The sequence below is a fragment of the Dryas octopetala genome, chromosome 3 (assembly GCF_963921425.1).
Source record: "Dryas octopetala chromosome 3, drDryOcto1.1, whole genome shotgun sequence".
NCBI classification, from domain to species: domain Eukaryota; kingdom Viridiplantae; phylum Streptophyta; class Magnoliopsida; order Rosales; family Rosaceae; genus Dryas; species Dryas octopetala.
In genome coordinates, this window is record NC_141368.1 from 4,693,490 (window position 1) to 4,965,985 (window position 272,496).

A 272,496-nucleotide genomic window follows, 5' to 3' on the forward strand; every position below is an offset into this window, starting at 1 on the left:
TAGCCATTTAGGTTATTTGGTGTTCACAAATTGACCATGGATTAGGCTTATCATACATTTTGTGTTTGATGAATAGCATTTCGAGCCGGCGGAAGTTGGAATGCTAGCAAGGTGCTTCTGTATACCTCTCGTTTCTATTCGCGTGGGAAGGATCAACAAGCAAGGGGTTCTCCTGTGCCCTACTGCTGCTAGGTATATATCGGACCATATAAGCTCTTGGTTGTTATCTTTGTCTGTTTAAAAATTTTGTTTGCAACTAATAGTACTTCTAAAATGTCTGTCTTTTCATTTATTTGCTCATTTATATAGTTGAATAAGAACTGAAAATGGTCTATCACTTAGAATAAATAGTTGTCTGCATTTAGATAGATTTTCTGGAATCGATGTCTTTCAACATAATGGGTGTGATTTGCTGTTTTCCCCTTCTTGTCTCCCTTCCATTTTACTGGATAATTTTCGTGTGTTGTAATGTGCTTTCACATTTCTTTTACATATGTATATGTATATATATATATATATATTTTTTTTTTTTTTTTAAAGTTTAGAACAAATATAATGTTATTCATTGTACGTATGTTAGTTTGAATATGTCTTGGACCTGTTATTTAGTGTTACTTGATTGCACTATACAATCATGCTATGCAGGCAGATGGTTTAAAATATACCTGCTATTTAATGTTTTGCAGTTTGTCAAACATGTTAATATATATGCCTGTAAGTTCATATTTGTGTGATATTTTCCTGGTCTTCATGTATAAATATTCTGGTTGTATGTGCTGGTGCATGTTTGTTCTTTATTCAATCATCTCTCTATCATTGAAAAGACTTAAGAAAGTAATATTGGCTCCCCGAGTCCCTGTGATTCTTTGTATATATGTAGGTTTTTTACTAAGTCATTCTATAGAATGTTTGATAAGCAATGGTTCACTTAAGATATATGTGAATTATTGGTTTACAACTCAACAGAGCAACCCTTTGATGCGTTTATTTGTTATAATTTTTTTATCCATGAAATTGGTTGGGATTTACAATTGAATAAGCTCTATCTTAGATGAGTTGTGAAGTTATGGTAGTTACCTAAAACATGGATTATTGTGTTCATCAAACGAGAATGGGAATGTGGTCCACCACCTACCCCAGAACATGGAACAATAGGGTTTGACTCAAATCGACTTTCATAGTGCTCAATTAGAAGTTTGGATGTGAGAAGACAATCTTAGGTCAAATGTGTTTTATAATTTTGGCCTCTCCTTTCAGAAACATCATAATCTACAAAAGTTTGATATTACACTTATCATGTTTCCTGTAAAAAATGAAACTAGAGATAAAATGGTAGATATTTTTGGATCACCAAGATTAGCATATAATTGAAATATAGCAAATTCTGGAATGACTAATCCCTGATTGTGGACTGTGAGGGTAGTAACGCATTGTTGTAGCTATTGAAACCCATTCATATTAACCATGTTTGACTTCTAGATTCTATTTGTTTGTTGTAAAAGTACTGCATCTTGATGTCACTTTGCACTGCATGGTGGTTTTTGCAGTCGGACATGAGGAGACATTTCGGAGGTTAGTTTAAAGATGTACTTATCGTAACAGTTATAGAAAGAAAGGGGCATTCGTTTTACAATATTTAAGTAGAAAGAGATCAGTTGCTGCATGTACTTTTCCTTGAATGTTCTGTGGTCTGCCTTTGTTTCTACTTTTCTTTTACCTATTAGTATTTTGTTCATGAATCATTTTATGTTTATTCTGATATTGTTTGCTGTTCTTGGTTACTTTTACTATTATAAAAATCATTAACACTAGTGTTATTGCTTTTAACTCGTGGGTGGACTTCAGTGGGTACACACAAAAAAGTTAAGTTGAGGGAATTCTGATCTTGAGTGAAAAATTGTAATGTTGTGGGAGTGTATCTTGAGTCATTAATGTTTTAGTAGATTGTAGGAGTCTTTTTAGCTTATTAATGGTGACAATGTTCTTCCAAGTAAATATATCTTTTGACTTGTAGGTAATGTGGGCGTATTCTATAATGATCTCTGAATTAAGAGGACTAAAGGTAGTTTCAAGCTCCTATATTATATAGATTGTTGCTGCTTTTTTCATAAATGATTGGCATTTTGATAGGATTCAAAATAAAGTGTGACAGGTGTTCTTGTTGATATTGAGTTATGTCATTGTCTGCTTACTGTTCTCTGGAAGTTTGTTTGATACTGCTAACTTATGTTTTCTTATTGAGACATATAGCTAATATTTCCTTAATTGGACATTATTGTACTACCTTACTAACTTTTTTCCAATCACAAGGTGTATAGATAGTCTGTTATGTATTTTTTTTTTTGTTTGATTCTATAAGCATGGAAAATAAAAGTTCTATTTCTGAAATTGCTAATTGTTAGAAATGTCTCCTAATCTGTCTATCATCGTAAACAAGAAAATAATAGTTGACCTTTGAGCATTGGAGATGGAAACTCTTTAGTCGCCATGTTCTATGATTTTTGGAATTAATGTTGATATAACCCTAAATCTATGCTATGCTATCCTTTTAAAGAATATTCTTGATGGAAGTTTAAAGGGATTAGTATTGCAACTTTCAAATGCTTGTGGTCCTGCTTTGGTGATTTTGGAAATGGAAAACAGATAAACAGAAGTTGTAGAGAGTTGTTGACCTTTAAGTTCAACTTAGAGAAATTAATTTTGTGAATTTAGTTTTGATTCTTGCCCATGGAAAAAATAGGATAAGAAAGAAACTACTCTTGTTAGCTGAGAAAGCACAATTAGATTAAATTTAGGTGATCTGGCCTCTTTGATCAATGAAATTATCTAAGTACCAAAGCAGTTACTTGGATTTTAAGATATTGTTTTAATATTTACTCTGAATTTTTGTGCTTATCTTCCTTTTGGAAAAGACTTGCAAGACACAAGTGTTGATTTAATGTTTTTTGGTGGATGTTGTTTTGTATGCATTTTAATTTTTACTATTTCTAAGTTTTGTGTTATCTTCTCTTGTTGTCTCAGGGGTAATTTGAATCTTACAGTCTTGCCAACATCTAATCTACGACTTTCATTTGTTGGGGATGATGGTCACATGGATAGGCTGTTCACCTTACATTGCAAATCTCAGTGTTCTGCTGTAGAAGTAAATGATATTACAGCAGACAGTTCCGGCCGGTCTTTCCTTATTAAGGTCCCAGATGGCCGAGTTTTTTACTTTTGGAGCTCTGAGAAGTCACGACTTTTGGGACTTGAATTGCTTGCAAAGGTGTGTATGAGTTACAGAATGAGCCTGTATGCACATTAATGCATTGAGCAGATGGATGCACAATATTCATTTCTGTAGTTTTAATTTTATTTGAGCATTAATTTGAGTCATCATTAGATTTGTGTATTTTCTTGCATTGAAGTAATTGTTTGGTGATTGGCGTGGTGAAGTTGTTGCTAATTGAGATTTTATCCCTGTAACAGATGAAGGATCTACTCAGGAGGAAGCCCTCCATTGCTGAATTAACTGGAATCAGTGAGTCACGCCTTGGGTGCTTTGCAACTCACCTTCGTGCCTATCTGGTTGGATCAACAGTGGGTGGCAATGCAGCAGGTTCTGCAAGCTCACCTTCTGATCTGGATACCACTATTGAGTCTGATACAGCTCAAGATGGACAATTCTCATCCACATCATCAAAATCCCTGCGTTCCCGACATAGTGTCAATCAGGCAATGAAGGCAAATTCATCTTTTCAGGGTAGCTTGAGTCCAAGGTCAAGTTCCTTCAAAGAGGGTCTGCCCAGAACCTTGTCCAGCCTGAGGAATATATCCAGGGAAAAGTTGAGGAGACGAGGAGACATCTATCTTTCTGCCGTTGACAACCCAACAATTGTTTCACCAATCACTACTGATGCATCTTGTTCAAATCATGTTGAAATTGACAAGTGTCCAGAAGTTATTAGAAGTTGCTCATTATCGTCAAGTTTTCTGGAGACGCTGGGAAAACTGGCTGTCCCACCAACCCTGAACCCAGCAGCTTCAGAAGTTTCTTACATGGCTACTCCTCTTTTATCCCCCTACTATTGTTGGTGCCCTACTGGTTCATCGGCTTTGCAGTACTCACCAGAACGTCCTGAACTACCTAGCTCATCAATTCAATCAGTTTTGCTTCCACCTCTTTCTTCTCTATTACCAGCCAGTATGCCCTCCAGCATGTTGACAAAATCACCTCTTAATTCGGCTGATTCACCCTTGGTGGATTTCCCTGCTTTTCTCCCAGATCCACTGGTCCGGTTACCCAGGCCAACTTCTCAGCAGATCCCAACCTTCACACCTTTGATGTGTGACCCAATTGTCCACATTCCAGTTATTGATTTTTGCTCTTCAGGTCAAGGCTACCTGGTCAGCACCGGTCCCACTATTTCAACTGTCATTCCTCCGTTGCACCCAAAACTTGTAAAACCGTTGATTCCGCAAACTGAGTCCATGTTGGAGAAGGGTGCTAGAGAGACTCTACGGCGGCTGCTAATCAGTAGTTCGACCCAGAGTAGCTCACCTCTGATTGATGCATTGCCTGCCATGCTAACAAATGCAGATGACAATCAAAATATGCTTATTACTGGGAGCCGGGGCCTCTATAGTGGAACAAGGGACGTAAACGTAATTGCAAACAGCATTGCGGCCATGGGTCTGGTTTCACTGTCTGGGATATCCAATGTGGATTGTAGCAGCCATGACAATTTTGATATACAGGAAGAGGGACCTAGTGGGTTGGGTGGATCTTGTTCGGAAGACAAGGGTACTTTCTGTTCGAATTATAGAGAAAAAAGGACTGATGAATAGGATGGATGGTGTTCGTTTGTTGTTTCTTCTGTAGGTCTCTGTTTTTTGGTTCCACAAGTGTAGATATAGGTGGCCTTGGTTTTGGCCTTGTCGAATTGTAATTAGCGCTAATCCCATCCTCCGTAGGCTCTGCTCCATATTGTGCCTCCATTGTTGTTCATGATTAGAGTATGAATGAAAATTTGAATTTTGAATCGTCCGTATATAGATACAAGTTGGGTACTTTTAATGGCCTTTCAATCAATCAAGTCTATTTGGCCATTCTATTGTATCTTTTCCTTTAATCCAATGAAATCTACAAAAAAAAAAAAAAAAAAAAAAAAACAAGTTCGTTATTCTGGAGTTTACTTCTTATTTCTTTCAATCTTACATTCTTACCCTGAATTCAATTTTCCTTAGATTTATATTAATTATTTTCATTTCATTAATAAGTTTCAGTTCCATCGACATGGAAAGCAACACTGGGTAGCTAGTGCTCTGCCATGAAGGCCACTGTCTGTGATAATGGGGCATTAGTATTACGCCAACTCCCAACTATATATAAGTGATGTCCTGTCCTGTCCTGATCTAAGGGAACCCAGTCCAGTCAGTATTAAGTATTAACCATTAACCATTAACCATGGAGGCTGATACAACCCAGATAGGTTACCTAGTAATTATTTTATAATGTTACCCTAGTAATTATTTTATAACGTGAAACAATACACCGTACATTCTTACACATTTCTATATTAAATATTAGAGTATTCAATACAAAATTAATTAGTAATGAGTGGAGATATCTAACTCTTCATAAATTACTATTGAAAATTATCTTTCTCCAACAAAAAAAAAAAAATTATAACTTCCAATATGAAACAACACCCTCCACGTCCTCATACAACCAGCGTGTGTCACTACCCAAACACAATTTCCTATTTCATGTGCCTATTTGGAGAAGAACTTACCTGCAACAGCAGGTATGCCAGCTGTTATCACACCCCCCATCTCTCTCTCTATCTCTCTCATTCCCTTTCTCTCACTTCTCTCTCTCTGTTACTCTCTTCCTCTCTCTCTTTATTGGGATAACACCTGTCCCTATAACAGGGACAGGTAAGTTCTTCTCGCCTATTTGAAATTAAAATATCCCAATCCCATAATCTGGCCAGTGGGACCGACTTGTTTGCAGGGTTCATTTCAGGAGCATATATATACTGTAGTGGTCCTATAATTTAGAGACACTTAGCAACCACCCCTACTAGGCAAGCAATGAACTACCCCAAACAACTTTGGCTATAAGGATTAAGGAACCACTAGCCTTACCACTTTACCAGGCCGCAATTGGAGACCAAAATGGATGACCCACCAGCCTCCACACATGTTCACCACAATAGTACTAGGACAGCTTTGAGTAGAACTAGCCGACTAGGATAGGATAGTAATCATAGCATTATTCAGGTATTAATTAATTCAAAGATTGGGTTTAACTTTAAATTTTGAATCTATGATTTTGGTGGGTGTGGGTTAATTATATATTTAATAGAAAGATTTAGAATTGAGTCTATTTTATAAGTCTTTCTTAGACTAAGATCGATAATAATTTAAAATTTTTAATTAAGTTTTTTTATTTTTTTTCGAACTTAAAATTTTGGAGTTAAAACCTAATATATAATCTTTATAAAGCTCACTCTACAGTCTACACCTAGGAGAAGAAATACTCTTCAATCTGGAGAATGACTTTTTATGAATTAAAATAATTTTCTTATAAATTAAAAGAATTTTCTTATAAATCTTAAAACACCTCCAATCTGCATCTAAAAATTATTTTTTTAAAAGACCTAAGTCTAATTATCTCTATTTAATATTGTAGTAATGTGGAAGCAGCTGCCCAACTCAGTTGAAGGCTTGAAGCTTGACGACAACAGTTACGACACAGTCCAAATTGGATCCCTGATAATTAAGTATTGGATATTAATATTAGTATTATTTGGGTTGGTTGGTTACATTATATACATGCTTGAAAAAAAAAATGCACAGAAAGTAGAAACCATTTGAACAGTGACAAAGACAAAATATATGCATTTTTAGAGCCTCTTTATTCGAATAATTGAATAAGAGATAGAAAGAGGCTATATATTATAGCTTAACACATGGAGATTTATAAAGAATTATGTGGGACTTTTATGAGACACATCACAAAATTAATGTGAAAGAGTACGAAAAAAGTTTTTTATCTATTGAGAGTAAAAAGTAAAGTTTGGAAAAATAAGACTTGTAGCATCTTTGAAGAGAATAATATTCTATGGGAAGGCGGTACCGTGTCTTAGAAGCAGATTCATGGCACTGACTTTCTCACCAACAATGATGGAAGTATGGAACATGCTTATTAATTATTGTAGCATTTAGTTGTTAAAATTCCAAAGCAATTACGGTCAGCTAAAAAAAAAAAAGAAAATTTGGCATTGCTAAAATTCCAAGGAAATACGACATTGCTAGCTAGCTAGCTCTTATTTTTGTATGCATGCATTAAATCTAACTCGAAAGATTTTGGCTTGCAGACCAGTTCAAAGAATGTTTATTGGCAGACAATTAAGATTTGAAAATGTGGGTTAACTAGCACAACATAGTATAACCCAAGATTTGAACCATCCACTCAGTTGTTCTTATATAGTCGGTTTGTTTAAGTTTTATATGGCATATATAATAATATATTTATTTAATTCCAGACTTCCAGTTTACCAAAATATATATATATATTTAATTAAATGGAATTCCATGTAGATAGATATATTAGATATAGGAGCATCTTCAATTCTTTCATGTCCTGCCGACACCCCTCTATATATATGGACAACATTGTCTGGATTATATGCAGAAAGCAATAGGGTAGCATCACTAGCTACTATATGTACTGTGCAGTGTACAATAGAATATTGAAACTCGAATTTCAGTCAGGTGGGTAAATACTTTTAATCACTAAAATTACGGTTTCTCAATTAAACTCATAATTTATATCGGAGAAATATTATATATGATTTTATTAATATTAACTAAAACATTCGTGGTTAACTAAAAACGTCAAAAAGAATATTTATATCTGTGTGTGCGCCCACCAAAATTTTGATTATGTGTGTCGTTTGTCAACTACAAGTTAATTTTGAAAAAAGCTTTGATTTTTGGGTCCAATTATTGGTTTGTGATCTGGATTTTTCAATAAGAACAATATTAATGAATGATGTTGATGATGATGATGATATGAGGACGACTTGTGGTGTCATTGATTTCCAAGTGTCCAATTGCAACAACTGGACAGTCTCAGACTCAAGAGTGACGTTTTGATTGCAAGAAAAACTAGTAGCAAATCTGTGAGTTTTCTCATAGAGAAGAGGACTAAAAGCCCACTTAATTGTCAACGATAACTCTTATCTAGTTAGCTGCTGCCAATATGTATGTCTATGAGCATATTCTTTTAGCTGGGGTGTGTATATTTGTATTAGTTATCGTAAAAATGTAATCAATTTATAACACTTTTTTGTTTGATGTATTTTAGAAGAATCTTATGTGACTTATTCAAATAAAAATTGGAGAGTGGATTATGAATATGAATGGCAAAATGTTTGAAATGAAGGATATAAACACAATTAGATTAATAGCTAATTATGTACTAGTTAACTTATGGGGTGCATGAGGGACCATGTGTAGGCCAATTGGACGACCATCATTGTGAGAAGTGCTCCTCATACTCCCAGTATTAACATTTGTCCATTCTCTGATTAGTTCCCATGAAACCCCACAATTGCTAGTTCATCTCTATGACCATAAAATTTATAGACTTATAGAAAAACCATAAAGAAAATTAAAAAATAAAAATATCCAAATTGATCCCCACAAAAAATCCCAAATGAACGTACGCATGCTGGCCCAGTTTATTTGTCATGAATTGGAGTTAATGCTGATGGTGCTGCTGCTGCCAGCTTCAGCCTGCCACTTGCAATTGTTTTTTTTTTTTTTTTGGCCAATGCCACTTGCAATTGTTTGAATTGCTAGAATTTAGACTTTTCCCCATTAAATTGTCATTTGTAACCCTTAATAAAAAATGGAAAACCGTTGATTGGCTTCTTTAATAATTTTGTGGACCGTACGTATACATATATAACATTAAGCTACGTACAGCAATATATATATATATATAAAAGGGCCAATTAAGTAGTTTGATTAAGTAGGGCTCTATAATTTATGTGCATTATTAGATTAGTCATGAAGTAGACTTCATGACTGACAATGCCAAAAAGAGATATTAATTTGTTTGGAAAAACAGGGCATATTTGACTAAAGATGCCTCATCTCAAACAAATACATATATATACACAGTTTATTTCGTTGAAATACATCTCAATTTAAACATGATGAGGTATGATTAGTGAGACTCATTCCGTATTTTAATTTGATGATCAAATTTGTTTATTTTTTAAGTCTCTATACAAGAATCATCCTTACAAAAAATTAGGTAAATCAGAAACTATTAAGACATTTAATTATGATAAAATAAATAGACGAATATATGAATTCCATTAACACTTGAAATGATGACTCTTTAATCAAATAATTAAATAATTTTCAATATGTATATATGCAGGCCCATTCAGGTTCACACGTTCGCACCTAGCATTTGATGGTGCAAATTAGCTCCAGAATTTTGGGCGAACATAACGCTTCTACTAAACCCATTCTATATCCTAAAGAGAAAAAAGGGTAAAAAAATGAAGATTTACCCTTAAAACTAGACGGATGAAGCAATACCGCACTCGCCGAGCACTTAGCGACAGGTGTGTATATTCGTACGTTCACACTTTATATATATATATTCTGCTTCTTGGATGAGAGATATATATTCTCTACTTGAAAATATTGTATATAGTGGCATTCGATTCAATTCCCTTTTGTGGAGGGTGAAACAATCGCATATATATATCCACTTTTAATAAACAATATTCCTAGTGATCAAACCTATATATACATAACTCATGAGTCAACTGATTAACATCTCTACTTCAAATATGATTCATCTGAATGGTGCATATATGTATGTATGTTCAAGACAATTATGTTAAACAATGCTTTAGTTGACAGTAATCCACATATATATTTTTCTGTAGGTCAAAGATTGGGTTCTAGAAGACACATATAGCTAAGCTGTAAACATTACATATATAATGGTTTTAAGGTGGGGTTAACTAACTTTTTCTTTCTCTTATAAACCTGTCATTCTGTCAATCACTTTTTGGGTAATAGGTGTTGCTCAATTGCATATAAAAATTTGATGTGAGTTTTTAACTCTTGATTTGATTATATCCTTGTCTTCACGCGAAAAATTAAATTTACGGAGAAAATTGCTTGGTATAAAATTATAAAAAAAGAGAAAGGGAGCAAAATCCACGTCTTATCGTGTAATGCAATTATGCAAGTGTGTGATAGCAATAATATTTGGGAATTAGGCCCAGCAAAGGACTGTAGCGTGCATATTCTACATCCAAGTTCTTTTTTTTTAATGAAAATTGTACATCCAAGTTTGTGCCTTAAGGAATGCAACAAAATGTTCACCTGGAAAGCCATGTGTATGGGTTTAAGTTTGTCTCAATACCAATAAATTATATATTTATTTTGGTGTGAATAAGACTTGCTCTGGATCTACTGATTTGACCCGTCCTTTTAGGTATCGGCCGGGCATGCTCCAAGTTCATAAAGACAAACCTTTTGTTAAGAGTGAGGGCTGAGGAATACAGTCTTGTCGATCAACACCATTAATTAATGTATTATATTACAATTTCATTCAACATATAAAATATATTCATTCATTGTCACATCATAATTTGATACATAGGCAAAAGCTGCTTGGGTACGAAGGTTGGGAGTGAGGGGAAAAATTATTGGATGTATTTGATATATTATTTTGTAGTGTAATTGATTTAATGTATAAGGGTATTGTTTAATGATATATTTATATTAAGAAGTTATAGTATTAATAATATTCATTCATATTATGACATATTAAATTGGTTACACTATGTAACGGTGTATTATATACACAAAATAATTCTCGAGAGAGTGTGCACAATTTGCAAATATCAACCAGAATTCCATTTATAAATCAATATTAAACTAAATTCAAGATTCCAATAAATTTTGAATCCTTTTTGCCACTTTTTATTAACATCATATAATAGAATCTCTAATCTATCTTAGTCCTAATTTTTTAAATTTAAACTTTGATTTCTTTTTGCGAACATTGGATGAGATTGAATGTATTATCTATCTTAATTCTAATTTCTTTCTCATCATCTTTCACCACTTGAATTAATGTTTGAGACAACTCATTACTAATGATCAGTTCATCTTTTATTAACAAAATGTTCTTCCATTTTCTTCCATCCATTTTTGTGTACTTTCTAACATGAAAACTTTGTATGCGTGTTCGATCAGTTTATTGGGTTCTCACAAAAAACAATTTGTTTGAGAACCCCTTGTCCTATGGTGAGGTTCTCAACATGCCACTTCGCTTTAATTCAATCAATTTAATTAATTACTCAAATCATTTATTCGCTTTTTATCTATTTGCAGTACTTTTCAAAGTTCAAATAGTAACAGCTTCGATGTCAAATTTAAATTAAGGCAATATCTTGTTTGTTCATAGGGTATAATGGTATATATATATATATCTTGTAGTTTAAAAGTTAAAATATTTCATATATTGACTTTTAAATTTTAATCGTAGCCATATCTAGACTATTATAAAGCCAAGCCACACCCTTACATTTTTCAGACTTCACAAGAAATGAGTTTACCAGAAATCCTCTTTTCTGACACAATTTATGGACAAACCAATTATATTTCTAAAAAAAATGAGAAAAAGAAAAGAAAACAGCTCTTTTTCCCTTTTTCCTTTCTTAATTTTTGTAATTATTATGCATGAATGGAAATGTCCATTGATTTTAACTACTAAATTTCAATAACATTTTAGTTTAGGTATCAAAATTAAATAACATTTTAAATTAGGTACTAGTTGAAAAGTCAAACAAAATAATAAAGTAAAAAGTATTAGAATTTACAAATATTACATCACATGCCACTACAATAAAAAAAAAATATTATATCACAAATATTATATTAATTTATACTATATTGTATTTAAAAAAAATCAATCCAGTCACAATTTAACTGTGACTGTCTTGGTAAATTAAAAGAGACAACTCACATCACTATACTATGTATTATTTTGAGTAAAAGTATTGTTTTGACCTTTATTTATACTATATTGTAGTATAATTTTTCTAAAAAAAATTCAATGAAGTCACAACTTAACTGTGACTGTCTCACAACTTAGATGTGACTGTCGTTCAGTCACAACTAAATTTGAAGTTGTGAGTGTCGTACAGTCACAACTAAATGTGAAGTTGAGACTACATTAGCAAATTTTCAAGATAATATAAAAGTCTCAAGGGAATTTTGTCAAAACCTTATAAATTTTAACTAACACCCATCATATGTGGGCCAAAGGACAAAAATGTCAAATAGAAAAGGCTCAAATCAAAGGGGTCAACATATTTGTGGCCTAATCTAAAAAACTACATTTAAATTTGGTAATTCAATTGAAATATTATATAGTCTTCATGCTATACCAAAAAATTATTGAGATTTGGTATTTAATCCTAATTTTCTATGAATGGAAAGCCAATTCAAGCGGAACGGGTGTCAAGAAACTATTATTTATTATTTAAAGATAAAAAAAAGATGAAATGAAGTGTAACATTTTTAAATATAAGTAAAGTTACATTTATGTATACATAACTCTTCAATTTCTATTACACGAAAAAAAAAATTGTAAATTACAAAAAATTAATAAAAAGTTTCAATATTACAAATAGGTCAATACAAAATTTTTTATTCCATATTAATCAATGATATATTTTGAGAATTACATTTTAATTAATGGCTCAGTCTATTTTAGTCACTAACCCCAATCCACTTGATGATATCATGTATTTTAGTGCATTAAAAAATACCAATTTACCCATCCATTTTTTTCATTATTTATGGACGTAAAATTATGACGTTGCCCTTAATTTAGTTTAGGGTATATAAATGGAGTGTATGGTATATAAATGAGGTTTAAAGTTTAGAATTAAGGTTCCAAAGTTTATGGCTTAGGGTTTAAGTCTTGAGTTTTGGGTAAGTCTCAAAACTCGAAAATTAAACCCTAAGCCGTTTTGCTGCGTAGCAATCAAATATAAACCTAATACAAATATAAATATAAATATGAATAATAATGTATGTTTATTAATTTATTGTAATTTATATTTTTTTTATTTTGATCAATAATGACTAAAATAAAATTATAAAAAAGTGCATTGATTAAAATGTAATTGTAAAAATTTTTATTAATTTATTTGTAATTAGCCCTAAAAATAAAGTAAATAATTCAAATCCTTCTAATATATATAGGCAAAAACACGGCCAACAAAAAACAGATAAAAAAAGTTCTTCTAGATATTGCTACTAAGGATTGGTCACTTTCCTTCCTGGATTTTTTCCGTATATCAAAAGCTAAAATATGCATTATCTTCTTCTTAGTTCTTCACTTCTTCCCGACACAGCAGGCAATAAATGATTTTTTTTTGGACAGAGATGAGTAGGCAATAAATGATTCGATATCTTCCCATTTCACTATCTAATATTTATTTATAATATATTAAAAAATATATAATATTTATTAAAATTTTCTTTTTTCTGGTTGATTCAACCTTGCGACTTGTGAGGCGATGAATTATAAACGTCATTATCCGTTATTAACCGATAAATGAGAAAAGTCAGAAAGCTAGAAAGCCTAGAATAAACACAAAAAAAAAAAATAATAATAATATTTTTTATACTTCCACTTGCATCACAATTAACAACCACTCCCCAGACAGTATCTGCTGCGGTGACAGTAGCGATTGCATCTCTGCAGAGCAGCCATTGAAAACTCGCCACGATGCCAAGTTCCCACTCCTCCAACTTTAGTTCTTACTTTCCAAACGGTGACGTTTGGTTGGTCGCTTATATTTTGTTTGTCGTTTTCCCCTTTATTTTTTTCCGCCCTTTCCCTATTTTACAATTTGCAACCCCCTTTTGTTGTTTTTTGAGGCGCATATTATTAGTACTCGAAGTAAGCAGTAAAGGCCGACCCCTAACTAAGCTCTTCTCTCTGATCCATCCCCCAATCCCCTTCTTACACAAACTGCTCTAACCGTCGCCGCCCGATCCTCACCGTCCGTTTTTCTGTTCCTCCACCGATCGAATCCGATCATGTGCTTCGCGTGCGTATTAACTCCATGCTCTCTCACTTCTCTATTGGTTCGACCCCTCTGCCGTCTTGGTTCCGATTGGTTCGTGCTCCGTGCAACCACAACAACGAGCTCGTCGTAGATCGTGCGAAACGCGCCGTTTCTTACTTTGTTTTTTAGTTTTTGTCCTTGGCTTCGCGAAACGTGTCGGCCTTTTCTCGTCTTTTTCGGAAGACGAAGCAGAACAGCTGAGATTAGGTCTGGTGATTTGGAATCACCGTAGCTTTCTATTTTTGGTCGAAGATATTTGCTCGCGAGCGGATCTTATATAAAGAGCTCGAAATCTTCTGCTTTGACTCTCAGATTTTGTTGCTTGGTACTAGCAGAGTATTCGAAAACGGTTCTTTCAGCGATGAAGGATCGAAACGTGAGCAGGATGAGTAGTGGAATGTCCGAAGTCGTTTTGGGCTGCGTGATGCCGTATATTCACGACTCCAAGGACCGCGACGCCGTATCCTTGGTGTGCCGGCGGTGGTACGAGCTGGACGCGCTCACGCGCAAGCACGTGACGATCGCCCTTTGCTACACGACGAGCCCCGATCGGCTGCGGAGGCGGTTCCAGCACCTGGAGTCGCTGAAGCTGAAGGGGAAGCCGAGGGCCGCCATGTTCAATCTGATACCGGAGGATTGGGGAGGGTTTGTGACGCCGTGGGTGGAGGAGATTGCGGAGTCCTTCAACTGCTTGAAGTCTCTGCACTTTCGGCGAATGATCGTCAGGGATTCGGACCTGGAGCTCCTGACTCGCTCCCGCGGCCGCGTGCTCCAGTCGCTTAAGCTCGACAAGTGTTCGGGCTTCTCCACCGATGGCCTTTTGCACATCGGCCGCTCCTGCAGGTATTTATGTCTATTTAACTTTACTGCTCTCGTTTCGCTCATTTTCCATTTGTGTTCAATTGTATTGTGGATTTTTCATCACAAACCTTGCTATTTATTGCTTTGCTATTTATTTCAGATATTGCATACTTTTTACTAGTATAGCTGTGGTGTTACGATATTAGACCGTCAATCTCAATTTCAATTTCACTCTTATGTCGAGAAAGTTCCCTAAAAATTATTGATTATTTAGGTAAAGTTATATACAATGTATTTTCTGGAATTTATGTATCTGTGTTCCTTGATCTGATTGTACTGGCACACCTGTGCTCATAGCATTAAATATAAAAAATAGTCTCAACATTTCCCTTTTGTTTTGGCAGCGCTTAGTTCTTTTGGGACCCAAAAATTTGAAGTTGCATAAGAACTACTTCTGCAGGTGCAAAGCTAGAAAGCCTTGAGATTTGACAGCTTAACTGAAACCTTGGGTGCAATGTTCTTTTCCTCAAGGCTTCATATTTTGGATTCTTTCTCAACCTCACACCTCACACCTCCCTCTGCCCCCCACCCCGGTCCTTCCCTAACCCAAACAAAATAGAAAAACCAATCCTCCATAATTTGAAATCCTATTATCTAGGTTATTGACAGGAGGATTAAATAAATGACTACAAAAAATGGTCCTAGATAGAGTGAAGTAGAGAAATTCAACTTGTGGATAGTATTTAATAAAGTTTTGTACCAGATTTATGTTCTTATTTTGATTCATAAGTGATTTCTGCATGTTCATGCGATGGTAACTGTGTTTTGGTCCATTATATGGGCAAATTATAATTAGTTTACTGGCTCTGTATGTTTGCATTCATGTTCATGTTTTCTTAATTATTAAAAGTAGCAAAATTCAAATGCTGCTGTTTTTGGAACTCTGGGAGGGATGCATGTACCAAACATTGCATGCATACAACAAATCCCTCCTTGATCTTGTAGACATGTTAGTGCAACTTGCAGTCATTCCGAACTAAGCTATTGGTTCTGTAACTGTGACCTGCAGAGGCATTATTGATATTTATAGTTTTTTTATTATTATGTGCTTCGCAGGAATTTGAGAACCTTGTTTTTGGAGGAGAGCTCAATAACCGAGAAAGATGGTGAATGGCTACATGAGCTTGCTGTGAACAACACCGTCTTGGAGACTTTAAACTTTTATATGACAGATCTTGACAAGGTCAAATTTGAAGACCTCGAACTCATAGCTAAAAATTGTCGCTCCTTGATCTCTGTGAAAATCAGTGATTGTGAAATCTTGGAACTCGTGGGGTTCTTCCGTGCTGCTGGTGCTCTAGAAGAATTTTGTGGGGGTTTCTTCAACGAGCAATCAGAGAAGTACTCTGCTGTCTCATTGCCCCAAAAACTATGCCGTATAGGTCTAACGTATATGGGGAAGAATGAAATGACAATAGTATTCCCATTTGCAAACTTGCTCAAAAAGTTAGACCTTCTCTTTGCATTGCTTGACACCGAGGACCATTGCACATTAATTCAGAGGTGCCCCAACTTGGAAGTTCTCGAGGTAGGATTACAAAACCATATTGGCTGCTTTCTAATTTGTTGCTATTGTGTGTGCATGTGTCAGTGTGTGTACAACAATTGTATGCGTGAATTCTAATATAGGTGTGGAGGGGTGGGCATTATACCATTGTAATTCCCTACTCTTTCAGGAATTTATGTTTTTTGTCTGCATTGATCCATCACAATTTGGTAATTTTTATGTATACTTTGATCATGATCTATAGACCTGGTTGCATAAGGCTTTGTAATGACCTCTTGATCTTGGGTTCTGGATTTCTTTTTTTGGAATTTAGTTCAAGAAATTGCTTTGTTGTTTGTAGCAAAACCAAGTATTTAACCTGGGTCACAAATAATGTTCTGTTGATCATGCTAAAGCAATTTAGAAATTTCTAGTGTAAAATGCCAAAAGATTTATTTTAAAATTAATACATTATCAGAAGTTTCTTTAATGATTTACTTTAGAGTGGGAACCGTATTTGAAACTTACATATGAATTTTAATATGCTTCTATTATGGGCAGACAAGGAATGTTATTGGAGATAGAGGCTTAGAAGTTCTTGCTCGGAGTTGCAAGAGACTGAAGAGGCTTCGAATTGAGCGGGGAGCGGATGAGCAAGGCATGGAGGATGAAGAAGGTGTTGTTTCACAGAGGGGTCTGATTGCTATTGCACAGGGGTGCCTAGAACTAGAATACTTGGCTGTTTACGTATCAGATATCACCAATGCATCTCTGGAATCCATTGGGACTTACTCTAAAAATCTCTCTGATTTTCGCCTTGTACTGCTTGACCGAGAAGAGAGGATAACAGATTTGCCACTTGACAATGGGGTTCGAGCTCTATTAAGGGGCTGTGAAAAGCTTCGGAGGTTTGCTTTGTATCTCCGACCTGGGGGCTTGAGTGATCTGGGGCTTAGTTATGTTGGGCAATATAGTCAAAATGTGAGATGGATGCTTCTAGGTTATGTTGGGGAATCTGATGCAGGGCTTTTGGAGTTCTCTAGGGGCTGCCCTAGCTTGCAGAAATTAGAAATGAGGGGCTGCTGCTTCAGTGAGCATGCACTGGCTGTTGCGGTAATGCAGCTGACTTCCCTAAGGTATTTGTGGGTGCAGGGGTACAGGGGATCTGCAACAGGTCGTGATCTCCTAGCAATGGCTCGCCCATTTTGGAACATTGAGTTAATTCCTCCCAGACGAGTTGATGTTTCTCATGATCAGATTGGGGAGGCATTAGTAGTTGAGCATCCAGCCCATATACTAGCATATTACTCTCTTGCTGGACAAAGAACAGATTTTCCAGAAACTGTTATCCCCTTGGATCCAGCAACTTTAATTGAAGAGTGAGTGATTATACAACCTTCAATTAAAACAGATTTTCCAGATACTCGTAGAGCTGTATATACAACCCTTTTTCAAAGCAAGTCCTTTTGTTGTTTCCACGCCTTGTTTATAAATTCACGTAACTTATTTCTTTTTGGTTTGTTCAACTTTCAACTTTCAAATTTCATTTTCTATTTTATTTCTAGACTTTAGTCCTGTAATAAGTTTGAGTTTCCCTGTGTAATCTGAAAGCACTTGCGCTCTTTAATGATGTACTGTATAATTACTCTTCCCAGGGTAGTTTAGCTTAGATTTCATCCCTGTGGAGACTTGTATTGATCTGCTGAGTCAATCTACTGGAAACTGTGATTATGTAATGTCATAATTTGGAGCATAATGTAGGGGATGTTTCAAGTTTTTGAATAAAATTGAAGAGTGATTAGGCATGTTATAATTTGATTCTTCCATAGTTGCTTGCTTTAATATGATACATCCGCCATAGTTGCGCTTGCAAGTTGCAACAGCTGACTGGATTGCAGCCTGAGTATAAAGTCCGATGGCATCGGAAGTCTGAATCCCAAGTTACTGATTGCTCCAAAAGGCTTAAGCCATAGGAAAGTTGGACCTTCTACACGTATCAAGCTAAACACACATCTAGTTGTTTGTTACCATCTTTCATCATCGCAATGTGGGTTTTGGAGCACGATCAGGTGAGCAAGAAGCACAAAAGTTAATGATTTGCTATTAACTAAGATCAAATGTTTTTTGGTTAACAACTAAGATCAAATGTTGCAGCATCACAAACTGGTTGTGCGTAAATCATGCGTTCGGTTAATTCTGTCGAATAAGATGTTCTTGGGCTAGCTGGGCCAAGGTTGGGCCACGAAGGAAACCTGGATGTTAGTCCTCAGACCCCTGTGGCACTTGATAACTATGTTTATTTCGGGAGAAGAACTTCCTTATAACCATGTTACACTGACATGACATGACATCTCCTCCCCTCTCTCATTAGTTGTCTCCCTTTCTCTCTCTTTTTCTCCCTCTCTTTCTCTCCTCTCCCTCTCACCCTCTCTCCTTGAATTGTAACACCACCTGTTTCTAACACAGAGACATGTAAATTTTTCTCTTATTTCGTTACGGTGTATGAATTTTTATTATAAAATTTTTCCAGATGAAAATCAAGGATACTCATAAAGGGCAAGGTTTTGGGTTAAAGTTGGTGTATGAATTTTTATTATAAAATTTTTCCAGATGAAAATCAAGGATACTCATAAAGGGCTAGGTTTTGGGTTTAAGTTGTTGTCAAACTATTAGTTTTCCATTTCCAACCCAATTTGATCCAAGTTGTCCTAACTATTAAGGAGTGGCTTTAAGATGTTGACAAGTCTACACGGTAGGAATTAGAATAAAATGCATTATGTCAAGAGCTAAAAAGAGAATAAGAGAAATCAGTACCCAAAATCAGAATGGAAATGTCAACGTATCAATACTTTGATCATTACATGACTTTATGGCCAGAAAAAAAAAAAAAAAAAAATTCATCAACCAACTTTTTCTTGTCACCATCTAATGATGGCCTTAGTGGATGACTTCCATTGTTGATCAAGTCAAATCCAATTAATAATGGAAGAACAACTTCTAATATCATCAACTGTGTTAATTGATTTGTCTTTACATACTCTTTATTCTACCTATATACTTCCTATTTGGATTTTTCCAATGCCAATAATGGATCACTAGGCATTCTTTCTAACAATAATAATTTGCATCATTTTGATTTTCAAAATTTTCTTGGTCCTTCACTTTAGGCCAACCACAGCTCCTCAGCACACAAGTTGTACTAGAGGCATCAGTTTGTCCATTAAATGGGTTTGTTTGCCTGACCAAAAAAGATGATAATATTGACTTGTTTGACTTTTTTAGCAACTTTGATAATAGATGGTACCCTACTGTACTTTCATAAACAGATGATAATTAGGTTGGCAAATTGCAAAACTGTAAGTACTAACTATGACAGTCACCTAATTCTATCCTCTGATATGTGAAAACAAAAATCTTTTCCCGGATGATTATCCTAAGATCCATGTGGGCCAATGAAGGTGTCATGGAGATTGGACTCTAGTGTACCCTGCTGCACCAGCAGGATTTGATATGAAAATGGCCCCTGCATGAAGCATGATGCATGGTTGCTCCAAAGGCTTACAACAGAGAGATAATCAGAAAATTTTGTTAAAAGAATGATTTGCCCTTTAGTATTTGAGAAAAAAAGGGCTAAAAGTGAATGGTTTAACCTTCTCAAAGATTTGATCAAAATTAGTATAAAGCATTGCTTTATGCAACTTGCAGAAAGATGACTTCTCTAATATAAGTTGATGGTTATGTCATATACCGAAAGAAAGAAAAGTTAATAAGGATAATCATATTGCTCATGTTGCTTTGGAAATTATAAAACTCAGTGTGTGGTTTACAAAGTGCAAAGTGACAACAAGGCGCACTAAGTTTTTCACAATAGTCCCAGTAGCAACAATGGTTGGTAGAGTAGAACCAACTAAAAGAAAACAAACACAGTAACACCATATGAACTAACATGATTGTTTATTTCATTTGTCATTTGTGGAATGCCTACCTGTGTGATACTGATCATCATCAAATACATATTCATGAGGCCCCATTTAAGTAATCAACTAGTACGAGGCTTGGTAACAACTACATGAAACACTGATATTGATGGTATCGTAGTATCAAAGTTTTGAGATCATACAAAAGGAAAAATCTTTGAGCCCATCTGGTGATAAACCAATATATAATATTATGTTCCAAGGTCAAGAGTTGATTCTGCATAATTTCAAAGCTATGCTCTGAAGTTTCCATGAAGAGGATTGTAGTCTGCAAAATCCATTTGTAGGTTCTCAAATAAACATACATCACAGTAAAGCATGATGCTTTTGAAGACTTAAAGAAATGCCACTATGCTGATGCAAAAGTCTAGCCACCATTAACAATGGGATTGGATGAAAAAGAAAAAGTATCAATGAAAAGACCAACTTGGATTGGTGAAGGAGGAAAAGATAGTATGAAAATTGTAAAATGCAGTGGCATTTCTTACGTGGATCATTCTATATCCTACGATGGAATGAAGCTGGGGATGCTTATTAAGTGGAATGCAAACTCAGCATCTACTAGTGGAGGCCATCACTTGGTCAATTTGGCCATATTGGATGCAATATAAAGCAAATAATGGTGGAAAGTTTTTTTAGGAGAAAAGGTCAAGCAATATATCAGATACTGTGGAATTTCCAAAAGAGTGCCCAGTGAGTCAGCTTGTTAAGCCACATCACCCAATGACATGGCTGCTTTTCTGAAGTGGTCACAAAACCATTCCACGTGTGAAACCATAGAGTGGTCTGACCAAACCTGAGCCACTCCAAGTGCAAATCCATAGTGTAATAAGACCACGCACTTGGAAACTGCAAAAAATTCGTAAATTCTCATCAGTATCTTAATAACTTTATTCTTGGTCTATGGTTTGATATGGAGATGCAGAAGTTTGGGATTCTGTCCTCAAATCATTAACATATACAGCCTGCAATCTAAATGAAGAGCAAGGAAGGCTTGGAAAATTAATAAAACAGAGAAATGATATAAGATCAAATTATGTCCCTGCCAACCTGAAATATATAGTATAATATTGTGTGTGTGTGTGTGTGTCTGAGACTCCGAAGTTTCTCACAGCTTTCTGAGATATTTGTCCTCAAACTTTAAGCAGCTTACCTCACTGATGTATACATGTTTAATTCACAACTCAACTGCACTTATTGTCTAATTCTTTCGCAGCTAAACCATCCGGGGGATTTAGACAAACTCAAGTCCTGAAGGGAAGAGCAAATTTACTATTCATTTCAATTTTACAGTTCAGACTTCAGACATTACACTTGAGGGATTTATCATTCTGTAATGTTCAAGAACTATTAACGAACTCAAATCCTTATTAAGCTAACCGCACACAACCATGATAAAGGGCCAATACTGAAATTATGCAGAAAATTATTTACTTGGATATTCAATCCATGAATACAACAAAAAGGCTTGTTTATCCATGTATCTGATGTCTTGAGGACTGCATTAGATATATTGAATTTCGGGGTTTGGCATGAGCAGCATAATGAGCACTAGTGTATAATTTTTGCAACTGTATCTTAAGGTCGTCTGGAGCTACATCATATGGAGATGACACAAAAAGATTGCCATGAGTTGAGCCGAAAACCATTGCTTCTCCATCATTAGGCACATCCCAGTCAAGTACTACTTTTGTTGATTCAGTGAACTTCTGCTCTGGTGGAGACTGGTCTAAAGGAAGCTTATTATTTTCTGATGAAGTAGTGCTTGTGAGGTTGACAGTTGTTATGTCGTGGATGCTCGGTCTCCTTTTATCTTTCCCTCCAGAAACTTGCCTCATAAAGTATTTCTGAGCATGGCTTGCTACTTGTGTGGGAGTTTTAGAGATTACGAAATTCCGGGAGATATTTCTCCAGTCCCCTTTCCCATATTTTAGAAGTCCCATCAGAAACCGCCTACAAGTCATTACCAGACTTTCATGAACAAAAATAGAAAGAATACATAAAGATCAAACGGTATGCTATACACTCAGTATGTGACTAACATGCTAGTTACTTCAGCTTGTATTTTACAATAATTTACTCCACCAAGGATACTTGAAAATTAAGTTTGCTTTGAAGATTTGTATGCATGACTTGTTTAGATTGAAATAATAACAATTACCAGTCAATTTTGAACGATATCTACAAAACCAATGCAGACGGGTGGAAAATTCCATTAGGTTCAAAACAAACTAGTTGGAAATTACAGAAAACAAAAGTTTCATCCATATATTTTCATCTGTTTTTATTCACAAAAGAAAGCAAATGAAATGATCAATTCAAATAGATCTTGCATAATGATTTCTTTAAATTGAATTAAGCCTTTCATATTCATCATAATTAAACATACAAGTTGTATATCTAATAACATCATTTTTCTTAGCTATTATTTTCTCCTTACTGGAATTCAAGACATGTTATACTGTTCAGATAAAAAATCAAAATATTGAAAATAGTCTAACCATTAGAAGTAGAAAAAGGATTTTAGATTATTGTATATAATGAAGGGAAGTCACCTGTGCTCATCTTCTGTCCATGGAATTCCCTTCTTCCTTTCCTGCTCAGAACCTCGAACTGTTGAAGACCTCTTTCTATTAGCATCGAAATCTCGATCATCCAACTCCAATGTGAAAGAAGATGTAAGGTACCCTGGAATTGGAAACCGGCCAGCTTCTATTTCACTGACATCTTCTTCCAGGTCCTTGTACTGCTTGATCACATCGAAAACCGTCTTCCCAGGTATCATTTCCGCCACCTTCAGCCACCGGTCCGGCGTTTTCTCATCATAGATAGCCAGAGCACTCTCAAACCTCTTGTTCTCTTCTTTAGTCCATTCTGAGCTCTGGCTCTCTTGGATAAACCAGTTAGAGTCAGCCATATATGAAGCTGGGTACAAAGTTTCCATGCTTACTAGTCCTAATATGCAATAACTGCTTACATATTCATCATCTCAAAGTTATTGAAGTAAGCTTCAAGTCCTAGAAGCGATGAGAGTGAGCAATATAAAGCAAGGGAGAGTAAGAGACAGAGAGACTGAAGTCATACAATGGCTTAAAAAGGCACTGGGAATCAAGAATCTCCTTTTCTTTATAGCATAAACTAAAGAATCTTAAAAAGACCCACTTTTGGGAATCGAGAGAATCTGGGAAAAACCTGAGAAATCTGATTTGGTTCCTTAGGTATAATCCTAGAAAAGATAGAGGGGCAAAACCCAGAGAAATTTTTTGGAATTTGTATCAAAGAAGTGGAGGCTTTCGTAGAAAATAAGCTTAAAGGTGAGGTCTTTATAGCAACTCTCAGCCCAAAAAGTGAAATTTTAGAGAATTACCAAAAAAGAGAGTGAAATATGAAGGATCCAGGTGCAACAGGGTCGAGGAAGGTAGACAAAGCGAAGACCCAGTTGAGGAAAAGAGAGATTCTAAAGAATCAAGTTATCAACACTGAGAAAAGCGGGAAAGAGAAAAAATTAGTTGCTTCGTTTCTTTGAAGAGAAGTAAGAGAAAAGATAAATGTATATATAGATGTACATATAGATTAGAAAAAAGAGAGGGCCAATATGAGAATCAAGGAGATGAATTAGAACCACTTCGGTAGTGTTGTTCTATGGTGGTGGCTGTGGACGAGTTCAGAAAGAGAAAGGATGCGTAACATGTGGCAAGTTGGGAGTGGACCGTGGCAATATGACTTGTCACTGGTTCCTAATACTCTAGAGAATTTTCTCTTACCCAAAAAGAAAAAAAAAAGTTAAATAAATATTGGATGTTTACTTTTTATCTTTAATGGTTTTTTGTGGACAAAATTTTAGCTTTTATATTATAATCTCCAAGCCAGACCAAAAAAAATAATCTCCAAGGTGTTGCGTTGGGGCTTTTATGCAATGGGATTATGGGAGCGAGTATGAACTATTTTAAGAATATGTTATTATGGTTCGCCTTCAGATTTTGGATTCTCGAAACAAACCATAAAAATAAAAGCGTTAATGATTTATGTACATTATTTAAGTTTAACATAATATGTAAGTAAGTATACAAGAGGTCTAAAACATTTGGAAACCCTCAACTTTTTTAAGGCACTAGACGATTGCGTCCTTCACCTAACATCAAGCCCGACCTTGTATGGTAGTTACGTGTTCATATTCATGCATAGTTTTTGAATTAATTTTATAAATAATAACCGCACCTAGAGAGTTTAGGTCTAAACTAAAAAGAAAAAAGGAAAACAAAAGCATTTTACGAGAGAAAAAATATAATTAATAACGCTTTGAAATATTGAGAAATTCTCTATTAAGAGGTGAACATATATATAAGTATGAGAAATGTGGACTTAGTCAATTGCAAATCATTTATTAAACTTTTTTATTCAGTGATTCCCATTTTTTATACTTAAAAGAGAATTCCTCCTTATCTACATTGAGATGTTTATTGGCTTGGAAGTAATATACAAGACAAATTTTTATGCTTATTTTAGTTTTTTCCCTTTTTCTAACTTACTTTGTCTTTTGTTCAAATATTTTACCAATGGTAAATATTAACAAGAAGCGCCTGTAGCTCAGTGGATAGAGCGTCTGTTTCCTAAGCAGAAGGTCATAGGTTCGACCCCTATCTGGCGCGTTTGTTTTTTCATCTTTTTTCCCCCCAAACGATGTAAAAGTCAGTTCAATGTTATATTTGGTAATCACCTTTTTCATTTCAACACCAATTTCCAAAGAATCCAAACTCAAATTACTCCATTCTAGCCCTTCTGAATTTATTAAAGAAGAAATAATAACCCTTTTGAACACAAACAACTTGTTTGGATTAAGCAGATACAAGCAATTCATACACTACAATTCCTTTCACTCTTCAACTTCTTTCCATAATTTTTCTACTTTCTTCAACATAAAAGAAGTATGTCAAAAACAATGATGCTACTACTTTCAACCCAACAAGGACAAAGGACCAGAAATTCAAATTGTACAGCACAACTAGTTTACCCTATTTTATTCACTTTCTTTTTGAACAGCTGTTTCTATTTCCTACTCAAATATTGAACCATCCAGTTCTTCTCTATTGTTTCTTATTGTCAGCAAACCTTTTCACTGTTTTGTGCTTCTCAATTCGATTCATATTCAACCATGCACACTCTTCTGATGTCTAGAGTCTCAAGCATCGATTTTATAGCTGATCGGATTGGAAATTCTAGCAAGTTGGAAGGTCAGTGGGAGGTGGTGGCAGAGATTCATTTGGGCCTTTACCATTTTCCACTAGGAATGCCATCTTAAGCCCCCAAGTTGTGTGCACTTCCAGATGACAATGAAAAAACCAAATGCCTACATACACCAAAAAACAACAAATTGCTAATTGAAGCATTAGCATTAAGATAAATATACTTTATAAACCCAAATTATTTTATGTTGCTGTAGATTATTTACCTGGGTTATCTGCCCTGAATCTGATTGCAGTCCACCCACCAGTTGGTACTGATACTGTGTTCCTCTCAACAGGGTCAACAAGATTAAATGTTTTTGGGTCCTTGTTTGGGTCAAAATTACCTACTCCTTTCCCAACCACAAAGAAATTGAATCCATGCAGATGGGATGGATGGCTCTCTGGTGCTATGACAGCAGTGCCCTGTATGACAATCTGAACCGTTGAATTATACCCCAGCCTGTACAGTCTTGTCCCATTTGTGGTCTGGATGTTAGAAAGAGAATTCCCAGTATAATTAAAAGGGATTGGTGGGTTTGCTGGAAAATCAAGTGTGTACACTCCCTTTATGCCATGGTAATATGCTTGAAGGAGAGAAATAGTTGGCATCACAAAGCTAACATTGTTTATAGCAGCCACTAGCTGGTTCCCATTGACACATGAATCACATGGATTAACACCAATTCCAATGGTGAAAAGAAGAGAATGGTCTATACTTAATGGGACATTTGCAGGGTATTGTTGTGAATGAAGGCTTCTAAGGGAGTCAATGAAAGTGTTTGTTATTGGGGTTGCATTTTGAGGAGGAATGTTGGTTAAGAAAGCAGTGGGGTTTTGAGGGGTGTCTTTGTAGCGCAATATGGCAAATGCAGTGAAGTTGTCAAACCCAATTGGGGCATCCATGAAAGTAGAGACTACTATTAAATACTTGCCAATCCCCTGGTTTGCTGTTAAGATTGCATTTGTGGTTTGGCCTGGACTGATGAATATTGTGTCAGTTTGGAAGGGCTTGGTGTAGGAGGCATCGGTTTCAACAACGGTTAGATTGTGGCCAGCAATTTTGAAGAACAAGTCATCGTTCAGTGCTGCGTTTATGATGCGTAGTAAATAGGTCTTGCCACTTTCAACATGTAAAGTGAAACCCCCTGCACATGTACACAAAGACAAAACTATGACATCCCTCAAAGTCACTTCACTTTAGAGGCAACATACACTTAAAACATTTGTCAGATTAATCACACGTGACTATTGTTCTTTTATCAGATATCTAGCATACATACTATGTTGTTAAGATGTAATTTGGTACTATTGGTTAAAAGTAGGACTTTACCTAATCAATGTTTCTGTCCAATAATATAATTTTGTATGTGATGATTACATGTGACATTTCTCTCACAACATACACGTGGGTTCTATCATATAAATAAAGATGTTACTTACATGTTATGAAAGAAATGTCACATATAACAGTCAAAAGAACATTCTCATGATATTTCTATAATGGCAAACATAATTACAAAATTAGGTATACCCCATGTTTTTAGTACCCTGAGAAGAGCAACCAGGAACAGGTCCTGCTTGGCCATTAATAGTGTGTGCATCCGAGACATTTGGTGGCAGGCCAGACTGTGTGGACTGATTGACCACAGCTTCAACATCTGCTTTCCACCATTCAGCTACAATTTTAAAGAATAAAATCAAATTAGTAAGGTACAAAGCCTACAATATGACAATAGCACAGCTTGATTGCAATGATTTAATTAGTTAAAAATCGATCATGAACTCACACAAAATGATGATCCTTTCCTTATCAGGTTTGGGAAAAGGGTAAGGAATGCCTCGCTTAGGCAAGATGACAATGGCACCATGTAGAGTGGCCCTTAGCCAAGAGATATGTGCATGCCAAAGAAGTGTGCCCCTTTGGCCTGTAAATGTGAAATTGTAGATATAATCTTGCCCAGGTTGTATTGGGCATTGTGTGATGTAGGCTGGCCCATCAGACCAACATGTTCGAAGTTGCTTCACCCCATGCCTGCCATCATAAAAACATGATCACTTAATAAGATTTATGAATAATCTTAGATTAAATGTGACCCTAGCCAACATCCAATCGTGTTCGAATATTCTGCTTATGTTCGAAACGACAATTCTTACCAGTGAATTGTGACATTGTGATTTACATGGTTGGTGACTCTTACGACTACGGTGTCATCTTCCCTTGCATACAGAGTTGGTCCAGGGAACTTCCCGTTTACGGTGACGATGGGCTTACTTGAACAAAGCTTTGTTGTATTCTTCAAGACCACCTGCATATTTAATTCGGCCATTGTCACGCTAATAATTAAGCTGTTGTACGTTGTTCATGGTTTCTCAATAATCTTTTCTTTCCAAATGTGATTAAAGGAGTGCTCAATTTAACATCAATTTTATCTAATTGAAATAAGATCTATGATAATAGAACATAAATCTATGTACTTACACTAAACGTATAGTGTCGAACCAAGGACTCAACCAACGCGGGATACAAGAACGCAATCAGCAGCATTGCTCGAAGCCTGCAGAACTCCATCTTTGATCGCCAGGCACCTCTGAGCTGGTAACTTAATTTGTGTGGTGGCTGTATATGAAGCACTACGTCGTAACATATGACGACTGACCACCTTAATCTTATAATATAAAGAAGCAAATTAATGTCATGCCATTTTAGGCGGTCCTTGTGCATGTATGGCGGTAGGTGAATGGGAAATGTGAGCCATATGCATTAGTATTCTAGGTATATATGTTTTCTTGCATGCTACACAATTGAAGTAGTAATCTGTCCATGTTAAAGCAAGCCACCAAGCACTTGTTGCCATTTGCATTGATTGACTGCAACCCATCGCAGAGTTGATACCTACTGCTCAGCTGCACAATATTGCTCTCTCTCTCTCTCTCTAAAACTTAAACTAATTAACCTGCTTGTTTGAGGGAGTTCCACGTTGATTCTAGTACGTGTTTCCACACAAATTTGGGCATGCATGTATTAGTAATATTTGAGTCATATATACACAAACTCCTCTCCCCTGTCAAATTAAGGCTAAGAAAAACTCGTGTTTCCCCACAAATCGGGGAAACATAGTTTTCATTTCTCTACTCCTGAATTAGCTCAAATGGTAACCTCATGGTCACTAGTTTGTGACTTTGTGGTAAACCTTAAGCACATGGTCAAATTGTGCAGACATTAGAATATAAATTGATTAAATTGGATCCCCCCTGACCATGATCATGGACATGGTATAATTAAGGACAGAAACTTGAATCGAAAGATTTTAATATATGTTTTTCGTTTTGAAAATAAAACCTTTTAGTCATGGACACCACTCCACCAGAGATAAAGTCGAAAGCTAGTGAAATGCATAATTCCATGAGGGTACGTCCCACCTTTTTTTCTAATTTTCTAACTAAATGTACTGGAGGCTTGTACTTTTCCAGAATAGTATACACGGAGGATAATTCAATTGTGGCTGTGGAAAATGGACCATAAGGTATGAGTACAGGTGTTGACAAAAACAGAAACATAAAAGTAAAAAATAGTTGAGAAATGGTTTTCATGGACTTAGATATATAGCCTGCTGTCCTGTCCAGAAACTTAGAAAAATGGAGATTACAAATGGGATTTGTAGTAACAACTCAACTTTCCCATCAATTTTAAATATCACATCTTTTTCTCTATGGATTCTCAAATCCCACATTTTTTAAATTGGGGGCAGGGAACAATAGGAAAAGAAAAAGAACAGAAAGTCTAGTTGATTTTTTTTTTAATGAATAAGCAGAGAATTATTTAACAAAAACAAGTACAGAAATCTAATCTAATCAAGACTGTGACACAAGTTGTTCTCACATATATGCTTTAAGTTGTTTTAGACCCTGCCACTCAAACTTTCTTGGATGCTGCTTCTTCTATAGCAGCCTCAATCCTGTTAATGCAAGATTTATAGAGAAATCCCAGATAATCTATAATGCTGTCCTCACATGTGCCGTCTAAGGGGTTTACCTCAAATGACCAGTCAACTAGTGTTGAATCATCCCCATAGTCTACAAGCTTTACTGAATTTACAGACCCATCTAAGCCTACGTTGCTTGCTTCCAATTTGTAAACATAACTATGTTGTGATGAGTCCATGGACACCAGCTTCTCTTTGATCCATGACCTTTCTCCATCTTCTTGAGGGAACATGAAGCCGGAGACTAGCCGGATATAGCCTGGAACACCTTCATTTCCTGCTAAATCAGTGCAGCGCTCAACCATTGGCATCCATTCTGATAGTCTTTTAGTTTGAGAAACCATGGTCCACACTTTGTCTATGGGAGCATCACCTATGCCACCAACTGATCCGCCCCATTTCCCACTTCTGGCTTCAGCTGCCTGAAGAAAATGGGAAAGTTCCAAACTTTGCTTAAGCTGTAAAGCCTGTAATCAAGCAAGCTGCTATTGAATTCTATGATCTCACCAATATATAAAGAAAATTTTATATTATGATATTGCAAAAATCATACCTATGGAGACACATAAATTGCATTGACTTCTCATTTTACCAAGATAATCAAAAGAAAATGTAGAATTCATACCATGCTTATCTGTCTCTTGTTTACTTCAATCCCAAAATGAATGCAGAGGTGAACTAGCCCATCAGAAGGTTTATCTCAAGACATCCACAGTGTTTGGCCAAGGAATCCTAGGACACAATATATGGTTTGGCATCTACCTTTGAAGACAAAGGGGTTGGAGCTGATCAGGGGATACTCCGAGGAATAACTTAGGGATTTACAAAATTTGGAAGACAACCATAGAACAAATTAATTTATTTGATTATTTATTCAAGTGTTCATTGTCTCGTACACAAAAAAAACCCTGGAGTAGACACAATAACTATATAATTTATTTATATCTGCCATAGAGAAAGATTATCCTATATTGAAAGATGTACAAAATGGATGTTGCTGTATGCCCAAACTAACTGTTTAATCTATGCTAGCTGATTTAGACAACTATTTTAGTTAAGGGCATTCAGGTCTGATACAGTCCGGGCTACAAGCTAAGGAACATAAAACATGTTTGATGTCGATGACATGACTGTTACTTGTTCAAACTCAAGCAGGGATTTCACTCTCAAAGCCAGATAATGGACCAATATTAATTTGTATGGAAAGCATTAATTGGTTCTATAAATAATTTAGAAACTTCTGTATGCTTTATAAGCACGAACCTACCTGCTATAATACGATGAATAAGGTTCACAATTGCACATATACCTAATACAACTATAAGAAGTAACCCTTTGAAACTGAATATCAACCTGTTTGATTGATCCAGTCACAGACTTTTAACCTTGTAATTCTTGTCCACCATCTTGGAAAATTTTGCACCATTATACAAATTTCTGGTTGAATATCTCTGATTTTCTTTTCCACAGAAAAGAAAATTTGAAAAGGCATGGAAGGCAAACTACATAGCTTAAGCAGCAGCTCCAACAGGCACCCCTGACTTGAGCCTGGATGACCCATATAGAGTCTCTTCAAACCGGATAATCTCATTTTTGGATCCGTAAGCAACTTGAGTTCTATCATCCAGATTATTGATCACCTTGTCTAGCACAGACTGATGACCATCACTACTATAACCTCCAGCTTTCTCAATCAACAACCCCAGTGGAGCTACCTCAAATAACAGCCTAAGCTTGGCTTTAGTAGTTGGAGATATCACATTTGTGAATATCCCTTTTTCTTTTACAAGTATCTGCAGACAAAGAAATCATAAACGTTTTATTTTTTATTTTCTTAAGAGTGCTGAACTCAAAAATTACAGAGAAACTGATTAAGGAAAAGTTGAGAAGACCTGATTCACATCTGGCACCATTCCTCCTGTGTATCTCAATGTGTATTTCTCTTTTACATAGTAGTTGATCAACTGTTGTTCATAAGCAGAAAAAGTTCATAAAAAGTTGATCTGGTTAGAGGTTAAGTTATTGATAAGTATAACACAATTGCAATGTTCTTTGTGCTCAATAGAAAGGGTAGAGGAAAGTAAACCATGTCATAGTCTGGGTTATCAAACGTGGCTCTCAAATTGCCCGGCGAGAATAATTTTCCTTCACCAATCTCTGTGGTCTCTTTGACATGTTGCCACTTTCCTGACCAAGACATCAGTGAGATACTGTTTTAAGGTCAGCAGAATTGAGTACCTCATACTTTGCATGAATTGTTTTTTCTTGGAATAAGAAGGGTTAAAGGTGGACAGCAACAACTTTGACAATGACTCATGAAGAACAAGTTGAGGGTGACTGAATTAGTAACAGAAAACTGTTGCATAAAGAAAATTTGATAATATTGTTACAAACTCACCTTCATCGAGAAGAAGAAATTCGTGGGTTCCAGGGAAGTCCTTAAGAGCAAGAACATATGTAGTTCTAGGACCATAAATTCCCATGGCTGCAGCAACTTGGTCTCTCCCAGTTACCCCAGTTAACTTATCTCCTGGCCACACCCCAAAGATGGTGCCTACAGTGAAGTTTGTGTCAACGATGCTGGAGCCGTCCAGTGGATCAAAAGCAACACTAAATCCACCTGTTCATATTGTAAAAGCCCATTAGGAATAGAGTTAAAACATGCAATTGATTATAAAATATGATCTGTAATTGCATGATAATGAATTAATGATGATGGGACTTGCAGACCTTCAACTGGGCCTCCCATGTCTTGGAGTTCTGGAACCTCTTCAGAACAAGCGTATTTGCAGAAATGCGAGTAACTTAAGGCCTAAGAATGCACCAAATGTAATAGGCATTAATTTCATTGGTGATGCTGAAAATAAACATGTACTCTGATAGATTTGAGAAAGAATTTGACTTCCAAATTTTGATCGGTCACAGTTCAATGATAAGCAGGATCGAAACTTATCACTGGTTGTATGATCTTACCTCGAATAAAAGCTTGTCAGCAAGCATATCCACTGCCAGCTGCTCATCCCCAAAAGAGTTAACGCAGGCTGTTCCTCCACAAGAAGCTGTTCTCACCTTGAAGGAAATGGTTCTTAATGCTTCTCCCATAGACATCATCAACCTGATCAGCCCCTTATCTGGGGTTGCCTTTGTAAGGAACTCTTCCTACAGTCCCAAACTCATGCAAATTAAACCATTTTGTCCCAGAATTTTCAGTTTTCAAAATCTTAGTTATGGTGGAATATTAAAACTGGTTTCTTTTGTAACTCACCAGGCTATCACCAATTGCACATCTGGTGACAAGGGAAGTCTGTTTTGTCTTTGAGACCTTTAGTGATGATGATTTTGGCACTTGTCTTAATGATTCCCCAAAGAGGCTGCTTGATTTTAGGCTCTGCCACAATTAGGAATTAAGCTCCAATAACAACACCATGTGGATCATGTTCAACTCAGAGAAATTAAATTCTAAAGACATATACAGAGGCATGTTTAAGAAGTTCAATCACACCACTGAGCTCTTCTCTTATTTCATTACACATTTTTGAGCACTTGATCTATGTGACCTTGTATATGCATCACTAAGTGAGCTACATGGGTACATAATAATCAACATACAAAGGTGGTGAAAGCCTACTGGTTTCGTGAAATGCATATAGGTGAGGTACATGCATGAAATTAATTAAAGCTAACTCTAATTTTCACACACACCTTGAAGTTGAACGATGCAGAGATGGTTGATGGAGCCACTAGTGCAGTCGAATGCTGTGTCGAAACACCAGGCAGGAATGCCCTCGGCGAGCAGCAAGCTATGCTGATCTCCATGCTTTAAAAATACTCAAAATAATGCAATAGCACTTTCTTCAAAGATTTGGTTGTAATTAATAAGTTGCTTGTGCAATGTTTTCGGTTGTGTCTTGTTGGTTTGGTTGAGAGAAGTTGCTTCAAGTGGGGGAGGTGGGAGACTAGATAAGCAGTAAATAGTGTTTTTCCACGTGGTGGCTGCTGAGTAGACATGAAGACAAAGTGTTCTGTTTTATGAGGTGAGGCTAATTAGGCATGGCTTGCAAATATGTGGCTCTGCTATGCTATGGTCCTTTCAAGACTCGAGATATCAGATATGGTAGAGAGTCGCAGTGTTTGTAAGTTTGTGTTCAACTTGTTGTGCTTACGTGTTTGCCTTTTACTTTGTTTACTTTGTTAGTAGCACATAGTGTACTGTTCACGGGACATTAGTGAACGCAGAATATCCATGGTAGATTAGGAAGGGCGATCGAACCCTTAACCCACTAATTGGCTGTGGCAATGGCAATTTTTCCCTTTGCGGGAATCCGTCTCTAATAGTCAACTAATTAAGGTTATATGCAATCATTTTAAACTTTTAAATAGTTGCGTTGTGACAATCGGTGCCTCTAGTATCATTATATCACTTGAGATCTAAAAAGTTAGAATAATAATTTATGTCTCTAATATTTTTTTTTTTTTAAAATCTAATGTTTAAAGTAAGTGTACTAATTTGTTTGCTATAACTTCAATCTAGGTTCTATCCCTTCCCAACTGAGCCACCTCGCACTCCAAGACAGAGCTAGAGCTCAGGGACAAGATAACTATTTTTTTGGCAGGTCATGGACAAGATTAAGTTATTATACAAATGCTTGTTTGAAACAAAAAAAAAAAAAAAAAGTTCTGATGGGCCTCTATTGGGCCTTTCTTGCTTGATGATCATCGGTTGGGCATTGTTGGGGCCCGTACTCTATTATCACGAGTGAGTAAATGGGCTTCTACAGGATCGATGCATCATCCCCTAATGGCCTAATGTCTACATGGTCATGTGTTGAGCTGTACAGCCTGTATCTAATATTTGATCACGCAAAAAGAAAAATGTAAATTAATTCGGATAATGCTGGTCATTGAATAATTTATAAGAGGAAATATTGCACAAAAATAATCTATACCATTTATTTTGTAGATATGAAAATTGTGTAGGGATTCTTATTCGATAAAGACTGGACATACCAGACAGCTGTCATGCAGTAATGCAACCATATGCATCTCCTTTTATGATGATTATGGTTGGAAGTTGGAACCGAAACCACTGATTAAAGAAAGAATTAATTCATAGTTGGTACTTGGTAGCAACTAGCAACTATCAAATTCTGCTAAATTGGATTACAAGAGATTAAGCATTATGAGTTCAAAATGCTCATACTATTTCTCAGCCTGTTGCTATAGAAAAGGAGAGTGCAATATATTAATCTTCTTTGTGACACTATCAAGAGTATTTGAATATGCATTTCTAAATTTTTCTGCCAACCAAAAAATATAACAATAATGGTAAGAAAACTATATCAGACTTGTGTATCAAATGATGTGTTGTGTTGGTATTCGACTCATTAACAATAAATGAAATTCGGATATATTTAAATAAATGAAACACCAACGAATTATTTAGTAAACGAAATTTAGTACATACATTTGATGCATATAGAAGTACTCAAAGAAAAATGTGTCGAAAGAAAATAATTGCAGACACCCTATAAGTTCTAACTCCAAATGGAGAGAGAAGATGAGAAAATGATTAAAATTAAGATTAAAATATATATATATATTCGACTGTTTCCATACGGTCACGGACCATATCCAAACATTAGGAATTATCGAGGTACAAACAACGAAATGGTCAAAATTGACCTTTTATACAGTGTTTTCTGGACAAAACCACCCTTGTGAAAGACTGAATGACAGAATGAGTGATGAGTCCTGTGAAGTCATTATGATGGTACTTTGTGAAAGGAAGCTTCTTACGAGAAAGAGAGAGCAGGGCAATCCTCTGCCTTGTTCTGTACAACTCCATCTTTCAAATGTATCTCTTACTCTCAGGTATTCTCTCTCTCTCTCTCTCTCTCTCTCTCTCTCTCTCTCTCTCTCTCTGTAGCTTAGTCATTAAAATCATCTGATTTGACTGTAATTGTTGAAAAGATGATTGTCAGCTTGTATAATTGTCTTATTGGTTTCATGGATGACTTTCTGGGGTTACATTTTTATTATGTACAGAAAATAAAATTGGGTTAGTGCCACCAGTGGCATCTTCTTCAACCATCTGGTAGTTATGCTGTTAAATGATCGGATATCCATAATATGACCACATCGATTTAGCCGTATTAGATGTCTAATCAGTTGAAAATCTTGTTGACCCAACTCATGATCTTATGTATTTGCAATTTTGCATGAAATTGGCCTAAATCAGAAGGTTTAAGATTGCCTAAATCGATGTAGTTTCTTGGGTATGTGGCCTAACTGGAAATGGTTCTTAAGCTCAAGTGGGTGCCTCTGAAATATTATTATTATGGATCAGTGGATTTTCCCAATTCTCTACACGTAGAAAATTAAAATTTGAAAATCTGAGATTTGCTTTTGGTAGCTGTTACCATGGCGTTTGATGTCACTTTGTAATTACAGGAGACCCTTCTATGAACTGGAAGGGACCTGGAGTCCTTTTGCAGACTAATTGAGCTGGTGGGTGCTGCTTGTCTGCTTATGCCCATCAATGGAGCGGGAGTACTCTGCGCGGAGTCTTTCAAGTGGAGAAGGTTCTGGTATGTGATACTATGCTGCAAATTGCAGAGTTTCCAACTTAATTAGGCTGTCCTAAACTTCTAATCATGGTGTGACCATGTGATTGTTATTGCAAAATTATTTTGTTAAGAAATAGTTTCTTTTTCTTTTTCTTTTTAAAAAAATGAAAGGAATGGAAAGAAAGATTCAAGACTGAAGGATAATAGTCCTTTTATCTGTGATCAGAAAGTGGAAAACTAGCATGAATTTGTAGCATCATTATGTTATTTGCTTCAAAATAAACCCTCTTGCTAAATTATGCATATTGCCTTTACACTCTTTACTCTTCTGCTGCATGTTCTGGTATGTCATTGCCTCATTGGCATACCAATGAAAGATTATGTCTTTAGGCCATATAATTAAAAGCATGTTGAGCTCAATTAATCAACTATTGATCTTGTTCCATTTTCTTGGACACAGAGAGGGCAAGCAGTTATGTAATGGAGTCAGGGTTCTACATGTCGTCTTTTGCTACGACAATCTTCATTGCTGCACTTGTAACTATTGGGGTATTATTAATCACTATGCTGATTGCGCTGACTGTAATGTTGCGGTCTTGTCAAAGTAGGAGTCATGGAGTTATTGAGATTCAGAAACCAAGTTATGATTACAATTACTGCCAGATCTTCTCTCTGCATGTGGAACTCAACAACTTTGAAGCAGATCACTTCCCTTCAATATGCAGGGTTGTTGCTCTTCGGTACATTAAAGAAGCTCAATATGCAAGAGATTTAAATTCTACCATGTGGATGGTTCAGAATTATTTCAGTAGTATTACCCCGCTACACGATGGTCTGGATGTGGTGTTGATGGACATAGATGACATTCTTTCTTCAAATACCCAGAATTTGAATTTGTTAGTGCACCGGTAATTTTCCTTTCATCCTTTAAGCATCAGTTCTTATATAATTTTCCCTCTTCATGTTAAAGTTATCATTCTAGACCTCTGAACACAAGATTACATGTCCTTGTGCGCAAGTCCTGTTTTGGTAGAATATGTTGGGATATATAGAATATTGGATGAATTCTAGGAAGACAATTGGAGATGTTTAACCTCCCTGGACTTGACTACCAGTTCAGATATTTCATGTTATCCCTTTTCTGAAATCTAATCTTGGGTTTATTGTGTATACTTATTATTTGGTGTATTTTGAATTAGTATTGTAATGTACCACTTAATTATAAAGAATCGTCTTTTTGCACAGATATGATCAATATGGTTATAGCGAATGTATCGCAGAGGCAAATCATCTGAAGCACATGCTTATTCTGAGAATATACATGAAACTTCATGCTAGTGGATGGCCTTTGATTTTGTTATCAAGAAAGCCAGAGACACAACGGAATGCGTCCGTAGAGTATCTTGTATCTGCAGGATATAGAGCTTGGTCTTCATTAATTATGAGGTATTGTTACTATGTACATCCCTTTCTTTCTTTTAGTCCTTTAGATAAAATTACTTACTGAGAAGCTTCAGATTCCTTGGAATTATGAATTTTCAAGTCTAAAACATTACCTTGTGTCATTAATGATATAAATGAAGATATTGTATTCAGTAGTTTATGTCAATTACTTGATTGATATGGTTTGCAGATCAGAAGATGAATTGCATATGGATAGCTGTGACTACTTCTCTAAACGAAGGGCTGCTTTGCAGAGACTAGGCTTCCGCATAATAGGCACTATAAGCAGTCACATGGATGCTCTAAGAGGCCCATTTTTAGGAAAGCGTATTTTCAAGCTTCCAAACCCAATATATTACAAGTTTGAACATCATATTGAGGATACAGATACACCAAAATAGATCTTATTCCAAGTTGGCACAATTGATATGTTGTACCATCCATTCTTCAGGAGATTTCAATTCTGAAATCCATGCAGCCATGCAAATAGTATTGGTTATGCTTTGGGTATTTTGTTGTAAAGAAATGTCAATATTTGTATTGTTATAATTATTGTAACCATTCTTCGTATGTCTTTTTTTTTTTTTAATAGTTTCACTCTTTATAAATTGCATATTATTTTTATTTCTTATTTTCTTTTCTGAGAACATTACTTCACAAGTTCACATGAGAAAACCAAGTGCTCCTCCACTTTCCAACAGAAAACATTGAACTGCTAAAAAAATGACTGAAATAAGCGATTGAAAACTTGGATATCGGATATCGACGTATAAAGGTTTCCAAAGCTCTGCCAAAGACTTAAAATAATGCTACTTGCAAGACCTACCTAATAGCTGTACCAAAGAACAAGAGAAATCCAAAAGATAACAAGCATCCTATAACAGGGGCGGACCAACTGATTGCAGCCGCTGCAACCATGCAATCCTTACACTGGGCTTTTTCAGTTGAAGAAAAATTTCCCTATATTCCTTTTTCAGGAATACATCTAATGCAAACAGATAGAGATCGCTTCCTTGTTCTACTTCCTCCATGGCATCAAGACAGTTAATGCACTCCCCAATACTATAAGTGACCTTGCCTTGTGGAAAGGCAACTGTTACAGCATCAAGATGCTCAATGTTCCCTTCTCGGTTCGCAATGTCTGCTTCTTCTATATGCAAAACAGATGCACTCGAATTATCGGCGTACTTCCTATGCCTAGCAGGAGGTTCTGTCTCCCCAGTAACTGCTGTTCCATCAAATATGGTTTCCAGCTTGTCAGTGGATTGAGGTTCCTTAAAGCGGAACGGTGCAGCTTCCGGGTTTGTCTGTAAAAAAAGAATACCAACATGCTTTACCAACCAGATGTCATTAAGAAGTTCCCTAGTTTTCAATTATACAGATATGTAGGTATCGTCAGTTGTATACCATACCTCTAAGTAGTTGGTCCAATCTTCTTCATTTGCTCCAAATCGTTTGGTGTTTGGATCCCAACCCATACTGCTTGTACCTATTAGCTTACACCAGACTTTCCACTGTTCCTTAGTGATATCCCAATGATTCTTCAACTGTAACCTATTATAAGTAAGGCCAGTTTTTTGTTGAAAGGATTCAACAATAGTCTTCCAACCGTCCTTGGTAAAATGTGTCCCAGGTTTATTCCCCTTTAATGTCTCTTCTAGACATAGATCAAGAAATACTCTGTGAATTGCAGGTGTCCAAACAGCCTTTGCCTTTGTATGGGATGAGCTAGATATACTCTGTTCACTTGCAGTTGTTCTACGGTGTTTAGACTGAACCATTTCAGCACTCCGTAATGGAATAGCATCAAAAAGATGCTCGTCTTCCCCCTCCACAGTCTCTAACTCTTGTTCTTCTGAGTGCAAAAGGGAGGCGTCCCAGCTATTATTTTGCCTCTTACGAGAACTAGAAATTTCCATGCCTTGAGAATCTATAGTTCCAGCAAAAATAAGTTCCAATTTGTCTGGGAACGGGAGTTCTTTACACTGAAATTGTGCAGCTTCTGGGTTTACCTGTTACAAAGCACTTGCTATTACTAATCCAGATTCAAGAACCTTACTAGAATCTTTCTGCAACTGTACAGCATTAGCTACTGTGAGTCAGTTAGCATACCTGTATATAGTTAGCCCAATCTTCTATGCTGGCACCAAATTTGTTGGTTCTTTGATCCCATTTCATACTACCTTCAGCAATTAGCTTAACCCAGACCTTCCACTGTTTCTTGGTGAAATCCCAATGATTCTTCATTTGTTTCTTAGTATACCTTACACCAGTCTTTTCGTAGAATGATTCAATAAGATTCCTCCAACCCTCCTTAGTAAAATGTGTCTCTGGCTTATTCCCTTTAGATATCTCTTCTAGACAAAGATCAAAAAATATTTGGCGGTGCCCAGGCGACCAAGTGGCTTTTGGGGTTGATGAGCTAAACATCATTTACTCAATTCCAATTGTTCTGCCATTTTTTAAGAATGCAAGGTTAGTTCATTATAGTTAAAAGACTGTGTGTACAGCCTTGTTATGTAGGGAGACACAAAAGGCTTAAAGGCAGTGGGAAGGCAGTTTTGCAGACATTGCATACAGTTTGAATAACAGATAAAGAAAAAAAGACAAATAAATTCACAGTTCAAAACATGAAGTGTAGACTTCTTATTCAAAAAAATAAAAAAGTGTATTTAAGATGAAGAAGTACTTTGTAAAATTGGGAAATATTTTTTAAAGTAATTAAGAAGATAAACAAGAAATGTATCTTGCAAGGCAGTTGGAGACCTTTTTACCTTCCTGTTAAGACAGATAAGAACCTAAAAAGCTGTCAACACCAAAGCATCATTGTAAGAGGGATATAAAACAAATGCAAAAGCCTATGAATTTCTTTCAAGTTATTTTGTAGTCCAACAAAAGAGATAGCAACCTTTTTCCAATAAGTGCTAGTTATTTGTTGAACAAAGTGAAAAGTTATAATAATCTTTAGATGTATAGTTGCAAGGATATGTCCCAGTACCCAAATCGATTAGTGTTGGAAATCGAATGAAGAAATAACATTAAAAACAAAAAGAAACAAAGGAACAAAATTTAGAATTAAGAATTATTTAGACCAAGAAAAATTACAGGTATCCACACAAACAACTGTTTATGTTCTCCCAACTGGGGCTCAACATACAGTACAAAACCTTCTTAACTCAATAATAGTATAGCCAACTTTACAGTTGATTTTTTTTATTGATAACAACTCATTTAGTGGATATATTTGTACCGTTTCCCAGCAACCAAACAGAGGTATAAAGATTAAAGGGTTAAATACAAAAATGGTCCACGAACTTTACAGTGAATCTCAATTTGGTCCACTATCTATAAAAAGTGTCAATTTGGTCTACGAACTTTGTAAGTTGTATCAAAGCAGTACAAACGTTAACTTCCATCGAAAAATTTAACGAAAACTGGTCATGTGCACAACAAGTGACCACATTTTCAGAGGCATTTTCGTCCGTTCATCACATTTTCATGTGACCAATTTCGTTAATTTTCTGATAAAAGTTAGCGTTTGTACTGGTTTGGTACAACTTGGAAAGTTTGTGGACCAAATTGACACTTTTTATAGTTAGTGGATTAAATTGAGACTCATTGTAAAGTTTGTGGACCATTTTTGTATTTAACCCAGGATTAAAAGAGAGAATGTACCTCCTAGCTACAGCCAATTAAATTAATGACCCAAATTTCTAATTGCACATTGCATAGATACTTCATACTACATGAAAGTCCAAAAATGTAATAAGCAGAAAACCCAGATGCAATCAAACAAGAACGCCCATTTGAGGCACAGGGCTTACACGAAAGCAGAAGCTCAGAAGGGACTTTTGGGGCTCTCCAAGTCATAAAATTTACTAAAAATTCTCAACTTTACGTACATGCATATATACTCAAATCGCGTGTGAACTACCATAGAATTCAGCGATATAAATTGGATTAATAAAAATGCGATTAAATTGAAAAAGAGAGATATCCCATACCTGCGATTATAAAGGGCCGCAATTGTACTTTGCAGTTGTTTGTATACGCAATAATCTTTGGGAAGAAGATGAACGCAGAGAGTCTCAAGTGTTTGTGAAACTTGAAAAGGATGGCCCACCCGCTGGACTATCTTTTGTTCTTTGGGCTTTACAATAGGCGCAAACCCAAGGACATGGGCCACATGCCCGAACAATTTTCACAATAAGCCCACCATTCCCATATATTGACAGCTTTCTTCTCTTTTTTTTTTTTTTGTTTGGTCTGATTTCTTCTTTTCATTATTACTTGATTTGGATTGGCTCATGGACTCATGGGTGTCGATTTACGAATATTTCTTTTAATTTTCACCAAATATTTATTTTATTTTAATTGATGGCACTGTCCAAATCGAAAAATTCATAAAAATTATTGATGGATCCACTTGCTACTTGTAACAGTAAAAATATTATCCCTACCCCAAAAAGCTATTGCATGCACATTTTTTCTTGTAACCAATTGGTCATGTATACTAAACCCTTGAAGCTAATATGACGCCATCCATGTTAAACAAAGTAACTTCAACTTTTGTTGCATTCTTTAACACTGTAATTGGTTTTGCTACATTCCTATAGTTTCAAATCTTGCATGTCAGTTGGTATGGTCACCATTTGTAATGCATACATTTTTTGTGACCTTTTCTATGGACCCCAAGTACCCAAAACCCTCACCTTTGAAACCCAAAGACTGCTTAGCTTAACCTTGCATTCGAATAAAAATGCTTGGAATTTTTAATGTTTTGCATGCTGTCACTGAAAAGCCAAAACTAGACAAAGTAAGATACTGGCTAATACTAACCAGTGTTTGAAAAGAAAATGCTAGTACGTGGCATACATACACAAAGGGTTGATGTGTGTTTTTCATGTTTCATCACCAATTGTAAACTCAGAGAAAAGTACTATTGGAAAGTGGAAACCTGTAAATTATCAAACCCATAATGCTATCATATTAACTTCTACAAACTCTGTTTGGGTGCTTGTATTTTCTTGAGGACATGTCCTTCAGTGCTTAGTGCTTGCTCTAGTCAATGGTGTCTTGGGGTTCAATTGGAAACTACATTAACCATTGATAAGGACAAAAGAAAAAGGCACCAAATTTTTATATGGTCTGTATATATCTCCTGCAATAGCTTGTTACGTTGACTAATAGTACAAACTACAAAGTGCATGAGGGATCTTACAAGCATAGGCATTCCAATAGCTGGTTCAATTTGTCCTATAGAATATAAGACACCTAAATAGGCAAAATAGCAAATTAAGCCAAAATTAAGGGATGAACTCAATCACCACTGCATTATGTCCAAGACTATTTACCAAGTTTTGTCAGGGTTGTGAATAAGAGCAAGACTCAAGATCAACTAAAACATGAAACTTGTCATAACTAATTGGCACGCATTGCAACTCCCCAATTGAGCTTTGCAACCAAGCAAGATATGCCAACTTTCAATTTTGAGCTTAACAATTAGACCATACAGATAGACAGTAAGTGAAAGCAATAATAGTAAACCATAAACCATGAATTTTCACATTAATTCCTCTACAAAACATACTGAAATGTCTTTATAGAACTTAATGTAGTTGAATCACCTTAAGCAGAAGTAGTTCTATTGACTACAGCACCAAGACTATTTCCTATACAAAATGCCCCTAAGTACTGAGACACAATGCTCCTAGTTACAGAGCAAAATGGTACCATCCATACCCAAAAAAAACAAAAAAATCAAAGCAAAGCAGCAAACCAAATTGAAACAACAAAGCTCCAACAGTCAACACCATCTCCAAAATCACAAACAACACTTTCTCCATAAACCCATGTGACAGAGGAGCCTCAAATGTAGGTCAACACCTCCCAGAATCAAAAACTGAGCTAATTAACAATGAATTGAAACCGAACCCAAATCACAGTCCAGACTCTAGAGCAGAGAAAAAGCAACATTACCACGCAAGAGAGCAAAGACCAAGAATTGCCCAACTGCCATCTTCAAGAAACCTCTGCTCCCCCAAACTCGGCTATCGGACCCAGAGAACTCAATCTTGTACTTCTTGGTCATATTTGGGTAGAGTAACCCCCAATCGCGTCCATGTCTGACTTGCTTATCGATCAGCTCGTAGAGGTAAACCTCAGCCACTCCTTCTTTTCTCAGCGGCGTGCCTCTTCCCGATTTCAGATGGTTCAGCAAACCCTTGATGAACATTTCCGCGTAAACCGGATTCGCGTCGAGGTCGTTCGGTTCGGTGCTGGAGCTGGGCCACCCGGTCTCGGTGACGATGACCGGAATGTCCTGATTTCCGGCGACGGCCATGGCGGAGATGACGGCGTCGACCATCATGTCGAAGAGGTTCCGGTAGCGAACTCCGGTGGTCAAGTCGTCGCGGAAGCTGAAGGGGTGGTCCTGAAACAGAGAAAAGCCGATTGGGATCTCGCTGCGGAGGCGGTAGAGATTGTAGGGGTAGAGGTTGATGAGGAACGAGGAGTTGGTGTCGCAGAGGAACTGGAGCAAGGGTCTGATCACGGTTTCCGAGGCCGGTTCTTGGAACTGGGCGGCGGAGGGCGGAAACGGCGTCGTGACGACGTTGATGAAGGAGAAGGTGGTGGAGACGGAGATCTTGCGAATCCCGAGGTCGAGGAGTGCCAAGTGGAGGTTTCGGATGGCGGGGAGGAGAAAGTTGGCTAACTCCGGGGAAGCTTCTAGAAGGTCATCGCCGACGGAGATGGTGGAGATCTTGGTGCGGGGATAGAAGGGGACGACGTGGACGTAGAGCCAGCGGAGGGCGTTGGAGCGGTTGGCGGCGAGGGGTGGGACCAGCTGGTTCGGGATGGTCAGGAGGAGGGTGGCATTGGAGTAGAGGAAGGCGCGGACCAGGGTGGGCTCCGAGACATCCAGGCGGAGGGAGGCGAGGCCGAGGGCGGAGACGGTGGAGGCCACGCGCTCCGGGGTGGGTGGGGTGGCGTAGGTGGCGGCGGTGTTGGCGGAGTATGTGGCGCCGATGGTGGTGGCGGTGGAAAGCGAGGTGCTTCCGGGAAGGAGGGAGAGGGTGAAGAGGAGGAGGCCGGCGAGGGAGAGCAAGAAGTGGGACGACATGGCGTGGCGTTTTGGGAATTTTTGGAGGGAGTTTCTTGATTTCTTGGTGGGGATTTCAAAATGAGAGAAGACGTAGAGACTACTCAGACTAGAGTGATGTGGAGGAGATGGGTATTAGTTAGTTAAGCTGTTGAGAGGAGGAGTTTTGGCGCGCGGGAAGAGTGTGCGTACTGCGCACTCGGTGTTGGTTAGTTGAGAGGAGGCTGTTTGGTCTACTTGGGGTGACGGATTTTATCGTGTGCGGTGAACTGTATGGTTTGGTTGCATATGAGATCAATGCTCAACTTGCTTGCATTCGGCCCAGTATCCGTATCAGGCCCACTAGACCTGTTTGCTCTTCACGTTTTCCCTCCCCTTTTCTCTTTTCAATTTTTTTACTATTATTACAATTACAATCCACTCCCAACAAATCTAACTGGACCAATGACTGCGTGTCACTTCTGTTGGAAGCTCATTACTCCAATAATATTGATTCTAGGGTTAATTACAATTTAGTACCTCAACTTTACCTCCTATTTCAAGTTAGTACCTCAAGTTTAAAAAGTTTCAATTTCATACATCAACTTCCATTTTGTCACAATTTCATACCTCCGTTACTACTACCGTTAGGAAGTCCGTTATCCGCCTACGTGGCGCTGACGTGGCGCACGCTGACCCAATCACTAAGTGTTGACTTGATTTTTAATAATTTCCATGTGGCAGAATAATAATAAAAAAAGAATAAAATATTTAAAAATTAATTAAAATATAAAAAATTGAATTAAAAAACAACCCCCATTTTTTTTGGTCAAAAACACAACCCCCATCCCCTCCCCCCAGCCCGACCCACCCCTCCCCCTCCCCCTCCCTGCAACCCATCCCCTCCCCTCCCCTCCCCTCCCCTCCCCTCCCCGCAACCCAACCCCTCCCCTGCAACCCATCCCCTCCCCTCCCCTCCCCTCCCCTCCCCTCCCCTCCCTGCAACCCATCCCCTCCCCTCCCCTCCCCTCCCCTCCCCTCCCCGCAACCCAACCCCTCCCCTGCAACCCATCCCCTCCCCACAACCCAGCCCCTCCCCCTCTGTGCTTCCAAGCTTCCAAATTGGCAGTACACCCAAACAATTCAAACCCATCAAAATTCATCCAACAAAAATAACAATTTTTGATAAAAGATAAAAAAATTACATTAAATTGAAGAAACCCCTCAAAAAATGAAGAAAAAGACATAAATGGGCAAAAATGATAAGAGAATGGTTTTGGGGTTGATCTTGGTTACCGATGCAGTGTTCTTCGTTTTATTCAAGATCTAGATCATGGGGTTTTTCCATTTTATTTTGGGTTGCTGGGCGAGATGGGTATTTTTTTTTTTTTTTCTCAATTTCTGCTGGATGATGCTGGACGATCGTCACGGTGGCGAAACGAGAAGCCGACCACAACCACCTGGTGTTTCTCTAGAGTTTCGCAGAGGCAGTGGACCACTACGCCGCCGTCTCTGACTCGAGGTGACGCTGCCGCCGAACAAAGGGAACGACTGGCGATGGTTCTGGAGGAAGATCTCGAACATGGTAGCGGCATCGGGGGAGAGAGACAACATATCGTCATCGCGGCCAAGGAGGATGAGGAGAGAGAGAGAGAGAGAGAGAGAGAAGAGGTTACCGGCAGGGTTGGGTTGTGGTGAGGGGATGGGTTGCAGGGAGGGGGAGGGGGAGGGGGAAGGGGGTGGGTCGGGCTGGGGGAGGGGATGAGGGTTGTGTTTTTTTTAATTCAATTTTTTATATTTTAATTAATTTTTAAATATTTTATTCTTTTTTTATTATTATTCTGCCACATGGAAATTATTAAAAATCAAGTCAACACTTAGTGATTGGGTCAGCGTGCGCCACGTCAGCGCCACGTAGGCGGATAACGGACTTCTTAACGGTAGTAGTAACGGAGGTATGAAATTGTGACAAAATGGAAGTTGATATATGAAATTGAAACTTTTTAAACTTGAGGTACTAACTTGAAATAGGAGGTAAAGTTGAGGTACTAAATTGTAATTAACCCTTGATTCTATCTCTAATAAAACTTGTAAGAATCTAGATAATTCACATTGCTGAATGGTGCCCTTCAGTGTATTTATCTTGGAGGAAATTTTGATAAAAATCATTGATCTAATTTCTAATAACTGATAGAAATATTTTATTCATGTTATTTAGGTCTAAGTCTAAGTCTAACCGTCTAACTGATAAACGCATACATTGGTGATTCCATCATCCCAATAGCTTATTAGTGATGTGTATCAAAATAACTTATTAATGATCATGCCTTAACCTTATTAATCTTTTTTGGAGAAAAATAAAAACAAAACTTGTTAATCTTTCTTTTGGGCTGATAACCCAGTTAAATGACCGAAACGGGGGGTGTGCCTGCTATCGGTAATAAAGGGAAACTTTATTTATTTATTTGTTTTATCAATGAATCAAATCCCATGTTTGCAATGGGAAAGTTGAAAGAGGATATGTATCAAATTATCATTACACAAATGAAGATGATCGATACTCTAGCCAATGAATATAAAGAGGAGAGGTGGAACAAAGTACATAAACCCCACCAACACAAGATCGAAGAATAGTATCCTTAACTGGCATATATGATCAGCAACAATCTTAGGCAAAACACAAATCTAATCTAACTGCCAATATATTCTCTGAAACTTAAAAGAAGGTTTAACTCCACCACATTACTACCTCAATTGAACTTGCAAAAGATCAATTGCTTTGCACATTCAATAGATTAAAATGTGGCACACCCCATCATATTTACATCTGCACGTCATCTCCTTCTGTACAAAAGACTAAACCTTCCTCCCACACATGATCATTGCACAACCTGCATCACAACACCATGGATTATAAACATAAAATTCTTTCACCATTAAACCTCTATAGAGGAATTTACATGAAGAACAGCTGAGACAGATAGCAGAGGACAGAGCCACTGAGACTCAAGAGCCAGTCCCACCCACATTATGTGCAAACCATTTCACATAATATTATTGACTACCAGACATTTGGATCAAGTAGCCTATAAGGTATGGCTACCTACTTTCGCATTCAAGGCAGTGAAATTATACATACATGCTGCATTGAAGATAAATTTTACCGTTAATGTTTTCCTTTCACCTAAAGAGGGAACAATGGCAGCCAGGTTTGGATCATCTCGGTGCTTGCCCCAGGCTGCTTCAAACTGCAGACCTTTGCATCTGGGAATTACAGGAAGAATTTGAAATAAATAAAGGATAATCAAGGATGAAATTAACATAATTGCTCTATGAAAATGGGGAGAAGGCATAATCCTTACTGATGGAGCAGGATCAGTATCCGAATAACAAGATTTCTAATTCCTTCACGAGACTTTTTCAATGCTGCTTCCTTGTACAAAGCAGCAAGTTCATCCACCAACCTGAAACCAAGCGATGAATTAATTAATATAAAAGATAAGGGATTCCATGTTTAATGTTATGCTCCAACTAGCTTCCAAATGCCACCTTAGTGTACACCATATGTCCATGTTTAATCGTGTTGTTTACCTTTCCACATACGGTGTGTTCCTAATCCATGTTAACTTCATAATGGTTTCAATCTGTTTGAGAGCCTGCAAAATAAAAAAGTAAATTTTTTCAAAATTATTATATAAATAACAAAGTTATATAACAAGCCCTAGAAAAAAATGATCACCTGGAGAAGCCATATCTCCAGAACTTGTACAAAGTGTAGACCAAGTATTGACCATGATACCAAGGCTAGGTGCTAAAGCTTACTAACATGGTATTGGAGGCCTGGATTAAAGCCTGATTTTATACTAAAACTACATCAAACCATAACTCACTACACCCACCTACCCACCCACAAAGGTACACAGAGAAGAATATCATTCTTGAGTAGGAAGATGCTCTCACCAGTAAAACAGTCTCGTCATCATCAGCATGCATCCACAGAAAGAAGAGATAGAAAATGCGCCTGAAATGAGCTAGTAATACCAGACCAACACCATTAAAAAGCGGCTCTATATAACGAAGCCATGCAATACGGCGATCCTTGTTCCTAGGTTGGCGCTCCAAGTGACTTAACATCTCGTTTAGCATCCTATCAAACCTATAGAAAATGTTGAGAAGGCTATTAATTAATGTGATAAATGGACAATAAAAACATATGAATTTAAGACTCATGGTTGAAGAGTTAATAAACAGGCAACTACCACCAGCATTTAAACTATTCTAAACAACAATTAACTGCATGACTCAATTTACACAATGGTACATGAACTCATTAAATTCGTTCTATAGGGTACACACCAGCATGACCCAAACTTAGAATTCTGACTCTACTCTAGTATGTCTTCTAAGGATGAGCAAAGTCAAGTAACTTGATAACCACAGTCCACTTGAATGAGATAATTATCTATTAATCTCAAAGGCAAAAACTTAAACTAGTCCATCGTTCCTGCAAGTTTTTCCTTCATGCTTTCAACTTTCTATGAAGATGTTGCTGTCCATCACTACAACTATAAACCTCATATATGTTCCTTCAGTTTTGAAACAACACACACAAAAACTAAGAAACATAAACAATCACAAAGCAAATAGAAAAACAATTATACCATGCACTACGCGGATTACTTTTCTGGGTACTAGTCACAGCAAGTACTGACATCTCCACCACCAGATGCCATATCTCATCACTAGAAGCAATATTCTGGCAGCATGCATCAAGAATTACGTCTTGATAACAACCAAGCTCAGCAGCATAGACATTTTGCGCAATATGTATAAAGCTCATCATGCCCTGCCCCTGAAAAAAGGCACAGGAAAGGAGTATCATCCATGTGCCTTAACACATATATACTTTCCATTTCTTCCATCGTTCACATTCCTTTTTCTCGGTCTTCCACAACACATGAAGAACAAGATTTTTGCTAAATATAAAATTGAAAACAAAAACTTAAGCATAAACAAAGCTTTAGTAATCCTTGAAAATAATGCTAAATTACATAGCAAGTGATTCATGCCATTTTAAACACAATGAAAACCGAAAGCTGAGCAAATATACAAGAAGCACATACTTTGATCTCAGCGGACCAGTGATCGAGAACTGTCAACGCACAAGGAATAACCAAAGCACACAGCTTTCCCAAATGAGGATAATCAATCTGCAAAACAAGAAACACAGAATCACATCATTGACAATGACAAGCCACCAAATTTTTAACCACCATCTCAAAAAAAATTAATCCACACCTGTGTAACAAACCACCTAAACTGACAAGCAGCCACAATGGCAAACCCAACCGGCACTCTCGCCGACGCGGCGGAGAACTCATCGCAGTCCTCCGACTTATCGATTGAGCTCTCCTTAATCCTGTCCTTCAACAATGGCAGCACCTCAGGCATCAATTCTATTAGCAGCCTCTTCTCCTCAGGAACCGAACCACAATCCAAACCCAATTCAGCAACCTTATTGTTATTCTTTTGGCTGTAAAACGAGGAATATTCTTTAGAGAGTTTGTGAAATGCCGAGTCTGCAGCAGAAGGGAGGTGTTTGGGGATCCATGAGAGGAGCTCGTGGGTCGAGGACTGGGAGGAGGAGAGCAAGGCACAGGCAAGAGTGAAGTCTCTGATTGAGGTGTGGAGTTGGGTGTCGTTGATTCTAGGGTTTGGTTTGTGAGGGAGGAGAGGCTCCAGTACGGCTTTCATGGAGCAGTTGGTGCTCTCTGGTGCAGTGTACTGAGCTTTGCTCAGTGATCCGGAGATTGGCTCCGATAACCTGAAAAAAATTAGAGAAAATATAGAGAAAAATAAAAAGTACCAAATTTTAGAGAGGGAGAGTTTGGAGCTTACTGGAGGAGAAGCTCGTAGAGTGTTGAGGACGATTCCGACATTTCCGACTCGGTTCGCCTTCGAAGCTCTCAACTCTCTGGGCGCTCTCTACTTCTGTTGTGCAGTTGTGGTAACGGAGGGAAAAGGGAAACGGTGCGTTTGGGCCTACGACGTCGTGTTGTTGGTTTGTCCTCAAAACGGCATGACGTTGACGAACCACCGTCAAAAGTTCAAAACGCAGTGACCGAATCATGCGTTTCGTGGTTTGGGGTAATAAAAGGCCATCATGTTGGTCTCAAGCGCGTGCGCTCTCAATGTTTCAGTTAAAATAACAGTGACATGGAGAGAGCAATCCATGTTAGCCCGTGGGACCAGCTTATCCAACCCATTGGACATTAGCTAGCAACTTAGTACATTAATACGGCCCATATCTTCTTTCTTTTTTTTTCTTTTTTTTTTTTGGCCACATATCTTCTTTCTTTTTTCAAATATTGATATATACATCAAAATATATTTTTTAACTCATATCATCATATTATTTAGTAGCTAAAATTCTAAATTTATACGGTATAGATTTCTAACTCAAATAAATGAGCAAATCTCTGATCCACTCAACCTTAGCGTTGGAAGAAGCCTAAGTTTTATGTGTATCAAAGAAATGTGAATGGCACTCGAGTTGAAGGAGTTGATTCGGGGATATAGCTGTAAGCTTAAGCACCCGAGTTCAAGTCTTCAATTTGACCATTGGAGCCAGACAACAAAAAAAGTAAAATTTTTTGTAAATTCCCTAAATTTGGTAACGCTACACAATTTGATAATAGTGTTAAAGGGTTTGGGGTTATTGTTCGAGATCATCGGGTGCACTCAAAATTGTTGCCTCTAAACCGATTATTTGATACCACACATCTAGAGTTATTGAACTTCACGTAGTTTGTTTGGGTTTTCAATGAGTAAAAGATTTGAGTTTACGAGATGTTATCTCTAGTTTAATCAATGACAACTTTTGTTTGGTGGGTGATGGATTGTTGGTAGATAAAGTTTAATGTTCTTTGAAAAACTTTTTAGTCTATTACGTGTCAATTTAGGCCTCGTATCTTAATCAACAATTATATAGTGTATTTTAAAAAGAAAAACCACCCAACCTGCTATGTCCACTCCCTTAACCCACTATGTCCACTTCAAACCCATGCAATAGATGTACATGCTCTAAGCACAAGATTCTATATTGAGTGCACGTAATTGAATACATTATCATAAAAGAATGGAGAATTCTTAGCTTTATCACCCAAAAACGTTTTCTAAATAGAGCATCAATTGTTCATTCTATTTCTGGTTTTATTATTTTCTGTTGATATTCATTTTGTCATCTAGTACTAGCAGTTAAGTCATTTCTTGGCCAAATTGGTAGTTAAATCATTGAGCCAATGAAAAATTGACAGTATTAATTACTGTATTTTCGAACCCAATATTTAAATTTAGAATCTTAGCCAGTACTAGTAGCCAGTAGCCACTGATGTGATGTAATTAAAGCCTATAATTTTTTTTTTAAAGAAGAAAAAAGCTCTCAATGAGGACATTACGTTACTGCACTGAAAAGTAATTATAGCATATGCAATTATCTTTCTATTGTATGGTACCTACAATTTCTGTTAAATGGGGAAAACCATAAATTCTTTTAGGTACAAGAGAGATTTAATTAAATTAAAAAAGTAGAAGAGGAGGGTCAACGTGTAAATTTGCAGGCAACAGAGGGGCTAAAAAAAGCCGCGTAATTGAGTCGTTGAACGAGACAAAGTGGAGCCAAAGTGTCTCCAGCGCGGATATTAATTTTTATTTTTGTATTAAATTTTTTTGTTTATGACTCAAAAAAATCTCTCATTGGATTTTGGGGGGCTCTCTATATTCTATTCTATAATATCATCGTCGTCGTCCACTACGCAAAAGTGCTCTGCTCTCGGGTCTCTCATTTTCTTGCAGTACCCATTTACCCACCTTCCTTAGCTTTGCTATCTCTTTTTTCTCATTTCATTTTCAAATTTTTTTTGGGTTCCCATTTTTGGTTTTGAGGTTCTTAGCTCGGTCAGTCAGCTTTAAAGATCCACCATTTCTCTCACTTTATTCCAAGTTACCATTTCTCTCACTTTATTCCAAGTTTCAAAGGGTACGCTTCTCTGACTCTTAAGAATTTATTTTGACTTCATTTCACCACCTCTGCTTCCAGATCTTCATTAATCTGTTATTGCATTCTTGTGTGGCTGTGTCTGAGTTTGGATCAGAGAAATCTTTTTTTTTTTTTTTTTTTTGTGTAATGTTAAAATCAGCTATTTGGGTTCTACAGCTTTTAGATCGGTTTCTGGAAAAGCTGAGAAAAAGATTTGATTTTGGGCTTCTGGGTTTTCCGTAGATTTGTTAAAGTTGCTAAATTGTTTAACTTTGTGGTTTTACCTTATCTGGTCCAAATTGTGTAAATTTGACGCTTCAATGAATCGCTTTAGTTGAAGATTTAAAAAAATTTAACACCTTTTAGTTTCTTCTACTTTCTCAGGAACCAAACAGAGTTCATTTGATTCTATTTTTCACTTCATCTGACTGCCATTTTCCCTTTTTTGAATTGTTCATTGCAGTTATAACGTTGAGAGGAAAGCGAAGATAAGCAGTGAAAAATATCTGTGGTGATCTTTGGTAATAGAAAAGAATCAGATCTAAAAGCATAAAGAATTATGTCTTTCATTGGCACCCAGCAGAAATGCAAGGCTTGTGAAAAGACAGTTTATCCAGTAGAGGAGCTATCTGCTGATGGGGTTTCCTACCACAAGTCTTGCTTCAAATGCACCCACTGCAAAGGGACCTTGAAGGTACTCAAATATCAATTCTGGCTCATTTCTGAACGTTATTACTTTACTGTTATTTCCAACCATTTAATTAGAATTATCTATTTTTGTGAGGATTGTTAATACTTAATACATAAAATGGGTATAGTAATATATAGCTTTGGGTCCCAAACCCTTATATTAGAATAATATAGCTTGAATGCTGTTCTATTAAAATATGCAACTTATGCAGTGGTGAAAGTTCCTTCTTGTTTAAGGTTTGTAATTTTAATGTTTACAGCTGAGCAATTATTCCTCAATGGAAGGTGTTCTGTACTGTAAGCCTCACTTTGAGCAACTCTTCAAGGAGACGGGTAGTTACAACAAGAACTTCCAGTCGCGTATGTCTTTCTTTAGCCTGATGAAGGCTATCCTTGTTCCTTGATATTTCTGCATGGTTTTTGTTACTAGTTTAATTTTTTATGAATTTCATTTGCAACAGCTGCGAAGTCAGCTGACAAGTTGACTCCAGAGCTGGTAAATTTCCCTACAACAGCTTTGAACTTCATTTCGAGTGAACAAATATTTCTTATGCTGTTTTTTGGGATGCTGTTAACACTGATTCTCAAATGCTTGTGTTTGTTTCAGACTAGGTCACCTAGCAAAGCGGCTAGCATGTTTTCTGGTACACAAGAAAAATGTGCTACTTGTGGTAAAACCGCTTATCCACTGGAGAAGGTAGCATCTTTTTGGTGATGATTACCCTTTATACTATCCGTATTCTTCGCCTTTCTTGTCCCATAAACATAGAATTAGGTTGGCAATGCTCTTTCTTTATATAAGTTTGGCACATGTTCTATCAAATTCCTAACTATAGTCAGAGGTTTAGGAGGGTGTACAGATTTCACCCTACCCCAGTGGTAATGAATGAGTTCCTCTGCATTAGTTAGATGTAGAAAAGGGACATTCTTCCTTAAATAAAGTTCACAGATATGAATCACGGGTATAGAATTCTTGTTTCTTGCTTATGATGTTCAGTATGTGTGAGAGTAGGTTCATATTTGAAGTCAATCTTTAATGTGAAAAGTTGGGGACATTGGTGTGCAAGTGTAAAGAAAAAAGATGTACTCTTAATTCTAATGCAATTTTGTGAGTTTCCACATGGTACAATTTCAAAGTTATTTGTAGAGGATGAAGGATAAGAAGGTGGGTCCAAAAGTTGTTAATTTTTTGCTTTATTTTGAACTAAGAAATTCAAACTATGCTGCGGATGGGGATGTTAAGGAGTGGAATAGTGAACCGAAAAGATTAAAAAGTGAGTCACAGCTCAACCAAGATCAATAAACCTAGCCCTGTTTCTGCAATGAATGACCCTTGTAGATGAAATGATTGAATTTTTGTATTATAGCCCCCCTCCGCCCTCCGTTGACCCCAAAATTGAGAAACAGAAAATTGAAAAATCATGTGAACTAATGTGGGGCAATTGCACCAAAATTTTGCAGGTGACAGTGGAGAGCCAGGCCTATCACAAGTCATGTTTCAAGTGTTCTCATGGTGGCTGTGCTCTTTCTCCATCAAATTATGCAGCCCTGGAGGGCATTTTATACTGCAAGCACCATTTCTCTCAGCTTTTCAAGGAGAAAGGAAGCTACAACCATCTAATTAAGTCTGCATCAATGAAGCGTGCCGCAGCCTCCATTCCAGAAGCATAAATGCCAGATTTATGGTTTGATTGCATGGCTTTCTTTTGTTTTAAGAGTGTGATATCCCTCTCAACCTTAGCTTTCCATGGTGGAGTGAGAAAATTTGGTTCTTCTCTATTGTCTTTGGCTCATCAATCTTGGGCACATTGTTGTGTTTGCTTGATGTATGTGATGTGAGTCCAATAGTTGTAAAATTACTTCAGGACTTTATTTGCAGTAAGTTCGTGTTGTCACCATTTTGTTATGCTTTTTACAAAGATATGAAGAGTCTGTATCTTTGTTTCATTTTCCGGCTTCCCTCTCGCCTGGAATAAAAATCAGCTACTGCTGGTCGGTTTAAGTGGTTGGAATCTCTTTGCTATATTCTGCGGACTCTGCGGATCACTAATGAGTAGATACTCTGACGTGAAAACTTTTTGTCCATAGTGGTAATTCCTGAAATAAGATCTTTTTAAAAATAAAAATAAAATTTATAATTCAAGCATCATTTCCTATTGAAATTTAAAAATAATATAAGAGGGTGTGGGTCCAATTTTATTCATACTCTATCACATGCCCTTAAACTCATCCTTTCTGCAATCCATCACCAACCAAGAAGAAAAACTAGTGAAAATTTTCAACACATAAAACATTATTGTGAATTTGTGTTTGACAAAATTTCTCCATCTTCCCCACCCAGTTTCCATTTAAACTGGAAAATAAAAAACCAAAATTGCCATGTGCTTTTTTTTTATTATTAAGAAGACGTGACAGCTGTGTCAGTCAGTGACGTGGCAGCCGAGTTGATAATAGTCAGCTGAAGCTGTTGGCCTGCAAGTCGTTAGTTTGTTAATTAACAGTAGTTATAATTGGCGGGAGCAATTGTTTCAAGAATTCATAAGGAAAAGTTACAGAGCATTCATTCAGGCTCCATTGCAAGATTTTGTTACAGTTCCAAATACGATCACAATTCACACAGCCTCTGAACCACAACGCCAAGCCTGGTCTCAGGGATGACAACAGCAACACTTTCCATTAGCACATTTCATTTTCCTGGTAAAGTTAATGGAACATCTTTTCTCATCATTATTTTAGTTTCTTGAATTGTTTTCTTGGGATGTGCTGGCATTATATAAGTTCAAGTTGATTCTTAGCCATGGCTGGTTCTTGGAGATTGGCTTACTTTTTGAATTTTTTTTTTCTTTACTTGCGTCTTATTGTTTTAAAGAAGTGAACTTGATTTCAATTTTCCTTTTCCTCTTCTGCTTTTTCCCTGAAAATTAGATGTACTTCCTTTCTTGCAAGTGGACTTTGTTGTTCATAAATTTGCAAACTGCTTGTTAAAATTCTTTGGCATGAAGGTCTTCAAGATAAGATTTCCCATTTTGAGATGAAGCTAACGGATGTAGCCGGTAAGCTTTTTGGGATTCCAGAAGCAGAATGCGAAGCCATTGTTAGGATGCCATGGGCTGCATTTTCTAGGATTTGCAAGGGTCTTAGCACCATTGGTGGTGATACTGGTAAGTCTGGTATTATGCTTTTTTACCATAGTGATGTTTAACTGATTCTAAAAAGGCAGACCAGAATTCTGATCATGGGGTTAATAACCAAATGTTTGCTGGTTGGTTGCTGCAGTTGAGATAACTGTGACCAGAGAAGGTGTGAGGTTCTCCAGCAGAGTTGATCTTGGGACTGCTCAAATAATTTGCAGGCACAAAACTACTGTGGACAAGGTTAATCTTTTTTATTTTGTTTTAGATTTTTATATGTTTTCCTCCAAAAATATGTCAACCAATTATGTAAGCAATGAATTGGTACTGAAATTGAATCCTATATGAATGTTTTGCTTTATAGAAATAAGGTTTTCACATCAATATGCTGCAGGGACATTCTTGGGTTGAATTTTCTATGTTATATGCAGCCTGAAGAAGTTACCATTATAGAATTGGAGGAGCCTGTTAGCTTGACCCTATCCCTTGAGGGTATAAATTCCTCCGCCGAGGCGCAATCCCACTGGCAAGCAATGTGGCAGTCAACATGTTGTCGGATCTGCCGGTGGTTTTTGAGTTAAAGTTGCTGAGATGCCATACACAGGGTTCTACAGATAGAAGAGGAAGCTCAAAGAGTTGCCAGGAGGAAATTGAACTTCAGATAAAAGCAACCTCAAGTGGGGAACAAAAGAAAGTGGAGACAGAAGCTGAAATTGAAGTGAGGGAAGTTGAGTAGTTTCATCTAACTAGATTGTCATTTTTTTTGGTCAGGAACTAGATTGTCATTGTTCCCACTATAGTACAGATATCACTCGGCTTGTAGTTGTTTGTAGTTCACCTCAGTCTTTTAAGTTGAAAATTTTTTGACCTTTAAAGGACTATCATATTCATGTAGCCTTAAGTTTCTTCCAGATATGATGTAAATTGGTTTATCAAAAGAAAGGTGGGATGACATATTCCATTTACCTTTCTTACCTAACAATTTGGAAGTGATCTAGAAAACCAAATCAGGTAAACCGCAGTCTAAGCCATGTTCCAAATACACCAACTAGTAACTACTCACCAGAACTGGTAACCTTAAAGCAGTTGTTCCCTTATCAATTACATTGACATGCAAATGTAATGTTTTAGTCAAACATTCATTATTATCTTTCGAAATTTCACTTGCTGTTGAAGAGTTGAACAGTAAATGTTCTCGCCACAGAGAGCATGGTAACACATTCAGATTTCAGACCTACTTGGGATGTAAGTTTTCCTTCTTTAATGAGTGAAGGTGTTTTCAACTTATTTCAAATTAAACCGTACACAATCATTCTATCTGGATATCATATGGATTTTATTTATAGCCCGTGCAGAAATTGGACAGCAGACAAGCAAAAGACTTAAAAGCCTCGGTCTGAGATATAAGAACAAAATTGTGAAATTATGAATGTTTTTCATTAATTAATCAATATAAGAAATGTTAATAACAGACTGATTGTGTGGAGACCAATTCGACAACCCTTTGCTGAAAGAATAAAAGATAAAAATATATTCCTCCATAACCCCAAGCTGGGAGTAACAGAGACATATGAGTCACTTATTAAGTTTCCTACTTTTGACTAATCCTGCGTTGTTGCTGATACAATGGAAACCACGCACTTAGGCTTCCAGGGAAAAAAATAGAATTTTCGGAGGCAAGATCCCGGCACCAACTGCTAGCATGTGGCTCTAACTCGCATCCAGGAAGGCCACCGCTGTCGTCGCAGTATGAAAAACAAAATATATGAAATTTCACTCAATGCTTTCCCAGAATGACACATCATTTACTTCGTTTCTTGGCTTCACTGTAAAGGATTACTCCAAAGACTGTCAGAGAATAACCCATCATTCCAGTCACGGAAACAGGATTTCTAAAAATTAATATTGAGACCACGACAGCTACAGCTCCTTTTGCATTTCCTAGTACCTGGATAACCAACAAGTTTCATTTGATACAAATCTACATCAAACATCTGGAAAAAAATCTTTCAATATGCTGAAAAGATTTAGCGGGGAAGAGAGTGAAAAAAGAGCATTAAACTTAATGATGACAACATGAATATTAGTCAATATAGCCATTTGACCAGCAGAGCTACTATGTTACTAAGAACCTATCAGGCTACATGAATCAGTTTCTCACAGCTTCAACTAACATACTCTTGGTCATCCTCTTGTCCTAATAGTGTCTTCAACCTAAAGAAAATCAGTCCTGGACACCCCCATCTAAGACATAACTAACTATTTTCCAACTGGATCCACCCCTTCAAAACACACCAAAACAGCCTATTAAGTTTTTCAGCCCTATAAACAGAACTAGTTCCTATAAGATGAGGATGGTCCATGTCCTATTAGTGACAAAATCCAATAACTTTTACCACTTTTATTAAACCCTAAAGATAGAACTCCCTGGAACTTCACTACTCCCCAAACTATAAGAACATAAAGAGTATTTAACAGCATTCAAAATGTATTGACATTAACAAATATAAATATGCCTACATCAAGAAGAGAGATATACCTGAAGAGTCAGAGCACTGGTGTGTTTTGTGACCAAAAAGTTGGTCAGATTTACAAAATATGCTAGTGCTGAATTGAATAGTAGATACCATATGATCTTGACATCATCTCTTGCAAGAGCAAGTGTTATACCAACCACATTTTCTTCCATGATAAGTGTTGCAGGAAGTAGGAAAACAACGGCTATCGGAGCCATATATAGAAGGAGGTTCATGGAATTCAGCTTCTCCCTGGAATAACAATGCAGGCCATTCAGTACCCATTTTCAGTTGAAAAAATTATTTGCAACTGAGAAGAAATAACTTATGTCATCAACTTTAACCAAATGAAACTGATAAAGCATATACATAAAGATTACTCACCCTTCGGAAGAAAGCAAAATCCCTTGTAGCACTGATTTAAGCGCCCTAGCAGCAGTTGCCGCGATGCAAATTAAGAAACCAAATAGATGGAAACTTGGTTCACCCTATGGCCATGTAAAAAAACAAAAACAAAAACGTAAGATGCATTATAGTTTGCTCAAATCAAAAGGTTCATAACTTAGATTGAAGGCTCCACATAAGTTTGAAAAAACTCCAACGTTACTGACTATATAAACTAGGCAAATTGGAAAAGCCACCCATTTGCATGCACCCAGAAAAAGCTTTAAATCAAATATATATCTTCCAGATTCCAAGACAGCAGCTCACCCCAATTATGCCAAACTATTGTACTAAGCTCAGCTAAAGAACAGTTTATCAGATCTCAGGCTCAAGATTCTGTTTCCTTCTTGTTTTGATAGATCTTCTCACCAAACGAACAATATATGTCAATTGTTCTTCTCTCAACTATCAGATATTAATTCCCATTCAACTCCAGGACAGTTAAAACCAATTGCAAAAAACTGCCACCAATCCATCCAAACCCATATCCCAAAATCCAGACTTGTCTGAATAGAATTGCTCAATTCTCATCCAAAGTAGCTCATACCAAAGCAAACCCATTTCCAGAATTCATAGTAATTCCAAATAAAATCATTGAATTTGCATTAAAAACAGCAAAAAAAAAAAAGAAAAAGGAAAAGCTCATACCCCACTTGCAATGATGACCCCTGTAACAACAGGAACGAGGGTGGCATAGGTGAGCCAAGCCTCCCTTTTGAGAGTCATAAAGTAGGCAAAGACCGCAGTGAAGAAAGGCGTGGTGGCCCCAATGGCCTGGTTAAACGACACCGGCAAGTATCTGAGCGAAATGTTCCCAAACACGACCGAAACGCAGAACACAAGGCTGAGGGCCGTGATCTTCAAGAATTGGACCCGGGATCGAATCGTTTGCATAGGGACCATCTTCATCCAAGCAATTGCTATGTAGCTGAGCAGAGAACAAGCGGTCATGTGGCACATGGTGAGGAAGATCGGGTACTTGAAGCCATAGTTGCTGAGCAAGTACTTGTTCAGCAGCAGAACCCCAATGTTGGACGAGTACCAGGCCGTGACGAGCCCGATCGTGAAAAAACGGCTCTTGCCCTTCATTTTATGATGTGGGTCTCGATCGGAAGGCTGAGAATTCGACACAAAAGTACCAAGGCTTTAGGTCAGGTGAGGTGTGGATCTGCTAGGGGGTTGGGGCACATTGGTGAAAGCCAGATGGAGAAAATGAAGAAACTCTGTTATATAGAAAAATGGGGTGCCCTCCCATGGATCTGAGAATCGAGTTTCATTGCAGAGACGCAGAATTTTATGAAATTAAAACGAAAAACAAAAAGAAGAAATTAAGGATTTTTGTTTTGAGAAAGGAACAGATCAATAAAAAGAGAGAAAGGGAAATGGGTCTCCGTTAAAATTAAGAGAGGCAGCGTCGTTGGGTCAGAGTTTTGAGGACGACCGACGAGGAATGTGCCTCTTCTGCAAATAGGGGACGAGACAGAGAGGACAGAGAGAGAGAGAGAGAGAGTTTTAAAGCAGAGAGAGGTAAACGCGTAGATGAGAATTCATTTGTTTTCTCACTTTGTCATTAGACTCATTAACTTATTAATTAGTAGTTTAATTATTTTTTTCATTTTCATTTTTGGGTTTGTAGAGTATTATTTTTCTTTTGTTTTTTTGTTTGGGTATTAATTTTCTCTTGTTGTAAACTATAAGGAAAGTAAGACTTTGACTAATATTACAGTTCCTAAAAATGGTGTGGATTTAGAATGGGAAGCAAAATCCAAGTCCAACCGCTTGCAACATTTTGCTTCAATGTTTTCACTCCAATGATTTTGACTTTTAACTCCATTGATTTCATGAATTTTACTAAGGATTCATCAAATTAATTTGACCTTTTGGTGTATTTAATGTTTTGGCTAGCACATGTTTTTTTTTTCGGTAGTGTATTGTTTACCTTGGGGACCTTATATAGTTATATCTTCAGACAACAACTTCCACTTGAAATTAAAGGATAATTTGTTTTTCATAATATCTATATCTATCAGCTAGAATAATATTTAATAGTTATCCTTTAATTTTTCAATTTTGATTTGTTTCTCTTTTAAAATATAGTAGAAATAATAATAATAATAATTTATTTTAGGTTATATAGAAAATTATTAGATGAGTTTATGAAAAATACTATTTTAAGGAATAGGTTGGGAGAAATCCATCATGTGGTCAATCCCAATTATTTTTTACCTAATTATTATATATACATGATTGGAAAAATAACTGGCCAAATCCAAAACCCTAACGTACAAATTGAAATTCTAACATCCATTTATATGTTTTTAAAGAAGATTCTTGAATGGAGGTTTTAAAATTCCATTCTTTATTTGATAATTTTTTAAAAAATATATGGTTGGTACTTGGTAGGTCTAGCTCTAAGACTTTGAGAGTTTAAGGTAAACTATAAAAATAATCATCAACTCTCTATATACATTCACGTAATTTTTTTTTTATATTATTCGAGCTTAACATAATAAAAATAAGGTCTACAAAATTTAAAGCACAAGACGATTGATTCACTTACCTCTCGTCAAGACCGATCCTACCGTCAACTTATTCATATAGTCTTATTTATGTTCTTTTTTATTTAGAAAAACAAATGAGAACCGAACTCTTACGATGGTAAAAATACTCACAACTATAAACCTCCACATGGAGGTTCGTATTTAGTTTGAGTGCAATAAAGACAAAAACGAGTGAGGAAGTATGATCATAATAAGACTCTACGACTTGGAAGAGGTTGGCCGTAGTAGCTGGTTCATGTCAATGAGGACTACTACTACTCAGCACGCTTATTAGAAAATTAAAAAGATGTTAGGCTGAATTATAAAATGGGCGGTCCAAAAATGCAATGAACCTTATAAAATAAGATTATGCGAATCTGGCCAGCAAGTGATTGAGAATTTCAAGCTCTACAAAATTGGATCATGCTTCGTGCAAGGACCAAGGAGCATTATTGGTTGGGATCCGCCGTATCCACTGGGCTTGATCAGACATGTTTGTAATCAGATGGCTCTTGTTGAATTGTGTGTTTTTTCTTGGGTTAATTTTGTATTATATGTTTTCCAGTAATTCGAAATGTATTTTTAATATAAGATCCACAAAAAACTCTGTTATCAAGTAAATGGTTGTAAAAAAAAGATCACATGATTGGACTCATTACATAATTTTGGGCCTAATTAAATTCAAGTTCTTTAATGGAAGGCTTATTCACACCATTGTCTCCTGTGAGATACACTTTTTTTCATTTTGCCCCCTGAAACTTAAATCATCTCAGTTTGTCACCTAAACTTTACACAGTTGTTGCAAAAGACCTTATGCCGTCAACTCTGTCAATTTTTCCGTTAAAATAGCTGACGTGACACCTATATGGCATGAGTGAGATTTTTTTTTAGTTATGTAAGATCCATGTGAACAAAAATGGATCTTACATAACTAGAAAAGGTTCTCACTCATGCCATATAGGTGACACGTCAGCTATTTTAACGAAAAATTTGACAGAGTTGACGGTATAGGGTCTTTTGCAACAACTATGTAAAGTTCAAATGACAAACTGAGAAGATTTAAGTTTCAGGGGACAAAGTAGAAAAAATGTATATTACATAGAACAATGGTGTAAATAAGCCTTAATGGAAATTACTAGCTTGCTTTGTTTTTGTGTAAAATGTACTTTGCTTGCTTTAATTGTTACGTTTACCACTTTAATAAATGATCCACTAACCTCCCCTTTGATTTAGGATTTATAGACACAAGGACTTTGCTTAGTGGATGTGTTTGTACCCAAAATGGTAGGCTACATTTATTGGGCGGCCATTGTATTATGTATTTGTACACTTCGTCCATACTTGAGTACTTTTTTTTTTTTTTTTTTTGCTTTCCAACTTTTTCTTTGTTTCAATTTTTTAGCCCTCATTTGTTTTTACCGTTTACTTTGTTTTCAATGTTTTATTTTGAGTGTTGCTATATATGAGTCTATACTTATCAAATCTAAGCAACCTTACATCTTTATTTCTTCTTATTAATTAATTATAGTTCGACACGTATATAAAGATGACTCGGTAAAAAAAATTTAAAAAATTTATATACACGTGTTAAACTATGATTTGTTAATAAGAAAAAAAATGTAAATAGGCAATGACATTTTCCACTAATGAATAAAATATAGAAAAGAGTCCAACCTTGTTTTTTGACCATGTATAAGAGCCCAAGTCCGGTTGACCTTCAACTATCTCTCCAAAACCTTCATTAGCAGCTGCTGCAGTCGCACGCAGATCAAGGTTCCCAATTCCTTTGCTTCTAAAACTTGTGAATGATGGAAAACAAGTAGATGTTGTATATCTCCTCGAAGAACAAACAAGTACTGACTTACTCAATTGCTTTGCACCACCTGAAAATTCCCAGAATTTAATGTCAAATTAACTTTCCCAATTGACAATGTAATAAATTTGTTTTACTCAAACATTCTCAGCAACCAAACAGACCCAAGAGTGCAAATACAATTTTGTGAGATTAAGAAAGGGAACTAAGTGGTTTGAGAGATAGAGAGCATACAATTGAAGGGCACAAGAGTTGGTGAAGCAGTCGGTGCAATCTGTGCCATAAAAGAAGCAAAAAAAAAAAAAAACCCAATCTTTGTGTCTGTGTGTGTGTGTGTTTAGGAGTTGGGGCTAAATCCTGAAATGGGTGTTTTTGAGGCACTAAAAAGCAAAACTCCGGCGAGCGAAGGTAATCAATCCGTACATGTCTACCTGCGAGCACGGAACAGATGACAGACCACCACCGGTGTTGTTGGAGCAGTTGGAACTAGGAAGTTGCTCTGGTGCCAACGTGGCAGTGGTGGGATTTGACCTCCCAAAGGACGGAGAGGGGATTAAAATGAATATATTCCATTTCCATTTTTGCCCTTTGGTGAGGGAATATCCAATACTATCATCCAATATCCAATCTTGAAGCAATTGGTCCGAGTTCACTATTTTGTCTGGTTTTTCTCGCAGATGACGGAGCTACAAGTGGTGCTAAATTCTTCGAGGACTTAGAATTTGTCACAGTCAAAGAAGCTTTCAAGTTCCAAACTCCAACATCATAGGTCGTCATCGCTTAAGCCCAAAATATGTTCAACAATTTTTTTTTTTTTTTTTTTTGTTATATCCCAAAAGGGCCAAAACCCAAAAGTGGGAATCATATGCATCCTACAAAGTTTGTAGAGATTTTTAAAAAATAGTGGAATTAAGAAAAGTATTAATTAACCGGTCCAATCTCAAAAGACTCCTACAAACTTAAAAGATGTTAGGCACGCCTAATTTTTGTACAGAATTTAGCCCATGTGAAAATGCTGAAATTTAGGATCATGCAAGGACAAGCAGTAGTATATTTCTAATTATTTCACCATGGGCAGTGTATTTTTTTTTTGGTAATATATCTTTTGCAAGATCCTATGTGCATCTCCTGCCAAACTTATAGATACCACTGAAAGATCATTCGCTCACATCAATAATCTTAGGATTTTGGATTTCGAAAAATCGAGAAATATTCCATGCATCTGGGCAGTTTGTTTAATGGCTTCATTGTTTGGTTTACGGGATCATCAATGTACCTACCTTTAACTTTGCAGCCCAAAAGATTTCTTTGTATCTTTTTCATGTGTTCATAAAAAAGAACAATTAAGAAGATTAAACAAGATCCAAAGTCAAATTAGAGGAGATCAGCCACATTGTACATGACACGAAGCATGGAATTTGGGGCACTTCACCGAAAATCACGCAGGATTTTGTTTCTAAGTGTCAAACTTTAAAATGTCTCATGCAGTGCACAAGGCATGTAACTCACGTAACCAACCAGTAACCAAATGTTGTCTGGCCATTGGGCCTGGTTGGGCTTAGCATTCTTACAAACAACTTGCGTGCAACTAATTTCATGAGTCGGCAAGTACTTGTGGGGTGCTGTTGGCGTTGCACTAATATTTTGCACTCCTTCACATGAGTGAAGAGTGTCTGTGAAGTGTACGTTTTGGTAATGACTCAAGAAGAGAAACAAGTGCCATTGTGGTTGTGCAAACTCAGCAGTAGCATGTTAAACACTGCAACATACAATTCATGAGCTAAAAAGTGTATGTGGAAGCTTTAATCTGACAATTGCTTGCCTTACAAAACTACTTATTTTTTATGTTACATTTCGATTATGGTAGACTATGTGCCTATCTTATAGCTTAAACAACATTTACAATTTTACATCACATGACATTTGACAACAAATGAAAGCAAAGCTAAATACTAAAGGCATGCTGTAAACTGCGAACCAAGGCAAAATACATGATGTGAATAACACATTCAATCGCCACGAGTTTTGTGCTTTTTGTGTTACTACTGTGCATTGGAGCCAGAGATTAGCTTCCGAAACTTCTTTTGTTTTTCCAATTAATGTCCTTTTATTCTATTTTTCATAGCCAGAACAAAAAAATAAAGAAGGAGCCCTTTCATTTACGCTTTCGGTTTTGTTTTTGTCTTTTGAGATGGAAAGAATTCTTGTTACCATTCTTTGCAGTTTGCACTCTGTATTTGGCTTTCGGAATGTATTTTACATAGTCTTATTTCAAAAGAGTAGGCAATGAAACAAAATGCAGCCATCATACAATTCTCGTGCCAGGTTTAAATACTATGAATTTGATGAAAAGAATATCAGAAACCCATCAAATATAAGTCAAATGGAACTCCACTATAACCATTCAGAATTTTCCAATACGTATAGGACACCATTTTAATTAGGGACCAATTTTAGTTTATATCAGAAAACAAACAAAAAATTCCACTAAAGAAACACAATACAGCCAAATAAGCAGCTAGGCATAAGAAACATTGGTTTAATCATATCACAAGCATCTATATATCCTAACAGATGCAATATGATTCTCAACAATATCAAAAAGACTCAATAACCTAGATATAGAAGATTACAAAGCAAACTCTCACTGTGGACACAAAAATATGTTTAAATCCCTACATATATGCTAATCGGCCAAAATTTCCACCCCATAGAGACGCTAAGAATAATCGACCTAACCAAACCAAACCATAGTAATTATTAATTACAAAATAAACAACATATATATATATAGTAACTAATAATTAGACAATATATTGTACTTCTACACGCATAAGGCATAAGGACTCACGCTAACACAAATAGGTGCTACCAAAATTTTGGTACGTACTAAGGAAAAGCTATCTGACTATCTAGCTAGACAGATAATTGATTTCTGTCTTTATTAATTGTTGTTGTTGATGCTGCTGCGACAAAAGAAAACTTCATGTCAAGTGCTAAACAACATCCATCCTTGCACCAAGCGAACTTGCTCATCTTGCAGAATCATTAGTTATCAAAAGGGAACAAATTCTAGCTTCTTGTAAAGGTTAACTGACTGAAATATAATTATAACTCGATGGTATTCTTGTTATTTTTGCTTAGTTTTCATATCCCAAGTTCTAATTGAGTTCTGGCTTATTTATTATTTACACTACATATTTGCATGGTGCTTAATTATTTTCTAGGTAATGGCATTATACATAGGCAACAGTTAAGAGTCATACTTTGTCAACCTACCGGCCAATATATGCATAGAATTTTGGAGCCCAGCATCATGATGTAAGAGATTGTCCAACATTACCAATCTGTGATAAATTTATTTGCATATCCTTGTGTGAACTAAAAATTACCAATCTGTGATAAATTTTGTTTTATAGGTTTCTTAAGGTTTTCATTTGAATTTCAGCTAGTGGTTAGTTAGTTTACTTTACAGGCACATAATATGTTTGTTCATTTGCTTCAGAAAAAATATTGATCCAATTCAGGGCTTTGAAACTGATCCATCATGTTTGGACCGATCAACTGGCTGAATAGGATCTCTAACCGTTGCTTTGAATGATCAGTAGTATTTTCACAAATTTATGATCCATCCGGGAGTATTTTTACGAATAAGCCATTATTCAATAGTGCTCTCGAGAAATGCTCAAGTTCTCTTGGAAAAGTGCTCAAACACCTCAAGTACTACTCAATAGGGTTCTTTGAGTTCGAGCCTTCTCCAGGGTTAAAATTCTAAAAAAGAGGTTAAAGTCTTTAATTTGAGTTAATTTTTTAAATTTCTCAAAAAAAATTTGTGGGTAATAAAAGCAAACAAATGGGGTCTTTGTAGAATTTTCCAAACATAAATCCCTTAAATAAGTTTAAAGGCTGGATGCTGCTGGGAAGCGCGAAAGTTGAGCAATCCCTATACAAGCAACATGCGTGCGACTAATTTCGCCAGCAAATATTTGTGGGAGGGCGCTGTTCGCATTTCACTATATCAACTCAAGTACTCAACCCCTTATCACTAAGGGAAAATTAATATTCCATTTCATACTCAAAAAGAAAAAATAAAGACATTTGCGATCAAAACTAACAAGACTGCTGCTTCATTCAAAACTTTAACATGATACTTTGGTTCAATGAATACTAAAATGTCAGAAAATACTCATTAAAATTAGTATTAAACAAGTTCTGCGATCCAAACAAACAAGCAATACATCTAACTCTCATAAAAACCATATAGCCCTTCAAGTGATCAACCGTATCATCTAGAAGTCCAGAGGACCTGCAAGAAAGAAAAATGAGCATAAGATTAGAACCAACATACAAGCCTACAATAGAAACACAATACAACCAAATAAGCAGCTAGGAAATAAGAAAAATTGGTCGAATCACAAGCATCTATGTATCCTAACAGATGCAATATGATTCTCAACAACAGCAGGTAGACTCAATAACCTAGATATGGAAGATTACAGAGCAAACTCACTGTGGACACAAAAATATGTTTAAATCCCTATATGTGCTAATCAGCCAAAATGTCCACCCCAAAGAGACACTAAGAACAACATGAACAGAAAACCTAAGGAAACTGTAAATCAATACTACAGTCAAAACACAGTTTTCAATTCATATAAACCAGAAAAGGCTGAATAGGAGGAGCTAACAAATAAAAGTGTAGCAAAATCATGTATGATATATAAAAGAGCAGTGAACCTCTAGAATGAAATCAATAGAGGAATTGAGAATTAACCGATACAACGCAGATAAGAGAACATTTTATGGGCATGAATGAACCAAAGTTTACACCACGTTATGTGCACAAGGTCATAAATCATAATTAAACAGCAATGGTCGCGCAAATAAAATTATATCATAATATTGAACATAAGCCACAACAGAACTAAAACTATGCATTATCCCTTACATCCAAACAAACTCTGCTATTGGTCACAAAAACAAACACATAAATTTTGTAACAATAATGCACAAAAACGCATGCTGCAGTTGCATAATGATCCACACTATAGGAGGCAAATCCAAAACAGAAATTACAATTCAAAACCATGGTTTTCAATATAAACAACTACCCACAACAAACACACTGGGCATATATAACAGTAGAAAACTGATAAAGGCAAAACATAGCTCAAAAAAATTACCTTATATATTGCTGGGGTACATAAATACCCTCACCCGAGCACCCTGCAAAGGAAGCACAATAGAACTCAATCAGAAACCGGTTGGATTAAAACAAAAAACATTATCATACAATATTACACAATAATTTGAACGTAACACAATACCATGGATTTGGGAGGCAAATTGGACTTGAACTTAGCCCGAACAATGCCACTGTTACCATGAGGCCTAGAGACCTTGCCCCAAATGCAGCGGTAGTGGCTACCATTCTTCTTCACCTTGGCCTTATAGATGTAGGCCATGCGCTTCCCAGCGTACCAAGCCACCTCCTCCTTGGTGTTCACCCCCTCGATCTGAATCAGCGAACAGCTTGGGTACTGGTTTGACTTCGACCTAACCAAACCAAGCCAATCAGTCAGCTCAAACCATAGTCCCCATTTTAGGGTTTAAACAGCAGCCATACAATAACAAAAAGCTCGATGAAGAAATCAATTACCTCTTGTATCCGAGGATGGTTCCCCTCACGTAGAGTCTGAGATAAGACATTGAAAGTGAGAAACTATTACACATCTGCTACATATAATTGGATTGAGATTATGAAAATTAGGATTTTATGTGAGGGAAGAAATGGATCAATTACCTGATTCGCTCTCCCTGACGTCCCTTCACCATTTTTGCGTTTTGGGGGGGTTCTGCTGATACAGTGAGCAACCGGAGACGCCTGCGTAGAAGGAGCACTAAAACCCTAGTTTGGTTGGGGGAGAAGATTAGGTATTTATATAAAATGGCATGGGTTTATAGATGGGACCCATGATGCATACAAGGCCCAAGTATATACTTCTGATGGGCTTATTTATGTGTCCTTGGGACCCATGATGGTTTCTGGGCTTTCTCAAGTTGCATGAGTTACCAATGTATGAGATTACCTTAGTTTAGGTTAAAGTAATGCTATTTCTACCAAATTTATGATCATAATCATTGAACAAATAGTTTATCCAAAATTCAAGAGCTTCCCAAGTTTATTGAGTTTATTGAGAAAAGCCCTAGTTATTGACGAGCTTCTTCATAAATTCACAACAATTTAAGAGTAATGTTCTCTTACCACATTGCAAATCTAAACTATACATATATTTAGTCAATAATCAACTTAATAAATAATATAAATTTTCATTATAATAACATAATATTGTTATTCTACCAAACTATGTGACAAAAGAACAATTTCGACAAAACCAAGTTTACTTTTTGTGGCTGTTGTAAAGAGATTAATTTAAACTCAAATAAGAAGCTTTAGACATGGATCCAATATTCCAATCCTACAAATGGTCAAGTCTCAGCTTCAATATGACGTATAGAAATGGATGGTAAAACCAATGCACTTGCAGTAGTTTCAAATCCTAGATTAGACAATCATATCATATAATTAAATGTTTGTGACAAGTACAATTGAAACGTGGCTTTAGCATAGCAAACCTTAGTGCATATGGTAATAAGCCAACAAAAAAAATGTTGGACCGTGTATAGGAAGTCTAAGGTCTTAATCTTCATCATAACTGGTTGGACTAAATTCTAATGCCTTATCATTTATCTAGAAAAGGCCAAAAATAAACAATTGCATAGCACTTAGCAGAAGCAAAATAACAATTTAATTAGAATAAGTATTGTTAATATATTGGGCAATACGTTGTAGTTTGAACTTTGAACATAAATTTGTTTCCAAAGAAAGCTGTCCATAATTTCTTGTTTTGGGTTTTGCTTAATCGCTCGTACATGTGGTGCATGGTGTTGCTGTGTTTTAAGTTTGCATTACCAACACGAATTATAGAGACAATATCTCAAACACAGAGTCTCTTCCGCCTTATATTCCGCTCCCACTCACATTCCAAAGCCAAGAAGCAAAAAAACAACAAACAGGTCCAACACTAACACACGTTGTCCCTCTCTTTCTACCCCATTTCTTAAGTTTTCTTCCTTGACTCTCTCTCTCTCTCTCTCTCTCGTTTCTTTCTCTATGTCAAGCTCTGCATCTGATCACAACTCGAGCACAACGAGGAGACGGGTGTTCGTTAAGTCTGACACGACGACTAACAGCATGTTTTCTCGCCGCAGAGTGCGTAGGTTGGCTTTTCTGGGTTTGATGGTGTTGGCTTGTCTGTCAATGGTGGCCAAGTTTGTGTTGCTGAATACGTTTCCAGAACTGGGGGTGAGGGAAAGAATAGGTTTGATTCGACCAACAGCTGAAGGGTCGTCAACAATGCAACAAAACATGGCAGTCAGCGAAGATTATGTGCCTCAGAAACAGAGAAGACTTTCAAGGTCAGAAATTCTATTGTATAATAAAAAGTAAAAACATATGCATTCATTATAATTTAAAAATATCACTCTGTTTTAACAATTTATTAGTCTTGTAAACCATTTTGATATTCTCTCTCTCATTTTCTCTTTCTGGGTTTTAGAGATATTTTGGCTGCTTAGAATTCATATTCTAGCCAAAGAAATGTTGGTTTTGCGGCTAAAAGACAAAAATGAAGTATGCTAGCTTGAATACACTTGCAAAGTTGCAATTGGCGGATTGATCCAACTCATCTATCAATAGTTCAATATGATTACTAATATTGGTTTGGTATTCTTCTTACAGTTGGGGTCTCATTTTTTAGTTACCTGAGATTGTGATCCCATCTTTTATTTGATTTCTGCTAGTCAGACTCATGATGATATTTGGACGCTACCTCAGAGTGATAATTACTACAAATGCATTCATCGAACAAAGAAGGAAATACGTATGTCCAAAAGCTAGCTTTTATCCCCAATAAGTTTGTTTTTGTACATGTTTTATATGTGTTTTTGTCATCCCGTATATTACTAACTATGACCACTATGGATACATCATTTAAATTAATACAAGTTTAATTTTTGGTTACAGGGAATGGAACTGCCACAAATGGCTATATCCTAGTTCATTCCAATGGTGGATTGAATCAGATGAAGCTTGGGGTATGCAATTAACTAATCTAAACTCTGTTTTTTGGCTCCCTATGTATCTCTGTTTCTCGGTTTTGTTCTCAACAAATTGAACTTGCAGATAAGCGACATGGTTGCAGTAGCAAAACTTATGAATGCCACCCTTATCCTCCCTTCTTTAGATCACAAATCTTTTTGGACTGATCCAAGGTTTGCATTCTAATTTATAGTACCAGTTCATCAAATTAGACAATTATATAAAGTCAAAAGTTAATATTCTCATTGTCTCATAAAAGTGATTGGTTCAGTGATTTTAAGGACATTTTCAACTGGAAGAATTTCATGGAAGTTTTAAGAGATGATATCATGATCTTGGAGTCACTCCCACCAGAGTTTGAAGGCGTGAAGCCCCGCCTTAAGGCTCCAGTTTCTTGGTCCAAGGTATATATGGTCAACATTGTATTTGAATGTACCTTTTTCGATTAGATCAGTGGGGTTTGAATCTAATAAAAGGTAACCATTTCTAACCAGTCCAGGCCAGTTACTACATACGACAGATGGTATCATTATTGAAGCAGCACAATGTACTCCAATTTACAAGCACAGATTCCAGACTTGCTAATAATCTTGCTAGTTCAATCCAGAGGTTGCGCTGCCGTGCAATGTTTGAGGCACTAAGATTTGCACCTGAAATTGAACAGCTTGCGACGAAGTTGGTTGACAGATTGAGGAGCAATAGTAGCAAATATGTTGCTCTCCATTTAAGGTGTGTCCAACACATCAACAATGCACATGACCACAAAAGATTTGACATATTCTTGCTTACAATTTTGCTGACAAGTGACTTGCACATTATAATGCAGATATGAAAAAGACATGCTTTCTTTCACAGGCTGCAGTCACAACCTGACCAAAGCTGAGGACATAGAGCTTGAACAAATAAGGATGCAGACACCGCACTGGAAGAATAAAAGGATCAATGGCACAGATCAGAGACTCAAAGGGCAATGCCCCATGACCCCAAGAGAGGTTGCTATATTTCTTGAGGCAATTGGGTTTCCTTCTGATACAAAAATTTACATAGCGGCTGGAGAGATTTATGGGGAGGATGGGATTAGACCACTGCAAGCTAAGTACCCCAATACACTCTACCACTCAAATTTGGCAACAGAAGAAGAGTTGCAGCCTTTCAAGCACAGGCTCAATCAGCTTGCTGCCTTGGACTACATTATAGCAGTAGAGAGTGATGTTTTCATTTACTCTTATGAAGGAAATATGGCCAAAGCAGTCAGAGGGCATAGAAGATTTGAAGGGTTTCGGAAAACAATCAGCCCTGACAAGTATGTACAAACAATCTTTGCATTTACAAACTAAGAACTACCCATTTGAAAACTTCATTCAATTTCAAACTCTCTGTAATTAAACTAAACTTATTTGAATTTTGCAGATACAGATTTGTGAGATTAATTGATAAGTTGAACAAGGGCATGATATCTTGGAAAATATTCTCATCCCGGATTAAGAAGTTGCATGAAAAAAGAATTGGAGCACCATATCCCAGACTTGCCGGAAAATTACCAAAACGGGAGGAGAACTTTTATGCAAACCCTTTTCCAGGTTGCATCTGTGAGAAGTCCAGAGACTCAACATTGGCCCAGAAGATGACAACAGGGACAAGAAAGTTAAAAGGATGGCTCCTTCAGGGGCAGTAGATATTCATGAAAACACCCATTAATGCTTTAGTTGTTGTAGCTATGATCTGAAATGTACATAGAGCATTTTTCGTACAAAGCACTGAAGCAACAGATGGGTTATTCTTAATCAATATATTTTTTCTGGGTACATTAGAACCTTATATATAGCCGGAGGGAAGCTCATTTTGGGATATGCAGATTACACAAAGTCTTGAAGACAATTGAAGATGAGAATTTAGCTTCTTGATTGTAAGATTATAACATATGATACCAGGTCTTTTTTTCTGGAAACAATAACTATTATTGAAAAACAAAGGAAATTCTAAAAGGACCCCATTTTTTGCTTTCCAAATCCCACACTTATATTTTAGTATTTTACTTGAATGCATAGTGAGAAATAGCATTCTTTTAGAATTTCTCAAAAAGTTAACTGACAATTACTAAAAGGCCCAACAACCTGGGCCGAAACACAAAGCTACTAGCAGGCCCATTAAACCAACAGGCCCTCACGCGGCCTTAATTTTCTTTTTAGTCGTTAATACCTTAAAGAAAATTAAAAAAGAAAATTAAAAAGAAAAAAGAAAAGGAAGAGGCACGTTCTACTTGTTCCTGGAGTCTTCGCCTCTTCGGTGTTTGAAGCCTTTTTTGTTTAAGCCTTTAAGCTTTTACACCTCCAAGTCTCTCTCTCTCTCTCTCCATCTCTCCGAGATCGGCTGCTAGCATCAGGTTAGTGACATGGATCTTCATCTTCGTTCCCGAATCTTTATAATAGCATTTGGGTTTTTATCTATTTCCGATAAAATTTATAATTTGAAAGTTTAATCTGCCTTTTTTCTTGGGGCGTAATTGGGTTTTGGAAATAGTATTCCATTGAAGCTTCCTGGGTTTATATTTCGGTTTTACATCTTTAATTTGACATGGGTTTTCTTGATTTTCATCTTTTACGCATACATTTATATGTGTTTGGTTGATAGACGCACTCTAGGACGGGATTGGGTTTTCTGGGTTGCTAAATTTTGTATCCCAATTTTGGATAAGGCCATGTTTGGTGCTTTGGATAAGGAAATTGTGTAGAAATCTCTTACTTACTGTTGTTCCTGTGGCAGAATAGTACAAGATTTCAGTTTTCTGTAAATGTTAGGATTCATGTAAAAATTTAGGCTGGTCTGTGGAGCTTAAAATAGTTCAGTCTTACCAACAAATTTCAATTATATAACTGATCTATCTAAGATCTAACTAATGATCAGCTTGTATATCATTAATTATTAAAACATGTTCCTCCATTAAGGGGGCATAGTTCTTTTTAATTCAATATTGTAGCTACTGATGCCCCAATCATCATCAGAATTTTGTATATTCTCCACATCAAGTTTAGGGAACTGAAAAAGCACACAACCAATGCTCTGTTGACCCATGATTTGCCTACAAGGCTACGTGGTCTAGATTTACTTCGATCTTCTAAAATATGTGCATTTTCATCTACAAATAAATGTAGACTTGTTTATAGCCATCAGTGAATCATAGAAGGGTCAGACAACTGATTACTTGTCTGTAGCATTTAAAAGAAAGAAAAAAAAAAATATATATATATATATATATATCCAGATATCCACAAATGCAAATAAGACTGCATTATAAATGTCAAATTAAGTTTTACAGAGAAACATTCTCGGCTTTCATTTTCTGCTCTCACATCTTTTGATTAATGCACAGGAAAATTTGTTGAATTGTTCTTCTTTTGTCATTTACATACAAGATTAAAGAGGGGATGGGGGATTGAATGCCTAAAACTCAACAAAGTCATTTGTAACTTGTGAAATGAATTCTTTATTTTACAGGTAAATGGGGTTGTGGACGCTACTTGAAGGCTGTCTGCTTCTTGCAAATGCATTAGCAATATTAAATGAGGACCGCTTCCTTGCGCCTAGGGGATGGAGCTTCTCAGAATTCTCAGTGGGCAGGACAAAATCATTCAAGGGACAGCTTATAGGTCTCATTTATGCAACACAGTACTTGAGAGTTCCTCTCGTACTACTCAATACCATCTGCATCGTTGTAAAATTGATATCTGGGTAATGCCAAATAAGGTAAGATATAGATTTTTATGTCTAAGGGATAATATCTTTTTTTTTTTTGTGGTTTGGATTTGTTTGTCAAACATTGTAAGATTAGTGCAAATCTCCATCATTGGGCTAAGAACTGAAATATCTAGGATTTGTGGTATTGGAAGAGGGAGTTCTCAATTAAAAATGTAAATATCTTCTTACTTTGTTGGAACACATAGATTACAAGTTCAGGACAATGGAAAAATATTCTAGCCATGAGAGCAGTCTTTAACTGGGGATGGTCTTCACCCAAGCTTGGTTTAGTTCTTTTCTGTGCTGGGTAAAAACTTCTAGTGTCATGATGATTGATGAGTTGCATTTTATCCATATTGAAGTTTAAATGTTTTCCTGTTCCTGAATGGTTGCAGGATTTTTGAAGATTCATCAAATTGATATTGGGAGTCTGCCGGAACCTTTGTTTCTTGGAAGGCTGAAGCATTAGGTTAATTGATATTGTTTGATTTTTGTGTTGTTGAAGTAGCTCTTTCCCTCATTGTTCGGAAGCATTTGACTTTAGATAGTAATTGTTTTACAGCATATCAATTGTGCATAAGGTCACTGAGGATCGCTCTCTGTCTCTTTTAGATGGATTTCTCACTCTTTATCTCCCCGTCTTTTCCATAATGTTAAAGTTCTGCTGCCAGTCATAGTGTTGATGTTTATTTGATGCGTTAAGAACATTTACGGCATTTTGTGGTGCTGTGTTGTGGACTACAAGTACTTCTTCAATTTCAACTGATCTGATGAGAAAGTATTCTCTTATGCTTAATGCCTGCCTTCTTATGTTTGTGTTCTTGTCTGCCTTCGTACGTACATTTCATTTATTTCCTGATAAATAAAGAATTTGGCATGTGGGACTGATTAGAAATTGTGACCCCAGTAATCTGGTAGGAAATTCCTGCCAAACCAGAGGCAGAAGAGAAACTAACTTCCAGAGTTCCATCTTTCGAATTTTTAAAATAGTAAAGTAATTAATAGTTTTTATTTTTTAGGTGTGGTAAATGTTTACTTTTATCCTAGCATTATAATCCCCGTCTGGTCTGTTAACAAATGCAAAGAAACAACTATAACAGTTAAGCTATCTTATCAACTGCTTAAGCTTTAAATAAAACACAGGCCTAAATGCCAAAGGGAATACAATTGAGGAATAAAAAAGAAAAAACAAAAGAAAAGAAAAAGAAATCATAGATCAGCAAAAACATGGTACTGTTTGGAATCTACTGCTATGAGCCTCAAAGCTGCAATTAAAGCTGCAAGAGACATGAAGCTAAAGAAACAAACATTGAGCCAATGCCACAGCTTTTGTGGTGAAGTGAGTTTGTTCTTCTTTGCCACCATGTACATGTGGTTTGCAAGAATAAATGTAAGAGGGAATGTGCTGATGGCCCCAGTGAGGCTCATGAAATCTCCAAGGAATGGTAAAAGAGCTGAGACCAGTGTGTTAATGGCTAGGTAGCCACCTCTAACCGTGATTCTGAATGTCAAGTTCTTAGGTTTCAGTGCACTTCCTTTGATCCCAAACTTCGTATCCAGATACTCATACATTGGACTAGCAAATATCTACAAAATGAAGAAGCAGCCAAAGCTTATTGGGTTAGTCCTGCAACAAGAAAATGATACAAGACTTAAAAAGTGAGAAAACGAGATATATACATGCAAAGCAATGACTGTTTGCAGGAAGGCAGCAATGTTGGCCATTGCCTTCACCCAAACTGGGCCGTTGACACTATTGAGCAAATAAGATGATGTAGAGGATCCATATGCCCAGTAACCCACAAAAGTAACAGCATACAATGGTAGAACTCCAGCTGTAAACTGAAAGTACAGAGCTTTTAACATGTTTTCAACGACTGGCTTCCTCACTGTGGCCTGTCACATAAACACAGCCAAAATAAAGTGAGTTTGTTAAAAACAAAAATAGAGAGTAGATAATATGCAGACAAATAAAGTAAAACATGCCACTCTTTCACTAGATCCTCTGAAAAGTACAACCGTGAAGGTCACTACAAGTAACAGGGTTCTGAATTCTGATAAATTAAAATTAGCAGTTTACTCTAGCTTTCATCTTTTAACCAGCTGAAAATTGAGAACAACTCATTGTCCAAGAGCTCAAGGATCGCAAGAACTTGATTCAAGGTTAGGTGCAGAGAATTTACAACCTAAGATATTATGATGATGACGATAAAATTAATATCAAATGGATCAAGAATGAGGACTTTTCCAGACAAAAGCTACAACTGAATCTCACGGGACATTTGACAGGAATCCTTCAAACATGAAAACAAACACAATGTTTATAAACTAGGCAAATTGTCAGAGTTGGAGTTGGAGTTGATTGCTAGGTTGGTAACCAACATGCGACAAAGTTCTGAGATGATCAACAAGAAATGGAACAACAAGAAGTTTTCCATCTGAGCAACATATTATGAAGCTGGAGGACGGAGGGTGCTCTGAATTGTTCTTGCAAGAACAAACAAGATTCAAACAAGGTGGAATGCCCTCAAATAAGAAAGGAAAACTGCTTAATTACTCACAGGGTTCATGATTATGTCATTAAATACATAGCATCCATATATTAAGGTGTTTAATAAAGAAAATTACACCTAAGCTCCGGATTACACAACTTCTATTTAAAAAAAAAAATTGTGGACAATGTGATGTGAACTGAAAACTCAAGGATTTAAATTCCAGTACCTGTATTTCTGGAAGCATTCCCGTATTGAATGCAAAAACAAGGTTAGCAGCCGCTCCAATTGTTGTAAATATTTTGCTTATTTTTGTCCCTGGGATGTTATAATCCCTGGCTGGTGCTTTAATGCCTAGAACAACATAGCTGTTGTTAATGCATTTTCAACACTAAATTCTTAATTCAAACACAATATACAAGCAAATGACATGTGCATGGTCCAAATTAAACTCAAAGTATGACAATCCAGGCACTTCTAAACAACACTGGCAAAAAAAAAAAAAACAAAGTTGTATGATCCTTACCATCTTGAAGTGACAGGACCATTCCTATAATAATATATACCAAGCTGAAGAATGTTGAAAACCCCAACCAAATCCTTAGAGCTGACAAGTGAGGTATCCCTATGGCAAATAATGCACACACAAAGCCAGCTATGGCAATACAGTATGGGAGCTTCATGACATGGTCATCGCTGAACAGAACATAGGTAGCCTGCATGGCAAATGTAACGACAACCGAGTTTAGAAAAATAATTCAAACTCTAAATAATCATATTCATGACACGGTCTTATGAATAATACTTATGCCTGTCATAATCAATAAGACATTAGTCTGTTCATCTTTACATAGTACAGTCCCTAATGGCTGTACAATATAAGGGGGAACAAAAAAAAAAAGCAGCAAATTTCTGAATACCAGAAAAAGATATAACAAAACTATATAGAAAGGATAAGATTGACATTTCTCTTGAAAATAGGCAATGAAATGTGAAGTAGATAATTTGATTGAATTTAACATGCAAATGTGACAGGAAAATGTAAATTCATTTCCTCATTTGCTCTCACCTTGAGGGCCTGACCAGCCAAAATGATAAATCCAGTGTTAATCATGAAAAGATTGACATATTGCAATGCCCATGTAAGAGAATAAGCTTTCTTACCTGCAATCGAATAGCCCCATCAGGGGAAAAAAAGAAGGTGAGGCATAAACCGTGAATTAACAAATGAACAAGATAAAGTTAAGAAATGAATTCAAGCAACTTCTCTTTTCCTTTCCTTTTTGCTCATACCATAAATAAATCCTGCAAGATCTCTGTATCTGATGTGCCTCTTCCCCCCAAATTCATGGAGCTTGGCAATAAGAGTATTTGCATACAGTGATATTGCAGTGGCTACAAGTAAACCAACTACACCCCATATCCAACCCAGAGGAACCATGACATTTCCAGGGTATCCCAGGACATATGCACTGTTGATACCGGTGGTGAGGACAAAGCCCGCTTGAAACCATGAATCTATGAAAACCAAGAAGGCAAATATAAGCTGAGAAAGAGAGCAATATCAACACCAACATCACCAAGCTATTTGAAATCATTGTGAAATGAAAATTCCCCAAAAACAAAAAGAACCCAATTCTTTATTTCTTTGTTAAAATTGTATTACGAGTACACAAGAATGGGCAATATGAAAACTTTTATTTTTTGGGCAAAATTTTAAAAACTATATCCTACTTAATAGTTTCAACGTCCAATAGTCACTTATTATATATTTATATGTGTGAGAAACTATTTAATCCCCAATTCCTAACTAAAAAGAACAAACTTCTTAGGAATCAAATAAACAAAACAGAAAAACGATTCATTTACCTATGGACAGCCTCCTCAACTCCAAACAAAAACATTGTAAATTTGTAATTAAGCATCCATTTCTCAATTCAAACTTCATACATTGTGGGGATTTGGCGTGTAATAAAAAGCAATAATATCAAAGAAAAAAGCCAAACCCAGATAAAAAATAAGCAAGAAAAACGAAATGAAAAAGAAAAAAAAAAAACCTGTGCTAATCTGATGAGCGGTCTCTGGGATCTCTGTATCATCGTCTACTTTTTTTGGACCAGAATCGACTTCACTAGCGCCCATAGTTATCTCCCGATTCCCCAAGAGCCACAGAGTCTGCTCCACCTCCTCTTCCTCCTCCTCCTCCTCAATATATGTCACAGCCAGAGTAGCCCTAAACGCTGCTCTGCTCTCTTTTTATAGCTGTCTCAGCTGAATCCAAGCGAAGACTTCATTACAACCAGAAAAAGGAGGAACCCAATTTAGGAATACAATTAAAGCTTTAAGCTTTTTACCAATTACGCTCTCTCGTAAACAAACAAACAAATGTTATTATTGTTGTTATTGTTGTGTGTGCGTTTCAAATTCACTGTCACCACTCGTATCGATCGCTGCATTGTTGGATACGCGTGTCAGAATCTTGTGCACCCCAAGAAACAGACCGCCCCCGCTTAAATTCTTGTCCCGTGGGGTTCGTTAGTTAGGTAGACAGCCACTGCTTCTCTTCTCCTCCTCTGGCTGCGTGACCCATTTGACCATTCACACTTGCGTTCCGTGTCATCCTCGAATTGGATCCTTTCTCGATCGTGGATCTTGGGACTGTCTATCATCCAACGGATGACCATGTGCCACGGTAGTCATGGTAATTTTTGGCTTTGGGGGTACTTTAAAATTAGATTATGTGTTACATTCGAAAACGGTTTTGGTTAGGATGTTTTGTGTTGTTTGGCCTTTTAACCTCCGATTTACTAACCTTGGCAAAAAAAAAAAAAAAACCCACCAATTTACTAAAAAAAAAAAAAAAACCTAAAATTAATTCAAAATTAATTTATGGATATCACCTGAACTGGTCTGTAGTGTTTCATTTTATTCACAGCTTATCTCATATTTTGTTTTTGTAATTTGGTTCAATTATTCTAATAACATTTTCGTTCATTAATTCGTTAAATTTGTCATTGAATTACTAATGACTTGTAAAATATATGACTACAATTGCAATGATTTCTAAATTATATGACAAAAAATATAATAAATTTGACGATTTAATAAATCAAATTCATAATATATAATTAAATTATAACAATTTATAAAATACATAATTAAAATAGAAAATTAGGATTAAATACCAAATATTAATAGTTTTTCAATAAAGCAGCAAGCCACTAATTTTTTTTAGTTTAGGTACTAACCTAGAGTAAGACATTTTGGATTAAGTCACAAATCAGTTTGTTATATAGTTGTGACTGTCGAACAGTCACAGTTGTGATTAAACTGTGACTGTTTCAAATTTATAAAAATTTAAAATTTTTAAGAGTTTAATACTTTTGATTTAGGCTTGGGGGATGAAGTCATATAACTCAAAAACTAAACATTAAAGTTTAAGCCTTACAAATATTGAAAAAACAACAAATCAATAAAAAAGTTATGACTGTTAGACAGTCACAGCTCGATATAACCATATTTTTTAAAATTGGTACCTAAACTGAAATTTAGTACCTAAATAAAATGACATAAATGTTTTGATAGTTAAAATAAAAAAATATTATAATTTGGTACCTAAAATTAATAGACCTTAATTAAAATCATAACATTTGAAACTATAGAAACAAGATAAAACATGACCCAAATTATACGGACCAAAAGTGAAATGTTTGGCCATATTTTTTTCTTAAAAACAGATTACATATATCAACTGATTTTGAATTTTGAACATGAAAATTCAATAAATGTGAAATCTCTTCGTGGTATCTAAAATTTGAAACTTTCACCGTAGTTACAATTATTGAGACCATCAGCCTTTTTTTTTTTTTTTCTTTTTTTAAGAATAGATAAACCATCAACATCATTAATTTAGATGGGGATGTTTTTCACATTTATTTAGCCCAAGATTTCACGGCTCTTTTAGGAAGAATCTCTCTAAGATTTCTTTTCTATATCTTAATATATTAAATTGATGGGCCACCAATCTATTTTGGACTTTTATATGTTTTAATATTGTTCCCAGTTGTTTCAATATAAAATGATTTCAATAAAAGAGTCTTGCGATGATGGCAGCATAGAAAATTTGGGACCGGTTGGCTGAGAAAGCCGCAAAATATTTTGCAACATCAGGAAACAAATTATGGTAAAAGCAGTAAAGTACCTCCCAATAATTACATGTATCAATCACCCAAAAAAATATTTTATATGTTTTAAAGGCATCCATAACATTTTCTTTGTTGAAAAAAATATACAAAAAGAAAGTAAAAGAGGTTAAGGGGTATTTTTGTCAAAGTATTAATAAATTGTAATGATCAAATTGGATATAATTACAAAGCAAAAATTAATGGTGAGTGTGGGACTATGAAATATTCTAGCATAGGACCATGGTTTATTCTAGCATGAGACCTATCCATTCTCATAAAGAAATGAGGGGACCTATCCATTCTCATGGGTCCATTGGAAAATGCATGAAATATAGGACACATGATGTTAGAAGAACATGACCTATGTTTTGAGAAACCTACAAGTTATGGACGTTGTGGGACCATAGATAAATTCTACATGGAACCTATGTCACATATTTGAAGTGGGTCCGGAGAAATTAGAGAAAGGCATAGGGCCCCTAGATATTACATAAATGGGGGATGCCTTGACTTAGATGATGGGACCTATGCTCTTATAAATACGATGAGACCAATAGATAAGGTTCTATTACCTATAACAAAGGAGGTGCCTTGACTCAAACAATAGGACCCATACTTGTGGAAGTCTAAAAGGGTCCCATTGACAAGGTGCCATCATCAACAACACCGGGGGTATGAACACCATAAAATGGGAGGACCCATTGAGCACAGAGCAAGGGGAACAGGAACAATCTTCACATGCATCTAAGAGGGCCGGATGCTTCCAAACATATGGACACACCCAAATCCATGGAACCATCCGAACCCATAGATTCCTTCAAGCTCGCGGATGGGTCCATGTTCCTACCCAAACTCACGGACGCTTCCAATTGCAAGCTTACGGAGGTATTACTATACAAGCCACGACTAAAGGGACCTAAGAACTTCATGTTCTACTAGGAAACCAACTCTCATACGAATTAAATGGCTTGAATCCTCTCCAAACAAGGATTCAAGTATAGGAGTTCAATCCAATATGGATTATACTTCCCGGTGATTACAAGTTTAAATCAACTTACAATCCTAAGGCCATAGGGATTACATCATCTCCTATAAATAGACTCTCATAAGATCATTTAAAGGTAAGTAATTTCAAAGCTCTAAGCCAATGCTTTGAGTTGATAATTGATCTTGTTTTCTAACTTGACCGTCGGAAAGCCTTTGGCCGGCACCATACCGGTGCCCCCTTACCTCCGAAGGTTTTCTATGTTTTCAGGACCGAAGATTTCTGGACTCAAGCTACTTGGAGATTTTGTGTTACAACAGTGGGGTTTCTCCATTGAACTATCTTTTTTAGTCAAATTGATTAGTTAATAGAAGTTAGCATATGTTCTTTCAAAAACCCAAAAGCAAAAAATAAAAAGAAAAAGAGAGAGAATATTTTCACAACAAATCCATAATCAGGGATTCTCAGAGCTTGATGGATCGGATTGGGCAATCGTAAAGACTATAAAGAGCTCGCACTAAGACCCACTAGGACTTTTGATTATGAAAAGAGAGAATAGGCATCAATCTTTATGTGCTCCCACTAATATTTGTATGCATCGAAGCTGCTTTCATTTTCCATTTGTTTAGTTTTTGGTGATTGATAAAGTGATTCCATTGTTGATTGTTAGGCTATGATATTTGTGGTTTGCTCTTCTAAAGCAAATTAGAAAAGATGGTGTTATTCTGACCTTTGCCGTCTCCTCATGCATTTTCTAAAGCTTTCTAAAAGAAGGGTCACTCACATAGTCACGTCAATTATCAAGTGCGCTGATGATGCTAAATAGTTGGGGGTTGTTGTAATTTTATTTTTGTTGGGTCTCTAACCCCCATCTCACCCAAAAGAAAACATTCAATCCCTTCTATGCCCACCTAAATCCTAATAGTTGTGAAATTCTTTTAAGGTAGATCTAAAGCCATGTTTGTTTGGTCCTAATTCCAAATCTGAAATAGAATTGGATTTCATTTAAGGAAGACTTTATGTTTGGTTCACTGAAAATGAAACAAAATTAAAGAATTGATCTAAGTTGACTGTAAATCAATTCCATAAAAAAGGAGGAATATAAATACCACGAGAGATGTGGTATTTCTATTCCATAGTTAATCTAGAATGTAAAAAGTACCATATATATTCTTTTATTATTTGGCTATATTGAAAAATTAGAAAGTATAATAGAAAATATTATCAAATGTTGAGAAATAGGAAATATTGGCACATAATTATGGCACATATATTGATATGTGTCAATTACCAAATTAAAAAATATAATAGAAAATATTACCAATAACTTTGATTATGTTTTTGTTCTAAATGTAAGAATAGGAATTGAAAACCTATTACATTCTGGGATAACAGAAATACGAGTATAATTACTATTTTTATTTTTGAATTTCGGTCAAACAAACGGGGCTTAAATGTAACAGTAGTGCTACATATACCATATTTTTATACCATAATTTTATACCACCTTATGTGACAACTTATATGGCATTTATACATTGGATACTAAAAAATAAAATTAAAAACCCAAAAAGAAAAAGAAAAACATTGTCCAATAAAATAATGACACGTCAGATGGTATAAAAATATAGTATAAGAATATGGTAAGTATAGCATTATTCTAAATGTAATATGACACCAACAATCCTCTCATTTGTAGGCCTACTTTGTTTACAAACCGGGCTAAGCCAGCTGCAGACTTGCCAGCCCATGTTCTGGGAAATTGGGCATCCAGTCTAGCATTCATTTTATTTGGGTTGATTAGTGCTCAACCTTTGTACCTACAAACAAAATGTTCAAATCCTTTAAGCACATTCTAAACATGCCACAGTGCCATTCTCACATACCATAATTATCCAAGTAGAATCCCTGGGAGTGGGCTGGCATGGATTATATATATAGAATTTTATTCACGTCCGCACCGGATCGAGCCTATATATATATATATACACATATATATATCAAAGAACAAACCAATTATATCAAACCAATTATATTTTGATTTCTGAATTCACTTCACTGAACAAGTTGCAAACAAAAGTGAAGATAAAAACAAGTAGGTAACGAGAACCCACCCATCATTGACCAAAAAACTTACAAGCCAACTTCCAAAGTCTATAATAAAACAGACTTTGGCATGCCAATTATAATTCAATCTCAGAGAGGGCACAACATGCCAACAATAATCCAATTTGGCATTGTTTTTACCAAAAAGAGACTGATAATATCTTCTTCCCCAACTTTCACAAATCCAAATTATCGAATGTTTTTACCACCAAACAGACAGTGATAATAATAAATCTCATTGGCATGGGGAGAAAGTTTAAATTCTATATTAATGGAACTATATAATGTGAAGAAATCTAGTAGAGCTATGTTATTCAAAGAAGAATATAGTATCTCTATTGACAAAGAAAAGGTCTTACAACAGCTAAGGGTAATACTGAGGCAGTTCCTATGGAGACTCTGCACATAATGCTAATGAAGCAAAGGTGAAGTAGGGGAACCAATACCAGTCTACCATATCAAAAATTTTGTTTTACTCCCCATTTCATTTCTTGAATGAGATTTTACAAAATTTTCAACTAAGTACTTCAGCTTATAAAAGTTTCCTTCTACTGAGATAGTTTCCTTATTAGAGAATCACAGAAATTTTCATATAAAATTCTAGCCTTCCAAACTGGTAATGGAAGTAGGAAATTTTTACTAAATTGCACAAAATAGAGCTACATATATTGAAAGAAAAAGACAGAGCTATATACATGACATATTTAATCATCAAAGATAATTGCAACAGAGTTGACTATCAGATTGCACAACCAGAACTACAGAATTCATTACATTTGTTTGTTAGAACTTACAACAACACAAACAACATACATTCACAGCAAAAGGTCACACCTTTTCCGCTCTACTTCTTCACACCATCAGCATCTTCCTCTACCACTACATTAATCTTCTCATACCTGAAATCCATAGGCTTCACAGGAAGCTCAGCAGGGAACACCGTGTGCCTATCAACGATAATAGCCCACAAAAACAGCACCACAAATGCCACCAATGCTCCACACCCAGTCACGAAAATCATCCTGGCAAGAACTGCCATTGGACAAACACGCAACTTATGCTCCTCACCATGCTCATCCAAAGAACCCCCCCTTGGATTCACTGGAAGAGAATGCATCGAATGCCGAACGTTTCTAAGCCTAAACGTCCAAGAATACACACTGGTAATCTGTGACGAATTGCCATTCAAATTCGATGAGCTTATACCAGCATACACATCCTCATCTCTCCACATTCCCAACAAATCTATCCCATATGCAGTAATCGGATTATAAGGCCTTGGTGCACCTAATTTACTTAGCCTAATTTCCAACCGTTTCGAACTAGCATCATAATCGATCCAAGATTTCAACTTTTCTCCACTGTTAAGCACCAAATTCAATGAAGAAACATTACCAACAGTGAGAGATACAAAGCTACCCACATTGACCCCTATATGATTGGCATTCAAATCATTCACATTTTTATTCAATTCAGTGTCAAATTCAACACCCAGGAACCGATTCTCACCGCTCAGCCCAAACGGGCCCTTACCCGAGAATGTGGACCCAAAACCGCCGGGAACTAAAACGAGCACAAGGCCGTCGCCGTTGCCGGGCGTGATCGAGAAGGTGAATTCGGTGGAAAACGACGTCGGGTTGGTGAGATTCGCATCAAGAAACTTGAAGGGTTTTCGACGAAGAAGAAGACCGGAGCTTGAGACCGCTGGTCGCGTGAGGCTGACGTAGGAGTCGGCGGCCACGAGCTTGGCGTCGCCGAAGAGGGCAATGTCGGAATCGAAATTGGAGATGTTGGTTAGGGCTTGGAGCGAGGAAGAGGAAATGGGTTTGGCAATTAGGGTTAGGGTTAGGAAATAGAACAAAGACAGGAGGAAATTGAAGGGGAAATTGGAGCTGAAAATGGTGAACTTGGCCATTGTATTTGCAGAAACCGAGTCTTCGTGCAGTTGCTGAATCAAAACGAACTCAACATTTTTCTGATAACAAGAAAATAATTTCTCTATATATGGCTTTCTGATATCGGAGGCTTCAATCTTCTTGCCCAAAAAAGAAATAAAGAAAAAGGAAAAACGCGCGAAGCATATGCCAAACGAGGTCGTTTGCTTTTACGCGATGAGTCAAAACCAGTGTTTTAAATTGGTCAACTCTACCCATATATAATAGCTTAGTTGGGTTGACAGACAATAATTCTGTAGCCCTTAATTCTTTAGAGAAATGAATATTAAATGTTTATATGAAGATAGGAGTTTCTCCTCAAAGTCACAGTCCAGTTGTACAAGTGTAAGGCCCCAAAAGGAACGGCCCAAGTCTAAATCCAACATCTAAAAGGTACTGAAAATAGGTCAAAAAGCCCAAATAGGGGTTCGAAAGTAGGCTTGGGCAAAAGAAGGCCACGAGCTCGCCCGAACCCATAAGAAGCCTTGTATAAACCTAAGGGCTATATATGACTGGTCACTACGATCGAGCTAAACCAAACTAGGCCCATAGGTATGGCCTAGATGGGCCTTGTTAGTTGTTATACCCTTACCCGAGGGCAAAAATACGATTCTACCTTCACATAATTGGTAAGGACATATTGTGAATGAAAACTTTTAGCTAAATGACTCAAACTATACCCCATATATTTATTTATGATATGAATTTCCTTTTGTATCAATCTGAGGATTGAAATTTTCATTGTGTCAATTAAGGATTTTTTTTTTTTTAGTTTTTATTTCAACTTTGGTATGATGTTGGACCCATTAAACCTTCACTAAATTCAGAAAAATTATAATGGGTTTAAAGATATGCATCTTCTCTTTACAACCAAATAAAGATCACCAAAATCGGACATTTATAACTCCAAATAATCGACTCCAAACTACAATACCCGAAATTGTCTAATTTTCCATATATTTTTCCAGAGGTCCGATTGGATAGTTTCGGATACCCTAGTTTGAGGCTGATTATCTGGAGTTGTAGATGTCCGATTTGAGTAATATTATATGGTTGTAAAAATGAAATGCATAACTTTAAACCTAGTATAAGTTTGCTTAATTTGGTGAACGTTTGATTAGTCCAACGTCGTGCCAAAGTTGAGATAAAAACTGAAAAAAAAAAAAAAACAAAGTCCTTAATTGACAGAAAATGAAAGTTTCAGTCAGTTGACACAAAGTGAAATTCATGTCATGAATAGATATATGTTGTATAGTTGGAGTCCTTAAACTAAAATTTTCTCTATTGAGAAATTAGGGGCAAATTCCCCAAGACCGATGCGTGCGACATATATATCAAGATAAAAATGTCACCTCATTATATATAGACACATAATCTCAAATCAAAGAAAAGGAAAAATTAATACCTCTTTTCCTATAAATTTTCAATATTCATCATATTTTAAGGTAATAACATCAAATTTGTATTTATTTGTTGGTTTAGTATTGGAGGATATTTGACGATACTAGATCAGTATCCTGTCTGATAACCATTTATTTGTTTTCTTTTGGAAAGAAGGTGCATAACCTATAAAGAAACATGTATTTGAGAGCATATATATATATAGAAAACCTTAGTTTTCAATAAATTTATATCTACGTTAGATTAATGCGTAGAGGAATGTTGGAAACATTTTTGAACTGATCGAATATGTACCTCATTTCCATTCTTTTCGATCCTCAACAAACATGGTAGACAACTACTTAAGATAATATATGGTCAACTTTATACACATCTCAATCGAATCCCCCAAATAATGAGACACAAAAAGAAAAATCAAATCCTCCAGATCTCCAATACATGGCTGAAAATTGAGTTCCACAAAGCGCAATATATATCAAAAGAAAGAAAAACTAAATTGGGGGTGAAGGGGTTTGATTTTGGAGGAAAGTCAAGGGTTTTGGGACCCCATAGAGCAGGCAAGGAGCATCCAATCCCTTCTCAGCTTGAAAAAAATTCACATATGGGGGGTTTCCTTTTGGCAGCTTGTGTGTCCTTGGCAAAGCTTGTGTAGTGCAAGAGGGAGACAATTGGGGTACATATTTTAGAACTGAAGATATAATTTGTACACTTTGGTCCCCAACAATTCTTCCTCGATCAGCTTGGACCCCATGTTATGTACCACTTGTTCAATTCTATTCAGTTTGGTAAAGAAATAAAATGATGATCTTACTGTTAACTATCATAATGAACAATAATCACAGCGTAGACCACGCATATTATCATTGTACTAGAAAATTACTGATTTTTCCAAGCTTTGCATAGATTTAGGAAGCTTCTGAAATCAATCAGTTAATTTCCTTTATGCTTTCTGCATTATTGACAAATTCAACGTGAATTAAACTCCATATTTAATAGTGCACAGCTAACTTCCACCTCTACACTACACATGGTCAAAGCAATCATTTTCTTGTGGAGCTCAGAGCCCTAAAGTGTAGAGAAATTTTTGTATTCACATTGTATATAAATTTTACATACATATATATTATGAGAGAAAATATATAATCAATTAATTAGCAGATACAATAACATTTTGAGTACTGTGATTTAAGTTATCATCCTTGAAATATATTAAGTAATAAAATAGAGATGGTAGAAGGTTGGGGCCATGTGACAAAAGGGATTCTATATATGGTGAGAGACCACTATTAGAATGTTGGGGTCATGTGCTATATAAGGTACAACAAAAAGGACCCTTTATTTCAAAATGAGAGCAATGGTTAAAAGGACTTTTTATTTTATTTTTTAAAGGTGGCTCATGATCACATGTATGATTCCTTTGCCTTTGGGACACTCAATGTGAGGCCCAAAGTGGGGGAAAAAGGAAGTCTTCTTAAGCTTATATATCATCTTTCACTGCCTTGGATTCTAATTAAAGTCCCTAAAAGCATGTGATTTGGAGTCGATTGACTCTGGGCCACCTCATGCAGGTGTGGCCATGTTAGTCTGTTCCAGTAGGTTCAACTGAGTCTGATCAGTCTCTCTAACTTGGCAAGCAAAAGATTGACAAATTAAGTCAGCAAAACTTAGTTTCAGGCCAAAATTACCATGTGGGTTTCTAGCAATTGCTTGAAAATAAAGTCACCTTTTGAAAAGGTGAAATCAAATTGTTGGTAGTATATTGTAATGATCAAAAGCTTCAGAAAAATATGGGTAAATTCCTTAGTTCCAGGCACTGTTTTATTCTCCATGGCCTCACTAATCGCTAGCTTCCACTTATATCTGTTAATCATTAGTTATAACATGAACAACAGGAACATCAAGATTTAATTATACTACAATTCTTTTTCTGCTTTTTTATTTTTGTTTCTCTTAAGTTAATGCTCATTCACTTTATATGCATGTGTAAGTGCATGTTTTGAGTAAAATAGCTGCAAAAGATCCTTTTGGTTTAAACAAAGTTTATTGCTCCGGCCACTTACATGTTGCAAAAGATCCTTAATTTGTTTTGCGAACCTCTTCTATTAGAAGACTTAATTGATTAAAATTGCTAAGCCCCGTGCTGTACGTTTTGCTGTAATTCTTCTTCTGTTCTCGACCCGTACGTTGGCCCTCATTTCACCAAAAAAAAAAAAGTTACTAGCTGCTAATTCACTTGCGAATTATGAAGTGTTAACTGCGAATTAAACACATATAATACATCTAGATTCACTAAAGATATATAATTAATCTAATATAATAACTTGCATATACAAATATTTATGTTAAAATTAATATAAGGAATTTAGGTTTTAACCGATCGTTGTTGACAAACACACACACAGAGACTGTATATAAATGAAAATTCACATTCATGACAACTGTAAGTTGTTAACAAAGGACTAGGAGAGTAAGATAATGAAATAGAACGCTTTTCGGAGCTAATTTCTGGTTTTTGTCGCCCAGCTGTATCCCCAGCAAATCAGATCCAACGTGTTCATGATCTATATTGGATTTGGGGTTTGGTTTATACTTTATATATAGCTTCTATTCATATATATGATATGACAAATTACAAATTAAATTCTATACAAGATGGGTGAAGCCATGGATGCAGAAAAAGAATTTACTCTTAAACATAAGATATTGCAGTAGTATATATATGCATATATAGAATATGAATTACTATCAGAGTGGTTTCAAATTATTACTAGTTGAAAAAATTAAACAACACAAATTACTTGTATAATTTCCAAACCCCAAATTATTGTGTCAAACATTTTGATCATGAATGCATGATTATAATTAAAGAACTTACTTGAATTATCATAGAATAAGGTCTGAATTACCTCAAGTTTGGCTCAACTCCTTGGTTATATACAGTTGTTGATGCGCATGATGAGAGGGATAGCATGATATATTTATGTATATATATGCATGTATATGCATGTATCACATATATATATTCCTCAAATTCTTGAAGCTGCTAAAGGAGAAATCCAAAGGGATAGCATGATCCAAAACCATGGAAATCAAGAGCTAGGATCAATGCGATCCCTTTGGATGCCTCCTCTAGTTACAGTAGTATATGAAACCAACCCAATATCACTTCACTTCCTTCAAACTCTCTCTCTCTCTCTCTCTCTCTCTCTCTCTCTCTCTCTCTCTCTCTCTATTGTGGTGGAAAGTGGAATTTGAGGAGCCTTCAATATAAAAGAGAGAGTGAGTGCTATTTTCCTTTTCTTTTTGCTTTTTTTTTTTTCATAAATAATACCACCTTCATCTTCCAAGTTACTATTCAGTATTCAATATTGTATTATTATTATATTGTTATTTTTTTATATATCAAATTAAATATGAGGACATATTTTCCAAAGATATTTATATACTTGTAGACCCCATTCTCAAACAAGCCAGACCCATGGAAAACACGTACACTACAAGTCCCCAACAAATATATATATCACTATTAATTAATTTCTCATATATATTCTCCTCTTCTAAATCAAGCTCTGTGGTCCAATTCATGTTTAATGAAATTAATATGTGCCAGTCAAGATATCAGAGAAATATATTGTATTATTTGATTTACAACAAAGAGACGATCGAAGTTTTAGTGTAATAGAATTATTTTTTTAGTACAATAAATTAAAAAGGAATTAACATTTACCTACCAAAAACTAAATTAATGAGATTAAAAACGACAAAAAGGGTGAGGAGTGAGGACCATTACTATTTACTAACTAGACCTATAAATGGTGCACATGGATAGGCACCAATAAACAGGGTATCACTCTTACCAACAATGGTCAATACCTAGCTTGTAGTTGTAGATGCCAAATGCCAATGTTTTGATCAATCGAGGATTAAATGTCTATATGTAAGAATTTGCTCATTGTCGTCAAAGAAGTAAAAGAAATTAACTCAAACTTTGAAGGATCAACATCCTCAAATTCTTCTTTATAAGTGGTATTTCTCAAATTGTGATTGACTTATTAAAGAATGACTTATAATATTGTTCTTAAATTATATTATAAGAAGCGGATCCACTGGGTATGTGCTGATCGAAATTGTGCTGATGCACAATACGGTGCCGTTTTGTTTAGTATATATAATTATATATATATGATTGGTGGATTATACCTTTTTCCTCAACCTGGCAATAGCTAACTTTTTAAAACTTGTCACTGGTTGTTAGTTGTTACTTCCCAACAAGAAGGTGAGAGAGAAACTTGATCCATACCAATGACTTCTCGTGACTGCACCCTCCCTATATATACAGACTACAGTGACTATATAGTCCATTAATACCTGAAAGGGGAAACATGATTGATCTAGTGCTTGGCAAAACAGCCAGCCCTGCTTGGCGAGAAATGATCGATCGATCTCAGCCGCTGAATGTGTGAGCCACCAGAAGATTGATGATGGATCGATGGTGCTAGATCTTGTCCACACTAGTGAAGCAAACAATGGACCACAAGCACAGATATATGGAGCAGTAGGTAGGCCTGGGCTAGCTTATATATCTATCAACATCTATGGTGGTGGTATATAGACCCCACCATGCACCCACATATTTACTCTCTCCCACACATAACGCAAGCTAGTACGTAGTAGTGGGGTAATATTTGTGGTTGGCTTATACTGTCTGATATGAATTCAAAGTAGGGTTTGGTTCACCTCTGTGGAGTGTGGAAATATGTCCCTTGTTTGCAGGACACAAAAGTTATTTTCTCTCAGGCCTTGTAACCCATCTGTTGCAGCACCAGGACCTTGAAGGTACCAGCTCCCAATTGGCAACTGCCCTATATTTTGTATTTCATATCTTCATGACTTCTCTCCCATATATGCATCATGAGACTCATTCACTTAGTGCCAAACACCCCCTTCCACTCACATTCACTTAATTACCTTCTTTCTTGTTGGATTCGTTACATTGGATTTTGGGATATACAGAAATTAAGTTCACATGTGAGTTGGTGCATGCATGCTAATCCCCAATTCCCCATAGCAAAAAGAATCATTTACAATTAAAAGGCACAGTATATATGTAGATCGATCCAATGAATTCCATATTCATTTTCAGCATGAAGAGGGGATTTAATTTGAGTCATTAATATCATCTATTGGGGTGGTCCTACATAGACTAGCTAGTTAGCCTAGTCCTTTAATTCTTGGATGTTGGAGGTTTGGACCACAACCATTAATTAGCATGCACCATTATGAATACCCAATATGTGGAAAATGTATGTGTTCTTTTCTATCAATTTGTATGAATGCTTATGGCCGGCAAGAAGCTAGAAAGAATATATAATTGGCTAGAAATGTGGTGTGGGTATAGAAAAGGTTTTCTTTTTTCTTTTTTAAAGTTACCTCTCTGGTGTATTGAAACTCTTAAAGTAGATGCAATAACTAGTTTATTAAAACTGCCTGGCCCAAGTTAAGGTTATTAGAGAGAGCTAGAGTGGCAATGCATGTGAGAAAATGAATCTGGCATGCATTGATCAACAATAATAATTCAAGTAGTGTCAACTGCATGCATGCTAGCTATAACATGAATTTTGCAGACATCACATGAGAAGATATTTGCGCGCAGACCCAAAAAAAAGTTAAAATTGAAATGGGTGCTCTCATTTGAAGTCCTCTGTTTCCTGTGGGAGACTATATATGTATAGCTCTTAGCTTGCTATAGGGTTCTGTAGGAGTACTAGGGAATTTGAATTTCAAAATATATGTTTGGACTGTCTTGTTACACACAGCTAGCTAGACCCACCAAGGTTTATAATATCAACAGGGATCGATGATATATATTTGAATCTGTAAAATTATGATCAGGTAGCGGGCAATTGGGCTTTCAATCAGAGCTGGTACACGTACACGTACACAGCTGTTGGTTTCTCACTAGCTAGATGGATAGGTAGCACATGGATTTTGAATGTCACATGGACTCAATTAGGACGGTGTTGGACAAAAAGGACAAATCAATTAGTGCTTAGGACACCTTCCCCTACCCCACAGTCCCACACCCTCTATACCCATGCAGCTGAGCCAACTTGTTTGGCATCAAAGTCAATAGCTCTAAATCTGGTTTAATTGTGTAAGAAGTGGGACATGTATATGTTGATTATTGAGAGAGTCTGCAGTCAAGGAATTAGGGTTTTGGACCCTCACATGCAGAGAAGATATGATATTAAGGGTCATATATATATATATATGTATATATTCCTTCATTACTCACTAGGGAATATTTCTTTTCCTGGGGACGTACGTGAATTATAAACATTGAAGGTGACTGTGTCTAGCTAGCTGTCATGCACATTGGATCCCTTTTGGTCATCCTCAATGTGTTTGGCATGACTCTCATTTCTGAAATTAAGTTCACCTATATATATATATATTATGGTGTTTGGTGTAGAGTCCTCGTCTGCAGGTTGCCTATACATATTGCAGCAATACATTTTATGCAGTCTATTTAGGTGCGTAGTTGTGTGTCTGTATGTATGTGAGTGGATGTGTGATATTTTGTTTGTTTCAATTAATTCTAGTACGTATCTACAAATCAAAATATTTATATAATTTCATTCACACTTAAAAAAGTATTATGAATGTATTTCATATTATCAGATAATAAATATATGATTAAAATTAAAAATCAAGCAGAAACAAACTAATAGATTAAAAATATAATCTATACATGCATGTACATAAAAAACATGCATGTTGGTATTAAATCAAATAGTGATGACCGATCAAAAAAAATCATCAACTGGTTTTAGTATGAGAGAATAAAAATGAACACTTGTAGGCTGTAGCGAATTGGTACAAGAAATTTATACAACAATCTACCTACCTCAATCGATCTCGTGTTGAGGCGCTAGACCCACATGCCCCTACAATTAATGAAATTCAGTAATTCAGGTAAAAATGTGAAATCATATATGTTTGAGAAATGAATTAATTAAAATTAAGGCATATTTGTGTAGTGGGTTTTAACAGTAGACCCGTTGAAAACTTTTGTTAAAATCTGAGTCATGTCAATTAAAGAGATGGAGCACCAGAAATTGGAGCCCTCTAAATCCCCACCAGGAGGGCGTTTGCGGGGCATTTGTGTTTGTCCATAAAAGGCCATTGGCCCTTAATTTGTTGCTGGTACACACACTTTGATGGGGTGTGTGATTGATCTTTTGAGTTAATTTGCATGACCCATATATAGCAGCAGAGTTTTAACTTTGGTCCTTTCACGAATTTGGTTATGGTTGGTTGGAAACACATCTCATTTCCATTGATGCTATTGCTTGCTTCCTAATCATCTAAAGTGAATAACTTTGCCTTTTGATCATCTTAGATCTCTAGCTTTTGAGCAAATATGCTTTTGATCTTAATTTCCAGATATATATATATAAAAGGGGTCGTGTGAAAAATAAGTAAAAGCAATAGTTTTAGTGTAAAATCAATTTCATGGCTCAAAATTGGGGCCATGTGAAGAGTAGTCTAGACTCTAGAGGCCATAAAGAATAGGATGCTGTTCTTTCAAATGCTTCAACATTTATTTGAATATTTTACTGCTTTTGTGCGTAAATCACTATAAGAAAAAAAACCATTTAACCAATTAGTTTATGTAGAAATCTTTTGATAAGCATTAATATTCATGGTGCTGCCATTTGTATATATTAACATCATTACCCAAATGCCTCAACCATATATCCCACAATCCTCAGCCCCAATGAATGCTCCTTCATCATCATTGTCATCTTTTTCTTGGAGAAGCTTCAATGACAGCTAGCTAGGTTGCACCACGAGAAGGATAGTTTTCTTTCTTTCTAAATCTCTTACATTCCTTTGAAGGTGAATTTCACAGTGAACCTCATCCTTTAACTGCCACAACTCTGTCAGTTGTGTTTGTTCCTTGTCCCACCTCCAATAGGCAGAGAAAGTATCCAAGTGAGGTTAGTGAACAACATATGAAAGAAACAAGGCTTATTTACTAGTTTGCCCCTGAAAGTAACTTCTAATCTAACTTCACCCCCTAACATTTATTTTATATCACTTTACCCCTGAAACTAATTTTCATGTATTACTTTGCCTACTTCCTATTTTTACAAATTTTGAAAATTAATTAAAAATAGTTCCGGACTCAGAAAAATATACGGAAAATTCCTACGGACTCGTCTTGACTAGTTCTAATTTACTATGGGGTCAAATTACCAATTTTCTCTCTGATAGTTTCTAGAAAATTTGGGAAGTCCAAATTTATTTATAGAAAATTAAAATAAATTTCCCTCTATAAAAATTCAAAAATTTCTGTAAAGTCTCAGATGAATTCTCAAAAATATTTTGAAAATTACCAAAAACCTGTTTCAAACATTTCTTCCAAGACTTTATGGAAATTCTAGAATTTTCTAGAATTTATTTTATAAAGGAAAATTTATTTTCCTCTAAGACCGAGAGGTCTTTTGGGTAGCAAGTGTTCACAAGAAAGGTAATGTTATTGTTTAGAAGACCAACGATGTAAACCTCGTATTTTTTGGAGTTCGAGAGATTATCTTATGAATTTCTAAAGAGTAAAATGTATTTTAATTTTCTAGAAACATTTGGATGAAAAATTAGTAATTTGATTTTATAATAAATTAATACTAGTCAAGATGAGTTCGTAAAAAATTTTTATGTATTTTTCTGAGTCTGAAGTTATTTTTAATTAATTTTTAAAGTTTATAAAAATAGAAAGTGAGCAAAATGATACACGAAAATTAGTTTCAGGGGGTAATATGGTACAAAATAAACCTTAAGGGTGAAGTTAGATTAGAAGTTACTTTCAGGAAGTAAAATAATAAATAAGCCAAGAAACAATTAGATAGATGGGCCAATAGCTGGATATGAGTTATGGGCCTGGCCCACCCCCAGCCCAACTTTATATATGATGGAATGGACTACCCGTGTTCAAAATAACTTTATCAAACCATGTTTTTTTGTCAAAAATAATGATCGTGAAGTGATGCGATGGGATGCAATGTGAGGATATGTATGCACATCAGAAACTCGTGAAAATTGTTTGTTTAAAAATAAGAGGTGCACTCCTGGCCAAAAAAATAAATAAATAAATAAGAGGTGCACTAGACTTTTCAAGGCAAAATATTGTTATTGTATTCAATAAATTAATTGGTTATCCTAATCGAATTGTTCTGCAACATTGTTTTTTATTGATGTAGCAACGCCGTGCACGATTATATTTATAATAGCTTAATCCAGAATCCCAATCCTTAAGCATTTGTCTGAAAATTTACAGTGAAATCCACTCATGGGATCCAGCTTATTTGCATTTAGACAATGTGCATTTTTCTACTTCTTACATCAAAACACCAGTCCATCTTGGATCATCACACAAATTTCACTCATAGCTCACAAAACCTTATGCCATAACTAGCTAAAATTCCATGGGCTACTCTCTAGGCAACACCCATATTACTCATGATGCACAATTTACATTCGGAAATTTTCGGATATGCTATGCTGTCAAGACTAACAATATGATTTCACTGATTTAGTGAAATTTTGTTTATATATAGGACACATATTGATAGTTTATCAACATAACATGTTATATATATGTAAAAAAAAATTACTCAATTCACATTTGCAAACGTGTCAAAAAAAAAAAAAAGATTGAATTTCTAAGTTGTAACCCAACCAATTAAGCAATAAAAGGAATATATGATCATGGAGAAACAAGTCAATCATGCATAACTATCACCAACTTTTCTTGTGACCATGTCCATGTTGTTGCAATGGGGGCATGGCCATGGTGTGGTTTTGTTTTGGAGAAGAAGATAAGTCGCTCAATCTTCTTACAAGTTCCTTCTTCTTTGATCCCCTTCTTGTATTATTTGATCTCTCTTTCAATGTTGGAACTGCGTACCAACCAATACATGTACATAGTATTGCAGTTGATCGCCCAAACACAGCCAGCAACAACAAAATGAACACTATAAACACCGGCAAATAGTGCGATGGTCTTCTCCACCTATCCAACTTCAGTCTTGGCAATTGCTTGACTTGGTCTTTTGGGGACACAGAGGATTGATCAATAGTACTAAACTTATCCAAGGCCTCTGAATTTCGGGTCACATGCTTTTCTTTGACATCTCCAATAATATCAGTACTCTTGGTTTTGTTGTCTTCCTTTTTGTCCTTCAACTTGACCACAATTGGAACCGGAACGTCGTCGTTTGTGTTCTTGTACACAAAACGAACGAAAGATATGTCTTGGGAGTCCGTTTGTGCATAAATCCTCTGCCTCTTCTCTTCAAGTTCAGCTAAAAGTGCAGAGTACTTGTCAAGGCCACGACTGGAATATGGGTTCTTATTGCTGTCCTTGCTACGGCTTCTATAAAGCCTACTAGTACTTCTTGGTTTTGATTTTCTTGGTGGTGAAGAAGCTTGAGTAGTATTGGTGATCATCATGGTTTCATCATCATCATCCTCTTGGTGAAAAGTGCCACAGCTAAAAGGGCTGAACATATTTGATCAAAGACTGAGCTTTGGTCAGGAGGGTATGGATAAATTTTGAGCTGATTTGGTTGTGATAGGAAGGGAGAAAGTGAGAGCCCCTTATACTAATTGGAGGGCCTGCAGATAGAATCATGGAAGACAGAACCAAACAAGCATAGTCAAGTTAGAGGTTTGAAAAATTTAAAAATTTTATAGAAGCTTCCCACCCCACATGGATCTTGGTGTGTTTGACTAATTGGAAATGAGGGAAACTATAGATAGGCCCCCTTTGGTTCAAGTTTTAGAGGCTTGAAAATGAGAAATCAATTATATTCCTACGTTTTAGTAAGTACAGGGAAAATAAATTAATTTTTGGCTCAAGGAAATATGATGTCTTTATTGGGGGAAAAATAAAACCCTTACTTCAGCTTGAGTTTTGTTTTCCCTCCTTTTGGAAAAACAATTGCTTCATTTTTCTTTTTACAAAACTAACTTTGCTATTATTTAAAAAAATGTCATTTTTATTGTCATTCTTTAAATAAATAATAAATTAGGGTATAATTGAAAAACTGACACTTTTCATTTTCAATTTATACACAATCCAAACATAGAAATGAAACTAAAAAAGTAATTTATGGTTTACTTTTCCAAAATTACCAAAACGCAGAAAAGAAAAATTCACATTAATTCTATGAACTAAACGGGTGTTTAAAGATAACAAGTGTTGGGTTGAGGCCAAAAGACAGAATAAAATGTTGCACAAAAAATAGAATCAAGTATATATATCTACTGCTTACCACTCCTAATGCTTGATTAGGTCCAAAAACAGAAACCAACAATTAAGTAAACTGTCTTCTAGAAGGGGCACTGCGAACAAGAGTTTTATAATAAGAAAGAACAGTCAGCAGATGTGCTCAAGTCTAACCACATCTTAAAGAAATATAGTATATGTATGGTTAATGTTTACATATATTTTGGCAGGTAGTTGATTGTGGAATTTAAGGGGTTTGGATTGGACTGTGTATGTCACTCAAAACTAGTTGTTGATGGTGTAACCTTGACACATTATATTTAACTCACGGAACCATATGGAATTTCAACATTCTAGTTTTTGTAAAACTAATAATGAAACTTATGTGAGACGCTTGTACTGAGATTATAAAGCTGCATTATTGAACGCGCTTCAGAAATAGACCTTTCCTTTGTATTTCTACTGCCTACTGAAGAATATAAGGCTGCAGCTTATACACGCTTAAGTCTTAACTCAACACTCAAAAGTCTGCAGACTCTAAGATATTTATATCAAGAAGAATATAGCGTCTCCGGAAGTCTAGATCATCTAGAAATATAGCCCCACACACCACAACAACCATTCCATCTCATATTCTCATAAACTCAAATCAAGGCATCTTCTAGATTTCCTCTTCAAAGGGTGCATAGAGTAATAGAAATACAACATTTTTTTGTCTCTCCAAACCCCACGTGCTCACTGAGCCACTGCACTTCATTCAAGTAAAATATCAGTGTGGCCGTGTGGGGTTTGGAAAGGAAAAAAAAGAGGTCATTTTAGAATTTGGCATTGTAGATTTGTAGGAAACCCAATGTTAATGACTTCATTTGTGATACAACTAGACCACCAGTAAGAACCCACACTGGCTTTCAGCTCTCTTAAAGATAAGATGGGCTTAGTTTGTATGTCCTGTCGTTTGGGCCTGAAGACAACCCACTTTACAGTTCACATCATCCGTGAAAATTATGGTTTCAAACAAAAGAATATTTTTGGAAAATATGAAAAATTAGGATGAGACGAAAAATTAAAGCATATTTTTGGAAACCCAAAAGTTTTGATGAAGGTAATGGAGATGAAAAATTATGATGAGACGAAGATGGATTCTGAGAGAAAAGCAGTTTGAAAGATTAGTTGAATTCTGAGAGAAAAGCAGTTTGAAAGATTAGTTGAGCAAATTGAAAAAATTTTACAAATGAAAAACAGATCAACTTAGTTTAAAATAAAAAAGACAAGTAAAAAGGTTGAAGTGAATCACTGTTCACCGTTATGTGTTGAAACTTGAAAGTCCAAACGAACTCCAAAGCGTCCAAGGCGGTTCTCATTTCTCAACGACTCAACCTACCAATAACAGAAAGCAGTCACGATTAAATTGCCAAAAACATTTATGTATTTACGAATTACGACAAACACCAGGAAGCTTTGTTAGTAAATGAACGCGAATAGGGGTAATTTGGAAATTTGCTATTCTCCAGATTTAACGGATTATCCACCCTTCCAAAAGCGAAAGGTCGAAAATCCAACCCAAGTCAAAGACAAGTCCAACACTTAAAACGACGACGGTTCCGGATCCTCTAAAGGAACGTGGGACACGTCGGTCATTTGAAAAAAACCGCCTCAAAAAACCGGAATCCGAAACGTTGGCAAAAAACGCAGTTCCCACATTAATCGCTTTCCCATCTTGCAGTTAAAAAGGCAGGTGCGCTCGCTCATAGACAAACCGAAACCCAACGAACAAGCAAACCCCCACTATGACAGTCCCAAACGACGCCGTTTCCAAAAAAGCCGACGACCGCAACCGCCCTCTTGGCGACTCCGAACTCGTCCGCGGCGGTGCCAAGACCGAGTTGCTGGGACTCGGCGAAGGGGCCGACGGCGACGGCGACGAGGCGGTGACGAGCGGCGGGAGAGTGAAGGGACCGTGGTCGCCGGAGGAGGACGCGGTGCTGAGTGGGCTGGTGAGCAAGTTCGGAGCGCGGAATTGGAGCATGATCGCCCGAGGAATTCCTGGACGGTCCGGGAAGTCGTGCCGGCTCCGGTGGTGTAATCAGCTCGACCCTTGCGTCAAGCGCAAGCCCTTCTCTGGTAAGTGTTAACCACCATTTTTAATTACATGTATATGTATGCTTTGTATTTTGATTTTCAATTAGTTGGAATTGTCGCTGGTTTTCAATTAGGATTGTTAATCAAGTGGAATCATATCTTGTGTATTCACAGTGTTGGCTATGCAACATCATGATTTTAAAACAGCTTGTTAAAATTATATGTTTGTAAGTAGCACAGAAAGGGAGAGGGAATTGATGGTGTTTTTGTTTATTTCAATAATTTTGTTTTAATAGTGATATATCTGTTGGTAATTACGTGTGTGGGGATCTCTTAATTGTGCATTCTGTACATGTAGGCAGAAAGAACTGTATGGCATATGGACACTGTTTAAGGAATGGATGTGACAGAGTTTGTTTCTAGTTTCTAAAATATGTTGGAAAGTTCAGAATGATTTGTTATGTCATGATAAACTAGATGGAATAATTTATAGTAATATTTTTTTTTTCATTTTCTTCTTTCTTTTGAAGTTGTGGTTTCAATTTTGTAGTATATACTATGGCTGGTGTGAAAATTTTGTAACAACATTGTATTTTTATGAATTGATGCATAACTTCATATTTATTTTGGGTATGCGTCTGTTTATCTAGCCCCCAGGGAACTTTGGAGACGTAAGGAAATGTATGTGGATTCAACTCAAATTCCGTTGTTTGGTAGTGGCTTTAAGAATTAAGCTTTAGTATCATAATGTTGGTTCTACATGATTGAGGTTCTGTATTAATTCTTCCATCTTCTTCCTTTTTTTCTCAAGATAATGCCTTTCTCTCTCCTCTTTTGTGCTAAAATGTTGCCACTGATTCAGGTTAGTGAATGAAATATATCTAAAAGTTTTGTACCTGCAAATTTTGTGATCCTGTCCTTGTATACTTTTCTTTTGTTGCCATTACATTAAGAGAAAGAGGCTAAATGAATTTGATACTGGCATGCTCTTCCATTCACTGCTGCATATATATTTATTTTTTATGAAAGTCTTTTCAGCGCCACTTAAATTACTGCAGATGAAGAAGATCGTCTTATAGTTACAGCCCATGCTATCCATGGGAACAAATGGGCAGCAATTGCAAGGCTCCTTCCAGGTAGAACAGATAATGCAATCAAGAATCACTGGAATTCTACACTAAAGCGCAGGTGCCTGGATCTAGGAAGTTTTAAGTTGGAACCTGGCGAAATGATGGATGATGGCAGCCTTAACAGAACGAAGGCATCCTCAGAAGAAACCCCGTCAATTGGGAATATCAGTTCATTCAAGACTCATGGAGGAAGAGAGGTCTTGATGGACAATAGACTGAACCTGTTAAACGAAACAGGTCAAACAAAAGAGGGTTGCGGTGTTGCTGAATCAGAAGACCATCATACTCTTCTTGCTGAATCAGAAGACCATCATACTCTTCTTGCTGAATCAAATGACCATCCTACTCGTCTTGTGGAATCAAAAGACCAGTCCACCCTTTGTCGTCCAGTGGCACGTGTTAGTGCTTTCAGAGTTTACAACCCTCTAAACAGTGCAGCAAATTCCTCTGTAGTCTCAAGGACAGTCCCAAGTCATGGCCCTTTGGTCCAAACTTCTAAACTGGATTTTGGCTTCTGCAACTTCCTTGAAGATGCTTGTAATGAGCCTACGGTTCCTCTGCGTTGTGGCCATGGTTGCTGTGATCCAGGTGAAAGACATTCTCACAGCTCATTGTTGGGGCCTGAGTTTATTGAGTATGAGGAGCCTCCCTCTTTCTCTAGCCATGAATTAATCTCCATTGCTACAGATTTGAACAATATTGCATGGATTAAGAGTGGCCTTGAGAACTGTGAGACTAGAATATCAGAGAACGCAGCAAGCCAGAGAGTCTATCAAGGAGCTGCCACTACCTCGCAAATGGGATTATCAGAAACGAACATGACGAATGACCATATGCACTTTGAGGAGGGAAGGAACAAATTGATGGGCATGGTGACACAAGTGCTAACAACCCAGATGCCTAAACAAAATTTTGCAATGCCAACTGAAGTTGAGGGATTGAGCTAGAACTCGTGGCTGGTTTTTCCTTGAGGTTTTTAATTGTGGAAGGAGAATATATGGGAACGATATATTTTCACAGCATATTAGGTAAATCTACAGTCTGATTTTGAAGGCTTTTTCTTTTTTTTTTTTCAAGAAAAATAGCTATCTCATTTAAGAGGCCTTTTTTGGGCATATATCAAGATATAAATGTAGGATCATGTACCCCTTTTGTCTATCCACCCATTGCCACTTAACTCAAAGTTTATGGGCTAAGCCGCTAAGAGGCTGGCGACTTCTTAATGCTCTTTCTTCTTCTTAAAATTAACTCCTTAATAGTTTTGTAAAAATTGAAAGAAACTGGGGGGAAAAAATAAAAGAGTTTTGAGGGCTACGGGCTACGGGCTACTGGCTGACCCATCAAAAATGGGCAAAACGTTGGCCCATTTGTCCCTTTCTTGATAGGCCATAAACAAATAGAACAACCAATCTTTTTATACTTATGCCGACATTCAGGTGTCTTATACAGTCTACCTAACATACCCTCAATGTCCAAATACATAGTCACCTTGTAATGAAGAAGTTGATTATAGTCACCTTGTAATGAAGAAGTTGATTATCCACATTTTTATTCATAAAAAACAAACTCTCATCCACTTAACCAAAACAAAAAAACTTATCATCCCTACATTAATTTATAAAGGAAATCTTAAATTAAAAACTCATGAACAAGTGTTGATTAATAGATAAGAAACTACAATAACTTATATTTATATATCTTTGGTACCAAGTATACTTGACGAACAAAATACTATAAAATAAAATCTAGTGTTAAAAAGTGCAAGATTTGACTAAGATTCTAAAGATACATATACACATTCATATTTTCGCAAAAGTTTTCCAAAAATTCTTACTAGAATTTAATAACAAAGCATCCTACTATAATTAGAGATAAAAAGCTTAAATTGCAACACCTAAATCCTAATACCTTAAGGCCCCGTTTGGGATTGCGGTGGAAGACCCAAAAGCTGCTGTGGATGACAATTTTCAATCACCTACAGCAGTTTTGGTGTTTGGTAAAAAAATTAAAAACTGCTTTTCCCCACAATTCTCAACTCCCCACAATAAAAACAGAAAGCAGGTTTCTAGGTGCTTTTGAAAGCTGCAGTGAATCACAGCAACAATGAATATTTTATTTTACCCATAATATCCTCATTGATTTTTATATTTTTAATTTGTTTATTTTAAATTAAAAAATATGTTCATTGTTAGTTATATTTTATAATGTGATAATTAATTATGATATTTTATTTGCACGATTAAAATTATAATATACCTAAAAAAATAATAGACATAGTTATTTAATAATCTTGTTCTTAGAAAAATTAATGCTTATAAAAATTTGTAGCCAACAATTTAAAAAACAAGTAAAACACATTTTATTTTTACAGCTGTTTTACCTCACAGCTGTTTTTTCATACAGCAATACCAAACTGGCCCTAAATTGTATATTGTCCTTGTACTGCTATAGCCTGTACGTAAAAAGCTTCCCTAATTCGTTAATGAACAAAATGTGTGAGACCCATAGCTTAATAAAGGAACACATCGCGCTATCTCAAACCCTAAATCCTATATTAAAAAAACCAAACCCTAACTTGAAACCTTAATTAATTATGAAGCTTTAAATTAAAGAAAATTTCCTTTTACCAAAAAAAAAAAAATTCAAACTTGATTAGTTAAAAACTAAAACTTAAGAATCAGGCCGGCTTCCTAAAATTCAACTGCCATGCAGTTCAAAGATTCGGGAAATCATCACAATCAATTAAAGATTCTAACACAATCATCATTAATTAATCAAAGATTTTGATAGATTGTAAAATATATTAATGTAATCGATCTCTGTATAACTCGTCCATCATAATTGTATATATATATATATATATATATGTATGAGACTGAGTTCTCCCGTCTCTATTCTCTGCCGGTCTGCCTCCTTAGTCTCCACTACCTATTTTTTTACGTGAACCTCCAAATCATTGCTATAATACTCCCTTGTAATGAAAATTTCATTCATTCCAAAACCTTACAATATGGTATCAGAGTAGACAATTTACATGTTTGACTTTTCTATTTGTTGAATCTTACAGATAAAATTCAATATTAGAGTTTTTGTGTTCCACACTTCCACTGGCTTGCTTGTTTTTGATAGGACTCAAATGTAAATAGTAGACTGTTATAAACAGTTTACCATGTGGCTGCCACGTGTCGTACTTTTAGTGGGTCTTGGCTGTATGGTCGTTGGGACTTTTCTGTTGCAACAGCTCTGTTGCTGGTATATTACCAGACCAGCTCTTGTGTAAAGGACGGTTAATGAATAATGAAGTGTCTCGTTCTTGATTCTTAGTCAGTCATCTCTAAGGTAGAAACTAGGGTTCTATCATTGGTATCAGAGCCATTGATCCTCTAAGTGTTCCTTTAGTGTATGACCCGTGCTCGCACTCGTTCGAAGACCATGGAAGCTCACGTTTCAAAGGTAGAAGCTTCTACCACCAAGATTGAAATGGCAGTGGATGCTATTCGCGGCTTGCTGGAGGAGAAATTTGCTCGTATCGATGCGCGATTTGAAGGCATTGATAGGCGTTTGGACTCGCCGAACAATCGTCGTGGCGTTCTTGACCAGACCAACTCCGATGACGATGACGGTGACGGTTTTCGCCATCGCCGAGAGAATGAGAGGGGCGTTCCTTTCGAGCGACGTCAACCTTTCATCAAGATGGATTTCCCAAGATTCGTTGATGGGGATGATCCAATTGCGTGGATTTTTAAGGCGGAACAGTACTTTGATTACTTTGATATTCCACCAGAGCGGAAGGTCAAAATGGTTTCTTTCCATTTGGATCGTGAGGCGTTGCAGTGGTATCAATGGGAAGATTGTGCTACACATTGGCCGCGGTGGGAAGATTTTACGAAGGCTTTTTGCAGGGAATTTGGGTCTCATGAATTTGAGGATTGTGCAGAATCATTGTTCAAGTTGCGTCAGACTGGTTCTGTGAAGGCTTACATACTAGAGTTTCGTCGATTGGCGACTCGAATCAAGGATTTCAGTCCAACTTTTCGTCGAAGCTGTTTCATTGGGGGTCTGAAGAACGAGCTTAAACACGATGTGAAGTTGCTGCGGCCTGCTACAGTTCAAGAAGCTATGGCTTTTGCCATGGAAATTGAGGCCAAGTTGCAAGAATGCAGGTTAGTTAATTCTGTGGGATCTTTTAAGCCAAGATTACCTCTTGTGCCTGCTATGACTCATCTAGGTCCAGCTAAACATGAAAACATGCCTAAACGAGATATGCCTATTAAGAAATTAACTCCTGAGGAAATTCAATTCAAGAAACAGAACAATCTTTGTTTTTACTGTACTGAGAAGTTTTCTAGGGGTCACAAATGTGCTGGAAGGCAAATCTTATTGTTAGATGTGGGGTATAATAGTTCTGAGGAGGAGGAGATTGTACAAGAATTACAGAAAATGGAGATTACTGCTTGTTGTATTACAGCTTGTGCCTTGTTTGGTACCCCTGCACCTGCTGCAATTAAAACTATGAAAGTATCCGCCTTGGTTAAAAACTGTCCTGTGGTGGTGCTTTTTGATTCAGGGAGTTCTCATAATTTCATCGATTTAGCATTGGTAAAGAAGCTTGCTTGGAAATTGGATCAGTCTAACACCTTTGATGTTATGATAGCAGATGGTGGACAGGTTCAGAGTAAGGGTTGTTGTCCTGCCGTACCATTAATAATAGGAAATTATACTTACACTTCTGATATGTTTGCCTTACCATTGGGTGGCTGTGATATTGTGTTAGGTATACAATGGTTGAGAACTTTAGGGCCAGTTTTATGGGATTTTGAGAAATTGACAATGGAATTTTGGCATGAAGGTGTGCAAATTAGTTTGTCTAGTTCTAAGCCTCAACCTACACAATCCATCTCTTCTCATCAAATGCAAAGATTGTTGCATTCAAATTGTTATGGGGCTGTCTTATATGCTGTGGAAAAGGAGGAATGTGTTAAGCTTGCAGATGATTTAGCTCACCCTCAACAGCAGGAGTTACAAGCTCTATTGGATTCCTTTTCGTCTGTGTTTGGAATACCTACCACACTACCTCCTATGCGTGAACATGACCATAGAATTCCACTGATTGCGGGTTGTAAGCCTCCAAGCATTAGACCCTATGCTTATGGCCCATTGCAGAAGACTGAAATTGAGAAGTGTGTTAAGGAACTGCTAGCTTCTGGATTTATCAGAAACAGTCACAGCCCTTTTTCCTCACCTGTATTGCTGGTCAAAAAAAAGGATAGCACTTGGAGAATGTGCATGGATTATAGACAATTAAATGAGCTCACTATTAAGGACAAATACCCAATTCCATTGATTGATGATCTGTTGGATGAATTACATGGGGCAATGTATTTTTCTAAATTGGATTTGAGGAGTGGTTACCATCAGATAAGAGTTCATTCTGCAGATATCGAGAAGACTGCTTTCAGGACTCATGAGGGACATTATGAATTCCTAGTAATGCCTTTTGGCTTGACCAATGCCCCTGCCACATTTCAAGGTTTGATGAATGATATCTTCAGAGCTTGTCTGAGGCGGTTTGTTATGGTATTTTTTGATGATATACTAGTGTACAGCACTTCTTGGGAAGCTCACTTAAGCCATCTTAACATTGTGTTGGGGCTGCTGCAACAATATCAACTATTTGTTAAAATGTCTAAGTGTGCATTTGGAGTCACAACTATTGAATATTTGGGCCATATTGTTTCTAGAGAAGGTGTTTCAGCTGACCCTTCCAAGTTGCAAGCAGTGGCAGATTGGCCTTTACCGGTTTCTGTGAAGAGTTTGCGCGGCTTTCTGGGTCTTACAGGGTATTACCGGAAATTTATTCCTGACTACGGACGATTGAGCTACCCTTTGACTCAATTGACCAAGAAAGATGGTTTTATTTGGACTCAAGAGGCCACTGATGCATTTCATAAGCTTAAAGCATTAATGCTATCCCCAAGGGTCTTAGCCTTACCAGATTTTACAAAAACTTTCATTATTGAAAGTGATGCTTCTGGTACTGGAATTGGTGCTGTGTTACAGCAGGATTGAAAACCTATTGCCTTCACCAGTAAAGCACTTGGTCCAAGGAATCAGGCTCTTTCCACATATGAAAGGGAAATGATGGCCATTGTTCATGCAATTAAAAAATGGCATCATTATCTACAGGGTAGGCATTTTGTGATCAAAACAGATCACCATAGCCTCAAATATTTTTTGCACCACAAGGCTCACACTCCTTGCCAACAGAAGTGGGTCACCAAATTGCTAGGTTATGATTATGAGATCCATTATAGACAAGGTTGCGATAACAAGGCTGCGGATGCTTTATCCCGATCCCCACTTGTTACTAGTTCTTGTCTACAATGACTCAGGTGCAATGCATAGATACTGGGTCATCTGATCTAACAAATACTAAGGCTTGTTCGGAGACTCTTGCTATTTCCTACCCTTATCATAGCTGGATGGATGATTTGAGGAGGTACAATGAAGGTGACCCTTGGATTTTGGCTAAGATGCAGCAACTTTCATCAAATAGCTCTACCCAACCGGTCCACACTCAGTCCGTTTCTGCATCTAATCACCTGCAGAAGTACCATATTGATAATGGTCTCCTCAAATACAAGTCTCGGATAGTATTGAGTCCCACATCTGAATGGAGAACCAAAGTTTTTCATGCTCACCATTCAGTACCAACAGCGGGTCCTGCTGGTTTTCTCAAAACTTATCAGCGATTATCTAGAAGTTTTTATTGGCCTAGTATGAAGACTGATGTTAAGCAGTGGGTTGCCAAGTGCCACACTTGCCAACAGCATAAGTATGAGACCTTATCCCCTGCTGGTCTATTACAGCCCTTGCCTGTGCCAGATAGAGTTTGGACTGACATTTCTATGGACTTTATTATTGGCTTACCTCCTTGCTATGGCAAATCTGTGATCTTCGTGGTAGTTGATAGATTGAGCAAATATGCTCACTTCATTGCCTTAGCTCATCCCTATACTGCAGCAACAGTTGCACAGGTATTTGTGGATCATGTCTTTAAGCTCCATGGGATGCCTAGTTCTATAGTTTGTGACAGAGACCCAATTTTTGTCAGTGATTTTTGGAGGGAATATTTCAAATTACATGATGTAGCTTTACGGATGAGTTCTGGCTATCATCCTCAAACAGATGGTCAGACAGAGGTGGTGAATAGGTGTCTGGAAACATACTTAAGGTGTTTTGCTGCAGCTCAACCAAGGAAATGGGTTCAATGGTTATCCTGGGCAGAGTTTAGTTATAATACAGCTTTTCATACTGCTACCAGGTTGACTCCATTTGAGGTGGTGTATGGACAACCTCCTCCCACTGTTACTCCCTATGAGCAAGGTACAACTAAATTTGCTGGTGTTGACAGAACTTTGGTTGCAAGAGATAGGATGCTTTCCCTTCTTAAAACTAATTTGGGGCTGGCACAGAACCGAATGAAGATTCAAGCAGATAAACATCGACGCGAAAGGGAATTCCAGATTGGTGATAGAGTGTACTTGAAATTAATTCCTTACAGATTGCAGTCACTGTCTACTCACTCCTACCATAAGCTTCTGCCTAAATTCTATGGTCCTTATGAAGTCTTGGATAAGTTGGGGTCAGTAGCTTATAAACTCAAATTACCTGAGGGTTGCAAGATTCATCCTGTTTTTCATGTTTCATGCTTGAAGAAGCAGTTAGGAAATCATGTTACTCCTACACTAGCTTTACCACAGATTACTGAAGATGGCATTGTCCAAGATGAACCCTTAGCTATTTTGGAAAGGAAGATGGTCAAGAGGGGTAATGCAGCTGGGGTGGATGTTTTGGTTCAGTGGAGACATCACTCTCCTGAGGAGGCTACATGGGAAGATTACTACGACATGAAGGCAAGATTTCCTGAATTCATTGCTCAAGCGGAAGCTGCTGCTGTGCGTGGAAGATGAAGATGCAATTGCACTATGGCTGCTGCTGTGCTTGGACGATGAAGACACAATTGCACTATGGTTGTTGCTGTGCTTGGACGGTGAAGATGCAATTGCAATTTGGACTTTCCTTTTTTCTTTTTGTTGATTTCGTGTTAATATTCGTTTCCACATTCTGTAAATTTGGTTTCATAGGGGAGGGTGATGATAGGACTCAAATGTAAATAGTAGACTGTTATAAACAGTTTACCATGTGGCTGCCACGTGTCGTACTTTTAGTGGGTCTTGGCTGTATGGTCGTTGGGACTTTTCTGTTGCAACAGCTCTGTTGCTGGTATATTACCAGACCAGCTCTTGTGTAAAGGACGGTTAATGAATAATGAAGTGTCTCGTTCTTGATTCTTAGTCAGTCATCTCTAAGGTAGAAACTAGGGTTCTATCACTTCCTTTTTCATAAGAGAAGAGGGTGAGAGAAAACTTACAACTCCATGAGAGAGAGTGCCTCATAAGACAATGAAACGTTGTAAGAGATATGGGAATAATGGGGGAAAGGATGAGAGTTACGGGCAACCCTAGTTTATGACTCATAATAAATGGGCCTAACAGTTTGTCCCCATTTTTATGGGCCACAAACAAAAACAGGCCCAAACAAAAACAAAAATCGATCTTGGACTCGTAACAGACATACGTCCAACTACAAGTAGAGCACAAGTAGAGCCACCTTGTAATGAAGATGTTGATTGTTCACATTTGATTTTAGCACTCGTGGAATGATTAACATTTGATCATTAACTTAATTCTTCTTCTATCATGATATCATTACTTACTTAAATAACAGTAATAATAATAATAGTTAATAATATTTTGGGTTGTTGGAAATAAATTAGGGATTAAAAAAAAGTAGTTGTTACTCGACTGTTTCTTTGTCAATGACCATACTTTATTTTTTATTAAAAGCGTAATTTAGGATTTTGCCAAACATGAGGTAAAAAGGAGCAACAAGTCTTGCCCTGAATGATCATTCGTAATGATGGAACGGCTGTTGGTGTATCCGGTGCGCACCTCTCAAATCTCCCTCTAAAGCATTTTATATACTAAAAGTCAAAAATACCCTTCTCATAACTACCTTTTTTCTAGTAAAAAAACATGGACAGCCGGACAGGCCTGACTTTCCACAAGTTAAAGTGGACTGGGGTCTTCAGAGTTCCAAAAAAATAAGACTGGGGTCTTCATGTCTTTTTTTGGCCAAGGGGGTCTTCATGTCAGTTACGCAATTGAAAGTGAAACAGAAGTGGATAAAAAAAAAGCAAGCAGCAGTGAAGAGGACAAAGGTACATCTGCTTTTGATGCTTACATTTTCTATGCTCTCTACTGTGTGGGAAAAAGAACAGTTTTTAAGGTCACTTCAATCACTTCCTTCAAAACCTCATCCTCTCCTTGACCCCAAAAGAAATTTTCTTTTAAAACAAACACTAATGTCGCTCCTAACTCGTTTAACAGTGAGCACTAATCAAGTCCTTGGTTCATGCCATTTTGAGTTAATGTGGCAAATGGCATGTGATTTGTGTGCAAAGTAAAGTACGGCCAAATAGTCACTTGGTTTGGGGGACACAATTTAAGCTTTAACATGTTTCTCCTGCCCGCTGCAACATTTTAGAGTCTTGTATTTTCCATTAGTCTATAAAAAGATCTTTTCTTGATCTTTTTCCCTCCTCAAGTTTCTGTTCCGGGACTGACAGTAAGAGAGAGAGAGAGAGAGAGAGATCACCTACAGCGCCACAACACAAGTACCCAGTTGCTCAAAATCTGACGAAAGCACCTACATGTGTTGTTGTGCAGAGCTGTGCTTACCAAGGTTGAAAGAAGTCACAGAGGGCTTCTTCAACCTTTGTGGGCATTCATGATCTCAGCCTCACAGAGCCATTACATGAAGATTCCCTCTCTGTGTCTTGGAAATGGCAGCTGTAGACAAGCCCCACGTTGTTGTTGTTGATGTGGAAGAAGAAGAAAGGGGTCACCGGAGCGCCGGCACCGGTCACAGGTACTCCGGCTCCGGCTCTGACGGGTCAGACGAGGAGGAGGAGGAGCAGAGGTGCTCAAGTGAGTCTGGCACTGAGATTGTGGAGAGGGAATCCTCTGTGTCAGAGAGTTCAGTGGAGTTGGATCTGGAATGTGGGGTGCCTGAGGTTAAGGCTCACTTGGAAAAAGTGGAGAGGGATTGTAGGATTTGTCATCTGAGCTTGGATGCAACCAATCATGAATCTGGGATTCCTATTGAGTTGGGATGTTCTTGTAAGGAGGATTTGGCTGCTGCCCACAAGCAGTGTGCTGAGGCTTGGTTCAAGATCAAGGGTAACAAGTAAGTATTACTTCCCACTAACAGATAAAGGTGACATTTTTATGTGTTTTGGGGACTACCCAGCTGTTCGTTATAGCTTTTATGTTCATGGAATGTGATTACAGTGTTCTGTCTGTGCTTGACATCCACCCATTTTGCTTATTGGTAGCAATTTGACGAGTAGAATGATATGGTGATGTGATCATAATTCATAACTAAAATGCTTTACATTATATTGTTATGTTCTTCTGGGGATTTTGAAATTATGAATATGGTTTTCCATCTTAAATGTCCTGAAATATATTATTTGGGGATGAATAAGATGATGCAAGCAAAGTGGTCTTAATGCAAACCTAAATTATAATAACACTTGTACTACTTTAGGATGTAAAGAAAAAGCATATTTGCGTAAATCAAGAGCATCAACATTAAAAAAGCGAAAGATGAAAGCACTGGCAGCCCTGCATAGATTTCCAACTGTGCAAATGATTCTCCCCCCATTCTTGTCTTGTTGGAACACCTACACGTTTCATTTCTCATTCCCTTCCAACTTTTTTCTCTACTTTTTCACTTAGACAAGCTGGTTGGTGATGTCTACTTTAGTAAAGTCAATTAATTTGGCTCTTGCTGATAGCCAGGTACTACTGATCTGATATATTGACTGAGGTCATTTGACTCCTGTGTCCGTTCAATAGACTTGTATTAAACGTGTATCTATGTTTTCCACACACATTTATCTTCATGATGGATGTTTTGGGGAAGTCAAGTGCTATTACCTAATTTTCTTTCTTGTTATGGACATACTCTATGAATTGGACAACTTGGCTGTTCGTAGTGTTGTAAGATGCAGTACTTAACCAGTATCAATTTTTTATAGGTTTACCAAGAGTTTTCTCTATTTGGAGAAGAACTTCACTTAGCCTTTCTCTAGTAGTTCTTCCCCTCTTATGAAGATTGATAAATGAAGTAGGTTGTTCTGGCAGAGGCACCACAAATAAAGTGGAAGAACTATGTTTTTCATGGATGCTATTCTATCAAATTTTTAGGTTTCTATGTTTGGTAGAATCGATTGCAAGATCAAATATGTTGAAACAATCATTTCAATCTGGGATTTTAATTATGCGGTTACCAACCACTTTTGCAAAACAGTTGAGAGTTACAACCATATCTAGACCTTTCCTGAGATTCAACGTTGGTAGGAGTACAGTTTGGGTAGTGACATTTTTCTCTTAGACCACCCAAATCTGTTTTCTTTCTCTCTAAAACATCGTTCTTGTAGATGTGTTAATTGGACCAGAGTAGAAGTGGTGTTCAACAAGTTTTGAGACTCATGGAAGATATATGGCTTTAAATGCATTCTAGACTGGATGACCACAAATAAATGAAAGTGACACTGTAGAGATTAGAGCTGTAAAATGCATTGCATCTTGATGACCGCATATTAAAGAAAAAATCTTAACAGATTCAACTTGTCCAACTTTTCTGACTTCCGAAAACCACTATTGAAAATGGTAGCCGCATCTTACCTTGATCTGGTTCAAAAATTTTGCATTGTAATTGGATTTAAAACTTTCAGACCTTATACATAATGGGGAATGGCTTTTCACAGTAATAACTCATAACTGTGTCCTAATTTAGAAGTCTCAGAGAGCATTCAAGAGGCATGCTGATTGGCTTTCATTTTGACCAAAACATAGGAATTGCTTATCACATGCTTCTTTGGGCAAACCTTTGTATCTTCTTGTTTATACTATTATTATTGCTCAACTTCATACCCAAATATATAACTGCAGAACCTGTGAGATCTGTGGATCAACTGCACGAAATGTTGTTGGTGTGAATGAAGCTGAGTTGGTGGAGCAGTGGAATGAGGCAAATGATCCTGCAATGGCAACAGCAGCAGCCGGCTCTCTGCAGACAGCAGAGAACCGGAACTTCTGGCAGGGTCACCGGTTCCTAAATTTCTTGCTAGCTTGTATGGTCTTTGCCTTTGTCATCTCTTGGCTCTTTCACTTCAATGTACCCTCATAAAAATCTGCTACAGGGTTACATTTTTTTCATCAGTGATGATAGAGAGGTAGCAAACAAGCAAAGCACTCACAGAGGTACCATCCCTGTACCCATGTCTCCATACTATCTTGGAGTTAGCTAGCTGCTCCTCTATCTGGATGTTGTTTATGCAATTTATGTTTCCATCGTTTAATTTCAATTTGGAGTAGCCTAGTTTCAGCAGGTTGTTGTGTAATTTATGTTTCCATCGTTTAAATTCAATTTGCACCACCAATGTAGTTTCTTGTACTGTTGTAGCTTCAGATGCTTTATTGGCCAAAACAATGAAAACAACCAATTTATGTAAGATTTGTGGCATGTGCTTCAGTATGTAGTATTGTCATTGATTCTCTCATGTATTGAAATTTGTACTGATTAGTCATATGTGGCAATATCCAGAGGGCCATTTTCTTGCAAATGGCAAGGGTTGTGGAGTAGGCTACCTGCAAATGGTGGCAATACTTTATATATAAAGATAATATTATTGTTGATGTTCAAGCTAATTATATCTTACTGCGTTGATGTTTCCACTAATCAAGATATGTTAATCTTTCTTACGTGGACCCTGCAAAAGTACACATGTCATGCTTTACCAGATGCTACCTTTAACGATACAAATCATACAACTAAGCAAATTAAGAGCGTTATTTGCGGCGCTCAAATTCTCTCTTACTTTTGTATTTTTGTGGGTTGTCTAATACACTCCCGCACTGAAATGTGGAGGTTTAAGGACTCACAAATACCATTCTCATGGAGACTTATAATTAGGGCTTGCAACGGATTTTGTCATGTTATTTGGTGTTTGTGTTAAATACTAGTCAATTTTAACTTGACTCGTTTAATTAATTGTAATGAATAACTCAATCATAATTCAACTCGTTTATAATTGTGTCGTTTTCGGGTTGACTCATATATCTCGTGAACCAAAACTTAAACATAATTTCTTGTATTATTAATCAAAGGAATTACTTATGCATTACCTTTAAACCATAAAAAAAAAAAAACATATTTAAAAATTTAATCATAATACCAGTAAAGTCATATACAAATAAGTCATATAATACATATTAAAAATTGAGAAAAATTATTCATTTTCTTCATATAATACTAGTTAAACATATTTACCGTGTTACAATCGTGTTATACTATTTGACTAATCCGATCCATTTATCATTCATATTTAGTGGGTCGTGTCATATTCGTGTTCGTGTCAAGAAATAGCCAACCCAAACCCGCTAACTTCATGACGGATTGAAGTCGTATTATTGTATTGTGTCAAAATTTGCCACCCTGACTTATAATTCTTGTGACTAATAACATTTAGTTATGCATTCCAAGTTAGACCTATTATAAAGAAATTGAAGAGTAAATAAATCATCATTTGCTAATGTGTTAAAAAAAACAAGGTTTTATTAATCGGATTCATTTTTGCTCACCATGAATAGGGTGACACCTGTCATCCATTCATAATGGTGGTAATGTTCACCATCACCTTTTTGTAGTAGTAAAAATACTTTTAAATTTAGACAATTTTATAAGAATAATAAGGTAACATATATCAACCATCATATAGGTGGTTTTTTTTTTTTTTTTTTCTTCAGACTACATACACGTGGTTAGGAACTTAGGATTAGGAGAGTGAAATTAGGTGATGAAAGACAAACAGTAGCAGTCCCCAGGAGGGACCGAGGGAGTGTAAGTAAAAGAGATAAAAATACATACCAATGCACGAGTTGTTGCAATGACGGTGCCGTGATTAGCGATCGCAATCTTAATATGCCAAAAACACAGCTCGTGGTGGGACTACTACCCCTGGGACCTCATTTCTTTTTTTCTTATGATATTCATTACATTCATACTTCATTATTATGCCAATTATTACATTTCATTCTCTTTACCACTAAGTGGGCGATCACTCATAAATTGGAAAAACAAAAATAAAATTGAAAATACAATTCATTCAGAGATACCTTTTTGGAATCGAAGAGTGGGTTTGGCATTATTATGATTATGATGCTCACAGCAAGAGTTGTGGCGCCTGCTATGCTCATAAATTGCTTCCCACATCAATTATTTTATTCAATATTAAAGTAGTTAGATTGTAACTTTCTAATAGTGGTGCCAATATCCACTTGATCTAACTTCTCTGAGTCACTCAATGTTAAGGACTTTACGCGTTGAAAAAAAAATTGTTAATGCCATTATAAGTTTCAGTAAAGAACGGGAACTATCATAAACAATTAGTTTGTTGCCCACCAACTGCGGGAGCTAGTTGAAGATGTAGGTGTAAATATTTGAACATTTAATCTAAAAGTAATTGATGATGAGTGTGCTCTAAATACACGGATGTAACATTTATATCAACATATCAAGTTGGGAAAAAAATATTTTTTAATATTTATATTCTCAAGTCTCAACATGTTATGTCAAGTGTGAGTGTGTGACGTACCATTGAACTTGACATGTGAATTTACTACTATGATATTATGTACATGTTAGAATATCCAAGCTAAATTAATGGAAATGAGTGGAGAAATATAGAATATAATTTATTGTGGTACAAAGGTGAGAATAGGCAATGTTAGATATTACACTCTTCTGTGATTAGAGTTTGATATTATGATCTCAAACACATTAAAAAAGGAAGAAAAATTGCAGATAGATATCTTAAAACAGACATGGGTAATTAAACAGAAAATTAGTAATGGGGTGCAAAACATGATGATGTGATCAAGTGGGTCACAGTAACACTCTTCTAGCCAAAAACATAGTATGTACGAGATGCTTGATGCTTTTATACGTTTTTAGAATGTAAAACATTAGAAAAATGGAAGAATGTCTGTAACAAGATTGTTACCTAGTCAAACCTCTAATGGATAGAAGGGTAAATCCCAAAGAATAACGTTTTTAAGATTTCGATCCTAAGAACGTGCATGACATGATTGAAATTAAACATTAGGCGCGCTCCTGATTGTTGCATATATCTTGCCAACAGCGACAGGTGTCGCAATCCCAAAACGCCATTCAATTAGTTTATGCAGAGTATAATTCAGGAGCTCTGCATCTCTGAGTTTCTTGGTTCCTAAACGACAATTACTTGTTGATTAAACAAAGACAAGAAGAATAAAATAAGATGAAGAGGCCAAAGCAGAGCACGTACAGCTAATGCAATGCAACAGCAGCAGCATCAAAATTGAGACACAATTAGATTGAGTGTCGTCGACCCAACCACCATTGGCAAATTAAAATGTCGGTCGCAGCATGCTCCGCCATCATAGCAAATTAGCAATGCATTCAATTCATCAGTATCGAAGCTGATTATTATTCTTATCCGTTAAAGCGTAAAAGTTGTTTGCGTTAGATATGCTGCTGTCAAAGGCAGCAAAGTGCCACAGCCACACAGAGAGAGAGAGAGAAAGATAGAGGGGACATGAGGACATTCAATCCCTTTTGCTTTATCCTTTTTCTCCTCTTTTTTTTTTTTTTTTTTTTTGTTCTTTTGTGTATTGTGTATTGTGGATGGGCTTTGTTTGGTGTGTGTAGGTCAAGCTAACAAATTCTTACTTACCCCCATTGTAAAAACGAAAACAATAAACGAAAACAATAAGCAATACAATAATCTCGAATTGGGTTATCTGTATTATGTGATGATATTGCCAAAACTAATTGCTTTAACACTACTACTTGTCTTACTACTTTAACCCCATTTTAATTTAACATACCCTTTGAGTTTAGATGTAGTTCCTCCAGATATCAATCAACATCAATTATAAATTAATAAGAGCAGACTAATTAAGTTTCTAATAAGAGAGAGAGAGAGAGAGAGAGAGAGAGAGAGAGAGAGAGTGAGCGTGCAAACACGACATAGACAAAGCGGACCACGTTAGAATGAGGGCCATTGGTCGGTTGGTGGTGTTGAACAGCTTCAGAGAGTGCAGACCCCTTCCTCTCTTTGAATCAAAGACTAACTCATATTCCCCTTGTTTCTCTTACTATACTACTCCAAGTCCCTAGGACCCTAGCTACCTACATTACATAGCTCTCCATCAAAAACCCAATACCTCTCATACGTACTCTTTAATTCATACCCTCCTAATCTACTACTACTCTTTTATCATGAGGAAGCTTTGTCCCAATTTGGACCGTGAAGATGGCCTGGAAACTGTGCTCGAGGTCCCAATCCCAGAAGAGATGTTCGCCTCCACAACCAATTGCAAGAACGCCACCATTTCATGGCAGAACATGAAGTCATGGATGAAATCATCAAACACCGAGAGATCATCACAACCACACATCAACACCGTCTTTGGAAGCAAAAATGCCGAGATCCAGCTCTTGCTCGGAGTCATCGGAGCACCCTTGATTCCCCTTCCCATTCCTAATGACCACCAACCCATCAACCGCAACATCAAAGATCAACCCATTGTAAGTAATTAATTAGTACCCACTACCCAATTATAATATATACAAGCTTTCAACGCTTAATTGGTCAAATATTGTTTTGCTTATTATGTGTTTGGTGATACGTAGGAGGCTTCGATGGCCAAATACATAGTGAAGCAATACATAGCGGCAGTGGGGGGAGAGAAGGTTTTGAATTCCATAGACAGCATGTATGCTATGGGCAAGGTGAAGATGGCAGCCTCGGAGTTTTGTACCGGAGAAGGGTGCTTGAAAAATAGTAACAAGGGGAAGGTGAAGAGCTTGATCAGATCGGTTGGGGATGGAGAGATGGGAGGGTTTGTGCTGTGGCAGAAGAGACCAGACCTCTGGTGCTTGGAGTTGGTGGTGTCTGGGTGTAAGATTAGCGCAGGGAGTGATGGTAAGGTGGCTTGGCGCCAAACCCCTTGGCACCACTCCCATGCTTCCCGAGGCCCTCCTCGTCCCCTCAGGCGCCTTCTTCAGGTATACAACGTCCCTCTAATAATAACTCATCATATAATTAGTATTAGTATGTGAATACTGTAAATATCCATTATATCTAAGAATTTCTCTATATTATTACGGTTAATTTGTAAAGTTAAAGCAAAGCATAGTATTTAGGGGATTTTTCACTGATTTTGATGGTGATTATGGTGTTTTTTGACTTGTCCTAACTCCTTAGTGCGTTTGGATGAAGTAGTTTGAAATTATTAAGGAATTCACAAATGACGAAATTTAAAACGATGTGATTTAAAATTCTAGAATATGTAAATTCTCTTGTTTGGATAACATGTAAACATAATGGAGTTTAAATACGAAATTTATGGTAGTTTTAATTTTTGATATATCAATTCAAAAGAGTGATGGTGATGGTGATGGTGATGGTGATGGTGATGGTGGCAACAATAAAAATGATGTTTATGATGAGTTAACCATATTGGTAGGGGTAATGGCCCACAAGCGGTAGGAGAAATGGTGGTGGCTAAAATTGGGGTGTTGGCGGTGGCAGTGGCAGTGGCGGTGGTGGTGTTGGAAATGGCGGTGATGGTGGTGGCGGCGGTGACGGTGATGGCGGTGGTGGCGACGGTGATGGCGGTGGTGGCGGTCTTGGTGTTGGTGTTGGTGGTGGTGTTAGTGGTGGTGACGTTGGCGGCAGTGATGGTAGTGTCAACATGGTCGACACGACTTATTTTTCTTTTGTAAAAATTGAAATTTTGAAAATGACACCAATTTAGGTGGAATTTAAAGTTAGAATTTACAGCCTTCAAATCTCAAGTTTTTTTCCACCTAGAATTTACAAAATTCTGTATTTATTAACCCAAACAAGGAAATTAGAGCATGTAATTTTTTAAATGCTGAGTTTTGTTTAAATTCTGAGTTTTTTTCCTCCATCCAAACACACCATTAGGAATTTATATGTTGGACTGTCCCCATCTATTATTCTGTTGTCCACTTCCATGTGGGTCCTAGTGCACGTTGTTAGAGCATACTAGAATTAATTATAATTGTACAACATTCTCACACTGGAATCAATTAATTAATTATTAATTATTGTGATTAATGAACAGGGTCTTGATCCAAGGTCCACAGCGAATTTATTCAGCAACTCCGTTTGCATTGGGGAGAAAGCAATCAACGACGAAGACTGCTTCATACTTAAACTGGAGGCTCAACCCTCCACACTAAAAGCAAGAAGCAGCAGCAACGTGGAGATAATACGACACACCGTTTGGGGCTACTTCAGCCAGAGAACGGGCCTCTTGGTCCAACTCGAAGACTCCCACCTCCTCAAAATCAAAGCCTCCTCCGGAAACGACCAAAGCGTTTTCTGGGAGACCACGATGGAGTCGTTCATCCAAGACCACCGGACCGTCGACGGCGTCAGCATCGCGCACGCGGGCCGGACCTGCGTGTCGCTGTTCAGGTTCGGCGAGAGCTCGGAGGGCCATTCGAGGACGAGAATGGAGGAGGCTTGGGCAATTGAGGAGGTGGATTTTAACATAAAGGGGTTGTCCATGGACTGCTTCTTGCCTCCTGGTGACCTCAAGAAAGAGGAAGAAGAAGAAGCTCGGTGTGGTGGTGGTGGTGCTGCTGGGGTGGTAGCTACTAGTAATAATAATAGTACTAATAATGCCAAATTACCATTCAAAATTCGATCTGCTTCTTCGAGAATCAGTGCTTCTAAAGTGGCTGCCATTGATGTTGATGATGATGACTCAGAATCAGAAAGCAGCAGCGACAGTGACGACCAAGAACTGTAAATGAATTCGTGTTTCATTAAATTTTGTACATATTCCATGACCATGTTCATGTTTCTTTTATTTGTTTATTATATAGTTTTGATATTTGTAGCTAGAGAGATATGGGTTGCTAAGTGGGATGGGAGTCTAGTAGTTGGAGCCCAGCCCAAGTTCAAATTCTTGTAAACAACAGGCCCAACCCACTGCCACTGGGCCCATTTCGTTATTTTGAACAAAACTCGGGGTAGTTTGTGATATTTACGAAAAACCGTAACTATAACCGTCTTGTATAGCGCGGTTGTCGAATTCTTTAGAAACATTTACTGAGATTCTATAAATTTCTCCCCAAGAATCACATTCACAAATTTCGCACTCTCAGAGCAAATTGTCGAACGATGTCGCTGATTCCGAACCCGTTCGGGCGCCGATCGCACGTATTCGACCCGTTTTCACTGGACGTTTGGGACCCCCACCACCACCACCCAATAATGGACCCCTGGTCGTTCCGCTCGCTCTCAGACCTGTCATCGTTCAGCGGAGGCGGGTCCGAGACGGCGTCGTTCGCGCACGCTCACATCGAGTGGAAGGAGACTGCGGCGGCGCACGTGTTCAGGGCCGACCTTCCGGAGCTGCGGAAGGAGGAGGTGAAGGTGGAGGTGGAGGACGGCAAGATCCTCCAGATCAGCGGGGAGAGGAAGCGCGAGATGGAGGAGAAGACGGACACGTGGAACCGCGTGGAGCGCAGCAGTGGTCGGTTCTCGAGGAGGTTCCGGCTGCTATGGAGAACGGAGTGCTCACTGTCACTGTGCCCAAGGAGGAGGCCAAGAAGGTCGATGTCAGGTCCATTGAGATTTCTAGTTAATTAAAGCTTAAAGATCTCTCTAATGTCTTGGTAAGGATGTTATTATGGTAAATAATTGTATGTATTGTAGCTTGTGTGCTTGATCAAGTGGCTCTTTTGGACTCTTGCTTTATATAATATTTATACATTACACATTAGACATTAAAAATTAAAAAATAAAACTTAAAAAAAAAAAATATATCCTTCTAATGAAAAAAAAATGTAGGACGCCTTATTGTAATGGATATAATTTTACGCTTTTCTCTCCTTTTAAATAAGACCTAACGGCCTTCAAATGGATGACATCTTCCTATGTCGTTTTGGTATAGTAGTAGTTCAAACCTCTCAGAGAATGAGGTTTGCTCAATCATCTACAGCAAACTCCCCTCTCTGCCATTCTTCAATTACTCAGTCACTTTATAAAGAAAAGGCTCTTGAAACGATTTTCGAGCTTATACTGGAAAGCCAATAAAAACAAAGAGTACTATGATGCTAATGGAACTCGAAACCCAGCTGATAAGAAGCAGCAAAAAAAAGCAATAATCCCAATCAAGTACCCAGATGCTCAATTCTGAGAAAACCCAGGGACATCAACTTATGAGATTGTCTTTTGAATACAAAAGTAACTAATAATTAGCAAAACAAAACGTTTATAATAATATTTTCAACTTTCAAGTGCACAACAAGAAAGTAGAGACTAGAGACCATAACTCAAAACTGACAGACGCATAGACTGGGAATTGCAGAAACAAAACACACAAAACGACAATTTATTTAGCATAAAACGACAACAAAAAGAGAAGTGAATTGGCAAGGTAGCTCGGATGAGTTGAGTTGAGTTGAGAATTTAGCCGGAAATGTCAATGGCCTTGACCTGGGGTTTCTTCTCCTCCCCCTTGGGCACCGTGACAGTGAGCACCCCATTCTCCATGGTGGCCTTAACCTGATCGAGCTTAGCATTCTCCGGCAGCCTGAACCGCCTCAAGAACTTGCCGCTGCTCCTCTCGACCCGGTGCCACTTGTCGTTCTTCTCCTCCTGCTCTCTGCTCCTCTCCCCGCTAATCTGAAGCACTCTTCCTTCCTCCAATTCGACCTTCACTTCCTCCTTCTTCAGCCCCGGAAGGTCCGCCTTGAAGATGTGGGCCTCCGGAGTCTCTTTCCAGTCGATGCGGGCGTTGGCGAAGGCGGAGGTTTCGCGGGCGGCGGAGGAGTTGGGGACGTTGGCCAGAGCGCCGCCGAAGCCCTCGAAGGGGTCCCAGATGTCCAGAGAGATCGGGTCGAAGATGTTGCTTCGTCGGCCGTTACCGAAGAGACTCAGAGCCATTGTTTCTGACGGGGATAATGGGTTTTGCTTGGAGTTGGTGTTTGGTGAAGGCGGTGACAGAAATTTGATTGCTTTGAGTAATGAGCTTCAGACGATTTTTCTTGTTGATGAGGTTGATGCTATGGAGAGTGGTATATATAGAATGCCAAAGAAGGTTCAGGCACTTTCATGCTTCTTTTGGAATGGAATTTATGTTTTATCTGAAACAGAGACTTCCATAAGCTTCTACCATCTTCTTCCGCAATCGAGCAAAGCAACGCTATTAGTGTACGTGTCACCACGGCAGATTAATTGGGTTGGTGGGCTTTTCAGCCCCAAACCCAACGGGAGGTTAGTGGGCTATATTTGTTGTCAAACCATACCAGCCTGGGTAGTAATACAATTTGGGTTAGTTCTATTTTGGGCCATATATTCTCAGAGCTGGGCTGGGCTTTACTCGTAATTAGATGAGGTACTTCTGTTAATTACTTGCAGATAATCAATAATTTGTTAGAGAATACAGAAATCGTGACACATAAACTGCATGCTTCAAGAAATCAGCTGGTCTTAACGTGTACAAATGTTGTTGTTGAGGCATTTTGATCATAAATATTGCATGTAGTGTGTTGTTTCGTAAATACCTTCTGCTGCAATTGTTCACTATAAGATACATGCATCCAAGAATTGGAATTCCATTAAACTCACATTAGACCTTACCTTCCAATAAACTCACATAAAACCTTACCTTCCATTAAACTCATACTAGAAAATTAGAGGAGGTAGTTTCAATGGATGATGAAAGGCCAATTCGTCCTCATATACTCATCTTCCCACTCCCACTGCAAAGTCATGTGACTACCACGCTAAAGTTGGCAGAGCTACTCTGCCTAGCTAACTTCCATGTTACCTTCCTCAATTCCCACTTCGTTCATAATCGCCTTCTTCGTCACACAAATATCCAATCCCAGTTCACACGCTACCCTGGATTTCGTTTCACGACCATTACGGATGGTCTACCAGAAAACCACCCACGCTCAGGTGGTAGAATGTTAGAGATGTTTGATTCTTTGAGGTCTGTGACCAAGCCACTATTCAGAGAGATGGTGGTTTCTGGTGGTCACTTGGGTTTGGACTCAAGCTGGCCACCCATAACATGTATTGTGGCTGATGGAATCATGAGCTTTGCAATTGATGTTGCCAAAGAGATTGGAGTCATGGCCATCTCTTTACGTACCATAAATGCTTCCTGTTACTGGGCTTATTTTTGTATCCCAAAACTCATCGATGCTAAGGAGCTACCCTTCAAAGGTATATGGCCGGCTATATTTTCTCTTTGATAACAAATTTGGTGACTATTGTGACGGTACTACTTATTAATTGTGTGTGAATTGACATGTTTTAGAGAGCGAGGACATGGATAGGCTGGTAACATGTGTGCCGGGAATGGAGGGTTATCTGCGGCGGCGAGACCTCCCAGGATTCTGCAGAACCAGAAATCTTGGTGACAAAACTCTGCAGTATGTAATAAGAGAGAGCCAAGACAATGCCAGAGCCGACGCACTCATAATCAACACATTTGAAGAACTAGAAGCACCCGTACTCTCTCGTATACGCACTCACATTCCCAACACATACGCCATTGGACCCCTACACACCCACCTGTGCTCAAGGTTGGCATCAATGGAAGCAGCAGCATCAATTGCATCCAACAGTCTCTGGGAAGAAGACAGAGGCTGCATTGCATGGCTGGACGCCCAGCCCCCAAAATCAGTTCTCTATGTTAGCTTTGGAAGCATAGCAGTGATGACAAGGAACGAGCTAATGGAGTTTTGGTATGGTTTGGTGAATAGTAGGAAGCGGTTTTTGTGGGTCATGAGGCCTGACTCGGTGGTGGGAGAAGGCAGCGGACAGGGTGAGGTTCCGGCGGAGCTAGTGGCGGGGACGAGGGAGAGAGGGTACATGGTGGATTGGGCACCACAAGAGGAGGTCCTGAGTCATGAGGCCATTGGTGGGTTTTTTACACATAGTGGTTGGAACTCAATCTTAGAGAGCATAGTGGCTGGGGTGCCTATGATGTGTTGGGCTTACTTTGCTGATCAAATGGTGAATAGTAGGCTTGTGAGTGAGGTGTGGAAGCTTGGATTTGACATGAAAGATAGGTGTCACAGAGTGATTATTGAGAAAATGATTAGGGATTTGATGGGGGAGAGGAAGGAGGAGTTCATGAGATCAGCAACTGAGATGGCAAAGTTGACAAGAGCAAGTGTGAGTGAAGGTGGATCTTCTTATTGTAGTTTAGATCGTCTGATTGAGGACATTCGGAGGAGGAGCCTGCAACGAGCTTCTAATTGCTAAAGCTTATGTGAAAATGCTAACCATCTTTACATTTTGGGCTAGGCAACATTAATGAATAAATCAAAAGCATTAATTTAGAGGAAATCTTATAGTGCAAACACAAAATCTCAAAACAAACTTAGCTTTTAAACATATTGTTTATTGAATACTCAAAATAATTTGAACAATAACACATGGCTTCTTATGAGTGGTTGGTCTCACCATGTCAGCATATTGACGTGGTAGGACTGTCCCACCCAAGTTTTTCTCCCTGCCTTAATAATACCTGTTGCAATTGCTTTGCAAATTTTAAATTGCAAGCAGTGCAAATTATTAAAGGAGCACACAGCAAACAGACAACTTGCTAGGACTGAAAAAAGTAACAATAAGCCAAATTTGGGGTTCACTGACTCAGAGTTTGGAAAACAAATGATTATAATGATAAAATATGTTTAACCAAACCATCCAAGGATTCGTCTGAGGAGCCACCTTGTTTGATGCAAAGATTTGCCTTGTCCATAAGTTTTATGGCTCTGTCTCTGATCTCTTCCCCTTCTTTCTCCAACATTAATTTTCTAATTATTCTTTCAATCTCTCCTCTCTCAATACCATACTCTAAATGCAACCCAACCTTCCAAACATGGCTTACATATCTTGCATTCACCTTTTGATCAGCTAAACATGGCATACAAATCATAGGGACCCCCTCGCAAATACTCTCCAATGTAGAATTCCAGCCATTGTGAGTCCAAAACCCTCCAACGGCTGGATGGGCCAACACTTCTTTTTGGGGAGCCCATTTCACAATGTGCCCCCTGTCATCCAGAGCCTCAAGAAACCCACTAGGTAATGGTTCAAGCCATTCTGAGCCATCGATCAATCCGGGTCGAACCACCCACAAGAAGGGTTGGTTGCTGTTGGCTAGTCCCCAAGCTATCTCCAAAAATTGAGCTTCCTTTATTGCGGCAATGGTCCCCAAGCTAACATAGATAACAGATTTTGGTGTTTGAGTGTTTAGCCAAGTAATGCAACTTTGGTCCTGTGTTAATGAGCTACTTGAAGAAGAGGCTGCAGGCCACTTGTGAAATGGGCCTATTGGGAATATCGGAACCGGGAATTTTTGCCGAATTGTGGTCAGTGCATGTTGTTCGAGGTCTTCAAAAGTGTTAAAGATGAGTCCATTTGAGGCCTGAGCTTTATTTGAGAGGCCAACTATTAGTTGATAGTATTTATCCGGGTCACAAGTGCTCACCACCGGAATGTCTTTGACTTTGAGAGGTGGAAGCTCTACCACCGCCTCTTCTAGTCGAGAATCTAATGCCAAATTTGAAATCAAGACAAAATATAAGTTTTTCTAATACAAATTGAAACTATTTATTTAGAAATATGATACAAGTGGAACATGACAATATGTCGTGGACAATAAATTTAAATTATTGATTAAATTAACTTTCGACCTAAATGTGTGGCCAAAATTCACATCAATCTTAGGTATTAGACAATTAGGTGGACCTACATATATTCCCTACCAATTACACCAAGAAATCAAGAACGAAAGTGCACCTTGAATGGGGAGGTAAGCCTTTTCTCGCAGAAGTGGAAATGTGTCATAAACAGAAAAGGAAGTGACACCCCCAGTCTTCAACACAATATTAGGGAGCTTAAGGCTGTCAGCAACAGATTGAGAGAAGTGAAAGATAGAGTCAGAGATTAAGCAAGCAACAGGCTCCTCCTCCTCCTTCTGATCTGAAAGTACATGAGAGTGAGACAACAACCCACTCAGGCATTCCCTGAAAGGTTCGACACATTTAACATTTAGAAGAGAAAAAAGATAGAATACATCCTTTGTGGAGGCCTCGACATCAGTTTCAGTTAAACCATCAGGGATTGAGTGGAAGGTGAAGTGTGGATGGGTTGAAGGGTTGAGAGAGTTGAAGTTGGTGTGGATGATGGTTATGGAGAAGCCTTTGGTGTGTAGAAGGTTGGCAAGCTCTAGCATTGGGTATAAATGGCCTTGAAGAGGCAGTGGGAAGAGTATCAATCTCCGACCCAATTGCTTCCTCTGCTCCATTAGACTAGTGTTTGTGTTTGACTTGTGTCTCGGTCTGTGTTTGCTTTGCTTATATATGTACGTCATTCTTGGCCAACTTCTTTATTTATAGTAGTATGTGGTAGAGAGACTCTTTCACGGGCATGCCCAATGTGTTTGCTTTGCTTATATATGTACGTCATTCTTGGCCAACTTCCTTTATTTATAGTAGTATGTGGTAGAGAGACTCTTTCACGGGCATGCCCAATGTGTTTGCTTTGCTTATATATATGTACGTCATTCTTGGCCAACTTCTTTATTTATAGTAGTATGTGGTAGAGAGACTCTTTCATGGCGCATGCCCAATTTAGTCGTATGTGGTATGGAGAGCAGTTTTGCTCACCTCCTTTAACTCAGGTGTATGCTCACCTCTCATTTAAAATGCTGCCATGTGTTTAAAAAATTAATCATGAGTTAATCTATTATATTTAATTATTTATGATATTATAATAATGAGAGAGAAAAATAATTTGACAATTCTTTTCTACTTTTATCCTTATCTTTTATTACTCAACTTTTTCCACTTTTTTATTACCTATTAATTTTTATTTTCTCTTTTATTTAATTATTTCTAATAATTTTTGCTTCTTTTGTTTTTTTTGTTGTTCTCCAGTACGCCTCTAGTATCTAAAAAACCACATGCATTTAATAATTTTTGCTTTTTTTTTTTTTTTTGTTCTTTTCTAGTATGCCTCCAGTACCCAAAAAACCACATCCATTTTTTTTGGGTCTTCTCATGTAGTATACTTTTTATCTACTTTTTTAATTAATTAAAAAAAATAATCCAACAACACTTTTTTTTTTTTTGCCTAAGAATTCTTCTTTCTTGTCTCATACATGACCTTTTCAGATCAAACAAATTCTTAGGTCAATCCAAGGTGTTGCAGCATTTGAAGAGAGAAGAATAGTTGCAACGACATAATTTTTTTTTTTTTTGAACTCATGTAACTTTTTTATTGGATTTTCTATGTATGTAAATGAATTGTTTAGATTTTTGTTTGGCCAACATTTTAGATTAAACTTTGCAAATGAGTTTTTTGTTCGAATTGCAAATGTGTTGTTAGAATATTTTTATTTTTTAATTAATTAAAAAAATAGATAAATGTGTATACATGAGAAGACCCGTAAAAATGGATGTGATTTTTTGAATACTAGAGGCGTACTGGAGAAGAGCAAAAAAACAAAAGAAGTAAAAATTATTAGAAATAATTAAATAAAAAAGAAAAGAAAAATTAACGGGTGATAAAAAAAAGTTGAGTAATAAAAGATAAGGATAAAATAAGAATGAGTTGTCAAATTAAATAATTAATTTTTCTCTCTCATCATTATAACATCATAAATAATTAAACACAATAGTTAACTCATGGTTAGTTTTTTAAACACGTGGCAATATTTTAGATGGGAGGTGAGCATACACATGAGTTAAAGGAGGTGAGCAAAACTGCTCTCGCAATAATATAAAGTAGGATTCTTCTCAACTCCAACAGTGTGCCGTCGTACCGTGCACTTTAAATTCATTACTGGAGTATAATTTTGTAGGTAATTATTGAGTTCCGTGCTTTTTTTCTTTTGCTTGCAAATATTGGTGAAAAATTGATCACATACAAAATTTACAGAGTGACGTTCAGTAGTTTAGATACAAGTACTAAATCAACATCAAAAATATTAATTGAGCTTTGGTGGTCTATTGATACCGTGTAAAAATCTCATGAGCGTGACTCATTCTTAAAACCAACTTATAAAGGGAGGATTTTTCAAGACTTATACACTGTATAAGTCAATTGTATTATAATAATGTGAGATATTTAACATTATATTGATCATGATTCAATTTACACTTTTAAAGTAATGTTATATATAGTAAAATATGACATATTTATAAGGAAATTAGAGATGCAATTAGACTATTAATGCTAATATTTGGAAATATCAACTATGTGCCATTGAGGTGGGGAATAAACTCACAGTGGGAACATATATAAGCTTCATTGATTAATTTTCATGAAATGACCGTGAGAGCATCAACTAGCCACTGATTTTTCTAAAAGCAAAGCTTATATACTTTCTACACCATATATACCGTATACAAAAATATTATTTTTACCGTCTCCTTTCTACTTTCTCATTCTACATTTCTATCTTATTTTTGCAAAAAATACTTGTAAAGTAAAGATATATTAAAGTAAAGATATATTAAAGTAGACGAAAAAAAAAAAAAAAAAAAGGTAATGCTCGGTGTACCATGTCTTGGTACCACTTAATGTATTATCTTTCTAATAGAGATGAGACCCACAAATACAAGTGGAGTTCATCTCTATTAGAAAAATTGTACACTAAATAATACCAAAATATAATATCCCTAACATTTAAAAAAAAAAAATAGTGGTGACCATCGTTTATTGATGTATATACAGTATTGCAAGGCAATCATTACATCTAGAGAAAAACAATAATGCAAGGCGATCCATATTATTGATGGATCTACTGATGTACCCATTCTTTTCTCAAATATCTGTGCATGGAGCCTACTTATATGTATACATGTTGTGTGGTCCTGTTGTGTGGTCCTGTTGTGGTCCTGTTGTGCGGTCCTATTGTGTGGTCCTGTTGTGTAGTCATGTCTTTTCCTTAGCATACATCGTCGGGGACGAATCCACATACAAAGGTGGGGGTCGGGCGACCCTTCGGAGGCCAGCCGAAAAGCCCACAACACCCCATCTCTCTGGACAGCGACCCCCCGAGTGTCTGGATAACAACCCTTACGACCTCACTTCTCTCAACCTAGGGGTGGTGATGATTTGGATGCCTGGTGAGTAATGAGAGAGAGAGAGCTGAGAGTTGAGAAAGTGAGAGAACAGAGACCAAGAGTGAGAGGCTGGTGATGGTGATGATTGCCTGAATACTGCTGACTTAAGGCTACGTGGGCTGGGCCTAGTTGAAAAGGAAACCAATTGGAATCGGCTAATACCAGTTGGTGGAGCAGCCCTTTTAACGAAAATGTTATTTTTTTAAGTTGATTGTTAATATTACTAAACCCTTAAGTTCGGCTCTAGGAAAATTTGTTTGTTTGTTTTTTTTTTTTTTTTTTTACACTGATTGACATTGTTAAGAGCATTTAATAAATGACATATAAATATCAATTTAAGAAAAAAACAAAATGGCCAAATGGTCTCAACGCCTCACCTGCTCAATATTTTTGAGAATTCTTCTGAGACAAAAAAATCTCTAGAATTTACTAATTTGTGTGTGTGTGCAGTGTGCCCCTCACTTAGTCACTCTCATTCTCTTCCTTAATTAAATTTCCCAAAACCCACACCACTCAGATCCAACCCACTAACCCAACCTCCACCACTGAAGCTGGTCACCTGCCCAGTCCCTAAAAAATTTTGTCGCCGCTTCGCGGCACTAAGCTCCACCTGACATAACCCCCCAAATTGGGAATTCTAGATTCGTCTCTATACATCGTATTCCATAGCCTTAACTTTCCACTTTTCCAGTGTTTACTAGTTGGAAAACACCAATTACCATCAGCCGATTCCAAACTTCAATTATTCAGTCTTAGAGATATCACCAATGAAATGGAAATGGAATGAGTAGTGCTTACTTAGTGCTTACAACTCTTTAGGCTTCTTTTTCTTTTGGGCTATTTCTATGGCTCCCAGTTAGGCTCTGGACTCTCTTTTGGGCCTATAAATATGAGCTGCAGGTAGCCTTGTTAAAATGGGAGCGCTATGGTAGTTTTTCTTATCTTTTAAGAAATAGGGTTGGGTGCCGCTATTTGGACTCAATTTTTTTATTAGTAGCTCCAACATACTTTCTACACCAAACTAAATATTAGAAATTAAAAAAATGTATTAATATAACCAACAATTTTTTCACAAATACCCTTACAACAATTCAACATATACACCCAACACTACCCAACTTATTTCTACTCTCTAAACCCAATAAACTCACCCAACACCATCACTACCATTACCATCATCACCACCACCCAATACTTGCTCATTACATAAAATACCTCCTAATCCTCCTTCATTCCTTCTTCTTCTTTTTCTTTCTTTATGTTTTTTTTAGATACAATAGAAAAAAGAAAACAAAAAACAGCCAAACATGATTTCTATACCCCAATCTACAGATTGCACAAACCTCCACCCCCTCCTCGATCTTCTTTTTTTACTGCAGAGACCCCACCCCCCAACAGTCCCCCTCCTCCTTCCCCACCCACCCCCACCCAAAAACAGTCATGCGTCTCGCCATCTCCCCAGCCGATCTAGACGTCGGCGACATCTTTTTTTTCTTCTCTCTCTTTCTTCCACTCTTCGATGTGCTACAATAGAAGCCAACATCAGAGAGGAATCATTGTAATAGTGCTGGGAGAGAATTAAAAGCCAGAGCTCTAAGATGTTTTTCTGCAAAGTGAAAAGCATGCAAGTAATATAATGTATAGTTAGAGGGATGAATAAATGAAGATTTTTTTTATTAATTAGTATATATGTCCTTATTCATCAATTTACATTACGGTAGAATATGAAATTATATTTTTATTTAAGTGTTGGGACCATTAATGAATTAGTTGGGGCTAAATAGTGGCACCCAAAAGGGTTGTATGAAGAAGGTGAAAGAAAAGTGATAAGGGTAATTTGGGAATATTGGGGTGAGATGAATAGATTGATAATTTTTTCAATTTGATGGTGGATGGTTTAATAAAATGGATGGAGAAATAGGAGTGGAGGGGTGATAGTAGCATCACTCATTTATTGAACTTCACTGGTCATTGTTGCACTTGTGATGCTTTGCAAATATTTTGATCATAAAATTTGTATTCTCCTAAAACAAAAAAATTAATAATGTTTTGCACTGATCTTGGTAATCATAATATTGATCGAGGTATGGTCAATGTTAAAGATACAATTGCCTTGCTAGTTTTAAATAAAAAGCAGGACAAAATTGTACTACATTTAGCACTACTTAATTCATACAAATTTGTAGCCCGTTATACAACATAAATAAATTCCTCCAAGACCAAGTTTGGGATTCACCGACTCTGAGTTTGAAAAACAAACGATTCTAATGACAAAATATGTTTAACCAAGCCATCCAAAGATTGATATGAAGAACCACCTTGTTTGAAGCAAAGATTTGCCTTCTCTACTAGCTTTAAGGCTCTGTCTCTGATCTCTTCCCCTTCTTTCTCCACCATTAGTTTTCTAATTGTTCTTTCAATCTCACCTCTCTCTATCCCATGCTCTAGCTGCAACCCAACCTTCCAAACATGGCTCACATATCTTGCATTCACCATTTGATCAGTGAAACATGGCATACAAATCATAGGGATCCCCTCACAAACACTCTCCAGTGTAGAATTCCAGCCACAGTGAGTCCAAAAGAGCCCAACAGCTGGATGGGCCAGCACTTCTTTTTGGGGAGCCCATTTCACAATGTACCCCCTCCCATCCAAAGCCTCTAGAAACCCACTAGGTAACATTTCAAGCCAATCTGAGCCATGGATTAATCCGGGTCGAACCACCCACAAGAAGGGTTGCTTGCTGTTGCATAGTCCCCAAGCTGTCTCCAAAAATTGAGCTTCTTTAATTGCAGTAATGCTCCCAAAACTAACATAGACAACAGATTTTGGTGCTTGAGTGTTTAGCCATGAAATGCAACTTTGGTCCTCTGATAATAAGCTACTTGAAGAAGAGGTTTCTGGTAAACACTTGTGAAATGGGCCTATTTGGAAAATTGGAATGGGAAAATCATGGCGAATTGTGGCCAGTGCTTGTTCTTCAAGGTCTTCAAAAGTATTGAAAATGAGTCCATGTGAGGCCTTGGTTTCATTTGACAGTCCGGCTACTAGTTTAAAGTATTCCTCTGAGTCGCATTTGTTGATTAGTGGAAGGTCTTTGACTTTGAGAGGTGGAAACTCTATCACTGCCTCTTCTAGTCGAGAATCTAATATGCCAAACAAGTTGTCAAAGTGTGATGGTAAGTAGTGATAAGATGATCTCAACCAATTGGTAAAAAGACATGATCATGTAACTTTTGTTGGATTCATACAAAGCGATATATACTACTTACTCAAAATCATGCAATTACTGCTAGGTTCTAGATCAACCTTAGGCATTAGCCAATTAGTGTGGTACCAAATTTTCCTGCTATTAACCTTAGGCAACCAATTACCAAGAAAGAAAGAAAGTAATTAAGAAACCAAACCTTGAATGGGGAGGTAACCCTTTTCCCGCAGAAGTGGAAAAGCAGCAAAAACAACAAAGGAAGAAGCACCCCCAGTCCTTAACACAAGCCTTGGGAGCTTAAGGCTGTCAGCAACAGATTGAGTGAAGTGAAAGAGAGAATCAGAGATCAAGCAAGCAACAGGCTCCTCTGAATCATCAGACAACAACCTTGCCAAGCATTCCTGGAAAGGTTGAACACATTTAACATTTAGAAGAGAAATCAGAAGGACAAGATCCTTTGTGGAGGCCTCAGTTTCAGATAGGCCATCAGGGATTGAGTGGAAGGTGAAGTGTGGATGGTTTGAAGGGTTGAGAGAGTTGAAGTTGGTGTGGATAATGGTTATGGAGAAGCCTTTGGAGTGTAGAAGGTTGGCAAGCTCAAGCATGGGGTTTATATGGCCTTGAAGAGGCAGTGGGAAGAGTATCAATCTCCTGCCCTTCCTTTGCTCCATTAGCAGTCGGACTGTGTTTGCTCTGCTTCTGTTCTGTGATTTTTGACCAAGTTGTCTATATTATATTCTTGCTATTTGCTGGTTTACGCTTATACACTCTGACAGTCACACTTAAAAGTATATGGACGGTGGCCCATCATTTATTATATATGTTGCACATATTGCGAGGCAACCATGTATAGATACATACACTATCACACTAATGCAAGTTGCACAATCAACGATATAAATATTGGCTGTCCCTTCAAATTTTAATAAATTTTTAAATTCATCGAAATTCAAAAACAATAGTTAGAATTCTCATAAAATTTATTATGCATAAAAAATTCATTAAAATAATAAAATTCATTTAAATCTATTAAAATTCATCGTTTAATGCAAATCTATCAATTTTTTAAAATATATGTATTTTTAAGAAATTCATTAAAATCTGAGTTAAAAATACTTAAATTTTTATGAATTCATTGAAATTCTAATTAAGAACATCTAAATTTTGTTGAATTTTTAAAATTCATTAAAATCTAAATTAGGGATAACCTCATATACTATTGCTCATTTTTCCTCTAATATTTTATCCTTTTTTTATATTCTATCTGTATTTTTTTTTTTTTCTAGATGTGGACTCTTATCTTGAGAACAGATCGACATCAATTTTTTCTGACCATGCATTCTTTGAAAGCATCTTCGTTCATAATGATTCATTGTTATCAACCAAAGTTTAATAGCAATAAGGGCCATTGGTATAAATTTATTTGGTCCAATGGCATAAGCTGGGTAGATTACATACTCTAAGATTGAAAAACAAATGTTATAATGATAAAATGTGCTTAACCAAACCATCCAAAGATTGGTATGACGAACCACCTTGTTTGAGGCAAAGATTTGCCTTCTCCATTAGCTTTAAGCTTCTGTCTCTGATCTCTTCCCCTTCTTTCTCCACCATTAGCTTTCTAATTGTTCTTTCAATCTCTTCTCTCTCAATCCCATACTCTAAATGCAACCCAACCTTCCAAACATGACTTACATATCTTGCGTTCACCGATTGATCAGCAAAACATGGTGTACAAATCATAGGGACCCCCTCACCAATACTCTCCAATGTAGAATTCCAGCCATTGTGAGTCCAAAACCCTCCAACGGCTGGATGGGCCAGTACTTCTTTTTGGGGAGCCCATTTCACAATGTGCCCCCTCCCATCCAAAGCTTCTAGAAACCCACTTGGTAATGGTTCGAGCCATTCTGACCCGTGAATCAATCCGGGTCGAACCACCCACAAGAAGGGTTGGTTGCTGTTGGCGAGTCCCCAAGCTATCTCCAAAAATTGAGCTTTCTTAATTGCAGCAATGCTCCCAAAACTAACATAGACAACAGATTTTGGTGCTTGAGTGTTTAGCCAGGAAATGCAACTCTGGTCTTGTGATAATAAGCTACTTGAAAAAGTGACTGCAGACCACTTGTGAAATGGGCCTATTGTGAAAATTGGAACATTGGGGAATTTTGGCCGAATTGTGGCCAGTGCATGTTCTTCAAGGTCCTCAAAAGTATTAAAAATGAGTCCATGTGAGGCCATGGGTGCATTTGTCAGGCTGGCTATCACTTGATAATATGCCTCTGGGTCGCAAGTTCTGACCACTGGGAGGTCCTTAACTCTGAGAGGTGAAAGCCCTGTCACTGTCTCTTCTAGTCTGGAGTCTAATGCCATTATATGCCAAAATAGAAAGCAAATTAAATATAAGCATGTCAAGTGCAATCGTAAGTTGTGATTAGGCAGTAACATGTAATCACATAGGTAGATTTTGTTGGCCTGATACAAAAAGAAAGCTAGGCAATGTAAATACTGATTCCTCTAGTGCAACTCAGAAGTTGGCAACCAAAAGCAAAAAGGATAAAACAAATTTATCCCACATGTGTTCGTAATATGCATATTACGTACCAACTACCAATGATCAATTAAGCAAGAAAGAAATTTAATTTGAAACCACACCTTGTTTGGGGAGGTAACCTTTTTCCAGAAGAAGTGGGAATGCAGTATAAACAGTAAAGCAAGAGGCAGCCCCAGTCCTTAACAGAATCCTTGGGAGCTTAAGGCTGTCAACAACAGATTGAGTAAAGTAAAAGAGAGAGTCAGAGATCAAGCAAGCAACAGGCTCCTCTGAATTAGCATCAGACAACAAGTTAGCCAAGCATTCCCGGAACGGTTCACAACATTTTGCATTTAGACGAGAAAGAAGAAGGAGTACATCCTTTGTGGAGGCCTCAGTTTCAGATAAGCCATCAGGGATTGAATGAAAGGTGAAGTGTGGATGGTTTGAAGGGTTGAGAGAGTTGAAGTTGGTGTGGATGATGGTTATGGAAAAGCCTTTGGAGTGTAGAAGGTTGGCAAGCTCAAGCATGGGGTTTATATGGCCTTGAAAGGGAATTGGGAAGAGTATCAATCTCCTGCCCTTCCTTTGCTCCATTAGAATTTAATGGAAGCGGGAAGAGAAGTAGAAGAGATGGAAGAGAAGTGAGGGAGGAAGAGAGAAACGGGAAGGGAGGGAGAAGGAAGAGAGATTAATGGGAGAGAGAAATTGTAGGGAGGCATGCATGCACTTCATCTTCTGACAATGAAGTAGGTCTCATGTGTTATATATATATGGATCTCACCTTATCGTAAGATGATGCATTATAGGACATGCCACATGGAAAATTTTGGTGTGACTTTTCATTAGTCCATAAAAATCTAGGTGAATTCAATTCAGAATTTGATGGATTCTATAAAAATCTAAGTGTATTTAATTTAGAATTTTAAGGATTCTATTGAAATCTAGATGTATTCAATTTTTCATTAATTTTAAAGGAGTTTATTAAGTGATGGATTTTGATGGATTTCAGACATAAAACAAAGGTTATGAGAATTCCAACCTTTTTCTCTTAGATTTTGATGGATTCTATAGAATTCTATAAAAAATCCATAAAGTCTATAACTCTTTTAAAATCTATTAAAATCTGAATTGAATATACCTGGATTTTTATGGAATGATAACCTCAATAAATTCAATTTTTTATTCCAGTTAAAGAAATCACAATCTCAACATTCTCTCTGCCTCCTATTCCAAGTTCAATCTTCATCACAATTAATATGTTAAGTTCTTGAAGAATTTTAGGTATAAAACTTGATTTATGACATCAAGACACAGTGGCTTTTTATTTTCTAGTATTTTCTTTGAAGAATTTTAAGGAGGGAGTCCTTTGTATTTTCGCACAGCACCTCCAAATTTTTAATGTATATGTACATCATAAACGTAGAGCGCGCTTTAGCCTATTAATAAATTTTCATAGTGAATCGGTTCTGTCATAGTTGCCCTGCACTTTTGCAGCATGTGAATTAGGTAGCTGTACACCCTCAGGTCTCAACCCGCAACCCAATAATGTGTTATAAGTTTGTTTATTCTAGTCGATTCTTATTGAGGCCCATTCCTCTTTCCAAGCTAGCTTCTCAACTTGATATTATAGAATATAGTCTAAATATATAGCAGTACTCTCAATAAATGGAAAGATACCACAATTACCAATTGGGCAGATACCATATTACCTATGTCCCTAGACTAGTAGAGTTCACCAGTTGGGCAGATCGATACCACAGTTACCAATTTACCATCCAAAGATTTCAAACACTTCAATGATTCACAAAGATCACCAATGAAATGGAATGTCTTACCTGTTGGAAAAAACAGGTGTAAATTGCTATATTCAAACAAAGAAATTAACAAAATTCATACAGAGAAATAAACAATAAAGAAAGTTTAGAAAAATCTTTGAAGTCGAGGCTAGCTAGTGTTCGACATTATGATCTTAAGATGATTTACTCCCGTCCTAGGGTGCTATGGTCAATCGGCGCTCATCTCCCAGGATACAACAACTTCTTCCTTGCAGTAGTGGCACTTCAAACTACAAGGTTCTACAAACCCAAATATGCAGAGAACTTTCTCTTTGGTAATGGAAGATTATGCTTGAATGCAGGAGAATGAATGCAAGTTTTCTGAGTAATTTTTTTGAATTCTAAATGATTGCAGGACTACTCTATTCATATAGATGCAAAGTGCCTTTTGGTAAAATGTATTTAACCAAACCATCAAAAGATTGGTATGAAGAGCCATGGCAAACAAACCATAGGCGCCCCCTCACAATTATACTATCCAGTGTACAACTCGACCCATCTGAGTCCAAAACGCTCCAACCGCTGGATGGGCCAGCACATCCTTATGAGGAGCCCATTTCACAATGTGCCCACTCTCATTCAAAGTCTCTAGAAACCCACTTGGTAATGGTTCGAGCCATTCTGACGTCCCATGGATCAATGCAGGTCGAACCACCGACAAGAAGGGTTGCTTACTGTTAGCTAGCTAGTCCCCAAGCTATCTCCAAAAATTGAGCTTCCTTAATTTATTGCAGCAAAGCCCCCAAAGCTAACATAGATTACAGATTTAGGTGCTTGAGTGTTTAGCTTTGGTCTTGTGATAATAAGCTACTTGAAAAAGAGGCTGCACACCACTCTTGTGAAATGGGCCTATTGGGAAAATTGGAACGTACATTAGGGAATTCTGGGAGAATTTTGGTCAGTGCAGGTTGTTCAAGATCTTTAAAAGTATTAAGTTATTAACAATGAGTCCACATGCATGAGACCTTGGGTTCATTTGTCAGGACTGCTATTAGTTGATAATATTTCTCTTGGTCGCCAGTACGTGCTGATCACCGGAAGGTCTTTCACTTTGAGATAGAGGTGAAAGCTCTGCCACACCGTCTCTTCTAGTCTGGAGTCTAATGCCAAAATAAATAAATAAATGATTAGACAAGCTCAAGCAATAGGTAATAACATGTAGGATTTAATTAGCATATATGGTGGAATAGAAAAAGTGTTCAAATTGCCAAGAAATATTATTAGGGCTAAATTTTCAGATACTTTTATTGATCCCAATTTGGAGTAGTTATACAAGTACACAAACCTACACATAATAGGAAAGAATAATTACAAAATACACACCATAATAACTATTAATTACACAATTATACTCCTAGACATATAGATAACTATATAAGGACTCAGGCAAACACAAACAGTGAAACAGGTGCTACCAAACTTTTCGTGCGTACTAAGGAAATCGTATCTATCAGGTAGCTAGGGCTTGGGCTTAGGGCTTTGGGGGGTTAGCGATACTGCTTTAGCATGGAGCAGATGAAAGGCAGCAAGGGGAGGAGAGGGTATGGGTGGTGTGCAAGCAAGGTCGAATAATGATAATAAGTCCCCAAAGCTATAAGTATGAAGCATCGAGTACAAACGAGACAAGGTTAATTGCTTACGTTCATTTACTCATTCGACTGCTCTAACCCACAATCCCAATGGAAGATTAATTACAGAATATTCAAAGCTCTCCCTTGCCCTTTACCCTTTGCTGAAAAAGCTTTAACTGTGGTACATGATGATGATTGCCTAATGTTTACTTATCAGTGAAATAGTATAGTAGTCTACGAAATGTTGAATGATGATGATATGCATGTTGTTCAAGTTCTGGATTTGCCAAATTACCAATTGCCTGATGAGCAAACCAGACCATTCCAGTATAGTTTTGTCGATCTAGGAGATTGAAAAGTCTGCCATTTATGGCCTGTTACATGGACCCAGCCCATTGTGATTGGATGCCTGAGACTGTGACTATTAGGTTTATGCGCATTTTTGTGGTAAACATGGAATTCTCAGAAACAAGGGGCAGGGACATCCATTCCGATTCCAAATCGGTACAGGACATCAAAATCCTCAATACTCGCATGTTTGATAGCATGTTTAACTTTCTCTCTTCTAGTCTGGACTCTAATGCCAAAATAGAAACTAGTGATTAGACGAGCTCAAGCAATAGGTAGTAACATGTAGGATGTGTTAGCCTAATATAAAGAGAAGGCTAGGCAATGTAAATGTTGATTCCTCAAGGGCAACTCAGATCGACTAGTCTTTAATATACAACAACTTTGCAACAAAAAACCAAAATAATAAAACTAATTTGTATTAAAAAAAAAATTAATACTGCATTCACACCGATTTTTTAGAGTCCCACACTTCTATTAAAGATGTAATACACAATGGGAAAGAATAATTACAAAAGACACAACATAATAAATATTAATTAAGCTTGAAAAACAAACGATTATAATGATAAAATGTATTTAACCAAACCATCCAAACAGTGGTATGAAGAGCCACCTTGTTTGAGGCAAAGATTTGCCTTGTCCATTAGCTTTAAGGCTCTGTCTCTGATCTCTTCCCCTTCTTTCTCCACCATTAGTTTTGTAATTGCTCTTTCAATCTCACCTCTCTCCATCCCATTCTCTAACAGCAACCCAACCTTCCAAACATGGCTTACATATCTTGCATTCACAGTTTGATCAGCTAAACATGGCATACAAACCATAGGCACCCCCTCACAAATACTCTCCAGTGTAGAATTCCACCCACTGTGAGTCCAAAACACTCCAACTGCTTGATGGGCCAGAACTTCTTTTTGGGGAGCCCATTTCACAATGTGCCCCCTCCCATCCAAAGCCTCTAGAAACCCACTAGGCAATGGTTCAAGCCACTCTGACCCATGGACCAATCTGGGTCGAACCACCCACAAGAAGGGTTGGTTGCTGTTGGCCAGTCCCCAAGCTATCTCCAAAAATTGGGCTTCCTTGATTGTAGCAAGGCTCCCAAAGCTAGCATAGACAACAGATTTTGGTGCTTGAGTGTTTAGCCATGGAATGCAACTCTGGTCTTGTGATAACAAGCTACTTGAATAGGAAGTTGCAGGGAAACACTTGTGAAATGGGCCTATTGGGAAAATTGGAATGTGATGGTATTGTTGGCGAATTGTGGCCAGTACATGTTCATCAAGCTCTTCAAAAGTATTCAAAATGATTCCACACGATGTCTTGGCTTCATCTGTCATCTCCGCTATTACTTTATAATAGTCCTCTGGGTCGCTAGTTTTGACCACCGGAAGGTCTTTCACTTTGAGAGGTGGAAACTCTGCCACTGACTCTTCTAGTCTAGAATCTAATCAATGCCCGAAATAGAAATGAAGCCAAATACAATTAAGTTGTCTAACTTTTTATGGTAAGTAAATTAGACAATCATGTAGATTTTGTACCAACCATTAACCAAGCAAGAAATTAAGAAAGAAACTAAATTAGAAACCTTACCTTGTTTTGGGAGGTAACCCTTTTCCAAAAGAAGTGGGAGTTCAGTATAAACCATAAAGGAAGAGGCACTTCCAGTCCTCAACATAAACTTTGGGAGCTTAAAGCTGTCTGCAACAGATTGAGCGAAGTTATAGAAAGGATCACAGATCAAGCAAGCAACAGGCTCCTCTGAAGCATCAGACAACAATCTACCCAAGCATTCCCTGAAAAGCTCAACACATTTTGCATTTAGAAGAGAAATAAGGGCCACACCCAATGTGGAGGCCTCAGTTTGAGACACGCCATCAGGGATTGAGTGGAAGGTGAAGTGTGGATGAGAAGAAGGGTTGGGAGAGTTGAAGTGAGTGTGGATGATGGTTATGGAGAAGCCTTTGCAGTGTAGAAGGTTGGCAAGCTCTATCATGGGGTTTAGATGGCCTTGAAAGGACAGTGGGAATAGTATCACTCTCCTGCCCTTCCTTTGCTCCATTCGATTAATTTAGAAGGAATTATGTGCTTAATGATTTGCTTCTGGTTTGGTTCTCCTTTGCCCTGTTTCTGCAGTTTGATTTGCCTGTGTCTATTTACTCTACTCTTTTTTTTTTTTTTGGCCATTGTACTCTACTCTACTCTTGCCGACTCGATGTGTCTATTTTCTTTTTGTCATGTTGGTAAATTACTAAATTCCATATATACCTTATACAAAAATATTATTTTTACCTTCTCTTTGTACTTTCTCATTCTACATTTCTATCTTATTTTTGCAAAAAATACTTGTAAAGTAAAGATATGTTAGAGTATATGAAAAAAACAAATATAGTGTTAGGTGTACCATATCTTGGTACCACTTAGTGTGTTATCTCTCTAATAGAGGTGAGACCCACCAATACAAGTGAAGTTCATCTATATTAGAAAAATTGTACACTAAATAACACCAAAATATAATATCCCTAACATTTAAAAAAAAAAATAGTGATGACCATAGTTTATTATTACATCAAAAGTAAAAGAAAAAGAAAAAAAACGTATACAGTATTGCAAAGCAATAGTATTGCAAGGCAATCATTACATCTAAAGAAAAAGAATAATGCAAGGCGATCCATATTATTGATGGATCTACTGATGTACCCATTCTTTTCTCAAATATCTGTGCATGGAGCCTACTTATATGTATACATGTTGTGTGGTCCTGTTGTGTAGTCATGTCTTTTCCTTAGTGTACATCGTATTCCATAGCCTTAACTTTCCAGTGTTTACTAGTTGGAAAACACCAATGACCAATTACCATCAGCCGATTCCAAACTTCAATTATTCAGTCTTAGAGATATCACCAATGAAATGAGAATGGAATGACTAGTGCTTGCTTAGTGGAGTTAATTACACTTACATCTTCTGAGATTTATCGTCTTTTCATATATACCCCTAATGTTTCAAAACAATTACATATAACCCCCTACAAGAGAAAAAATAAATAAATAAAAAAGAAAATATTTGTATTGAGGTTGGACCTTACACCTTGAGTAATCTTATTAGGCCATTTCACCCCTTAGCATGCTTTTTTGCATAATTTCTCATCATTTTTCATCTCATATAGGGGGTTATATGCAACAGTTTTAAAACTTCAGGAGGTGTATGTGAAAAAATGATAAACCTCAGGAGGTGTAAATGTAATTAACTCTACTTAGTGCTTACAACTCTTTAGGCTTCTTTTTCTTTTGGGCTATTTCTATGGTTCCCAGTTAGGCTTTGGACTCTCCTTTGGGCTTATAAATATGATCTGCAGGTAGCCTTGTTCATATTCGAGAAAGATTTCATATCTCCCTGGAAACCTCCAACCGGGCCAGAAGAACCCCAGACACTTTTCTCCATCCATCCGGGCCATTCATATAGATTTATTTAGCCCAATGGCATAAGCTTGGTAGTGAACCCACTTATTTTAGGCTTTTTTACTCAAATAACACCTGAACTATAGAGGGTATGCTCAAATATTATCCAAATTTTTTTTTTTTTTGTTAATTTACCACCTGAACTTTCACATATTGGCCAATCTACCAGCTACCGTCACTTTAGTTAAATTTTCTGTTTATTTCAAGGATATTTTCGTCAATTTATATGATAAAAGCATTTTAAATATTAAAAAAACAATCTAAGTAAACCCCCTAAAAAAAAGGTATTTCCATTTTCTATTTTTTACTTTTTAAGTTTTTTTATAATTATATTTTTTAAAAAGTTATTCAAATAATATTATTTTTTTATGTATTCAAGGACAAAATGGGAAGTTTAGGAAATTTTTTGATGAATTAAAAGAAAAATGGATGTTAGGTGGTAAATTAGCACATATTGATAATTTCATGTGGTAAATTGACAAGAAAAAAAATTTGGGTGGTATGAGAGCACACCCCTATAGTTCAGGTGGTATTTGAGTAAACAAGCCCTTATTTTAATAACAAAACTACTACAAGAAACAGAAAACAACAAAAAAGATACAAACAAATCCTCAAGAAAAACCTATTCAGGAAGGATTGCTGGAATTGGGCAGCTTCCAACCAAGAACAATGATCTGTTTCAAGGAGGTTTCTAAATTTGGTACAAGCTACTCTCACCAACTGAATTTGGGGACGCTTGGTAACATTTCTATCTTTTGTTTATAATCAAAGACCAAACGGCGAATTCACAAACTCTGAGTTTGAAAAACAAATGATTATAATGATAAAATGTATTTAACCAAATCATCCAAAGATTGGTTTGAAGAGCCACCTTGTTTGAGGCAAAGATTAGCCTTCTCCATTAGCTTTAAGCTTCTATCTTTAATCTCTTCCCCTTCTTTCTCCACCATTAGTTTTGTAATTGCTCTTTCAATCTCACCTCTCTCCATCCCATTCTCTAACAGCAACCCAACCTTCCAAACATGGCTTACATATCTTGCATTCACAGTTTGATCAGCTAAACATGGCATACAAACCATTGGCACCCCCTCACAAATACTCTCCAGGGTAGAGTTCCACCCACTGTGAGTCCAAAACACTCCAACTGCTTGATGGGCCAGCACTTCTTTTTGGGGAGCCCACTTCACAATGTGCCCCCTCCCATTCAAAGCCTCTAGAAACCCACTAGGCAATGGTTCAAGCCACTCTGACCCATGGACCAATCCGGGTCGAACCACCCACAAGAAGGGTTGGTTGCTGTTGGCTAGTCCCCAAGCTATCTCCAAAAATTGGGCTTCCTTGATTGCAGCAAGGCTCCCAAAGCTAGCATAGACCACAGATTTTGGTGCTTGAGCGTTTAGCCATGGAATGCAACTCTGGTCTTGTGATAACAAGCTACTTGAATAGGAAGTTGCAGGGAAACACTTGTGAAATGGCCCTATTGGGAAAGTTGGAATGTGATAGTATTGTTCGCGAATTGTGGCCAGTACATGTTCATCAAGCTCTTCAAAAGTATTGAAAATGATTCCACATGAGGTCTTGGCTTCATCTGTCAGCTCCGCTATTAGTTTATAATAGTCCTCTGGGTCGCGAGCTTTGATCACCGGAAGGTCTTTCACTTTGAGAGGTGGAAACTCTGCCACTGGCTCTTCTAATCTAGAATCTAATTAATGCCCAAAATAGAAATTATGCCAAATACATTTAAGTTGTCTGAGTGTGATGGTAATTAAATTAAGAAAGAAGCTAAATTAGAAATCTTACCTTGTTTTGGGAGGTAACCCTTTTCCAAAAGAAGTGGAAGTTGAGTATAAACCATAAAGGAAGAGGCACTTCCAGTCCTCAACATAAGCTTTGGGAGATTAAAGCTGTCAGCAACAGATTGAGCGAAGTTATAGAGAGGCTCAGAGATCAAGCAGGCAACAGGGTCCTCTGAAACATCAGACAACAATCTACCCAAGCATTCCCTGAAAGGCTCAACACATTTTGCATTAAGAAGAGAAATAAGATGGACCATATCTTTTGTGGAGGCCTGAGTTTGAGACAAGCCATCAGGGATTGAGTGGAAGGTGAAGTGTGGATGGGATGAAGGGTTGGGAGAGTTGAAGTGGGTGTGAATGATGGTTATGGAGAAGCCTTTGCAGTGTAGAAGGTTGGCCAGCTCTATCATGGGGTTTAGATGGCCTTGAAAGGACAGTGGGAACAGTATCACTCTCCTGCCCTTCCTTTGCTCCATTAATGGGTCTTCTTTTGCTCTGTTCGTGCGCTTTGATTTACACGGTTTGGGCCTTTTCTTTTTGTGGAGTTGGTTTGTATATATAATATTATAATAACTTGTATTGTTTTCACCGGCCTTGTTCAATATATTCACTTATTTACCCAAAGAAATGTGCACATCATTATTTTACAAATTTTCATAGGAAAGCAGTTGTGTCGTATTAATCTGTTGCACTTGTTAGGTCGCTGTAGAGTCTTTACACACGCAACCCAACACAAGTATCAACTATCTGTACTAATCACACTGTCACAGGGCCCCCCATGTTATAATTATTCTTGTATCTACTTGCACTTGTACTGAAGTTATAAAGATTGTTCGTAATTAAAGACATGATGAAGTTGATGGAGAGATGAACCATCATTTATTATTATGCACATAATGAATGCATGGCAACCATTACATCAAAAGAAGAGGAATAATGCAAGGCAACCACATGTATGGATCTTATCTTACTATCTTAAGATCTACCCATCATTTTCTTAAGTATCTGTTTACGAGCCTACATATATGTACAAACTAAAAAGTCATAAAGAAGGAATATTGTAATGGAATTTTGGATACTTAATCTGATCCTCAAACTCATTTTTTGGGTATAAAATAGGTATAATTCAACCACAATGGTCCGGAATGTGATTCCAATAATTTTTTGAAACCCAAAAGCTATCCACAATTTTGGATATAGACTATACTCAAAACCAAATAAAATGGCTGGCCCACCAACAAATAAAAGCTATTAAATGGCTTGCCCATCACCAAATTAAATGGCTGGCCCACCAACAAATAAATGAGTTAAATATTAATATGCTCATATTTGGGCCTTAACATCATTATGTTGGTGATCCCTAAAATCTATATTTTTACACTTTTTGATACCCAAAATTAATTTGGATATTTGGTATTTGGGGATCACCATTGTAGAAGGCCTTACAGAGTCATCCAATCGCTATAAGTTATTCATTTATTTTCACGAGTTAATTACACTTACACCTCCTGAGATTTATTCTCTTTTCACATACAACCTCTGAGGTTTCAAAACTGTTGCATATAATCTCATATAGTGAGACGAAAAATGATGAGAAATTATGCAAAAAGGCATGCTAAGGGGTAAAATGGCCTAATAAGATTACTCAAGGTGTAAGGTCCAACCTCAATACAAATATTTTCTTTTTTGTTTATTTATTTTTTTCTCTTGTAGGGAGTTATATGCAATAGTTTTGAAACCTCAAGGCATGCTAAGGGGTAAAATGGCCTAATAAGATTACTCAAGGTGTAAGGTCCAACCTCAATACAAATATTTTCTTTTTTGTTTATTTATTTTTTTCTCTTGTAGGGAGTTATATGCAATAGTTTTGAAACCTCAAGGAGTATATGTGTAATTAACTCTTATTTTCACTCACCCAACCTTCCAGTGTTTACCAGTTGCACAGTAGTTACCACTTGCCATTCCAGGATTCCAAACTAAAATGATTCAGAATTGTCACCAATGCAATAAGATAAGTGCTAACGATAAAGCAAATCTTAAATTAGCTAACGGAATAGTTAATCTGTTAGAAAATGATTTTGGGAAGAAATAAGCTAATATAACTTAGGAAGAGGAGATTGCTAAGCAGCATAAGAGCATCTCCAACAACTTAGATATCTTCTCCTCCTTAGCTATATTAGCTTATTTCCTCTCAAAATCATTCTTCAAATACTAGCTATCTGGTTAGCTAATTTAGGATTTACTTTTTGGTTAGCTAAATTTGGTGAGAGGAGAGAGAACATAGCTAAAGCAACCCCAATTAAAGATTTTTTGAATTTTTTAAATGTAACAATACAAATTTATCTCACATAAGCCATAATATCAAATTTTAAAAAATAATAAAGTATCAATGTTAGCTAAAACAGAGAACATTTCTGAAGTAAAATTTTAAAAGTTGTTAGTTAGAATAGATTTCTAACTTTTTTTTGCACAAATTTAATTAGAATATAAGTAAACTTGTTGGAGTTACTATAAGTTGTTGGAAATGCTCTGAATAAGTGTTTACCCCTCCCTCCATTGGGCTTTTTTTTCTTTTGGGCTATTTCCTTGGTTTGGGCTTTGGGCTTTGCTTTGGGCCTTACTTTGGGCCTATGTATATGAGCTGCAGCTAGCCTTTGTTCACATTCGTGAAAAATCTCCATCTCTCTGGAAACCTCCAACGGGGCCCTAAAAGCGCCAGACACTTCTCTTCCTTTCGATCATCCTCCTGAAACATCAGGAAGAGACGAGGAACCATACCCTAATTACGAAAATGCCCTCGCCTTCCCACTATATATATACACCTCATGATCACCCCATAGCAGCAAAACCAGAAACAGAAAGCAGAGCAAAGCAAATAAACCAGCAACCAACAAACACTCACAGTCACAAACCTTCCCATACACAATGTCTCTCATTCCGAGCAGCTTTTTTGGTGGCCGAAGGAGCAACATCTTCGACCCATTTTCACTTGACATCTGGGACCCATTCCAGAACTTCCCTCTGATCAGCAGCGGCGATAGCAGCGCCGCCAAAGAGACGGCGGCGGTGGCGAACACGCGCATCGACTGGAAGGAGACCCCGGAGGCGCACGTGTTCAAGGCGGACCTACCGGGGCTGAAGAAGGAAGAGGTGAAGGTGGAGGTGGAAGAGGGGAGGGTGCTGCAGATCAGCGGCGAGAGGAGCACCGAGAAGGAGGACAAGAACGACAAGTGGCACCGCGTGGAGCGGAGCAGCGGCAAGTTCTTGAGGCGGTTCAGGCTGCCGGAGAATGCCAAGGTGGATCAAGTGAAGGCCAGTTTGGAGAATGGGGTGCTCACTGTCACTGTGCCCAAAGAGGAGGTCAAGAAGCCTGACGTCAAGGCCATTGACATCTCTGGCTAAGCCATCAAAATTAGTCACAAAAATAAATGTTGAGTTGAATCCATATATCATATGTGATGGGCTTAACATGGGGGGTATGTATGTGTGGTGTGTCACTAAGGCTTTAGTGTTGTCTGCTTAATGGGGTTTGATCTTTAATTTGGAGTGTTGAATGTACATTAACTACTATTATCAGTAATAAATAAAAGTTGTTTTTTTATTTCAAATTATTTGCTATCTATGAATGATTCAATTGGAACTTACAGCCTTGCACCAAACCTTTTTCTACAAAATTGTAAGTGCTTAATTTGGGGGATTGGCTCTCAAAACACAAAAACTTATCGTATGTTGACGAGTGACGACACAATTTGTAAGTGTACAAACTTTAATATGATAGGAAATGTTGTGAGGACAAAGTCCCATCACCCATGTATCACTAATTGAGCTAAACTGACATTTCCCAATATGTTTGGGCCGTTTGGCTCATAGTTTTGGGATTTATGTAAACTATGAATAGAATGGATAGTAGATCTTATGGACCAAAGGCCCAGGTCCAATTAGGTAATGGGTATTGGTGAATTCCGCAGTCCAATAAATACAAAAAGCTTGAAAATTTAAAAAAACTGAACCACCGTGTGGAATCCACTAGTTTATTCGAGCGCGTCCATTTAATCGGTGGATTCTTAATGGGTAAGGCATCGAGACCGCGTCCGTAAAAATCGTTGTCCGAATATCAAAACAGTATTTATACATGACCAAAGCAGAGATATTTTTCATTCTTCTTTTCTCATATTGCTTTTGAGTTTTGAGTATTCGACTGAACAAACAAACATGGGTGGTGGCAAGGACAAGCATCATGACGAAGAAAGTGACAGAGGGCTTTTCGGACACTTGGGCGGTCATCAGGGTGCCTCTGGCGGATATCCGCCGGCACAGTACCCTCCGGCTCCGGGAGCCTACCCTCCTCAACATGGGTATCCACCGCAGCAGGGCTACCCTCCACAGCAGGGCTACCCTCCACAAGGGTACCCACCCCAGGGATACCCACCTGCTGGTTATCACGGTCAACCTGCTTCAGGTAAATTTCTAATGTTTTCTTTTTTCTTTGTCCTTTTTTGTTTTGCATCTGCAGTTTAGTTGTGGAAAATTGAAAACCATGTGCAACAGATTTGGGTCCATCTCAGTTTGTCTATTGATGTTGACCCTGCAATTTTGGAATTCTTTAACTGAGATCATGGTTGAATTTCTTTGATTACTATATTATTGGCTATGATTTACTTTCCCTTCACACAGTTTTTAGGAGATTGGTTTGTTTCTTTACAATTGTACATATTATTGCAGAGATGTATGCTAATACGCGTTTCGATTTATCACCTCAATAAAATTTTGGTCACTATTGGATTCACACACTACAAGGAGAAGAAAATCCTCATCATCTTCTGTGGTGGGGTGGCCAAGAGTTTACATCTGGTTTCTAAGAACATTAATTAAAAAAACAAATCATATTAGTTCTTTGATTATGGTGTCATTTGAAAATTAACCCAAGATTGGTTTTTCATAATGTCACTTTATATATATTGGTTTTCTGAAATCTGAATGGTCTTGATCAATTTCCCATCTGCTCATATGAAGTCCATATATGTATTAGTCTAGTCTCCTCTCATGAGTCATGACTATTTAGGCCCTATGAATATGATGATCAACTGATTTGGCTTGTTCTCTCAAGTATAAACTCAATTTATATAATTATATTCCTGCTGTCGTGATAATGTTGAAAGTGAAAATTAAGGCTTATCTACATGTCTTCATGTAATTAAGATTTTAAGTCCATTTGTTATCTATGTTCAGGGGGGCATCATGGCATAGGGGGAATGCTAGCCGGGGGTGCGGCGGCTGCTGCGGCTGCTTACGGTGCTCAACATGTTGGTCAAGGTGGTCACCATATGGGTCAAGGTTCTCACTATGTTGCTCCTTATGGGGGGGCGGCTCCTTATGGGGGGGCGGCTTCTTATGGCGGGGGTCACTACCCAACACATGGCATGCAGCACCATGGCAAGTTCAAGCAAGGCAAGTATGGGAAACATAAGCACGGCGGCAAATTCGGAAAGCATGGAGGAGGCAAGTTTAAGAAGTGGAAGTAATCCAGACACACTGCACAACTTAACTGAATGGCTGATCCAGGATCCCATACACTACTAAATTAATAAATAAACTGGGAATTACATAAGGTGGTTCCATAGACTCTGTTGGCTGTTTATTTCAACATCTTTCGCTTTGGCTTTTGAATGATCAGCAATTTATGTTTCCCTCCTTGACTTTTATTGGGAAGTATTAGCGCTCTGTTTTTCTTCCCTGAGGATTCTTGGCAGCCTTGGTTCAATAATTAACCCACATTGTTTTCAATCCTGCTGGTAGAGTTGGAATGCATTTATGCTTTGCACATTCAATTTGAGTGTTTCTATTACACTATACTCGACGGTGGCTCCATACCCTTAATGGTCGGGCAGTTCAAGAAATCAGGTCTTTTGAGGCTTCTTTTTCTTGGGTTGCCCATGCCAAGGGGAGGTGAACTAGAAGAGGCAGGCAGCCCTCGTTATCTATCGATGGACAGCCGGATGACTCAGCCGGAGGGGGAGGGGGTAGCTCCTGTTTTTTCGTATGAGGTTAAGAGAGCGTTAGCGTATCCTTAATAAAGTCCTATGGGATAATAGAAGGGCTAAAAACGTTAGTTTAAGGAGCCTGAGGTATCTCCCTTGGAGTGACTGGAAACAGAGTGCTACTTGTATAGTTGTATACGTACATGTTAATAGAAAAATGAAAACTTTGAACTCCTTTTTGTTTACCCAGAGAAATTCCAACATCATATGAACAAATGGTTTAATGCTTTCTGGGCCCATAAATTAGAAACTATAGCAATTGCTTGATAGTGTTTTTATTTTTTTAATAAAGATAGAAAGGAGTATGAGTGATGGATTTGGATTCTCTTATTTTCTTTTGCTCGCACTTCTTTGGATTTATAATATATGGTTAAAATCATTAGTTAAACAAAAGAATTTCTATAATGTATGGTTAAAAACGGTAACCAAACATAAACAAGTAGGGGAAAACAGAGGATCCACACCCGTCTGTATAGAGCTTGAATTTATGATTTTATTTTCCTCAGTATTCCACTTTTCCTTGAGCCATGCCTTTAGTTTGAGCCACCTTGTTTTGGTACTCCTCCCCCCTTTAAGCCTATTTTCTGATGATGCGTTGGGCCCATGACTATTCCTGCGTAGGCCTTTGTTGTTTGGGCTTGGGATCCATTAGTACAAGAATGATAATAATAATAATAATGGGGTACAATTACAAATACACCTAAGTATTTCAGATTGATCCATGAATAAACAAATATTTTAGATTAGTACACTAACTAATAAAAATTTACAAAATAACATATCCGTTACAAAGTTCGTTAATAAAGACATTAAATGAAACTGTAGACAGTACTGACGTAGATTTTTTCAACGATGTGGACACCAAATTTAAATCACATAGATTAATGATGTTATATTTAATTTTATTTTTATAGGGTTTAAAAGTTTTGGTAGTTTTTTTTTTAATCAATATGACATTATTAATCCATGTGGAGCAAATTTGGTATCCACGTCATTCAAAAAATTCACGTCATCGTTATCTAAAGTGGCATTTAACTATCTTTTTTTACCAAATTCATAATATATATGCTAATTTGTAACTTTTTATTAGTTAGTGAACCAATTTGAAATATTTTTTTATTTATAGTCTAATCTGAAATGCCCTCTATGATTGGTAGATGTATTTTGTAATTGAGCCTCAATAATAAACAATTCTGGTGTATTAATTCTTAAACGTTTACTATTGACGATAAGGCTGATCCACCAACATGATTACCATTTACCACTTATAATGATGAACATCATAATTCATAGACGCAATGCATCAACATGAATGAATATCAGCCTCTTTACTGTGCCTATCTCTCACATGGCTCATGGCTCGTGACAATATTTAATCTGAAAATAAATGTGTGTTACACACCAACAACACATCATACGATGATTACAATCCCATGCCCATGTTGTGTGGTAGATCAAACCTAACACAAGCATAGAATTCAATAAGTAAAGTTGGATGAATTTTTTATGAGTCCAGCGCATTGGGTCATTAATTTGATGCTCACAATAACATATGACGATTATTATTTATAAAATACTGGGTTTCATATTTCCAGCGCATTGGGTCATTAATAAAGTTGTGTGAATGTTACGTAAAATATTTTCAGATTTTTTTTTTTAATTTGGAAGAAGAGGAGACTTGAATTTAAAATTTGTTTTAACGTTATGAAGAAAAATAAATTTCAATAAAAGTGAGTCAAAGAAGTATAGTTCAATGGATAATAGAGAAACATATTTAGAAAAGTGAGATTTTTGTTCATGCATTTTAATGATTTGTGATAAGTATAAAGTATAAAGTATGTGTGTGTTTGAAGCAAGCGAATGAATGTTATTGGTGTCGTTAATCATAAGGGTCAGCATGGCAAAGAAAATTATAAAGAAAATCTATGAGCTGATCCGGCCCAAGTTGGACCCAATAGAACGTGATTGACGGCTGGACATGGGCCACATATCATGAAAAGCCTTCTTCTCCAATAAATCAAATAAAAAACAATGAACATCACTGTTTTTTTTTTTTTTTTTTTAATAAAACTAATTAAAATAAAAACAAATTAAATTCCTCCAGAAGCAGAAGGTGTTTTGAACCCACCACGTGTTGAGTGTGTTGACAGCCCCTCTACTCGAATGCCATGTTCCTTGATTGGCTTGATTGAATTGGTTGGTTGCTGGGCAAAATCAGATACACTTTGATATCAATTTCTTTTTTTTCTTAGGGAGTGACTTTAGGCTTTGCCATAAAAAAGAATCAAATTAAAGCATGAAGGTCTTCGCTCAATCAACTGTCTGATTTATGACCTCCACCACATATATTTGCCTCAATAATGTATAAGTTGTCAATATGGTGTTTGTTCGATACCTAGTTAATTATAATTGTGGAGAAAATAGCATCATCTGACTCATCTAATTTAGCTTCTTCAGTTTGAAATTTTTAACTTCTTTTCAATCGAGCAAAACGAAGGTTGACTATGCAAACACAACCCATAAACAGGAGCAAACGAGACTATCAACATAAACCCACAAATTTACCCAGTAAAAATTCCACATGTGCTCTCACAACATCTAATACTATGAAAAAATAAAATAAAAATTTGTATAATGCCCACATAAGAGCTTGCTGGTCAAGATATTTGATTTGGTAAATTACCACCAAAAAGAAAACCCAGAGGCCAGAGCCAATTAAGATCTGTTATTACTTAATAGTAGTTTTTGTGAGTGAGTGCCTAAAATGATTTGTTTCTTCTTTTTTTTCATGTTTAAAGATTGACAATTGGTGAAGCAAAAAAGAAAAGAACAATTAAGTCCTTTGACTGTGGCAATCAGCCATAATCTGCAAAAGTGCATTGGATCTTGTAAAACAAGGTATGGCATGGCATGATGGGCATTAGGCAATAGTTTGTTTATAATTTAAGATGCAGGCTTTGTCTAACTCAAACTGTTGAGACACGAGGGTGATTATGAACTAGTCAAACTAATCCAATTAAATTAAAACTGACCCCTGACAGGCATTACATTACAACCCCATTTTTGTAAGGCAATAACCCAGTTCAAATTTTTTTTTTTTGGCCACTAACCCAGTTCAAATTTAAGCAAATTTACTAAAGTGACTGACTACATCCAGTTCAAATTTAAACAAACAAATTGTGGTTTGTAAAGAAAACACAAAAACAGTGAGAGTTTACATTCTTCTTCAAAAAGAAAAAGAACCCGGGAAAATGAAATCCAATGGAAATTGTTGGAGGACTCTGAGACTGAAAGAGACGTAGCATTATGTGGGTCCATCAAAATCAAAAACTTGGATATTAACGTACGGCAAAAATTTCAATTTCAAACCTTCACGCTGAAGCAAACGCCACACCGTTTATTTTGACTTCAATAGAAATAAAAAAGAAAAAGAAAAATTGATGATATTATGGCAGAATGTCAGGCACCCATCTCTCTCATGTCGTCTAATCGCCAGCAAGCAGGGTTTGTCAATATGCACGTATCAAGATCAAGCATCACCCATTAATTAAAGCTTTGGCTTCTGGTTTCAAAAGGATTTAATGTGCTACGACTGTATCCAACCACAGAGGGCTCAGACTACTCCAGCTTTGAGGACCCAATAGGGCCAATAATGTTTTGCTCAGTGCGTTTATCTTTGACTGGTTTCATTTTTACCCAATACACTAAACAAAAGCCCCATATCAAATATAAACAATCATTCATTATCATCGTGGTAATAAGATGTTACAATAACAGCATTTGACAATAATACTATAACTTTGTTATTAGTAGAATTTTACTTCCCAAGGGACAAGATATTACAAGAGGGGTTGTGAATTTCAATTACAGAGAACCAGAAATAAGAAATTCATTTACCCTCACAGCCAAAACCTACTCCCAAATTCAACATCCCCTAATCTCCTTTTTACCCCCAAATTTATTACAACACAAAAGAACACATTGTTCTGACTACTAATCAATACCTACTATTCCTTCCTTTTTATCTTCCTTCATCTAAAGCTAAGCAGAAGGTGCAACATCCTCCTAAAAAAACCTGGATATCTTATTGCTCCTAAACTAATTGAACTCACATTCTTGAATCTCCTTAATTATAATAATAATAATAATAATAATAATAAAAAACAAAATACCATTAAACTCTATTCAGAAGCTCTACTTTTTATAATACTTGCTTTTGCTTTGTCCAACAAAACAAAGTAACAAAATCCCAAACATATATCAGATGAGATGGGTCAGTTTCAGTTTCAGTAGGTCCATTCCTGAGGCAAGCGCACTTCATAATTTAGTGGGACCTCTGGCCTTAAACCCCCTCGTCTTTGCTGGTTCAACAGGACATTTCTTCTTGCTAGCAGAGCCTCTGCAAATCCAATGCCAAAACACTTTTACAAACAAAACAATAACTAGACTACACTAAAATAGATCTGCTGCAACACAAAACTTCCATTAGTGGAAAGTAATGGGATGTTTGCATACCGTGGTCTGGGGCCAAACCAGTGTTGAAAAGCGGCTGAGCATGACCATGACCATTCATGTCCTCAAAGTTCAAGTTCAGAGCCTGCACTACCTTTGCAGGAAGCAAAACAGTCGGACACCCTGTTGATAACAAATTTAAACATACCATGTTAAACGAAAAATAGTCCCAAATCACAAATAATGCAACATTAACAAATCCAACATAAAAATGCAGAAAAGAAATGGCCCAAAATAAAACGCAACCATTAGTACCTGCTTTCTTGCGAGGAGGGTCAGGAGTAGGATTGGTGTATCTGCGAGGCAAGAACACGCCTGTGCCCGCACACTCCCTTTTGACATTAGATCCATTGGCCAAACCTGGACGCATGGAAACATTATTTCGATGTGGGTGCTGCTGATTTTGGTGTTGAACTTGCAGAGGCGGCCATGCAGATTGGGGCAAACTCACACCACCATGCCCACATCGCCCACTCTCATACCCCACCATGCTTCTCCCTCTGCTTTGGATCTGTTGCTGGTGATGATGCGGTTGCTGCTGCTGAGCTGACCACCCCAGCTTCACTTGTTTCCCCCAAGCCGCAGAGCACTGTGGCCTCAGCACCTGCTCTGGCCTCACATGCTGAAACTGCAATATCCCAAGAGACCCATTTTAGATCAGTGAACAAATTTACTAAAGAGCCCTCTTTTCATCACTCAAATCTCTGAAATGGGTTTTTACCTGAGTGAAGCACTGGTTAGAACAGAGTCCAGTGGTTGGGGTTTGCACAGAAGGCAGTGAAGGACTGGGACTCCGAGGTGGGCCCATAAGACCACGGCCGTGATTGCTGAACTTGGATGCTGCTTCACCGCCACTGCTCATCTTCAACCTCGCGACCTGACCCGCCGCTGCGTATATCAGATCCCAGGTGTCGTTTGCACCGAACGGCGTCGTAGGGGGCGATGGCACCTGGGAAGAAGGGCCGGTTGGGCTTCCGTTGTTGGACCAGCTCCCGATTCCACTCAGTGTCGATTGAGGCGACCCGGACATGACCCGCTGAGTCAACACAGTAACCCACAACTCAGAACTCGGTCATCCGAAAAGTAAATTTCAAAAAATAAATAAATAAACAAGTCGGGTTTCCTGAAGCTGAAACCGGACGTACCTCGGGCTTTTCTTTGGTGAAGTTGGGGACAGTGAGCTTCTGAGTCTGGTGAAGAGAGGAATGAGCGAGGCGACGAGTCAAGCCGGCGAGGAAGTCCTCTTCGTCGCTGCTCTCGGTCTCGGTGGAGCCTACGACGGACTCAACGGGAGAGCTGAGGGCCGAGTTGGAGGAGGAGTCGAACTCGTACGGAAACTGGGTAGGGAAGGCAAGGGTGGATTGGACGCCGGTTTTGTCCATGAGCGAAACGTCGTCGTCGGCGAGGAACTGGGAGGGGAGCCAGAAGGCAGGGTCGTCCAGCTTGGACTCGGCCATAAGGGCTAAAACCGAAAAAGGTCAGTATAAATGGAAGAGACGCAGAGAGAGAAGATGGGGTTTGTGTGAGAGAGTGTGAGAGGGGTGTTGCTGGTTGGAGTAGATTTAATAATGAATGAAGCAGTTTGAGTTTGCTGGGTTTGCAGGCTGAGCAGAGGGACCGGGGCCCAACAAAAGAAAAAGAGAGAGAAATAGAAGAGGCCTTGAGAGGACGATGTTCAAGTTCAAGACAAGCTGCCTTTATTAAGGTTTCAACCCACTTTCAAAAATATCAATTTGTCAAAAAAAAATAATTAAAAAAAAAAAGAGGCAGGCTCGCTGGGATTGTGCAAACAACTGGTCCAACTGGAGGGAGTGGCCCAGCGGTTGGAGACAATTTGTCCTTCCAGCTGCCTTTTGTCTAATTTTTTGGACACTTAATAGAACAAATCAATTACAAAATTCATATAAATTAATGCCACAATTCCTAATGTTAGTTATGATCTACACTAACATTGTGATTATGATTGGCATGTCATGTAGGAGATTTGGGGCTTGGGGGTGTTTTTTTACCGCTTTAAATTGGTCATTAGATTCTTATTCCTTCCAATTAAGCGAATTGGATTTTCAAATGGGTCATTGCCCTTTGTCTTCTTCTTCCTTCAACCCCCCACCCCACTTTTGTCACTTTCCCTACTTTGAGTCACTGTTCTGAAGAACAGTGTCATTGATTTTAAATTTGGTTGAACTTAGTTTTTGGATTTATATTTTGTTTTTAGAGGGTCTATTTTGTTTTTAGATACGCAATGACAGAAAGAAAAACAAAATAGAACACAAATATGGAATCAGTGAATAACACCACAATAGCCAAGAAATTGAAGTCATATTTCTACTTGATTCTATTTATATATTATTCAATGCTATTGCTAACCAAGGGTTTAAATTTCGTTTTTAAGGGGTTCCGAAATTTTAACACGTATTTGACAAAATTTTGGAATATTTCGGCGAAATATTCGAAATTTCGGGCGAAATTTTGAATACCCTTAAATGCAAAATTTTCTGAATTTCGTGGAAATTTCCCAGCTAACCCAGTTACCCAGCTAACCAGCCTAACCCGTAACCCACTAACCCTCATTTTCTCACCTGCACAGTCGGCCAGTCGCACACCCTTCTCGATCTGCAGCGCCGTCACTCGCCTCTGTCGATCTGCAACGCCGTCGCTCGCCTCTCTCGATCTGCAGCGCCGCCGGCTCGCGTCTCTCCTTCGTCTTCTCGGACTGGACTGAAGGCCGAAGTCATCGATCTCTCTCTTCTCTCTGTCTCCGACCACCTTCGGACTGCTCTGTCTCCGGCCACCTTCGGCCTATTTGGGTATTTGCTCTGTCTCCGGCCACCTTCGGCCACCTTCGGACTGCTCTATCTCTGAACCCCGAAATCAGTTTGGATTTTGGGTATTTGCCTATTTGGGTTGATTTGTTAGTTTGTTACTGAACTTACTCACTGTAAGTCTAACTTGCGCACTAGATGGTTCAGATTTATACATATCAAATTATCAATGCAATTAATTTATTCAGAAGTAAATATTGAGTGGAGCTAGTGGATAAATTCGACCATCCTCCTTTGCAGAATTCGACACGCAACACATATTGATATTATCCCTAATTTAGACATTCAGATTTAATATTGGGCATGAAGTTTACAAAAAACGTTTCAACATTAGTGTGTGCTGTCTAAGTAATATACTAATATACTAATATTTAAGTTACAAAGTTACTTAAGTTTGGGTTGAATCGGTTGATTAGTCAATTAGTCACTTACAAATTTACAATTTACAAACTTACAAAGTTATAAATTTAGAATATATTATCAATTTATCATTAGTTCATTACCTATTAATATTTAAGGATCAGAATTAATTGTATGATTTTGGGTTGATTTATATAAGATAAATTATATTGATATTGGGTTGATTTATATAGATTTAGAATTAATTGTATGATTTTGGGTTGATTCCTGATCCATATGGTTGGCATGTTGGCAATTACATGCAAAATTATGCTGAAGAAGTATCTTGGGATGATTATTCTTCACATTACACCTACTCTGGACATGATGATACTGAAGACAGCAGAAATTTTGAACCTCCTAGAAACTCTATGTGGTATTGATTACTTTTGTAATTCATGTGGCAATATTATAGTAAAAATAAAATTGAGGTGTTATTGAAGTAATTATTAATTAGTAAAGCATTTTTTTAACAGTATTTGCCTCCAGCGCGCATTATATTCATCACATATCACATGAAACCTACCATATAATTTGGTTTTTTTCAATGTTTTTTATCAATGTAGTAGATAATATGTTAAATAAACATATGGTGAAGTTTCATTCAAAATTTCCGTCGTTTCCGTCGAATTTTTGTCGAAATTTAAAAATTTTCGAAATTTCCGTCGAAATTTTCACGAAATCCGAAATTTTATTCCTTGTTGCTAACTAATTATTGCACATGCAAATTTTTGATATGTTTTGTAATGATGGTTATTAGCCACCAATATAAAGTGACCACTTTACAATGGAAAAAAAGAAAATTAAATTGATGTTTTATTTTTAGTGCTATGCGGATAAAAGCCCAACAATTAAAGTTACTGATGTTCTCAAAAATTGTATCCCGAATAAGACATGTAAATGTTAGTCTTACAGAACATCCTATAAGATGGAGCAACCGATGGAGGTTTGGACGGTGGTGTGGTGCTACGGGGGATAGAAGCCCAACAATTAAAGTTACAAGATGAAGTAAATTTTCAGCTCCATTTATTTTTACTCATCTTCATCTATTTTTTCTCAAAATATATACTATATAAATTGTTAGAACGATATGACAGAAGCACGTTACATGCAAACTTTTACTACTTTCCTATAAATATATTTTATCACCAAATATGTCTTTAATCATCGATTATTAATTATTAAATGAATCATAAAAAATATAGAAAATTAGGATTAAATACCAAATATCAATAGTTTTTCAATAAAGCAGCAAGCCACTAATTTTTTTTAGTTTAGGTACTAACCTAGAGTAAGACATTTTGGATTAGGTCACAAATCAGTTTGTTATATAGTTGTGACTGTCAAACAGTCACAGTTGTAATTAAACTGTGACTGTTTCAAATTTATAAAAATTTAAAACTTTTAAGAGTTTAATACTTTTGATTTAGGCTTGGGGGATGAAGTCATATAACTCAAAGACTAAACAGTAAAGTTTAAGCCTTGCAAATATTGAAAAAATAACAAATCAATAAAAAAGTTATGACTGTTAGACAATCACAGCTCGATATAACCATGTTTTTTAAAATTGGTACCTAAACTGAAATTTAGTACCTAAAGTAAAATGACATAAATGTTTTGATAGTTAAAATGAAAAAATATTATAATTTGGTACCTAAAATCAACGGACCTTAAAAAATACCCAACTTAAAGCTAAATGAACACAAAATAATGAACCAAAGTGAGCCCACTATAGGACGCCGGTTAATGGGGGTTGGCCAAAACCACCACACCACTGTCCAACCTCCATGGCTGGCGGCATCAATCTTCGCTATAAATGAACTTTAGATTAAAGATTTACAATAACTCCTCCATGTGTGGTGCCTCTATAAGTATTCACACATAGGACCTCATAATAAGAGAATTATAGTAGAGACGAGAGTGTGTTAGTGTAATCTCTCCATTATGGCTAACTTTCGAGCAAGAATTTAAGCATAGCAAAATCTCTCCACTAAGGTGTTTTGACACCTAAAAATGCCTTAATTAGCCGTGCCTTAACACACTCCCGTCTCTATTATATTTTGTACTTAAGCCATGCCTTAATTAGCTGTAAGGCATACTTTTAAGTACTTCTAACGCAATGAGAAAGATAAACAAACTATTTCAAGTATACATTCTAGTAAAGGCCATAAATAATTCAAAATTTCCTTGCATTCTAAAAGATTAAGATAAATTATTTAGATTTATAATTTAATAATATAACATGTCGATTTTTGTTAACATTACAAAGCAATACAGTTATACTCAGTGTTAAAAATTGCAACAAAGCTTGCAATTTCAGATTCAAAGCTCACTGGCAATCAATCTTACACCATTCGCTGCTTTAATTCCCTTTTGTTTGATTAGGATGATTTAGCAGCACGTGGAACCCACGGCTTAGTTTAATTTGATCTACATTTCTGTTATGTTCAGTCACAGCAGTACAGCACCACACTCTAATTAAGTGTCCTTTGGCTACTTTGTTGTCATTAATTAAAGTAGCAGACATAATCATTTAATTAGCCTTCTCTGTGAATTATTTGTTATTATTGTTTTGTTTCTTTACCTTCCCTCACACTCTCAAAAGTACGAGAAGAATTATCGACTTTGTCCACTGTTACATAACTAAATAATTTATATTTTAATTAATTTTTTATAAAAATTATTTTCATAATTAAATTTAAAAAATAAACAATTTTAACCATAAATTTATATTACAAAATGAGAATGATAAAACAAAATGTGAATGGGCAAGATTCAAAACTATTTTCACTAACATGGCAAGATTCATGGTTTAAAGTAAAACCGTGGTAGAAATAGAATGTAGAGCGTTGCTATTTTCAAGGAATTAAATTTTGAAATTTTCGGTGAAATTTCGTCGAAAATTTTGTTTTTTTAGGGCGTCGAAATCGAAACACATGTTTAATAATTTTTCGGGAAAATTTCGCCGAAATTTATCGAAATTTATCGAAATTTACCGAAATTTATCGAAATTTTCATATTTTCTATTTTCTCCAACTTCAGAAATTCACAAAAAATAGCTCGAGACTCCAAATAATTCACCAAAAAATTCTACGAACTCGTATTGATGAGTACTAATTTCCTATAACCTCAAAATAGTCAAATTGCTTTCAAAAAAATTATAAAAAATCCTACTCTTATAATTTAATTATGAAAAAAATAATAATCGTCAAATTTTTGAATTTTTATTTTCTAAAATTCATTTCCACACAACTAAGCTCTAGAACCACAACCAAAGGTCTAAGTTAGTTAAAATAAATTTAAAGAAATTAGAAATTTCTTTAAACAAACCTTAAAACAAATTTGAAAAATTTAAGTAACAAAATTACCATAAGCCAAAATTTAGGTTGTTACACTTAGTGAAGACAAAGCTTGGCTAAGTAAGAGACATAGAAAAAAAGGAAGGAAAGATAAAAAATAAAAAAAAGACTGAAGAGAGAGGCACGAGGAAAAAAGGTCAGGAAAGAAAAAAAAAATGAGGGGGGGTTTGGGGCCTTTGGGCAGTTGGAAAGAAGAAGAAAAAGGTTTGAGATTTCTTTTAGTTATTTTAAACCTTAAATTTAATATATTTCTATATAAAAAAATAATTAAAAGTATCATAAAGTGCTTAAAACCTAATATCCTAAAAAATATAGAGTATATAGGGTTTAATGTATAGATTATAGAGTATAAAGAGTATTAGGATATATAGAATATATAGAGTATTAGGGTTTAGATTTTAGTGTATAATTAAATTATACAGTATAAATAATATACTAATTTTGTTTATTCATTATACTAATTTTATTTAACAGTATTTGCTCCAGCACGCATTATATTCACCTTATCTCACATGAAACCTACTATATAATTTGATTTCTTCAATGTTTTTTATCAATTTAGTAGATAATATGTTAAATAAACATATGGTAAAGTTTCATTCAAAATTTTCGTATTTTGATAGCAATTTCCGTCATTTTCATCTAATTTATGTCGAAATTTAAAAATTTTCGAAATTTTCGTCGAAATTTCCTTGAAACTCGAAATTTTATTCCTTGGCTATTCCTAACCTTGGTTTTTGAGTGTCAAGTCAATGATTTGAGCTATCAATTACAAAGGTTTTATAATTAAGAGTTGTTGAGTCCATATTATGCAATTATATGTAGATTATGTTTGAAAAATTAATATATCAAGTACTAATCATATATACGTTATGATGAATTTTACTTAAGAGAAGGGATTAAGAAGAGTTTACATTAGGTATGTTTAATTGATAACATAGAGTTATCTTAATAATAAATTATACATATTGAGAATTTTTTCTGCTCACTTAACTATCTAATAATAAATTTAAATAGTTGAAATTGTGTATCATTCAAAAATTATTTTTGTAAAAAATCAGTCAAATTGTAAATTGTTTAGTCAATGTATTATTGTCAACATAATTTCAAATTTATTTGACGGACTGTATTTGTCTATTTAGTTTAGATAATCAAACAATTAATAATTTGATTAATTTTTTACAACGATAACTATTGAAGAAGAACATAAAAAATAGACAATTTTGATTATTGAATTCTTCACCTTATGATGAGCGAAAAATTTCCCATTGTATGACCAACATGTGATAATTTCTATTTGTATATGCACATATACATAAAATAATATTATGTAACAACCCCTAAAGTCCTAAACGATACTTCAAAATACCATACTACAATTATATGTGTGCGCATATTTATATGCGTACACAAATTATTGTATGAGATTCTCGACATATAATTATGTGTATAATATGATATCAGCATAGCCATCATTTCCATCATAATTATTGAAGTGATGCCCATCAGCACAATGCTTTAATCTGTAAAACCCCCATCAAACGTTGCGGACAACTGTCTTTTGCTACGTAGAACAGAAAACCCGTGAGCTTTCCAGTGATAAAAGCAAAACCCACAGGGCCTATGGCCCAAATACAAAATCTGAATCTGAATCTCATGACGTGGCACTGCCACTGAGTCGGCAGCTTAACTGTCAAGCTGTCCAGAAGTAACGGATTCCCACCGTCTCCGTCTATTTGGACGGCTTTTCCCCGTACGTCGTTGACGTTATGCCGTTATGGCTCCGTTTTCCTCACTGGAAGAGGCTACGCAGTTATCACGTCGCTTGCTGCGCCAATGGACCAAAAAGGACAAAGAATAAAGGGTCCGCACCATGAAAATTTAGTTTAATGTGATCGGAAACTACGTATTTTTCTTATTTTGGAAAAATTAAAGGAAATTAAAAGATGGGGTGTGGGGACAGGAACGAGAGGCTTTATTACCTGCCAAAAAGGTGTGAAAATAGCGGGAACACTTGTTCGAAAATGAAATCCAGCTTTTATTCCAGAAAATTTGTTGTTTATTTTTCAAATTTAAATTTGATTGATTTGACGTGTCACATTTTTGGTAATTGGCCAAAAATAGAGGGAGATGCTTACCCAAAAAAAATAATAGGGGGAGATATTTCTTTCGTAAAAAAAAAAAGAAATTTCTCGTGCCTCGCAGTGGGATGTGGGTATAATTGTCTTTTTGCACGAGGTCTACGTCAGTGAGATGCCGTACGCGTAGGGTGGGAACCAAGGTAGTCAATTCGAACACGGAGGATAAGATCAGGCCCACCCTCACAATGTTACTGTGTATATTACGAAAACAACCTTATCTACATTAACAATACCACATCACTATGTAAAAGTACTATGTAAAACAAGAGTAAACAAAATAAATATATAAAATAAATAAATAAAATGTGGCAGGTCAGTTGGATGTTCCCGCGAAATGTTTCGAATTTCCCGCCAGGAGGCTCGGAGACCCAATAGAGCCAAGTCAAGCGTCACTTTCAAGCATGGAAGAATAGAACATTTAATAATATTTTTATAATTATGGTATGATGTTATTTTTGTTTAGAGCAAATTATAATTTAGTACCTCAACTTTACATGTTGTTTCAACTTAGTACCTCAATTTTGAAAACTTACAAAAAAGTACCTCAATTTTCATTTTGTATCAACTTAGTACCCTAACTTTGAAAACTTGTAAAAAAGTATCTCAATTTTCATTTTGTGTCAAAATAGTATTTCTGTCAAAGTAGCAGGGGTATTTTCGTCTTTTCCTTAAATTTAAAAAATAATAATTTTTTTTAATAAAAAAATTTCTTAAAATAATAAAAAATTTCATTAAATTTTTAAAAAAATTATGACATTTTAAGAAATTTTTTTATTAAAAAAATTATTATTTTTTAAATTTAATTTTACGAAAAAAAAATAATTATTTTTTAAATTTAAGGAAAAGACGAAAATACCCCAGCCACTTTGACAGAAAAACTAACGGAAGTACTATTTTGACACAAAATGAAAGTTGAGGTACTTTTTTGCAAGTTTTCAAAGTTGGGGTACTAAGTTGATACAAAATGAAAGTTGAGGTACTTTTTTGTAAGTTTTCAAAGTTGAGGCACTAAGTTGAAACAACATGTAAAGTTGAGGTACTAAATTGTAATTTGTTATTTTGTTTATTATCAATTTATCATAAACGCAATCTTTTCCTTGTCGTTGTTGGCCTTTTCTCTGGTATGATGGTATCTTTGTTTTGTTGGGCTTCTTGGATGCTGAGTTAATTTCTCGTCGTTCGAAATTTGAACTCAACGGCCAGATTTCTCTTCTAGGCTATCTACATCTAATTCTATTTTCCCACTAGGATCCAAAGCCCCTCTGTTTCTCGTGACAGAATCTTTGGTTGCTTCTTGTCTTTCTCATTCTTTCTTTCCCTCTTGTTTTATTAAGAAAATCAAAATCAGAATTTAAATGTTTAGAGTTTGATGCAATTGTGAGTCACTGAGTTGTGCACTATTTTAGTAGGGTGGATGATGAAATAGAGTCAACTTGAGGTTGGCAAGTAGGCAACCAACTCCCACAATTATTTGACTTTTAGTCTACATTGATAGACACCACTCCTAATCAATCCACATTCCTTGTTATATTATGATTAATTTGTCAAACTATTTTCTTTGTTGGTTTTTAACATTGACATGCATGTATGATTGATTCATTTATTTCAATTTATCATTAAATTTGTATAACTTACTTACTGCATGTGTTACACTAAAGTGATTACATCCATGTGTTTGAACATGGTGTGCACAATTTTTATTAGAAATTTTTTAACATTTATGTATATGATGCAAACAGGTTTTTGATTCTTATATTTGACAAATCCACTCTTTTTCATTATAAGATATAGATTTTGAATTATTAGATCTATTCGTTGCAAACATTTACACAAAAGAAACTCTCTTTCTCAGCTCAATGAATTAATGAAAGCATCCCAAAAATCCAATTCTCAAAACTTTACAATTTTGGATTCAAAATCTCATCATATGTAAAGATCGAAAAAGAGTGCTTGAAAGCTCTTATGATGGGTCTTAGAGGGAGAAGATGGATACGTGAGTGGTGTATATAATTAAGGGCACCTACCTCACAAAATTGAGTAAATCCCAAGCTGCTCTCAAGTTTCAATTATTATGATCTCCCATCTTTATTCTCATTCCCTCACCCACGTGTCCTCTCTAGTTCTAAGCTGGCAATTTCGATATATAGGGTGGGGTTGGGGTTACCTTAGCAGTTGGCCCCCATAAGTAATTATTTTATATTTAGAGAATTTAATTTCTTTTTTATAAATTCCTGTTTTGGTGAAAGAGAAGAGACCCCGTTGGAGGAAAAACAACAGCCCCAGGATTTGTTTACTCCAATCCATATAAGTAAACCTGTTCATCTTCATTAATGCAATATTGGTGGTACAGCATCATGGGTGTGTGATGGTGACAAGTGACACCGTTTTGCCATAATGTTGTCCCTTTTAGAATTACCACCTAATTTTTCAAAATTCGATCACCATTGGAGTCTCTAGGACTAGTAGCCCCCACTTTCAGACAGTCTTTCACATGCATGCCCTATGCCTTATTGCCATTCCATTTGATTAGGTTCAAAGATTCAAAGATTGTTAGATAATTACACTTAGAAGCTACCATATTCATATCACTCCACAAAATCAAGGAGGGCATCACATGGCCTACACTAAATGTCACGGTCAATGGTCAAAATTCTTAAAACAAATGATCGAAATTGCAAAGTATAATTATTATGTAACGAGTGTATATATTTATTGTGTTATTTCTCGTCACATAATGAAAAAAAATAAATACATATAATATATAAACTCGTTATAATATATATATATTTTTTAATATGGCTAATGGAAGGTCCAATTGTGCACCATATGGGTCAAATCTATCTCAATCAAACCTTTATGTTCCAAACAAAATTATATTCATATAGGCCCTTCTATTGAGTGATTTTTCAAATAATTTTATTTAAGAGATTCTTTATGAGGACCACTTCATAATTTCAACGATCTGAATTGTCTATTTTTTTTTATTAATATTCAAATATCATCTTTACAAACAATTAGTCAAATAGGAAACTATTAAGCTATCAAACTTTAATAAAATAAATAGACAAACATAATATTTCCGATACACTTTAAATCGTGACAATTTAATCAACGGTCAAATGATTTCTGATTAACCTAATTTTTTATAAAGACGATTTTTCAATGGAGATAAAAAAAAAAAACGATTCCGATCATCAAAATACAATGTAGAGTAAATCCCATAAAAAATTTCTTAAATAAGCTTATTTAAGAGATCTTTTAACGGAAGGAATATGTATATGAATATCCATATTTTAAATCTATTGTGAACAAATATTAATATTTTTTTATTAGATATGTAGTATATTATGCGGTACAATACTTATAAATATGATTTTAATATTGAGAATTGGAGAACATTAAATCTTGCTAGCTAGAGAAGGAAGCTCACGTGCAAAAGTTGTTATCCACCATCAATGACTGGTCTGGTAACCAAAATATCATATGACTCACCAGATCACATGCTCATACGGTCATACCCCTTATCAGAACAGACCTTTTCTTTTTGGTGTCACTCATTTTCAAGAGATAAGGAAACTAAATTATTGTGCATAATCAAAGTACGACATGGTCTCGAGAAATTACACTGGTTAAATGTTGTGTGAATCACCTCTTTTACTTTCTAATATTTCTTCAAGTGCACTTAGGTTAATTAGAACTGAACATGGGCCTGTTTATGTTAAGCCATAAATACTCGAATGATCAATTTGGAATGCATGCACATTTGAGATTCCCACATTCGTTTAATATTCCACTGACATGATTAATTGATTCATTGAATTTGGCTTTGTTTTGTAATGGGTACTCCTAATCCAGTACATGTGTCACATAGGCCACATAAAAATTCAATTTTGGAGTGCATGCACTTGAATAATGCATTCAAAATTAGGTCAAGTGACTAATATACTCAGACAATCGTACAAACATAATATAGCATAGGATTGAGAATGAATTTGGACCTAATTTAAAAGGGTCAGTTCCTTTGGTTTGAGACCAAACAGTGCCTAAGATATCAACCAATTACCAGACAGAATATGCATGGCTAGCTAGTCCGTCACAGAGGTCTGTGTGTGTCTCAACTTTTTGGAACAGTGCATACGTGCTTCCAATTCTATGCAATTGTCGTATAGTCATAATCAATTGGGACAATTGGAGTGGATGCACATGCTTCCTTTTCTGAATTTGTACCCTTTTATCATATTCCCTGCAGGGCCAAATATCTTTGAGAAAACTGGATTGGAGCCATGTACTGTGGTCATGTCACCCTCCATATTCCATAATGTTAATGATAGGTTTTGATTTTTGACTCAGAAAGGGGAAACAAAATAGACAGGATTAGGTGTTTCGGAGGTGGAATCTATGTAGCACATGATCCATATAATCGTGCTAAATTAAATTATGACAAATTGAGGGCAAAATAGATAAATAGAATAATAAAACCACTATGTGAATTGGGGTTGGTTGAGAGCAAAAGCTCCCCTCTATACACGGGAGTTCGAATCCTCCCTCTCTCCTGTAATCTACAAAAATAAAAAGAATAATAAAACCACCATTGTTTGTCCGAGGGTTAAAATGGAAGCATACTCAAGAGAAGAGAATGAACTATTCTTATGACAAAATACTAGTGAATTTTATAACAGTTTTATAGATGTGTGTGGAATCAAATGTGAGTACGAGTGAAAGCCCTCGATATTGTAGAAAAGTCTTTTTTTTTTCTTTTTTTTTTTTCTCTAAACATTAACATAGATTTGGTGACTCTTTTTCGCTTTCTAGTTTGACCCACATAGTGGCACACTGGCACATGCAAATAGAGCTTGATAAGAGTATGGTTTACCATTCTTTATTTTAGAAAAGAAGGAAAAAACTCAAAAAGAAGCATAGATCGAATACAAGTATACTTGCCATTTAACTGACACAGTGAGACAGTATATACACCAAGTTATGGGGTGTGTATAGAGACATGTTTCTTTGTTCTCCGGGAAAGGGGTTGTCTGTCTTGGAATCTTTGTTCTAGCAGATTCTTGGAAATCTATATATATATATATATGTATATCTGATGTGCATGCCAGTACACATACTTGCATGATCACCCACTTTGACCTAAAACTCAATCTTCCAAGTCTGCACCATATTCCATTTCCACCACTCCACCATCAACCAAATAATGACAAAAACAATATTATGAACACTTAATTGATTCTCGGCCCCAATAACATTAGACTTCTAAATTATTATTAATTATAGACGGCAATGCCACCCTCGAATTAGATAATGTCCAAATCACATTCTTTATAGGGTAGTGTTTGTTACCACAGAATTCTTAATTCATACCAGTTTTTAAAGTTGAGCTTATTAAGACAAGACATGGACGTGGTGTCTCAAAATGTGGAAATAAAGCACCCCAAAACGAGGACTAAAAGTCTAAAACCCATTTGACCAAAAAAAAAGTCTAAAACCCAGGTTGGAAAATTGGTCTCTCTACGTGCACACGTGCGTGCATGTGTGTCTGTCTTCCAAAGTCCCCATTTTCAAATGTCATTTAGAGCATTCATGCATTTAGGCCCACAACACACTTGGTGACACACACGAAGTTCGCATGAAACTGTTTTGAGGCTAAGCTTAGAAATTTCGTAGGGCTACATTTACAATTCTGACGAGGAGTCCATGAACTAAGATGAAGTTGACATACACGAAAATAATGCTTACATGACTTTGCATGTATGCATTTAAGCAAGTGCTTACTACAGATTTAATACAGATGAATTTGAGGAAAGACAGCAAACAAGGAAGGAACATGTGATTTTAATTTATTGAGCTTTAAGAGAATCTGTTGTGAGATGGTAATAGAAAATTAATACATGTTAATTATTGGTATACAATTAAACAGTTTGTACATATGGGCTGTGTGCATGTAATCCCAAGTGGACAACCAAATCAGCTGGTCCATACTGGGAATTTTTATCAAAAGACCAAAACAATTTTCCCCCTATAGTACATGCTATACAAAGAACTTTAGTTGTCATATATGCTTTTCATCTGGACCAATAAAATACATGTCAGCAATGGATATTGTCATTAGGAGAAAGTTGTATTGAGGGGCTCTTTTGCTTCCCACTGTTCTTCAAAGATATCTGCATGGAAATCGCACACCAAATTAGTAATTTGGTAACAACCACTACAGCTGTGGATAAGATTTTATTTCAAGCACAATAATTTCTCCCCCATATTCTCTGTTAAGACTGTATCTGTGGTTTATGTCAGATATGGACTTAAAAAAACTTCACAAGAGATGAATGAATGCATCTCTTGTAGATCTAAATAATATCACAAGTATTCTGATAAAATGGACTAATTACAAAAAACAGATGTAATAGGTTTCCTAAAAATGCTAGGCGCCTGTCTCCATATAGTCATGCCAACAACGATGTAGCAATTAAATAATCCCAATGTACTTAATGGACAAGATAAACACAGTACAAGGTGAAGGCTCAATTTTGGATTACCAAGAGAAGATCCTCATCAGTACCAAAGGATTTGCGGGCTTCTTCTAAGCATGTTGATGAGACCCTCTCATGTTTCCTGCACAATTTATCCAAATGCACACTTCAGTAAGCTAAGTAAACTCGGTAATCACCAAATTGACAAGTCTTTCATCAAGCTTTGAATTACACGAGAAAGTTAAACATGAATGTAGATGACCCAAAGGCATTAATAGAAGGTATCAAACAAGTTTTCTTCTTCTTACCAAAGATAAGAAAAGAGTTACAATGAAGATAATACCTTGAACAGGCCGGATCTCTAATCTCAAACTCATCGGTAACAGTGTCATACCCACATATGATGACATAGTGACCTATAAAAGTCAATAAACTAATCAATAACCAATTCGCAACATTGATTGGTGAAAAACTTTTGATTCAATTTCTTACAGCAGCACCAGTGTAACAAAAGTGACAGTCCTACCTGTGTAGCCAGAGTTGCTTCCATAAAAGTCCGAGATAAAAACATCGTCCTGACAAGACTGACTGTGATTGAATTTTGACAGAAACATTTAACATTAGCCTGGTATTTAGACTATAATTAATACTCAACATAAACACAGATAAATTAGAGGAAAGATACAAATGTTGAGGATATATAAAGGAAAGATACATGAAGTGCGCTAATAAACTTGGTCATAAAAAGAATGAGATGCGGGGGGGAAGAGGAGAGTACAAGAAATTTGAACCTCAATTTATACTGATCAACCAATACAATGGCAATGTATTTCCCACACAAAATCAAGAAACAAATTTCTTCTCGGCTGATTGACCTGCACTGTAAAAGTGAAGGTTTATTGCATTGTTCCAAGAAAGTTATGAATTAAAGGATGTCATAATTTGGGAATGGACAAACAACAGCTCAAATTTTGGTCTTTATCTTTGCTTTTAGCAGTAATCCACTACTTTATTACCTCCAAAAAAATATACTCAACTTCAAGTCTTCACACACACACACACACACAAACAAAGAAAGGAAGAATGTAAAAGAGCACCACCATTTTGCAAGCCTTAGATGTTACACTCCATGATATGACCAATTCCCAGGAATACTCCTTTTATGAAAATTTTCTTTTTCAGGAAGAAAAATGTACTGCAATGAAGTTAACAGAAGGGGGGAAAAGCTTAACTAAAAAAGAATCCCAAAACAAATCATACCTGTATTCTGATTCCAGTTTCCACTGCTTTTTGAAATAGCATATCCACTCGCACCAAATCATTAGGTAATTGCTCCTGCAGAATAACCGAATCTTTGTGTATCAGAATGACAACAAGATTAGCTAACAAATATATTAAGTAAGAAAAGTGTAACAACATAACAAGTTCATGTGAAACAACAATCTTTATATCGAAAACAATTTAAAATAAAATAAAAAGTTTAAGTTCTCATTTCTTTTGTAGATACCAAACACAACAAGTGGCATTTGCATTCATGTATTTTTAGCGCATTACTCATTGCTAATAATTCATAGTTCAGTCAATGTCAGGAAATCAAGACGGACAAAGACCTTGCTTATATACAGTTCGGCTCTTCATGTCATATGATATATGCAGTCTATAATTAATAGAAAATTCGGGTGAGAAGTGCATTGTGGAACTTGCAAACAGCCAGTATGGTCTAGTTCACATTCGCCTGGAACAAATACTGTCATTTAAATACTTAGCTATCGGAATAAAAGGGAATCACCTTGTAAAATGTCTCGCAAGAATAATTTGGGTTTGCTCCAAATGTCACAGTGTAGTATGAAAAACTAATAGAGAACTTCTGTAATAAAAATGCTAGATCAACAGTCCAAATGCTGCAAACGAGATGTCAGCATTCAGTCAGATAAATCAAAAACGTTTCATATAAGCTTATACTGAATATTTGACTTATGTATCAAGCATAAACCTAAGTGCAACTTTAAGAAACAAGAAGGTACCAAGCATTCATATGGCACTACTTACCTATTCCAACTTCACAAGAAGTATTCATTTATACAAACAATACAAGATTTCTGTAACAGAACCAGCTATAGCATGCCCTTCATTAAAAATAAGCTTTTAGGAAAGATTAAATTAATCTAGTAATACAAATACTAATCTAGTATTTTCAACACTAGATCAAGGAAGCACTTTCATTCTTCTACAGTTTCTATCTTCACCAATCTCTGAACTCATAATCCTATAAAACATAAATTAATTTATAAAGAACAATATTCATAAGGGTAAGTATATAACAGAAGGAACTTAAGTTCTGACTTTGTAAAGAAGGGAACACCTAGTTGTGCAACACAGTTCTGCCAATGTCTGAATATCATAGCTGTCAATGCCAATGGTCCTAAAAATCATCAGAACGCAGGCGAGGCCGCAATCCCAAGAATATAGCTGGTTTATGTGTGGGACCTATAAGCACCAAGACACCTAAACAAATTAAAACTAAAGTCACAATTTATTGTGTCTTTGAATTTGAATCTGTATATTGGTACCACATTATGGAAATGAAAAAATTTGTAATTGAAATATAGGGTATCAACAAGAAAGGTAAGGACAGAACTGCAATTCACTCACTTCAACAAAGTGCGAGCAGGGCAAGCCTTGATGGCATTTGCCATTATTCGATGACTGTTCACATGGGTATGATTCTGCAAAACTTGATTGTTCTCCATTTGATACTTCTTCATCTTCCGTCTTAAGAATCTTGTTAAACAGAAAATATGAAGGCCACATGAGTGACTGAATCTAAGGATTTTCACCACAACACTAAAACTGAGACCTTTGAATAGTCTAAGTGATAATTTCACCAAGTTGGCCCTGTAATGTAGTTGTTCTCTGCACCTGTTGAAGTTTGAATATACAACTTATGAGGTTTCTGGACTTAACAACAGAAAGGAAAGAGAGATTACTTTCACCTACTGTGAAAAGCATGTTGTAGTCAAACAATGTGCATTACAGTTCGCAGGGCTTGATGCATAAATAAGTTTAAGAGGTTAATGAATCAGAGTTTGGACAGCCTCATCCATAAATCATATTGGGCCGAGAGCATTACAGTAAATTTAGTTTTGACAAATCTTGCATTCAATTATTCGATTCATATTCAAAGGTGATGCTAAAACATATAATTTGAAGGGGAAATCATGGTTCACATAAACGTAGCTTCACAGAGTCTGACGAACCATCAAATTTAACTAATCAATTTTGACCATATAGATTGAATTTCCACAAACGAAACGATCAACAAATTGAACAAGGAGTTCAACTTTTTTACATCTAAACCAACCACTTAAAAAACAAGGAGATACATATCATCAACAATAATAAAGCTGAATAGCTCATCAAAGATATATATTAAAGCTCAATACTTTGTAATGCAAATCATCAAAAGCAAGGCGTTGATCGTGGGTCAAGTAGTCTGGTTGCAGTTTCAGATCAAAATCCAATCATTTTTCAAAATGAATAATACAGCGAATCATGTAAAAGACGTACCTTAGCGAAAAAGACAGGAGAAAGCCACGCTTTCAGCTTGTAATGGTATACTTCGTGTCTGATCCTTCCTGGCTGGCAATTCTCTTTCTCAGGACTCAGATTCTAAATTCGATGTATGTTCTGTTTTGCAGCTCTTAATTTTCGTATTTTTCTGGTTTTATTTTTCGTATTTTTCTTTTGGACCGACAACTGTTTTGGTTTTAGTGGCGAATGGATAAGTGGGTTGCGGCGGGAAAGCGGAGAACGAAGGCCCAATAAGACTTATTATTGATATTTTGCTGATGGGTTATAAAACGAAGGAGACATGGGCTCTCTGTCTTGGTCAATTTTGAAAGTCCAATAAGATGGAGTTGGGTGTGATGAGCAAACAAATGGGTGCAAATAGCTTCACCCAAATTCTAATTGAGTAATGCTACTAGGAACACTTTTGATAAGTGGGTGAGACTTATCTCGAATAGAACTATTTCTCTAAGTCTTACCTGTACTAAAAAGATGACTAACTAAGTGGTTAGTTGAGATAATACAAATATTATTACTCGTCCCACATTTATTTTTTAGACGGTAATATGATGTATCAACGGATATGAATAGATATTTTAGACATGTCATGATTAATATGGTCTAAATAAAAAAATTCAAAAAGTTAAATAAAATATAATTAAGAAAAAAACAAAAAATAAAAACTTAAATAATTAAGAAAAAATACATGTGTCCAAATATGATTGGACAACGTCACTCAGTTAAATGAGTTTCACTCATAAGTTATTTAAAATATCCAAAATATTCTTGCTACGTCATATTTTACTAATAACTTAAACATAATTAATGATTTAGACCCAATTATAAACATAATAAAAGTATGAGACAAAATTTTTCAAAATTAAAAGAACAGGAGCAAAGTAAAAATTTCATTAAAGTACAAGGACAAAAAATTGCAGTTTGGCCATCCATAAAATGATGGGTTAAAATGGTTAAAGAAAGTTTTATTCATTCTGATTTTATAAATGAAAGTCATCAAATTTGAATAAAGGAGGTTGTGACTTGTGACAAAGACACACCCATCACTCAAATGGACTGGTTGTTGGGTTACTTGTGTAGTGTTCCATATCTATCCATACTATTAATTCAAAGCAGGGAATCCAATGTGTTTGAATGGGTTACTTACCCAGCCTACAAAGTCTGCCACTTGTAGGCTGTAGCTGAAGAGGGTGGTGGGTTTCAGATCCAAATTCCAATAGACAGAGGCACCTATATATTCAAATTCAAAGTCTTTCCAACTTTATGGCCCAAACGGGAAACAATGTGTTTTGAATTTGAAGCCCTGTTTGCACATCAACGTCACGACATTCTCGCTTGTTTCATATATCTAGAGGAGATTTAAAAAGTATTTTTTATAAATATTTTATAGGAAAGAATTTAGAATGGTTAAAAAGTTTTAGCATTTTCAATCAATAGTAACTAATAATATTATGAATTAGATTGATTAAGGCTTAGTTTGAGATTGCTGTGAGAAAAAACGGCTGTGAAGTAAAGTCAGCTGTAAAGTAAAACAGTTGAGTGTTTGGTAAATTATATTTTCAAAAGAGTTGTGAGTACAAAAAGCAGTATGAAAGTGTTTGATAAATTATAATGTAAAACTGTTATGGCTATTTATAATTACTAAAATGAGGATATTATGGGTAAAATAAAATTTTTCACTGTTGTTGTGATTTACTGCAGTTTTCAAAAGCACCTACAAACTTACTTTCTATTTTTGTTATGCGGAGTTGAGAATTGTGGGGCAAAACACTTTTTTATTTTTTTACTAAACACTAAAACTGCTGTGAGTGATTGAAAATTGTCATCCACGGCAATTTTAGATCTTTTACAACAATCTCAAACATGGCCTAAATATGTATTTTACGTTCACACATTTTGACAAGAGATTGATTTATAATAGATATATCACACAAAATGTTATAAAGCATCCACATCAGCGAGAACATCAACGCATATTTGAACTGTAGCATGTTAATAGTCAAAGTTGAATGAAAAAGGAGGGAAGTTCTTGCAGAAAAATGCAACTTTGGAAATGCAGCCATGCACCATGCACTGTTCACTGATGTTCATGTGCATTTCTAATATTGTCAAAGATTACTTTTGCTTATTGCTTTTGCCGTCACAAACGGCTATATATAAGATATGCATGCTTTTTGTTTGATTTATTTATTTTTATGCAGTTGGGACTTGGGATCTTGAATTTTTGTGCTCGTAATTCCTATTCATCTGCTCCTGCTCCACCATGCATAAAAACTTGTGGGCCTTTTGCCTTGAGTACTTCACTAATTTGTTGGAAGTTGGGAGTTGGAATTCAACATACATAATAACTTAAGAATGTTTAAGAAGGACATGAAAGTCTCATATATCTTTTAAAAGTTTTATAAAACTTAGCCTATAATATAAACTGATATGACACTTTATGTACATTTAGGACAATATCTTATATTATATATATTTGGGATTTGAAATGATTTGTCTTTAAATCATACATAAATGTATCCTTTTTATTGTCACACAAAAATCAGTGAAGAAAACACTAATCATGGGATTTGTTTGTGTTCAAATTAATTATTTAGTGACAAAGTTTGAATTTTCAAATTAATTAATTATTTAAATTTAGGTTCGTTATAAGTCTTATTTAAGCTTGTTATGTGTATTGATTTGATGAACAAATTTAATTGCACTTAAATTTGCAGTTTGTAGATAAAATAGTGTCTAAAGTAAACCGTAAACTACGGATTTTCCACTTTTCCAAAGCCTTTACATTTACCTAATGTTCTTCATGTTCCAAAGATTGCTGCAAATCTTCTATCTGTTTCTCAATTATGCAGAGATAATAATTGTTCTATTACCTTTGATTCCTCTTCTTTTTCTATTCAGGACCAAGCAACAGGGACAGTGCTGTACAGAGGTCTGAGTAGCAATGGTCTTTATCCCATACCGTTGTACATACCACTCTCCTTCTCCTTCTGCTTTCCTTGGAAAAACAGTTCACACCACTCTTTGGCATAAACGATTAGGACATCCGAGCAATGAAGTCATCTCTCATATGCTTTCTAAGGCCAAGATTGACTTCTCAAAGGATTCTTTACCTCAGATTTGTCAGTCTTGTTTATCTGGAAAGATGTCCAAACTACCTTTTCATTTGTCAAGTAATAAAGCTGTAGTTCCCTTTCAAGTCATCCATAGTGATGTTTGGGGTCCTTCTCCCTCTTTGTCTTTAGAAGGATTCAAATATTATGTGTCTTTCATAGATGAATGTACACGATACACTTGGATTTTCCCATTAATAAATAAATCTGATGTTTTTCCTACCTTTGTCAAGTTTCATAGTTTTGTTCAAACTCAATTTTCTGTTTCCATTAAAACTTTTCAGTCTGATGGTGGAGGAGAGTTTATAGGGAAGTCTTTTCAGTCTTTTCTTTCTCAACATGGTATTGTACATCAAAAATCTTGTCCATATACCCCTGAACAGAATGGCCTTGCAGAAAGGAAGCATAGGCATATAGTTGAGACAGCACTTACCCTTTTGCATACTGCCTCACTTCCATCTCAATTTTGGTTTCATGCTTGTGCTATCTCAGTTTTTCTTATTAATCGAATGCCTATCAAAAGCTTAGCTTTTCAATCACCTTATGAGCTTCTTTTTGGTACATTACCCTCCCTTTCAGATTTAAAGACCTTTGGTTGTGCTTGTTATCCACTTTTAAAGCCTTATATCATAAACAAGTTACAAACCAAAACCGTTCAGTGCATATTCCTTGGTTATGCTCCTGGTTACAAAGGCTTTATTTGCTTTGACCCCACTGCTACACGAATTTATGTGTCTAGGCATGTTTACTTTGATGAAACTATATTTCCTTATAAAACTCTCAAGTTTATCTCTCCATCAACTGCTTCTTCATCTACTTCTTCATCCTCAGATCCTATTGTTCTCTCCATTCCTTTGCCTTTATCACCATCAGTCTCTCTTTCTCCAGTTTCATCACCAGCCTCATCCCCAGATTTATCACCTTCACCTGAGCTATCCACTCTTGCTGCTACTCAACCTACTACAGACATGTCTCCTGCTGCTGGTAATACTTCTTCTTCTTCTTCTTCTTCTTCTTCTTCTTCTGCTCTTGTTCCATCTGATTCTATTATTAATACTAATCCACCCTTCCCATCACATCTTGTTGAGCAATCTATTTCCTCTACTGCCAATAAACATGGCATGCAGACCAGATCAAAATCTGGTATTTCCAAGCCTAAGGTTTATATAGCTACGTCTTGTCCTGATTATTCTACTACGGAACCTTCATCTTTTGCTATTGCTTCTCAACTTCCTCAGTGGCAAGTAGCTATGCAGGAGGAATTTTCAGCCTTGCAGAAACAAGGAACATGGCGATTAGTTCCTTTACCTCCACAGAAGAATTTGGTAGGTTGTAAGTGGGTGTATAGGGTGAAGAAGAATCCTGATGGTTCTGTTGCTCGACATAAGGCCAGATTGGTTGCAAAAGGGTTCAGTCAGGAACAAGGGCTTGATTATGAAGAAACATTTAGCCCTGTGGTAAAGCATGCAACTGTGAGAGTGGTTCTTTCTTTGGCGGCTCAATTTAAATGGGAACTCAGGCAATTGGATGTCAAAAATGCTTTTCTGCATGGCATATTGCAAGAGGAAGTCTATATGTCTCAACCACCTGGTTTTGAAGATTTGGTTCATCCTTCTTATGTTTGCAAGTTAGAAAAGTCTTTATATGGACTCAAGCAAGCTCCAAGAGCATGGAATGAAAGATTTACCAGTCACTTGCCTAGTCTTGGTTTTCATTCATCATATGCAGATTCTTCATTGTTTATTAGGTGTATTGGATCTTCTCTGGTTATTCTTCTATTGTATGTGGATGATATCATTTTGACTGGCAATGATTCTACAGCAATTCAAGACGTTACAACTCAACTGTCTCAGGAATTTGAGATGACCGATCTTGGAGCTCTCAATTATTTTCTGGGGCTTCATATTTCTTCTTCTAATTCTGGCATCTTCTTACATCAACACAAGTATGCTAAGGAACTTCTTGCCAAGGCAGGAATGGCTGATTGTAAACCAAGTTCCTCTCCCTGCTTGCCTAATGTTAAGTTGGTTCAAACTGATGGTGTTCCTCTTGCTAATCCTGCAGCTTATAGAAGCATTGTAGGCGGTCTGCAATATCTCACTTTCACCAGACCTGATATTGCATTTGCTGTTAACACAGTGTGCCAATTCATGCACACTCCTACAGATCTTCATGAAAAGGCTGTCAAACGTATACTCAGATATATCAAAGGTACTCTAGACTTTGGGATTCAGTTTAGACCTGGACCACTTAATCTATCAGCATACAGTGATGCAGATTGGGGTGGTGACCCTAATAACCGAAGATCAACCACAGGTTATGTTGTATTCCTTGGATCAAATCCTATTTCTTGGTGTTCAAGAAGGCAACCAACTGTTTCAAGGTCATCTACTGAGGCAGAATATAGAGCCTTAGCAGTCACAGCTGCTGAATTAGCTTGGATCAGACAGCTGCTTTGTGATTTGCATGTTTGTCTCTCCTCACCTCCTCTGCTTCATTGCGATAATTTGTCAGCTATTGCTCTTTCATCAAATCCAGTCCTTCACTCAAGAGCAAAACACATTGAAATCGACTACCATTTCGTTAGAGAGAGAGTTCAAAGAGGTGATCTTCGACTTGAATTTGTGTCAAGTTCAGAACAGCTTGCAGACATTTTAACAAAGGCACTTTCCTCTCCTTTACTTCGATTTATGAGAACCAATCTCATGCTTTGTCCTCCAGACAGACATGAGATTGCGGGAGGATGATAAGAATAGCAACTAATTAAGTTAGTCTGGTCAATGTTGTTGACTGGTGACTCAGCAGCTGTGCCAGCTGTGTGGCTGTTATGATGCTGTTATGATGTTGTTAGAGATGATGGTTAGTTGTATTAGTTAGAACAGCTAAGCTTAGCTTTATAAAAAAAAGCTTGATGTACAGCAGATTGCTAATTCATTCGATTAATCATTACAAGTACACATTTTACTTTTCTCTCTCTTTTCTCTCTTCTCTTTCCTTCTCTTTTTCTCTGTAACCAAACACTTTGCTTAACCATGGAAGATTATCATGGTATCAGAGCTTGGTTATTCGCGTGTAAGGCCCAACGGCCACACGTGCTCCCACGTCACCCAATACAATTTGTTCACGTGTAAGGCTCAAAAATATCGCCACACGTGCGGGGGCGTGTTGAGAGTAATGTGGAGCAATGTCCCACATCGGAAAACTAAGGCTTAACATATGTGCTTATAAGTCTTGGGCCTCTCCACCCATTGCCAATTGGTTTTGGGTTGGATGCTCTAATTCTATCATAAACTACGGATTTTCCACTTTTCACTAAAATTGAAGCAAAAGGTCCAAAAAGAAGCTTAGAAGGTGAATATAATATAGAGTGAATAGTCATTCTACGAGGTGCTTTTCGTAGACGATGGACCATTCGTCCTACACTGCTACCCTACAGTCCCCCTAAACGGCTACCTCACCAAATCTAAAATCCATTCAAATTTCAATAAAGCCAGATTACCACATTACCCTTGATCCGCATCCACCCACATACATAGAATTCCTCCCTTTTTGGGACCCAAGTCACCTAATTACTTAAATTACACAGTATTGTTCATAGTGTTCACTATGAGCATCATAATTTATAGCCATTAAAAGAAATTCAGAAACTTTACTGGTCCATTAATAGCAATTATATTTGCGTTTTGGGTAGTGCATAGTGCTAGTCTATCATCAATCTGGCTCACAATTAATTGAACATTGCTGTTCTTGTTTTTTTGATTTCTTTTCCTAATAAAATAGGGCGGGGATGGGTTGGACCCCATATTATTATGCAAATGAAATTAAAAAAACCAGAGATTAAAACCTCCTGTTGGGACAAAATTAAGTTTGGGTTTTCACTTTTTTAGGCTATATAGTAAAGAGGGCTGCATTCACTGTTAAACCCCACTTGTTTATTTGATGGGCTGGAAGAACAAACGCAAAATCCAGGCATTTAAGATCATCAAATTTCAGCCTTAACCTAACCCACCTGTTCCATTTAATTTCATGTTTCTACTGATTTTCTATTTTCCATTCTTTCTTATAAAAAAATAGGAAAGCAATAAACATTCCCAATAGCACAAAAAGCGAGTTAATTACATTTATATCTTATGAAGTTTATCATTTTTTCACATACATCCCATAGGATTTCAAAAATTACACATACACTTTCTAAAGTTTCTAAACTATTACATATAACTCCCACAAGAGAGAAAAATAAATAAACAAAAAAGAAAATATTTGTATTGAGGTTGGACCTTACATCTTGAGTAATCTTATTAGGCCATTTAACCCCTTAGCATGTCATTTTGCATAATTTTTCATCATTTTTCGTCTCACTATATGCAACAGTTTTGAAACCTCAGAGAGTGTATGTGTAATTGTTGAAACCCCAAAAAATGTACGTAAAAAGACGATAAATCTCATAAGGCCTTCCACAGTGGTGAGCTTGAGAGTGAGAGTGAGAGTGCCCTGAAACTCTAATTTTGCTACAATGGGCCGGAATAATGAGAGTGAGGGTGAGTGAGGGTTAGAGTTGAGGGTGAGAAGAGGATCCAGCTGAGAGTGAGAGTGTGTGAGTTTTTTATCACAGTGGGTCCCACCGAAATCGAAAAGACGAAAAAGGGCAGAGAGAAGAATTAAAACCCTTCAGCACAGGCCGGAATTTTCTTTATTGGCAGGGGCATTTTTGTACTTGCGCAGGAAGAGAAAACAGTGGCCGACAAGCACTGTTCAGCCAATAAAGCAGGGGCATGGAAAAGACGAAAAAGGGCTTTTGACAAATTCAAAAAGCTGAGGCACGGTCCGGAATTTGAATTATTGGCAGGGGCATATTGGTACTTCGGAGGGAGCGACTAAAGTGGCCGACACACCACTGTTCACCGCAGGTCCTGCCTCCTACTCGCCCACACGCGCGCTTGCTTCACACCGATGGCCCAGATCACTTGCCCGTTGCAGATCAACGGTCCTCCTTTTAAGCCCGGTTTGAATTAAAAAAAAAAAGAATGCAGCGACACGTGGCAGCGTCTGGAGGCTCAGATGAGTGTATCCGTTGGAGATCAACGGCTAGAATTAATTGACCGTTATAATGCAATTAAAAATACCAAAAAAATACCAAAAAAATTCGAAAAAATATTTAAAAATTCTGAAAAATTTATAACGGCTATTTCATCATTTTTCCTATAAATTGAGCATTCACACTTCATTTTTTCACACATCTATCTATCCAATTCATTCATTTTATCAATCTATTCAAATCACCTCACTTTTTCTAGAAAATTCTTTTTTTCCAATCATGGAAAATGCAAGGAAAAAGAATTGGTCCATTGAAGAAGAGGTAGCGCTTGTTGAAGCTTGGATGGAAAATTCGGAAGATTGTGAAATCGGATCCAATCAAAGAAACATGGAATTTTGGAATAAAGTGTACGATCAATTTATTCGGAAATCTCCTCTCGCCATGAGGAATGGGCGACAAATTGGGGCGGTCATGGCTCACTTCAAGAAAATAGGGCAAGCCACCTCGAAATATCATAAATGTATCTTGGCGGCCGAACGATCACGCACTAGCGGGCAAAATCAAATTGATACGGTGAGTTTTGCTAATTAAACTCAAATATTTTTGTTAATTAAATTCACATATTTATGTTTGATTAATATGTGTGTACTTTATTTTAAATTGTGTATACTTTATTTGTGCTAGTTAAACTCAAATATTTTTGTTAATTAAATTCACATATTTATGTTTGATCAATATGTGTGTACTATATTTGAGATTGTGTATACTTTATTTTTGCTAGTTAAAGTCAAATATTTTTGTTAATTAAATTCACATATTTATGTTTGATCAATATGTGTGTACTATATTTGAGATTGTGTATACTTTATTTTTGCTAGTTAAACTCAAATATTTTGTGATAATTAAATTCAAATATTTGAGTACCATTTATAATTCATTAATTTGTTTTCATATTACTAGGTGACCTTTGCCAACGCACGATACCAAGCAATAAACCCGAAAAATCGTCCATTTGCTTGGCACCATTGTTTTGCTAAGATGCAACACTTTGTGAAGTGGCAACATGCACAAACCGACACCCCCACTGATACCGACACCCCCAACACTTTAGGTAATAAAATTATAATTTCAAATATAGTCAATATTGACCTTATATTAAAGATCTCTTTAAAATAAAACTAATGGTATAATTTTTATAAATATTTAAACTATAAATTATAACTTAACTATAACTTAATCTAACCTAGGCTTAATTTAATTACATACAATTACATTACTCTCAGCTCTTACTCTCAGCACCACTGTAGCTTCAGCACATATCACTCTCACTCTCAGGACAAAAAATCACTTTTCAGGCCAAAAAATCACTTTTCAGGCTATGTCTTACTCTCACTCTCACTCTCACCACTGTGGATGGCCTAAGTGTAATTAACTCTACATAAAGCTAAACAAAGTCCAGCTTTCTACATGGCATGGAGAGGCTAGAGGGTAAATTTGTAATTACACATTGACAAATCCGTACTCTCTCATCTACAGGGTTCAATATTTTATTAATTTTTTGAACGTATTCTGCACTCTGAGAATGAGAGAGAGAGAGAGAGAGAGAGAGAGAGAGAGAGAGAGAGAAGAAAAGAGACGTTGGCCATGGCATGTGGCAATTGGCAGTTACCCTCATGAGTCATCATCATCTTTGAAACTCAAATCAAATTTGTGAAAGAGAATAAAAGAGAAAGAGACCCATATCTCTCACACAGCAGCCTCTGTTCCTCTGTACAAAGAATGAAAGAAATCATCACCATCTTCAGTTCCTTAACAAAATCCTCCATGAACCCATCTCACAAATCCTTGTAAAGTTCAAATGTACAGCTCAAGAGTCTAAATTTATTAACTTGGGGGTTCAAGTTCACAACCAAAGCAGCTGAGCTAAGCACTGGCTCATTGTCTTTGTTTCCTTTGTGCGGTTCAAGCATTGTCAGAAGTTCAAAACATGGAAGCTGTGGTCAAGAAAAGGGAGAATTTTCAGAAAAAAAGAACTGGGTTTGCCAAGTCTTTGGCTGGTAATGGGGTTGGAGCTGAGTCACTTACCACCGATTCGAGTGCTGAGTCTAGAGAGAGCAGTTCGAGTAGATCGAGCTCTGAGACTTCCACTGAGGAAGTGAAAAGAAAAGGGCCTTCTTCGCCACCTCTGTTGGGCTGGCCCATAAGGAAAGCTGAGCTGTGCAGAAGCTCCTCGGTTGCTGATGTGGGTGAAGCTGAACAAAAAACCCATGTCGATGATTCTAAGTTTAAGGATGTGGCTTCAAAGCTTGCAGGTTAGATTTGGTTTTCTCTGATTTGTGCTTCATTTGGGTTGCTAAAGAATTGCAAAAGTTTAAACCAAAATGGTAAAAAATTTGAAACTTTGGTATATTTTCAGCTCAACAGTGCCTAATACAACTATTTCACTTTTAGTTGAGGTGCTTAAGAAATTAAAAGGACATTTCTTTTCTTTTTATCAGCAATCAAATGAAAGGTTTTCAGAATTCCTTTATATCCCCATGTGATTTTTTTGGGTTGTTGGAAATTCAAACAGAGATGGATATGATGAAAGAGAGATTTTCAAAATTGTTGCTTGGGGAAGACATGTCAGGGTCTGGTAAAGGGGTCTGCACAGCTATGGCTATTTCAAATGCCATTACCAATCTTTGTGGTATGCTCATTCTCCCAGTTTGATTTAAATTTGAAATTCAGTGGAATCGATTTATAGTACAATATGGTTCAATTACTTCATGGGTTATTGCATTATATATATGTATATTTTATTTTTTCAATTGATTCAAATTTTATACAATGTGAAGCTACCATTTTTGGGCAATTGTGGAGATTGGAACCCTTGCCTTCTGAAAAGAAATCAATGTGGAGAAGAGAGATGGAATGGCTAATTGGCGTTAGTGATCACATCGTCGAATTGATACCCTCTTGGCAAACATTTCCTGATGGAAAAAAGCTAGAGGTAATTCTTGTTACAGTCTTAATTCTGCTGCGTATTGTAAGTATACCACATCAAGATATTTGCAGCTTAGATTTTTCACTATGCGGAACTATGAACACTAAGCCCACAATTGACCTAAGCCTCATTCTGCTACTGGTTTTCTTTATAAGGCCATTACCAAATTTTGGTATCCCCATTTCATTGTTGGTAATTTACCTAATGCTAAAAGCTTTGATTAGTTAAGAATTTTGCCATATGGCTATTCCATTTATAACTCATTTTGACATGGTAAACAAATGTGCATAATCCCAAATGGAAAATGGAATGTGCATAATCCCAAATGGAAAATGGTTGGCAATCAATTTAATGTTTTTTGTTTCTTATTACTGGTGCATTCTGTAGGTCATGACTTGCAGGCCCAGATCAGATCTATTTATGAATCTCCCAGCACTGCGTAAGCTAGACAATATGCTTCTTGTGAGTCCTGTCCTAACCTTGATTGTTTCATAGTGTACTGTTTTCTTTTTTAGAAGTCATTATGAGTTGTGGAGACCCTTTTTTCATATAGGAAATATTGGATAATTTTGCCAATACGGAGTTCTGGTATGTCGATCAAGGAGTTGTAGCCCCAGAAGCAGATGGCTCAGCCTCTTTTCGCAAAACCTTTCAGCGGCAAGAGGAGAAGTGGTGGCTACCTGTACCTCGTGTGGCACCTGATGGTCTCAGTGAAAGTTCAAGAAAGCAGTTGCATCACACACGGGAATGCACAAATCAAATACTAAAAGCTGCAATGGCTATTAACAGCATTGCTTTAGCAGAAATGGAAGTTCCAGAGTCATACATGGAAACTCTTCCTAAGGTTTGATAACCAACATTGCATGCTTTATCTTTCAACTTGATGTCCTTATTGCAATTACCAATGGTCTTTCTGAACTTATGTAGAAGTTACTAGGTTTTGCTTAATAATTCTAGAGGTGACATACATTAATATGTGCTTCTTTATCTTACGCTAAGATTATCATTTCCAACGGATGATCTGACATTGAACTCTCCGTGATATGTAATCAGAATGGCAGGGCTTGTCTTGGGGACATAATTTACCGATACATTACATCAGATAAATTCTCCCCAGAGTTTCTGCTTGATTGCCTCGACCTGTCCAGCGAACATGTTGCTCTTGAAATTGCAAACCGTGTTGAAGCCTCAATATTTGTTTGGCGCCGAAGAGGTCAGTCAAAACCCCCAACTAATCCAAGCCGCTCCACTACAAAGTCATCATGGGAGATGGTCAAGGACCTAGTGATTGATTTGGATAAGAGAGAATTGCTAGCAGAAAGAGCTGAAAGCCTCTTGCTTTCCTTGAAGCAGCGGTTTCCTTCTCTCACCCAAACCATCTTGGATACCAGCAAGATTCAGTGCAACAAGGTTATATTTTCTTTCTTTCAAAATAACTGTTCCTCAATTTTTGTTTATTTAGATAACCTTATATGTTTGTTTTAACAACAATAGCACTTCTTGTTTTCAAACTTTTCAGGATGTTGGAAAGTCCATTCTTGAAAGCTATTCAAGAGTTTTGGAGAGCCTGGCATTTAACATTGTGGCTCGTATTGATGATCTACTATATGTAGATGACTTGGCTAAACAGACTGATAAATTGTCATCAGTAGCAGCAGTCAGTGTAATTGGTCACAAGAAGGTCCCAGTCACATATTCCGTGCCTCACTCAAGCACTCCTTACAAAAGAGGTTCTATGCCTAACTTTTCACCTGCACCTTTAATTAGCCCTGCAAGGGGAGAGAGGACTCCTTTTCTCCACAGCAATCACAATGGCAACAAACCTCCCCGACGCGGGTTTGGAGTGAGAAGAGTCTTGACAAATTATCTTGGTGTTGAGACAAAAGCAAGGATCTGCAGCAATACAATTGAAGGGTCTGTTTCCATACCAAACTTACAAGGCACAGAAACTTCGGATCGTCAGAAGGACTCATCTCGCCAAAATGGGACTAAATCACGTCAAGTAGATCGCTGAGGTCTTAGCCTCTTAAATTGGTCTTTTGAGGTTTTTCAGGCCAAAAATTGAAAAGAAATGATAGAGTTAGAGAACTAAGAAAGTTTAAGATAGAAACCTCTTAGTGTAACCAAGTATTTATTGGTGCTTGTGAGTTAGAGGAATTTAATCTATTTGTTAAGTTCCTGGTTTACAACTGTCTGCATTTGAATGTAGCTAAAAGGAATAGAATAGAGACATTAGATTGTTTATTATATTTTCTGCAGAAAGAATGTAGGCATGAGATTGCTTGTTCAAATGACCTATTTACTCTTTGTAACTTGAAAAGGATCATGCTAAAGAAGGAACTGTGAAAAACTGACCTCTCGCAAGGGAGAATCATAGCACAAGTTTTGCCCACCTGACAAAAGTGGCAAGAAAAGTTGTTTAAATGTAGTGAACATATTGTCTAAACAAAAACAGAAAAGCTCCAAGATTAAGATTTGTGAACACAAGACCTCTGAATCTTAGTCTCCCATTGCAAATTTGCTTGTTCATCATTCATGACGCATTAACGTGAACAATAAAAGGTCCTATTGGAAGAAAACTTGGACTAAAAATCATTGTCTATTCATATGGGGTGGAGGGCGCTGTTTTTCAAATTTTAAAAAAAGAGCTGACTGTTAAGGTATTAAATTTAAATAAAAAGGTTAGGGTTGTTTAACAAACAAGGTCGTTGTAGTATAGTGGTAAGTATTCCCGCCTGTCACGCGGGTGACCCGGGTTCGATCCCCGGCAACGGCGTTAGTTTTCTTTTTGTTTTTCTCATTTAAATTCGTGACACGTGTAAGTAACGTGCACTTTGGTAAAAAAGCGGGACAACGACGCTGGACGATTTTTCCGTTTGTCGGTCTTTTTTTATTTTTTTGTCGTAAAAGAGAAAAAGAAAGAAGGAAAAATCAAAGCAAAGCAGACTAGCAGAGGCAGAGTGATCCGCACTGCAACTTTAGCATTACCAGCTGCTACTTGGGTTCTTCTTCCCGACGAAATTCCCAAAATGCCCTCCCCGGGAACCAAAATCCACGTGACGGCCCTAGACGGCGTCGTAAACGTGAACTCCCTCTTCACCCTGGCCGTCTTCATCGGCCTGACGTGGAACCCCTCCGACCCGTCCAACACGCTCATCGCCGAATCGGACTACGACTGCCAACCCGGGCCCTCCGTTGCCGAGGACCTCGTGGCCTTCCACGTGTACTCCTTCAGCTCCTTCCTCTTCTCCAGCCTCGTCGCCCTGGGCCTCAAGCAGGCCTTCCGGATCACCCGCAGCCCGTCCTACCACCCGGTCGAGATTCTGGCCCGGGTCAACAGCTCGGCCCTCCGGGTCGGGATGCTCGTGTCGGGTCTGGGCTCGGTTTGCGGGTGCGGGTTCCTGATGATGGCTCTGGTCAATGTAGTCCAGATCAAGCTCGGGACTTTGGCTTGTGGGAGCTCATACACTTTTGCGGCTGTGATTCCGCTCGTCATCTTAGTCCCCCTTGCGCTTTTCATCTATGTTTCTATCGTTTTGTACGCTTTCACTCGCTAGAGCTTGTACTGTATGTTTTACTTTGCACAACTTTTGAGCATTCTGTAATAAAATTCAGTATTTGGGTTCCATTGAAATCACTGAAAGCATGCTTCTTGTTTTTGATTTCTCTGTTTTTGCTCACATAATGATGCTTGTATGTTATATTGAACCAATGAAAAGCAACTAAATTTTGTAGCTAAAGATGGGAATGGTGGTGGTTGGGAAATCAAATTGATTAGAATGGGTGATTGCCCCACTATTTTTGTGAAATGGATGTAAAAGTGGGGAGGAATTGATAATATTCTACTTAAAATTTTCATGTAGCAATTAATCCTTTTGCTCAGATTGGGCAGTTCAATACTTATTTTTGTTACAATAAGATTGCAGTTAGTACTTTGATGCAATGATTTAGAGGATATATGTAAGGGGTTCTAGTCTTCTAGAGAAACAAGATTTGCTTACAAATTTAGGTTCTTATCCCATCTCTCAAAAGTGGCACTTACTTGAGCTAAAGCTTATGGGGTCTACTAGACTCTATACAAACTAAGCTTACAAATTGGTTGCTGCTTGCTGTCTGCTGCTCATGACATGCCCTTCTTTGCCACCCCCCATCCCCTTCTCAGAAATGACAGAACTAATGGGTCGGTAGCAAACACTCAGCAAGCAGTAATCTCCATTGGCTTAGAGTTGCCAGGTAATCATTCTCCATTTCTGAAGTAGTTGGTGCCGCAATAAACAAAATGCATGCCTCCTTGCTAGTGCTACCTCCACTATGTCTTGTGGGTTTCCTGTAAGTACCTTTTCGGCTACTTGTTGCAGTATATAAAGCAGGAAGCTGATAAGTGTTTCTGCACTGCATTAAAGAAATGGAAGCTCCTATGAAGTACGTTTGCCTTGCAGCGTTTCTTGTGGTTCTAGGCCTCAGTCAATTTGATGTGGCTTGTGGGGCTGGTGAGTGTGGAAAATCTACTAACCCTGACCGAGAGGCTTGGAAGCTGGTTCCCTGTGCATCAGCAGCACAAGATGAGAATGCCTCAGTTTCCGATAAGTGCTGCGCCCAGGTCAAAAGGATAGGCCAGAACCCGAGCTGCCTCTGTGCTGTGTTGCTTTCTAATACGGCTAAGAGTTCAGGAGTCAAACCAGAAATTGCTGTCACCATCCCCAAACGTTGTAACATTCCTGATCGTCCCGTGGGTTACAAGTGTGGAGGTTCGTTGACATATTATTAACAATTTGTTTATCAGTTCAATTGTTTCTAAGTTCTTACATACTACTTTTTCTGTTTTTCAGCGTATACATTACCCTGAAGACCATGAGCCATGGTACAAGGAGTGCTGGTCCTGCTGGAGACTGTACTGTATATCACCATCTCTGTAGCTAGTTCATCTAGCTTTCCACTGTGACATACAGATACCTGAATAATAAATAAATTGTTGGTGTTTAACCTTCTTAATTTGCATATTTATTTACTTCATGTTGTCATTGTTCTGACTGAATGGCTGCCTACATCCCTAACCAAAAAGGAAAAATGATGCGCCAAAATACATATTTCTAGCATCATGATATTGAGATTGATTTAATAGTCATTCACATGGCTTTAATTTGGGAGGTATAAAGTTTAGAATTAAAACATGTTTTTGAGAATCAACAAACGTACAATGAAAGTTGAAGATTATTGATGAGAACTACAATACAAAGCAATTGTTTATGTTAGTTTTTTAACTTGATTATCAACCAGTTTACATAGTTACAATTTTATCCGTCACGAAATCAATGAAAATTCCAACCAAAACTATAGTTACAAATATGCTATAAATGATACGAATATGATGCACCAATATCACCTCTCTAGAGAACAAATATCTGTTAACTCCTACTGTGATTTGACTTCAATTTTAGACCTAACATAATGAGATTTTCTGAACCGAAATTGAAGATTCAATTAGGCATGGCTGGTTCAACCTTATTGATTGAGTGAGTAGAGATTGGTGAGGCCACCCGGCTGGCCTCATTCCCTTATTGCTGGAGATGATATACACATAAATTCTGCAGGCCTAGCAAAAGATGTAGATTCAGTTTAATTTCTTGCAACCCAAGCATTGTAGGATGTGGATTCCTAATTACACGCCATAGGACAAGGCTGCATGGTTAAACAATAGAAATGTTGTTACATATATGTCTATAAAACAAAAGAGCATATTGTATATTTATTCAACCCACATATGAGGTGGGATTTGAAAGGGAACGATTATCCTCCTTAACTCATTGTGTAGTCTGCCTATGAATTGTTAATTTTAATAAAAAGAACTGATTCTTACCCAAATATGAAAGAAATTAAACACATGCTGATCTGACAAAGCATATTAATTAATTATAAGCTGAAAATTGAAGTTCCTTGCCCCCTCTTAAGGATAAAGAGGTAACAAAATGTGGTCATTCCATTGAACAGTCACTAAAACCCTCATTTGCCTTTGCAAGAGGCTAGGTAATGGAGCAAGTGCTCCAAAGCCAGCAATATAATAAATAAAACAAAATGATCATATCTTGTAAGTTTCAAATAAATCCAAAATTTAGCACCGTTTGAATTTTAATCAACTACCTTCTCAATATAAAAAGCCCTCCAAGTTGGGAAATCTTTCATATAACACACATTGCAAAAATGAAGGGTCCAATAAAGAGCTTTTGCTTTGTGGCCTTTCTTCTTGTGGCCATTGCTATGTTTGGTGGGAGTTATGGTGCTGGAGAATGTGGTAGCATCACCACAGAGAGAGCAGGTTGGAAGCTTGATCCATGTATAGCAGCAGCCAAAAACAGGAACGTGAGGGTCTCGGTGAAGTGCTGCGCTCAGGTGAAAAATATGATCCAAAATCCGAGGTGTCTTTGTGCCATTGCTTTGTCTAAAAATGCAAATCAAAGCGGAGCCAGGCCTGAAATTGCACTCACCATACCCAAACGTTGCAACATTCCAAACCGCATCAAGGGTTACAAGTGTGGAGGTTCCTACTGATCGATCACATGTTATTACAATTCGAATAAAACTATTTGTATCATCTTAACTGACTATTTAATATGAGAGCATTTAATCAAGTACCGTGTTTATTTTAATTACTTTGTTATAATGCTGATGATTCTGATGTCTGTTTTGAAGCTCATACAATGCCGTAGAAGACTGAAAGATGAAGAGTAGTGATGATGATGCCTGAGTTGTAATGCGTGTGAAGTAGTACCCTATGGTTTCCTAGCGTGTGGACTGTCGATGTTGCTAGTTCATCTAGCTAGCTGTTATAGCAAATATATAGACTATTTTAAAATTCATTTGATTATTGGGTCAACTTTTTTTTTTTTTGGTCTGGATTATTGGGTAAACTGAATAATTAATAACAAATTTATTGGTTTAATTTCTTTGAACGATTATGTGCTTGTAAAATGTTGTGGCTGACTTCTGTAAGGCCAGAGTGAACATGTTAGTCCGAGTAGAAAGCATCAGTGTAATAAATTTGGTGAACATCTTAATATTCATATGCAGAAGATAATGAGAGTTAACGCAAAGCTATATTGATATATTCTATATATATCGAGGAGCAATTTTCGACTATCTTTGTTAATTCATATCTAGTGTTAAAATCTCATGAACACCAGTATTAATCAAAATGGTATACCGTATACTAGCAGGCTTTAGCTTGTACTCGTAAGATTGCAACTTTGGGTATCCAATCCAAAGCCCAAAGAAAAGACAATAGAATAGGCCCAAAAGAGAACCTCGAGTAAAGTCAAACGCACAGGCCAAAAGCCCAATTGAGTATAGGACGGGGTAGGCAGTAGAGGACCTGCGAAATAAGAGCCTGCTTAGAAAAAAGAAAATACAATTGTTTTTGTGTTTTTTTTCATGCTCTTTCCACAACCATGAAAAGACAATCGTGATTTATGTATAATTGGATCAATCAAAGTAAGAAAATCGTGCAGTTGGTACTTAGTTGGACCCTCTCTCTCTCTCTCAGCTACCAACGCTTGAATGCTATTAATTCGTTCTTATTGGTGTGTTAATTAACTACAATATTATTACCGAGAACTACTGTAACTTATTAGTATACAAGCAAATAGGCCCTGTTAACGTGAGATTTATTATTTAAGTTATCAAGTAATGTTATTTGTACACACTTATCTGACCATATTATGTGAGAACTTACGTGGTAATATCATGTAATTAATGACATGAATGATATGAAAATAACTTAAAATCTATGTGAACATAAGGTGGTTAACTAATGTAGGCAAATAAGTGTGTACAAATAGCATTATTCTTAAAGATAAATAAAAGATTGCTTGTGGAGTCTATTTCACATTATAATTTAACGATTTATCTGTTAATTAAATGGTTATATTTCAAATGTTTGTCGAATATATATATTATGTTCAACAATTTATTTGATCAAATTTAATATATTCTAATGATTTTCGATTTATTTAATATTTTTGTATAGATAATTTTTGAATATAGACCTATAAAATGAATGGTTCAGATTGTTGAAATACAAGATAGAATGAGCTCTATAAGGGATTCTTTAAATAAAATTATTTGAAAAATTCCTTAATAAATAGAGCAAGTACATTGAAGAGGAGGATAATACCTTTTGAGGACTCAATCAACCTTAAAAAGTTCAAGGACATCTTTTTTTTTTTTTTTTTTTTTCTCTGGCCAGGATTCAACGAAATCTTTTAATTAGATGCATGCATGACCCTTTTCAACGACAAAACGGAGAGTACAATAAATATATATATATATATATGGGAGCCAATCAAGTAAGTAATTAGTACAAGTTGTGCAGTACTACTGGAATTTGTTTTTGTATAAATGTCTAAGCTGGCTAGCTCATAGGACTGGAGCAGTACTAGAATTTGTGCATATATGACAAATGCATTTGAACTATAATTAGGTAGGTAGCTAGAAATGGAAGGTGGTGTAGTTAAGCACAAGCTGTGCAAAATGGTAGCATTAGTAATATTAATGGTTGCAATTAACGCAGGGATTTGGGGGTTTGAGGTTGGGGTTGAAGCTGCAGGTGGGCGTTGTGGGAAGCTTGACCCGGAGGTGGTGGCGTACAAGCTAGCACCGTGTGCAGCAGCGGCGCAAGACAGGAACGTGGCGGTGACACGGAAGTGCTGTGATCTGGTGAAGAGGGTACACGTAGCCTGCCTCTGCGACATCATACTTTCTAAAAAAGCCAAGAGCCTCGGAATCAAGCCTGAAATTGCCGTCACTATTCCTATGCGTTGCAGAAATGCTGGTCGCCCCCAGGGTTACAAGTGCGGAGGTCTCTTAAATTGCCTATCGACTATTGTCTCACAATTAATTAATTCTGCTCAAATTTTGTTTTTTTTTTTTTTAATTAAGATTTTTTTTTAAAATGTGAGTTTTCAAAATTAATTTTTTATTTTTAAAAACTTGTTTGGTATGAAATTTAAAAATAATTTTTAAATTTTAAAAATGATGATACCTAAAGAAGAAGAAAGCGTGAAAAAAAAAATGAGACAGTTTTTGAAAATGGTTTAGCAAACATGTTATTTTGACTAGAAGAAGTTTTCTTGTTTTTTAAAAAAGAAAAAATTGATTTTTGAATAGAATACCAAATAGGCCTTTAGTTTTTACACCCCTTTTTTTTTTTTTTTTTTTTTTTCTTATATATATATGTGCTTAATTCAAAATTCAATCCGATAATTGCGTGCTACTAATTCTTTGCTGCACCTAAAAACTTTGCAGCTTATACGGTGCCTTGATCAAGACGTACATGCAATGATACTAGGCTCTGTTTATATTAAATCGACATTGATTACTTGGAGCTTTGGTGTTAATCCGTGTGGTGGTATACTGTACGTTATGTTTAAGTTTAAACTAAGTTATCTTATATTTGCTTTTAATTTGAGATAAAGACAATGTTTATGTTCGGATTGAATAAACATATTGAATAAAAGTGTTTTTTTTTTTAATAATAAAAGGGTATTTTTGGAATATTATTATGTTTTTTCATTCTATTCCTGAATCTACCAAACATATGAAAGGGAGTGGAAGTCATTTTCCTAACCTCAATTTCAGAATTGCTCCAAACGCTGGAATGAAAATCTAAATATCATTCCATTCAAGGGGTATATAGTTATGTAATGGAGTACAATTTCATTCCCGTTCTCAGATTACGATCAAATAAACAAATAGGGCCTTAGTGTTTTGGGGATTCTTAATGAACCCTTGAAGTTAGTTCATCCAGCTTGGAAGTAATTTTTCTATAAACTTCAAGAAATTTCTTACCTTATATATATATGATAAATAAAATGTTGGCGTTAATTTTAATTATCACTTTTGTGTAATTTATATGTAATATGTTCATGTTGTAATGATGCGGATATATATAGTTTTGCGCATCCTTTGTTTCGTTATTAATTGTAATATTGATCATTATATATATTGATTAATATTATTTTACTCCCCAAACTATTACACTTGTATCAGTTTACTCCTCAAATTTCTAATTTGAAAAATTAAGGACTCTGACTTTTTCAATTTTGTCAATTGAGGTTCTTCCGTCAATTTACACATTTTTTATCCAAATCTTTGAGGGCAAAATGGTCCATTCCATTTAGATCTTATCATTTTATTTCTCATGCATCATTTTTCCTTTTTATTTCTCCCTAAATTCTGATTGATCATCTCAATATTTTAGATGAAAAATGTATAAATTGACGGAATAACCTTAATTGGCAAAATTGAATAAGTCAGGGTCCTTAATTTTTCAAATTAAAAGTCTGAGGAGCAAACTGATACATGTGTAATAGTCTGGGGAGCAAAATGACATTAATCCCTTATATATATGACATTAATTAATTAAGGCATTTTAATTAATAAGAAGGACAGCAGAACCTTTGACCTCAATTGAATGTGTCCTCTTCTAATTAAGTTGAACATTAACCAGTATTAAGGAGGGGATATTGTGTGTGTGAGAGAGAGATATATATATAATTGGTTCACAATGAGCAGATAAGAATATATTGAAATTTCAAAGCACACGCGCACTTGCATGGTCTAATTTAATTAATTAGTACATATATATGGGAAATTCTTATTAAAAAAAAGTACATATATGGAAGATTAATAAGGTTAGTTATACATGATCTGAACTTAATTAATATACATAATACAAGAGTACTCCGGGTAGAGGAAAAGATACTCCTCTTCCACAAACATATATATATATATTAATTAATTAGCTCATACATGATACATATATAAGTTGCCCAACTTCACTAGCTAGTACTGGGATAAAAACAACCCAGTAAGCTAGTTTCTGGAAGTCCTGGCATGTTCTACACGTCTAGCTACCAGCCGGTAATATGTGATGATATATATGTACCATAACACCATATATCGATGATTATTCTCCATACTACTCTTAAGATGGATGATCATAGTGTCTGTCTCACTCTGCAACAAGCATTTTCATTCTCAGTGTCATATTGCTAAATGGAGTAAGAAAAATCCTTCAAATTGCTTCAAAATCTTCATGATCATGTATAATTTAGGAGAATTAGTTAAGAACTTGATTATGTTACCTCTGCTAAAGGTGGTGATCTGTTCGATCACATGCATAATAGAGCAGAGAGTTAGTAATAAAGTGAACCTGGATAAATGTGAAATATACATATCAGATTCAAAGCTTATCGATGGTACCATGCATATATCAAAAGTGTATTAATTAATTAATTACTGTTAGTACTATAGACTAAATTAACAATCTTCATCATTAATGATGTATAGCACTCCACAAGTTAATCAATATCATACCCTTCCACCAGTTTCCTCTTGAAGCACTATTTCCAGTTGGATCCTCATCACCCCCATCTTTCTTGGACTAACAAGTACAAACAAATACAACAACATCAGTGTTTACTTCATATAAATCTAGTAAAGAAATTTTAAAAAAAATTATCATATTATATATGCATGCATGAAGTGTATATGTCCCATAAGTAGACTTACAATATTGTGGTGGGATTGGGTAGTGGTGGCAGTAGTAGTTCTTGGACTATAATTTTCTTGGCCGCCATAGTAGATGGATGAGCTCAAGTAGCATGGCTCCACATGATGAGATTCATTTTGATATATGTTGTCATTGCTTGTTATGCCGCCTTGACTAGTCTTATTATTATCTGAGAAACCTGCAGGAGCACCATACTTGCCTGCAGCTGCAGTAGCACTCCCAACTTGATTTCCCAAATCCTGCTTTCTCGGATCTCTCGAGACTCCCTAATCAAAATTGAAATTAATTAAGCCGTTAGTCTCCAAAAAACAGGGTTAAAAACTAATTAACAATTATTGTACGTGGAACTAAGCAAATTAATGATTATATCGTATATGGTACCGTTGATGGTGGTGGGAAAATAGAGCCAAATAACCCGGAAGTGGATGATGATGAAGAAGCTGAAGAGGAGTCCCTGGGACCAAAGAGGTGATCTAGATTCATGGATGAAGAAGAGGCCGAGGCAGAGCCATGGCTCCCTTGCTTCTTGTTCTCCATATATAGTAATAATTAACTAGATATATGCTGCTGTGCTGCTTTCTTTGTCAAGCAACCAACAAACTTTAACTACTCCTCAGCTGGTTGATAGTTGATACTTGATAGATATATATGATGTGTTAATGGCCAAAGAGCCAGAAGTAGAAGCAGACGAAATAGGATAAGATTTGCTGATGAGAAGAAAGGAACAAAGAGATAAATATAATTTAGAGATAGAGGGCAGAGAGCACGTGAAGATATTTTGCAGATGCAGAGATAGATAGTGAGAGTATATAGTGTCTGAGCTGAGCCCTATTTATAAGCCCAAAATAATAGGGTGGGTGGGTGGGTGGACTACTGTTACTCAATTGGATCGTTTTGCATGCATTGCTGTGCCCCATCCCCATCCCTTGCTTCAATTCCATGTGCCCTCATTCAACTCTCTCTCTCTGCTCTCTGTCCTCTGTTCTCTGTCTTTGACACATGGGTGCATCAGTTGGACCCAAGTGGACATGTTGCCAAATCTAAACCCGTACTGGCACGTGTCCCATCCTATCTCCATCTTTGACTTGTATATGTTCCATTATGCTCTGTGCTAGCTATTTGCATGCATGAGTGGTCCATTCTCATTTTCTTTTTGAGAGCTAGAGCCTAGCTAGCTAGGGAGCTACTCTCTTTTAAATCTTGTCTCGTAGTTCAGATCATATGAAAGAGGGATCCAGAGGATAAAGGGATAAGGTGTTATAGCTCCATTTGGGGGTTCATTTATGCGATATACCCCCCCGTTGCATCATTGACTCCTTTTACCATGCTCTATTAATTCCTCACCATCTTCCTTACTCTTATTTCATTACTCATTAGTCATTACAACCATACAAGATACCATTCACTTAACGACAAAATATTATATACACCCATATATCTTCCCTGCAATCTTTCAAGAATATTCGGGACCCACTATAATATTTGCTAATTAATAAGATCGATTTTTGAATAAAAATTTGCTCAATCCGGTCAATAGAAAAAGAAAAAGTAAGCAAAAGAAGAAAAAAAAAAATTACACTTCACATATTATTATATGGCTACCAGCAAACCACATGGTCAAATGGTACGTGTAGGCTGTGTAGCTAACAATATTGTTATGAAAAATTATCAATCCAATATTCCAAGGATACCTCAGGGTTCTCATGCTTAGAACATATGCTAATTTGATTAATTAGTTGGTTAATTAATTGGATAGTGATAGTATCAAGTCAGTAGTAATGCTGATTTATTATCAGTACCATTAATATATTATAACTGCTTTTCCCATCCCTATAATAAAATTTTGATTAAAAGAATCCCCTATCAATATTGCACGTTATTGAAATGGCGTACTAGGTTAATTAAACATAATGGTAGTATCTACCTAGATTACGTACATATCTGCATAATCTTGGGTATACTTAAAGCAATTAGTTCTATATCCTATGGCCGGCATGTTCAATACTGATTAAAAGAAACTTGATGATCAAGTACTCTATAAAACTGAAACTCGATCAACCAATAGAAAATATAAGATAATTATTTAATAATCAATGCAATTGCAGGCTTACAAGTTACAAGTAATGTTAATGTAGATATATGTACTTTATATATAATAATAAAGTGGTAAAGCACATTATCTTGAAGATACGGTAGCTAGTTAGTTTTAAGAATTTTCGTTATTTGATATCATTCCTTTTGGATAGCTTAGGATAAGTATTACTACTGCATCTTTCAACTTTGCTTGCAGATTGCATCAGTATTCAGTGCTACTTTCCTGGAAGGTGACATGCATGCATTTTTCCATATCTAGACCGAAAGCTCACCATTTCTGGATGTATATGAAGTTGGATAACTTCACATCCAGACATATATGCACTATCTATAATACTATATCCTTCTTCCTTCATTTTTCTTGGGAAAGTTGATATGTGTAAATTCATAATTGGTCTTGAAATTTTGGGGGTATCACGAATCATAAAGATGAATTTTCAACCTTTCATACAACTCAGTACATAAAATTTGAAGGTTGTAGATATTTAGAAGCCCGGGATATTTGCCTCAGGATTCTGTACCGACACTATGAAATTCTTTTTTTTTTTTTTTTTGGGGGTCAAAGACCCTATGAAAAATGAACCAGAAGATTTACTCTCATTACGTACGGCTCTTGACGTGGAATATTGACTAGTCTCATCATTGGGAACGCAGATGGGCTTTGGCTTAAAGGGCCAACCGGTTCAACCTCTCAACTAAAGGCTAAGTTTGGGCCAACTTTAGGTCCAAATTCCCAATTTCCGTTTCTTAAATAAAATGGTCAATTGTTAAATCCAAAACAAAAGAGTCTCTGCATCTCTGGTGTGAGATGATGGTACTTTCCAAGTTAGGAGTCCCATTGTTGTCTATGTTGTAATAATGTAAAAGGTACATTGTAAAGTGCCCAAGTATAGGCACAAGAATAAAATGTAAGAAAGCAATGACATGTGCCAATAATTAAGCTGGAGAAAATTGGAATGTACCAATTAATTAACCGTGTAGCTACTCTGGAAAAGCTAGCTTCCCTTCGTTTTACAAAATGAACCGGTTCGTCTCCGGGTTGGACAAGAACACGGTTGGCTCGCTGAACAAGTGGGTCGTGAATATGGTCCTGCGTGTTATGGCCTCTAAGCAACAGAGCCATTAGCACCATTCACGCCGTGCGGTGGTGCCTTTTCCAACCTCTTCCTCTTCATCATAACATGCCATTTACAAATTTCCAACACTGCAGCTACAACATCCAAAGCAACGATGACGCCGATGTATGTATTTTTCAGGTCTTGTTAGGTTTTAAGATGTCAAATCCTGTTGGCCGCAGCGGAGTCACTATAAAGTAACACAAAGAGACCAGCACAGAGACTGCAATTACAAGATGCAAAATATAAAACTTGTGAATTTGTAGGCTGAACAATGAATGCAAATACAAAGTGAACAAAGGACTTTGGGTTAAAAATAAAAATGGTCTATGAACTTTACAGTGAATTTTAATTTGGTTTATTAACTATAAAAAGTGTTAATTTGGTTCATGAACTTTTTAAGTTATACCAAAGCAGTACAAACATTAACTTCCATCGAAAAATTTAACGAAAACAGGTCATGTGCATAACAAGTGGCTGTATTTTCATAGGCATTTCAATCCATTCATTATATTTTTATGTAACTAATTACGTTAATTTTAAGATGAAAGTTAACGTTTGTACTGCTTTGGTACAATTTGAAAAATTCGTGGATCAAATTGACACTTTTTATAATTAATGGGCCAAATTAAGAATCAGTGTAAAATTTGTGGATCATTTTTACATTTAACCCAACGACTGTATATAGGTTTCTAACCTATTCCTATTTGGAAACATAAAAGTGAGTTCCTAAGTAACAAAGGAAACCACTACAAATCCTAATTAGAAAAGAAAAAATTAAGTATAATCTCACTCGGAAAAGAAAACCAAAAATTAAAAATAAGAATAGCCTATAACATAATAAAAAGTATTGGACCCTGATTCATACGTTGTTGATGGATCTGAGTATCTGACTATGTAGTAAGAAAGCCCATTCTCAAGGGTATCATCTAAGTCCAAGTATCCATCTATCCATGTGGTTTTTTGTGGTACTTGGAGCATGATGGAGGAGGCAGTGATGGTGAACCGGAGAGATGGAGGCGTGGTCTGGAGGGAAAAAGGTGTTAGCAGTAATGATTTTTATTTTTTAATAATTTTAATGGGATTTAACAGCGTTAATGTGTTGTTAAGTGTAAAGACTAAGGACACATATCAATAAACTAGCTATCCCCAATCCCCATTGTGGCATTTAGCTCTCTCTTAGATTAAAAAATAATAATAATTTTTTTTTTTTAAAAGTAAAACAAGAATTAAGAAGGAGTTTTCAAAATTTGAGAGAGGAGACATAAAAGGATAGGGGGATTGGGGACAGGAGATTAGGGGTGAACATAACCCGATGCAACCCGACCAACCCGACCAACCCAACCAAAATGGGTTGGGTTGGTTCAGTTTCTAACACCCAATTTAGAGAGGTCAGTTCATAACTCGACCAACCCGACCTCAAATGGGTTGGTTAGTGGGTTGACGTTCCAAATAACCGATCAAACCCAACCCAACCCAACCTAAAAATTTAAAAAAATTAAATTAAATATTCACATGTCTAGTTTCTCATCTCACCTTGTTTAGAATGGTCAAAGGCTCAAAGCAATGAAAACTCATCTTACCTTCCCTAGTTTCATGGCCTATGTTCTTTAATATTATAATAAATTAATATTAATCTTTCACATGGCTTTATTCTTTAATATATTAATATTAATATTTCACATATATGGCTTTCTTGTTTTACATGTGACTGTAATTGTTTCACTGTAAAAGCAGACATGTACTGAATTGGGTTCATGTGTAGAAAATAGAGATATTAATTTTATAATTTGGGCCTAAATTTTAATTGTATTTTGAGACATGTCCAAACCGACCAACCCAACCCGACTTTAATTGGTTTGGTTTGGTTCGGTTTTTTCACCTTCATTGGGTTGGTTTGGTTTGAAAAATCACTAACCCGAAGGCATTGGTTTGGTCTACGGTTTGGGGGCTAAATTGAACCAAACTTACCCATGTCCACCCCTACAGGAGATCTCAACCTAATTTTACTCAATTAATTAATAGACTATCAAGCGGACTTAGAGTCAGTTTGATTTCCCCCTTTTTGGAAAAACATTTACTGCTTCTTTTTGAACAAAACAAATCATGTTATTCTTTCAAAATAAATAATAAATTATGGTACAATTAAAAAACTGACCAAACATAATATTTATTACTTTCAATTCTTAATTTACTTTTCCAAACTTACCAAAACACAGGAAACCACAAATACAAGTTATAACATCAGATTGTAGTAGCTGCTCAGGATACGATCTTGGAACAACAGTCGGTGACCTAAACTATCCTTCTTTTGCGCTTTCCACCTCGCATCCCCAATCCATCAGGGGCGTTTTCCATAGGACTGTCACAAATGTTGGGTCACCAACGTCCACATATAAAGCTAAAGTACTGGGTGCCCCAGAAGGACTTGAAATCAACGTCAACCCAAGCGTTCTATCATTCACAACTCTTGGGGAGAAGAAATCTTTTCCAGTCACTATAAAAGGGTCAATTGGTATATCTGCAAAAGTCCCTGCTTCTCTGGTGTGGGATGATGGTACTTTCCAAGTGAGAAGCCCCATTGTTATTTATGTTATATTTTAAGAATGAAATGTAAGAAGTTAATCAAGCTATGATGACCAAATGCCAGATGGTTATGGTGTAGAAATGGAAATGTACCAATTAATTAATGATTTTCAGCTGCCTAATCAATCTACTTACAGTTAATTAGTTATATATAAGCGGCACTCCCGGTAAACGTGAGGTCAGTGCTGGGCCGCTGGCCCATAAACTTTTGTTTAGTTGAGTACAATGGTGTCTAAATACAACAAACAAAAATTCACAAACACGTGGAGTATTGAAGATATGAATCAAGAATTTGTTGGCATACTTGAAACTTCCATTCTAATTGATTTTCATTCTCAATAAGCCTGAACAATGACAGAGAGGGAGGAAATTTGAAAGGGGAATGCTACCTTTCAATTTCTTGTCTATATCTATCAGGATCCCTTTCCACACCAGCGCAACCAATACAAAAAATGGGTACATTTCAAATTTTGCATCAGAATAAGGGCTAATTAAACAATACATAGAATAAATTTTCATCTGCCATTTGATCTTCATTAATGCCTTTGCTTATTGATACATTATACACGTACCTTTTAGAACACAATATAAGCAACAATGGGGCTCCTCACTTGGAAAGTGCCATCATCCCACACCAGAGAAGCAGAGACTACGGATTTGATTACTGCCCCTTTTATTGTGAGTACAAAAGATTTCTTCTGCCCAAGAGATGTGAATGACAGAATGCTCGGATTGACTTTGATTTTAAGTCCTGCTTGGGCACTCACTTTAGCTTTATATGTGGAATTTGGTGATCCCACATTTGTGACAGTCCTATTGAAAACACCACAAATATTGGATTTTGGGTTTGAGGTGGAAAGCGCAAAAGAAGGATAGTTTAGGTCTTTGACTGTTCCATGATTAAATTCTGAGCAGCTACTCTTGTCCCCTGTTATAGTCTGCAACAATTTGGTACTGTAGCCCTGTGCACACAGAAATTTGATGTAGTCCAATTCAGTAGCATCATAGATCAACCCAGGAAATGGAGCCCTAAGAGGGTCTATATGGCCAGCTCCATATGCAAATTCGGCTTCAGGGTTAAGATTGGCACTCATAGGTTTTGCTGCAAAAGAAGGTTACAAATGGAAGTTACATATGGTTAGGTTATAGCTGTTGAATTAGTCACATACGGTGATTAATATATAGAGGGTAATGTTCGCTTGTCAAATATGTGACATGTTATTATATAATTGCCAGACTAAATCATCAGCAATTCTAATTTAGATTCTAGAAAAATAATGTTTGGCGATAGAATATTTTCCTTCATATGTAATCATACCGGTAGTAATAAGAGCTGACTGGATAGCAGCAGGTGACCATTTGGGATGAAATGATTTGATGTATGCAGCAACAGCTGTAGCATGTGGGCAGGCCATTGATGTGCCAGAGATTATGTTGTAGGTGACTACTCTGCCATCTCCTTTGAGATCCGAAACTGGTGCATTTGGAGGCCATGCTGCTATAATGTAAGTTCCTGGAGCAGCTATATCTGGCTGCAAATGTAAGGAGATAACAAGGTGACAGATTAAGAGAAATTAAGCTCAATCATATATAGCAGAGTAATGCAGCTAGCCTAAATTAGACACTTTATGAAGTTACCTTGAGAATGTTAGGAGTGGCTGGATTTGGACCCCTTGATGAGAAGGAGGGCACATAAGGGGCCAGTGTATCACTAATCTCCGTACTTTTCATAATAGTTGCAGTTGGGCACCTATATAAATAGTTAGAAAAATCAAGATTAGCACATGTCCTATTATGTATAATTAACTTCTTCTTCATCTTCTTCTATATATAAATGTATATGATATGTGAATTGGAAATTAATATGTATATATATTAACTTGTGGATTCAGTGCCGATCAATAGGCAGCAGATCGAGGTGGATTGATAAGCACTTTAGAAATTGCACTGTCAGGAGTTTCTATCTTTTGTTTCCACTTCTAACAAGGTTATTTAGTTTAGGGTGTGGAAATACTATATAGTTTAGATTTTAAATTTGAACTCCCAAATTTTAGACTAAATGGGTGCCGTTGATCAGCAAAAATAAAAATTTGAAAGACCAATCGACTGGCACCAGCATCCGTAGTGAGAATTCGAAGTTTTTATTTGGATATATAAGAGAAAAACTATATGTACCTTGTTGAACTTATGTAATAGTAAATGTTGCTACCATCATCCAATCCAACGCAAGATGCAGACACGGGAAGAGGGCCAATCACCTGTGCCAAACCTCGGCCTTGCAAAATAACTCCAATTGCACCTGCCAAATAAGCCCCTTCCCCGTAACTATAATCACAAAGGACAATTTTACCCTTCACCAATTTTGGCTCCAACGTGCCTCTCTGACAGAACCTGTACTAGTATAGCAACAAATATACATGATAATTAAAATATCAAATTGAAATATTTTTTTTTTACGAAAAACATGTACAAAGTTATGATTACCTGGATATAGACCCGTCAAAACCTCCTGTCTTATTTGGTGCGTCTCCAGCATGAATTATAGGATAGAATTTACTCTTGAGGTCAAATGTGTTTGGTACAATTCCCTATCAAAAATCCTCAACTTAAATATTAGCTACTTCTTGGCCAGTTTTAGGAGCTAGCTTTTATATAATTAAGCAATGCAGGAATTTGAGTTTAATTACCTCATAAATTCTATGGTTACCCAATTGAACCTTGGTAACGAACTTCCGATCTGTGGTGGTAGCAGCCACAGAAAGAGTCCATGGTGCAAAGTTTGTAACAGTTTGCAGGTTTGGACCTTCGTTACCAGCAGCCGTGGAAGTCAATGTTCCTTTTCTGAAAGCATGAAAGGCTCCAATGGCAACTGAATTCCTAAAATAGTCTTCTGGAACGAGGCCTCCAAGAGAAATAGATACTATGTCAACACCATCAGCAATGGCATCATCAAAGGCCGCTAGAATATCAGCGTCCTCGCAGCCATATGACCAACATACTTTGTACACCGCAATTCGTGCAGATGGCACCCCTCCTCTTACTGTCCCCGACCCAAAACCATATAGATTTGCGTTGCTGACTAAGTTCCCCGCCGCGGTTGATGCAGTGTGTGTCCCATGGCCTTCTGAGTCTCTTGGAGACTTGAAATCACCTTGGCTGAATCCACCACTCAGGTAATACCTAGCTCCTATAATTTTACTGTTCAAGCATAGTGACATGCATTAATGCTAGCAATGTGTTATCTTATCATACTCAAAATCTAAATCATACATTTTAAAAAGATCAAGTTAATTGTATAATAGTTTAGATTGACAGTAACACGCATGTACGTTAATAAATTAGTATAAACTAGTTTGGCATACTTGTGTTAAATTCCTAGTTTATATGGGTTTTCTTGTAATTATAGGAATAGATGTATTTGCTATTTAGACCCTCACTTGTACAGGTATAAATACCTTTTTTATGTGATTAATAAGAGAAGCTGAAATTATTAAACCCTAAACACATTGTTTGACAACTTGTTACAAGTAAAATTGGCTGAGGCTTGGCATGTGCCTTTCCATTTTCTGGGTGGTGGACTGAATCCAGTGTCATTGAAGCTGTCGGATTCCGGCCAAATTCCAGTGTCAATCACCCCTATGATGACATCGCTTTCGATGGTGCTTCTCTTGGCTGTTTTGGGAAACCCAATGAAGTCCCATGACCGTGTTGTGTGGAGCTTCTTCTTTTCACTTGGGAAAACAGACACTACACCATCCATTCCTATATATATATATACATATCCAGTTATACACTTTTTATAATATTCAGTACTACTGTTTATGCAGATTGCAAAGCAGAACGGGTTAATTAATTAATTCTGTGAATAGAAATAGAGATCAATGGTTGGGTTCACTACCTTCAAATTTCTGTGCTTCTTCCTCTGTTAGCTTTGCAGCAAATCCATTGAAACTTCTCTCGTAGCTGTGCACTAGCAGAGATTCTTGTACAATATTATTGCTGGATACAGACATAAACATCAAAATTAAAGTTGGATTAGTCTTACCATTATAAGCTTTAGATTAATGTATGGAAGCACATTACATTATTATTATAATTGGCAATGGACTTAATTGTTACAATTAAGAAGCTCAATGAGACCAACTCCAGGAAGCTCATAATTGTAAGAAAAAAAAATGCACTAATTAATTATGGGAGGTGATTTTCGCACTCTTCTTTTCTCCATTTGCACTCCTTATTTTTTTAAATGTTTGTATATATTTTTATTATTTATTTTTCACATATACTAGTACTCTTTGGCTTTTAATTATAGAATGTCACATATGCAACATTAAATCTACACAGTACATTTAATTTTTTTAAAATTGTCATAATAATATATATTTATTTCTATAACTCTCTTTTAAAAAAGAAGAAAAACTTATGTAATTCTTTACACTTATGTCCGTCTTCGTGACATATATATAGTACATCTCTCTTTTCTTATTAAGCTGTCATGTGACATTCATTTTTTTATAAATCAAATATGCTACAAATAAGTAGTGGTTGCTTGGCATGGGAACATTTTTCTTGGCAGTGTCAAAAGACCCAAAAATGAGGGAGTGGACTAATTGAAAACCCCAATTAATTTCATAACACAAAACCCACCATCAAAAGAAGAAGATACATGAATCATGACCCTCATGAAGAAAAAGAAAAAAAATATGACAGACTAAATATTTTTCTAATGAAGTATAAAATGATGATTGAAAGCACATACATACAAGACTAGTTCACAAAAGAAAAAAAAAATGACATAGAAGGCAAAGAGATGTAATATGAAGAAGATACAACGAGAGGGAGAGAAAATTACTTATTTTTTATTTTTTTTAATAAGTATGAGATAATTTAGACAAAAATAATCATTACTGAAAGATAATTAAAATAAAAATTCAACAGTCATAAATGGTAAATTTGAAAAAATATATAATAAAAATATTCAAAATACATTAAAAAAAAGTGCGAAAACCGCCTCCCTTAATTATTTATAAAACATTATGATAACCTGCTGTTACTGCTGCCAACTACATTTTGTAGCATGTTTAAATGAAGATGCGATGTGGTAGTGGAAACCTCGAGCTTTGGCTTCTCCCCCATATACACAATATAAACCTGCAATATATCAAAGTACTATAAATGCTAATTAAGTATGGAATTAGGCCAATTTAATTTAAACATATTTTGAGCAAAGTTGAAATGCATTGTATAGGATATTTGCCTTTCGGGCATCCTGAGCAGCCGAGTTAGTAACAAGCAGTGTGCACATAAGGCTGAGAAGGAGAAACCATGGAAGAGTACCCATTATGGGATTGAGGTTCGCTACAAAGCCTGTAAAATTAACATATATACAATCTCATCCAAGAACTAGCTTCATGATGTATTTATACTAATTAAGGATTGAGTATGCAGTTCCACACATTTTAATACCATATTATGTATCTAATAGAAATTGATCACCCTAATCCAACTGTACCTATCAGAGATACGGTGCCAAAATTTAATACCTCTAACATTACTTAAATCCTAATATTTTGCCTTTTCTTTCAGTTTTAATATTAATTGATGTCTGATTACTCATTTCTTTATTTGGTATCGTGTTTGAATTTTGAAAATGATTATTCCAAGCGCGCTAATGGCTTTCTTAATATATATATATATATATATATGTATAATGACCAAAGAAAATCTTTATTTCTTCTCATGTGAGCCAAAGAAAAAACACTTGTTCAATGTTGGATGCATGCCATTAGAGTCCAATACTAAAGATTGGATTTGGTATGGGAAAAACCAAAATAACACTTCTTATATGTAAAAAGACTAAAAGTGCTCGAACATATTTTTGGGATATTTAAAAGTTGTTTCTTTGGTTTTCCTTCAAATTGGACATGTGGAGCATTCATATCTTTGCCCACCCCAAATTGCTTGTGTAAGGTTACTCTTCATTTTCTTTTACTATTGAATGCCGGCTTGGCATTGAACAAAATTCATGTTAATTGGCCATTATTGTGGCCTGTAATGTAAGTACTTGGAGTGGCCATTTGCACGACTCAAAAGGTCATTTCAATAGGCATTTTCTTTTCCTAGTTTTCAATGCACCGCTGCAATGCATCTTAATTAGTATGCTGGTCATCTAAAATATGTCTTTACCATAAATGTTTTTATTAAGCAATGTAAAAACTTCTTCTTCTAATCAAGATATTTCTCATCAGTTGAGGTGCTAATTACAATTATACACTATTTGCTGATCACGATACTTATAGATACTAGTGGATTAATTAAAATTTGATTGCAGGAATCTTGTTATATTAAGACATTTGGGTCTATATCTTACTTGTATACATGCGCAATACAATTTGTGAAAGGTACGATCCCATTGGAGTAAGACCCCTCTGATACAAATATGCATGGTTTGTTGTATTCTTTTCATCTCTCAAAAAGGTACTATATACAGAGTATATGAGTTGGTTAGTTGTACATCGAAGAGGCAAGCATGTAACAAACAAATGCCTAAACATTAGCCTAACTATATATGTGCAATCAAAATATGAATAGGATGTGACAAATATATCCCAAATTAGAGTTTAATTAGGCATACGAAATCCTTAATTAATTGGTACATTTCAGTTTTCTCCACCATAATTATTGGCATTTTATGCCATTGCTTTCTTACAATTTATTCTTGTGTGCCTATACTTGGGCACTTTACAATATACCTTTTACATTTCAACAAAGATGACAATGGGGCTCCTCACTTGGAAAGTACCATCATCCCACACCAGAGAAGCAGAAACTCTTGCGGATTTACCAATTGACCCTTTTATTGTGAGTGAAAAAGATTTCTTCTGCCCAAGAGATGTGAATGATAGAACTCTTGGCTTGACTTTGATATGAAGTCCTTGGGCACCCAGTACTTTAACTTTATATCTGGACTTTGGTGACCCAACATTTGTGACACTCCTATGGAAAACGCCACTAATGGATTGTGGATGCGAGGTGGCAAGCGCGAAAGAAGGATAGTTTAGGTCATTCACTGTTGTTCCTTGATTGGATCCTGAGCAGCTACTTTTGTCCCCAGTTATAGTTTGCAATAATTTGGCACTGTAGCCCTGTGCACACAAAAATTTTATGTAGTCGGCTGCATCGACATCATATACCAAACCAGGATATAGAGCCCTAGCAGGGTCTATATGTCCAGCTCCATATGCAAATTCGCCTTCGGGGTTTAAATTGGCACTCATAGGTTTAGCTGCAAAAAAAAGGTTAGAAATGTAAGATACATATGGTTAGGTCATAGCTTAGCTGTTGTATTTGTCAGATAATACTTAGGAGATCAATGAATATAATGAGTATATATAGGGACATAGGGTAATGCTCTCTTGTCAGAATTTGGACATGTACGTTATGTTACATGTTACAGATCGTGAATCTGATATATGGATTAGACATTTTGTCAAGATTTTACCCCTCGACCAACCATGTTTTGGATTCATAGTTTGTAACATTAACATATCATATTGTTTGACAAGAGCAGTCTGTAATGTATATTAAAATATTTTATAAATCTTCGTATATGCAACCGTACTGGTAGTGATAAGAGCGGACTGGATAGCAGCAGGTGACCATTTGGGGTGAAATGATTTGATGTATGCAGCAACACCGCTAACATGTGGGCAAGCCATTGATGTGCCGGAGATTATATTGTATTTTGCGGATCTCCCATCTTGTGGAAGGTCTGAAACTGAAGCAATTGGGGGCCATGCTGCTAGAATATAAGTTCCCGGAGCAGCTAAGTCTGGCTGTAATTGCAAGGAAGTAACAAGGTGACAAATTAAGTAGAAAGCTTCATTATATAGAACACGACTATGGTAGCCTAAAACAGAGAGTTCGTAACCTTGAGAATGTTAGGAGCCGATGGATTTGGACCCCTTGATGAGAAGGTAGGCACATATGGGGCCAGTGTATCACTAATCTCTTCACTTCTCAAAATAGTTGCAGTTGGGTTCCTGAATGTATAAATTTTTACAAGAATCAAGATTACCGTATGGTTCTATTATAATATGCAATATGTTGAGAGACCCTATATTGGTAATGTAAAATCTTACGTTATTTTCACTTGTAGCAAATTAATGTTAGTTGGATGCTCTAACTTCTTTTAACAATGAATGCTTTAACTTTCACATACCTTGTTGAGTTGATGTAATAGTAAATGTTGGTACCGTCATCAAATCCAACGAGGGATAAAGGAATGGGAAAAGTGTCAGGCTTTTGTCCACCTTTTGTGCTTTGCACAATGATTCCTATTGCACCTCCCGTAAGGGCTCCTTCTATGTCAGTGCTGTCGCCAAGAACAATTTTATCCCTCACAAATTTTGGATCCAAGTCCTGATCTCCAGAAAATACTAGAGGATACAATTTATTCTGGAGGTCAAATGTGTTTAGTCCAGCTCCCTACAAATTATGAAGCAAGGCAAAGACAAATTAATCCTTGTCAACTCAAATGTTTGCTAGTTCTCTGGTTTTGATTTTATAAAATTAAAGTCAGGGCAGGAAGACTTGAATTTACCTCATAAATTTTATGGTTACCCAATTGAACCTTGGCAATGAACTTGCGATTGATGGTGCTAGCAGCCACGGAAAGAGCCCATGGGGCAGAGTTTGAAACAGTTTTCGGGAGTGGACCTTTGTTACCAGCAGAGGTCGAAGACAACACCCCTTTCCTAAATGCATGAAAAGTTCCAATGGCAACTGGATTCCTGAAATAGTCATATGGAATTTTGGGTCCAGCAGAAATAGAAATTATGTCTACACCATCAGCAATGGCATCATCAAATCCTGCAAGAATATCAGCGCCATTGCAGCCATCTGGCCAACATACTTTGTACACCGCAATTCGTGCTGATGGCACCCCTCCTCTTGCTGTCCCTGACCCAAAACCGTAAAAGTCTTCGTTGCTTACTAAGTTCCCGGCCGCTGTTGATGCACAGTGTGTCCCATGTCCATTTGTGTCTCTTGGAGACTTGAAATCACCAGCTGGGATGTCTCCATGGCTGTGGTAATACCTTGCTCCTATGATTTTACTGTGCATACATATCACCAGCAATATGTTTATTAATGACAAAGTCATAGTAACATTAATTATTTTGTCAAACTGTAAATATAAACCATATAAAATAACAAATCAATTTCATCAATGGTTCAGATTGTGAGTCTGATAACTTCATGGCAAGAGAAAATCTTCGTTTGGCATACTTGTTACAAGTGAAATTGGCTGCGGCTTGGCATATGCCTTTCCACTTTTTGGGCGGTGGACCAAATCCAGCATCACTGAAGCTGTCGGATTCCGGCCAAATTCCAGTGTCGAGCACCCCAACGATGACATTGCTTTCGATGGTGCTTCTCTTCGCTGTTTTCGGAAACCCAAGGAAGTCCCATGACTTTGTTGTGTGGAGCTTATGATTTACACTTGGGAAAACAGACACTACACCATCCATGCCTATATATATATGCACATCCAAATATAGACTCAATTAATTATAGTCAGTACTGTTGAATTAATTATATATGCAATCAAGTGGAAATTAATTCAATTATTTCAATAGAAAAAGAAAAGGTTAGGTTGACACCAAAGAAATTAAAAAGGTTAGGTTCAGCACCGGCAATTTTCTGTGCTTCTTCTTCTGTCAGCTTTGCAGCAAATCCATTAAAACTTCTCTTGTAGCTGTGCACTAGCAGAGAGTCTTGTACAATTTTGCTGGATACAATAAACATCAAAAATTAAAGTTGGATTATTACAATTAATAAGTATTTGGATTAATGTATAGATCAAATTACATTACAGATTGTGAATTAGTATAATCAATGGCCAATATCGGACAATGTATGTGACCAATTGATCCAGGAAACTTATATTGTAACAAATAGAGAAGAGCTTGGCAGAGAAGTATGTTTATGATAACCTGCTGCTGCCAACTACGTTTCGTAGCATGTTTACATGAAGAGCCGATGTGGGATTCTCGAGCTTTGGCTTGTCACCCATATACACAATATAAACCTGCAACAATATTAAAATCCAGCTGGATTATAAAGACCAAGTCATGTGGATGCCAATTTCATTTTAAATATATTTGTGCATGGCAGCTAGCTAGCTAATAGATAGTGGTGCATTATATATAGGATATTTCATTTGCCTTTCGGGGGGCATCGGGAGCAGCCGAGCGAGTAACATCAACAAGCAGAGTGCAGGTGAGGCTGAGAAGGAGAAACCATGGAAGGGGAAGACCCATTATATTTATGGGGGTGGTAATCTAGCTACAAGCCTAGAAAGTGTGTAAAAGATGTGAGTCTCATCCAAGAACTTAGTTCATAGAGTATTTATATAGAGATTTTTCTCTAATATTGTGAAGAGAAATACCACTAAACCATAAATTAGTTGGTATATATTTACACTGAAAATCAAGCATATATATGCAGGTGAGGGAAAAAATAAATTAATATAAAACAACAAAAAAAGTGAGAGACAGAAGTGGGAACAGCCTGAAATGAACTATAGAAACCCTGACTGGATAACCAAAAATTCTTGTAGTGCATGCATTCCCACCAGTGGCGGAGCCACATATATAGGGACCTGCAGGGGGGGCACAGGCCCCCTCACCTCTAATTAATTGATTTTTTTTTATTTCTCTATTATTTTTGTTGATATATTATGGTATATATTTTCTAAACAATTATTTTTGGCATAAAAAATGAAATAGTTTTTTGTGTAGAATGTGTAAAATCCAAGTGAATCATTATATTTTTTTTTCAATGTAAAAGTTGATTTTTCTTGCTCATTTTATAAAAAAATGCTTACTTTTGTTGGTGATATTTAATGATTAATTAACTTAAGAACAAATTAATTCTATTAATTTTTTTTTTGTAAAAGTAATTCTAATATATTATGTAAAGATGATTTTTATTGTTATGAATGTCCTGAAAAAAATAATTGTGCATTCAAAACAATAAAGTTATCATACAACATTATTAAAATTTGAAAACTCATAAAAGAAAAAATATTATACTTATAAGTTATAACACACAAAAAATTATTAATCAACACTAAATATTTTGTGTTAAAAAAAGTTTACATAGTGCCCCTCTGATGAATATCCTGGCTCCGCATTATTCCCACATGTTATTCTTTTTATGGTGAGAAATGAGAATGGGGCCGAAAGGCCCAAAACAACATGTTTGTTCCGTACTAAAATACAATGTTGAATAAAGAAGGTGTGATTGGTCGAGCACAAGTAATCATATGTCCTCTATTTTGAGCAAAATGGAAATCTGCTATCATTAATTTTGTTGATTTAGCAAGCTGCTTGAAAAGTTAACCAAATCATATTTAACTTGATGACTCTGCAGAACTCTTTAATATTAGGGATTCTCAATTTGTGGTTTTGTCTCCCCAAAGTGCCCTTTCCCTATTTCAGCCAATATAATAACATCCTGAGTCTTTTATTTTTTATGTTTTTTATTTCCCTTTTGGTATTGTTCTATGATTAGTGATTACTCATTCATTAGTTAATGGCTTATTCATTTATTCATGGTATTAACATGCTTAATATAGCTAGTGTCTCAAGAAAGTGTGTATTTCTTTCTCATGTGTATTTCTACTCACTATACCCAACAAATACACCAAACCCCAACATTATCACACCACCTCCCAAACCCAACACCATCATGGGTACATCTTTGAGAGAATTTCGTTTTTCTTCTTACTGCTACGTCTGCCAAGTGAGTGTACAAGATCGATTTGGGTGCCAAATGATATATTAGGAGTTTATTTGGGGGGTGAAAATGAGGTTTATTAATTTGTTTCTTTTTCTTTGAATCGTTGTTGCCCAGCAGTCCATAAAGTCAAACAAGATGCCATATTTTCCATTTGATTCTTCACTGTACAGTGGCTTGCCATGAAAGAGATGACCGGGTCAGGCAGAAAAAGTTGATCTTTTTGTTTCTCTTCACCACGCCGTAATAGATCAAGGAGATAAGTATTTTTGAGAGAGAAATTTTTTTTTTTCTTTGTTGGAGTGAGTGAAATCAATTAAATGGAGAAAAAGCTTTTTCCTCTCCTTCCTGGCCTTAAATGAACGAAAATCAATTTTTTATTGTGATTGATGGTGATAGCGGAGATGTTGGGTATAATAACGGTGTTGGGTATAGTCAAGAAATAAAATTTCGGGTTTCGAGAAAATTTCAATGGAAATTTCGACGGAAATTTCGAAGATTTTTAAATTTCGACAAAAATTTGATGGAAACGACGGAAATTGTTATCAAAATACGGAAATTTTGAATGAAATTTTACCATATGTTTATTTAACATATTATCTACTACATTGATAAAAAATATTGAAAAAATCAAATTATATGGTAAGTTTCATGTGATATGTAATGAATATAATACGCGCTGGAGGCAAATACTATTAAATAAAATTAATATAATAAATAAATAAAATTATTATATTCTTTATACTCTATAATTTATACACTAAATCATATATACTCTATATACTAAATCTTATATACTCTATAATATATACACTAAATTTTATATATTTTATAATGTGTATTCTATATTCTTTAGGATATGGTATAAAATATTAAAGTTTAGGCTCTTTAAGATATTTTTAATTATTTTTATATAAAAATGTAATAAGATTTAAAATTTAAAAACAATTAAATGAAATCCCAAATTTTTTTTTTCTTTCTAATTACACAAAGACCCCAAACCTCAAATTCTCAACCAATTATAAACTTTTTTTTTCCTTTCTCTTTTCTTTTTTTCTTTTCTTTTCTTTTTCTTTTCTTTCCTTCCTTTCCTTCTTTCTTCCCGTGACTTCACCTTTTTTCCTTCTCTTTCTTCTTTGCCACTACCCAGCCACCAAACCCATTATCTTTCTTCTTTCCCACTGCATGCCCAGCCACCAGATCCACGCCTTCTCTCTTCTCCCTCTTTCTCCTCCCTTCTTCTCTTCCTCTTTTCTCCTTCTTTCCTACTGCCCAGCCACCAGACCCACGCCGATCTCTTCTCTCTCTTCGATCTACTGCCTTCGGCGACGGTCGGCGACGAGGCCAGCTCGCCTCTGGTCTTCTCTTCCTTCCTCAATCCCTCACTGGTTTCAGCTGGGTATTTAGCGAAATTTCGCTAAATTTCGAAATTTCGGCGAAATTTTTCGAATTAGTGTTAAAATTTCGGAACCCTTAAAAATCGAAATATTCGGCGAAATTTCGCCGAAAATTTCGAAATTTAAACCCTTGGGTATAGTTTAAGTTAATTATATTTTGAAATTTTAAATTAAATGTTTGTCTTCAACAGTCAATTTATATTAGAATAAAATTAGAAATTAACATGTCATTAAATTGTTAGGGCTACTGATAAAAAAATTGAGTCTGAATAGCGACACTCTATAAATAATGGTGACACTTTTTCCAAATAATTACGCAATACCATTTTGTATAATTTATTGCTTATTTAACACTTTTACAGTTTTTATAAACTCTAACTCAAATGACATGGAAATTATCAACCGGTTATTGATATATTGATATACTTTTATAATGTTAGAAGAAGTTTTCCATTTCTAAATCAGGGAAAAATAGAAAGGACATTCAAATTAAATAGAAAGCACAAGAAATTGAGGCTATGGTTGACCCACAGTCAGAGTTTCATTCAAAAGAATAGATCTTTTTTTTTTTTCCGAAATATGATATACTTGATTTTTGCAGTGTTACACAAATAATTTTCTCAGATAATTCTCAACTTCGTCAATCACATTCACATAAAGTGTTGTACGTACGTAGTTACCTCTATTTGTCTATGTCACAATGATTATTTGTGGTCACTATATTAACCTATCTTATCTCACCACACATTGCATGAATGAATATTATAAGAAAATGGACCATATTATAGTTTTGCTTCAATTCTGATATAAAAAGAAAAAAGAAAAAAAAAGAGAGAGACCATTCTTGTTTTGTTGACGGCCCTTTCAAATTGGCCATAATGATAAAAGGGCACTCACCAAAATAGCATGTATGTTCCTAGAGGTTTGGCATATTCGGATGCCACTCTTCTTATGGCTTCGATTTTTCTTAATATCTTTATGGTTAAGTTCGTTACCAACATTAGTCCAAATGTCCAAATGTTGTCCAAATATAATAACCAAAGTATTGGTATTCGCTTCATTCTTACTTTTTTAAAATTCTAAATTTTAAATTTTAAATTTCAATTTAAATGGTTTTTAGTTTTTAAAAATATTTTGGAAAGGAAAAATATATGATGCATATACTTATGCCTCCATTACTCCAATTTAGACTAAGAATGTTAATAAAGCCTAAATTTTATGGCAAAAATTTATTGAATTCAATTTGTTATAGGAATATTATAGGAAAAATTGAAACCACATGAATAATATCAAAATGGAAAGTGCTTATTGTCCCAATTATTTTTTGTTAACTTTTATTTTTTCAACTTACTTATCATCTTTCACTAACATGGTTTATCTTTTTTTTTTTTTTTTTTTTAGAGTTTAATGTATAAATATTACGAGTTGGGAAAGAATCATTTAGAGAAAAAAGTAAGATAGATACCAAATAATTTGTGGTACTTTTTCCGAAAAAAAGAAAAAGAAAATGGTATGTAGTGGGATGCTCTCGAATGTGTCCTTCCCTACCATATTGAAGTGGAAGCGTTCTTTTTTTTTTTTGGCCAGCGAAGTGGAACTGTGGAAGTGTCTTTAGTCGTTGTCATTGTCCACTTTCCCCCAGCAAAAATCAAAATAAAGAATCCCCTGATTGTTTTTTTTTTTTTTTTGTGGCCAATGAATGCCTATAAGAATCCCCTTATATATTGTTTAATTTATGAATGTGAAGTCGTATATATTTTATGTGATAAAGCAAAGCATATCTATTTTCAGCCAATAGATGATTTTAGAAGTCGAGTGTCCTTTTCATAATTTTAAGGTTTTCAGAATTTTCTAAAAATAATCAATTTTTTTTTTTAATATCCTTTATAGGACTACACACTCTAAATAATCTTTTTCTATTATTTTCTAAAACTAAAACTGATTTTGTTAGTAGTTCTGAAGCTAAATAAAAAATGGAAGATTGAATTTATTTGATGAATATAGCACCACCGAGAAGAATATTGAAAGAGAACCAAACTTACTATTTATGTAATTTTACAAAAAAAAAAAAAAGGAAACACAATCATTCTCAATGCATTACATGAGTAATATTGAAATAGACTCAAACTTACTATTTATTTATGTAATTTTGCGAAAAGAGAAACACACTCATTCACAATCCCACTACCAAAGCAAAAAAGCACTTGGAAATGTAGTCTTTTTCCCTACCATATTTTAGTGGAAGAGTCTTTTTCCTTTTTTTTTCGGCCTGGTAGTCGAAGTGACTAAACCCATTGCCAAATTGACTTGTCATTTGTCAGCTATGAGAGAAATAAATACAAAAATATATAAAATCATCCCATGAAATTTTCTCCCACACTCTCATTTCTTAGTTCACCCGCATAAATATAAAGTCTATAAAGTAATGGGGCTGCACAATGGACCATAAAAGTGGGCTCCAAGGCCACTTGAAAGAGGGAAATGGGAGAGTTGGACTTGGATAATACACACATACAATGATACACCTGAGTATGGGCTTTCTTACTGCAATAACAGCGACGTGCCGTTTGAATGTGGAGTGAACGACACATCGTCTGAAGGTTGTTTACACAAACTCTCCGAATTCCGCTCGTCATTTCCCACGTGAAAGGCCGTTTTAAGTGCATTGTCATCCGTTTTCTGTTTCTTCAATTCTTCTCTTCTTCTTCTTCTTCTCTCTTCTCTCCTTTTCCTCAAACTACAATGCAACAAAAACATTCCCAAGAAAATAGAGCGTTCAAATCCCGATAATCATTCTTCGTCACCATTCTGCACACCATTGTTTTTGGGTTAGTGTCCCTTCTCTCTTTGTTACCCACTCTCCGATTGTTTCTCAGGAAAATCACATTGTAATTTGTGAAGCAAACATAGGTAAGAGAAATGCTTTTTTATCAGCACTTTTCTTACCTTCAAAACAAGCAAATGGGTATCATTTTGTGTTGGGTTTTATGATTGTATTTTGGTGTTTGGATCTGGCAGGTCTGGAGTGGTGTAAGGAGTAGAACATACATATGGCTTACAAGGTCGATCACGAATACGATTACCTCTTCAAGATTGTCTTGATTGGAGATTCGGGTGTCGGAAAATCGAACATTCTTTCGAGGTTTACACGGAATGAGTTTTGTTTAGAGTCCAAGTCCACCATTGGAGTTGAATTTGCAACTAGGACATTGCAGGTTGGTTTCTTTGGATATTGACCATTTCCAATGTTCTTCTTTTAGATTGTTCTATTCTGTATTTTTAATGTCTTTGATCATTAATGTTGAAAGAATAATTGCTCATGCATAGAATGTGGAGCATTAGGATTTGTTTCAAATTTCTAGTGTGATTTAGTTTCCTATTTTGAAAAGAATAATAATATGACAATGTCAATATGTTTATTCCTTGTCCACAAGGAATTTGGTTTGAAATTCCATATATTGGTATTAGTTTTCAGCGTTTGGTGGCCTTGTCCCAAAGCAAATTGAGGTCCATATGGTTGTGTGAGCTTTTAATGAAGGTGTGCCAAAGAATGTGTTTGTCAGAGAGGACCACCACTAAAAGAGGGTGGTGGTGCTAAAGAATGTTAGGACTAGAACGAGCAGATGCGCCAAAGAGGGCCCAGAACCAAGGGAAGGTGGTTGTGTCAAAGAGAGGCAGAACCAAAGGGTATGTGGGAAACATGTGAGGGTATTGGGGGCGTCTGGTTGTGAGGTTATGAGCTTGTGAGGTTGAGAGTGTTGGGAAATCCTTATAATTGTTGGTTGATATTAGATTTCCAATTTCCCTCTATTGTGGACATAGGGTTTGCCAAGCTATGTAATCCTTATTTTTTTATTTGTGGTTGTTCTTCTAGGTTGTTTTATTTTCTCTTGCATATATTCGTTTATGTATGAGTCTGCCCGTTATGACTTTGTGAGACAATATTGACTTCAGTAAGCCTTGATGAATCATCTTTAATCAAGATTTATAGCTTATGAGGCTCTAGGATGAAAAGTTGTTCCGAAAGAAAATCCCTGCTGGTCTTTGTAGATGACTCCATTTATACTGTCTAGGGTATAGTACCAATGTTGCTCCCCTGAGGTGACTGGCTTTATCATCCAAGTTACGTCCTTCCAGTGGACATAAGTAAAACCACTGCCATTCTGCAGTTTATTTATATTTTTAACATTTGAATCTAAAATTTATCCAACCCTATCACATTACAATACCACTTTAGCCAATTTCAAGATATAATTTAAGTTTTTAGTGGCAGGGTATGTTGGCACACTCCAAATGAACAGTAAAGCAGCCATGTGTATGTCCTGAATCTCTTAGAGAACTTCCAAATAAGATTTTAATTTTCTATCCAATAGGAATGCATTACCCCTTCTTAATGGCACATGTTTTTACTAAATCAAGAGCAGTTGAAACCAAAGCAATCATCAATTGATTTAGCTTTAATGATTAAGATATCCCTGTTAGGGAATTATGAATAGTTGCTTCTCCCTTAGCACTGGCCTTGTGTACACTTTACTTCGTAACATATTTACTGCAAAGTGATCATGTTATCCTGATGCAGGTAGAGGGGAAGACAGTGAAAGCACAAATATGGGACACAGCTGGTCAAGAGAGGTACCGCGCAATAACCAGTGCTTACTACAGAGGGGCTGTGGGTGCACTATTGGTCTATGACATAACCAAAAGGCAAACATTTGACAATGTTCAGAGGTGGCTCCGTGAACTGAGAGACCATGCAGACTCTAATATTGTCATAATGATGGCTGGCAACAAATCTGATCTGAATCACCTGAGGGCAGTCCCAGCAGATGATGCTCAAACCTTGGCTGAGAAGGAAGGTCTCTCTTTCCTTGAAACCTCAGCATTGGAGGCCTTTAATGTTGAGAATGCATTTCAGAGCATTTTGTTGGATATTTACCACATAATAAGCAAGAAGGCACTAGCAGCACAGGAGGCAGTTTCCACCACTGGACTTCCTCATGGAACTACTATCAATGTTTCAAATCTATCAGGTGACATGAATAAGAGAACTTGCTGCTCTAACTAAGGTGGTGCCTCTATAAGAAGGAAAGGAGAAGTAGGCATGCGTATAGCGTATACAATTTTGGTTTTTGTTTACAGAGATGGGAGCTACTTTCTAGCTTCTTGTCATGTATTTACTTCTAGAGACCAAAGCGAAAAAGCAGGGTTTTAGTCAACCATATATTGTTGAAGATGAACATGACAGCCTCTGCTGTCTCTATTGATTTTGCACTGGTACCTGGAAGGATGGGAGGGTAACCAGGGTCTTGGTATAGGCAAGGATTAGATAAAACAAGCATTGTAACTGTAGTTTCATATTATTCTTACTTTTTCTTGTCTTTCTCCTTTTTTTCTTTTTGATATATTGTGAATGTTTGTATTTAATTGATAATGCAATAAATATATCCATGTATTTTTTTATGTTACTTTTTGACAAATGACAAGGTTGTTGAGCATGTGATGTGGTGTTAACACATGAACTATTTGAAGGCAAATAAGATTGACAATATGTTACTTAGTGCATTGTGAATTACTAAGTGTCTTGATGGATGCAGATTGCAGAATGAGGGGATTGAAGTCACGTAGTTTTCGATTTTCATTATTTTGTACGAATTTTGAATTGTGGAAGGTTGGAGTATGAGTACAGGCAATACCAGTGGTGAAGATGAAATTAACATTTTCTACTTATTCCCCTGGGCCAAGGAAATGGAATTAAAAATAGAAAAGCTTATTCATCTCAATCATGTAACACAGAATCAAAGATTGGCTGAAGTTTTGGTGATTAAATAACTAATAGAAAAGGTTATCTAATGTTGAAGGGCATAATTTTTTGAGTCAAAAAAGTGATTAAATGCCTCAAAACTTATCCAGTTCCTGAAGAAGTTAATTAATGATACAGAAGTAACAGAACAATCCAAAACTTTGGTGTCACCATTGCGAATATTTAGATCTTATAGATTAGGAACAGTCTATTTGTTAAACACTTCAAGTGCAGATGCCAAGCTTTTTCGGTTCTTGCCACTTTGAATATATGCTACCAAAGAGACCTCCAAATCATAGAGTTAATCATATATATATGCTCCAACAGCGAAATCCACCACAAAAATTGAGTTGACCAAAACCAATCTAGGCTCCTAGAAATTCTGTTTCCTTTTGCACTTCTTCTTAAGCTTGACTTGATAGGAAAAAGTATCATACGAATCATAAACAGAACATCTGATAATTGCTATATAGTTCTGGACTTCAGGGTAAGAGAAGGCAAAAGTTATTGCCTGCTAGTCTTTATGTTTAACCATGTTTCTGTAGCGTGGTGGTCCTGCCTCTGGTTATTGAGCTCAGGCCACCATGACATGTTGCTCACCAAATGATTTTCAATTATTTACAAGTAAATGAGGTCTAGAGCAAGTTCATATTTGCATAAATAACACACTGCCACATTATTTGGCGAACAAAATTGATGAATGTAACAATACTCTAGGGTTATATCGCTCCAAACGCAACCTGCGGATTGTGTATATGTGTTAATCATTACTCTTTTTGAGTGTTGAATGAATGGTCTGCTACTCTAGATGTTAGCCTGAGATATTCTTTTTTCTTTTTGGAAAAGAAAAAGGGTTAGCCATCCTGAATCCAAAAGAAAACTATTGGCTGCTCAAATCTTGTAGTAAAATTGGTACTAGCTTCTTCCTTTTTATTGAGGAGTCCAAGGTTCCAAATTGAACCAGTATAAGTTGAACCCTCAAAGAATATGGGAAGTGTATAATGGAATGAGAGGGCCAAAAAAAAACCTCCTACCTTAATTATTGGAGCCTCGCCAATTGACTAAAAAAGAAAAAAGACATAAGATTGTTGGGTGCAATTTTCAATTCTACAAAGGGTGGTGGTGGAATCTAAGAATCTATAGGTTAATAACAATCTAGTATAAAGCATTAAATCCCCTCTCTTTTTTTTTGGTACAAGAGGGGCCTAAGCCCAAAAGAAGACCTAAACAACTACAGCTGTGGCACAAGAAGTTCCAAAAGCATTAGAAAGCAAAGAACAGACCTTAGGAGTAGGGGTGGGCACGGTGTGGTTCGGCTCACTTCACCCCGAGAACCATGCACCGCGCCATAAATATTTTCTCGGTGTGATTCGGTGTTGTAAACCGAACAAATTAGAGAAAAACCAAACCAAACCAAACCATTGCAAAGACGGTTTGGTTCGGTGCATGCACGGTTTTAAAATAAATACAACCTGCTTAAAACAAAGTTAAGAACCTACTTAAAAGTTAAAACAAATACAACCTGCTTAACACTTAAAAGTTACTAGTTTAGTACAACAAAAAAAATAACTACAAGTCTACAACCAAACAAAGTTAAGAACCTGCTTTCTTAATTTCTTTAGGCATTACAAGCCAACCAAACAAAGTTAAGAACCTGCTTTCTTAATTTCTTTAGGTTTGTCTGATGACTTGAATCACTTGATGAGTGAATGTCTTCTTCCTTTTTGGTTGGAGAGTGAATGTCTGAATGAATATGTGATTTACTGATTTTGTCATTTTTTATTTTTGTTTTTGGTCTATTGACTTATTGAGTATTGAGTCTATTGACTCTATTCTAATATTACAGACTTTACACTATTAATTATTTAATTAGTTTAATTTAGGTATGCCACTGTCTGATGAGTGATAAGTGATTTTGTGATTTTGTGATTTTTAATTTGTTCTTTTTGTTTTTGGTCAATTACAGTATTTATGTATTACTCTATTTGTTTGGTTTTTTTTTTTTTTCTGTTTTAGTTATTTGGGGTTTCGTTTGGGGTTTGGGTAGATTGGGGTTTCATTTAGAGTTTTGGCAAATTGAGGTTATATCTAATATAAGATTATAATCTGTAACTATATATATTATATAATCTATTTGTTAGTCTATTTGTTTGGTTTTTTTAATTTATTTTATTTGGCATTTCGTTTGGGGTTTGGGGAGATTGGGGTTTCGTTTGGGGTTTGGGTAGTAGGGGTTTCATTTGTAGTTTTGGCAAATTGGGGTTATAAGTTATAAATTATATCTAATATAAGATTATAATTTGTAACTATATATATATATTATATAATCTATTTGTTGGTCTATTTGTTTGGTTTTTTAAATTTATTTTATTTGGGATTTGGGCAAATTTGGGTTATAAGTTATAACTATATATAAGATTATATATAAGTATATAACTACTATAGAGTAATGAGTATAGTATATATATAACTATATACTACTATAGTATATACTAGTATACTACTATAATTATAGATTACTTATATAGTTATATATAACTATTGTAGTATGTATACAACTATATACTAAGTTACTAACTATATAGTTATATATAACTAACTATACTAAGTTACTAACTATATAGTTATATACTAAGTTTATATATAACTCTATATGCATAAAACATTATTATATAGACTATAGACTATAGAGTATATAGAAATAGAATACACTAATTTTATTATATAAGATATAACTAAAATTATATACTAAAACATTATTATATATAATATTAAACTCATAGGGTTATATAAAATATATTTTAGGGTCTAAAATAAAAATGTATAAAATGTGTATAAAAATGTATAAAATGTGAACAAAAATGTATAAAATGTGCATAAAAATTACTCGATTTGGTTCGGGTTAAATGAGCATAAAACCAAAACTGAAATCGTCCATATACGGTTTGGTTCGGTTTTCTCTTACGGTGTTGACTTTTTGGTCAACTCAGTTTTTTTTCGGTTTTTTTATGGTGGGTTTGGTTCGGTTTTTCGGTGCGTCGGTTATTATGCCCACCCCTACTCAGGAGGGGGAATCAAACCAATGAACACGTATAAAGCCCCTCTGTGTGGCTGGAGATCAGTTTCTCTCTCTCTCTCTCTTTCTCTCTCTCTATATATATATATTCTTTTGGTACTTTAGCTCCATAGTTTACCATTTAATACTTGCAATTATTGTTTAACACAAATTAACAACATATGGGAATCTCATCCATGAATCCAACAATGGTCTTAGCATTTTGAGATATTTTGCTAGAGCATATCAGGCTGCACAACCATACAAGGTCTCAAGAAGCATCTTTTTAAATAAAATTATCATATGATTTCGAGCTTTTCAAACATTCACTACTAGCTAGCCTAGTAGTAGTACTATCCCAAAAAGAAAATACGTACGTTTCTATAAGTAACAGTCAAACTTAAATAAGCTTTTATTCTTAAATACTCTGCCTCATGCGTATAAGACTCCACTATTGGTCAATTTTTTGGAAGAAGTCATATCAGTTCTCTCATCTCAAATTTTTGGTCAATCTTGGATGCTTGAAAATATAACTGAGTGGCAATGTAGATAGAGATCCAAAGAAGAAAGGGATTAGGGAAATTAATCAAATAAAGTGGAGTGCTAGCCTAAAAATTATTGACATTTATTTATACTGTACAAGTGTGGTCCCTTTCTTTCGTTTTTGGCTTTAATGTAATAAACTTATAAGCTCGCTTTCATATAAAAAAGGAAAAATGAATCGCCCAGCTGGCCAGCTATAAAAGCATTGAAAGTCAAGCACACAACCTTACCATACAAAACGGACTTCCTATATATAAAATATCGTCTAGTACAACTGGTGGCACTCTTTGTAGTTTCTTTTAGTGCCATCTATCTTTCTTTCATTGACATAACCAGAAATGGAACAAGAAATTGAAAAGAGAAAAAGTGACGGAGAAACAAATAGAGACAAAGAGAATTGGGTTTATGATTCATCTATAGATTACAAAGGAAGACTTCCTCTACGAGCTTCAACCGGCGTATGGAAAGCTTCTCTGTTTGTCATTAGTAAGTGTCTCTGTGTCTGTGTCTGTGTGTGCACGTATGTGTTTCAAGTTCAACTCAGTAAGTGCAGGTTTGCTTTCTGCTAGGTTTTTTTATTAAACAATTAATCATCTTTGAAGTCCAGCAGCTCATCTTTGACTACCTCTTTAACATGGTGTTTGATGATTGCATTACTTATCTTTAAAGTATAGACTTTGCCAATTGATTATGTCACAATTAATTAAGCTTATGATCATTGCATTCATAAATATAATATAGCCGACCCTCTTGGTAATTGGTATATAGGTTTAAAACTCAGGATAAAGGCATGCAATAACTTGTTCCAAACCAGTTGCAGGGCATTTAGTAGTTCTTTGACTAGACATTGATTGCAACAAAGGTAAACACTTTTGAACACAAATCGATTATGATGTCTAAAGGAAAAGGTGAGGTTCAAAACTTTCTTGGCTTTTAGCGACAACCAGCAAGAACTTTTAATTTTGTTGGAAACCGATCGAAAAAGCTATTGCTTACACCATCAGTTTTGTCATTTTCTTATCAAGTTGATGCATATCTAATATTGAAAGTTAGAGGATGATAATTAATGTAATTGACATTAACCATGGATCTACATTTTTCTTATTAGTTACTTACCTAATCACATATCAATTAATGTAACTGATATTTAATTTTGTTGCTGTAGCTATTGAGTTTAGTGAGAGGTTATGTTACTTTGGAATAGCAACAAATCTCATCACATACCTCACTCAAGTGATTCATCAAGACATCAAAACAGCAGCAAAAAATGTCAACTTCTGGGTAGGAGTAACAACAATAATGCCATTAATCGGAGGGTTTTTAGCAGACGCCTACACTGGCCGGTTCAATATGGTTCTGTTTTCGTCCCTCATATATCTAATGGTAAATATATATAGTCCTAATTCTAAAAAGCTAGAAGTTAATTTGATCATCACTGGTCATAACTATTGCCCTAACTCCTTCAAGAAATGTGTAAATCATCAGGGTCTAAGTCTCTTGACTATGTCACAATTTATCCCAAGTCTAAAGCCCTGCAACATAAAGATGTGTCAACATAAAGATGTTCATGAATTGGTACTTTTTGTTGCCTTGTATTTCATCTCTGTTGGAACTGGAGGGCAAAAGCCATGTCTTCAAAGCTTTGGAGCTGACCAATTCGACGATGATCACACAGAAGAAAGAAAGAAGAAAATGTCTTACTTCAATTGGTGGAACTTTGCACTTTGTTGTGGGCTGTTTCTTGGTGTGACTGTAATTGTCTATGTGCAAGACTCTGTGAGCTGGGGTGTTGCAGACCTTATTCTCACAATCACTATGGCTATTACACTTGTGACCTTCTATATGGGGAAGCCTTGTTACCGGTATAGGGTACCAGAAGGAAGCCCTTTGATACCCATGTTGCAGGTTTTGGTTGCAGCCATAAGAAAAAGATATTTGCCCAATCCTCCAAACCCTGCTCTTCTACATGAAGTTCCAAAGTCACATAAGTACTCCCAAGGAAGGCTTCTTCTTCACACAAATAGGCTTAGGTAAGCAAGCAAAGGCCTTTAAAACTATTTAGACCACATTTAACTCAACACCTCTTTAATAGTTAGAGATGAGACTCGCTTACATAAATATTTTTTAGAGATATGATCAGTAAATGTGGTCTAAATAGTAACACTCATATATTATATAGATACAATTTATTTGTAACCTGTATTAATTCGCTTTTGATTCATAGATTTCTAGACAAGGCTGCCATAATTGAAGAGAATGAGAACACATCTTCTGAGCAGAAACACAATCCTTGGAGATTGGCAACATTGACAAAGGTGGAGGAGGTGAAACTTATCCTGAACATGATCCCCATATGGCTAACCTCACTAACATTTGGAGTATGTGTGGCACAAGCCTCAACATTCTTTGTCAAACAAGCTGCTACAATGGACCTGAACCTTAGTGGCAACTTCAAGATCCCACCTGCCTCCATATATTCTCTTGGGGCCATTGCAATGATAATCTGTGTCATAGTCTATGACAAGATTATTGTTCCAATTCTAAGGAAAACCACTGGCAATGAAAGGGGTATTAATATCCTCCAAAGGATTGGATTTGGCATGATTTTCTCAGTAATAGCAATGTCAGTGGCAGCATTGGTTGAGAGAAAGAGGCTAAGATTGGCAGAGAAGCAGATGATTGAACTAGGAGGAAAAACAGAGCCACTATCTATGAGTGTGTTCTGGCTAGGTCCCCAGTACATAATTCTAGGCCTAGGAGATGGGTTCACTCTAGTTGGGTTGCAAGAGTATTTCTATGACCAAGTCCCTGACTCAATGAGGAGCTTGGGGATTGCTTTCTATCTCAGTGTGATTGGGGTTGGGAGCTTCATAAGCAGCTTTCTGATTATGGCTGTGGATCATGTCACAGACAAGGCTGGGAAGAGTTGGTTTGGCAAGGACTTGAATGCAAGCAGGTTGGACAATTTCTACTGGCTTTTGGCAGCCATGAATGGCTTGAATCTATGTGTCTATGGGTTATTGGCTAGAGGTTACACTTACAAAAATGTGGATAGAAGGGTGGTTGTGGCTGATACTTCTGGGTGTAATGGAATTGATCAATCCGTGGCTTGAATTATATATATGTAATATTGTAATGGAGGGAATTGAGCATTGATTGCTTGCTTGCTTGCTTAACATTTCATCACGTTCAATGTACATTTTTTCTAAATTTCAAAATTTGCACATGAATTATGCATAATCAAGTCGTGTTATCATGTTTGATAAAATTTTCATATTTTATCGTGCCTGATCGAAAAACAAAAAAGTTAATATTATTGTATTATACATGTCATATCGGATTTTATATATTATCTTTCGTATTATGTATATTACGTAGTCTTATATTTAATGTTTAAGTCGAACTAATTAATTACTAAAAAAAGTAGAAAAAGAGTGGTTTTATACTTTTATTGCCAAAATTTGAACCCCTGCCCAAATAGTGAACTCTCTCTCTCCTTTCTCTTTATTGGGATAATATCTTTGCTAACAGTGCACCACTGTGACTCTGTCCCAGTCAGAAGTGAACATTTTCCTTTCCTTCACCAACCATTATCAATTCATCACCACTCTCTCTCTCTCTCTCTTCAAAAGCTTCATAATTCAGTCATGGCGGACGAGGGTTCTGAGGCCTTCCACGTTCCCCAACGAAGCAGAAGAGACAAGCTCAGAGTCACCCTTCAAAACAGCCCAACACAAGCCCAATCCTCAGCACCAAGTCCCAACAATCCACCATTCACACCCATGACTATGCTAGCAAACTCCAACTTCAGCTACCCAAACCCACCACCATTTTCTCTACTTCTCTTGGACTCTCAGCAATACGACCGCGTTTCGTTTCGGGGCGAATTTAGAAGCTCGGTTCCGCTGGGCCCGTTCACGGGCTACGCTTCAATATTGAAACGGTCCAGGTTTCTGAAGCCTGCCCAGCAGCTCCTTGAAGATTTCAGTGGGTCCGGTCGGTCTGATTCGGGTCCTCCTCCACTGAACTACTTGACCAACAGGGTCAAAGATCCGATTACTGCGGGTGATCGGGTCGAGCTTCAGTTCAAGAACTCTAAGCTGATGATCATGCTGGAGGAGGTACACTTTACACACCATAATTAAATACTTCTTAATTCTACACAATACAATGTATAATTAAATATTAAATGGAAATGCCCAAATTAAATACATTTATACATCTAATTAAGGAAATTAATCTTGCTTATTTCTTTGAGGAAACCAGAAATTTTTTATTTTTTAATTATTTTTAGTATGCAAGCATAAAGTGGAAACAAATGTAATCGAATGTAGTACAGACTTAGTGTTATAGTATATGGTAGTATAAGGTTTTCACATTGTGACATTGGATTGAATGAAACTTGATTGCTACTGTCATAGGGTCATATCTTGATGGATTTGTTCAGAAGTCATGGCAAAAAAGATGTCTTGTCTTGTCACAAGTTAATTTTCCACTGTTTATTTGTTTTTTATTGGTTTGGAATTTTCCCCCACTGTTTATTGTTTTAAACTTCTGTTTGTGGCTTGTGCTAGGGGCCTATGCCAAATGTCATAAATATCCAGTACATTCCTTTTTTCTTGCTTATTTAATTGCTAGACTATCCTCCATAATCTAGAGAATCAAATTGTCCATATTGTTTCTGGTCAAGAGGCTGATTGGACGTATAGACCCAAAACAATAAGCAGCCCATTTCTAGCCCATAAGCCTCTCCTCCGACCCAGTTGAAGCCAGGGCTCAAGCCCAAGTCTCTAATACAACACCAATGGTCCAATGGGCTTTTTACCAACCAAACATCTGGTACCTGTATGGGTGTCATGAGTAATTAGATGTCCCAACAAAATTTTGGGGTGTCCATAGAATTACCCTTTCATAATTGTGTTCCCTTCTCTTTTCTGTTAGGTATACAAGAGGTACAAACTATACTGCCAGCAGATGGAGTCAGTTGTTGCATCATTCGAAACCATTGATGGGCTTGGAAATGCAGCCCCTTACATATCCTTTGCCATCAAAGCCATTTTGAAGCACTTTGGTTGCTTGAAGAATGCCATTTTGGACAAACTTCAATGCAGAGGCAATACTAGTGTTGGTGATTTTAGCCTTGTTGAAGATGAAACTAGGGGGTTTTCTGAAAGAGGTCTTCATAGCCAAAACCCAAGTCACCAGAACTTGACCAAAAACCCTCATCAATCTGTTCTGAGATGCCAAAGTCAAAGAGGACTTCCAGAGCATGCAGTAGCTGTGCTGAGGACATGGCTCTTTGAACACTTCCTTCACCCGTGAGTAATTTCTATCAGTACAATTAACTACTCGACCAGTTAAATGCCTCTTTTTTATCTTATATAACTTGGGTTTGTTCATTTCAGCTATCCTACTGATTCTGAAAAGCAAATGTTAGCCCACCAGACAGGCCTATCAAGAACTCAGGTGAAGTACTTCTGTTTTTGGTTTTTCTTTTTTACCATAATGTGACACCAAGTCATTTTTGGGTTCATTTCTATTTGACTTGGTGATGCAATTGACCAATTGATATGCAGGTTTCCAATTGGTTTATCAATTCAAGAGTAAGACTCTGGAAGCCAATGGTGGAAGAAATACACAACCTTGAAACAGAGCAAGCTCAAACACTTCCAGACACAATGAACAAAAATGAAAAAATGGCATCCCTAACAACCCCAAGCCAAAAAGCTCAATACAACCAAACCAAACGCTCTAGAAACAAGCAACACTGTGATATGTCTGAGCAGAGTGAGACCACACAGAGGAATGCAGCAGTTTATGGGAGCTTAACAAGCAATGATCTTCAGATGAGTACTATAGGTGGGATTAGCAGAACAACAGGAAGCCATGAAGTTTCTTTAGCATTAAGCCTCCAACCCAAAAAATGAGCATGTTGTGTTTTGCACTTTTGCTGTTGCTTTATGCTACTTGACATGCTTTTTTATATTTAATTAATTAATTACTGTGTGCTTTGCATTACAAATATTTTACTGAACTTCTGGCATTATATGTGGTCACAACCCATGATTGGGATTGAAAGACACTTGTTCCAGATTCTGCTTTTGCCATCCACACTAAACTGTGGGCATAAGAAGATAAATAAAAGTAATCAGCGTGACTCAGATCCTTTGCATTGCACGATCGCTATCCTATTTAATGAAAGAGTAAATTAAAAAAACGAATAACATGATCTTGAGTTGATTAAAGCTTAGTTGAAACATTTTATTAAAGATGGTCACCTAGTTGGGTTATTTGAGGACTAAGCAAGGTATAAATGAATTGGTATCTTTGCTTGCACTGTACTTGGCAACCCAAACTCTGCCTTTTATCTCTGGCTTCTTTTATGGTCAGGTCCTCTCCACTCACATTAGATTATAACTTTTGGACTTGTTCGGAACTCTTTTTTTTTTTGGCCATCGACTTGTTTCAAAACTCTTTATTTTGGCCACTTTTGTTTCAAAACTCTTTAACTTAGCACAAAGGGGGTCTAAATCCTTGAAGTTAAACTTACCTGTGCACCTGTGGTATATAATTTGTTTCTCATATCATATTAATTGGTTATATGCTAATTATATAATATATATACAAGAATATTCTAAAACTAACTGGTTAGTAAGTTAATACAAAACTAATTATCATGTTGAGCCCACTGCACAATATAATCTCAAAATTCGAACCGTCTATTTTTTAGGCAATATTTCAAAAATCATCATTTTAAAAAATCTCCAAAATCGAAAGTTATTTAGTCATTTAGTCATTTGATTATAACAATAACTATTTATATGTTTTTATCGAAAACACTGATCGTCTATTTATATGATCTCAATTAGATGACTAAATAATTTCTGATTTAATTAATTTTTTGCAATTATGATCTTTGAAGTATAGTCTAAATAATTAATGATTCGGATTATGAGATTAGTTATGTGGTAATTCTAAAAATATGATTAATTTCATATTAACTTACTAACCAGTTAATTTTAGAACACTCATCCAAAAATATATATATATATATACATAAGACATTAATTGTATGCAACGGTACATGCAACTTTATCTCAGGAGCTTGTAACATTTGTGGTGAGCATTTGTTTTTGGAAGAAATTCAGTAAAATGTCATATAAAAAGAAAATTAATAGTGGATAGAAGTAAAAAAATATAGGGTTAATTACATATATATACCTCAACTATACACCAATCATCAGTTGGGTACCTCTAGTTTAAAAACTTTCATTAGGGTACATCAACTTATGTTTTTTGTTAATTGAATACCTCCGTTAGTCTGACTGTTAGTCTGACCGTTATCTGCTGAGTTGGCGCTGACGTGGCATATACGGACCCCACAATTAAATATTAAAAAATAACCATGTAAACCAAAAATAATAAAAAATTAATAAAACCCTTACAATTTATATAAAATATTAAAAAATAATTAAATTTTAAAAAAAACAAAACAAAAGCCCAGAAAGTCAGAACTCAGCATCCCCACCGCCGTCCCCCGCCTCCCCTGCACAGCCAGAAAGAAGCTCAGAATCTTTTAGTGTCTTGGAAGTGGCTCCTCACCCAATGGAGCGTTGAGCTTCAGCATCTCGTTCTCAGTCTCCATTCGTTTTTCATGCTTTTTGTGATCTGAGAATCTTGGTTGGTTTCAAAGTCCTGCTCTTTACCAATTAATGATCGATTGGGACCGATTTGTGCAAACTGATACTGGATGTGTCTTGGGGATGGATTTGGATCGCAGTGATAATGTCCATACTGTGAAGAGGAGGTTACAGATTGCTCTCAATGTCCCAACCGATGAGAGCTCATTGACATTTGGGGATATGGTGTTGAAGAACGATCTTAGTGCAGTTCGAAATGATTCCCCTCTCCTTCTTACACGGAACATTATGCATCGAAGCTCGTCAACTCCCTGTCTATCACCTACTGGGAGGGATCTACAGCAGAGAGATCGGAGTGGTCCTATAGAGATATTGGGGAATTTAGATCAGTTTGCTGGAACAAAGCAATTGGTCAAGGACGTTAAGAAGGCCATTAAGATGGGAGTTGGTCCAATTCCTGTTCATAGTGGGCTTGGAGGTGCATACTATTTTAGGAACAGCAGAGGTGAGAGCGTTGCAATAGTGAAGCCAACTGATGAAGAGCCTTTCGCAGCCGCATCTCTCTCTCTCTCTCTCTCTCTCTCTCTCTCTCTCTCTCTCTCTCTTTTTCTGCTGGGATCGACACTGCCAGACCCAAGGGGCCGGCGACGTCACCGACCGGCAATCTGGAGCCCCGAGCCCTCCTCGTCTCCGGCCACCGACCGAGAACCTCCTGCAAACCCCCACCAAGCCACGTCATTTTCTCTCTCTTTCTCACTCTCCCTCTCTGTCACTCCCTTCTCTCTCTCCCCGAACAGACCAGATCTAATACTCGGACTCCTGCTTTTGGACCGCCAAGGAGGTCGACCTCTACCAGGACCTCCATCACTGAGAGAATTCAGAGGAAGAGAAGGCTTGGGGCTGCTGGGTTGCTGGGCTCTCAACTTTTTTTTCTGTTTATTTATTGTTTTATTCAATTCTCTAGAAAAAATAATTCAATTTTTTTGGGTGTGCTTGCAATTGATTTTTGGGGTGTATTGTCAATCTGGAAGCAAATCAATGATTCAATGATTCGAAGATTCAATTTTTATTAGCTTTATTACTGTTTTTGTAATTTTATTTTATATTTGTAAATTTGAGTGGATCTGTTTAGGGGTTGTTGAAAAAGAAGAAGGGAAAAGAAAAGAAGAAGCAGAAAACAGAAAGAATGGGCGTCCCAAAAAGAAGTAAGAAGAAGAAGCAGAAGAAAGAATAAGAAACAAGCAAAAGAAAAGAAGAGGGATGGGCGTAGGGTGGAGTTGCAGAAGAAAGGAGAAGACGGGGGGGGGGTGTTTGCAAGTGGATTCTTTTTTTTTTCTTTAATTTTATATAATTTTAAGGGTTTTTTTAATATTTAATGGTGGGGTCCGCATATGCCATGTCAGCGCCAACTCAGCAGATAACGGTCAGACTAACAGTCAGACTAACGGAGGTATTCAATTAACAAAAAACATAAGTTGATGTACCCTAATGAAAGTTTTTAAACTAGAAGTACCCAACTGATGATTGGTGTATAGTTGAGGTATATATATATATATATATGTAATTAACCCAAAAATATATATATATTTTGGCTATTGATAGAAGTAAAAATCTTTAATCCCATGAAAATGGTGTTGCGTAAAAGAGTTGGTCGGTGGTTGAAAAAAAGGTTTAATTCTTTTTTTCTCGAGCCTCGACAATAAAAAAAGGGTTTTAATGTTAGATTTCCAAGAAGTGCTGCCTGGCAGCTTCATAGTGGAAATTAGAGTAAACCGACTTCCGACTGCAACGTTAAGCTTCCCAGCTGTCATCACCAAGAGAGCCTTAGAAATTCACGCTGCAAGAATATTCGTAAGGGAAAAAATCAGATATTCCACGACGGAGTCTATTCTGTGCACCCCGTGCTATTGTAACATGATACGACCAAATTAATTTATCAGCCAAGTTCAATGTATTTTCACTATTCATATCATCTTATCAAATATCAATAACCAAATATGTTTTTGCTACAACAGATCAGGTCTTCGAACTCGCCATTTGGCTCGCGCTACATTACAACCGACCGCACTAGAGCACAACTGCCGACTCGGTAAGTTGACAATGACGCAAACCCTAACTTTTTCCTCAAACGCATCGCAACTATGAAGAGGCCGAAACGACGTAGTTTTGAACATTCTTCTCCCCCTTCCTGCGTTCAAATTACGCAGAGTCAGAACAAACTAAGAAATGAAGAAGCATTGAAGCTTGAAGCTTCAAAGCAGAAGAAGAATAAGAAAACTGCCTCGGGGTTGAATCGCTAGGGTTTTGCAACAATTAATTGTTTCTTAGGGTTTCGATTATTGAAGGTGAGGTTTCTTTGTTGTGAAGTCAGGTGATTCTAGGGCACACTGAAATTCCAGAGTGGGAATGCAGACGGAGGCGAGAGTTGGGGTGGTGGTGGAAGGAGGGCAGAGAGCTTTGAATACGGGGCATGGAGGCGTCGCCGTCGAAGGTGGTGTGAGAAAACTCACGCAGTCACTGCCTCAGCAGCAACAGCAGAAGTCGCTGCACCAACAGTCTCAGATCGGAACGGTATCGCAGCTTCTTGCCGGAGGAGTTGCTGGCGCTCTCAGTAAGACTTGTACGGCGCCTCTTGCTCGCCTTACTATTCTCTTTCAGGTTTGGTCTCTTTTCTTTCACTTTTTTTTAACGTTTGCTTTTTCAAGCTGATTTTTTTTGGGCGGTTGTGGTTTATTGTTGTGTAATGAGTTAAGGTTTGGTTTAGAGGCTTTTAACGTTTATAATGATATATTTTTGTATGAATTTGGGGTTCTGTGTGTTTTGGTCAATGAAAATTTGGGTAGAAAGTTGGACTTTGAGTTATGTCTTAGTACGGGGGTTTTGGGGATGCTCATCGGATTAGTAAGAGTTAGTTTAACTTTTTTGGTAGTATTATTGGCAGAATGTTGGTGACTTGGTGTTCAAGGGCAGTAATGGTGTCAGAGTTATTGGGCTGTGTTTTAGGTTGTATGTTGACCCATTTCTCCTGGTTTGCTTCTTTCAAGAGCAGCGTTAACCTTTCACTTATATTTCTAGTGGTTGCAGATGTGTATGGTGCAGTACAGCAGTAGTGTGTATTGTTTCTAGCTAGTGACGCTTAACCTAATTTTGTTATGGGGAACACTGAACATTGGCCTTGCGGGATTTCACTAAGAGCTCCTTTTTTGATATCATGTTATATCTTTTAGGTGCAAGGTATGCACTCGGATGTTGCAACGTTGAGAAAAACTAGCATATGGCGTGAGGCCGCAAGAATTGCTGGTGAAGAAGGATTTAGAGCTTTCTGGAGAGGAAATCTGGTTACAATTGCTCATCGTCTTCCTTATTCTTCTGTCAATTTCTATGCATATGAGCGGTATAAAAAGGTTGGTTAAAACAATTAGTTGATATTACCTTCTTACAGTTCAAGTAAGTTTATGTATACATCATAGCTTGATCTTTAATTCATTGTATTTTATGGGGTACAGTTCCTACAGACAGTTCCTGGACTGGAGAATCATAGGGACAACCTAAGTACAGACCTTTGTGTACATTTTGTGGGTGGAGGTTTGGCGGGAATAACAGCTGCATCAGTTACATATCCTTTGGATCTTGTAAGGACACGCCTTGCAGCTCAGGTAAGATAAGATGATTGGGAAGCCAATTTTTCCTTTCCTTTACTAGATTCTACTATTAATTTGTAAGCTGTTAAAGCACTGATTGACCTGCTTGGGAATGCTATTCTGCTGCTCACTGGTGAACTTTGTTTTTTCTACCTACCCAAATGTTTATGGTCCAGTGCTAGATTTGAATCAATACCCACCCCGGCATATATTTAGCTCTAGTTTCAACCCTTTCAACCTTTGAGGATTGTTGCAGTTTAGTCTCTATGATTGTTTTAATGATCTTTGCCTCAACTGATTATTTTTTGGATGTGCATTTTGCTTCCCTACTAAACTAGTTTGAACTTTGCAGACGAATGTGATGTATTACAGAGGTATTTGGCATACTTTGCGAACTATTAGCCGAGAGGAGGGTATTTTGGGCCTCTATAAAGGACTTGGAGCAACCCTCTTGGTATGCTCAAATTACTATTTGTAACTTCATTTATGCTTAAAAAAAATTTCTTGTGTGGAGCTGACTGCTGTACTGTCTATAATGCAGGGTGTTGGGCCCAGTATAGCTATCAGCTTTTCAGTATACGAGACCTTGAGATCATATTGGCAGTTACATAGGTGATCACTTTATTAATTAATTCAGCAATTCTAGGGTCTTAAGATCTTACGATTACTATTGCATGCATCCTATTGTTAGGCCTAACTCTATAATGTTCATCATCTTTACATCAGGCCTGATGATTCTACTGTGCTGGTTAGTCTTGCTTGTGGCAGCCTTTCAGGAATTGCATCATCAACAGGTGAGTGATCCTAGACTTTCTATTTTGGAATCTCCTCAGAAATCTTTAATAGAGCCTATGTAACTTCTTGTGTCATATACTGAGGGTTGTTTTTTTTGTTTTTTATGGAAGTCAAAAGTTTGTATAAATGTCAGTATCAACCTTGATACTTGGTTGTGGTGCTTTTTTTTTTTTTTGTTTTTTTTTGTTTTCCCCTATACTAGTTATATACATTTTTCTTTCACTATTTTTGACCATTTTCTATTGGATCTACTTTATTGTGTTACTTGTTGAAATACCCCTAACCTGAACTATTGCATTAAGACCTAACTTAAACAGTGCTGTTACATTAACCAATCTGGTTGAATTAATTAAGTGTTTTTAATTAGAAATGTCAAAATTTCATAGAAGTTAATGTACAGAGCTGTTTACTATGCTTTTGATGCAGAGAAAACAGGTTGTGGTGCAGACTCTGCACCAAGTCTTTAACCAGACTGACCCCTAGAGCCCGAGAACAGACTGGAGAGTTTTTATCTGGCATTTGTGAATTTTAGTAAGGAAGCTGACAAGAAATTGCCTCTCCTTCATCATTCATCTAACGTAATTTGTTAATATAAAGATCTTATTTTGATTAACTTCATCTTTACAACATTTCTTCGGTGACTTGTCTCCCAAAGCTTTGCAGTCTGTTCTATTATAGGGTGCCTTCTCTCAGGTGAACCTATGTTCTCAGTTTCCAAATGTGTGAGGTGTCCTCTTTGAGGTATGCTTCTCACTTAGGTATTGGAATCCATCAAGCCTCACCAGTGCATGTGGGAGTACTCTATTTATCAATCTGCATCAAATATGGATTAGGAACATTTCTTTTTCGTTTCAATATTGAAATATCTTTAATAAAAAATGTACTTTTCTTTGTTCAAGGCAGTCTTTCTTTCATTCATTATGTCCTACTAGTGCAAGTGTTGACTATGAAATTCTTTGCTGACAAAAAATTTTAACATCTCATTCAAGGCCAATAAAGTAATGTAGCATGCAAGTTTGAAACTCATTCAAACATAAAATTGTAGAATTATCACAGTTAGCACTGGGTTTTCAATCTGCAGAGTGCTAGCAGTCTAACAGCCAATATTTACTCACTTTATCTGGGAATGAATGTTGGACTAAATGTGTCGCTATTCAAGCTCATGAGGAGTGTGATATTGTTCCATTGATGTGTTCATTGGGATATATAGAAAATTTGTTTGGATAAAAATGTGTTCAATATTTCTGTTGCCTGCGTACCGACACTTTAGGGTGTATTTTTTTTTTCTCAATTGGGTGATATGTTCTACAGATTGCTTGCAATATGATCGATTCATGAACAGTCATGAGACCCCATTTGGTGGTTTTTCATGGTAGTGTACCACTTTTTACATGGGCATATTGTTGCAGTGGCTTGTGTTCAGTAACAAGCACTCAGCTTTTTTTGAGCTAAATGCAATACATCCTAGACTAAATTTTTGCTTGTATTTTTGTATGATCACATGTTACAGTTGTATTTTCTTGGCTTTGACTTCTGTGAGTCTCTTTTTCTCGTCTTTAGTTAATGTATTCCACTGTGTTAGTTGATTTGTTAACTGTTCAAGACACAAATAAACAGCATTAGAGTATGATGTTATGCAAAAATGGTGTTCTGCTCTTTTCATTTTATTCTCTCTATTTTGTGCAGCAACATTTCCATTGGATCTTGTGAGACGGCGGAAGCAGTTGGAAGGGGCCGGTGGTCGAGCCCGTGTCTACAATACAGGCATTTTTGGTATATTTAGGCAAATTGTCAGGACAGAAGGCTTTCGTGGCTTGTATAGAGGTATTCTACCAGAATACTACAAGGTGGTACCTGGTGTAGGCATTTGCTTTATGACGTACGAGACTCTGAAGATGCTTTTAGCAGATATTAATGCTGGTTTTTAGTAGATGCACATCTTTCGGAAAATGATACTGAAAGAAGGTTGTGATTGAAATTGTTGTAACAAATCTCATGGTAGTTCGTTTTGCGTTGCTGCTGTGAGCATTGCATTTTTCCATGTATAGATTTAGGAGCCTATATTACATTTAGAATTGTATGCAACACAACTGTCTCCTACAATTGTCAAAGATATTCAATTTTCCTTATTGCTGAACGTTATTTGATTTCAGTGCCACCCTTGTATCAGTAATACCCATATAATTGGCAATTCTTTTGAGTCTTTTCAAATGAAAAAGGGAAATAGGAGAAGAAAAGCTTATTCTGTTACCACTCCAGTTTCCAGAAGTGTAGTGGCTGTGGTTAAGGGTGAGTGTGTTAGTGATCGTTTGTAATTAGTCATAAATTATCATCCTTGACTAAAACTGTGAAAAGGGATATGAGAAGTTTCAAAGCACTTTCTGAAACCAAATTTCTCAGTAAAGTTTAATCAATAACCATTCTCTACTTCATTGGCACATATGCCATAAAACATCATCAAATAGAAAAATCGTGTATGTGAAAAGAAAAGATAAAAATATGCATCTTATTATCATTATTGATTGGAAGAGTGACATTGGACTTGTATCCTTACAGGACCCCAAAGCTTCTGCAATCCTTTGAGTGTGGGCAAAATAATATCGTCAATGAGGGTATAAATAAAGCAAAGAGAAAGAAATAGGGACCATTTTGTTTTCTTCATTACAATGGGAAATTTCCAGTGAGATGAATGTGGTCCAAAGTACGACGTAAACCATACTTACTGACAGCTGCATTAGCTTGTCTAAACCCTCCTCCATATGCTGGGGAAGAATCGTTGGCAATTTGGTGCATGAAAAATTCACCCAGTTTATGCTCAACATTCGACTTTCCACCCTTTTTGGATGACGATGAGGAGGACGAGGAGGAGGAGGCTGCAGATGAAGACGGCATGTTTTTAAATCCTGGCATTACTTCGGTTTCAAGCCACAGGTAGGAAAGCACCTGACATATACCTTCCTCTACCTCAGGATTAAGATTTCGGTAGCCTGCACGGTGCATTTGAAAGAGAAAAACAATGAATCCTCAAAAGAGAAGAGGGAGGTTCATGTGGGTAGAGCTTCAGAAATACATATATGCTACCTTTGAGGCGTAACCAGCCATGCATCAACTCATGGGCAAGAATAGCACCTGTTAGTAATCTGCATCCAGCACCGAAGTCAGTTTCAAATAGAGATGATTTGGAAACTTGGGCATGCTTTAGATTTGGTTAATTTCCTAGCCAGTGAAAGAAAAAGAATAAACGAGCATTACCTTGGGAGACCATAGAGAACAAGAATGGCAGTAACTTCACATCTTCGAGTCAACTTTTGAGGACGGGTTTTCATTCCGATAAGCTGTTGCCCCCCAATTCTCGGCCTTTTGAGTATCTGATTAGTAAGAAATAGAGAAAGCAAGAGAAACAAACAACAAAGGTTTGGTAAGCTCTGCTCATGAATTATATGAATTTTAATGAAGAAAGGAAAGGGAATTAGAAAAATTGTCTAATATCTCACACTGGTGACGGTTTGCTCTTCAGAAAGGCATAAACCCCTTGTCTCAGGCATGTGATGGAGGCCCTGCAAAGAGCCAGTTTTAAATTAGAAGAATTACACAAACCATAAAAACTTAAAACTAATAGAGCAGGATATCAATATTACATTCTTCTCTCCCACAATAGCTTCATTGAGTGCTTGTCTTTCAACCAAAAGCATAGGAATTTGCTGATCTAATTTCATGTTCAATCCTTCGTAATAATCTCTGATGGCATGATACAGGGGCTGACAGTCACCAGTATCCATGATAGCAGATTCCATGCACTCGAAGCATAAACTCCGTCCGTCTCCCAATGAAATGTATCTTGCATCCCAAGACTTCAAGAAGGGAAAGAAGAAAAAGGCAGAACAATTTGATTTAGTGCTCATAATGTTTCATTTTCAAAAATATTTTGTGGAGGACACTACTTTTGTAAGACAACTTATGGCACTGGCTTAGATTAGTACCTCTAAGCGTTCGCAACTACAGCAACGAGCTGTGCTATCATGCTCATGTGATGGACAGTATTTTTGTGACCAAAATGGATGGCATCTATACTCAATCAAACCAGCTTGATTTGTTGGAATCTGAATATTTTTGGAATAGAAAATTGTTAATGTCAATATAGCTCACCCATCATTATGAGTAATACACAAAGCTTTAGTGTCAATTTTTTTTCTTTTAAATCTGTACAATCCTAGAAAAAATGGTAGAAAGGGCTCAATGATAAGATGCTCTATATAAAGCCAGTAATAGACATTTCTTACAAATTGATGACAAACTTCACACTTTGGATGTGCCAGCTCTTTAAAACAGGACTTGTGGTATGGATCCCTCCCTGACAAAGAGAACTTGGATCAAGAGAAAACACCGGTAAGAACTAGATGAAGGCAAAGAAAAGATAATACAGTGACATGAGTCCAATAAAGACATGCTACCTCATTCTCAACAATCGGACGACCACAAGAACGACAACAGAAGCACTGAGGATGAAAAAAACTCCCCATGCATCCCAGATAGTTGCCATAACTTATATCGCTTTTACAACCAGCGCAGATTCTGCAAATTTAAACTTGAAGTTGATATGACAATATTGGAGAATAAGGGTGCTACCAACTTAGACTTAGGTGGGTCACAAACTCATTTAAATTATGTAATCAGTTGCAGCAAGTGTCAAGCTTCATTAACACTGATGTTTGACAAGCACACACAGGGGAATTGAATTATTGACCCTAAGCTACAAAAATTTACAAGTACAACTGAAAGATGTTACCTATTTCCATAGTACTGTGGAGGAGGGGGATATGGAGGATATATAGGTGGCTTCGGACTATCCTGAAGTGACCCAGCAAGCTCTTCATCTTTCCCTGCCTGCCATCTATATCCTGGCAATAAAGAATAAAAATTGTGACATTGTGAACACACACACAGAGTAGTATTGAGAGTTCAGATCTCGAACAATAGAAACTTACTACCACTTGGTCTCTTCAAATCTTCAGCCAGAGACAGTGCAATTGCATGGTCTAATTCCCCTTTCTCCTTCGGGGTTCTAGGGCGGTCATCCTGATCACATCGAAAGAAACCAATTGAGAAATGCCTGGCCTTTTGGCTACCGAGTCAGAACAAACCCACTCAATCGCGACAACCAGTCACCACGGGAATGAGGAATGTATATGGCGGAAAGATTGTTTCATTGGCATATGCAAATGAAAATTATGGGTGCACATTATATATTTCTCTGTTTTACACCCAAAGCATAACAGGGCATCAAGTTTTGGTATGGAAGTAACAATTTTACAGGTCCTACTGACATAATGAGAAACTGTTGAGATGAATACTTTTGAGCATTTGGTTAACGTCTTGATGCTCAAGCTAATACTGATGTAATACTCAATAAAATTTTCTAAAGAAGATGCAGAGCAAATTCTACCAAACCCCAATTCTATGCAATCTCAAAAGAATATATACACTAGCAATCTAGCTTATGAAGGATTGCAAGTAAACACATGTCTAGCTTACAATACTGCCCATATAATTTGAATTCATATTAACTTTTATATCTGATTATTGCAACCAAATTTGAACATAAACAATCACAATTAAGGGAAAAAGGATTAAAAGAGAGGATGTTCAAACCACTGATCTAATGGGCACGCGCCAAACCATGTTTTCGTCCCCAATAAGCTGTGGATTGCGAGTACCGGGGGTACCTCTTCGACTGGACCCACTCCCGAAAAGTTTACTGAGCCATTTCATAAAGCGCGACTTCCTCTCTGCGTACGAAGAAACAAAGTCCCCTGCTTACCAAAAACATTTCAAGAACAATCTCCCAACTAATTACAATTCTGGTTTTTTGTAAATAAAAAAAACAGAGTTTGAAAAACCGATGATGAAGTTGAATTGTTTGAGAAAGTTGAGAGAGGAATATAATTAAAATTTTATACCATAAACACAAGGGTGAGAGAGCTGGGTGACACCTGAGGGAGCCATTGGAGATGGGAATTTAAGATTTTTATGTACAGACTTCGCCGGAATCAGCCAGAGCCTTGAAAAGGACGGACACCCAACAGAGAGAGAGAGAGAGAGAGAGAGAGAGAGAGAGAGAGGAATTAAGTGACGGACGGCTTGAAAGAAAAGGGGGAGAAGAACAATGCACTCGGCATCGTTAAAAAGTAAAAGGAGAGAAACAGAGAAAGAGAGAGAAAGAGAATCTCTGAGAGAGAAAGAAAGTGATTTTAGAATGTAGACAGAGAGACGCAGAGAAAGAGAGAGATTCTTCGCTTCGAAAGCAATGAATTCGAAAATTTCTGAAAATTGAAAAGATATAAATATAAATATATATATATATATATACACACACACTGATGCATATATAGGCGGGGCGGGAAAGAGAGGGAGGGAATCTGCTGAGGCGGAGAACATTAAAGTAAGGGTGGAGGACAGCCCAAAGAATTAAGCAGAAAAGGTGCGGCGTCTGTACGCATCGTCATCAATTGGAGTTGGACATAATGAATGAAAGAATGTTCTCTACTTCTCTCTCTCTTTCTTGCTTGCTTTTCTTTTCTCTTTCTTTCTGATTTTTTTGAATGTTTTCCCGGGTTTACAATTAAAAGTTAGTTAACTTGATTTAAAAGTGCTCAGAATATTCGCTTAATTTACACAAATACCATAGCTTTTTGCCATCGTCAAGTGTCAACTGCCTTCGGGGTCTGTTTGGATGTCTCCAAAGTGGCTTGGGTTATCCAGTCATCAGTCCCTAATCTCTTCCCAGAATACCCCCAGATTAAACACAGCCAAACAAACCTTTACAAATGGCTTCGGACCGGAAAGTCTTCCTTGGTGGTCCACTAAAAATAACAGGTTTTTATTCTCTCTTTTTTTTCTTCCTTTTAGGTTGTCAATGTAACAATTCTCTCGCTTCCTCTGGAATAAGATACTTATTTAATTTCTTTCATTCATTTTTCACATGGCAACAATATACTATCTACGCCAAAAAAAAATCCTTTCTTTTTATACATATATAAGAACTCATACTCATTCACTTTATTAGTCAGTACTGAGTGACAATATGTCGAGAAATATAGTGTAAGATTCTATATTCTCAACTTATCCCTTCACATGTAGTTAGATGAAAATATATATGTAAATGAATTATATTAAATATCGTGAAATATATGTAATAATTCAGGTTGACACGTGAATTATTTGTTTTGATATGTTACGTAGTCAACCCACTTTGCAGCAAAATATGTTTAGGTATGTATTGCCCCACTTTCTAAATAGGTAAAGAAGCCACTTATCAGACCAAAAAGAAAAACACCACTCAAGTACAAAAGTTTATGGTACAGTTTTCATGAAATTAAATGGTAATCTTGATGCCAAAAGATGCCTTTGGTAGTTTAATCAAAATTCTTATTGCGCTACCTATGGTAACTAAAACATTGCGCTATTTCAAGAGCTACAGGATTTACAAGAATGAATGAATAAGGTTCTTTGATTGGCCTATACAATTTCTTTCTAAAATGAAAAATTCAATAGATTCTTTTACATAGAGAGTTTCTATTTATACCTCTTTTGATAAGGCAACAGAGTGGTTGATGTTTTTATGTACATTACAAGAAATGTGAGCAAATGTCATTTTTATTGGTTGCACATAAAGGAGTGACAATTGGGCAATAGAGACTAAAGTGTCTCAATTTTAACAAAAATTGATGACAATTATGCAATAGGGACTAAAATTTCTAAATATCACTCATTTCTATGCAACCAATGAAGGGTCTTTGTTCACATTTCTTGTACGGTAATCGCCTTCAACAAGCAAATGAGGCAAGGTTGGTTTTTGTATAGGCAACTGTCCAATATTCCCACAATTAAAGTAAATTATATTATATATCAACGACTAATTTCAGGATAAAGGGAACCTTTGTAAGCCACCAATGGTTTTTTACTTATTTATTGATTTGGCTAAGAGTGGGTTTGGACCTTTTCCTTGTAAAGAAAAAGCTTTTATCTGTCCTGTTTATGAACAAGCCTAGCTAGCTGCCCAACCCACTTTCATGTACAGATTATTGTATGCACAACCCTTCTATGTGCATGTTATTGCATGAGTTCCTGTGCAGTCCCACAAAATCATGTAGGTTCTATTGTTATGTGATGAACATCCATAATTCTGTGATTTAGCTACCATTTATGAAATCAGTGATGGATATACACTATGACAGGCTTGTGGGGTCAATTGCCCCCAATAAAACATTTGTTCCTGGTTATTTTGATTTTTTTCATTTTATCCTCAATTGATAGGGTAAAAACTGTTTGATGAAATGTCTCAAAAAAGCCGGCTTCTTCATCACGTTCCCACAAAGATACATTCATGGCTCCGCCATTGTATGAAATAATAGTATCTACTGTTTATCCCCAATAAGTCGAAAGTTACCATAAGTAAGCAAGCAGCAAGCTACAAATTAACAGCTGAACCATTCACTCTCAAGATTAGATCTGCATAGGGGTATATAATCTATAGGTCTGACTTGACCTATATCTACAGCTGTCTTGGCAGCCTAGCTAGGAACTTTGTTTCCTAGAAGCTTAGAAAATTTCTATGGCAGTCTTATGCATTTCAATTTATTCTCAGTTTGAGATCTTCCAATTATTTTAACATTTCTTTTGTCTGTGTTTAGAGAAGTTGTGAATAAGAAGCAGTTGATGTAGATGCCAAGATTCTAGTAAAGGGCAATAGGACTATACCTCTGACTCAAGCCACATGAAATGGAAAACCTTGCAGATGCTTTTCTTTAAATAAGATAATTTAGGCTATGGTATCCTGAAAAGAGGAAGCAATTTCAGAAACATGATGAAGTAATCACTCCATTTTGGGTTGAATATATAATTATACTTTTTTTTTTACTTAATTGTTTTCAATTTTGAAGTTAATTGGTTTTTTTTTTTTAAGTAGAAAAGATCAACACTAAGCCAGACATATTCTTTTTTGGCCAAGGATAAGCCAGACATATTCAAACAAATATGAAGTATATATATATATGACATGCATGAGAAGCATTTGTTGACAACAAGTTAATAACAACAAATCACATTATGCTTTCATGTTACATTACCAAACGTCATAACCTTCATAAGCATGCACCTACGACCATAATCCATATACAAAATAACCTATAAATAAATCCTAAAAATTATACTTCTTTAAAGTTTAACTCAAACCTGTCAAGCTCAACAAAAAATTTGAACCGGTACGCACTAGTTGAATAGATGGACTAAATTGCAACTCAAGTTATGGGTTTAAAACCAATTCTCTATTAATTCCCCTCCCCAAATGTATTTAAAAAAAAAAAAAAAGCTGCTTTTTCCAAGTTGAACTTGTGGGCTTAACATGTGTTATTTGAGCTTAATTTGACCAATTTAGACAACTTGAGCTTAATCGGAAGAGGGGGCTATTCAGACCACCCAAAATCACTGAGTTGGCCACCCCCTCAAATTTTTGCCCCATTTTGCCCATTTTGCCCCTGCATAAAAAAAAAACTCAGTTTTTCAATTTTGGCCGGCTACCCCTCCCTGCCGCCGGCGCAACCCTACCCCCTCCCCACCGCTGGCGCGACCCCACCCTTCCCCTTCGCCGGTCGACCCCACCCCTCCTTATTGCCAGCGCGACCCACCCACCCCGATCTCCCTTCTCTCTCTCTGCCTTCTTCCCTTTCTCTCTCCTCTCTCTACCTCCCTCCCTCACCGAACCACCAAGGGTGGCCGGCACAACCCCACCCCTCTCAGCCGCTGGCGCGACCCCACCCCTCCCCATCGCTGGCACGACCCAATCTCCCTTCTCTCTCTCCCTCTTCCCTCTCTCTGTCGTCTTCCTTCTTTCTCCCCTCTCTCTGCCTCCCTCCTTCACTGGACCACCATGGGTGGCTGGCGCAACCCCATAGACCCCCATAAATTGAGCACAACCCGAATTTATGAACAAGTTTTACAAATTGGACCTTTTTTGTTTTGGGCCATGATTACAAATTGGACCTTTCTTTTTCGGCCATTGGATTACAAATTGGACCTTAATTAAGTTTATTTGAACACGATTAGAACCCAAACTAAGTATATCGGGTTGAGCTTCGTGTTGGTCACCCAACCCACCCAATACTTTAACTAATTGGATGGGCTTTATGGATTAAGCCCATTGTCCTTCCAGTCCAACCGATATTACTCAGCACGACGTCGTGTACCCTAAAACCCATTCTTTCAGATATTATAGGCTCCTCCGTCACATAGGAGTTGCAGCCGTCTCATCTTCAATGTTTTGACGCTTTCCTCTTCCCCATCAAAGAAACAATTTTTAATCCCAATTTTCATTCTATTTCCCACTCTTTTTTCGCGAGAAAATAGTTTTATACAATAGACCCAAAGCAAAAATAGACCCACCAAACCAAAACCCAAAGCAAGTACAAGAAAGTGAGCCCTCCAAACATAACAACAGCTCAGAAAAAAAGAAAAAAAGAAAAGCCCCACAAAGCCATTCCGTCAGACCTTTCTTTCCCCATTCAGATTTCTAGGGTTTCTCCGTTGCCGAGGAGAAATCTGAGCCGTTCAACGGAGGATCTGAAAACCCAATTGGATGGCCTCGCAAGGGCAGGGAGGGATGGACCCTGCCGTGCTCGATGACATAATCAGACGCCTCACGGAGGTCCGATTAGCGAGGCCGGGAAAGCAGGTTCAGCTCTCTGAGTCTGAGATCAAACAGCTCTGTGCTGCTTCCAGAGAAATCTTTCTTCAGCAGCCCAACTTGCTCGAGCTTGAAGCCCCAATCAAAATTTGCGGTGCGTATTTTACTTACCCACATACTTTGATATAGTTATCAAGTATTTTTTCCTAAATTTTTGAGTTGTACCAAATTGAATTGGTTTTTTTTCCCTTCTCATGGCTTTTGTACTGTTTTGATGGGGTTTATGTGATTTTTTCTCTGATGGGTTCTCTTTGTTTACATTTCTGATATGAAATTGGTTATGGGAAAGATGTACCAGAGCACCGGTGAACCCTTTTCAGTTGATATCATGGTTTATTGAGCACAATATGCATTTTTTTTTTGTTTCAAAGTTTTGACTTTGTATGATGGAGAAAATTGGCGAACAAGTAGCTTAGCGAAGCAACAATTTGTGGAAAGCTGCATTATTAAGTATATATTTTTGGTGAATATACTTCCTTTTTTTTGTTGTAGATGTTCTGATAAATAGATTCTCCTTTCCCCCTTTTTAATGTTATGATTGTGCCTCGTATTTTATGTATTTTTTAATTGACTGTGGGCTAGTTGATATTGTTATGTGTTCTTAAGTTGGCGTAAATGTCCAATGTCGTGTTGGTTTGCTACTGTTTCTTGCAAACAATGTGACATCGTATACCATGGTCTGTATAATTGGTAAAGCATGTGGGCATAGTAGTAAAAAGCTGAAATTAAAAATGTCAAACCACCATCTCTTTGTTTCCTCCTTATACCCGGTTGTCCAATTCAATTGAATTCGTTGATGTGCATGTTTGTATGTCATTTTCCTTGAAAGTAATGATGCTTTCTACTTGCATTTGGGGAAACTAAGGTTGTTTTGGTTAATTGAATGTCATTGAGAATCCAATATTTGAAAAAGCATGGGGAAACTTGGAAGGGGGATGGGGGAGTACATTTGATTTTCCCCTTTTCATTTGGTGGGAAAAGGGGTTAGGAGGAGCCGATGAAGTATGAGAGAGTTGATGATCATTTGAGCCTATGGATATATGGGTTTCTCATGGAACCATGGTAAAACATTGACACAGGTGATTAGGTGCATGCAATTTGAACCAGAAATCCTTGTCATGTCTTGTTTGACAACATCACAAGGATTGGAGAAATAAAATTAGTGCATCAGGTTTTGACTCTGTTTATTTTTGAGTGAGTAGATCAGTCCAAGGCTTTGAGAATTGTTGATATTTGAAAAAAAGGTTTTACAGGTATATATCTTTATATAAAGTGGCTTGTTTGCTCTCTGCAGCTCATATTGCAGTGGTTGTTGCAACTTTTCTATTAACTGCATTGTTGTATTTATCTCACTATCCTGGAATTTATGCTTCTGACCCGAGTTATCCTTTTTATTTTCAGGTGACATCCATGGGCAATACAGTGACCTATTAAGGCTCTTTGAATATGGGGGTTTTCCTCCTAGTGCAAATTATCTGTTTTTAGGTGACTATGTGGATCGTGGGAAACAGAGTTTAGAAACAATATGCCTCTTGCTTGCCTATAAAATTAAATATCCAGAGAACTTCTTTCTTCTTAGAGGAAATCATGAATGTGCTTCAATTAATCGTATATATGGATTTTATGATGAGTGTAAGCGGCGATTTAATGTGAGACTTTGGAAATCCTTCACCGACAGTTTTAACTGCCTTCCAGTGGCAGCTCTTATAGATGACAAAATATTATGCATGCATGGTGGCCTTTCCCCCGATTTGACAAACTTGGATCAGATCAGAAACTTACCTCGTCCAACTGCTATTCCTGATACCGGCTTGCTTTGTGATTTGCTCTGGTCAGATCCTGGTAGAGATGTTAAAGGATGGGGAATGAATGACAGAGGAGTCTCATATACATTTGGCCCTGATAAGGTGGGAGAATTCTTAACGAAGCATGATTTGGACCTTGTTTGTCGCGCCCATCAGGTTATTGACTTTCCTTTTCCCTCTTTTAATCTACTCACTCATGCTACTCACTGTGGACACTGAAACAAATGTTTTGGTCTAGGTTGTGGAGGATGGTTATGAATTCTTTGCCGACAGGCAACTTGTTACAATCTTTTCAGCCCCCAACTACTGTGGTGAGTTTGACAATGCTGGTGCAATGATGAGTGTAGATGAGAACTTAATGTGCTCTTTCCAGATTCTTAAGCCTGCAGAGAAAAAATCCAAGTTCATGATGTGAACAAAAATGTGATGATTGTAATACCACTGCTTCGGTCTTGAATCAGGTCAGCTGATTATTGTTGCTGTTTGTTCCCTTTGGTATTGATCATGTTGTGTGTTTTTCATGTTCATGCATGCTGGTTCACTATCTATGTGTGTGTGTGTCATGCTGTTTATGTTGTTACTTCTGTTAATTGTTTGTATGTGCGTAGGTGGTGCGTGTGTGTGCAAATGTGAATGATTACTTATTACTTATTGTGCACAAGGCTTCCCTAGCTGGTTATGTGTGTTTATGTATCATGCTGTCTATGCTATTCCTTTAGTGGCATGTGTAGTGTGGGCATATTTGAATGCTATTACTTTTCTTCTGCTATTCATTTTATCCTTTGAAGAAAAAGGTTATGGGGGTTGTTGGAGAACTCTGTTAGTTTATTTATTTTAAGGTTGTAAATTGAAGGTTCATTGATTTCCTTTATTGTCTTCACCAGTTATATTCTTTCTTTTTCCTGGTTGTCTCGAAAGCATTCTGGATCACTTTAGTTGAAAACTACAAACTGTACCTCAGCAGTTTTTTGTCACTTTATTGAAAGTTACTTTTTTGGTAGTGTTCTGGATAAAGGTCCTTTCCACCCTTTTCAGATGCTGGATAACTCTGTTAGTTTATTATTTTAAGTTTCACTGATTTCCTAAGTTGTCTTCAACAGTTAATTTCTTTCTTTTTCTTGGTTGTCTTGAAAGCATTTTGGATTACGTTAGTTGAAAACTGAAAATTTTAAGATACCTGTGCATTTAAGTTAGAAATTAAATATATTTAATAAGGATAGTCTTGATGGTACATGTGTAAGGTACATCGTTGATCACTTAGCGTGAAACTATAACATAATCTTACAGCTAGTTTTTTTCAATATCCAACTTGAAGCCATTAGCTCCCTGTTTCTCTTGAATAAATGGAACTCTTGATCTCATTTTCTAATGTCTCCAAGACAAATTTTTGTGTGGATCAATGTATGGCTTTTCATCAATAAATTTCGGGCTTTGTTGTATTGCTATCTGCATGCTTTCTGGCTCATAAAATTGTATAAGCAGAGGTATGTTATTAGTAGGTTGGTTTTCATGGTTCATAAGGCGTCTAAGATGCTCTTATTGCTTCAAGCAAACTTAAGTATGACAAAGGATACTTGGTTTGTAATTTATTGATGCTGGTCAAAGGATCAATGATAACTCATAAACATGTATTTATGCCCTCCTCTTGGTGAAGGCCAATCGGCCCAAACTCATACCCAAATTCTTTTTGAACTATTTTTGAACAGTGAGCTCTTAAAAAGATCCTCTAGGTCTGGGGGGTAACCGTTCTGTCCTGTGATAACACATATTCTTTGTACATTTGACTTGTCTTGTGTTGATGAATTGCAATGCTAGTCTCCTTGTGCTACTTGCAACTCGAATATCGGTTAACTTTCTGTCATTTCCTCATATTCATCTATTTTTTCTCATGCAGGTGTTTTATTTTTCCATTTTTCTTGGGAAAATTAGCTGAAACCAAGGTTGCCAACTTCAGTACTTTCCTCTATCTCAAGGAGATCCTGAGTACTGTGCTTTAAGCTGGGGAGGAGCTATGGAAGTTGGTCTCGTTGGGACAAACACTCTGTGGAGTGGCATGAGGCAGAAGACTTTTCATGTTTCCTCGTTCACCTTTCTCTGTAATGCTTAATCTGCAACATTTGTGTACATATATTTGGTCTGGCGACTCATTGTTGTGCTTTCCATTGAGGCCAACAGAAAAGGCCTGATTTCACTCCCCCTAAAAGAAGCCTTCAGTTTCTCTGAATATTAGTTACATGACTCATTGATTGAACTGTTTGTATCGGTGCTTGATACTTATTTTGATGTTAAGAGATGATCAACTATTATTGGTGGCTGTGTGTTGCATCTTTCTATTGCATCTTTGTTGACACCTCAGTAGTGGGTGTATATGGCCAAATGTGCCCAACAATGTGACAAACGAAATATCCCCTTCAAAAGAGGAACTTGAATCAGCAGCAATAAAAGAAGTGTCACATTGTTTTTGACTACTTTAGACTGGATTAGTTCTTGAAATTGTGAAGCCAATAATATTGGATTAGATAAGAAATGCATAAAAAACCAACTACTTTCGTGGTTTTGTGTGAGATTTTTACTCCTCAATAAAATTATATTTCTGGTTTTGGAACTTAATAGTTGGAAAGGTATGAGTCTGTCCAATTTCATTAGTCGGAACTCGGAAGCCCCTTGGTTCTGCTAAATTGTTTTTTTATTTTAATTTCAGAAAGACAAACTGTTCTCTTATTATCTTATATGCCAAACATTGGTCCAAACTCCAAACAAACTCATTCAAATATAAATTAATAAATAAATAAAACAGAACGCAGAACACAGAATAAAGCTGTGGGCTCTTTGACCCAAAAAAAAGTTGTGGGCCCATGGGCCGTGGTCCATACATTCGCCCACTTATTTCCTCTCTCTATCTCATTTAAATTTTCGCCCTCTTTTTTAGTTTTTTTGATTCAATCTGCTGTAGGTTCTCCATTCCAAACCCAAACTTTTTCATTTTAAATAATTATATATAAATAAATAAAGTTAAAAAGCACCTCTTACAATTTGTGATTTCTTCGACCTCACTCTCAAAAATTTTCCGGGAATCCTGTTCACTGAATTTTCCTTGAAATTGGATTTGGAGTTAGGTGGCTTCCCATTTTTTTTGGCCAATTAGGTAGCTTCCCATTAAAAGCAAAAAAAGAAGGAAAAACCAAATCGGAAAAGTAGTGAAGTGAAGAAAGAGGGAAGCCAAAATGAAATTAGCGGATCCGTCGGTGACGTTACTGGCAGCAAGCGGAGGTGACACAGTGAAGCTCTTCGATGTGTCCATACAGTCCAGCGATCCCTGCGTCTTGAGCTACATTCCCTCTCCTGGTTGCCATGTCAATTCTGTCAAGTGGAACCACACCAGTCAGTCACTTCTCTCTCTCTCTCTCTCTCTCTCTCTCTCTCTCTATATATATATATATGTATGTATCGTAGAATTGGAAGGTGGTTATGGATTGTTATCCTTCTCCTTGTTTATAATAAGCATTGAAAAGAATTAAGATTTTTCAAAATGAGAAAATTTAAGGTAAAAAGAATCATCAAATGTATTTTCTTAGCTACCAAACAGAGGACTTTGTTGTTACTCGATGTGGGTTGTGATTGTGCAGATTTGGTCGTGGTCAGTGCTGGAGATGATAAGAAGATATCGTTGTGGCATAAGAATGGGCAGAGCATGGGCACCATTCCAGTGTCTGGGACCGACAGTGAGGTAATTTAATTATATAATTGAAGTAGATGTGGTGTGCCATTACTGTACAAAATGATTGAGAAAATGGGTTAGCTTAGTAGTTGATCTTTTTTTCTGGTTGAACCATTTATACAACAGGAGTCTATATTGGCTCTCAGCTTCAGTAACAAGGTTTCTAGATACATATGTTCTGGTGGAAGCGGTCAGGTTGTAAGAATATGGGATTTGCAGAAGAAGCGATGTATCAAATCGTTGCATGGTCACTCCAGTACGATTACAGGTGCAGTGTACAATTGCAAAGATGAGCACTTGGCTTCCATCAGTCTCAGTGGGGATCTCATACTTCACAACCTTGCATCCGGTGCAAAGACTGCTGAACTTAAGGACCCTAATGAACAGGTTGTTTTCTCGATGCATTTTGCCGCTGGTTTTTTTCCCTGGTCTTCGTGGTTTTGAGTCTCTGGTTTCCAAGCTAATTGTTTGTTTGCTGTTTTTTAAGACCAGGTACTAAGAGTGCTTGACTATTCCAGGATTAGTCGACACCTTTTGGTGACTGCAGGTGATGATGGGTCTGTACATTTGTGGGACACAACTGGTCGTAGCCCAAAGGTTTGCAGTGTGTTAATGAATCTCTCTACATGTTTAACACCAAAAAGAAAAAATAACATAAGTGTTGTGCTGGGTGGTCCTGGTCTTTAGTGTTTGCATTCCCATAAATTCTAGTTGCAGTTCATATTATGGAAAGCAGGCATATCTGAATTAGAGAGAATTTTCATTTCTTTATAGTATCCAATTGTTCCTTTACTCCTAAGGGAGCATTAAATTTGTTATACCTTTATTAACTTTATTGTTGATCATTTTCGCCTTATTAAATCTAGGCACAGTAATAAAGTTGAAAAATCCTATATTACTTTCCCCCTAATTCTTGTTTCTCTGAGTTTTTTCATTTTGTGTTTAGTTATATAACTGGTTTTTCTTCTCATTTTTATTTTCCAAACTTTTTTTATGCAGCTTTCTTGGTTGAAGCAGCATTCTGCACCAACTGCTGGTATCAGTTTCTCGCCAACTAATGACAAGGTCTCATAAATAAATTCAACTTTGCTTACTTTAGTCCATTATGTTTGTAAGACAAGAAGGCTATTTTATCATGTACTATGGAATAGTGAAGCTTTCATAGGGCCAAAGTATCAGGAAATATATTAATTTAGCATTCTGCTATTCAAATATTTTTCCTCTTGACAGACAATTGCTAGTGTTGGGCTTGATAAAAAGTTGTATACTTACGACTCAGGGTCTAGAAGACCTTCATCTTGCATTTCCTGCGAGGCACCTTTCTCTTCATTAGCATTTAGAGATGATGGCTGGGTACTGGCAGCTGGAACAAGTAGTGGTCGTGTGGTGTTCTATGATGTTCGTGGTAAACCAGAGCCTTTCACTGCTCTTCGTGCTTATAGTAGTTCAGAGGTAGATCTCTCTCTCTTTCTACCTCCTTATTATGGTCCTCCCCATCATTATGTGATGCATATTGCTTTACACACATGTACACATACATATACTTGTTTACTTGCATTAAGCTGAGGTGGACCTTGCCTAATTACTGCACTGTTCCTTGAGCATCAACTTAATGAACTAAAGCATTTTATCTCTGAAACATATGAATTTTGGAGACAATTGTGTTGTATCTAATATTTAAAAGTTTGACAGTTTTTTTTTTTGCCTTTCTAAATTCCAAATCATTTAAACATTATGCGTGTTGTTAGTTTGTCATCACTAAGGATCAAGGTGCAGGCTCGGTCCCCAACCCCCCCTGGCGAGGGGTGCAGATTGAGTACTGCTTACTTGTTCCTCCTTTTCAGCATTATGTTTAGGGGTATACAAGGTCATATATATTGTCTTTATGGCCTGGTTTGAACTTTCAACCAACCCTGGGTACTAGGTGGATTTATCACCAGGTTTAGCATTTAAAAACAGTCTACGTGAATGACATGGATTTTTTAGCCAAAGATTCGAATTTTTACTGCTGTCAAAATTCTTCTTTACTTTGTTTGTACTAATCATATACAGTATTGATCAGGCTGTTACAAGTCTATGCTGGCAAAGGTCAAAACCTGTCATTGTAAATGAAAGCAATTGTACTATGGAGACTGCTCTTTTAGGAGATGCTGTTGAAGATTCAGTCCTTATGCCTGACCCACTTCCTTCTGTGACTTCATCAAATCTTTCTCTATCTATGGCAGTATCTAGTTCTCGGAATCCAGGCCGTTCAGGTTTATCAGCCGAAGCATCTTCAGGTACAGCAACTGGCATTGGATTAACATCAAGCACTCTTCATTTATCTACTGCAGAGGATACACCACATCGAGCCCATTTGTGGCCAGGTGGAACATTGTCAAGATTGAATGCTCCTCGATCTATTTATAACTTCAAGGATGATATGGATGTGTTCTCCCCTGTTGTGGATGTTCATCCAATCACACCTACACTTGACAAGCTGTGGGATGATCATGACAGATCAAAGAAGGATCATTTGCTTGTTGATAAGAAGCCTTCGTCACTTTTGTTTCCTTCGTCCAGTAGGAGGTTCTCTTTTGTAGAGGATGGGGCCAATGATCATCCAATATTTGATTGGAAGCCCAACTCAACTTCTAAGCAGGTCTCGATTCCCCATTACTTTAGTTTTCTTCTATGAATGCATAATGTGAAATATTCATCTTTTGAATTTTAAATAGCAACCTTGCATGTGAACCTAGATTTTATGTTCCTTTGTGCTGATTTTGTAATATTAATCTATTTTAGTCTTCTTCGCATTTTATTTTTGGATGAAGAATTTAAGTACTTCATAGTATGATATTAGACCACTATATCCTTCTGATAAACCAAACAAAATTATAGATTGATACTCAACCATCTAGGCTAGAGTTTAGTTACTTCTACGCAGTGTTAAGCTAAATTTAGAGATTTGACTATTATGTGTAGGATGTATGTTCTGAATGATGATTTGCTTTATTACTCGGTACAGGATGACACCAAATCTTCGTTTGCACTGTTAGATTCAACTCCTGCTCCAACTTCCAAGACTGAAGACACATCCATCACACCTCCAGAAGCTTGGGGTGGTGAGAGATTATCTGATAAGTATACCCTTGCGCGTCAGCCACTCACTATGCCATCTCGCTTTGGGATGATGGCTCAAACATCAGGATCAATTTTATCTGGATTACCAGATATGTCCTTAACAAGTCAGACAAGTGTTAGCTCCTCTGCAAATTTAAGCATGAGTTGTGCAAATTTGCGCACCAAAGATATGTCTTCCAATCAGGAGACTTCGTTAGGATTTCCAGAACACTTTTCCTCTAGTGCCATGCCTATGTCCCCTGTTAACAGAGGCATCATGGGACAGGCTAACCTTGATTCACCAACATCTTTGAGCCTGCCTCGGAGATTCTCTACTTATGCAGAGAGGATAAGCACTATGTCTTCCTTCAACGACCGAACACCCCTCGCAGTGGGTTCGCCAAAAACAAAGAAAACAGGAGCTGAAATCAGAGAAGAAGCATTGAATAACTTGTTGTCAAAGTCAGATACATTAACTACCACAGAGTCGGGGATTCTTCCAACCATGAATGTATGTATAACAGATTTATTAGATAAGTCTTTGTCTGATTTTGCATTTAAATAGGCCATTTAAAAAAAATAATAAAAAGAGAAATAGAGCATGAAACCCCCAGGGGTCAGTCCAGTGGTAAGGACGAGTTGGGGAAGTCTGCCTAGTTTGCAAGGTCCTCAGTTTGATCCCCCCTGGGTGCAAAAACTCCTGTTGGGGCCACCATCACCCAATTCCGCTATCGACAATCGATGGAGTTGGGGGTTTGTCCTGGCCGTCCGGATTGATGGGTCTACACATGCCCTCGGGATTAGTCAGGTCAAAGATTTGGATACCAGAGTCATCAAAAAAAAAGAAATAGAGCATGAAAGATTGTTTTAATGCTTTTGCATCTTACATGCTTTCACTCTTTGTTCTGCCATTCTAGATTATAATAGTTCACTCAATCACAATACTTGTGACAGGGAGGAACCTCACAAGCCCAAATGCCCCCTCAGCAAGATGCACAACAGGGAAATTCTTTTACATTTCAGATTTTTCAGCGTACCGTAGAAGAAACTCTTGATTCCTTTCAGAATTCCATACAAGAAGATATGAGGAACCTTCATATAGAAATTTTAAGACAATTTCATATGCAAGAGGTATGCATCCGCCATTGCTCTTGTTGTTCCCTTTTCATTTTCATTTAGTTCCCTTTTCATTTTCATTTAGTTCCTCGTTCATTTTCTGGAACCGTTATACAGAGGGAAATGTCAAATGTGATGAGTACAATTCTGGAAAACCAAGCTGAGCTGATGAAAGAAATTAAGGCTCTCCGGAAAGAAAACCAGCAGCTCCGGCAATTGCTTTGAGCACTGTTGAAGATTTCCTTTTTCTTTTCTTTTTTTTTTTTTTTTGTCTGGGTGAAGATTGTATTATTGTTATGAATGTGCCCTTCATCAGTGGGCTTATGTTCTTTAGGTAGACTAGAATTGCTTTTCTCAGCAGGTGGGGTGGAGATAAAAAGGAAAAAATAGAAAAATGCCAGTGTTACAGGAAGTAGAGTTTGTGAACATGTACAGATATGTTTGTTTTCAGCTAATTAATGAAGGCTTTGATTTCGGAACAATTACAAGGATTATGATGTTCAACCTTGGTTATTAAATGGAGGCTATTATGTGGTTTTATTTGTTTATTTTTACCTCTTTGGACAAGGCAGTGTGTCTAGGTAGCCACCCCGAAGATCTAGAATGCCTAAGCTCCTCAGATTGCTGATGGGTTGTGGCAGTAGGCAATCTCAGGGATGATAGCTAGGTTGAAGAGCAATTCTGTGTGACCCAACCACCAATTGATGATGAATGGAGAGCCAGCCGCTGTTATGCTTCCCAGAGGCCCTCCTTGATGTGAAAAGGGACCCAATTTACATCTTTTTCAAGAAATATTTCAAATTTTGCATCAATGTACCAGTTTTATTACTTTCAAAGCATGTATCTGATAGAGTTCCGACTTCTGTGCACTCAATATCATTTTTCTCCTTTTTTTGTTCTCTTCCCTTTGTCCCGAGCAGTCTAGAATCCTTGAGCCCTTGACCTTAGAAGTTATACAAATTCACTTTCTGATGCAAATTATGATCAAGAAGCTGATTTTTGGTCAAGATGGCATCTTGTTGAGAGCTAGACTTAGAACTTAGAAGCTTGGGTTAGGAACGACTTGCATTCTTTGGGTTGAAGCGTGCGTCTGGGAATTTTGTTGCAACCATGAGGTTAATGGAATTTTTTTTGTTAAAATGATTTGTTTTTTCAAGAACAAAATTAATATTACAAATCAGTTCAGAAAATAACTAAACTTACAAACATTATTGTCTTTCTTCTAACAAATTTCTGTATAGAAAGAGTTGGAAAGTCAATAACCTCTTTAGAAAGGTTGTGATTATAGCAATATACGGTGTGGACTATTCCACACCCTTCAACAAAATGGTCCCATATACACGCTCAGAAATGCCAACTTGAATTCTGCAGCAGTTTCAGGACATACAGCATGCAGTAGAAGCACGTCGGCACTGAGAAGGACATGCATGCTGGCACTCAACAGAAATTAGAATGGTCCAAGGGTTTTCTCAGGCCTTCATGAATGCCAGAACATACTGCAGTTAGAAGGACATGCAAATGGGGGGCTTCAACTTTGGTACTATGCGTCACTTCTTGACTAATCTCAACACATCACCAACAAGATGTAAAGAACCGGTTACAAGGACCTGATAAAAAAACCAGAAGAGATTTGAACATTGGGAAGAAGCAAGAGTAAGATATATATTTCAAGGTCACCAAAAATCTTATATGACCATTGAAACACAATGCAGTGACCTCATGGATTCCTAATGCTAGCAAGGTCAATTGGCTATAGAACAAAGATGTAAGCATGCTACAGTTATGGTGGACTTTTTTATTCATCTAAATTGTGATTGCTAAAAGGTTTTTACAAGTTTTCCATTACCTCACAGCATGCCCTGCAACTTAATCTAAGTTGGTTCTATGAAAATGAAAAGTAATAAAGTAAATTAATCTCCCAAAAAAAAAATATAAAGAATCAGCATTACCTGAAAACGAACAGTTTGATTTTGTCGGACACTGTCCCTGAGCCATTTTATAGCTGATGGGAGAGACGAAAAAACTGCACTATTTTCACAACTTTTGACAGCCATTTCCAAATCGTCTGTTAAATCTTCACAAACAGTGTCTGCACTTTTGTCATCACCTCCTATTAAAGTCAAAAAGATAAATACAGAGTCTTCAATGCAATCCTGAATTATGATACATATATATTTTGCTTGAAGACAAACAAGGAATTTCAATGATGATAAATTCGTTTCATTGCTAAAGTTAGTAAGTTCACCAAACATGTGAGGTATATGTTTAAAGTAGTTTACTACAAAATTGGAAACAAAAAAAAAAAGGTGTTAGAACAGAACTCAACTGATATTTTATATCATTTTTTACATACCTTTCTTGCCCAACATTAGATTTTCCCATACTCTTTGAAGAGCGAACTGCCACGACAAATCAACTTGAGAATCAGTTGGAGGTAAGGAATGCGAACCAACCTTGTAATATACTGATGTGTTCGGTACAAATAGAGCTTTCTTGAAGTAGACACCTAAAATATCAACCAAATTCTCATAAACTCCTTTGAAAACAAAATTTATTCTGTATTTAGAGAAATGCTTTTTATAAATCCGATCAATATTTAAAGTTCTGAAACCAATCAAAAGTTTGAAAATATTCATTCACTCTAAGATCACCAACAATAAACTCATCAGAGATCTAAATTCCAGGCACTTTACCATGTCCAAATAATAATGATTCTTAGTCAACAAATCATTTCGGATCTAAAAGTTTACTGCTTGGTAATATTGCTATATGAAAATTCAGGAGATTACATCAAGTAATGATTCTTGATACTTACCATGACTAGCACATGTTTTCATCAGGTTTGGAAGAAGCAATTGAGGATCCCTCACTGACATACAATTAAACAGCAGTATCTGCAAGTATTTTTCAGCAACTTTTGCTCAGTAACAGCCAGAAGAAAATGAAGCATCTCAAAGCCTTGGTACATAATTTAAATACTACAAGAAAAAGCATATTTGAGTATTTTATAGAATAGTGATTTGATCCTCCCAGGGAAATGTTTGTGCCAACTCAGAATCCAAGAACATTAAATTTAAACTAAATGTAAATTGAGAATTTGGGTACATAATGAACGCTCCTATTCCAAGCAACCGTATGCAGCCAAGTTCTTTTTTGTGTATGGCACACTCATAAGATCATCATTGCACCCAGGTAAGTTCTTACAGTTACTTATGAGCGCAAAATTGCACTACAGTGTATACAAGTACCTAGCAAAACAGGATATGAATGCACATAGATTAAGTAAGGATCAAGAGTTTTCTGCTCTACCTGTGTTGCATTCTTACTGGCTTTTTCATCATGGTGCCTCTGTACCAAATCATGTGATGATCTAGAAGTATCTGGTGGCTGATTACGCAAGATCCATTCCTGGCAGTCCTCTTTAATGGAAAGAGAAAACCATCTCGCACATATTTCCATGCTTTCTGGGCTATGGGCACCATCCAAATAGAAGACAAGATCTCCAGAGCTTTCATTGTCATTATAGTGATCAGGAACTATTTGAGCCCGCCCTTGTAAACTTACTGGAGCAGTTAGTCCTTTTATGAACTGCTCCGGCAAAGAGTTCTATTCCATACAGATATGTATATAAACCAATCAACATAAAAATCAAGAGAAAAATGGAGAATGGATTGTTCATAGAACTTACAGTATGTTCTGGGTATTTGACTTCAAGATGACCAGTCCTCTGAAGCCATGTAGAGCACAGTGCAACAGCAAGGCCAGCATTAAGATATTGGTGCTCACCTTCAAGCCCAAGTTTTAAGCCATTCAGCAAATTGGCATCTAATGATAGTACCAGTTGAAGAGGTACCTGGAACCAGCATGAATATCTCAGCTCATTGAAGGATGTGTACTGTTTGTTTCCTATATGGCCCAATACAAAGTAACTGCTGCTTTAGTGGATTTAAAACAGCTAAATTTTACTTGGTACTGTGAGACTCCTTTAGTTTTTGAAATATTATTTCCCACTTGATAATTTAACAATAGATGGAAGGGAAATCCTTAGAATAAGGCCAAACACTTGTACAATGTAGACCAAATGGAAGGGCTCCTCTTAATTACATAAACACCTCAAGTTCCTGGCGATATGGTAACTACGAGCCAGCAACTTTCAAGTCCTAAACAAACCTACATTTAGAATCATAGGACTTTCCATGGTCCTAAAAAAGTCTGTTAAAAAGTATCCTAGGATTGAAAGCAATGCAAGTTGAGGCTTAAGGAGCAGAGGAAGCCAATGTAGATTTTAAAGAATGTCAGAAGGGTTTCTTAAGAGAAAAATAGTGCACAAAACGTATCTCAGAACTTTGATTTAATTATCAGTTCATTGGAAATCCAGCTAAGCATCAGATGACAACTTTTCCACTACAATTTTCTAAAAGAGACATCAAATTTCTTTTATTTGACTTATGGCTGAAACATCAAGCTTTGTAATACGGAACCAGGAACTGTATCATGCATTTTCAAGTTCTGTGAGAACAAAATCAATTAAGGAAAGATCTTGCAACCTACATTCAACTGAGAAGCCTTCTCTTCAAGTACACGCATTGCTTCATCAGGTTGAGGCACAGTCAAGGCAGGAACCCCAGGCTGAATTGAGAGAAAAAGAAAGACAATTATACAGTAATAGAAGTGACTGTAAGTTCTGTTAGACACATTGCCAGTCATCATATGCTTTTAGGAAATGTAGTCTTAAGGAAAAATAAAAAATAAACCTTGAAGATTCCAGCCTTCTCCCCAGCAATTGCACCCAGAGTATGTCCTAATTATATCATCCAGCAAAGAAAAGAAAGCAATCATGTGTATTAGACAGAGGTGCCTGAACCTTTAATGTATCAAATGATCACTGTAATTACGTAGGTTTGAGAAAGAGAAAACTAACCAAGAATCTCCATGTGGTCATACCCAAGGGAAGTTATACCACAGACAACAGGTGCCTGAACCTGAAATGCCATGGTATCTGTACTTAGTTATTTCCAGAGTAACTGGATTATGAATTTCAACCCAAACAACAATTACACATACCACATTTGTTGCATCAAACTTTCCACCTAACCCAACCTCCAAGATAGCAACATCTACCTGCATTGAAGATTAAATTAAAAGCAATATTTCTGATTCACATCATTGATATCAATAACATTTCTGGACAGTAAGGATTTTCAATGGAATCAACTAAAAAGATATGCATCAAACCTGTTCTGCTGCAAATATCTTGAAGGCAAGTAAGGCAAGGAAGCGAAAGTAGGTAGGCATTGGTATATCATCATTAGCATTATCCTGTATTTGAAATACACACATGTTTGAGATAACCACCATTGAACAACAAATGTTTAGGATAAAAGATAAGACAGCATTTTACATTGATCAATATATATATTAGCACGAAAAAGTACCAACTCAAAACATAAAATGGGCATAGAAAGATAACAGAATCAACTTGGATTACCTTTAACCTATCAAAGCACCACCAGAAATATGCTAAAAATTTCTCTTGACAGATGTCCACACTGTAGCATCGAACAGAACAGAAAAGAAAAAAACAATAGATATGAACATAGACAGTGCAAATCAATGAAAAATCCAATACATAAAGTTTCACTTGTTAACATGGAAATTTTGTAAAACAATTACTCCGCTTATACTTATATGAAACTCACCCATCCAAACGAAATCTTTCTCGAACATCAATGAGATGAGGAGATGTGAAAAGTCCAGTGTGGAAGCCACAATTTCGTAATATTGATTCTGTGAAGGTGCAGGTAGATCCCTTCCCAAAACCCAAAGAGAAGAAGAGCGTAATTGGTATCATAGCACACAGAAATAACTCAAATAAGTGACTAAGCTAGTGTAAGTTCAGAACCACATTACAAAGAGATGCTTTGTAAAAGATAAGGATTGTAATTTCAAACAAATTACAGCAAACAAGACTTGGTTTATTCAGTTTTTAATACAAACTAGTCCTCAATAAACGATGAAAATGAGTACCTTCCCCTTGGTACCAGCCACATGAATAATCTTCATCTGTGAAATTGGTTCCTCTAACTCCAGTATCTACAATATCCCATATGCGATTAATTCACATACATAAGCTCAAATACACACACTGCAACCAACCCAGTTAATCAAATACTGTATTAGCCAAAGTAAAGAAATTAGAACCTTGAGATAGTCGTATAGCACATCAAAGCGGTCTCCTTTGTTGCTCTTATCGGCACGACTGCGTTTTGTGATTAAGGAGGATAGAGCATCCAATGCCTCTTCATACGGAGTTGGTACTGAAGGTTTCGAAGAAGACCCATCTCCATCTTCAAAAGTTAGACATGCAAACACTCAGAAAGACATGAAAACATACATAAATAGAAGAAGATGGAGATGGTGGCTTGTGTTGTATGTACCTTCGGCCATAGCGAGACTTGGGCTTAGATCTGAATCCAATGGAGAGTCACGTAGGATCGATGGGTATTCAATTCATGGACTATACATAAGATTGTGGGATTGGGGTTGAAAGGTTGAAAGCTAAGGAACAAGGAGAGCAACCGAACAACCACTTACCAGTGCGTTGGACTCTTTCGAGTATCTTATTTCGCATGGTCTATTTAATATTTCTTTTTCTTTGTACGATATCGTATAATATTACAAGGGGATATATTATATGATTTTCCCTCTACATTTTATGGAAAGTAGTAATGTCGAATCTGATTGACATATGAGTTTTTAAGGGAATAATGTTGTTTTCACGCCTGCTATAATTTGTGTAAAAATCATGGTAAAAATCACGAGCAAAATTGAACTATAGAATGTAGCAAGTTTGAATGTTGGGGTTCATGCTAATGAGAGATCGTTGCTTTGAATGATCTCAATATTTCATTTTAGATCAGGTATTAAAGAATCCCCCAAATTCACTAAAATTAATAATAATAGATTGAACTACTTCTGATTATAACTTTGTTGGGAATTGTTTCATTGTCCTATTTATCGTTTCTAATCGATTTGATATGAGTTTCACTCATTTTAGCCACTTTCCAAAAATTGACAATTCTATATAAATTCACTTTTTAAGGTTACAGAATTAATGCATGATAAGAGAAAGCATACAAACACTCATATTCTAACAATATGAGCATTATAATATTTTCTCACATCTTATTATTTCAATATTAGAGAATTCTTGGTATGCTCACACACTTTTTAAAGTTGTTTCTATTATTTTGAGTACGCATGAAGCCTTGAACTTATTTATCTACAAAGCAAGGCTAGCTATGAGATTTTTGGGCATGAGCTAACCATAAAAATTGAGTATTTTGACTCTTCATGTATATTACCACGATTTCACACAATATATAAGTGTATAAAGAATATTTTAAATTTAGAGGCCTCAACAATTCAAAAATCGAAATAATTGCATACTTCGCCTACCCTCCATGCCATCCTTGCTTATCTTTAAGTGAGTCCATTGCACATCAAAGGTGACAGCCTAGCATATAATTATGTTGTAAAATTTGATCTATGGTTAGAACTTATAATTCATAGTCTAATAACTAGACAATAGTAAAGTAGTAAACCAATTATCATACCATAAATTAGCAGAATCCCAAGGTTGAGAGTATACCACGACATAAATTTATGTTCTTATATTATATTATCAACCTATCAATCAAAATCAATTAATGATTAGTAGAAATACATTACGTATGATTTGATTGAAATCAATATACAAAAGACATTACTCATGTAACTCACAAAAATCATTCCATCCGTACATCATAAGGATCTAACTATCTAGGCCCATTCTCACCAATCCATGAATCATAAGGACCTAAGCCCATTCTCTCCGCACGTATCTGATCGTATGCCGTCTCAGCCACAGCTGATACATCAGCGTATGAAACGAATCCAACGGCTGTGGTGTCTTGTTCCACACAAAATGCTGACTCGCAGTCACACCCAATCCCCTCATTTTCTCGTGCCTATCCCCGCACGTGCGAGCCAGCACACGATTCAGCTCCTTAACCCCTCCACGTCCCACGAACACCGCAATATCCTGCCACCTCAGCACGTCCGAAAACGGCAGGTCCTGGATCGGACGGTCCGTAATCACCGCCGGAACACACCCGAAACGCAAGGCGTCCCCGATTCCCGAAACGCCACCTCCTCCGTACTCGAACAAACAGAATCTACTGCTGCAAAGGCTCTCCACATAAGTCCGCTGATCAGACGGTCCAGATTCGATCAGAAACTCCGGGTCGCTGCTTAATTCCTTGACCAGAGTTGACTCTTTGACCCAACCGAACCTGGCATAGCCCAAAAAACTCATCGTCTTGTTCGTTGGCGTTGGCTCGTGAGAGCTCGCGAGTGGGGGAAGGGAAATGTCCTTGTGAGGGATAAAGTTACCCGCTGGTGTAGGGAAGCACGAGATCTGGACCGAGTTTTTCTTGAGCTCGACGAGATTCCGGTCCGACTCGTACCCGATTCCGGCACATGAGAGGTAGAAATGGTCAGCCCCGAGCGTGCGGTTCCAGTACGGAAGCTCCGATCGGAGGGTTCTGACGACACGCGCGACGGAGCGCGTGGAGAGATCGGAGGGGAAGGGGACAAAGAAGAGGTGGGCTTCTTCGGCGTTTTGGGTGACGAAGGAGCTGTCTTGGAGAGTGGTGTAGAATAGTGATTCAGCTGGGGAGTGGAAAGTGAAGGGCGTGTTTGGGTTGTAGATGAAGATTTTGAAGAATCGGAGCATGTTTTGGTAGTTTGGGGAGAATGTGGTGGGGGAGAGGTATGGTGAGGTGGGGTGGGAGAGCGGTTTGGAATTGGAGTGAGTGGTGAGGAAGGTGAAGAGAAACAAGTAGAGGAGGAGGAGAGAGATGGAGGTGGTGGACATTTTGGACAAAAAACAAGGCCTTAGACTGAGCTTTTTCTAGTTAAAAATGCAGCAGAGTTTGAGAGGTTGAAGACGAACAGAAAATGTCAAACCCAAGTGCCACAGTGCCGGACGAAACAGGTTGATTCAGGCAGGTTGCATCTTATCAGCAGTCAGCACCCTCTTCAATTAATTTATGATTCCCAACAGTGACAGATAAAATCGATATAAAATGGATTAACACAGTTATATTATGTGGACGCACCGACGCACTTTGATCATTGAATATAATGAGTTTACTTTTTTTAATTCTATAATATAAATTTGTGACCATCGGATCTGTGTGTTTATGATGTCAACGTGCACATCAAAGAAGGTCACCTGGTAATAATGGTATGCTTAGAAACTAGAAAAAGCATCTTCTTGTTCTGCTGGTTAGGGAACCATTCAACTTACTCATTCCCTTAATTAGAAATATTAAAAAAAAAAAAAAAAAAAAAGGAAAAATTTAACCATTTCTTACAGACTTTACAGTAGATTTATATGTATAAATAATATTGTTTAAGGCATTATAACAACAATCGTCTGGGTGGTGTAGTCGGTTATCACGCTAGTCTCACACACTAGAGGTCCCCGGTTCGAACCCGGGCTCAGACACTCTTAAAATTTACATTTTTTGAGCTTGGAAAATGTAAACCCAGCCCAATAACGATATCTATGGGCCTGGAAGACCTTCCATTATGTACCGGCAAAAAGGACCCAAAATGGGTCACATGTGTCACACCCATTCACTATGGGGCCGAAAAAACAGAGTCAAATTCGGGTGTAACCCACTTCAAGGTCACAGTTTGACCCAAAATGAGAGACCCAAATTGAAGCTACCCACGCCAGTACATCCCGCATGCACATAACCTATGGCTGGGATTGTTTACTGTTGGTGGTGTGCGGTTGGAATTAATTGCTTGTTGGACCTTTTTTTTTTTTTTAAAGCCAATTTTGAAATAAACGGGCCAGATTAAAGGACCGTTGATAATAAATAGTCTAGATCGCACTACAATTATTTTTTAAAAAAACAAATAATGTAAAAATTATTTAAAAATAATACCTGAAATTTTTAAAAAAAATTTCAAAAAAATGTTTAAAAATTCCTCAAACCCTCTACAATTATATTCTCAAATGGGTCTATATATACTATATAACACCTATAGTTTTTCATCACAAACATTAACCTTTGTTTACAAAATTTGCACAAAAAATATTTTCTTTGTCATGACCCCTAGAGGAAATGCTTCGGGGGTAGCTGAGGCGCCGATGAGAGCTCCAAATAACAGTGCAATCAAAGCTTGTATAAGTGACTCTCTAACTATGCTACACTATTGTGCGATTATTATTTAATGATGGAGCATGCAAAAGAACCAGACTAGAAGTTATGCAAGTGTTCAAATGATATTTTGGTCCCTTTGTGTGAATTTTGCATGAGATTAGAGCTCAATGATCCAGCCAATCACCCAAATTTTCGCCACCAATGTTTGAACCACCTGTCATAACTCAAACCACATGTGTCATACACCTGCGAGAAGAACCCTCCGGTTTAACCATGTGACGAGTGTGAAACCGAACAAAAGATCTCAGATTGGTATAATTACGTGTGTGTTAATTCTTTGTCATTGAACTATGAATAAGAAGTTCACTTCATTTTTTGTCATGTCAAATGCAGTTGTTGTTTTTTTTTTAAATAATCGTGTTGTTCTTGTTGTTTATGGTTGTTGAAGTCTCGAATCTCGATGTTGTACGGTTTATATTGTCTAATTTATGAAATTTCTTTATTTTAAATATATTTAATATTGACTATTTTAAAAATCTCATTAAAATAAAAGGTCCATTGATTTTAACTACTAAATTTCAATAACTTTTTAGTTTAGGTAACAAAATTAAATAGCATTTTAGATTAGTTACTAGTTGAAAAGTCAAACAAAATAATAAAGTAAATATTACATCACATGGCACTACAATAAAAAAAAAATTACATTAATTTATACTATATTATATTAAAAAAAATAATCAATTCAGTCACAACTTAACTGTAACTATGTTGGTAAATTAAAAGAGACAACTCACACTACTATACTATATATTATTTTGAGTAAAATTATTGTTTTGACCTCTATTTATACTATATTGTAATATAATTTTTCTTAAAAAAATTCAATTAAGTCACAACTTAACTGTGACTGTTTCACAACTTAGATGTGATTGTCGTTCAGTCACAATTAAATTTGAAGTTTTGAGTGTCGTACAATCACAACTAAATGTGAAGTTGAGACTATATTAACAAATTTTCAAGATAATATAAAAGTCTCAAGGTAATTTTATCAAAACATTATAAATTTTAACTAACACACATCATATGTGGGTCAAAGGATAAAAATGTCAAATGGAAAATGCTCAAATCAAAGAGGCCAACATATTTGTGATATAATCTAAAAAACTACATTTAAATTTGGTAGTTCAATTAAAATATTATATAGTTTTCATGTTATACCAAAAAATTATTGAAATTTGATATTTAATCTTAATTTTTTATAAAATAAAACTAATGATATAATTTTTCTAATTATTTGAGTTTTAAATTATAAATTAAACATAATTTTATTAATATTAATAATATTTTAAATAAGTATAAAATATCGTAACCCATAACTATTGCAGTGAGAATGAGACCCAAAATAAAAAATGGGTCTTACCATAGAAGGCCTAAGTGGTCTCAGATTCTCAATCATCCACTCACGTGCAGCAACCAGGTGGAACCGTGGAAAGCAAAGCCTGCAAAGTGAAGCACAAACGCACTGACAGGCGCGTGAAGGGAGAGCTCGCGAGGTATATACCGGTCAGTCTCTCGTCCGCTGTGTACCTTCCAAAATCCAAACTACGAAAAGCAACGTCTAGGGCTCGTTCCTGAATCAGTTTTAGCTCTCTTCAAAGACCTCGAAACTCGCTCAAGCTCAGCTTCTGCGCTGATGAGTCGTACTCTCTGAGCTACAAAGCAGAGCATTCTCTCAGGTCCCTCCCTCCTTCTCTCTCTCCTCCACCTTCGGTTCAATGGACGAGTCCTACGCTGGCCTCCCCACCAGCCATTTACTCGGCTCAGTCCCTGTACGTACTGAAATTCATTTATTTTTATAATTCATATGCACAAATTCACAAATCGTCAATCGATCTCTAGCAGCCTTTGTACTAGGTTCATTGGCTGTGTTTTGAATCTTTGATTCTTTCTTTGAATATTGGTGTAATTTGCAAGCTCACTCATTGATCTTGTATTCTGTTTGTCTTGTTTGTTATCTGAGAAAATGAGGGAAATGAAAGAATTTCAACTCCTAAATAACAATGTCTAAATTGGGCATTCAAGTGTAGCTTACAAATTTTTGGTGAGACCTGAAAAACGAGAACTTTTGCTCACAGAGATTATGGACACGGATGGGTTATTCTTAAATTAATACCTATATAATCATTGTTTTAGGTTTGGCCATCTATCAATCTATCTACTTATTTGTCTCTAGGCTCGGCTAACTTTGTCGAAGGCAATGCGTAGAGATTCATCATCTGGCTGATTTGCACCTTTGCTTGAATTTTGTTTAACTACTTATTTTGATAAATTTCTTAATAACTTTTCTTTTCTGGAAAGGTTTTATGCATTGCCAGTTTTCTTTTTGGATACCTTTTTGAACTGATTTCTTAAATAATCCAAAGAGTAGCTTCTTTTACAAACTTGCCTTGTTTGTGCTTATACTAGAGTAGTTGTAGTACTTGTTGTTTTTCTTGGTGATGTCCAATAAATTACATATCTTTACCTTACCCCTTTTTTGGTTGGTTAGGCTGTCATAAACGAAGATAAAGAAAAGAGTACCACGAGCTATGAAGGTATGAGGCTTGCCCACTATTTTTAAAAGTTATTTTTTTGTTTTTAATTTAGCTCATACTTTCTTCTGCACAGTTAAAGGATCATCTGAATCATTATTTGGTTCCT

The 272,496-nt window shown here is 36.6% G+C and overlaps 50 protein-coding genes, 3 non-coding genes and 2 pseudogenes across 70 annotated transcripts in view; 29 read left to right on the forward strand and 26 right to left on the reverse strand.

Annotated features, from left to right (window-relative positions):
- Positions 1 to 5,021, forward strand: part of LOC147289893 (flocculation protein) — a 5,719-nt gene extending 698 nt beyond the window's left edge. The window contains exons 2-4 of the mRNA XM_086237243.1: positions 77 to 192; positions 3,022 to 3,265; positions 3,469 to 5,021. Of these exons, the coding sequence (XP_086093369.1) occupies positions 77 to 192; positions 3,022 to 3,265; positions 3,469 to 4,827 (1,719 nt within the window). The 3' untranslated portion in view covers positions 4,828 to 5,021. The remainder of the gene's footprint in view (positions 1 to 76; positions 193 to 3,021; positions 3,266 to 3,468) is intronic.
- Positions 5,022 to 13,998: 8,977 nt separating this feature from the next.
- On the forward strand, positions 13,999 to 18,038 carry COI1 (RNI-like superfamily protein). Its single transcript, XM_086237188.1, has 3 exons — positions 13,999 to 15,020; positions 16,095 to 16,566; positions 17,086 to 18,038. The coding sequence occupies exons 1-3, from the start codon at positions 14,539 to 14,541 to the stop codon at positions 17,905 to 17,907; spliced, it is 1,776 nt and encodes a 591-aa protein (XP_086093314.1). The 5' UTR covers positions 13,999 to 14,538; the 3' UTR covers positions 17,908 to 18,038.
- A 3,715-nt stretch (positions 18,039 to 21,753) lies between these two features.
- LOC147289895 (transcription factor DIVARICATA-like) lies at positions 21,754 to 24,106 on the reverse strand. The gene is made up of 2 exons (XM_086236875.1): positions 23,057 to 24,106; positions 21,754 to 22,454 (listed from the first exon to the last, which is right to left on the reverse strand). The coding sequence occupies exons 1-2, from the start codon at positions 23,443 to 23,445 to the stop codon at positions 21,974 to 21,976; spliced, it is 870 nt and encodes a 289-aa protein (XP_086093001.1). The 5' UTR covers positions 23,446 to 24,106; the 3' UTR covers positions 21,754 to 21,973.
- A 971-nt stretch (positions 24,107 to 25,077) lies between these two features.
- TRNAR-CCU (transfer RNA arginine (anticodon CCU)) lies at positions 25,078 to 25,150 on the forward strand. Its single transcript has one exon. It is a non-coding gene; the product is annotated as a tRNA-Arg (tRNA).
- Positions 25,151 to 25,717: 567 nt separating this feature from the next.
- LOC147289897 (laccase-22-like) lies at positions 25,718 to 28,295 on the reverse strand. Of its 2 annotated transcripts, none has more exons than XM_086236409.1 (6): positions 28,206 to 28,295; positions 27,881 to 27,993; positions 27,514 to 27,758; positions 27,274 to 27,402; positions 25,951 to 26,871; positions 25,718 to 25,848 (listed from the first exon to the last, which is right to left on the reverse strand). In XM_086236409.1, the coding sequence occupies exons 1-6, from the start codon at positions 28,293 to 28,295 to the stop codon at positions 25,718 to 25,720; spliced, it is 1,629 nt and encodes a 542-aa protein (XP_086092535.1). The 2 variants fall into 2 exon arrangements, with proteins under 2 accessions (XP_086092535.1, XP_086092533.1); XM_086236407.1 differs by having other exon boundaries at positions 27,881 to 28,032.
- A 1,060-nt stretch (positions 28,296 to 29,355) lies between these two features.
- Positions 29,356 to 30,763, reverse strand: LOC147289898 (lachrymatory-factor synthase-like). Its single transcript, XM_086236415.1, has 2 exons — positions 30,335 to 30,763; positions 29,356 to 30,131 (listed from the first exon to the last, which is right to left on the reverse strand). The coding sequence occupies exons 1-2, from the start codon at positions 30,335 to 30,337 to the stop codon at positions 29,640 to 29,642; spliced, it is 495 nt and encodes a 164-aa protein (XP_086092541.1). The 5' UTR covers positions 30,338 to 30,763; the 3' UTR covers positions 29,356 to 29,639.
- Positions 30,764 to 30,935: 172 nt separating this feature from the next.
- LOC147289899 (sedoheptulose-1,7-bisphosphatase, chloroplastic-like) lies at positions 30,936 to 33,651 on the reverse strand. The gene is made up of 8 exons (XM_086236411.1): positions 33,412 to 33,651; positions 32,975 to 33,097; positions 32,683 to 32,868; positions 32,440 to 32,521; positions 32,108 to 32,329; positions 31,796 to 31,896; positions 31,602 to 31,673; positions 30,936 to 31,502 (listed from the first exon to the last, which is right to left on the reverse strand). Exons 1-8 carry the CDS (start codon positions 33,523 to 33,525, stop codon positions 31,221 to 31,223), a joined length of 1,182 nt encoding a protein of 393 aa, XP_086092537.1. The 5' UTR covers positions 33,526 to 33,651; the 3' UTR covers positions 30,936 to 31,220.
- A 1,783-nt stretch (positions 33,652 to 35,434) lies between these two features.
- LOC147289900 (HAD superfamily, subfamily IIIB acid phosphatase) lies at positions 35,435 to 38,288 on the forward strand. 3 transcript variants are annotated; one of them, XM_086236412.1, is made up of 5 exons: positions 35,435 to 35,580; positions 36,160 to 36,296; positions 36,736 to 37,183; positions 37,521 to 37,721; positions 37,909 to 38,288. In XM_086236412.1, the coding sequence occupies exons 2-5, from the start codon at positions 36,248 to 36,250 to the stop codon at positions 38,117 to 38,119; spliced, it is 909 nt and encodes a 302-aa protein (XP_086092538.1). In that variant the 5' UTR covers positions 35,435 to 35,580; positions 36,160 to 36,247; the 3' UTR covers positions 38,120 to 38,288. The 3 variants fall into 3 exon arrangements, with proteins under 3 accessions (XP_086092538.1, XP_086092539.1, XP_086092540.1); XM_086236413.1 differs by lacking the exon at positions 35,435 to 35,580 and having other exon boundaries at positions 35,649 to 36,296; XM_086236414.1 differs by lacking the exons at positions 35,435 to 35,580; positions 36,160 to 36,296.
- Positions 38,289 to 38,342: 54 nt separating this feature from the next.
- On the reverse strand, positions 38,343 to 41,760 carry LOC147289901 (L10-interacting MYB domain-containing protein-like). Its single transcript, XM_086236410.1, has 4 exons — positions 41,723 to 41,760; positions 39,831 to 40,170; positions 39,131 to 39,730; positions 38,343 to 39,025 (listed from the first exon to the last, which is right to left on the reverse strand). Exons 2-4 carry the CDS (start codon positions 40,149 to 40,151, stop codon positions 38,594 to 38,596), a joined length of 1,353 nt encoding a protein of 450 aa, XP_086092536.1. The 5' UTR covers positions 40,152 to 40,170; positions 41,723 to 41,760; the 3' UTR covers positions 38,343 to 38,593.
- Positions 41,761 to 43,671: 1,911 nt separating this feature from the next.
- Positions 43,672 to 44,841, reverse strand: LOC147289902 (Glycosyl hydrolase superfamily protein). The gene has a single exon (XM_086238573.1). It carries the CDS (start codon positions 44,839 to 44,841, stop codon positions 43,672 to 43,674), a length of 1,170 nt encoding a protein of 389 aa, XP_086094699.1.
- Positions 44,842 to 47,251: 2,410 nt separating this feature from the next.
- Positions 47,252 to 50,822, reverse strand: LOC147289903 (ARM repeat superfamily protein). Its single transcript, XM_086237538.1, has 9 exons — positions 50,698 to 50,822; positions 50,098 to 50,623; positions 49,923 to 50,009; positions 49,461 to 49,651; positions 48,760 to 48,955; positions 48,391 to 48,455; positions 48,162 to 48,263; positions 47,964 to 48,063; positions 47,252 to 47,690 (listed from the first exon to the last, which is right to left on the reverse strand). The coding sequence occupies exons 1-9, from the start codon at positions 50,736 to 50,738 to the stop codon at positions 47,679 to 47,681; spliced, it is 1,320 nt and encodes a 439-aa protein (XP_086093664.1). The 5' UTR covers positions 50,739 to 50,822; the 3' UTR covers positions 47,252 to 47,678.
- A 1,786-nt stretch (positions 50,823 to 52,608) lies between these two features.
- Positions 52,609 to 55,474, forward strand: LOC147289904 (LIM domain-containing protein WLIM2b). Its single transcript, XM_086235736.1, has 6 exons — positions 52,609 to 52,837; positions 53,301 to 53,531; positions 53,788 to 53,887; positions 53,989 to 54,023; positions 54,135 to 54,224; positions 54,989 to 55,474. The coding sequence occupies exons 2-6, from the start codon at positions 53,397 to 53,399 to the stop codon at positions 55,196 to 55,198; spliced, it is 570 nt and encodes a 189-aa protein (XP_086091862.1). The 5' UTR covers positions 52,609 to 52,837; positions 53,301 to 53,396; the 3' UTR covers positions 55,199 to 55,474.
- A 1,039-nt stretch (positions 55,475 to 56,513) lies between these two features.
- Positions 56,514 to 57,276, forward strand: LOC147289905 (DNA sliding clamp PCNA pseudogene; annotated as a pseudogene). The gene is made up of 3 exons (XR_015121024.1): positions 56,514 to 56,688; positions 56,804 to 56,901; positions 57,090 to 57,276. The product of XR_015121024.1 is annotated as a DNA sliding clamp PCNA pseudogene (transcript).
- Positions 57,277 to 58,073: 797 nt separating this feature from the next.
- On the reverse strand, positions 58,074 to 64,614 carry LOC147289906 (putative sugar phosphate/phosphate translocator At3g11320). 2 transcript variants are annotated; one of them, XM_086235733.1, is made up of 6 exons: positions 64,206 to 64,614; positions 63,833 to 64,041; positions 60,267 to 60,734; positions 59,559 to 59,662; positions 59,198 to 59,426; positions 58,074 to 58,606 (listed from the first exon to the last, which is right to left on the reverse strand). In XM_086235733.1, exons 1-6 carry the CDS (start codon positions 64,252 to 64,254, stop codon positions 58,460 to 58,462), a joined length of 1,206 nt encoding a protein of 401 aa, XP_086091859.1. In that variant the 5' UTR covers positions 64,255 to 64,614; the 3' UTR covers positions 58,074 to 58,459. The 2 variants fall into 2 exon arrangements, with proteins under 2 accessions (XP_086091859.1, XP_086091860.1); XM_086235734.1 differs by having other exon boundaries at positions 64,403 to 64,611.
- A 3,461-nt stretch (positions 64,615 to 68,075) lies between these two features.
- On the reverse strand, positions 68,076 to 69,881 carry LOC147289907 (large ribosomal subunit protein eL33w-like). Its single transcript, XM_086235737.1, has 5 exons — positions 69,775 to 69,881; positions 69,631 to 69,666; positions 69,299 to 69,527; positions 69,155 to 69,197; positions 68,076 to 68,277 (listed from the first exon to the last, which is right to left on the reverse strand). Exons 1-4 carry the CDS (start codon positions 69,804 to 69,806, stop codon positions 69,156 to 69,158), a joined length of 339 nt encoding a protein of 112 aa, XP_086091863.1. The 5' UTR covers positions 69,807 to 69,881; the 3' UTR covers positions 68,076 to 68,277; position 69,155.
- A 1,258-nt stretch (positions 69,882 to 71,139) lies between these two features.
- LOC147289908 (O-fucosyltransferase 19-like) lies at positions 71,140 to 74,124 on the forward strand. 3 transcript variants are annotated; one of them, XM_086235048.1, is made up of 8 exons: positions 71,140 to 71,450; positions 71,835 to 71,914; positions 72,058 to 72,128; positions 72,217 to 72,305; positions 72,404 to 72,536; positions 72,632 to 72,861; positions 72,959 to 73,435; positions 73,543 to 74,124. In XM_086235048.1, the coding sequence occupies exons 1-8, from the start codon at positions 71,146 to 71,148 to the stop codon at positions 73,805 to 73,807; spliced, it is 1,650 nt and encodes a 549-aa protein (XP_086091174.1). In that variant the 5' UTR covers positions 71,140 to 71,145; the 3' UTR covers positions 73,808 to 74,124. The 3 variants fall into 3 exon arrangements, with proteins under 3 accessions (XP_086091174.1, XP_086091175.1, XP_086091176.1); XM_086235050.1 differs by having other exon boundaries at positions 71,392 to 71,450; positions 71,839 to 71,914; XM_086235049.1 differs by lacking the exon at positions 71,835 to 71,914 and having other exon boundaries at positions 71,270 to 71,450.
- A 275-nt stretch (positions 74,125 to 74,399) lies between these two features.
- Positions 74,400 to 76,656, forward strand: LOC147289909 (uncharacterized). The gene is made up of 3 exons (XM_086235052.1): positions 74,400 to 74,515; positions 75,628 to 75,876; positions 76,263 to 76,656. The coding sequence occupies exon 2, from the start codon at positions 75,632 to 75,634 to the stop codon at positions 75,863 to 75,865; it is 234 nt and encodes a 77-aa protein (XP_086091178.1). The 5' UTR covers positions 74,400 to 74,515; positions 75,628 to 75,631; the 3' UTR covers positions 75,866 to 75,876; positions 76,263 to 76,656.
- Positions 76,657 to 76,961: 305 nt separating this feature from the next.
- LOC147289910 (proline transporter 1-like) lies at positions 76,962 to 80,756 on the reverse strand. The gene is made up of 7 exons (XM_086235051.1): positions 80,417 to 80,756; positions 79,653 to 79,877; positions 79,429 to 79,523; positions 78,886 to 79,075; positions 78,589 to 78,713; positions 77,548 to 77,763; positions 76,962 to 77,454 (listed from the first exon to the last, which is right to left on the reverse strand). Exons 1-7 carry the CDS (start codon positions 80,499 to 80,501, stop codon positions 77,077 to 77,079), a joined length of 1,314 nt encoding a protein of 437 aa, XP_086091177.1. The 5' UTR covers positions 80,502 to 80,756; the 3' UTR covers positions 76,962 to 77,076.
- A 5,544-nt stretch (positions 80,757 to 86,300) lies between these two features.
- On the reverse strand, positions 86,301 to 87,685 carry LOC147289911 (lectin-like protein LEC). Its single transcript, XM_086237979.1, has one exon. The coding sequence runs from the start codon at positions 87,547 to 87,549 to the stop codon at positions 86,479 to 86,481; it is 1,071 nt and encodes a 356-aa protein (XP_086094105.1). The 5' UTR covers positions 87,550 to 87,685; the 3' UTR covers positions 86,301 to 86,478.
- A 10,715-nt stretch (positions 87,686 to 98,400) lies between these two features.
- LOC147289912 (uncharacterized) lies at positions 98,401 to 99,656 on the reverse strand. The gene has a single exon (XM_086238320.1). The coding sequence runs from the start codon at positions 99,539 to 99,541 to the stop codon at positions 98,771 to 98,773; it is 771 nt and encodes a 256-aa protein (XP_086094446.1). The 5' UTR covers positions 99,542 to 99,656; the 3' UTR covers positions 98,401 to 98,770.
- Positions 99,657 to 101,969: 2,313 nt separating this feature from the next.
- Positions 101,970 to 104,629, forward strand: LOC147289913 (transcription factor MYB1-like). Its single transcript, XM_086236158.1, has 2 exons — positions 101,970 to 102,383; positions 103,400 to 104,629. Exons 1-2 carry the CDS (start codon positions 102,050 to 102,052, stop codon positions 104,416 to 104,418), a joined length of 1,353 nt encoding a protein of 450 aa, XP_086092284.1. The 5' UTR covers positions 101,970 to 102,049; the 3' UTR covers positions 104,419 to 104,629.
- Positions 104,630 to 112,920: 8,291 nt separating this feature from the next.
- On the forward strand, positions 112,921 to 116,140 carry LOC147289914 (uncharacterized). Its single transcript, XM_086237550.1, has 2 exons — positions 112,921 to 113,782; positions 115,555 to 116,140. Exons 1-2 carry the CDS (start codon positions 113,379 to 113,381, stop codon positions 115,790 to 115,792), a joined length of 642 nt encoding a protein of 213 aa, XP_086093676.1. The 5' UTR covers positions 112,921 to 113,378; the 3' UTR covers positions 115,793 to 116,140.
- A 3,682-nt stretch (positions 116,141 to 119,822) lies between these two features.
- LOC147289915 (replication factor C subunit, putative (DUF620)) lies at positions 119,823 to 122,503 on the forward strand. The gene is made up of 3 exons (XM_086237719.1): positions 119,823 to 120,235; positions 120,341 to 120,715; positions 121,801 to 122,503. Exons 1-3 carry the CDS (start codon positions 119,927 to 119,929, stop codon positions 122,491 to 122,493), a joined length of 1,377 nt encoding a protein of 458 aa, XP_086093845.1. The 5' UTR covers positions 119,823 to 119,926; the 3' UTR covers positions 122,494 to 122,503.
- Positions 122,504 to 122,758: 255 nt separating this feature from the next.
- On the forward strand, positions 122,759 to 123,432 carry LOC147289916 (17.9 kDa class I heat shock protein-like; annotated as a pseudogene).
- Positions 123,433 to 123,904: 472 nt separating this feature from the next.
- On the reverse strand, positions 123,905 to 124,873 carry LOC147289917 (18.1 kDa class I heat shock protein-like). The gene has a single exon (XM_086238809.1). The coding sequence runs from the start codon at positions 124,635 to 124,637 to the stop codon at positions 124,161 to 124,163; it is 477 nt and encodes a 158-aa protein (XP_086094935.1). The 5' UTR covers positions 124,638 to 124,873; the 3' UTR covers positions 123,905 to 124,160.
- A 531-nt stretch (positions 124,874 to 125,404) lies between these two features.
- On the forward strand, positions 125,405 to 126,971 carry LOC147289918 (7-deoxyloganetic acid glucosyltransferase-like). The gene is made up of 2 exons (XM_086234929.1): positions 125,405 to 125,924; positions 126,019 to 126,971. The coding sequence occupies exons 1-2, from the start codon at positions 125,405 to 125,407 to the stop codon at positions 126,969 to 126,971; spliced, it is 1,473 nt and encodes a 490-aa protein (XP_086091055.1).
- A 107-nt stretch (positions 126,972 to 127,078) lies between these two features.
- On the reverse strand, positions 127,079 to 129,165 carry LOC147289919 (UDP-glycosyltransferase 76B1-like). The gene is made up of 2 exons (XM_086235388.1): positions 128,514 to 129,165; positions 127,079 to 128,264 (listed from the first exon to the last, which is right to left on the reverse strand). Exons 1-2 carry the CDS (start codon positions 129,085 to 129,087, stop codon positions 127,384 to 127,386), a joined length of 1,455 nt encoding a protein of 484 aa, XP_086091514.1. The 5' UTR covers positions 129,088 to 129,165; the 3' UTR covers positions 127,079 to 127,383.
- A 4,759-nt stretch (positions 129,166 to 133,924) lies between these two features.
- LOC147289920 (UDP-glycosyltransferase 76B1-like) lies at positions 133,925 to 135,796 on the reverse strand. Its single transcript, XM_086234882.1, has 2 exons — positions 135,253 to 135,796; positions 133,925 to 134,991 (listed from the first exon to the last, which is right to left on the reverse strand). The coding sequence occupies exons 1-2, from the start codon at positions 135,722 to 135,724 to the stop codon at positions 134,078 to 134,080; spliced, it is 1,386 nt and encodes a 461-aa protein (XP_086091008.1). The 5' UTR covers positions 135,725 to 135,796; the 3' UTR covers positions 133,925 to 134,077.
- Positions 135,797 to 136,532: 736 nt separating this feature from the next.
- LOC147289921 (UDP-glycosyltransferase 76B1-like) lies at positions 136,533 to 138,183 on the reverse strand. The gene is made up of 2 exons (XM_086234883.1): positions 137,709 to 138,183; positions 136,533 to 137,416 (listed from the first exon to the last, which is right to left on the reverse strand). The coding sequence occupies exons 1-2, from the start codon at positions 138,181 to 138,183 to the stop codon at positions 136,533 to 136,535; spliced, it is 1,359 nt and encodes a 452-aa protein (XP_086091009.1).
- Positions 138,184 to 141,649: 3,466 nt separating this feature from the next.
- On the reverse strand, positions 141,650 to 143,505 carry LOC147289922 (UDP-glycosyltransferase 76B1-like). Its single transcript, XM_086235338.1, has 2 exons — positions 142,937 to 143,505; positions 141,650 to 142,790 (listed from the first exon to the last, which is right to left on the reverse strand). Exons 1-2 carry the CDS (start codon positions 143,403 to 143,405, stop codon positions 141,904 to 141,906), a joined length of 1,356 nt encoding a protein of 451 aa, XP_086091464.1. The 5' UTR covers positions 143,406 to 143,505; the 3' UTR covers positions 141,650 to 141,903.
- A 1,811-nt stretch (positions 143,506 to 145,316) lies between these two features.
- LOC147289923 (UDP-glycosyltransferase 76F1-like) lies at positions 145,317 to 147,143 on the reverse strand. The gene is made up of 2 exons (XM_086235337.1): positions 146,602 to 147,143; positions 145,317 to 146,503 (listed from the first exon to the last, which is right to left on the reverse strand). The coding sequence occupies exons 1-2, from the start codon at positions 147,071 to 147,073 to the stop codon at positions 145,617 to 145,619; spliced, it is 1,359 nt and encodes a 452-aa protein (XP_086091463.1). The 5' UTR covers positions 147,074 to 147,143; the 3' UTR covers positions 145,317 to 145,616.
- Positions 147,144 to 149,295: 2,152 nt separating this feature from the next.
- LOC147289924 (17.8 kDa class I heat shock protein-like) lies at positions 149,296 to 150,148 on the forward strand. The gene has a single exon (XM_086238769.1). It carries the CDS (start codon positions 149,523 to 149,525, stop codon positions 149,997 to 149,999), a length of 477 nt encoding a protein of 158 aa, XP_086094895.1. The 5' UTR covers positions 149,296 to 149,522; the 3' UTR covers positions 150,000 to 150,148.
- Positions 150,149 to 150,672: 524 nt separating this feature from the next.
- LOC147289925 (uncharacterized) lies at positions 150,673 to 152,329 on the forward strand. Its single transcript, XM_086237810.1, has 2 exons — positions 150,673 to 151,056; positions 151,827 to 152,329. The coding sequence occupies exons 1-2, from the start codon at positions 150,810 to 150,812 to the stop codon at positions 152,117 to 152,119; spliced, it is 540 nt and encodes a 179-aa protein (XP_086093936.1). The 5' UTR covers positions 150,673 to 150,809; the 3' UTR covers positions 152,120 to 152,329.
- A 4,100-nt stretch (positions 152,330 to 156,429) lies between these two features.
- Positions 156,430 to 158,801, reverse strand: LOC147289926 (uncharacterized). The gene is made up of 5 exons (XM_086237225.1): positions 158,293 to 158,801; positions 157,869 to 158,183; positions 157,403 to 157,775; positions 157,151 to 157,270; positions 156,430 to 157,034 (listed from the first exon to the last, which is right to left on the reverse strand). The coding sequence occupies exons 1-5, from the start codon at positions 158,602 to 158,604 to the stop codon at positions 156,922 to 156,924; spliced, it is 1,233 nt and encodes a 410-aa protein (XP_086093351.1). The 5' UTR covers positions 158,605 to 158,801; the 3' UTR covers positions 156,430 to 156,921.
- A 12,917-nt stretch (positions 158,802 to 171,718) lies between these two features.
- LOC147289927 (guanylyl cyclase 1) lies at positions 171,719 to 176,056 on the reverse strand. 4 transcript variants are annotated; one of them, XM_086236983.1, is made up of 10 exons: positions 175,912 to 176,056; positions 174,997 to 175,263; positions 174,707 to 174,831; positions 174,134 to 174,245; positions 173,605 to 173,679; positions 173,136 to 173,224; positions 172,871 to 172,932; positions 172,688 to 172,760; positions 172,411 to 172,486; positions 171,719 to 172,038 (listed from the first exon to the last, which is right to left on the reverse strand). In XM_086236983.1, exons 2-10 carry the CDS (start codon positions 175,153 to 175,155, stop codon positions 171,964 to 171,966), a joined length of 846 nt encoding a protein of 281 aa, XP_086093109.1. In that variant the 5' UTR covers positions 175,156 to 175,263; positions 175,912 to 176,056; the 3' UTR covers positions 171,719 to 171,963. The 4 variants fall into 4 exon arrangements, with proteins under 4 accessions (XP_086093109.1, XP_086093112.1, XP_086093113.1 ...); XM_086236986.1 differs by having other exon boundaries at positions 174,688 to 174,831; positions 174,997 to 175,125; positions 175,912 to 176,035; XM_086236987.1 differs by having other exon boundaries at positions 174,688 to 174,849; positions 174,997 to 175,125; positions 175,912 to 176,035.
- Positions 176,057 to 185,866: 9,810 nt separating this feature from the next.
- On the forward strand, positions 185,867 to 189,129 carry ROPGEF5 (ROP guanine nucleotide exchange factor 5). Its single transcript, XM_086235111.1, has 7 exons — positions 185,867 to 186,389; positions 186,650 to 186,766; positions 186,915 to 187,069; positions 187,451 to 187,525; positions 187,617 to 187,907; positions 188,117 to 188,473; positions 188,583 to 189,129. The coding sequence occupies exons 1-7, from the start codon at positions 186,065 to 186,067 to the stop codon at positions 189,075 to 189,077; spliced, it is 1,815 nt and encodes a 604-aa protein (XP_086091237.1). The 5' UTR covers positions 185,867 to 186,064; the 3' UTR covers positions 189,078 to 189,129.
- A 638-nt stretch (positions 189,130 to 189,767) lies between these two features.
- TRNAD-GUC (transfer RNA aspartic acid (anticodon GUC)) lies at positions 189,768 to 189,839 on the forward strand. Its single transcript has one exon. It is a non-coding gene; the product is annotated as a tRNA-Asp (tRNA).
- A 155-nt stretch (positions 189,840 to 189,994) lies between these two features.
- Positions 189,995 to 190,691, forward strand: MEE60 (maternal effect embryo arrest 60). The gene has a single exon (XM_086236198.1). The coding sequence runs from the start codon at positions 190,093 to 190,095 to the stop codon at positions 190,618 to 190,620; it is 528 nt and encodes a 175-aa protein (XP_086092324.1). The 5' UTR covers positions 189,995 to 190,092; the 3' UTR covers positions 190,621 to 190,691.
- A 749-nt stretch (positions 190,692 to 191,440) lies between these two features.
- LOC147289931 (uncharacterized) lies at positions 191,441 to 192,063 on the forward strand. Its single transcript, XM_086236199.1, has 2 exons — positions 191,441 to 191,811; positions 191,893 to 192,063. The coding sequence occupies exons 1-2, from the start codon at positions 191,469 to 191,471 to the stop codon at positions 191,907 to 191,909; spliced, it is 360 nt and encodes a 119-aa protein (XP_086092325.1). The 5' UTR covers positions 191,441 to 191,468; the 3' UTR covers positions 191,910 to 192,063.
- A 1,198-nt stretch (positions 192,064 to 193,261) lies between these two features.
- On the forward strand, positions 193,262 to 193,609 carry LOC147289932 (uncharacterized). Its single transcript, XM_086234930.1, has one exon. The coding sequence runs from the start codon at positions 193,262 to 193,264 to the stop codon at positions 193,607 to 193,609; it is 348 nt and encodes a 115-aa protein (XP_086091056.1).
- Positions 193,610 to 195,586: 1,977 nt separating this feature from the next.
- On the forward strand, positions 195,587 to 196,377 carry LOC147289933 (uncharacterized). The gene is made up of 2 exons (XM_086234931.1): positions 195,587 to 195,914; positions 196,361 to 196,377. The coding sequence occupies exons 1-2, from the start codon at positions 195,587 to 195,589 to the stop codon at positions 196,375 to 196,377; spliced, it is 345 nt and encodes a 114-aa protein (XP_086091057.1).
- Positions 196,378 to 197,841: 1,464 nt separating this feature from the next.
- LOC147289934 (cell wall RBR3-like protein) lies at positions 197,842 to 199,173 on the reverse strand. Of its 3 annotated transcripts, XR_015121424.1 has the most exons (5): positions 199,011 to 199,173; positions 198,629 to 198,895; positions 198,434 to 198,500; positions 198,202 to 198,269; positions 197,842 to 198,073 (listed from the first exon to the last, which is right to left on the reverse strand). XR_015121424.1 is itself a non-coding variant. In XM_086238430.1 (4 exons), exons 1-4 carry the CDS (start codon positions 199,164 to 199,166, stop codon positions 198,253 to 198,255), a joined length of 507 nt encoding a protein of 168 aa, XP_086094556.1. In that variant the 5' UTR covers positions 199,167 to 199,173; the 3' UTR covers positions 197,842 to 198,252. The 3 variants fall into 3 exon arrangements, 2 of the variants coding, with proteins under 2 accessions (XP_086094556.1, XP_086094555.1); XM_086238430.1 differs by having other exon boundaries at positions 197,842 to 198,269; XM_086238429.1 differs by lacking the exons at positions 197,842 to 198,073; positions 198,202 to 198,269 and having other exon boundaries at positions 198,307 to 198,500.
- Positions 199,174 to 204,999: 5,826 nt separating this feature from the next.
- Positions 205,000 to 209,765, reverse strand: LOC147289935 (cucumisin-like). Its single transcript, XM_086235519.1, has 10 exons — positions 209,682 to 209,765; positions 209,469 to 209,575; positions 208,323 to 208,423; positions 207,943 to 208,186; positions 207,112 to 207,622; positions 206,909 to 207,012; positions 206,600 to 206,815; positions 206,063 to 206,174; positions 205,743 to 205,956; positions 205,000 to 205,526 (listed from the first exon to the last, which is right to left on the reverse strand). The coding sequence occupies exons 1-10, from the start codon at positions 209,763 to 209,765 to the stop codon at positions 205,000 to 205,002; spliced, it is 2,220 nt and encodes a 739-aa protein (XP_086091645.1).
- Positions 209,766 to 211,082: 1,317 nt separating this feature from the next.
- On the reverse strand, positions 211,083 to 215,006 carry LOC147289936 (cucumisin-like). The gene is made up of 9 exons (XM_086235518.1): positions 214,651 to 215,006; positions 214,420 to 214,514; positions 214,117 to 214,214; positions 213,713 to 213,956; positions 213,027 to 213,540; positions 212,646 to 212,911; positions 212,355 to 212,466; positions 212,046 to 212,259; positions 211,083 to 211,709 (listed from the first exon to the last, which is right to left on the reverse strand). Exons 1-9 carry the CDS (start codon positions 214,744 to 214,746, stop codon positions 211,180 to 211,182), a joined length of 2,169 nt encoding a protein of 722 aa, XP_086091644.1. The 5' UTR covers positions 214,747 to 215,006; the 3' UTR covers positions 211,083 to 211,179.
- A 5,205-nt stretch (positions 215,007 to 220,211) lies between these two features.
- Positions 220,212 to 223,029, forward strand: LOC147289937 (ras-related protein Rab2BV-like). Of its 2 annotated transcripts, none has more exons than XM_086235521.1 (3): positions 220,212 to 220,533; positions 220,642 to 220,838; positions 222,203 to 223,029. In XM_086235521.1, the coding sequence occupies exons 2-3, from the start codon at positions 220,674 to 220,676 to the stop codon at positions 222,686 to 222,688; spliced, it is 651 nt and encodes a 216-aa protein (XP_086091647.1). In that variant the 5' UTR covers positions 220,212 to 220,533; positions 220,642 to 220,673; the 3' UTR covers positions 222,689 to 223,029. The 2 variants fall into 2 exon arrangements, with proteins under 2 accessions (XP_086091647.1, XP_086091648.1); XM_086235522.1 differs by having other exon boundaries at positions 220,212 to 220,451.
- Positions 223,030 to 227,341: 4,312 nt separating this feature from the next.
- LOC147289938 (protein NRT1/ PTR FAMILY 5.6-like) lies at positions 227,342 to 230,287 on the forward strand. The gene is made up of 4 exons (XM_086237276.1): positions 227,342 to 227,507; positions 228,187 to 228,404; positions 228,507 to 229,051; positions 229,246 to 230,287. Exons 1-4 carry the CDS (start codon positions 227,360 to 227,362, stop codon positions 230,132 to 230,134), a joined length of 1,800 nt encoding a protein of 599 aa, XP_086093402.1. The 5' UTR covers positions 227,342 to 227,359; the 3' UTR covers positions 230,135 to 230,287.
- A 242-nt stretch (positions 230,288 to 230,529) lies between these two features.
- Positions 230,530 to 232,958, forward strand: LOC147289939 (BEL1-like homeodomain protein 9). Its single transcript, XM_086237842.1, has 4 exons — positions 230,530 to 231,142; positions 231,963 to 232,339; positions 232,427 to 232,487; positions 232,598 to 232,958. Exons 1-4 carry the CDS (start codon positions 230,669 to 230,671, stop codon positions 232,946 to 232,948), a joined length of 1,263 nt encoding a protein of 420 aa, XP_086093968.1. The 5' UTR covers positions 230,530 to 230,668; the 3' UTR covers positions 232,949 to 232,958.
- Positions 232,959 to 236,841: 3,883 nt separating this feature from the next.
- On the forward strand, positions 236,842 to 241,249 carry LOC147289940 (uncharacterized). 4 transcript variants are annotated; one of them, XR_015121034.1, is made up of 9 exons: positions 236,842 to 237,319; positions 237,889 to 238,065; positions 238,168 to 238,317; positions 238,655 to 238,756; positions 238,844 to 238,914; positions 239,029 to 239,096; positions 239,524 to 239,628; positions 239,753 to 239,838; positions 240,784 to 240,921. XR_015121034.1 is itself a non-coding variant. In XM_086235035.1 (7 exons), exons 1-7 carry the CDS (start codon positions 237,068 to 237,070, stop codon positions 241,023 to 241,025), a joined length of 1,062 nt encoding a protein of 353 aa, XP_086091161.1. In that variant the 5' UTR covers positions 236,843 to 237,067; the 3' UTR covers positions 241,026 to 241,249. The 4 variants fall into 4 exon arrangements, 1 of the variants encoding a protein (XP_086091161.1); XR_015121035.1 differs by lacking the exon at positions 239,753 to 239,838 and having other exon boundaries at positions 240,784 to 240,898; XR_015121033.1 differs by having other exon boundaries at positions 236,843 to 237,319; positions 239,524 to 239,838.
- Positions 241,250 to 241,582: 333 nt separating this feature from the next.
- DAR2 (DA1-related protein 2) lies at positions 241,583 to 245,204 on the reverse strand. Of its 2 annotated transcripts, none has more exons than XM_086235037.1 (12): positions 245,055 to 245,204; positions 244,747 to 244,883; positions 244,083 to 244,173; positions 243,884 to 243,995; positions 243,549 to 243,669; positions 243,378 to 243,461; positions 243,078 to 243,197; positions 242,736 to 242,948; positions 242,592 to 242,654; positions 242,350 to 242,465; positions 242,179 to 242,237; positions 241,583 to 242,084 (listed from the first exon to the last, which is right to left on the reverse strand). In XM_086235037.1, exons 1-12 carry the CDS (start codon positions 245,098 to 245,100, stop codon positions 241,759 to 241,761), a joined length of 1,488 nt encoding a protein of 495 aa, XP_086091163.1. In that variant the 5' UTR covers positions 245,101 to 245,204; the 3' UTR covers positions 241,583 to 241,758. The 2 variants fall into 2 exon arrangements, with proteins under 2 accessions (XP_086091163.1, XP_086091162.1); XM_086235036.1 differs by having other exon boundaries at positions 244,747 to 244,907; positions 245,055 to 245,202.
- A 4,219-nt stretch (positions 245,205 to 249,423) lies between these two features.
- Positions 249,424 to 253,946, forward strand: TOPP4 (type one serine/threonine protein phosphatase 4). Its single transcript, XM_086234827.1, has 4 exons — positions 249,424 to 249,929; positions 251,237 to 251,796; positions 251,879 to 252,101; positions 253,535 to 253,946. Exons 1-3 carry the CDS (start codon positions 249,728 to 249,730, stop codon positions 252,053 to 252,055), a joined length of 939 nt encoding a protein of 312 aa, XP_086090953.1. The 5' UTR covers positions 249,424 to 249,727; the 3' UTR covers positions 252,056 to 252,101; positions 253,535 to 253,946.
- A 714-nt stretch (positions 253,947 to 254,660) lies between these two features.
- Positions 254,661 to 260,114, forward strand: NEDD1 (Transducin/WD40 repeat-like superfamily protein). Its single transcript, XM_086234826.1, has 10 exons — positions 254,661 to 255,021; positions 255,267 to 255,367; positions 255,485 to 255,745; positions 255,851 to 255,955; positions 256,358 to 256,423; positions 256,589 to 256,810; positions 257,421 to 257,999; positions 258,366 to 258,971; positions 259,415 to 259,591; positions 259,694 to 260,114. The coding sequence occupies exons 1-10, from the start codon at positions 254,865 to 254,867 to the stop codon at positions 259,799 to 259,801; spliced, it is 2,382 nt and encodes a 793-aa protein (XP_086090952.1). The 5' UTR covers positions 254,661 to 254,864; the 3' UTR covers positions 259,802 to 260,114.
- Positions 260,115 to 260,744: 630 nt separating this feature from the next.
- DFB (DHFS-FPGS homolog B) lies at positions 260,745 to 266,184 on the reverse strand. Its single transcript, XM_086237400.1, has 16 exons — positions 266,014 to 266,184; positions 265,778 to 265,923; positions 265,604 to 265,669; positions 265,276 to 265,385; positions 265,065 to 265,125; positions 264,812 to 264,895; positions 264,641 to 264,697; positions 264,498 to 264,558; positions 264,331 to 264,377; positions 264,128 to 264,205; positions 263,265 to 263,429; positions 262,886 to 263,182; positions 262,392 to 262,470; positions 261,930 to 262,082; positions 261,526 to 261,686; positions 260,745 to 261,183 (listed from the first exon to the last, which is right to left on the reverse strand). Exons 1-16 carry the CDS (start codon positions 266,021 to 266,023, stop codon positions 261,124 to 261,126), a joined length of 1,635 nt encoding a protein of 544 aa, XP_086093526.1. The 5' UTR covers positions 266,024 to 266,184; the 3' UTR covers positions 260,745 to 261,123.
- A 1,098-nt stretch (positions 266,185 to 267,282) lies between these two features.
- LOC147289945 (putative glycosyltransferase At5g11130) lies at positions 267,283 to 268,700 on the reverse strand. Its single transcript, XM_086238247.1, has one exon. It carries the CDS (start codon positions 268,491 to 268,493, stop codon positions 267,435 to 267,437), a length of 1,059 nt encoding a protein of 352 aa, XP_086094373.1. The 5' UTR covers positions 268,494 to 268,700; the 3' UTR covers positions 267,283 to 267,434.
- A 355-nt stretch (positions 268,701 to 269,055) lies between these two features.
- On the forward strand, positions 269,056 to 269,129 carry TRNAV-CAC (transfer RNA valine (anticodon CAC)). The gene has a single exon. It is a non-coding gene; the product is annotated as a tRNA-Val (tRNA).
- Positions 269,130 to 271,374: 2,245 nt separating this feature from the next.
- Positions 271,375 to 272,496, forward strand: part of LOC147289947 (Integral membrane Yip1 family protein) — a 4,338-nt gene continuing 3,216 nt past the window's right edge. The window contains exons 1-2 of the mRNA XM_086237222.1: positions 271,375 to 271,625; positions 272,345 to 272,390. Coding sequence (XP_086093348.1) covers positions 271,572 to 271,625; positions 272,345 to 272,390 — 100 coding nt within the window. The 5' untranslated portion in view covers positions 271,375 to 271,571. The remainder of the gene's footprint in view (positions 271,626 to 272,344; positions 272,391 to 272,496) is intronic.

Bases quoted from the DNA above. Each gene is read 5' to 3' on its own strand.
- LOC147289902 (XM_086238573.1), bottom strand. From the start codon at position 44,841: ATGTCGTCCCACTTCTTGCTCTCCCTCGCCGGCCTCCTCCTCTTCACC.
- LOC147289913 (XM_086236158.1), top strand. From the start codon at position 102,050: ATGACAGTCCCAAACGACGCCGTTTCCAAAAAAGCCGACGACCGCAAC. The intron at 102,384-103,399 runs GTAAGTGTTAAC...AAATTACTGCAG, and splicing joins CAAGCGCAAGCCCTTCTCTG to ATGAAGAAGATCGTCTTATA.
- LOC147289924 (XM_086238769.1), top strand. From the start codon at position 149,523: ATGTCTCTCATTCCGAGCAGCTTTTTTGGTGGCCGAAGGAGCAACATC.
- TOPP4 (XM_086234827.1), top strand. From the start codon at position 249,728: ATGGCCTCGCAAGGGCAGGGAGGGATGGACCCTGCCGTGCTCGATGAC. The intron at 249,930-251,236 runs GTGCGTATTTTA...TTTTATTTTCAG, and splicing joins AGCCCCAATCAAAATTTGCG to GTGACATCCATGGGCAATAC. The intron at 251,797-251,878 runs GTTATTGACTTT...GTTTTGGTCTAG, and splicing joins TTGTTTGTCGCGCCCATCAG to GTTGTGGAGGATGGTTATGA.
- LOC147289907 (XM_086235737.1), bottom strand. From the start codon at position 69,806: ATGGTGAAGGGACGTCAGGGAGAGCGAATCAG. The intron at 69,667-69,774 runs GTAATTGATCCA...GTCTTATCTCAG, and splicing joins CGTCAGGGAGAGCGAATCAG to ACTCTACGTGAGGGGAACCA. The intron at 69,198-69,298 runs GTATTGTGTTAC...CTTCCTTTGCAG, and splicing joins ATTTGCCTCCCAAATCCATG to GGTGCTCGGGTGAGGGTATT.
- LOC147289904 (XM_086235736.1), top strand. From the start codon at position 53,397: ATGTCTTTCATTGGCACCCAGCAGAAATGCAAGGCTTGTGAAAAGACA. The intron at 53,888-53,988 runs GTATGTCTTTCT...CATTTGCAACAG, and splicing joins CAACAAGAACTTCCAGTCGC to CTGCGAAGTCAGCTGACAAG. The intron at 54,225-54,988 runs GTAGCATCTTTT...AAAATTTTGCAG, and splicing joins CCGCTTATCCACTGGAGAAG to GTGACAGTGGAGAGCCAGGC.
- LOC147289909 (XM_086235052.1), top strand. From the start codon at position 75,632: ATGGGGTTGTGGACGCTACTTGAAGGCTGTCTGCTTCTTGCAAATGCA.
- LOC147289915 (XM_086237719.1), top strand. From the start codon at position 119,927: ATGAGGAAGCTTTGTCCCAATTTGGACCGTGAAGATGGCCTGGAAACT. The intron at 120,236-120,340 runs GTAAGTAATTAA...GGTGATACGTAG, and splicing joins ACATCAAAGATCAACCCATT to GAGGCTTCGATGGCCAAATA. The intron at 120,716-121,800 runs GTATACAACGTC...ATTAATGAACAG, and splicing joins CCCTCAGGCGCCTTCTTCAG to GGTCTTGATCCAAGGTCCAC.
- LOC147289922 (XM_086235338.1), bottom strand. From the start codon at position 143,405: ATGGAGCAAAGGAAGGGCAGGAGAGTGATACTATTCCCACTGTCCTTT. The intron at 142,791-142,936 runs GTAAGGTTTCTA...GGCATTGATTAG, and splicing joins GGGTTACCTCCCAAAACAAG to ATTCTAGACTAGAAGAGTCA.
- LOC147289906 (XM_086235733.1), bottom strand. From the start codon at position 64,254: ATGGCACAGATTGCACCGACTGCTTCACCAACTCTTGTGCCCTTCAAT. The intron at 59,427-59,558 runs GTGAGTAATCTT...TTGTTATTCCAG, and splicing joins ATTTTGCTTTCTTCCGAAGG to GGAGAAGCTGAATTCCATGA. The intron at 58,607-59,197 runs GTATATCTCTCT...TTGGTTATCCAG, and splicing joins CCAGTGCTCTGACTCTTCAG to GTACTAGGAAATGCAAAAGG.
- LOC147289920 (XM_086234882.1), bottom strand. From the start codon at position 135,724: ATGGAGCAAAGGAAGGGCAGGAGATTGATACTCTTCCCACTGCCTCTT. The intron at 134,992-135,252 runs GTTTGGTTTCTT...TTGGCATATTAG, and splicing joins GGGTTACCTCCCCATTCAAG to ATTCTCGACTAGAAGAGGCA.
- LOC147289938 (XM_086237276.1), top strand. From the start codon at position 227,360: ATGGAACAAGAAATTGAAAAGAGAAAAAGTGACGGAGAAACAAATAGA. The intron at 228,405-228,506 runs GTAAATATATAT...GTAAATCATCAG, and splicing joins CGTCCCTCATATATCTAATG to GGTCTAAGTCTCTTGACTAT. The intron at 229,052-229,245 runs GTAAGCAAGCAA...TTTGATTCATAG, and splicing joins CTTCACACAAATAGGCTTAG to ATTTCTAGACAAGGCTGCCA.
- COI1 (XM_086237188.1), top strand. From the start codon at position 14,539: ATGAAGGATCGAAACGTGAGCAGGATGAGTAGTGGAATGTCCGAAGTC. The intron at 15,021-16,094 runs GTATTTATGTCT...TGTGCTTCGCAG, and splicing joins CACATCGGCCGCTCCTGCAG to GAATTTGAGAACCTTGTTTT. The intron at 16,567-17,085 runs GTAGGATTACAA...TATTATGGGCAG, and splicing joins CCAACTTGGAAGTTCTCGAG to ACAAGGAATGTTATTGGAGA.
- LOC147289895 (XM_086236875.1), bottom strand. From the start codon at position 23,445: ATGGAAACTTTGTACCCAGCTTCATATATGGCTGACTCTAACTGGTTT. The intron at 22,455-23,056 runs GTGACTTCCCTT...AATGACTTGTAG, and splicing joins TGGACAGAAGATGAGCACAG to GCGGTTTCTGATGGGACTTC.
- LOC147289899 (XM_086236411.1), bottom strand. From the start codon at position 33,525: ATGGAGATCAGCATAGCTTGCTGCTCGCCGAGGGCATTCCTGCCTGGT. The intron at 33,098-33,411 runs GTGTGTGTGAAA...TAATTGTGGCAG, and splicing joins CTGCATCGTTCAACTTCAAG to AGCCTAAAATCAAGCAGCCT. The intron at 31,674-31,795 runs GTTTACTTTCCT...TATGAACAACAG, and splicing joins ATAACCCAGACTATGACATG to TTGATCAACTACTATGTAAA.
- DFB (XM_086237400.1), bottom strand. The intron at 265,386-265,603 runs GTACTCATTTTC...GGTTTTGGGAAG, and splicing joins TGGCTGGTACCAAGGGGAAG to GGATCTACCTGCACCTTCAC. The intron at 263,183-263,264 runs GTAAGTTCTATG...TGTATGGAATAG, and splicing joins TCAAATACCCAGAACATACT to AACTCTTTGCCGGAGCAGTT.
- LOC147289927 (XM_086236983.1), bottom strand. From the start codon at position 175,155: ATGTGGCCTTCATATTTTCTGTTTAACAAGATTCTTAAGACGGAAGAT. The intron at 172,761-172,870 runs GTAGGACTGTCA...TGACTTTTATAG, and splicing joins AAGCAACTCTGGCTACACAG to GTCACTATGTCATCATATGT. The intron at 172,487-172,687 runs GTATTATCTTCA...TAAATTGTGCAG, and splicing joins AGAGATCCGGCCTGTTCAAG to GAAACATGAGAGGGTCTCAT.
- DAR2 (XM_086235036.1), bottom strand. From the start codon at position 245,100: ATGGCTCCCTCAGGTGTCACCCAGCTCTCTCACCCTTGTGTTTATG. The intron at 242,466-242,591 runs GTGAGATATTAG...CTTACTAATCAG, and splicing joins AAGAGCAAACCGTCACCAGT to ATACTCAAAAGGCCGAGAAT. The intron at 242,085-242,178 runs GTAGCATATATG...TGCACCGTGCAG, and splicing joins TGGCTGGTTACGCCTCAAAG to GCTACCGAAATCTTAATCCT.
- NEDD1 (XM_086234826.1), top strand. From the start codon at position 254,865: ATGAAATTAGCGGATCCGTCGGTGACGTTACTGGCAGCAAGCGGAGGT. The intron at 255,956-256,357 runs GTTTGCAGTGTG...TTTTTTATGCAG, and splicing joins CAACTGGTCGTAGCCCAAAG to CTTTCTTGGTTGAAGCAGCA. The intron at 258,972-259,414 runs GTATGTATAACA...TACTTGTGACAG, and splicing joins GGATTCTTCCAACCATGAAT to GGAGGAACCTCACAAGCCCA.
- LOC147289914 (XM_086237550.1), top strand. From the start codon at position 113,379: ATGGCAGCTGTAGACAAGCCCCACGTTGTTGTTGTTGATGTGGAAGAA. The intron at 113,783-115,554 runs GTAAGTATTACT...ATATAACTGCAG, and splicing joins TTCAAGATCAAGGGTAACAA to AACCTGTGAGATCTGTGGAT.
- LOC147289925 (XM_086237810.1), top strand. From the start codon at position 150,810: ATGGGTGGTGGCAAGGACAAGCATCATGACGAAGAAAGTGACAGAGGG. The intron at 151,057-151,826 runs GTAAATTTCTAA...ATCTATGTTCAG, and splicing joins TCACGGTCAACCTGCTTCAG to GGGGGCATCATGGCATAGGG.
- LOC147289931 (XM_086236199.1), top strand. From the start codon at position 191,469: ATGGAAGCTCCTATGAAGTACGTTTGCCTTGCAGCGTTTCTTGTGGTT.
- LOC147289926 (XM_086237225.1), bottom strand. From the start codon at position 158,604: ATGGCCGAGTCCAAGCTGGACGACCCTGCCTTCTGGCTCCCCTCCCAG. The intron at 157,776-157,868 runs GTAAAAACCCAT...GGGATATTGCAG, and splicing joins CTAACCAGTGCTTCACTCAG to TTTCAGCATGTGAGGCCAGA. The intron at 157,035-157,150 runs GTATGCAAACAT...TTGGATTTGCAG, and splicing joins TGGTTTGGCCCCAGACCACG to AGGCTCTGCTAGCAAGAAGA.
- LOC147289917 (XM_086238809.1), bottom strand. From the start codon at position 124,637: ATGGCTCTGAGTCTCTTCGGTAACGGCCGACGAAGCAACATCTTCGAC.
- LOC147289939 (XM_086237842.1), top strand. From the start codon at position 230,669: ATGGCGGACGAGGGTTCTGAGGCCTTCCACGTTCCCCAACGAAGCAGA. The intron at 231,143-231,962 runs GTACACTTTACA...CTTTTCTGTTAG, and splicing joins TGATGATCATGCTGGAGGAG to GTATACAAGAGGTACAAACT. The intron at 232,340-232,426 runs GTGAGTAATTTC...TGTTCATTTCAG, and splicing joins TTTGAACACTTCCTTCACCC to CTATCCTACTGATTCTGAAA.
- LOC147289901 (XM_086236410.1), bottom strand. From the start codon at position 40,151: ATGATGTTTAGCTCATCAACCCCAAAAGCCACTTGGTCGCCTGGGCAC. The intron at 39,731-39,830 runs GTATGCTAACTG...GCTTTGTAACAG, and splicing joins ATTGGGCTAACTATATACAG to GTAAACCCAGAAGCTGCACA. The intron at 39,026-39,130 runs GTATGGTATACA...CTTTTTTTACAG, and splicing joins ATTGGACCAACTACTTAGAG to ACAAACCCGGAAGCTGCACC.
- LOC147289937 (XM_086235521.1), top strand. From the start codon at position 220,674: ATGGCTTACAAGGTCGATCACGAATACGATTACCTCTTCAAGATTGTC. The intron at 220,839-222,202 runs GTTGGTTTCTTT...ATCCTGATGCAG, and splicing joins TTGCAACTAGGACATTGCAG to GTAGAGGGGAAGACAGTGAA.
- LOC147289940 (XM_086235035.1), top strand. From the start codon at position 237,068: ATGCAGACGGAGGCGAGAGTTGGGGTGGTGGTGGAAGGAGGGCAGAGA. The intron at 238,066-238,167 runs GTTGGTTAAAAC...TATGGGGTACAG, and splicing joins CATATGAGCGGTATAAAAAG to TTCCTACAGACAGTTCCTGG. The intron at 239,097-240,783 runs GTGAGTGATCCT...TATTTTGTGCAG, and splicing joins AGGAATTGCATCATCAACAG to CAACATTTCCATTGGATCTT.
- LOC147289945 (XM_086238247.1), bottom strand. From the start codon at position 268,493: ATGTCCACCACCTCCATCTCTCTCCTCCTCCTCTACTTGTTTCTCTTC.
- LOC147289897 (XM_086236407.1), bottom strand. From the start codon at position 28,295: ATGGAGTTCTGCAGGCTTCGAGCAATGCTGCTGATTGCGTTCTTGTAT. The intron at 27,759-27,880 runs GTAAGAATTGTC...TTATGATGGCAG, and splicing joins CACAATGTCACAATTCACTG to GCATGGGGTGAAGCAACTTC. The intron at 27,403-27,513 runs GTGAGTTCATGA...TTAAAATTGTAG, and splicing joins GGAAAGGATCATCATTTTGT to CTGAATGGTGGAAAGCAGAT.
- LOC147289912 (XM_086238320.1), bottom strand. From the start codon at position 99,541: ATGTTCAGCCCTTTTAGCTGTGGCACTTTTCACCAAGAGGATGATGAT.
- LOC147289923 (XM_086235337.1), bottom strand. From the start codon at position 147,073: ATGGAGCAAAGGAAGGGCAGGAGAGTGATACTGTTCCCACTGTCCTTT. The intron at 146,504-146,601 runs GTAAGATTTCTA...GGCATTAATTAG, and splicing joins GGGTTACCTCCCAAAACAAG to ATTCTAGATTAGAAGAGCCA.
- LOC147289918 (XM_086234929.1), top strand. From the start codon at position 125,405: ATGGATGATGAAAGGCCAATTCGTCCTCATATACTCATCTTCCCACTC. The intron at 125,925-126,018 runs GTATATGGCCGG...GACATGTTTTAG, and splicing joins TAAGGAGCTACCCTTCAAAG to AGAGCGAGGACATGGATAGG.
- LOC147289910 (XM_086235051.1), bottom strand. From the start codon at position 80,501: ATGGGCGCTAGTGAAGTCGATTCTGGTCCAAAAAAAGTAGACGATGAT. The intron at 79,076-79,428 runs GTGAGAGCAAAT...TTTGCCATGCAG, and splicing joins TGGCTGGTCAGGCCCTCAAG to GCTACCTATGTTCTGTTCAG. The intron at 78,714-78,885 runs GTAAGGATCATA...ATGTTGTTCTAG, and splicing joins GGTCCTGTCACTTCAAGATG to GCATTAAAGCACCAGCCAGG.
- LOC147289900 (XM_086236412.1), top strand. From the start codon at position 36,248: ATGGAGCGGGAGTACTCTGCGCGGAGTCTTTCAAGTGGAGAAGGTTCT. The intron at 36,297-36,735 runs GTATGTGATACT...TCTTGGACACAG, and splicing joins TTCAAGTGGAGAAGGTTCTG to AGAGGGCAAGCAGTTATGTA. The intron at 37,722-37,908 runs GTATTGTTACTA...TATGGTTTGCAG, and splicing joins TGGTCTTCATTAATTATGAG to ATCAGAAGATGAATTGCATA.
- LOC147289911 (XM_086237979.1), bottom strand. From the start codon at position 87,549: ATGGCCAAGTTCACCATTTTCAGCTCCAATTTCCCCTTCAATTTCCTC.
- LOC147289935 (XM_086235519.1), bottom strand. From the start codon at position 209,765: ATGGGTACTCTTCCATGGTTTCTCCTTCTCAGCCTTATGTGCACACTG. The intron at 207,623-207,942 runs GTTGTCAAACAA...ATGCTTGAACAG, and splicing joins GCCAATTTTACTTGTAACAA to TAAAATTATAGGAGCTAGGT. The intron at 207,013-207,111 runs GTAATTAAACTC...GATTTTTGATAG, and splicing joins GTAACCATAGAATTTATGAG to GGAATTGTACCAAACACATT.
- LOC147289933 (XM_086234931.1), top strand. From the start codon at position 195,587: ATGGTAGCATTAGTAATATTAATGGTTGCAATTAACGCAGGGATTTGG.
- LOC147289903 (XM_086237538.1), bottom strand. From the start codon at position 50,738: ATGTCGGAATCGTCCTCAACACTCTACGAGCTTCTCCTCCA. The intron at 49,652-49,922 runs GTATGTGCTTCT...GCCTTTTTTCAG, and splicing joins ACTGGTCCGCTGAGATCAAA to GGGCAGGGCATGATGAGCTT. The intron at 48,064-48,161 runs GTAAGGATTATG...TGTAATTCCCAG, and splicing joins ATACTGATCCTGCTCCATCA to ATGCAAAGGTCTGCAGTTTG.
- MEE60 (XM_086236198.1), top strand. From the start codon at position 190,093: ATGCCCTCCCCGGGAACCAAAATCCACGTGACGGCCCTAGACGGCGTC.
- LOC147289919 (XM_086235388.1), bottom strand. From the start codon at position 129,087: ATGACGTACATATATAAGCAAAGCAAACACAGACCGAGACACAAGTCA. The intron at 128,265-128,513 runs GTGCACTTTCGT...ATTTGGCATTAG, and splicing joins GGCTTACCTCCCCATTCAAG to ATTCTCGACTAGAAGAGGCG.
- ROPGEF5 (XM_086235111.1), top strand. From the start codon at position 186,065: ATGGAAGCTGTGGTCAAGAAAAGGGAGAATTTTCAGAAAAAAAGAACT. The intron at 186,390-186,649 runs GTTAGATTTGGT...AAATTCAAACAG, and splicing joins TGTGGCTTCAAAGCTTGCAG to AGATGGATATGATGAAAGAG. The intron at 188,474-188,582 runs GTTATATTTTCT...CAAACTTTTCAG, and splicing joins GCAAGATTCAGTGCAACAAG to GATGTTGGAAAGTCCATTCT.
- LOC147289936 (XM_086235518.1), bottom strand. From the start codon at position 214,746: ATGGGTCTTCCCCTTCCATGGTTTCTCCTTCTCAGCCTCACCTGCACT. The intron at 214,515-214,650 runs GCAAATGAAATA...ATATTGTTGCAG, and splicing joins CTCCCGATGCCCCCCGAAAG to GTTTATATTGTGTATATGGG. The intron at 211,710-212,045 runs GTACGGTTGCAT...TTTTTTTTGCAG, and splicing joins GTCCGCTCTTATCACTACCA to CTAAACCTATGAGTGCCAAT.
- LOC147289921 (XM_086234883.1), bottom strand. From the start codon at position 138,183: ATGGAGCAAAGGAAGGGCAGGAGATTGATACTCTTCCCAATTCCCTTT. The intron at 137,417-137,708 runs GTGTGGTTTCAA...TAATGGCATTAG, and splicing joins AGGTTACCTCCCCAAACAAG to ACTCCAGACTAGAAGAGACA.
- LOC147289934 (XM_086238429.1), bottom strand. From the start codon at position 199,166: ATGGAGAACAAGAAGCAAGGGAGCCATGGCTCTGCCTCGGCCTCTTCT. The intron at 198,896-199,010 runs GTACCATATACG...AATTTTGATTAG, and splicing joins TTTTCCCACCACCATCAACG to GGAGTCTCGAGAGATCCGAG. The intron at 198,501-198,628 runs GTAAGTCTACTT...TGTACTTGTTAG, and splicing joins CCCAATCCCACCACAATATT to TCCAAGAAAGATGGGGGTGA.
- LOC147289908 (XM_086235048.1), top strand. From the start codon at position 71,146: ATGTCAAGCTCTGCATCTGATCACAACTCGAGCACAACGAGGAGACGG. The intron at 71,915-72,057 runs GTATGTCCAAAA...TTTTGGTTACAG, and splicing joins TCGAACAAAGAAGGAAATAC to GGAATGGAACTGCCACAAAT. The intron at 72,537-72,631 runs GTATATATGGTC...TAACCAGTCCAG, and splicing joins CTCCAGTTTCTTGGTCCAAG to GCCAGTTACTACATACGACA.
- LOC147289932 (XM_086234930.1), top strand. From the start codon at position 193,262: ATGAAGGGTCCAATAAAGAGCTTTTGCTTTGTGGCCTTTCTTCTTGTG.